Here is a 264,900-nt window from a genome sequence, read left to right as displayed (position 1 = left end):
CTTGTTCTCACAGGTACTTGTCACCAGTACTGGGAGAGCCACTAAAAAACTGTGATGTCTGCACTGAGTTTATCTGGGATTCCATTTTTATTTTTGATTCTGGCACAGGCTTTTCACATGGCCAGCATCCATTTGTGATATTTTTTTAAGGTACACATATAGACTGTGTGATCTAAGCATGACTTAATAGTTCAAATATGCCACCAGGGACTGATAAATATTTATATTGCAACCTTTTCCCGAAAACTCCAGAATAAAAAAAAAAAAGGAATTTAGCAACTCTGACTGCTGAACCTCTGTTCTTTATTTTCTTAATTCATTGTAGCTTATATCAAGATTCCTCCTTTTCTCTCTTCTACCATATACCTCTAAGGATTGTTTGTTTTCATTTACAACACCGTTTTAAAATGAAAAAAGCACTTTTAAACATTTATTAGCATGTTTAAGGGCAGCTCCACTCTGATTACATCTATCTTCTGAAGTTGCATGGGGTGTTTTCCTGATTGTAGGCCAGGTTTCATCATGGTCTACATTTAGTCTACTCCCTGTTTTGGAAGGCTTTACCGACTCTAACATATTCTGCTGAATTAAGACTTTTTGGAATAAAATCTTTTCATGAATCAAATCAACCTTCAACTGATATTTTCAGATTAGTTTAACCATTAGTTGAGCTACCAGTTTGAGATTCCCTAGAAACTCTAAAGTAATGCAAAAGAAAGCATTATTACACATTACTACACAAAAAGCATTTCATTTCACCCACATAGAGTTACCGTCTCTTAACTTCATACAGGACTCACCTATATTTATGCTGTCTCTACATTCACCAGTCTCCCATTACTAAGATCAACAAGCCTGCTGTATATTTTGTAGTCAGTGTGTTCAGCTCAGACAACAGAAGCTGACAAATGAAACTAAGTATTGTGCAACCATTCTCCGCAGTTGGATTAAACAGTATTTTTTTCACAATCTCATGAGCCATTATGAAGCTCTGATAAACCCTTAGGTACCCAATAGTTTTTGGCATCCTTCATCTGCAAATGAGCAAAACTGTAATATGACTAAGTGATTAGACTGTCCTTGTGGCATTACCATATGGCAGTCTGCCTGAGAAAAGATGTGCCTTTCCTTATGCAAGAAGTAAACTATATACAAGATGAAAATCTAGCTTTGTGTGTTCCCAGGATAAAAAATTGTCTCTGACCTTCTCAGATGTCCACGACAAAAGTCTTCTATTTGATTTGTGGCACATGAAATCATGATTCAGATTCAGTGCCATCATGACAAGACAATTTTTGCATTAAGTAGCTGCTATTCATTATTTCACCATTTAATTAATATCCTGCTACTACCAACGGTATTACACTGCAGCAGCCAAAGATGACAGAGTGCTTCCTTGTTTCTCAGTAGCACATTACTTACTTTGGCAACAGGATACTACATTTCTCTTGTTGTTCAGAGGGATATTTTTCTTCATTAACCAATTATTTAACCAATAAATCTGATATTCCAGGAAGGAGTTACAACTGAAAGGTTAACAGATTTTGTGCAATTTGTTTTGAAACACTGCATTGCTTGTACACACGTGGCTCTGGATTGCATTACTTGGTTTAACAGAAACTGCAACTCAATTCTACGTTAACAGACAATAAGTCAAGGATTAAAGCTACAAAATCAGACATATTCCAGTTTGCACTCTTATATCTACCTCTGCTCTTGCCAGATAGATTGACAGAATGAGCTGGCTGACCTAGTTAAAACTGCCCAATTAGCTGAACAAATGACATAGTATTGAAGAAAGTGAAGAAGAGCAATATATTGGGAGACAGCTGTCAGGGACTCTGTGGGGGTAGGGAGGACTATCCTACCTATGATGAGACCAGGCCCAAGTCCCTAATCTTGTTACTCCTTCTGCTTGCAGATACAGGTAAGTTAACAAGTTAGGCCAAAGCAGTAAGACTGGACTGTATTGTTTTCTTATGAAGGAGAGATTTGTACTGATCTTCAAAGGAGAAAGTCCAATACCCCTTTTGGATGCTATTATAACTGGTAAAGAAAACAACAAAAACAAGCAGTATGTTTCAAAGGCTTATTTGACAGATGGCAGTACCTTCTGTATTATTAGGAAAACAAACACATTTCATTTCCCATTAGTATCCTTAAGGACATAAAGGTAGCACCTAAAGGTAGCAGAAGACAACCTTGTAAAAATGGAGAAATGATAGTAACACATTTTGGATAAAGAGGATAGGCGAAATCCAACTCAACTACTGCAATCACTTCAGTGGTCTTCAAGATTTCCAAGTCACGAAAGGAAAGCTTGATCGACATGATCAACATGAATTCATTCAGTATGATTGGAGAGTCTAACACTCCTGAGGAAAAGGCCAGAAACTGAAAAGAAATATTTACCATTCATAAGTTTGTAGCAAAAGGAAACGATACAAAGAGAATTCATGTCTCATTGTCTCATCTCATTGTTGCACAGTCATGTCCAGTGGTCAAACAGTAGTGCAATATTTCCTTACTTGCCGGCACTAAGGATTAACAATTATGTGTGTCGTTGACTATTATTATAATGAAAGGCTATACCGTATTCTCACAGTGACAGTGTTGCAAAATGAGCAATTAAGAAGCAGAGTTTAGATTCATAGCTTTTGACCAGCAATAAAGTAGATCATATTTGGTGGGAAGGTAATTCTTCAGCTAGGGACACGCTGTCAATACTGTGGTCTTTCCAAACCTTTTATTTCCTGCACATGATACTATCTGGGTAAGGCAATTCCTCCTATTCCAATCCCTCTTGTATTTATCTAATCTATATCAACTTGTTTAATGCTGATGATTATTTTATGATTCTCATTTGTCCAGCCAAGTTCAGAGTGACAAACATACAACACTGCTGAACACTGCTGTACGTTTTTGTTTCAAGCTCACAATGTGTCTACGAGTAGAAAGGATTTTCCCTGATAAAGAGACTAAATGCAAGTGAACAGGGAAACAGATGTAAATCACAAGATAGAGTTTTGTCTAGATAATACAAAACTAGACAACAGGCTACACAATTGAAATGCAGGCCCATACGTTCTTGCTCTGTAAATCTTTATGTCAGATGCCCATTGGTGAGCAAATAAACACACACAGTTTATACTAGATAAAAAGACCTAATTAAGACTCCAAATTAAAAGTGCTTGAAGCTTCCCTCCAGCAGCAATGTGTCAGATTTTGCTTTGGGTATGTGCATACCAGGAGGGAAAGGATCTTGCAGTGTAAGGGAAACAGTGCCAGTAGCTGCTGCATCTTACACAGCTGAATCCCTATTCCATGCATTGCTTGAGCAGCTGAAGGAGAAGCACTTGTGACTACATGCCTTGTCCTTGAGATTGGTGGGAGGGAGGGTTTTTTACCAAGGCATCATGGAGTGCTTCTTAAAGCCTGCAAATAGAATTGAACTCCAGAACAAGGTTGTTATAATAATTACAGATGTTGAGTGAACTTCACTACCCTCAGGCTGTTTAATGTGAAGGTCCTCACATACACCTTAAGCATGTTGTGAAATGTGTATTTGCTTCATGGATAACCAATTCAATCTCTAGGTCTTAAATGTTATTAAAAAAATCAAGGTGGATTAGAGTGAAACTTTTTCCACCCTCCAAAATTTTAATATCATCAAATTTATTCCTATAACTTTCAGACAATTACAAAATCAGCAGAAGTAAGAAAATGTTGTTTTTGTAATAAACAGCTTTTAAGCACATAGAACCTGCATAGTATACAAATATTGCAATACTTACAAATTCAATACATCCTGCACAACTACTATATTAATTAAATCACTGAACTCCCTCTGCAGTCAAATTTGCCACATACTTGGGTATCTTTATATCAAATAGCCTGCAGGTCTACAAATAAACACTCATAGTCCAAACCAGATGTCAATGTCTAATCACAATACATAGTTTTAAAGGGTATGCTCTTGATGCTATCTGCATTCTGACAATATGACTGTGGTTTTCTGGACGCCATATTCCTGCTTTTCACTATCAGCATGCAAGAAAAAGACTCATTGACAGACACAGTATTAAAGTGGATTCAAAGGTTGCTGCTACTTTCTCAAATATCAGCAGGAGCTAAGAGTTGTTCCTTTCTTTATCCTTGCTGGTTATAAAAAAAAAACAACAACCACAAGTGGCACGTAAATCATGCACACAATTAAGAGGATGACCATTAATATATACAGTGGGAATAGAGGAAACCGCATCAGTCTTGGTCTGCTCCTGATGAACCAGCCCTGCAGAACTGCCTACTAATGGAAATTTATGAAATTTGAGTGCTTAAAGTAGTGAGAGCTCTAAAATAAATGTGTTTTTTTGTTTGTTTGTTTTTTTGTTTGTTTGTTTGTTTTTGAGGGGAGTTGCTTTAACATTAGTTAGTTTGGAACAGGACAATCACTGTTAATTATTTTACTGAAAATAGTGAGCAAACAGTCTTGCAAGCCCAAGAAATATACTAGCTTATGAGAAGAGTTCTCCCCCCATCTTTGACACAGGGAATCGAGTTACTTTTTCCTCCCTCAGGCAACATTCTAGACTTCAATCACATTTTTTTTCTTTCTTTTTTCTTTTAAATAAAGCTCAGAAACATAAAGATCTCTGAGCAAGCATCAAACACTGAAATGTTTAACAGCAATTCCAGAAATATCCATCTTATTTTCAACTTACATCCTAAAGTTTGCACGATAATGAAAAGTGCATTTGGAAATCAGGGGGATTATAGCCTCAAGTATCAATGTTGATATCAAAGACAACACTATATCTAAGATTCTGTCTTTACACCACAAATAACTGACAACAGACATGCACATGACATACTGAATGTAGGTTAAGTGCTGAGGGTGCTGAAGAGGAGTTATTCCATAAAGCAACAGGACCCAGTGGATCTGGGTATTCTATTTCCTCTTGTCAGGAATTTCTGTCTCTTATTTTTAACCATCTACAGAGATCATTTAAGACAAATAATTAAAACAACACAAACATTGCCCTTTTTTTTTTTTTTTCTTCAGTTATTTTAGAGTTCAAACAATTTAGCTACTTTTCTTTTAGAGCCCGTTTCTGTTATAATACTGAGATTCATGCATTCATGTTAAATGTGAAGATTTGGCTTCACATAAAGGCAACTTTCTACCTGTACCGGCATCTTTATTTTAATCCTTGGTATGTTCCTTCTGTCAAGTAGATATTAAGTTATCAACTTGGAAGTTCATCTCAAAGTACAGCAGTGAAACTGAATGTTCTGGAAACATCCCCCAAAGCTTCATAGTTCCAGAATAAAACAAGGTCCACAGCTAATGAGAAATAATAGTCACTAAAAACCCATTTAAAATGTTTTTTAGGTAAAGGAAATGACAGAGACAAAGTCAATTTAATTTTGTAACATGAAAACTTCTTAAAAAGTTGGCACCAGTAGAAAAAAAGAATATATTGATGAGACATGCAATACAAAATGCAATTTGTATAACGTTTTGTATAGCAGCTGCTCCTTTGTACATTAAACACAATCAAAGTATCAAGAGGAATGAATATTGTTTACACTAGTAAGACTAAAAGCAATTAATCAAAAGGCAATATGGTGGTATGCAATGGATTTTGGCTATTTGCCAACATGTGCAAGAATGGAATTCTTTCAATTAATAATTGCACGGGTTTTTTTCCCACTGGAGTGGAACTTTTCATCCTCTACTTACATACCAAATATTGGGTCAATGAGCATTTGATAGAAATCGTCTGTTTTTCCCTTTGGAAAACACACATGCACTTACACAGCTAGAGGACAGATTTCTCATCAGCCAAAAATGAGTGCATTTCTGCACTCTTGTTTATGAGGGTAATAATTCTTGGCATTGTATTTCTACTGAATAAATAGTGACAAGTGGTATCAGAGCATGCCACCATGATTTGACTGGCAGAAGGTCTAGACTGGCAAATCTAAAGAGTGCTGTGCAGACTGCCTTTTCAAAAAACTAATTTCTTGCTTATAAATTAGAATCATGGGTCATTAAGCTTTCTGTGCTAAACATGATGCTACCCAACTAGTCAACCAGGGCAACGAGCCATGAAGGACAAACTGCGTTATATATCTTGCTAATTTCAGTTTGGAAAACAAGACAAACCTTGTTGAGTAACAGTGATTTTGTTCGGCATTGATCTATACTCATGCAATCCAGTCATGATAATCAAGGTAATATTGCCTTGGAAGTTATTTGGAAAAGGAAAATCTCCACATTTTCAGGGCAGAGAACCGAATCTCTTTCAGTTTGACCTCATTTCATCAAGCTACCTATGTGCATTACTGAAGTACTGTGCACCTCTCTGAAGGACTGCAAGGCATTACAGGAAACTGCACAAGTGATGAGAAGAGGCTGTAGCCTTTTCTGAACCTATTTGCAACCTTGTGCCTCTCCCATTTCAGGATACATTCTAAACCTCATGCAGCCTACAACAGTCCTGAACTTGCTTTCTATGTAACCTCTTGCTGAGTCAAGTATTGCTTGCACCTTTTCAGTAGTTTTCTGGCATTTTCTTTTCCTTTTAACTGCCCCCCTCAATAACAAAACCGATCTCATTCCTATCTCCTCAGCCAAGGGACATGTCCATATTTCTCACAAGGACTCGAGTTCTTTGGCCCCATACTGCATTAAACATATCTTTACTTTCAAGCAGCAGTTAAAACATGCTTTGTATTTTTCTAAAATCCTGTATCCATCATCGTTTTATTTTAACCACAGATTTTCATTTTGTATGAAAATTTTGCTTCCCAGTTTTTGTGTCCTTTCTTTTTGGTGGTCAGCATTATTATTTTACTCCTTTCTGGCAGCAATAAATACAGCTACATTTAAACTATGATATTTTAAGTTTTTTTTTACAGTATTGATTCTTATTTTTTATTTTCTAAAAGGGCTGCTAAGAACACATTCAATAACAATATTCTGAGTTCTACTCAATTATTTTCCCCCCCTTTTTAATGATAACATCTTGATATAGAATCCAAATTACAGGCTTTTCTGGTTTCCTCATCCTTCATCAAGTCATGCTTAAAAAGACAACATATTCTTTGAGAGTTCACACACAAACTGTGACAGAGGGTGGCAGAAAAAATAGCTTGCTGCTGTAATTCACTTGAACAGCAGAATGAATGAAGTCTTCTTTCAGATAGTGTTGCTATGTACAAGGTGTCCCAAAGTGATTTACAAGGTACTAGGCTATAAAGAAGCCTGGCAAAGGAGATATTGTGAGCTGCAAGATTCATTGTGCACTCTTAAAGGCTCCAGAATGTTTTGAAAACCAGGCATGAGATGCTGGCTGCATAACTGAAAATCCTAATCTTGAGATGGAAAATGAGAAAAAATAGTGGAGAACATTAGAAAAGAACCACAGAGTTTGGTGTAAGAATCATTTAAATGTCAGCACAGGGATGAAAGAGGAACTTCTACTTTTAATGTTTACTTGATTATCTCATTACATTGACCAATATGCAATATTCAACTGAACTACCAAACCTTGAATTAATATTATCAAGATGATACCATTTGCTTTGAAGTAATTCCAAGGGTTGATCAGTTTTGGTCTATCATTGGAAGCCATGTGGAAACTGGTAACTCCATCCTCACCACAGAGAAATCATCTTACAGACTTTATGAAAGTCTGCAGCTACCCCACTAGTAGCTTATTCCTGCCAGAAAATACTCAGTACATATAAATATTATATTGCCAGTCAAAACAGAACTTCTGTAGAATTCAGAAGAGTAGAGAAAGTTACTTCTTTTTTCTCAGACCTTCCATAAGGAATAAACATTTTCACGTTGGTGAACACATATAAAATCTCTATTTTCAATTGTATTTTGATTATTTTTTTCTTCTAGGACCAGAAATATAAAATCAAGAGATTGCAGTCACACACTTCAAACACAACCACGTATTACAGTCCCAAAGTGAACACCTCTTTGTGTTCTTTTGTACAACCACTTCCAGATATCTGCCCTCATCACAAATCAGTTCTTGTCTCCCTGATGTGCACTGGTCCTTCTCTTCAGTAGCCAGAATCCCCACTGCCCTTCCCAAGTTCCTGTGGCAGGAACAACACAGTGGCTGAGAGCAACTTTTGGTTGGCTGCTGGGAGCTTCAGACTGAAAGGGTGACATCTGCCTCTGCAGCCAGATCTGCACCATGTACGGTGTCATAGAATCACAGAATAGCCAGAATAGCCTGGGTTGAGAAGGACCTCAAAGATCATCTAACTTCAGCCCCTTGCCATGGGCAGGGTCCCCAACCACTAGAGCAGAGCCAGATCCATATATATATTGTGAAAACAGACGATGAAAAAGCATTAATAAAATGGACAAGTTAATTTTGTCCATTTTTAGATAGAGTCCCAAATGCCTGCTAAGCAATAAAGAAAAAAATCTGCTAAAAAGAGAATCATGTAAAATAAGAATACAAAATAATTAATGATTTGTATCCACTTAAAAGTTATTTTTTATAAAAGGAGTATGATTTTTGTCTCACTTGCTATAAAGTGGATTTTCAGCATTTAAAAACCTTCCTTTACTTGTAATAAAGACATTCTGTATGACTGCTGATGGAAAACATTTCACAAAAGGGGAACTTTCTTTTCTGCTCAGACCCAAGCAGTTAAAACAGCAGTTCAAAACTACAAGGTTTTACAGCTGTAGCCAAATGTAGCTGTCAAACATGAAGGTTATTTTATGGAAAGTAATTAATAGTCTGAAGGGATGTACAGGTCTCTCACTATTCTGTCTCTGTCACAAGAAATCAGAAATGCAAAGAGCATCCCTGATGTCTTTTGTTGCAAAGTATTCTTTTGCAATCAACATTTTAGCATTTCAATAAGGTAAGAGCAGATATTTAACTGACAACCCGAAGAAGAGCAAGCAAGTCAATCTGACAAAACATCTCTGCAACATAAGGAGGAGCTTGATAGAAATACTGCATTGCAACAAAACTTTCATTAAAAATATTGGAACATAGATCTAGAAACGTGTCTTTCAAAACACCACAGTTTTGTTTCATTTACAGAAAGCAAATGCTACTTGCAGACAGCACTTTTTTCTTTCTTAAACCACAGCAGTCATCACTCCACAGACAATAAAATCCATAGCTAATATTTCCCTGTTGAATCCCCAGTGGAACTATTTATTAAAAAAAAAAAAAACTACTGCTCATGATTAAGTCCACAGAAACAAATAGAACAATGAAGTCGAGTGAAAACAGAAGTCTTCCATGAGAAGAAATGTCACTGTTAAGCTTCTAAGCAGCTTTTCCCATCCTTCAACTGCCAAACATTGCTGAAGAAAAGAATTAAAGGTTGTAAAGACTCAGACTTTGCTAGTGTTGTTTAGGCTTTCCTAGCTGGGATCTTAATACTGTGGTCTCAGGAATTATTTCAGGAATGGTTCTCTGATTAAACAGCTGAGAAGCATCTGCCTGTTCCTTAAATTCTCTGTGGCGATTTAAGCACTTGTCAGTGCTAGGACATAAAAAGAAAAACTGAAATAATTATCTCCCTTTTAGGATTGACGTTTACTTGGATAGATAGCGACAGTGAATTATCAAACAATTAGGATTATGGCAACTTCTCCCAGTTACTTTGTAACCCGTTTCTTGTTCAAAATATTCTGAATAGAGCATATAATTTCAAGTGTACTTTCTCACTTTCTGAAGGCAGCAGAGCATCATGGTCTCAAAGATCAATCGTGTCAGCCATGCCATCGTGGCTCTGTTGTTTGTTTACTTATTATTTTGTCTGCAAACATAACATCACTCAGCCCATGTTTTTAACTGACTAGATGCAAACCAACTCCAAAGCAGAAAGCTGTGTATCTGTAGTTAAAAGGACTGAGCCTGAGCTAATGAGCCCCTTCGAGATATGGGATAAAACGGCCTGGACTCTATGCCTGCTAAGAGGGAAGTGCTGCAGCCTGTGCCTCAGACAGAACTTTGGTGAGTAGATGGAGTGAAGTCTGCCAGCACAGGCACATGTGATCCCCCTGTAACATGTGTCACTGGTTTCACAGAGAACTCCCTGATCACAAAGATTTGATAACTTTGATTGCATATCCGAGTTGACCGAAAACAACTGTCAGCAGAATCTCAACAGGACACATCCCTGAGCTCTCTATCCCACTCCTCTGAGCCCAAAACTCAGCTCACCAACCCAGGGCTCGGTTCCAACCTGGGCACTGCTGGGGGGCAGCAGTCATCAGCCTTTCTGCTGCCTGCTCTACAAAGTAATGACCCAGAGCTGAGGGCAGCAACTTGTAAAACTGCTGCAGCAAGAATCACTAGCACTCAATCTATCAAGAGCAACTGCATGGTTATGGGCTGTAGTAAGATAAATAGGTTGGGTGTTTAATTTATGTATGAATTACTTGGTTGCTGTGGACAGCATTAAGAATTCAGCATTCAGCTGTTTCCAGGATCTGGATCTTCAGAAACCTATCCACTCACTGAGAAGCATCATAAGTAGCAAAAGCAAACACTGAGAACAGACTGGACTAAATTGCTTTTCCTGTCAGTCCTCAGCTACTGAAAACTTTGGTTACACCAGAAGTCGCTGATAACCCAAACAGCAAAGAAAATAAATGACATCTTACAAGAACTTAAGGTATTCATCATTTTAGTTATGTGGGTACAAAAACTACCAAATAACTCACTAACATCATAGCCTATCAGCTCAGGATGTAAAAGATTCTCTTCCAGAGAAGTCAATCCTCAGGATCAGATTGCACTACTAGAGACTTCTTCAATATGTTATTCGTATATACATCATCACTGAACCGATCATTTTGCATGCTATTGCTTTGGTCACTCTTAACAGCATGCTCACAATAAGCACTAACAAAAGATCAGGAATAGACTACTGCTATAACACTGAGTTTTCTCATAAATATAGTGACAACGTGAAGTTTATTCTTACAGATCCCTTGTCTCATGAGGTTATCATAACACAAAAAGAGGGAAAATATGCCTCTTCTCCCAAGTGTTTTTACTCTGACAGTGCTTTTGACTCCAATATCATCACTTTCCTTGTATTCTCACTCTTTGTGGCTACAATCAATTTATTTAATTTCCTGGCACTATCGCACCACTCATGGGAGTTACACAGCTGACACCTCACGTACATGTTCTCTGAGGGCTGGAAAAAACAGTGGTCGAGGTGCCAGCTGCTAGCCAACCACAATGCAGTAGAAGGAGAACGAAGAAAAAGAAGCCACTGCAAGGAAGACTTTTGTGTGTCTGTTGCTGTCCTGACACAGGAACAGGAAAAAGATACAGTACAAAAAAATCGAGTGAAGAGGAGCAGTTTTGAGGCATGCACAGTACCTGATCCTTTCAATGTAAGTAAGCTAAAATTTGATGTCATGTTAACTTCTTCCTTGCTTCCTTTTATTTTTCTACAAAACAAGTTTAACTCCACAATCTTAAAAACTGAACAGCTTAATTAATGCCTGTAAATGATTGAGAGCTTCTGACAAGACACCACACAGGTACAAAGAACAAATGAACAACCGTAAGTAAAATAATAAATGCTGTGATCCTGCAAAGCTACAATAAGAACACCTACAGCTTCTGTGCTTTAAGAACTTCTTAAGGTCAACTTGCCAGCTATGACTACTGTGGACATTCCCTGAAGATGTTTGAAATTAGTGTTATGTGACCTCAAATGCTTTGATAGAAGCTTACTGAATTTGACAAAAGGCTAATTAAGAGGGAAGAGGTACACATACCTCATAGGACATTTGGCCTTAATATTTGTATCATTTGCCAACAGCTATCTTTCAAATCAGAAAAAACACTCTGAATAAAAAGCAGAGAGGAGTTCAGCTGGAAAACACGCGCACGGATACACACAGGTGCCCACGCACCACTGGTCACACTGCTCAGAAAGAAGCAGAACTCTCCAAACCTCTGTCAGGCTAATTAAATTCCAGACAAGGTAGAAAATTAAGGTATTAGCTCTCTGCTCCCTGCATTGGCTGGTTTTATAAGCAATTCCTAGCAGAACTACCTGTGAAGCCTTTCAGCAAAGTAACATAACAAGTTGGTAAAAAGTAATAATGAAGAGTATCCACTCAACCATATTTTACTTTACAAACAGTACAAGACCAAAGGATGCTAATGAAGAACTGTTTCATTGCACAAAGAAAACAAGAGACAGAAGGACAGAGTAGAGACTACAGCTTGGGAACAAGGCAAAATCCTTGCCTGCTCCCCAAATATCTCTTCAGTAACTATTGGCAGTTCTCTATCCAATCCAGAATAATCTATTTACAAATTTCTTGCAGGACTCAAATCCACAAATTAATTTTAAAAAGGAGGCTGTGAAACTTTCAGTGTGAAAGTAAAATTAACACTACCCAGTCTATGCAAGTATCAGCTTCATGAATTTTTTCTTTTTAACTATTCTAGACTAAAATATGTATGCTTCATGCTCAGGCAAACCTCCAGCTGCATAGAAATGAAATATTACTGAAAAAAAGGTTGTTTACAGAAGCTGGCTGGAGCAGCTAATACATATTATAATATGCTAAGCTCTGATAGTCCCATATCAGTTGCAATTACTTAAAAATTCAGCATCTCTGAGATTGAGGCAAATTCAATTTTCTTTATTCATGAAGTAACAAAAACAATGGGCAAGGATATAAAGGAATACCTCTGGTAAAAGGTAACAACTGGTAACAGACTGCCGGCAGAAAAATATGCTGGTTGATGGTACCCCAGAGAACACATAAGAAAACATCCAGTTTTCTTTAATTGTTCCTTAGTTTTACTGTTTCATCCAGGCATATAAACTCTATTAAACCAATACAGTCTCCCCGGATATACATAAAGTTTAATTCAAAACAAGACAGTGGATACTGAGCTCTTCACTGACCTAAAGGGTTTCTCTGAGAAATGTGTGGATGAGCACAAATGGAGAGAGTGCATCTAACAACTGGGACCACTCAATCAAGATGTCCATGCAAATAATTAAAATGCTTAATGAAAGAGAACTGGGGGGAGAAAAACGGTGTTAATTGGTTTCTTCAGATTGATGCTGTACAGAGCTCAAAGCAGAAATTAATGTGGCATCTCCCAAGAACAAACAGCCCATGTCACTTTGCAGATTTATGGCATCTACTCTTTGCTTATGTATGAGGAGTACCAACAAAATCTCACCTACCATTGCTAGCTTCTGTAAGTGGCAAACAAAAACAGGTGGGTGGCAAATAACTAAATTTGTTTTACTTCCAATTTTGTAATTAGGGGAGAACTACTAAAAAGTATGCTCCCATAGTGACAGAAACCACTCAGAATTTGATAACCTCAAATAGGGCACTTGCTTGGAGCAACTCGCCTGCAACACTTTTGGAGAAAACTCTGCCAAAGTGCAGAATAACTCAAGGGTGTTTGCAGCCAGAGGTGTGGGAGGGCAGGGCAGGGAGCACTGCCTGCTGAATCTGAGCTGGCACATGCTGAGAAAATGAGAACAGGCAATTCCCAAAACAACATTATCTTAATATCAGCACATTACTGAAATAGGAAGGAAAAGTTGTTCAACAGAAAATGCGTGCTTATTCATGAGCAAATCAAATGTCACTCTTCAGAAGAACTCGGAGGTCTCTATTATAAAATTTAATAGCAGAAACATGCCAAAATTAGCTTTGATTCAGAACAATGATGGCTGTAGGTACCATGGGGTATAAGGTCTCAGTCTGTGAAATATAGGTGACTCAGAATCTTACAAAAGGATGTGGCTGTTAGCAGAATTAAATCATTTAGATAATGGTTCTTGAGGTCAGGAAGCCTCACAGTCCCTGACCTATGTTTCCCCTATCTGCACTAACCAGCAGCTCAGAAGCTAAAACCCACGCAATATTTGCAAGGAACATTATCCACAAAAAGTGGGGAGAGCAAGTAACCGTGTCAATGCACAAATTTGGGCCACAGAAAGGCAACAGTATTCAAACACATGTATGTGTTTTTCCCAGTCTTTATCCTCCTAATCTGCCTGAAATTACCTCGTAAGCAAAGCACCTGTGTGGATTTAGCCAATTAGTGATAAACAGCAGATAATCCTCATTTCTAGTTATATTAATAGAAAGATTGCAAATAGATAAAAATAAAGGAGAAAGAGTCTCTCACAATACTGCAAAAAAGTATTTAAAAATGCAACTTTCAGAAATCTTATCATATTGACAATATTATTGCAGACGCATTCAGGTTCTTATCTTTCTGAAGCAAACTGCCATTAGCCATCACAACTCCAGGACTCCCAACCCATACCCACAGACATGACAGACAGAGATTGATTTTTCAACTTGCCTAATTGGCCAGAGGATATAGGAAATTAACAGGATCTGGCTCTGCTTGAGCTAGCAGCTTTTCCCTTTTGCTAGAAACAGAAAGCGAGATTATGCATTACTTATTGTTATGCCAATTCTCTTGCTAGAAGAATTAGAGGCAGCTTTCCTTGCAGGGGTAATTATTTTCTTTGCAAAGATGCTTACAGCTTTTGTTTTGTTTCCTCGATACAGTCTGCTTTATTTATTTCTTTTTTTTTTTTAAATGCTTTTTTAAAAGATTGGAATTAAGGAGGTTTTTCCTCTGGAATGAAGAACACTGAAGAATGACTCAACGCATTCACAGAGGTAAATGCAAACACATCACTGCTCTTCTCAAAGTTGACACAATAGCCCTGCAATGAAATAGCTGAGGGCAAAGTAGAGAGAGTTCTGACGCACCAGCTCACTGACATACCACGCATTCTTTTGAACTCTTTTTTTAGCCTCTATAAGAAGTCCGTCTGCCATTTTTTTTTCCTTAAACTTAATAGCTCATCTTTCTATACTCAAATCAGTAGGCAACCACTGAAAAACACTGCTCTGAGCAGCACTGCAAAGCTGTGTTTCCTGCGGCTGCCCCCCAGTTTGACTTCTTAGTGTCTAACACTGGGATTGTGTTTAGCCTGCAGCCTTTATGTTGGTAACATCCCTTACTCTCCACCTTTGTTTTTTTCCCCACAAAACATGCCAAGTTTACTTAAAGCTGTTTCAGAAGATAGGAATGGGACAGCACAGCCAACCAACAGCAGTGCATAAGCTTTCCTCTTTAACTACTCCCCAGACTAGATAATCTTTAAAATATGAAGTAGGCATAAAGCTCTCAAAAGCTCCCAGTGCAGTATTCTCTTCTTATTCTGTTTAAAAAATAATAAAAATAATAATAATTTTTTATTTCTGCCTGTCTGAGAATTCTATCATTTTCATATTTTAAACTTCTATATTTCTTCCCTGAATCTCCCTGGAAAGATCTCTCCTGCAGTCTTCCATGAAATACTGTCAATATTGGTATTCTGCTGTTAATTCATCTCTGCTGCTTCACAGCCACACAGCAGACTACCCTAATGGAACTGCACCGTCTGCAACCCACAGCAGTGAAGATTATCCTTTCTGAATCTCCTCACACATTGGCAGTCTGTCGCTTAATGGATTACTCTTTGGAGAAGTCAAAGACTATACATGAAGTGCAAAACAAAACCTCAACAGAAATGTTATCTTCAAAAGTCACCAATGAAAGTTTCTATTTTTATGCTCCATTTCTTTCCTGTGTGGATTACTTGTTACTGAAAGTCTATATTCCGTCTGTTCTATAACCTGGGTGTTTTCAAAGACCTTAAAAATTAAAAGTCAAATCAGCAATGCTTATTAATACTGAGGTGTTTTTTTTTTTTGTATTACTCAATTCTGCAGTAATGTTTACAGTTTCAAGGGGAGTTTATAATTATGCAAATTGCTAAGCAGTCTGCATAATGTACAACATGTTTGGGTTCACTGACTAGAAGCCGAGATACATTTCTTTAATGCTGCCTGTATGCTGTGTAATTCAGTTTGCATTTCTTACGCTCCACTGCTCTGTACCTGTCTGCAGCAGTATCCCTTGTGTTTCAGAATTTATATGCAACCTCGGTACCTTTGCAGACATTTGGTTCTCAGAAATTGCCTAAATAATTTATGTCTGCCAACTTAACATTTTGCAAAGCAGAGCAACATTTTGATAGCCCTATCAGTGTTGAAACCTAGTGAAGAATTTTACCCTTTTAATTATAAGCTTAGTTGCTCTCATCACAGTTATAACTTAAACATTCCAAAAGCTGAACATATGACACTGATTTTTATTATTTTTTAAACCAAATTCTATGAAATGCATTCCACTGTTTTAAACACTGCTTACCTCTTTCATACCATAGATATGATTCCTGTAGTCACCAACACGCTGTATTCTGATTTTGTTTCCCAAGGTGTCCATCACTGTGACCTTGCCTGCACAGGGCAGTTCTGAATTGTTGTTCCATGATACTCCTGGTGCTCAGTCATAGCACCTGGTACCACAATGGTAGCAGGGTATTTCAAGCTGAGGTGGGTTGAAGAGCTCCAATAACCGCCAGGCCTGTTAAAATATTCCACCCTGTGTGAAAGGCTGATTCACTTAGTCACTTTCTTAAAATATCATCTAGGCAATCACCAGATTCCTGAAAGCCAAACTAAGGTGATTAAATACCTCTACAGACAATTGCAGGCAATTAACAAGCTCTATTGGGCTCCCAGCCATGACTGTCTCTCAGTCCTCCATCCTTATAGCGCTGGCAAAACACCCCCAAATTCACATGGTCAGTCCTGCTGCAGCACTGAACTCTTCATAGTTTCATAGTCTTCCCTACATCCCAGGGTAAACTCAAATAAAGAAGTTGGGGAGAAAATGACAGAAGCAGCATCAAATTAAGCATGGAAGCAAATATATGTTTTACTCCATTCAGCATTTATTGCTTGCTGCTGTGGCAAAATGGTGCTTGCTCTTTCTCAGGACTGACTGGTGCTGGTCAACTAAGTTGGGCTTCCTATTTTAACATCGGCAGCAGCCTCTCAGTTTTAGTAGGTGATTCATTAGAGCAATTACTAACTCCCACCCAGCCTCAGGGTGTGGACCATACCATGCAAACTGATAGGCTGAAAACCACAGGAGGCTTTCACTCAGCTCTGGTTATGCTTTTATATGGTCTCTGTGGGACAGCAGTGCTCAATTAACTTATATTACTCCCTATAAACCTAATAGAGATTTTATAGGTAGAAGAAATTTGTTTCTTTTTTTTCAAGCTCTTACGTCTCAGATTAGCTGAAAATGGCTTTTGTTCTACTGTTATAAGTCTGCAGTGTGTTAGACATAGTAAGCCTAGGTCTAGGCAGGCAGAGGCCACGCAATGCCAGCCTCACTTTCCTTATTCTCCTTAGCAGCTGGTAGACTAATTAACTTTCTGAGAGTATTCAGTCCACATCCACACTTTGAAATAAAAGAAGAAAATCTGAAAAGAAGATTTTTTTTCCCCCATCTTATACCTGCTTTCCACATTAGTTATTTTGTGTCTACAGTTCAACAGAAAATGGATTTTATAATTTTGTTATATCCACTTATTTTAGAAAAGGTATTTCCTTCAGCACTATCTAAGCTCCCTACAGTAATTACATGAGGAATATAAAGCACTACTCCTTCAGGGAATAAGCCAGCTCATGCAGTTAAGGAGAATTTTTCCTTAGAGATCGATAATTTCATAATTAGCCACTACTGGATATCTTGCAGATTCCAGCTGTCATGGGAGAAAAAATATTTGACCATCCTGAGTCTCTGGCCTCAAACAACATAACCATCACTGTGTTCTGATAGAAATGGAGTGGACAAAATCCCTGGTAAAATAACAATTTAAAAAACCCCACAAAAACCAACCAACCAAACCTCACTGAGAACAACAACAAATCCAGTCTGCCAATGTCTGCAATGTGCTCATTTTAGATGCATACATACATGTATATCTTTTCAGTTATAGTTAATTTTGCCTACTGAGTTTATGTTTAATGAACTGAACAAAATTTGTAGTGATTAGAACATGAATCCTTCATATTTACTTCTCATCTGGTTAATCTGCCAGATTAGATGACGCTTTTGCAGTACATTTTTAGTGTCTTATAAAGAACACGCATATGTGAGATTCAGTGACACAATAGCCCATGGTTATGACAGTTGTTTCCTTGCAAGACCTCAAAAAACAATCAGATCTATATTATGCCAAAACATACTATTATAAGATAAAAAAAATTATCTAATTGAGTGAACAAAAAATAACAAGGGAATGAGAAAATAATGTAGAACTACAGAGAGGAAATTATTTGTCCAGAGGTAAATGGAGAAACTTGAGAAATCAAGAGCAGAAGTTCAGATCTCAATGGCAGAACACCTTTCCTCTTTTTTCTGGAAGTTGTCCATCATCATCTAAACCCATTAATCATTTCCTAGCTATATTTCAGTATTACACTGAAGTAGTTGGTATAAAGCTTGTCAACATCATACCTTGGACTTCAGTCACTAAACCAGATAATTAACACTCATTGCTATTTGTACAATATATATCTTTCAGTTATCACTTCTCATTCAAATCAGTCATAATATTTAAAATGCCATTTGAATGATTAGCACCCAGTCAATCGCTAAGCAAACAGTATTTAACTAGTCATAACAGTGGGGATGGGCAGCAGGAAAGCTTGAAAGTACATTTTGGAAAAGAATAAACATTGTTATGTTCTGCATTCTAACCTAAGGAAAAGCAATCAAAGAATAGCTCTTAAGGCTGAGAAGATGAAATCTGGTGATGCGCTGATGTAGGTAGCAGGAAAAGTTCTGACCTGAAATGGAGTGAGAAGAACCATGATTGAAATGCATTTACTTTTTTCCAAGCTATTTCCCTGATGTCTTTATTTTCTTTGCTATATACATATTACCTTTCTGTCCCCATAAAAGCTTCACATGTGAGGGATCTGCTTCACCCCTTCACCCCTTCCTCTGCTTGTTGTCATTTCCCCAGTGAAATGCATCTGCTGTGACAGGGGAGCATAAGCTGAAGCCTCAGCTGCCTGACTTCATAGGCTTCTGTTTTGCCTCCTTAATCACAGCCTCTGCCTCCTTGAAGAGCCAGAACTAATAATCATCTATGGCCTTGGTCTGAAACACAACACCACAAACCCAAACTTGCAGAAACAAATACCTTCACGTACTGATTTTCAATGCAAATTTAATACATAGATTCCCTCTATGGAAATGAATCAAACTACCCATTTTCTTTTAGTTGAGGAAGAGTTTGAAGTTGAAGTGATCAAATATTTTAAAATGTAAATATCTCATCATTTGTGTGTATATATATATGTTTATTAATTACTAATGATTTGTGGCACTCCTGTATTTGAAAAGACTCCTAAGAAAAGAACACCTAAACCAGTCTGATCAAGCAAATCCAATGTTTTAGCCCTGTACTCCATAAAGGAAGAGCAGAAGCCACCGAAGGAAAACAAATACTTACCAGGGATCCACACAGATCCTGTATCAAAGACCTAATCCCAAGCTGATGCTGCCAAATGAAAGATTAGCATTAAATTCATGTGAGCAACATACCACAACCTCAGAATTTCCCAGCAGAAAAAACACAACACCCTGAATGACTGATTACTACCCCTAAGAATTTGCACTCTCACAATACAGCGACAGTTTTAGTGACACAAATCCACACTGTGATTGTTAAGCCAAGCATGTTTATATAGAGGCTCTAAGTTATTGCTGATGGGAGTCTAGAAATAAAAATGAATCAAGTTTGTGAGAGATCTACCTGGCGGTTCTGCTTTTTATGGAACAAAGAAAGAGAAATATTCAAAACAGATGGAAAGATTCGTACCACCATAGAACAAGCTGAGCTTGGGGAGTGTGGAGGGTTGTTCTTTTAGGCCACCCAACATGCATGTAATGCGCCAGTTCGAAACTTAAGTGAAAACAGGCAGTAGTTATTTAATTGCACCATAACTTTGAGTGCTGTAAGCGCAACTGTCTGAAAAACTTATTCAGAAGTTATTGTGAAGAACCTAATCACAAAAAACAGCTTACAAAGCCACATGCAAATGAGAGACAATAACTGCTGAAAATAGCACGCCTGAGGGTTCACTTAGAAGGTTGAGATCTCATGTATTTGCAGTCCTTTCTCTCACCTCCAGGAACAGGTAACTGCTAACATTTTGCTTTTCTACAATGTTATTCAGAGTTGATAACACATAGCGTCAACTTATTTTTACCCTGTTGTGAAAAACAGTTCCTAAAAGAGCAGTAGTAATTTTCACATGACTTCACAATAAAGAGCTTCAATAAATAACAAATATTTAACAGTCACATTTTTTAACAGATGGCCAGGTGCACAACAACTGCTCATTCTTCAAATGGCATTAGCATTTGCTTCCTAGAGGCCTATTATTTTTTAATGCTTGTAGCTACATCCAAATAGCTTTAGAGTGCTTTGGTTTTTCCCATATCAGAAATAATAATAAAAAAATCTCTTAATTCCATGGTTCTGTAGGAAGCTTTCTTGAGAGACATGGGGAAAATGACAAATAAAAGTAAAAAATATTATGAGATATTTAATAAGTAATTCTAAACTCTTTACGACAGATAATACAAAAGAACATTCAGCATATGGGTTTTTGGGTATTTTTTGGAGAAGCAGAATTTAAATAGAAATACTGCTGTGACCAACCTGTAACAGATGCTTATAAAACATTATTTACAAAATAAAATAGCCAGAGTATAGTCCTTTATTTCTTAATAAATCATCGGGTTCAAATTTTTCATCACAAAAACATAGAAATAGATCAAATGGAAGTATGACTACAAAAGTAGCAGGCTTTATTCCACTAAACCTAGGGAACACAGTATGTGCTTTCTCCCTGCTTACCTCTCTATATTAGGTTTTGATTGCTTGATGATATTCAAGATGATTTGCAATTCTAATATCGCTTTGCTTGGGATGAGAATCTGTAACTATTTCAAGAGGTGAAGGGCTAATTCACAAGTTATTTATTGTGTCTTTGAGCATACAAAATATGAAGGACTAATCTTCCTCCAGCTACATCACACACATTATCCAAAAGAGCTACTTAGACTATTGCTATGGGTTTACTGACACATTTCATGGCAGCACATGAACGAGAAAAATAAAATACCTCTCCACGCCATAATTCATGCGTATCTGCAGCAACTTACAGTCCAGAAAAATGCAAGCATGCTGTTCATATATAGAAGGAAGCTAATGATAAAATACTGCTTCTCTACGGGATGAATTTGCTTCCAAATCTGTTAGCTCCAAGACGATGCTTCCATGCTAAATAAACATAACTTCCCTGGGTCTGAAGATTTGCTAAATTTATTTGTGTATATATTATAGGAATGGGGTCATTATAACCAAGGAACAATTACATATCGCCTAGAAATTAAATAATGAAACAAGAAGAACCTACAAAAGGATACTAAGGAAGTTTCATTAGTTCTCACTGAACAGGAAATATAAATAACAGCAACAAAGACAGATAGGAAGGAAAAAATACCACAAAACAAAACCAAACTAGAATTGCTTTTGTCATGCGAGCAAAGCTTGCAATGTGATTTAGCAATTTGGAGTATTTGTTTTTAAGGCTTGTATCATTTCATTAGTCAGAAATATAAACTGGAAACATAAACCACATGAGTATTATATAAACAAGGCAGTAAACATAAAATATTCATTGCAGTGATCTATAAGTGTTCTGAATCTGAACAGAAGTAAAGCTTCTCTGAACTGAAGAAACACACAGGCATAAAGACACATCAAGCAGCCCTGCCCATTTATCTCATCATTTCCCAGCCATACAATTTAAGTTTTTGCACCAAATTTCAAAGACCGAGAATAAATTCAACAACAAACCGCCACCTGCCTGTGTCTTTTTTGAGGGGGATGCCAGAAGGATTTCTGGACATCTGTTGACCTTCTATGCTTGTGGCAAGATTAAGAAAGTCAGTTAAATAGTAAGAAATTCCCTAAAATTGGGCAAAATAAAGCTTGGCTTCAAGAAAATAATGAAGTTACACCAATTATCTATGAACACGTTACAGATCTTGGCTGTGAGGTGCTCTGCAGTTCTCTGAACTGCTGCAGTAGTTGGGATCTGAGCCTTGCTCCTGCCATTGCTCTGAACCCAGTGGCTGGGGGACCTGGAGGAAGTCTGCAGGCTGCCAGCTGGCACTGTCTGCATGGGCAGACATAAAGAACTCTTCAAAAGTGAAGGTGGTTAAGGTACCTGGTTTCACAGGGAAATGCTTTGTATTTGTGTTTGAAGAAAGCAGGCAAGAAAGATCGATAGTGGGAATGTGCGCAAGGGAGTAAATCATGAGGGTGCAATGGAGCAGTAGATAAAGACACACACTGACAGTCTGCTTGGGGCTATCAGGCTGCAGTTTTGAAAGCAGCCTTCAGCATGACAGTTCATTTTACTTAAGAAGTGGATAGACCTGAAATCAATGCATCTTTAAAAGAGGCACATCCACCATTCATTATATACTCTTAAGCTGTTTTACAAGCACTTAAGACTATGAACAACAGCACATATAAACACAGCCATGGACAACCATTTGTGCAGGATCTCTGGGATCACTATTAAGAAATGAACTTTCTCCAGGAAGACACAACTGTTCTTTGTATTCAGGAGAGAATTCATAATGCAGCTTGTGGGTAGCTGGAGCTGCCAGATGATTTTCCAGTCTTCCCTTGCAAATCTCTGGCTTGCCTATCAATGCAAATGCATCATCAAGGTAATGAAACCACTATTCTTCTCATAAAGAAAATCAAGCAAAAACAAAGCCCAAAACTAAACCAAATGAAACAAACCAACCAACCACTCCAAAACTCAAGAACAACAAAAGAAAAACCCCAAAGCAAGACAGTAACAATGTATTTTCTTAAACTGTTTTCCTTCCTCCCTGTTTCATTAAGATTGTTCTGTACTATCCATTCTTGTCCCAGAACTGCTGGGTTACTCTCCTCAGTTTTTATAGTTGAACCAGACTTTGTGCTAAAACCCTGATTTGAGTCAACACTTCAGACAGCTCCCAGCAGAGCAGAGAGAAGAGCTGATAAATAGTTCATCCTCTGGACTTCCTATCCCAGCAACTCTTTCCAACACTGATCACAATTCTACTGAAATTGCATAAAAGTTCAGATTTTTAGCATTATCAAGCCCTTAATGTCATTATGATGCTAATGCTATTATGAAGTGAGGCAAAAAAAGTTATTTCTCTCTTTAAAAAATATATAAAAATGTAATGGGAACAAACAGCATTTTCATCAACTGAGCATCCTCGTAGTTCTAAGTAATATTCCCAGTATTATAAGAAAGGCCATCTGGTGCCATTGAATTAAAAAAAGTGCATATAGTCCAATATTTGGACACTAGATGGCAATGTTAGATTTTATTTAGTCATGTGATACAGTGATTAAATGGGATGTTCTATAAGAGGAAAGCAATGTTTGGGTTAAATAGGAGGACAAGAATGTTTCATCTGGCTAAGAATAAACATCCGAATCTTAGTAAATAATCCATGTAAAATCATGGAAAAATTAGCAAAATACTTTTCCTGAGATAAAAAAATAGAGATAACCTAGATTCGATCATCAAGTAGATTAAGGAGAACAACACATGTTGATAACAGCAAAACATGCAGTAGAATCATATGGTTTTATTACTGTCTATTAAAAAACATGTTACTACATAGTTTCAGTGCCTCAAAGTACATCATGAACAAAAGATTCGTGAATATAACAGTCCTTTACTAAATTCTTCCTTTCTTCATGTGACAGGTGTTAAAAAATAAATAAAGAGGACACCAAGCTTCCCACAGTTGTTACAGATACCAGCTTAAATATTACTGGAGGTTTGGGCAGCCAGGTCTGCTTTAGTAAGAAATGGCAATATTCACATCTGACATCGAAAGCTGGAAGGAAGAACTTTGGGGTTTTTTTACAGGCACTCTGGTGAGAAATAATGATAGGAGAAAGGTGAAGAGGGGGCGACAATGGATTTTTTGAATATGTTTCAAATCCAGGCTTTTTTGAAACAGTTTTTAAAATACTGATCTATTTCACAGAGACCAGACTCAAGTCTTTCTCCCTACACAACAAAAAGTAAAACAGAGGTTATATCTTATTTCATCTGACTAACAGCAAAACTGTTTTCTCTTTGTTGTTCAAATAAGAGCAAAAATCAAGTAAAATTACTGAATGGGTCTGAAATCAGCCCCATTTCTGTTTCCCCAGCTGTTTCATCTGTTCCTGCTGCAAAGTACTCTGTTTGTCAAACCTATTTCCTGCTAAGCGATCAAAAAGCTCTTAACAATTTAGATACATATCTCTGTCCTACCAGTCCTAACACTGGCAATGAACACACAAATAAATTTCATAAAAAATATCCACTGGCCTACTTATGTTACATTACAAACAGTTGCTGTATAGGGAATGTTAAAAATTCTATTCTTCATCCTCTGACAGAAAAACACAAGCCTATCAGAGTTCACAAATATCCCTTGTTATTAAGCAGTGGTTTTACTTAGTATGCTTAGGGAGAATCCCATTCATTTAAAGAGCATCTAAATCAAAATCTCACACACACAAAAATATATTTATTCTTCCAGCTGCAGCCATCCTCCTCTTCAAAGGACCTGATAAAACCATACATGCTAGGGAGACTCAATGCAGAAACAAGCTTTATCTTTTGTCTAAACAAACAACATTAGTGATCATAACTATCCTGACATCATAGTGACCTTTCCTCAGAGAAAAAAAAATAAAAAATAAAAAATAGGCCAAAACTCCATTAATTTCAGAAAGAGGACAGGAAAAGCAACTGAAATTTTACTATGAATTTCCATTCATTTTGTTTTGGGGTCTGCTGCTCTCTAGCCTAAGAATAGCAAGCAAATCCAGTCTGCCTGGTAGGATGCAATGCTACTGCCTTTTCAAAGCCACAGGGGAAAAAAATGCACGGACGTTAATCTAATTATCTTGTGGAAACACTTCAGGCAGTGTGGTTAAAAAAAGGAAAACACATCAGGAGATACAATGCAATTGCAATACTGAAACCAATCACAGATCTTTTTCTACTTGTCTTGGCCAAATTCATCTGTCATGTCTCCTTCCAAAAGCTCTGTGATGGTTCAGATTTTGACTCATTTCCCTAAGTACAACCATAACAGAAACATAATAGAAAGAGAAGGAGAAAACAGAAAAGGCACTTTATATTTTAAATTATATTTTAGATACAACAAATGACAGACAAACAAGTGTTCAGAGCAATTCGGCCTCAGAAATGTGAATAAGTCACAGAATTTGTCTACTAAAATATGCCCTATAATTTGGCTGAAGGAGATGAATAAAACTGAGAAGAACTTTTCCACTCATGGTTATAAGGCACCAGTCTCTCTTTTTGTGCTATTTATTCCTGGCACGGCAGTGCCTGGAGGTCTCAGTAAAGTTGAAGCTTCTTAATACAAGACGACATAATTCTTGTCCTAATAGAGACAAAGTGATAAAGAAGGTGTAGAAACAACCATCTAATAAAGTTAAGACATTCTCCTAAATAATAAACAAGTAAAAGAGATCCCCATTTCTGGAGCCCTAGTCTACCACACTAATCTCAGAACCCAGTTTCAAAGCTTCTCACCATTGTTTCATTCTCCTTCGAAATGCTGCAGTCTGCCTTCCTCAAGCTCTTTGCTCTCCATTAAAACCCCCAATTTTAGTTAACTGGTGCTTTACAGTTGAACTAACTGGGCTGGTAACTACAACTAGAAATGTGGTTGGCAGTTCATCATTTACATTGTATCTGATGGAAGCTTCCTATGAATAACATACGCAATTGCTCTGTTAAGCTAGCATATGGCATTGAGGCACAGCTAACTTGACCTACATGAGCTTGAAAATAATTCGGGTATATTAACTTAAGCTTGAGTGGCAAGAATAAGCACTTAGTTTTACCAGAAGGATGGATGGTTCCCAATGATGCCTGCCACTGTCATTTTCTGATGCATTTGTTTCATATGAAGAAGGGGAGAAGGACTCAAGGAGTATTCTTAGAAGAGCTACTTTTAGACATTGCAAAGGGACCTCAGACGGACTACCCATGGACACTGCTTTGTCACAGTGCTGAACTACAGCAAAATACATGAAAAAAACCACAACTATAGCCTTCATGGAAAAAAAAAAGTTATTTTTCTACATGCAAAGACTGTATATGTCACAATATCAGAAGCATGCACATAGCCATTATGCACATGTAAATTTTCCTGATACACTCTACAAATCCCATAAGAATTACAATAACTCTCCCACTTTCAGGACTCCCCAAGACAGAAGTATAATCCATAAACCCCCAAAGCTTCTATTACTTTAGATCACTGCTCAAAAATGAAGACTGCAGCTCTCCTCAGAGCATGAATTTTTAATTACATATTTTGCTTTAAAAAAAATCTAATATGCATCAAATTTGAAAGATAAATAGACTGGCAATGCCTGTTTCAAAGCATTTGTACAGAATCTAAGAAAGCATATCAGGATGTAAAAGGAGGCTTGAATTTATATTGTTCATTCGTGAGAATAAAAGTGCATGCACATAAATCAACAGGAAGAGAAAAGGAAAATATCCCAAAGGTGACCTGCTGTTCTCTTGTAGTGATGACTCTGCTTTGGGACAAGGTTCTCTCTCTTCCAGCTCTGCATCCAAAAGCCAGTTCTTAAAACATATGCATGCATTTGAAGCATTAAGGCATGTGGCCAGAGATCTCAAAGGGCACTGAAATGACACAGCACTTTGTTGAGGTCCCTTAATTTCAAGAGCTAGCTATTCAACAGGCTCATGTAAGAAGAGCTCAAGTGTATGCTTCTGATTACTGAGGTAGTTCAGTTAAAGGGACTGCAGGGATAGAGTGCTTTTTATGGTAGGTAGAAGAGCAGACGAAGATATTGAAAAGCTAAGCATGTAGGATGCTTTGGTGGGTGAAAACAGCCTTTGTAGTAGCTTGTATGGCTGTCCAGGTTATGGTATAGAAAAAAGCACAGTAGCATTCTTTGTTCAGTTGAAACATCAGTCAATCCAAACAGGAGCTTTATTGGCACTGGGATTTCAGATCAAATATTCGTAAAATGTACTGAAGAAACTAAATTGCACCACTGTTCAGAATTTAAGATATCACTGCCTTATCAATGTTTTCTGAAACACTCTGTGCATGGACAAAAAACATCCTTCTGGAAACAGCAGAGGCACCATGAAAATAAACACAGCTAACAGCAGCTAGCAAATAAGCAGTATGTTAAACACAAATGAGAAACAGCATGCACCAGGAAGCAACATTCTAAGATACTCCTTAAAAATTAATCCAAAAATACAAAACAAATGGTTCATAAGTGCCACGGCTACTCCGTTAGATTAGACTTTCTTAGAAGCACGACACATATTTAATGACAGCAGCTTCAAACGTAGTGTGGTGTTAAATGGCAGCAGTGATGATACCAGAACCTCAGGCCAAGCTGAATTATGTACAGTATAAGGCTTAAGGGAGAATGGATGTTGAAGTCACTCTCTCTGAATGAACACTGATGTCCTTTAAACATAGGCATGCCTAAAACATACAACTGCTTTCAAATTTCACTCATAGGAGTTTCTGAAGTTTTGCTCTGCACAATACTAGGTTTTGGGCCAACAATAGATGGAGCAGATATAACATGTGGCTCAGAACTGCATGCTTTTATTTGCATTTTGAGATTAAAAATATTAACATGTTAAATACCAATTGATTATCCAAACCATTAATTCAGGATTTAAGAATATTAAAAATGCACATCATGCATAACCGCTAAGCAGCAACAAATCCAAACTAAATAAACTGGTATTTAATTGTATCTTGTTAACTTTAATACTCTTCTTAATCATAATTAAAAGCAGTTCTGAGATGCAATTTAAATCATTACCAAAACCACTTGCAAGTCCATTTCAAAAACAAAAATAAAATTATATGGAGTTACTATTGATTTTTTTCCTCCTCCAAGCTGACTATGGTTATTTGTACACAATGCTGTGTCTGCCCCAGTAACTGTGATTAACCCACATGAGCTGGAGCCAGAAAGCTGTCCAAGGTGACAGCCAAGGCAGAAAGGACAATAAAATATAACTGCACTACCAATAGCAACAAAATGCTTTGCTTCACTGCACTCATTTCTTTGGAGTCTCACTTGTCCATCAGCACCGCAGTGTGTGTGCTGTGTGAAAGTCCCATGCAAGATTCTAAGGGGACCACAGCAAAAAGAGGTTACGTTTGTGCATGAATGTCAAATGGTCTTATGGGTTATTGTGTAAGAACAAAATATTGCAAAATCAGGCCAGTAATTCACAGAAATCAGGGACAGGGACCTTGGATTTAATATATCCTTACATCTTGGTGAGGAAGGATTTCAAGGCCTAATTACATTCTGTTTGCTGGTTTCAGGACTCTCATATTTGCCCTGTTGTCTTTTCTTTAAACATGGGGAAGAGTTCTTCAGGCAAGAAAGTCATGCTCCAATACCTGAATGTTTTCTCTTTGCCCTGGGAATGGTACAAAAACCATGCACGTACCTATACGATGGGAAGAGGCTGACTTCAAACATAGGCACAGCAGAAGGCAGAATTGAGAACTGTTAGCAGAACCCATAAAGAGTGTCTGAAACTGTGGCAAAAGAGACTGGTGAGACCATGTTCATACTTCCTGTACTTTCAGGAAAACTGGTAAAAATAGGCCTGGTTACGTAACTCACCTTGAAATTATGATTCTTTTTTTTTTTTTTGTTATGTGGCCTACAACTGGATGGGCAATATTTCATAATGTGTTTGCATTATACCCATAGTCAGAAGAAACAAAGTTCTAGAGCATTAATGTGATGGATACTTTAACTCACTTGTAGACACAGTAAAATAAAAAAACACCCCCCAGCACAACTTATTTCTTCAAGATCTCTGTGGATATACATATATGATCACAATACCAAGAAACAAACTATTACTGCCTTCTGTGCAGCCATCACAGACTTAATCATCAGTAACACCACAGAGTCGTTAGCATTAGAAAATATCACAAAGACCATCAAGTTCAACTGCAAACCCATTCCTACCACTCCAACCAAACCATATCACTAATTGCAACATCTACCCTTTTCTTGAACACATCCAGGGACAGTGACTCTACCACCTCCCTTGGCAACCTATTCCAATAACTCATCACTGTTTCCACGAAGGAATTTTTCCTACTGTCCAACCAGAACCTCCCCCAGTACAACTTGAGGCCATTCTGTCTCATCCTTTTGCTGTTACCTGGGAGCAGAGTTAGAAATCCATCACAGCTTCCTTTCAGGTCATTGTAAAGAGCGATAAAGTCTCCCCTGAGCCCTCCTCTTGTTCAAACCGAATAATTCCAGTTCCCTCAGGTGTTCCCCATAAGACTTGTGTTCCAGACTCTTCACAGCTTTGTTTCCCTTCTGTGGATGTGCTCCCGGGCCTCAAAATCTTTCCTGTAGTGAGAGACTCAAGTACTTTGCTCAGTTTTGAAATGCGGGCTCACCAGTGCTGAGTACCATGTCCTTGTTTGCCCTACAGATGTACTTACCTTGCCAAAAAAACACAAATATCTGAAAAAATTTGCACTTGATATTTGATAGTTCAAAATTTCACTTTTCACCATGTAGCTGGATTTTTAGTGATTGATACAGGGATCGTGAGGAAATGCTTTTTACTACAGAATCACCCCAACTGTCTTACTACTTCAGAATTTTGAATTCTGTGGTTAGAATTATTTCACAATCCAGTTCACTGATACATAGTAATAATATCAGAAAAAGTATTAGGAATAATCCTTTGTGGCCCAAGTAATCAGGTATGTAAACAGAAAAAATAAATCTGGTACTACTTATCAGATTGGTGAGCTTGTGGGAAATAATATAAATAAGATGCATTTTCTGCTTGCTCATTGCATTTTCCTACACAGGCCCTGGAAGTTACAGTGTGGAGTTATATTCTTTTACAGTTTAAATTAACTTTTACTCTTTTGGACACTTTGCCTCTTTGCTCTATTGTGCTGTACATCTGTCTGTATTAAAGCTCATTTAATATATCAGGGCTCATACTTCAGTCTAGAATCCTTTCAAATCTCCCTTATTGTTTGTTCCACAGCCTCTGCTGCTCCAAATTTAGTTTCATCAGCAACTAACTAGTTCACGCTCCCTGTCAGTCATGTATATAGATTAGGCACCGTCTATGTTCAAGGACTACCCCTTTGGGAACCTTACTTAATACTTCTATCCAATTTAGAAGTGCTTTTCTGACAAGCAATTGCTTGTTTCCATTTTGTTGTGTTTTTTTTTAAGCTAGTCTTTATCCTCAGTATCCACTCTTATGTTCTCCCTTGGCTAGCTGCAGCTTTCAGCTTAAGCAGGAGTCTGTGAAGTGGAACTTCTGCAAATACTTTTCTCCAAATCCATAAATTAAGCCATATACAGTGCACTCTGAAGGATATTGCTGTGCCTTCAAAAGAAACAGCAAGAAAGCTAGGCTTAGCAAGACCTATACTGCTCCTGCAATGTTGCTTCTGAGGTCATACTGGCTAGCTCCTCTGAGGCTAACATAAAAGACGAATGTTTCATCATATTTTTCTTTTTAACAGGTTGAGACAGATCCTACTCTGGTTCACATCAAATTATCCTTGGAGAAACTTCACCTTTTTCAAAGGTTTACTATCTTTTGACCCTTTCCCACTGCACAGCTATCAAAACTCAACATCTGGTACTACAGATTCTTGTATTTAACACAGTTACCAAACTAATATGCTTCCTAACTGGTTCAGCAAGACTTATGTGAAAAGAAAAAACAGAACAACTCTGAGATTAATGCAGAATCTATGTATGAAGCAAGATCACAACATATCTGCAATTTGCTGTGAAGAAAAGAGTTCAAGTTGGGGATTTCGCCCTAAGGGCCAGCTACTATCCTCACTCTGTGCCTCCAGCTTCCACCACCATCACTTAAGCATGAAGAAGTTTTTAATAAGCCTGCATCCAGTCTACCTTCATGCCTATTTAAAGTCTCCGTGAGGACCCTCTTGTGATTCGTATCATAATATCTGCCATCTCTTGTTGAGTTGTACATCCTCTCTACAGTCTCAGAGAGCATCCTCATTCACTGCAAATACTGACTCTAAATGCATTTGTAGAGATGCTGAAAATTGTTCCCCAAACCACCAACACTTAACTCACTCCTCCCTCTGGACATCTTAATGGACTTGCAAGAAACTAACAATATATTTGCCAAAATTTTGAGTAGAAGTCATCTGGCATGGAAATAATTGAACAGCCAGAGCATGAGCATTTAGGAAAGTACTTTCAGCACACCTTTCTTACACTAGAAGATGATGTAAATTCCTTCCCATTGTGTCAGATCCCACAAGCATCCTTGAAAAGCCAACATGAATATGTATAAGAGATCAAAATGGGAGAAAGAAAGAATAGGAGCAAAACTGAACTGTAAGAACAGTTCTTCCTTGCCTCTTAATGCAGTCATATCTCATTGAAGAACATCTCACGTATAACTGAAAAAAGATAAAGTGGATACAAGAAGATATCGGGTCGTATATTCTGACCAAGGGAAATTTCATCAAAATAAAAGGGAAAAAAAAAAAAAAAAAAAAAGATGTGGATATGTTAAGGAGCTCTTAATTTATCTGATTAAGAATTCATTTTCCTTCTTAAAAAAGTTTACTTTTTGAATCCACCCAACCCTAAGCAATTAAAAGCCTTCACTTCAGGTTTCCCGGCAGTCAAACAGGAAAGAAAATACAAATAACTAGACTGCCAATGGAAGGCACAACTTAATTGTTACAAATGGACAGATGGGGAATAAGGCTACTAAAAAAGGTCTATCTGCATTCTGTTCTGAAGCTCACCTCTGTAAGGATAAAATGCCTTTGGAGAAGATGAAAGAACTAGGCACAGATGTCCACTCTGTGGCTGAAATCAACTAAGCACAGATGCCCAGCCTAGGGCTGGAACATCCCCTTTATTATAATATGTTTAAAAGTAAAGTTGAAACTACACCTTTCGTTACAATAAACAGTAATGAGTGAATATGCATTCCTATGGTAAACAAGGATGTTAGACAAGCAGGCTGCCACTAGACTTTCTGGGTAGACTGACCCAGATGAAGGGTTTTAGCTGGGGACCCCTGAACTGAGCAGGAAACAGCGACTCTCCAAGCATCATGAAAAAATTTATATATATATATATATATATATGTTCTGCAAAAAGTTTGAGGATGAACTTTTTCTGAAGCCATTGAGAATCCGTTTCCCAAATTCTTCAACGAAGTTTCGGTGTAAGTTCCATTTCACAACTTCCTGTACTGCTCTTAATTTCAATTTTCAGGCTTCGGTATTACTTTACTGAAGTAACATACATATCATTACCGACAACTCCACTTAGAGGCCCTAACTAATAGAAAACTCCTACTGTGCTATGTATCATAAAGTAGATCAGTTTTTAAAAGAAATCACAGTAGAAACAGGCAGCTGTTAACTATAATAGAAAGAGAGGTAAAATTGAAACATTTCCCCCATATCTCACAATATTTGAAGCACTGGCACAATTCAAATCTACTTTTCTAAAGACTGTTCTTGTTCTCTACCTCATAGAGCCATGTTTTTTCTTACTTTTACCATTCTCTTTTATACATTTCCAACAGCAATTGAGTTAATGCTTATTTCTTTCATAAGGTTCTGGATATGAAACTTAATATTCAGTTTAAAAACCTGAATAAAATGTGAAATATAATTTCTTCAACAATCCAATAATTTGCAGTAAAAGGAGACTTGCTGTCTTTGTTTAATGACTACAAGCAATCAGATATTCAGTGGACTATTCCAATAACTACAATTTCAGTTTTTCTCAGTTCAATTTTCCACATCTTCAATTCTGCTATTTCTTTGCCTGCTATAAGAAGAACTTTCAAAACACTTTGCTCTGCCTTCTAATTGCTTATAATCAGGTGTCAAATGGCTCATCCTTTGGTCTTCATTAGCACTCTTGGATGCTCATCTGAGAGACCAAGCCCACTGTCACTGGATGGGATGCAAGTGACCAGAACGTGCAGGAATAAACTAAGCACCAAGCTGGCTGGGCTTGTCACTGAATCTTTAGACTGGTCTTGATGGGGAAAAGGAATATGCTACTGTGCTAACTTTTTGATGGTGTTCCCCAGGGGTAGGTTCTGGAACAGATGTTCTTCAGCATCTTTATAAACAATCTTGGCCATGTGACTGAATGCACCATCAGCAAGTTTGCTGATAACACCAAGCTGAGCCGTGCAACTGACATAGTAAAAAGAGGGGATGCCATCCAGAGCAGCCTGGACAGGCTTGAGAAGTGAGTCCACAGAAACTTAGTGAGGTTCAACAAGGCCAAGTGCAAGGTGTTGCACTTGGGTTGGGAGCAATCCCAGATGTGTGTACAAACTTTGAGTAGAACTCCTTGAAAGCAGCACTGAGGAGAAAGAGTTGGGGGGTACTTGTGGACAAAAAGCTTGTCATGAGCCAGCAGTGTGGAGAGGTAATTTTCTCCCTCTTCACCCTTGTGAAGTCCTATCTTAAGTACTACATTCAGGCCTGAGGCCCACAGAACAAGAAGGATGTGGAGCCCTTGGAGTGGGTTCTCTTACAAAGATTGAAGGAACTGGGCTTGTTCAGCCTGGAGAAGAAAACGCTCTGGGAGACTTCATCACAGCTTTCCAGTACTTCAAGGAAGTTTAAATGTAAGAGAAGGGACAGTTTCTTACATTTACTGATACGACAGGACAAGAGTGAATGGCTTTAAACCAGAAGATGGGAGGTTTAAATTACATGTTAGGAAAATGTTGAAGTGCTAGAACAGGTTTCCCAGAGCAGCTCTGTATGTTCCAACCATGAAAATGTTCAAGGCCAGGTTGGATGGGATCCTGGACAGCCCGATCTAACAGCCAGCAACCCTGCCCAACTTATCCATTCTATTATCTTCTTAAGCCAGTCTCCTGTGACAGTGATCGTTTCTTTTTGGTTTCTAAGATCGATCATCACAAACCAAGATATGTTGCTTAGCATTTATCTGCTTCGACAATGCAGAAACCATACTGGACAAGATAAAGCACAAGAAGGAATAACTATTCAAATTTTGCAGCTAGCATAAGAAAAACTGCAATATCTTAAAAAGGATTTTTCACATACTAATATGAAAATTAGCAAGCTCAGGGCGCTCATATTTCACAGTAAGCTTTTTAAGCATACATTCAGTAGCAGCTGAATATGTTGGATGTGCTCTGTTATGTCCATCACAGTCTCCTTTTGCACATTTCTTAACACTGCTCTGAGCTGCACATTACTTTTGTAAACATGCTGACATGCCAAAGCACATTCCTGTGTTAAACATACCCCTGTACCTGCAACCATAACAAAAGAATACAATTTTTATATAAAATTACGATATTGGAGACTTCCTATTGACATGACAGATCTCACCAGTAAGGAGATTTTTCAAAAACAAATGAAAAAAGGAAATATCACCAGGATGACAGGGTAGAATTGCCTTTGCTTTTACACCAAGCATAGCCATATATAACATAGGATACTGATACACAATGCTTAGACATCTATAACAAAAAAAAAGTATTATCCATATGTTGTAAGGGTATGAAAATACAATAAAAACCTTTGCTTGAGATCCTTATACAGAACTTAGCTATTAGTAAAGCAGCTGTGCATACGTTTAGTACCTCTTTATGGAAATAAAGAATACAAAGCAAGATAAACATTGTAAGAAGCGACACGTGGAGAAGGAAGTCAGTTTCTGCACATAATAAAAGCCTGTCCTGTGTCTCTGCTGCTCCCTCCCCTCCTCAGAGCACACATTCCTCACTGAGTAATAATTTTTATTTCCCCTAGGGATGGTAAAAGTGTTTGAATTTTTCAGACTGCTCAGTAATTACATGAAATTTGCTTGGTAGTGGAAGACAAAACACTTCCTTCTTGATGTAAGGCAAGGCAATAATACAAAGAAGAAAAAAATCAATAAAGAGCTGGTCTTCTGAACTTATTTATACCAGATATTAGAATAAAATCTCCTAAAAAATCTGCTGATACATCATCTATAAATATAAGCTTAAGTATTGAGGATGAGATTAAGATACAGATTAATTTACTTCTGATCAAAGTGTAATGGCATGAAGAAGCAGCACCAAAGCACACATCACTTACCAGTCTCTTACTGCTATTTGTAACACAGTACTGGTATGGGCTGCACATTTTAGGAAGGAAGGCAGCACTGTCATCATTCGAGATTCCCATAAGAGTATGGCAAGCAAACAGCTCCAGGGAGTGTGTGGAGCTAGGGATTAAAATGTCTGCCTTTGCTGGGGACAAGCCATGCAGGTTATGTTAGAATACATGCAAAGTTTATTTCATACAGAGCATATAAATGTGTTGGGAGCTTTTCTTTATTTAAAAATATATATATATATCCTAAACAACAGTGAGTTCCCAGTACTCACTACAGAGTAGGTGTAAGGCTTTGTTTGGAAATAATGGACAGTAAATGACTTAGTAAGAAGACAGGATATTTACCTGATTTACCTGCTCTGCTAGTTGGTTAGAAATCTGTAAATGGAACTGCTTGTCATGTCTAGATATGCCATAATAGACTGACGCTGCTCTTAAGTATAGATAAGTCCAATTTCCTGAGTAAACAGAATAGAACTAGAGGAAATAAGCAAGAAAAATAAAATTAACATATTTACAGTTAGAATACACATAAAAGAACTACTAATGAGCATTTATGGATGAAGAGAACAAGAGAATGCTGGAGCAAATACTATCCATGATTCTCATATAGTACAGCTACAGTAAATGATAACTCAGAATAGTTGAGGCCTCTGACCATGCAGCCCTGCAATAGGTCTGTCACACCCTTGACCATAGAAAGGAGGGTAGTAAAAGATGACCATATACCTTAAAAGGAAATACTTGCAGTTACTTCCAGCTGCTTCCCTGACAGGTAGCAATCACCAGTCCTTTTAGGCCAAATCATTACTACTAAATTCAGTGACAGCTGGTAGAAGAGTAAGCTTGGAGCTAACTAGGGAGAGCAGTCTACAAATGAAGCAGTATGTTTGCATCTTGTTTATTACCAGCAATGGGCACGTGGACTGCCAGATGCCAGCAATAACGCACAGATGCTAAAAATGAAATCTCATCTCCATTTACTCCCTTGGGAATGTGAAGAAATCAGTTGTTCTCACAAAACATAGTGACAATCATTCTTTAACATAAAAAAACACTACAAAACCAACAAAAAACCAAACTAAGAACAAACAGGCTCCAAAGGATTTACTACAGTACAAGATAGAATCTGTTATATGTTGTCAAAAGAATTAATAAAAACAAAGAAAGAACTAGAGTTGCATACTAGACAGCAAGCCCCTTAAGACAAACACATCATGTCGCTGGGAAATGAAACTCTAATAATGTGAAATTTGTATTACCCTTGCAGAAAGCAGTTTGTTTAACACAGCTGTTGTTCCAGACATGGACTTTGGCTGGCTTTTGCTACATCGTTGTGCCTTATCAGAAAACCTCTATCACATCTAAAACTATGATGCCCTTTGTGTTGGGCAGCTCTGGCTCTGCAGTGTGAATACCTGCCTTTATCCTTCACTCACCTGTTGTCAAGCAAGCATTCTCCCCTGCAGAAAAGTGCTTTAAGATTTACTGTATTGCAGGAAAATAGTTACAAGGTTCCTATTTTCACTGCTATACTTCTTTTCATGTCTTCTCAGCTCTACACTCAGCCCCTTGCTTTCTACCTCTCTCATTTCTTCAGATTATGTATTGTAAGCATCAACTGCCAATAGGACAGGAAAGCTTGCTCTTCTCCCTAAGTTTTAAAACTCAGATAGTTTTCCTAGAGGCAGAACACATATCCAGTGTCTCAAGAGATACAAAATAAACAGCAAACTAAAAGATTTAGGAACCAACACTTGATGAAACTACATATTCTCTCATAATCCAGTGTCTCTATTTTCAAATACAGATGAAGTGTAATTCATTTACTACTGTACAGATATAATTCTTAACATTTACTATCTGCAGCAGCAAGATTAATATAACATGTTTGCCAACAGTGCACTACAGAGCGTCAAAAAGGAAGGAAATGGTACAACTATTCTCTCACAGTGTAGACACCTTCCATCTAAGAAATCAAAACAAAACTTCAACAGACTACATCATAACATCATTATACCTGTCAAATACAATGCAGAGAAAAAATGGATACTCCAGGTAATCTGCATGAACCCTAATTTATCATTTAATTGCAGTGTACCATTGCTGTTCTTGTAGGTGGATCTTTTCCTTCTCTTGTATTTCTTGACTTTAAGAACTTAAGAGAGTTGTCCATCATATTTTTTCCTGCATTCCTAACTCTTAATCCAATACTAACCCGCAGCTAATATTGCTGTGGCTGAAGCTGAGGTGCCACTATTATTACAGCATTCCTCCTCATCCATGCCTACAGGGAACCACTGGGAATCTAAAAGGGAGATTACTTCAAGATAATCAAAACAAGTAACATATATATGTTTGCTAAAATGGATGCAACAGTATTATCTTGAATCTTCAAACTGACTAAAACAACAACAGCAGGAAAAATGGAATTTGTCAAGAGGCATTTTCCACTATCAAGTCAGCTAGATTCAAATTAAGTTGTTCAAGTTTTCCACTACTGTTTAAAACATCTCTCGGAGCTTTATAGTCACAGATGCTAGAATGTATACAGACAACACACTCACCCACACCACTTTATTTGAATTAGGCTTATTAAAACGTGGGTTCTCCTTTGTGATATGGAATCCAGTTCAGTAGCTACATCTCAAGGACATTTGAGTATACAAGTAAAAGCTTTTCAAAGTGATATTTATGTGCACAGTGGCTATTAAACTATGACCAGGTACTATAAATCTCTTAGCTGAAAGAATAATACTTCTTATTGATTATAGTTTGATCGTGCAAGATAAGACAAGTAGGAATAATACATCACCTTAATGGATTATTTGTGTACATCCAGCAAATGAGACTAAATGCATGTTTCGCATGTTTCACATACTTGCTGATGAATCTGATTTGTACATAACTAAGGATGTTTTTGCATGTATAATCTGCTAATGAACTGTAACATAGTAATGGAAGAAGCATTTTCAGTCATTTCAAATCATCTGTCATCTGTCTCAAGCAAACACACAGGGGGGCAGCACTGGTAATTACTGGCACGTAAATCATCTCATCACTGGTCCAAAAAGTGAGTGCTATATTAACTTAATCAAATGTCCGCAAGTAACTACTAGAGAAGGAGTGGAAGTAGATATACCTGGAAAATTACCTGTACCTACCATGTTTAAAAAGAACAGCATGTCAAATAATTTTTAACCAATAAAAATCAATATTATTCCTAGAGTGAAGATTGAAAGTTCACATGCCCAGAATCATTGAAATTCAAGTCAAGTGTGATAGGACACTGGTAAAAGCCATTAGACAGTCATAAGGAAGAGGCTGCAATCCCCAGAATAACAATTAATTTAAATCAATAGAGAAAATACAAGGAAAGATTAGAAGTGGTTGAAATTTATCCAGTAAAACCAATTTATGTTTTCAGTGAAATGAATCCTGGTGCACAATCACTAAACCTTCAGTTAAAACTTCTCCACCTTTCAAATAAAACAATGTTAACACAAAACTTCAGCAAAAAATGCAGCCAATTACTATAGTTGGTAATAAAAAGCTGTACAGCTTTGGAAGGTGGGCAGTTCAAAGTCTGTGATAAAGGAATTAAAATTTGGCAGGAGTGTGAAAACAGACAAAATACGAGATCAAAGTTACATTCTGTGAAATACATGACAAGAGGACTGTACTGAAATATTTCAGTTTGACAGAAGAGTCAGCCATGATGTGTTGGAAAAATAACTTTTTTCCAGTGATCACTGAAGAGATGGACTCACACCTTACTCACACTGCAATTGCCAGATCTGTGTAGGCACAGGTGTGGTGGAGAGTTCCCACCTTGTTATCCAAGTGCTGCATATTCTAGTTACAGCTCACTGTACATCCATGCACTGAACTGCCATTCAGATACAAACAATGCACTGTAAAATGCAATGCAAGAATTCAAAGCAGTTTTCCCTCTGGATGTCTACCAACAAATTCTCATGTATCAAGGCTGACAGGTGAAACTTTGTAACATTCTAGATGATTATCTGGACTTCCCTCTCAACAAATCAAATAAATAATGAATCCCTACTCATGTTGCAGTCCTCCTTTCCCATTTATTTCCTCTTCATTTGACAACAGAAAAAATTTTGATGGTCTGCTTTTTTTTTTTTTTTTTCTTTTTTCTTTTTCTTTTTCTTTTTCTTTTTTTTTGTCTCACTGCAGAAAAGAGTAATATAAAAAAAGGAAAATATACAAGCATACCAGCAGGTGACAACTTGCCGTGACTATAAATTATTTGAGGAAAGAATAATTTCTTACAGGTGCCCTAAAAGCACTTGACATAGTGTTGGTATTTTGAAAACCGGCAAGCAATAATTGTGAGTAATGATAATGAAGTATTTTCCCCTATAATCTTTATTATTATTATTAATTTTTCAAGGGATGGCATTACTCACTGAATAGATTTTCTTGTCTCTCCACTTATGCCATTTGCCAAAACACCAAAACAGTGAATTAACAAACATCACACTGCCACCTCTGCTATAGGAGGTCAGTGTTGAAAGCACTCTTCTGCTGTGCTGCAGCCTTCTGGAGAGAGAGGTCCTGAGGAAACTGCACCTCTTCAATTTCTACACATCTGAATAACTCTAACACGTCTGCTATTGAGAAGAGAAACTGGAATTTCTAGTAAAAGACTGCTCACAGACCCCACCTCCTAATCCTGTATATTTAATTAAGAGGAGTACTCACGTATCAGCATTCTGTGACACGAAGGGGAAGGACTCCGTGTTCAGGACAGGCTCTTCAAATGACTCTGTGGCACTTGACAAGCCATCTGCTTCCAACAAACGCATTTGTGTAAACATGGATGTTAGAATAAGCTGGTCTACCATTTCACATTATTCTAAGTTAACTGAGAGGAAAAGGAAAGATGCCTGCAGGAAAGTAGCTCTTCCCACTCCACAGCACAAGAACCAGAGTAAGGCAGCAGGAGACTGGCATAGCAGAGATTACTTAGAGGCAAAAAGCCTTAGATGGTCCTAATAAGCAGCTCTTTTTAGCTTGCAAAACCTTTACCATACAAACACTTTCAGACAATCCTCACTGTTTGGTTGTTATGCTAAGAGTCCTGCTGCAGGCCTCCTCATATGTACAAATCTTCTGCATGTAACAGAGGTGATCATGCATCACCTATCTATGGCGAGAGGAAAAGATCCCATAGGGATACATTTACTTTGGTTATTCCATCCCTTTCCGTCACAGAGGTGCCTGCCAGCTGCACGCTGCTGCTTGTCCCTGAACAGGTGCCTATCTGCACCTTCCAGTGCCAACTGAAAGAAGAGCACACTTCAACTTCTAGGACTGAAAGGATTCTCCATATTCTAGGAGTATCTGTGCTCTAGTACCCAGCAACCCTGTGGTTGAAATCTTTCAGGATGTGAGAAAGAGCAGAGTAGTAATGTGAGGACTAGCAGCATGAATACGCACACACCTTTGCATTTTTGAGACCCCCCCCTTTGATGTCATCGAACTCAGTTAAACTATTTATCATCTGTTAACAAAATAGCTTTATAAAAGACAAGTAATAAGTTCACTAATCATGTGAGTGGATATAAAATATCAGGTGGAGATCTAAAACCAAACAACAACAAAGACAACCTTTATCAGCACATGCTGGAAAACTTTAAGACCAAAGTTTAGGGTAGAGATTGAACAAGACTGAAAATATTTTACATTTTTTGCACACTTTTATTATTTTCAGCTAAAATCTCAAGAGATTAGTAGCAATTATGGCATAAATGGGAGATGTGAGGTTTGAAGAAGTGACACACAAAACGTAGCTTGAAGTTGAAAAGCTAGAAAATATGCTGCCTGCTCACATGATGTTTTACAAATCAAATTTAAAGGAACAACTACAAAACAGTTTAGAAAACAGAAGGAATTTTCATATTATTTACCTATTAAAGCCCCTTACAAATGCTATCCATTTGGATTCCCATCTTTGCCAAACCAGAACCAGTTAGAATTATGGTAGATATCAAAAGGCACCAGAAGACAATATGAATAATGTCAAAGCATCAACTGTGTCAATTGCAGCAGGAGACCTGCATTGAAATCAGGCAAAGAAGCCAGAGAAGATGTGAGCGCGCCATCATAAATATGCTAGGAGCAGCAGTTAATTAGAAGATAAGGAAAATGTATTAGTACAGGAAAAATAATGAGCTCATAGAATTAAGTACTTTCGACAAATAAGGATGTTGGGGAGAATACCAAAGGTTAGAGGAGGAACAACTGCAATTTTCAGTCTCAACAATATCTAAGCTTAATATTTTAATAGAATTTATAAAGTTTCTTAATGTAAAATTAAAAACAAATTGCTTCTGAAAAGTTAAAGCTATTCTGCTATTCTTGACATGCACTTTGTTTCTTCCTGTTATATCCACAATAGTTTCTGTTGTTGAGTTTATTTGTGTCCACCAGTGTGCAATCAGGGCAGAGACAATGATTCAACCAGATATTCCAAGTTGAATATTTGCACTTCTATTAGTTTAACTCCTGCAACCTGCACAACTGTGGGATGTCGCATCAAACTTTCTGAATGCACATAGGGATAGATTTACTCTCCCATGACAGATGAAAAGTAAGTAAAAGAGTGCTTGAATGTCTTAAGCAAGTCCTAATTATGTTCCTCACATGTCACTTGTCTCTGTATTTTGCATCACTCTGTTATTCAATCTCTTGTCTAGAAGACCAATTTAATCTAAAAAAACAGGAGGTTCTGTGGGGATTGGGGAAGCCAGGACAGCCATTAGGATTAGTTTATTTAGTTCAGAAAGTCTTAAGTTTTTTGGTAGCTAGCATTACTCTTCATGAACATTGTTAGGTAGGAACAGTTTATTGGCAATATTAGCACATTGCAATGATCTGTTGGAAAGAAATACTGCAGGGCATATTAATGCAAATATTCTCACTATACTTTTCCCCAGTAGCAAAACAAGTCCATAAGTCAAAGAAATCACTCTCAAGGGCTTCTCAGAATTAGTCTCTCAGTATTTATAAGTGAAATAAGAAAGAAAGAACATAGAATATTTTGTGAAGAGCAAAAAATTGAAGGGGATACAGAAGATGACTGAAAATGAAGGGAAATCTTTGAAAAGTACACTGGTATTGGTCTATTGTTCTCTGGAAATTAAGTTAGTAAGTTAAATCTCCAGTGCAGCATTATCATATGATTTAGATCACATATCACTTCATACAGAAATGATAGTACATGTGATTGCACTCTGTTCTGAGTCGATTCATGCCCTTGCAATTCCCACTTACAGTTTAGTGAAGAATAGACCTTGTAACATGAAATGATAATAGTTACAGAGTAACAAATGAAAGATTAAGAATGTGACAGGAATTAAGAGTACTCCAGGATCAGGTTCCAATTGCTTTACAAAGACAGTAGTGCATTACTTACATAGGCTCATTTTGATGTGCTTTCCTCATGGAGGCTACCAGGAAGCCAGATACTTCTACCTTTGCTGCATGACAATTATGTGCCTACTACATCATGACAAGAAGAAAGGTTGATTTTTTCAAAACCCAAAGATTTTCTGATCATGCTTGCAAGGCCCAGCTTTTTTGTCTATATTTTTTTGGAAGGAGTGGGAGTCCTCTGAAAAATTACTTGTTAACTAATAATTACTTTCCTCAGCAAAAGTTATATACATATAATTATACTGGGCTGTCAACACCACTCAGTGTTGCCAAGAGCAAAAGGAGGTACATGCAGGGAGATACAAGCATTAAATATAAACAATCACTAAGAATATAAAATAAAATGAGAAACATTTATTTTAGGAAGCAAAGCAGAGCTGGACCATTTCAGCATATGATTCTGAAAGAAGGTTTAAGTGTGTCCAAAAACCTCTGGATGTCAATGAGATTTTGGAAGCAACATCCCCTCTGTATCCATGGAAATTCCTGATTTATAAAGCATTGGCTATAAGTTAGAATGTTTTTGGTGAATTGGATGCCTTTTGCTTTGATCTTTCAGGTCAATCCAAACCACAGAATTGAAGCCAAATATGTGGCTTGAAAACCTGCAACTAACAAAAAACAGAAGACAGTTTATAAATCCCTGTAAAGAGATTAGTAAAGGCCTGTGTATTTTGCTCTAATCACAGAGAGGAAATGGAAAGCCATGACATAAATTACACAGACCAACGGCTTAGGTTAGAAAAAGAAAAGTAACCCCTGGATGTTTTCTATGAAGGAATGCTGTTCGAAATTAAATGAAAAACTTTAATTGAAAACTCAGCAGCATATAACAATCAAGTTACTGCAAACCTGGTCATGGCCTGTGATTTTTGGCTACACAATCTTTATCTACCGGCATAAAGTGATTCTCAACAGTTTACTGTTCTCCCAACACAGAGAATCAAAACAGTACCTCATCACCATGTCCACATAATTACCTACCAACTTTTCCAGAGCACCGACTTGCCCTCCTGTGACAGCCAGCTGGCCTGAGCAGCATGCTCTGCCCAAAGCTCTCCCAACACTGAAAAGGTTGCTATTGAGACAGGTTGCTTGAGAAAATCTCACTAGTATTTCTGCTTTACCCCTCATACAAAGGGAAATCTAACCCTAGTTTCCTGTGCCCAGCATCTCTCTGCTGAGCTGTCAAAAGGGAATCATAGAACAAAAATCAACCAGTTTTTACCACTACACTTCTTGCCTTTAATTTTTTACTATATTACAGAACACTGACATGAATATTTAACAGTTAGCACTTAAAAAAACACTGTAGAATGAAACACTGTCCATCAGAATCCTTAATTGCAAAACATCTAAATAAGAGCTATTTTAATAGCTCTGATTAATTAATAACCATTTGCATGGTTTATTAACTAAAATAAATTATTATTATTTATTTACTACTAATTAAATAAAATTAATTAAACTAATTAATAAACCAATTGCAAATTAAGACCACCAATTTTTCTCCCTGTCAGTCATTATCATTTAATAATACAAACATAAACCTAAAAAACAACCGCAAAAAGCAACAGAACAAGAAAGCAGCCAACAAACAATGCCACACAAACCTTGGAAACTACTTGGGATAGTATGGTTAGGTTGTGGCTGGACTTGATAATCTTGAAGGTCTTTTCCAACCAGACTGGTTGTATAATTCCATATTTCAGGATAAGTTGGATTAAAAAAATACAGCAACTGCTCCACCAACACAGCACCTGCAATCAAATACTTGAAAATATATATATTACTATACTTGAAAAAATATGTATATTTTTTATTACTCATACATATTCAGTGAGGTTTTTCAGGGCATTGAGATGATGCACAGAATATCAGCATAAACCCACCATTTTCTTTGGATTTACTTCAGGACGTGAACCTACTGATATTTTACTCAGCTAGCTCAGATAAATGGCTCATGGGACTGTACCCATCCATTACATAGCTCAGTTTCTTGACTATTTCCTTCTCTAGAAAGCAGCAGTTTAAACCACCAGGAGACTGAAAGATTAAGTGCAGCTCTAGGTAAGGCTCAGTCTTCACACAGAGATCACAAATGACTGCACTTCAGAAACATCATCAGCCAGTTACCTCCAGATGTAGTTGCATGCCTGATTACGTCATTGTACAGCTTTGGGTTTAGCCAAAAGCTTTTGTTTTACTGTCTGTAACAAAGAAGCAAAGAACCCAGGTACTGACAGCTTCTGCACTACCTACAATTAAAAAATAAACAAATAAATAAACATAATACACATTTGTCCATGGCCTGATTGCTTTTTGAACTAATATTCAGTTTTATGGCTGTCCATTAAGCATCTTACATGACCGTAAGCAGCACAGAAATGGTCTGTCAGCAAATCATGAGCTGCACAGCTCAGGGGTAGCTGGAACAGAGAGAAAAGAAAATAGGACTTTTGTGAAAGTTTCCTTAAAAAATTCAGTTCAGACCAGGATGAACTCCTTAAAACTCTCTCGTAGAGAAAACAAATACTCTATGCAAGGAAGGCTGTGAAAAGCTCATTAGCTAAGCCAGGCACAGCATCAGCACTTGCAGGCATTTGCTGCTGTATCTCCAGCCGCTCTAATCACTGAGCCTTCACACATTTGCACACAGGAAGCCAATTTAAATTCCACTGAGAGTTGGGCCAGGAATCAGATATCAAACTTGACTATGAAGCTATCGCGCTTTGCAGGCAGCACTTACTTTTTCAACACTATAAACACAAGATTAATGAAGATAGCTACTGCAGGTGAGTCTGGGCCTTGACCCAACAGACTGGAAGTTGCTCGTATCTCTGCTTTTTCACTCAGACCATTAAGCAGGGCAGGGGACATCTTATGAGAGGCATTTTCTAATCTGAGCCTTTCAGGGTTCTTAGAGACTGCTGAACCTAATGCATTAGCTCCATCCTCAACACCAGGAAACCTTTAAATAGAAAGTTCACCGAACAGTGCAAAAATCAGTGAACGCTGCAGTTCCCTGGAACAGTTCATACTCCACAATTACGTAAGTGATCTGAATTAAGTGAGAAGTACAACCCTTGGGAACAATTTCCAACAGCGGTAATGAGAGCACATTGAGTTCTTTACGTCCAGGAGCTGTCACTGTTCTCAACAGTATTTAGAGCACATCTTGATGCTGACTCGCAGATGCCGGGCATATTATATCACCTTTCAGTGGTTCAGTTAAGTCAGCTAGAAAGTTCAGCATCTGGTTCCCATTTGGGGGTTTATTTATATAGAACACCTACTTATATTCTACACATGAACTGTAAAGACACCACGGACTGATAACTAAATGGAGCATTAGTGCTGATAGAGAACAAGGCATTCTGCTATATACATAGGACCCCCACCAAAGAAAAAAGATACAGCCAACCTGATAAGTTTGCTCAAGCACTTCAAGTTAAGTATTCTGGCTTTTGAATATCTTAAGAGGTTAAACTACCCAGGACTGCCATAGAGAAGATATATCCCTTATTCCTTAGAACAGTTGGAAGTTTTTAATGCTTTTAAAAGTTTTTGACTTGTTTGCTGAATATTTTTACTGGATAAGCATTTGAAGTGCTCTGGTATTGACATTCTCTTTAAAAGGCACAATGAGTGAGCTGACTGGTAAAACGAAGCTTGGCTATTAGCTCCAGTGCTTACTGAAAGAGCACAGAGTTTAACAAAAAAAAAAAAAAAAAAAAAAAAAGCTTATCAACAGACAACACCAAATGCTCAAGTGCAAACCATGCTGGGTAAGAAGAAACATTTCCTGCTTCTCATCACTGGGTGTGTAAAAACAGTTCGATTTGCTCTGGTCCATCAGAGTACTCACTGCCATCTAATAAGCTATCCAAGCAGTCAATACAGTATTATGCCTTAAAAATAATAGTAAAAAAAGGTAGAACATTAAATATCTCCCTTTGGCATTCTTGATTTTCCTATTCCCACAACCTCTCCTCCCCCAGAATTTCACATACAATATTCAATTTTGCTATAAACGATTAGATTTGCAGACTACTGCTGCTTTATGTCAAATGAAAATTTGGAATCCCATTCTTCTGATCATACTGCAAAAGCCTCTGTTCTTGTCTTTTTTTCCTGAAATTGTTTTAAACTGAATACTGCAAATCACAGCTCTCAGGTCAACCTATATTTCATTCTCTTATGTCACAGCTAAGCCCGAGAGAGTGAAAGCAGGGCAGTTAAGCTTCATGTATTTGTAACTGGAAGCGCGCTAGTTTTGACAGAGCACCTTGGAATAGACTTAAAGATTCCTTTCCCTCCCCCCTTCCCCCACCGCTGCGATGTGATTGATATTTCAGACATTTGCCACCAGAGGGAGGTGACAAAATTCCACAAATGCAGAAGGATGGGAAATGACTAAGACGGCTAAAGCCCTGCCTCAATGGCTAGAAACCAACTACATTTCACAGCACAACTATGTTCAATGTGCATGCCGTGTTTGATGAACATTTCAACTTAATTCACTATTTCTTCCTCCAGTAGAGCAAGAAGAAAAAGGACTAGATAATTTTCATATTATGTAATAACTAAATGCTTTTTAGCCACTAAAGTTAATTCATTACCTTTTTTATAAAAGCAGATTTTTGACTGAGATTTGGAGAGGTTTTAGAAGTAGAAGTATATATTTATATATAGAAGTATATATGCGAAATTGAGCTTTTATTTAAAACGCATTAAAAGATGTTAGTTAAGCCAGGAATGCTCTAAGGAAGCAGAATTGATAGAAGACCTTCTCAAAAGGGACAGTGACCAGAAGCACTGCCAGCGGCACTGATCCAACCCCAGGTTCCTCAGGTCACTCTGAATCAGGGATATGTTGCATACAGAAGACTCCTCACCCACTCAAATCTCACTGTTGAATCATCAGCAGACACACATGCAGTCTCAACAGGAGCAGCACTGGAACAATTGAGGATATAGTCATATGAAAAGCTGATCTACATCAAATTTACAGGTTTATTCCAGCTTGGCTTGTAACACCAAAAGGGAAATGTATTGCACTGCTAATTTAAAAAATTTAACTTGAAGAGAAAAAACCGGTTACTGGGATTCTTTTCACAGAGGTGGACTTGGAGCAAAGTCCTTTTGGACCACTGTGTGCAATTGGTTTACATTTATCACAGACTTCACATGCAACTATGCCATACTCAAGACCTTTCATATTTTTGCCCATACAAAGATTTGATTTTAAGGAACCTATTCCATAGATAAGCAACAAATTATCTTTCTGAAAAGGTCTGCTTATATTTCTCTATAATAATAGAGAGAGAAATCTGCTCTGACTTTAAGTTTGCCCTTCTATTCCAAGGCCTCTCCTTACCAAACCGTAGGATTTCTTCTGAATACAGTATTTTATCTTTTGTAGCCAGAGGTTATCTTTGTAAAATGCTGTCTTTTCACATTCTGCTGCTGCCTCTCCTCCAGATTACTAATGCTTCTGGTTTCTGAAGATATATTTGTCAATTGCTGGACTAGAGTTAGATCTGCTGGTGCAAATGCCTGGAGTGGAATCCTCTTGGCCCCAGTGGCTTCTCACAGCTCTAGCAGGAAATATGCTCTACCTCACTGTGGGGTACAGCAGAGCCCAAGGCTCCTTCTATGAGAGCAGTGCTGTGTTTTGGGCAGAACAGTCCTCTGCGACTGGTCCACAGAGCCACCCAAAACTCTGTCCTGCAGCAAAAACAGAAACAAAATTGAAGGAACAATTAAAGTCAAACTAAGATGGAGATACTGCTTTCCTAGCTTCACTTAAGCTTCTCTTATCATATTTTTAACACTCAAAGCTGATTGAAAAGATTAAGTATCATCTTAGAGAGAAATGGAAAGAGGCATATAAAAATAAAGTTATACCCTATGCAGGCTGGGTTGTACAGGTGAGCCTGCCATCGTAATCAGAAAAAACCTGCTTGGAGCTGTACCAAGCAAAGTTCCTAAAAACTGCTAGCTTCAAAAGAATTCAACGGACTTTTTAAGCTACTTCTTTCGAAGTAGATAATTGACTTGCAACATAGGGATGACATAGATATTTCTGGCATTCATTGCAACTCGAGGAACAATGTAAGACTCGGGTACTTGTTAGGCAAGGTGAAATGCTGGACAACAAGGTGCTTTGATTTAACCTTGCCTGTTTCTGTAGTATGCAACATTGGGCACAACAATAGGCAAGTTATCAGACTGAAGGGTTCATTGGCACACTCTGGTTTTCAGTTATCTTTTTAATAACTAAGTCCAGATTTCAACAGAATCATTTTTTAATTGGCACAATTAACTCCACAAGCCTTTTTTTCCCCCTAGTCTAGTAAAAACATAATGAAGAACATTGGTGCTACTGTTTCATGTGCAATGCCAGCAAAAAAATAGAGAAAGATGAAACTTACACCCCATGGAACAGCATAACCAAATCTGTCAGATAACTCATTCTTTTTTCAGCACATCTTTCACTTTTAAAATATTTCTTTCCATTCATGAGAAGCAAACCGATGTCTCTCTGCGTATGATATTAACCAAAAGCTCTCAGTCAATAAAGTTTTTATTTGAATATACAAAGTAAAAAAATCATACCATATGCTATAATAATATGTTATCTAGACCACTGAACCTATTTTGGATTCACCAGAACTAAGCCCTCATTTTAACTGTGGAATTCCATCTCATTGTGAGCTCGATTTTTTTTCTCTGAAGACTTGCATAAAAATTGCTAGTTGTAAGGAGCACTTCTAATGCTCTCAGCTATTCCAATGAGCACTACCAATACACACGTCGTGATGTTTCTGATAGACCTGTTGTGAAAGTTTGTGTTCTAGAAATATTTGGGAAAGACAAAAACAAATAAACAAACAAAAAACAGAAAAGCAAGTCAATCCAAACAAGTAGAAACAAACAAAGAAGCCCCAAGATCTCCCGAGGACAATCTCACACAAACTGAGTCATCTTTTCGACTATGCTTTAGTGCCCCCTAGGAAAACCACTTCTAGTTTTTCTTTCAGCAGAACACTATTTTTAAAGTATGCATATTACAAGATAGCTCATCATTTACCTAGTTCCCTTTCATTGGAAAAGCAGGAATTTGATTTCAATGGAAGCAGAATTTAATCTCAGCACTTTTATTTTCCTCCCTGGAATCACTTGCTTCAATAAAGAAAAAAGGAGAAAATTATATTAAAAAAAATATTGGAAAAACTCACTAAGTTGAATTCCTTTCCCATTACAAACCTGGAGTATCATAACAGGATGAAGAGCATTCAAACAAGTGTGGAATGGAAGGAAGGAGGACTGTGGTGCTCAGGCTAAACAAGTAAGGCTTGCTGACTCGCTTAGCTCACCAGGCTTCAGTAGGAACAGCAGCATGGCCCAAAGCAGCAGCTTCTCACTGACCCCATTCTTTCCACCTCCCATCTGACCCAGAACACCTCAGCCCCAGCTATCCAACAGAGACAATTAAGAGCAAAGGTTCCCCTCCTGCTCCAGGGCTACATTTCTAATTAAACATTGTTCACCATCAGGAGACAGAAGGTTTCCAAAAATATCCTCTATTATGCACAATGACCACTAAGAGAATAACACTTGCTAACTATCAGTGTGTTAATCATTACTTTACTAATGCATGTTTTCCTGCATAAAATAAAATTATGGGAACTGGAATTAGAGATGGAATATGATTAAACTTATAAGTAAATCCACGGTGATTCAGTTCAAGCAAAGAGGAAAACCTGTTAATAACTTGTAATTCTATGCTGGGGATTGGGAATAAGCTCTAAGTCTATAAATAACTATACAGCAACTGAGAAGAACAGCTTACTGGTTTTAATTCATAGCCAAAGACCTGTTATCACATCATCACAATCAAACTTCTGACCTTCTGACCTTGAAACCTATCTTATTAGGAATACCATGAATATTATTTTAGTGAACTGACACTGTAATTAGAAATGTTAAAGTATCTATAGCTGCCATAACTGAATGGCTTTTCAAACAATTCAAATACTTGCTTAAAAAAGTGAACGGAACTTCAGCTGTTTATTACATCAACTAATTATTCAGCACACCACATTCAGTTAATTACTAATTGTTCATTTACAAAAGCTAATTTGGAATTAATTATCAGAATTCTCAGTCAACTGTGTCTGTTGCATCAGGCATCACATGAAAAATTACACAGCGAAAGGAATGGGAATATCAGTGGATGGAGTACAGATGCAGTTTGGATTCCTCTCCCTTTACAGCAACAGGCACAGCCAGTGTAAGTCAAAAGCTCTGAAACAAAGACCATGTAGTCTGAAATAGTTCAGCTGTGTTTGTCAACCTCCTATGTGTTAGTCTGTGTGAAACAATTTTTCACTGAAAAATGCTATTATCATCTGTGGAACAAGATGACACAATTTAAACAAAAGATTTTGAGATAGATGATAAAGTAAATAGCTATTTTTCACAGAAAGGACGAGCTTTGAAGGGACTTTGAAGATCACCTACTTTCACCCCTCCTGTCATGGTTGCCAGACACTAGATCAGGTATTTATTGCTACAAAGTTACCAATAGATGAAGTAATTCCTGCCACTATAACTCCTTCAATATTTTTCTGTTATTTATTATTATTATGTTTGTAATATTTTAATATTATTATGTTTGTAAGTTCCCTGTTTGTTAATTTCTGTCTCACTTCAGGATGAAGAAGAGTGTTACCTTGTGAAGCTAATCCAGCTAGATCCGAAGCAACCTTTAGATGATAAGCATAGCTCAAATGCTCCTCCTCTATTCAAGGAGAGAAAACTGGAAAGAAAAAGTGTTTTGGCAAGGTGAGCTGCTGAAACAGCTTGAGGCAATGGCGGCTGTTCAACAGAACACAGTCGTATTCATTTCTGCTCCCTGCCAAGGATAAAGGAAAAAAATAAAGGAAGCTAACAGGACACAACAAATTAGTAGATGGAAACAAACAGACCATAATCCTCTAAAAATTCCCCAGCTTCCCTTGACAATGTTTTTTAAATTAAATACACAGAACACAAATGAGCAAGACCATAAGTAGCATCATCACACTGATAGACAGCAGTGTGTCGAGAGAGGAGATGAGGGTTTGGTTTAGTTATTCACAGTATTGAAACTGGAAGAAATCAGTATTAGGAATATTGAGTTGACTTGAGTAGGTTTATTTATAAGTGTTCAATTATTCAAGTCACTTTTTAATGCACACACAGATAACGTAACTTTTCCGAAAGGTATTTGCAAAAGAAAAAACCTCCTTCCCAAGCTGTAACAATGAAAGAACTTGAGAAGATTCAGTGCTATGATCTGTTGTACATATAGCCCGTATCTTAAAGCAATATAATAGTTTAGCTTCCAGCCAAAAGTCTTCAGATTTTTATTGTAAAGATTTAATATCAGTGGCACCAATGATGCAGGAAACTATTTCAAATAAATGTAATGAACTGGAGACCCTAAACAGATAATAGAAATTGAGGACCTTATTATAAGACAAGCTATCTGCTCAAAAGCCTAAGCCCACATAGTAAACAGCTTCACATACATTAGAAACATGTATAGCCTTGTAATAAAAATATTGCTATAAGGCAGCTTGTCATGTAACTTTAGGCTCTGCCTCCAAAATTTAGCTCAGTGCAGAATCTGAGAAGTGTGGACTATCAGATTTGCACTGCAATAGAACAACATGGGACGGAAACTCAACTGTCATATATATTGTTAGGCCATATTAGTAAATCACTGAGGGGTCCAAGTCAGTCAGTAATTTTGATATCAACCAGTCAAAATCTAAACTGGGGTGCTACTGTATAAAACACCTGGTATCAATAAGCCTGTACAACAAACTGTATGCAAACCTGAGACAGCCACCAGGAATCTGATGTTAGAAAAAAAAAACCCCGAGATTTAAAAAGAAAGCAACAACTGAATAGTAGGCATAAGAAAGCATAAATGCAAGGAAGAGAACTGCAATTTCAGATCAGTACTTCATTAAAGACATTTTGGCCTCACATCAGCTTAAGGTCAAATCTAGCCACCAGTGTAATTTGTAATCATAAAAACTCTGAAAAAAATGTTATCGCATTGTCCTGGTTAAAGCTTAGCTCTGAACCTTCCTGCAATTTGGAAAATCGCTAAGGGGACGTTATAGTTTCCTGCTCTATTTATCTTTTTGGATTTTAATGAGATTTGATGCACAGAAAAGTACACATATGCTGTTTTGCAGCACCAACAGCAATAACTACAAATACAACCTTTTTTCAATAAGCCAATTTAAATCATTGCATAAATATAGTCTAATTGTTGGATCTCATTTAACTTCCACTTCTATTGAAAGAACTGCCATGCCTCCCTGAAGGAGGCAATTTACACCAATTTACACTGAAGGCTGCTGAGGAAACTTCATTTCTCTTACAGACTTGCCAGCGCTGTCAGAGTAGAACACCATCTTTTCATTCTGCAAACGTAGAACACGAAGAATAATTTCTTCTGAGAAACAGCTCGCTAAGACATTCCAAGAATGTCTGGCCTGAAGTAATTTAATTTGTGCCCAAATAAGCAGAGGGCAAATGACATTCCATCCAATATTTTTCAAACGGGAGTTAAAGAAAGTAGAGCGCTACTGCACATTTATTTTAATGGAAAACAAACAAACAAAACAACACACCAACAAAGCCCATCACCAACAACAAAAACCCAAAACAACAAAAACCTAACCCATGCACACAAATCAATACAAACAACATTGCCCACAAAATATTCAGAATAAAAGTAAATTATCCAACAACTTTCAAGCTCCTTTCTCTTTTTAAAAATTGTACTCTTTGATACACATCACCAGTGGCAACAAAAGAGTCATATCTCCCCAAATCCAGAAACTATTTTCATTTTACCATTTCCACTAAAAAATGATAATAATATAGACAGAGCCAATGATATTAAAGTCTGGAGACAAAGAAGGTTCTATTATCTCATTCTGCTATGAGTTTCTTTGAACAAAGAACTCAAATAGATCTCACAAACTTATCCTAACATCCCCTGCAACTTTATATATATATTTTAGAGAAAGAGGAAATAAACTAAGAGTAACTACTTGTTTAGGACACAACCCATAGATTTCCATCTAGTTGAGCACAGTTTTAGAAGGATCCCAGCAGCCTAGTTGTTGGTTGTTTTTAATCTTCTCTTTTACTCATTACTCCTTTGAGGACCTCAGAAAACTCTGATGTTATCAAAGGATGAGTGAAAAGAGGCATAGGAGGGAATCAGAGGTAGTGACACACTGAACAACAACAAGAATGGAGGCAAGAGTTCCATCAGAGTAAATGTGCAATACTGTATATGCATATATGCGATGTTTATCTTCTGAACAGGGCTGCCAAATCAATGCGGAGTGAGGAGTGGTGATTAAAAAGCAATAATCATGGACTGTGTGCATGAGATCACATCATCAGTGCAAGTTCTCCTTGAAAGATGCTGCTGTCTAGTGAAGGTTAAAAATTTGAAAGGACAGGGTTGTTATTTTTGGAGTGGCTCTCGGCACGGAAGCACTCTTCTAAGCATGACATCATTTGGAACGATCTCTCTCAAATGGGGTGGCACGATTTTTGTCTTTTCCATCAAGTACCAGTTAAATCACATGAGAATAAAACCATCAGTCTGGGAATTTGAAAATGTGAGCAATGTAGATTTTTGCGATCCACTATAATTTAGATACAAAAAGAAAATAATTGTGCTTAGATGCCTTAAAAGTGCAATTAAAAATTCCTCAAAAGCAGACTTCACAAAGTGTCTTAACATAGTGTTTCTAAATTCTAGTATTACCTCAGTATGTTTTCCTACTAATTACTAACATTAATTAGTGCAAAAAACAAAACAAAGAACAATCTTTCCACTTCAAAACAAACTATATTTGAAATAAAGAGATTAGCAAATATCCTTTCTACAAGATCATATTCAAAAATTCACTGGAACTAGCTTGGCTGTCTTTCAATAATTACATTTTCCTCTTTTTCTCTTGTTTATTTTTTCCATATAGTTGCTTAAAATCAAACAAGTTTTATCAAACCAGGTCTTGAGTTAAGAATGCATCAGTGACTGGCTGAGATCACTGGTGCAGTTGGTCCCTTCCTAAGTCTTACAGGTCTTGGACATTGCAAGGGTCAAAGAGACATGAAAACTGTACTGAAGATCCTTCCCTGGGAGTACAAGAGGTACATCTTACGCACTTCAAAAAGCTTGTTGTCCCTTAGCCCCTTGGTGCTTATATTTTCCATTGACTTTGTTACTTTGTACCTGTGCTGTCTGTACATACAGAAAGACTAATAGCAGTTTGGCTGTGGCTTCATCTGGGATAGAAACAAATGGATCTCTCTAACACTACTGAGTTGCTGGCAACAAAGCCTTCACAGCGAGATCTGACTGTTTATATACCAAACATTGATATAAATGTAGGCACTAAAATATGTTAAGAAATCACTCATCCGTTAAATAACGCATCAGAAATACACTAACAACTAACCTTAAGATATATTGAGAGAGGCTTTTTATATTTTAAGAGCATGCAAGATGAATGTCTCAATTACATTAGAACAGCAACCATTAATCATTTTATCATATGCAGTGACTACTGATACAATGAGGGAATGGGAAAAAGGACCAGTCTTAAACCTAGTGTTACTTAAAGGTTATCCATTTCAAGACAGATAGCAAAGAGAAAATGCCATTTTCTTGAAATCATTTTGAAGTAAAATATTTCTGGCCAAATTTTGCCCAAGATGAAGTGTTCTTTTCACTGGCAGTGCAACAAAATTTAATTTGGCCAGCAGTTTCCAGCAAAGTAAATAAGAGTATTTCAACCTGACTTAGATAGGACACTGTAAAAGCCTACCTTCTTATATCCACGGTGGAGAACTTCATCTTCACATCAATTACACTGAGGTTATTGCTACAGCAGGTTTGTTTGCTTGTTTTGTTTTTGTTTCACTTCTTCTTTCAAAGCCTTCCAAAAATCAATTTCACCCATGGAAGAATTAAAGCACAAAACTCTAATGTGAGACAAACTTGAAGAATTTTATCCCTCTAAAACTGCTCACTCATAAGCTATCTGCATTCATGCAGCCTTAAGTGTGAAATCATTTCATAAAACCAGTTTAGGACTTTTAATGAATCAAACAGAACATCAACAGAATATGTATCTTATAGGCCCAACCTACAATGTTTTATACATCGTTGCATCCTTTCCACACCATTATATCCAAAATGAATAAGAAATAGATGATTCTTCTAAAAATTTACAGTAACTAAGGGAGTAATTTCTATAAAATTAAATAGAGTATCTGGCAGATAACTTATGGTCAGGGTGAAGAATAGACAAAACCTGCTATCATTCATCAATATAGAAGAAACCCATCACATTTTCTGCATTAGTGAAACACTCAGACCCATTCATGACTTGGCTGCTGTCACAAGGCCATAGCACTTTTAATGAAAAGTCCCCAGGGCAAAATTGTTGTCTACAGACGTAGCCTCTTCTTTTATTTTTTATCTTGCATGCTTGGTCGCATATTCTTAAAAAAGTTTCAGTTACTTGAGTTAAGCCAGGTAGACTGCTACAGGAAAGATCCATCTGCATTTCTGGACAGTCTTACACTACAAGCAGCACACAAGCCGGGGAAGTGAGTTACGAACATAACAGCCCTAATTTGCTATTAGGTAAGTTCCCAGTAGACTAAATTGCACCAATGTCCCTGACTTAGTGGCTATACCATTTCCAGAATGAGAGGTGCATCAACTATCCCTACACAACTATTTCTCTACACACACTGAACAGACCTAAGACTTTATATTATGTATTTCTATTGCTATGGGAGCTCCTAGGCTGGGAAGAATGCATTATTCACATGCTACAAGAATGCCTTTAAAGTCACAGAGGCCACTAAGCACAACAAAGTGTAAACAGTGAACATTATCTCACTAGCAAGGGAAAAAAAGTAACTTTTTGCTATAGGTGAAACAAAAAGTAGCTCTCATCATTTTTTGGTACTCTCAGCTCACTGTCTTTTCCTCTCTGTATATCTATTGTTTAACTGTACTATTTCTCTAAGATAATACCTGAAATCAGTAACTTAATATGACCTTTGCTAAATATTGGTATCTATGATACATGAATAAACGCTTTCATGACAAACTAAGCTGTGATTTTTTTTTTTTACCACTTGTTAATTTTAGTTTATTGAAGTTAGTTACAACAGCTAAGATGGCCAAGGTGAAATGTGCTCAGGGTATCTCATTGCTTACGGCAAGTAATTTTTGTTATCGGGAACAGTTCAGTGCACTTGAAACTCCTTAAAGGTCTGAAAGTTCATCTCCAGGGCATGCTTCTCCCAACCTTTCTTCAAGTTATGACTCATAAATCTGCATTTTAAAAATCACACTTCTAATCTATGAAGAGTAAATGAATTAGCTCTGCTTCTCACCAGTAAGATTATAATCTCTAATAGCTAAACTCCAGCAAGTGTACCAGATGTAACTAGCAAAATCAGAGAACTCCATTTCTCAGCCTTAAGCAGATTTTCAGGTAAGGGTTTTTGCTTCTTAATCCATTTATTCAAATCCAATTGAATGAAAAAAATGCAAAGCTAATACCAGTAAGCTGAAAGCTAGATATGTCCTGAAACCCACATAAATGTACTCTAGGTAACAAAAATGAAATTCGTGAATTCTATCCCTCCCTTCTCTACTCCCCCACCCAGAAAAAAAAAAAAAAAAGAAAAAAAAAGAAAAAAAAAGAAAAAAAAGAAAAGCCAAACCAAACTACCATTACATAGATAGTGTTTGGAGAGATCTAAAGAAAGACTCTACAACATAATCTCTACTCATTAGTCAGCTATATATTATTGAGTAAGATATGCAAAGATTCCCCTTGGAGACAACCACTAGCATCACTGAAATAAACTGGCAGACAGAAGGTACCCTCCTACCACGAAGAATGGAAGTACTAGGACCAAGAAACACGTACTCCAGTTTTAGGTCCACCACACAAGTGGAAAAGCAGGCACCTTATGTAGTAAGGTGAAGTGCTTATTCATTTACTTGTGGAGAAGTCTGCCATCTCTACTTCTGCAGTTACAATGTACTTCAGAGAGGTCACCATTTCCACATGACCTAAACTTGCCTGCAAAAGTCTTAATGATCCTGAAAGTTTACTTAGATATCATCAAAGAACCATATGAACTGTGAAAACCTCAAGCCAAGAAGCACGCTTTGACAAGTGCTGAGTAGTCTTGTTATTTTTCTCCATATACATAAGCAGCAGAGATTCTGTATTTCATTGGCACAGTCCCCCTAGTACATTGTGCCAAGCAGACTTACATCGCTGTATCATTAATAACTTTTCCGTAGCAAGCACTTATGCTTTTTAGCACACCTACTATGGGGACATATGGTCTACTGCATCAGCCTTATTAGGATCCAATTTTACCTACCAGGAAAACAGCTCTGATTTCTCCTGAATCCACAAATAAGAATTTTCCTGTCATATTGGTGCAGATTGTTCTATGGGCATCTCCTGGCCTTGTCCTGAAGTGCAGAACTCTTATTCCAGCTGTGTTATGAAAAAAATTAGTGCCCAGTTTACCTCATTTTAACTCAACACAGTCATGTTCTTCTATAAATGACTGAAAACTTCAGGCTTGGGCCTACTGTCATATTATATACTTACAAACTGCTTTATTTTCCCTCTTTCGTGTATTATCTCTCCCCAGTGTAGAGCTGCATTCCAAGGGAACAATAAGAGCATTACCCAGAAAATTAAGAGGTCATAGAAAAGAAAATTTCATATTATATGAGACAGCAATATTTCTTCCTGAACTTCCAAAACAATGAACAAAACCTAAAAACCCACTGAAACAAAGCTTTCTGCTACTCCTACAAACAATTGCAGGCTCCCAGGAATATATATATATATATATATATATATATATATATATATATAAGGCTATATATATATATTCCTGGGAGTGTGTATATATATATATATAACCTTTGTTTTTTTAAACAAAAAGATCTGCAGTATTAACTTATGGTGTTTGGGCTTCAAAATAAGCACAATGATTTTGCTTTTTAAGATCATTTATCTTGTGCCATGAGTCCAAATGCTCACAAGCTGAGGAAGGAAATGTTACGAATATCTTAATGCTTTTATTATACATAAATAAAATTGTGTACATTTATAAATACACACACACACAACTGAAACCTGTTTTACAGTCTGATGTTAAAGAACCACCTTTTCATGCTAAGTAAACAGACACTTTTTGCTGGGTCACATTCTGAGATGACAGTTTCCTTGGACAAGGGAGGTTGTCACTTACTTTGATCCATAAAAATCTTCTAGCTTAAGTAATACCTTAGAAATATTTCAAAAATAATTGAAGTTTTTTGATGAAAACAGCATTTCCCTCTTTTAAAGCAGTCTGTTTGTATGAGTTTCAACAAAACATTACTATTAATAACAAGGTGGAATATCTGTCCATATAAAAAGAGGCATCCTGCTGTGACACGCTATCTTGTTTGCCTTTCATCACTGAGAAAATTATCTATGCAGTCCCTGCTGGGGTAAAGATTTATGGTTTCTCAGGCTTTGGAAACAGTTAATTAAGCAGCTACACAGAGCTGCTCTAAAAGTAAGTCAGGACATTGTAAAAAATGTGAAGTAAACATCCATCATCAACTCTCTGGTTCCAACTGGAGCAACTAGAGCAGTCTGGAAAGATAAGTAGCCCTTCACTGGACACAGGATGAGATTTCAGACACATGCCCTGGCACGTTCATAGCTAAATATTACAACAGAGTTAAGATAGGAACAGAAGAAATTTCTTACCTCCTTGAAGCCTGTGCTTGGAATGTTCTGTTTGCAGAGGAAACCTTCACCCACAGTTAGCAGGGGCAGGTGAGCTAGATGCAGAGGTGCATGTCGCTCTCAACTTGTTGACTATTATTATCTGGGATGAAAGAGGAATTGGACTGGCTGCTCACAAGTAAGAGATCTTTCGCTCCCCTGAGAGGCTTGGAAGTAACTGTTGAGGCTTTGGTCACTATGAAAAGCTCCCCTTCTTTATAAAGAAGTACGTGTGGCATTTGGGGGGGGGGGGCTTGGGGGAAAGAAAGGAGAAGATGGGAAGTTTGATATTTTAAACAAGGCCACTCCTGGAATTCCCCATTACCTATCACAGAAACCCAAAGAACTCAGGATACTGTTTCATCTTCAGCGTTCCTGGCCCCAGGCAATGAGATGGAGAAGGAAGATGACAGACTGGGTCCCCCCCAGCAGAGGAACTGGCTGCGCTCTCCCAGTTGTCAGAACGGAATCAGTTGACACGTGGGCTGCAGCAGGAATGTTGCAATAAAAGGGGCTTTTTTTCTTTAATATGACTATGGAATTTTCAACCCAAAACTTGTAGGTGGAAACAAATACCCTGGTGACTATTGGCCTCCTCACATTAACATGTTAATGCTCAGTTCAGAGCCTTGAGCAACTGACATTGTTAACTGCAACACCTACTTACTGCTGTGATATCCAAGTAAGGTCCTCCTCCCTGACACTTTAAAGACCTACTGATATCACAGACATTTAATTCCCTCTGAAATTTGGCCCTGATATCCCTAAATAAATAAAGTAACAGGATAGTGTGTTCTGCTTGTATGTGGAGAAAAGGAGAACAGCAAAGGAGAATTGGGTCTGAAAGCTGGAAATTCTGGGAGCTGTAGGAAGAACAGCAGATTTTTAAGAACCAAGAGTTTATCCTAAACCTTCTGTCATATAAGAAGTTCCAGATTAGTTGGTTTCTATAAAAACTCTTCTGTTTTCACCATTACTTTTGTTGTACACAATTCACTTTGATTTTCAGAAGCCAGGAAAAAAAAAATCCCTTTACTCCTCTTTCTTCTCCCTCCCTCTCTCCCAGTTACTGCAGTAATGGGGCTCTGGTTTTATTTCAATGCTGGCATTGCATAAAAAGTCTGTAGTATGGGATCAGGTATTTGCCTCCTAGACAAAATGAAGATTCCTCATTTGATCCATATGAGTGAGTGCGTTTGGCTTATCTGTACCTACTTCATCACTCATTTTCCAGTTGTCATGAAGCTGCATTGAAGGGGTGTGGATTCTGACCTGCTGCAGTTACTGAAGGACACCCATGCAAGAAAGATGGTAACTTGTACTCCTGTAGGCTGTGGTTCTTCTCCTCTGGATATCCTGTTTGCTGCACCTAGCCCCTTTCTCCCCCTCCGCTACTGACACCTGGGAGACCCTATCCCCAAGCCCCTCCCCTCTTCCATTACCAGCACTCTCCTCTCCCATGCAAAATGGTTCTCTACTATCTTAAATGCCTTTCTTTTCACCAGAGACATTCAGAAGATGCAGCTTTACAAAGACTAAGAGCACAGAACCTGGTGCTTACTAGCAAAACTGAACTGCTAGAATGGTATTTTCTCCTTATGCTGCTGCTTTAAACTTTGTATATTGCTCTATGCCTGTGAATGACTGAGGGTTAGTAGGAAGCCTCTAGCACACCTGAAAGACTCAAAATGGTTTTAACTTTTCTCAGACCAGTAATTAGTGCACAAGTTGCTTTAGAATAGAAATAGGATTTTACATACACATTCTATATAAAATTCAACTCTCTGAAAGGGTGGATGACAACAGGACAAGGGGAAATGGTTTTAAGTTGAAGCAGAGAAGATTTAAGTTGGAAGATGGGGGGGGAAGTTATTTACTTAGTGGTAAGGTGCTGGAACAGGCTGCCCAGAGAGGTTGTGGATGCCCCGTCCCTGGAGGTGTTCAAGACCACGTTGGATGGAGCCCTGGGCAGCCTGGTCTAGTGTCAAAACCATGACATCTAGTATTAAATGGGGAGCTTGGCAGCCCTACCTGTACCAGGGGTGAGGGTTGGAGCTTCAGGATCCTTGAGGTCCCTTTCAACCTGGGCCATTGAGCAACTCTGTGAAAATTACAAATGCACACACACACAAGTTTATATATAAAATGACCAAACTATATTCTTTTACTATCTTTACCATTCTTTTACTAACCCAACTAGAACTATTTTAAGTTGGACATGAGCCACAGCAGTTTGCATGTGCACCAGGAGGGATGTTTTTCATTGGTATTAAAATTTCCATAAATGTAGGTGCATGGCCAAAGCTATAGAACAAATATACAGTCACACTCCCATTGCATTTCCTTCGTTATGCCAGAATCAAGTTGCTGACGTATTTCACAAGCTTGGCGAAACAAGGACAAATATTCACTGGGGCTATTTGTTTTGAAAATACGCCATACAAAAAAATGACTTTTTCGAAGCTGTGGCATTTGAAAAAGATTTCCAAATAATTATTCATGGCTTTTCTGATTTGCTGTGGCCTTAATTAATATGCTTGTCTTCCTAGCAGAGAATAGCACTTTTAGAATTTATTCCCTGCACCATAAGAGGTGATGTTTCCTTACAGCTCCCTAATAGCTTCTGCTTTACGACTTCAAATTTATCTACAAACATTAATTAATCAATTTTTACAGTAACTGCATAGAAAGAGCTGTGCCTGCTCCACAGAAGGAAATACAGTCATCAAGTATGGATAAACTACACCCCAAATCCACTGCAACTTTATGGTGTAAGGACGTACTGCATTAAAGGTAACAGAGCCCAATGGGAAAAGTTGCCTCTGACAACACCACAGACACAGCACATGCTCACAACATTTGTACAACATAAACTGAGCCTTGTAATACTTGAGGGAAGGAGGGTGTTACCATGGTTGTTACTCACATTAGGAACTTACTAGAACTAAGTATGGCATAAAGAAATCAGCTTCAATAATAACTTATCTGTATATTCAGTTTTAACCTGTGTATTCATGTGATTTGCCTTGAGTTATAAGATGCTTAAGGTTGAAAATCTCAGTGAAACAATAGCTAGTTATCTACAATCAGAAATGTCTGACATGACATTGCTGCAGGTCTTGAGCATATGTCTAAGTGTTTTGCTGGAGCAGGGCCCAAATATGAGCAAAATCTTGTTGACCCTCTGATCTGTCTTGGCTGAAAGGCACCAGTGTGTCTTCAGAACATTTACTTTGCATTTTGGCATGAGGTAAAGAGTGAAGCATACGATGCTAATTTTAGCTTTACTTCTGACTTTCCTGGGGTTTCGTAGGGTTGAGTCAGAACCGCAATGCTATTTCAGGATAGATATTTTGTAGCAGCATTCAACTATAGTCTGATTTTACATTGAAGGAAATATTTAGTGCAGAACTACTGTGCTTATGTGGTGACTGGTAATCCTATTTACAAAAAGTTAAATCGCATCAAACACATAAGCCATGAATTTGTTTTGGGCTGATAAGAAAAGGGCTTCTGGGGCACCAGTTCAGTTCCAGTGCAAGTGACAGAGAGGTACTCCTTACCCAACTAGTGCAAACCAACATCCATCCACACATTTTTGCTCTCAAAACAATTGTTTTTAAGAGCACAAGCTATGCCTTATGCAAATTAAAGTTTAGGAGCAAAACTACAAGTCAATTCTTGTTGCCAGACCTGCTTTTTATACGTGGAAAAGAACATTCTATCCTGGTTTCCTGCCCTCGATGTTTTTTGCTATTCCTTAACCTCTACAGATCAAGGAGAAATATCACATACATCCCAACGTTTTAACCACTGTATCTGAAATCAAAACCATGTTGCACTTGGACAGGTGCTGACCTGACTAGCTCTTTAATTAAAGCATTTCTCACAAGGTGTCCTAGGTGCAGGAGAAAAATAAGACAAAAGACATCTATTTTATGCAAGTTTTTCATTGAATTGCAAATATATATGTGATCTGATTTAACACTGAAGGAGAGGGACTGTAGCAACCAATCAGGCTCCACTCCTGCATGTTCTGAATATCCCAGAGTAGTATGTTAACCAAGAAGAGAGCATCAAAATTGTATTGATTCCATTGTTTAGAAATATTGTATGAAACGACGTAACACAGTATCACTTCAGAAAAACATCTAATGCCACAGGAAGCACAGAGGTTTATTACAACAAGCCTTTAAGCCAGAAAGTCTGTATTTCCTTCTGAAATATTGGCTATGGAAGAAGGTATAGCAAAATATCACCGCAGTTCATGCACTGGGCAGTTTTTCTCAGTAGTCAGAACCAGACATCACCATTTTATCATTAAAGAATATCTTTTAAAGAAGAAAGCAAAGTGTGGGGAGGAAAAAATAAAGATTTGTCCAATAACTCACTGCTATTCTTCTAAATTTTTAAGATATTAATGTCAATACTACAGCAACAGCATCATTTCCAAACTTCTACTACTCCAAGCCTCAGTTTGTCAGATGAGCACAGCTGCAGTCAGTATTAGCATAACAAAATACGTACCACAGAATTTGTTAATCTGAATTGCACCTTTTCTACTTCAAAGTTACACATGAACAAACTCATAGCATCTCAACTACTTAACTGCAGAATTTCTATAGTTACCACTTAATCTTGTGGAATATATTTTTTAAAAGTATCAACATTGTGATTAATCTTCATTTAACAGGGGGACATTGTAGTCTCAGCAAAAAAAGGATACAAAAGATTTTCTATAACTTCTGTGGGGCTGGAGAGTGAGAGAGAAATGTTCCCTATTTGACTACTGATGAAAGTAGATAAGAAAGGCATTATGAAAGAGTCAAGCTACATCACTTAAAAATCAAATTACTAGAAATGAAAAATATTTCATAGTATACATAATGCATTTGATTTTATGCAGTGAAATCATACATTTACACATAAAGATGTGACACAAGCATGCTAGAGGGAGCAGTTTACTGATTAACAGATGAAGATAAACTCCTGCAAGACCTATATGTACTCAACTAAGTCATCTAAGGTACCCTCAGGAAAGTGAATCTCTTAGGTCAGGACTGCCCTGTCCTCCCCCAGGTGGGTTACCTAACAAAGATTGCCTGCAATGCAGTACCTTTCTAGAATGAGTACAAAAAAAGACTTGGTGTAAATGCCCTTCATAGGACCCCGGCCAGTACAATATGCCATAGATTTTGGGCAGGACAATATTTTCTTCACTCCCTGCTGCCACAGCTAGACTGATGCTAATAGCTGAGCTGCCATGCTATGCCACTCTGAGATCAGCAATGTACATCTGTGTACTGCAAATGTTTTTACCTCAAATTGCTTTGTAACAAAAAAATCCCTTGAAAACATGTCTGTCTTTCCCTGTCTCTCCCTCCTCATTGCTCTCAAGTCCCAGACACCTGGATTAAGGATATTCAGATGTAACAACTCTATTTTAACACAGATTTTTTGTAATAAATTAAAATAATATATGACATTGCTATTAAATATTTCTGTATGGCACTTCTGGAACTGAATTTACCAGACCTGAAAGTTAAATTTTCTCATCAAAATGGGATATTAATGCAGTATTTCACCCCGAAAGGAGAAGTTGGAGTCCTTTTGAACTCCATCTGCAATTTTCTTCTCCTGCACCCAAATGCACACTGGAAATTGAACACCACCACCACTCATCACTCTTGTGAAGTAGTGACAAATAAGATCTGCAATGGAAATGGCTGAGAAAATTAGACAGACAGAATGTAATTACTTGCATTGGAATCTGGCCAAGATGTTCAAATTAGTAACAGGACAATGAGGAAAAAAAATCTTGTAACAAAAATCTGAAGCCAAATAACACCTGGAATGCTGCTCCTGACAGGCAGATACAATCTCAGAAGCTGGAGGATGGTAGCAGCAGCCAAAACGTTAAACTAGACTGTGATCATAACATCAGGTGGGTTGCAAGACATGCACAGGATATCTACCAGAATAATGTGGCAGGGCACATCAAAGCATCCCTCCAGAGCAAAGCAGAGGAAAGTCAACTTCTAGGCAAAAAGATCGGAACACACTGAGATGTGGCTAATGGACTCTGCTCCAAGAAACACAGGAAAAGAATTAAGCAAGAATCATCAAATATATGACAATTTGAGGGCAGTAACAATTTATACTTAAAAATAACCTCAAGGAATAGCACTGCTCAGAAGCTGAAGGCAGTATGAAACATCCCACCAGTAAGCTATGCAAAAAATTTCTGAGCATTTTCTGGATTTATAAATCAACAGGACAAGGAAAGTATTTTGTCATTTAGATAAGACAGCCTGGTTATACCCAAAAGAAATAGCATATTCCTTATGAGGTACATGAAGAATACAGAAAACCCTTCAAACTGGTTTCAAGCGATTACAGTCCATATGTTTTCCTAATGCCTGGTCATATACCATATCATTGCTGTTACAGAGCCAACTGAACTCTTTATATCCCTGACTGAGGGCCAAAAACTGCAGCCAGATTCCCTTTGCAAATGGATTACATTGGGCAAGAGCACCACAAGGTAGAGAACAAGGCAGACAGTCTCCACAAACAGGAAAGCAAGAGCTGCCTGCCAGCTACCTAATTGTGGAGTTGGTGTCTGCTGGGAAGCCAGCTGCCTTCCCAGCCTTCCAGATGGAAGTGAGAATGTAAAAGAAACTAGACAATGAAAGGTACTTGGAAATCAAATAAACAGAACATGTACTACAACTGTGATATACTTTGACTGGCCCTCTTTTAAGAAAAGCACTTCATGGATTTCCTATTTCTGCACATGTTAAAACAAAGTAAGTAAGAGTATTAAAGAAGGTGATGACACAGGAACTAGATAATCTCTTACATCTGGAGCAGCTGTATTCAGTTTCCAACTAGGCAAGCACATATAGCAGCTCCAAGTGAAGAGTTCAGAGGTTCCTTTTCAGTTATCACAGTTTAGAGCTGCACATGGGTTTGCCTAAGATCTGTAAAAAAATATCTGTAAAACAAACAAACAAACTACTTATATTTCATTTACTACTTTCACTCAAGGCAGTAATGAGACTTCCAGTTCTAATCAATCAGAAGAGAGAGAAGCATTTTAGAGCTCAGAAGCTCACATTCCAGTATGAACAAGGAAATTTCTTGCTCATACAACACTTAGATGATGCCTGAGATGAGTGCTTATCTGAATGAGCTTTCTTATGCAGAATAAATTCCTTCCTATCAGAAACTCAGCTGCTATGTGTCTTCAATGCTAGGGAAGCTACAGCTTTTATGTTTTGCAGTGATGCAAAAGATTAACTACAAGCCCACAGATGAATGAAAGTCCACAGAAAGTTGCCATGAACTTTGCCAAAATAAATAAATAAATAAAAATTCACACATTAAATCTCCTTAAGTATTTCTCTAAAAATACATGTTAGCAAAATTTAGGTTGGGTCCCTGGAATTATTCTATAGCCTGATCAAAATGGACAATCCTGGGGAAAAAAAAAAATTGTACTACCTTTCTATAGATGATTTGTAGGTACTTTCCACAGATAAAACAAACTTCAAACCAGGCTCACAGCTGACAAAAATGATTTAAATGTTGTTGTTCAGAGATAGTGTAAATTAATGGAACTCAGGTGACCTTGTTTTAAGGTGATAGCCTCCACTACAGATCTGCATTTAGAAATTAAACTCATCAAGTCACATTCCAAATACTTTTACATCCTCTCATGAATGCTATGACTGGAGAATTGCATGTTCTTTGGCCTTTCGAATGTAAAAATTAGTCAGGAAAAAACAGGATTTGCTCTGATATCAACAGATGAAAAGAAAAAGTCTAGCTACACTTTTAAAGGATGCCCATTTAACAGTATATGACTAAACAGGCAGTCTTGCAGCTAAATTAAATAACAGAATGACAGATCTCTTCCAAGACCATGGCTGTCATCAATGGGCAAATGCCAATCCCAAGCCTACACATATTCATAGACTTGAAAATTCCAATGAACAGCTACTGGTTCGAAAGCTTAAAACTCTCAGTTTATATTGCAGAGTAAATCTCAACATACATGCAGCTGTCCCCGGACCATATGAAAAGCTTAAGTTTGTTCTTCCTTCTTTTCCCCCTGTACTTACATTTCCCCTTCGCATTAGAGTAACTCTTTTATTTCTCCATCATCAAGCTCATATTTACCAGGAAATCAGTTTTGGCATCTAACACTTGCACAGCACTCTTGCTTTCTGTTTTTATCATATTTATGACCTTAGAAAATCTCCCGTAGCGTTTCCACCTGACGTTGTTGTAGCTAAATGCCAAATATCTCCAGGTATAACAGATGGCAGAGGAACTGTCTGTATTTTCAGTTCAGAGTCAATCTTTTCAACAGGTTATGACAGTTATGCCATTATCTTTCTTCTTTATGCTTTTCCCAACTTTTCTTTTAAACTACATTCCGCATTAAGTGTGGGCAGTTGGAATGGGGAAGATGTTTGGTGGTGAAAGGTTAATTACAGCTTTGAGTTGCGGGCAGATATGAAGTAGTTCATGTTACCAGGAAAGAGAAGATCTATTACTTTAAGCATCTTTGTAAAAGGATCTATAAAGATGGCTGTTCATCATAATTTCTGGCCTTAAAAGCCTTCTGTCATTTCAGAGCGTAGGAGAGAGTGGATGGGGCAGAAATCCAAGTTCTATTTAGTATCACTATTGCTTTTTAATGATCTCTTCAGCGTCTCAAATGATCATTTAATATCTTCTGTCATCATTTTTTTCAGAGTCCCACACAGTCCTCAGCGTTACTGTCTGTTTTCATGGCTCTTAGCTCTCTAGCATTGCAAGGTGTCAGCAAGCTTTTACTCTTGTCTAAACTGGCTAGGATAATAGTCACATCCATCATAACTTAGATTCAGTGACAATTCATTGTGCTTTTCCTAAACATCCTTATGCATTTCATTATTTGCATGTCCATCAAGTCTGCTTTCCCTCTACTCAGTTTGAATTTGCCCAGCTCTATTTCCTTATATTTGGAATACCATGCCTAGTCTATTCCAGCTCAGTTACATCAGTGTCCTAGAAACATTATCACATCTCATTTGTGCCCTTTCATTACAATCATCTCACTTGAAAACATCCATTATTAGTTCTAATGCATGGTATATTTTATTTTCTTTCTTCTCCTTTGGTGGTATTGAAGAAATATAAATTATTTCCATTTTTTTTTTTTTTTGTCAGAGTTTATACCATCTCCCTAATACCTTGTCATCTTTAACTCACTTTTACACTCTCAGTAAAATCTGGCTATTTAATCTCGATTATATTTTTACTTTTATATCTTCCTTAAATGCATCCTTTCATGCTTTCAAATGCCTCTTTTACAGCTAGTTTTAGCACCAACATTCATTTTATTATTATTTAATTTGGCTAGAAACACCTTGAATGTAGTTCTGGTAATACTTCTTATAAGTTCATTTGAAATAAGAATAAGTGTACATGCTCTTTTCTTCTGTTATTCCTTCTCACTTGAAGGACAGGTACTCTATAGAAAGCGGTAAGTTGTTTTCTTTCCAAAACAGAGTCCTAAGAATTACTAGTGTCTTAGTAGTTTTTTTAATAAATAAGCTTATGAGGAGTTTTGCAGATTCTGCTAAAGTAAAAACTGGCTTACAGAAAATGGTGATTTATTTTACCATTTATATTCCTCTAAAATAGCAAAGCTTGTACTACCAGTGGAAAAACAATTTCAAGTAAAAATATGCAAAATTATAAGGAGTAAATGAGTAATACTCATTTTCATGGCATTCAAAATGCATTAATCTATATAACACTGTAAATGTACACAGATACCTCCCTTGAACCATGTCAGTAAAAAAAAAAATCTAAAAAATGTGAAGATCAAACATTCCTTTGAGCTTTCCTGAAGGTGTATTGTTTGTGTGCCTGGAAGGCGACAGAACACCACACAGTCCCAGATTGCTGACACTGTCAGTTTGAGGGAAGCACACATTGTTCTGCATCTTTTTATAGTTAACTTTTTCTTTCCAAACAAACTTTCCAGATTTAGAGTTAAGAGAGGAGAAAATAATGTGGATGTGTTCACACGAAAGTAAATGGGTGGCTATTTATTTACATCAGCCTTGAGACAGGCTTACTTAAGATATGAAAAGTTTAACACCAAATAACATTTCCCCCTTCCTCCCCCCCCGCCTCTAAAACAATCAAGTCCAAATGCTAATCCATCCCCACCATGTCCATCAACCATATCCCTCAGTGACAAATCTCCACATTTTTTAGACACCTCCAAGGATGCTGACTTCACTGCCTCCATAATCAGCCTGTGCCAGTGCATTACCACTTTTTCTGAGAAAAACTGTTTTCCAGATATCCAAACCGAACCTCCCCTAGCACAGCGTAAGGCCATTACTTCTTATTCTATCGCTGTTACCTGGAAGAAGAGACCAACTGCCACCTCACTACAACCTCCTTTCAGGATGTTATATAGCGATACACCCCAATATGTTCAACCTCTCTTGTGTTCCAGACTATTCACAGCCTCACTGCCCTCACACAGTTGGCCTTATCCTAGTGATCCCTCTAGATCCTTCCTTACCAGTTATTTCCAGGAAACCTTATTCACAATGACTTTCACCCTTCTCTTCCACTACAGGCGGGCAGTGGAGTTGAAACTATAGCAGAGGACAGCAACTCAAGAACTGAGAAATTAGATGATAACCAGACTCAGAGCCACAAGTCCTTAACTGAAATATTTAATTTTCTGAGGCTTTGGATTAAAACACGGGGTATGAGTGAGAAAGGTTGTTTAAAAAAGAACCTTTAGGAAGAATTAAAGGGCAGGGCAGGAAAAGCAGCGAGGCCAGCAGTATAGAGATTTCCAGGACGCTTTGTGTGCCCTGAATGGGAAGCTTATCAAATAGAGCATAAAGCTGGTCTGACAAGATAACATAATCAGTGGCAACAGAAATAATAATAATTATAATAAACTGTTAACTGAAACTTACACAAGGTATTCCCTTTTTTGTTACATTCTGAATGTCACAGCAAACTTATTCGGTGACACGGGGCACATCTTTGATGAATGGCTGGAAGTTTAAATGGTTGGTCTCTGAGCATATTAAAAAACAAACAACCGTTCAATGAGTTGTTTACAAAAAGCTAAAACTACTCAAATGGTGAGATACTGACAGGCTATTCCTTCTAAGTTAGAGATACCAAAATAGTTCTCAGGAACTTATACGGAAATCTTTTATCTCCTGTCGTTATTAGCTTTCTATCTGTGATTCTCAGGCTTTTAGTACTTTTTATTTCTGTTTCTGCCTAGGAAACAGCAAAAGCAATTTATTTGTTCCACCTGCTCAGGGTAAATAATGTTCAGTATCTTTACTCCCTTGAAATAGGGCTTGTATAAAACCTATGTTGGTTTATTATTGTTCAGGGTTTTTAACCATGCCTAGCTTCGTATAATAATTTCAACCATCTTCTGCTAGTGCAAGATACAGAACAGGCAGGTTAGGTTTTGTACATTAGCACTGACCTGCAGAAATAGGTAAAGACCAACAGTGCCAGATAAATTTATCTTGCTGTAAATAATTCCAAAATCACTCGGGTCTCTTGGGGGGCTCTCCAAGAATTTTACAGAATGACAAAAATCACAGAATTAAAATAAAAAGATTTAGCCTGCACTCATCTGATTTTTGAAGTGATAAGATTAATTAAGTGGAGTGAAAGAGCAGAAAATAAAATCTTCAACAAGTCCAATACATAGCCTCTGTTGTAAGAGAGAATATCTATAACAGCCAAGGGTATTGTTACTTGCAGTTTTTGTTAACATATGACCTAAAAACTGAGGAGTGACTAAGAAGAGGCACACAAAGTAGAAGGTCCTTCTCCTTCAGTATGTTTTCTCCAGTCATAGCTGTAAATGAACGCCCAAGGAAAATTAAGGGCAGGGCAAGTATGACTGTTACTAATAGCTTCCAGCTATTTTCTGTGCTTTCTTTACCACCTCATCTCCACTTCATCGCCTTAAACACTGCATGGATGTCTCTCCCTTCAATACATCCAGTCCCTACATCAAGGTTAATTTAAACTTCAGTGGCTACAACATTCATATCAAAGAATTCAATAAATCAGTTACTCATTGTGAAAATGACCTTTGATTTTAAACTCAGTTCCTTTCTGATTCTTTCCAATCCGTTATAAAACTTACATCCCTAACATCTCCTAAAATTTTTGAACACCTTATTTCTTTCTTTTACAGTTTGAAGTACCGTACTTCACTCAGCTCTTCTTTCTTATCATTGCAAACAACTGGCTTACATACAGAAACTAGTTTTAAAATTATTTACACAGCAGGATAAAGGCAAGGCCATTTCATTCAAGATTCATACAGGTGGACTGTGCTGCCTCTGTTTTGAGGGGGAAATCACTGTAAATCAGAAACTTTCTTCATTTTGTTTTCAAGAGTTGCACATTGTTTAACTGAGTAAGGAAATGAATTCAACTACTAACATGCTTCTGTGTCACCAGAACTAGTTGATTTTCTGCAAAAACTTTTACACATCTGAAACCATCAGGTGTTGGTCCATACTTCACTTAACTTTTATAACTTAATTTTTTAATTCATTTTTTAAATCGTGAACATATCAAAGTTATGGTAATCTGTTACATTGTAGAGTTACTCTCCAAGCTACGTATCAAAGTGGCACAACAGATTATGACAGGGCCAGGTTATGTTGTTAAGAATTTTCTTTATCAAACACTGTAATTTGTGCCCTCCATATATGTTCTGTGTTCTGTTGTAGTTCCCATAGAATTAACTAGAACTCATGTAGAGCTTCTCTGTCTAAGGATGGACATGTTTATAAAAAGCACAGATGCAGAAGAGAAGGTAAACTACAGATTAGAATACACTCAGGATGTTCATTTTCATTTTTCTACTCTTGTAAAAATGCTCTCAAATTAGATGTGTATAATGTCATAAAGTAAGACTGCCATTCCCTTATGCTATTCTTTATAATAGCACAAGATGGATTCCAAAGAACTGAGCAATAATCTTAGCTTGAAATTCGAAAAATAATAAAAATAATTAATTTGGAAGAAAGAATGTGTCAGTAAGACCTTATTTACAGGAAAAACATTGACAAATTTTCCCAACTCTAGGAAAATAACGATGTCAGACTAGTGCTCACAGCAACTGAAATGCAAATTGTGCCTGCCTGCCAGCATCTTTGCCATGAAGATTTAGACAAGTCAGTAATTTAAATGCAGGAGCCTAGCCCCAGGGAAGCAGTGCCAGTAGAAGCAATTACTTTTCAAAAGTAAAATAAAATAAAATAAAATTCTTAGAGTCTGCATTAGTGAGGTATCTATGCCTGGAATATTTTATGAAGAATCTAGAATCCTAAACAGATTAGTACTCTTTGTTCAGCTAACCCAAAATGTGCTAGCCTGACAAACACAAGCCATTTATAGAAAAAAACCTAAAGCTCATCACTTCCTACAAGCATCTTAGATATGACGTAAATCAGCAGCAACAGTGATCTAAGTTCTCATGAACGCAAAAACAAATAATTATGTTAATATATCAGTTAAATGCTTCCAGTTCTGCCTTAATGGGCCCCAAAACCAGTTCATATCCCACTCACAAGGAACTTTCCCTTAGAATTTGTAAGCTCATTAGGCTAGTTTCTTGTTTAATACATTGCATTGTGGGAAGACAGTTTTTTACTCATTCTCCTTTAGGTTACCAAAATAACGATTATGTTTAAAGGCAACAAACTTATACTATTTAACAGCTTCTCACACAAGTTTGTCCAGATTAGCTTTCAGAACTGATATAAAAACAGTGCTGAAGAAAAAGCTCAGTTTTAAATACTTGTTCCTCACCTCTGGCTTATTTCAGATTTGAAGAAAAGGAGTAAAGGTGAGAGCAAGAAAAACACGCAACTGAGGAACTCGAGAACTGCATAGAGAAGAAAGTGTTACCACATTCACACTAGATTTTATCTGGTTTCCTTCCCTGTCTCTCACAGCAGATGACAGTAATTACTGCACAATATAGATTTCAGACACATTTCAAAACAATTGTGCGGAAGAGAAGGTAAGATCAGAAGCTAAAATCTAGCAAATAATTCAGTAGCTTCAGTAGAATTTTGCCAATTAATAGGATCAGGTTCATCTGAATGAATGAATTAGCAACAACTCAAAATCAACATGTTGTGATGACCAGGGAATATATTTAAATTATGAAGAAACCAAACAAGCTCTAGTTTATCTTCTGCACGTTTAGATCTCTGCAGACTATATAGAATCTGTTCATCTACACTGGATTCTGATTTGCATCAGGATAAACAAGCATAAATAAAAGGGATAGAACATCTCTCATCACAGGAGTTCTTAGCTCCCTTTAACTGTAAGATAACAATGCTATTTTAGAGTGGGACACACTGCATTTTCTTTTACATCACTTCAAGTACAAAAGCCTACCATAGCAGTCTCTGCTTCATGGCAATGGGGCTTAAATGTGGAAAAAAATAGGTAAAATATTGTAGCAACCATAAGCACAGCAGGCATGTACCAAATAAATGCCTATGGCAGGTTCAAAACCAAAGGAAGCCTCCTTCCATAGGGAGATTCATGAAAGTCTCTGGTGTGGACAATTGCAGACCGTAGCAACATTACGTATCTACCACAGCTTCCTTGCAAACTTTGGCTTTGAGGCTGAGCTGCCTATTACAAAGCTCAGATTTCAGACTGCACTCCCTCTACTCTCAGCTCAACAGCTGATTTGTTCTCTAAAAACATTCTTTTCCACAACTAGCTCCACAATGCAGCAAGCTCTATGGAAATAGTAGCTCTTGTGGAGCATACCTGCACTGCTGTTGTGTTTCATGTCATGCTTACATCAAAGAGATTGTTATAACACGCAGATCAGAGATCAGGCACTGTGCAACAACATGGTTAGCTCAGTCAAGCAAAACACTGAAGACCAGCACAGCCAAAGAAGGATAACTTGTTTGTCACATCAGTACAAAAATCACCAAATGCCATACTAAATGTTGCAGATGGTGAATCTATTAAAATTTATTGCTTGCTTTCCAGCCAATTTCTTCTGCCCTGGGTGTAAATTGACATGATAATCAAACACTATAAACAAAATTACAGTGTCCTGAAATACTTCATAATATATTAAAATCCCCAGTCAAATACCATATAACAGCTACTGCTTTACAATTTCATTATTTTTTGTTTTAAGTTGCTTGTTTTATTGCTAGAAATTGCATGACAGTTTAGGTAGAAAGCTTGAAAACAAAACAAACAAACAAAAGCAGCTCAAAATACCAACATTCTAGAATAAAGATACAAACTCAGTTTTTATCTTAGTTAAATTTGACTGAAGTCTCGCAAAAGTGGTCAGTGATTGTGCAATGCCTCTGACTGTCCAGCTGAATACACTGCTTGGAGTGCTGAGAAGTTCAGTAGGATAACAATCACGATGGCTACCAATTCCTCTGTAATCCTTTCTCCTCAAACAAGTTTTGTGTAGAGAAAGAATAAAAGTTCCATTCAAAATATGTAGATCACACTTCAGAAATTTCTCCTGACCTTTCCAAATTCCTATTATTCCTACACTATTTTAAGCATAGAACAATGACTGATAGATGTGGAACATATAAGTGAAGTTAAACATTTGTAGTAGCAAACATGGTTTGGACTGATTCATATAGTGAATTCTGCTTTCTACAGTGGAAAATAATTCAGAATTCAGCACACACTGTAATCTATAACTATCTGCTTTTGAAAACATTTTCTATAACACTGTGGAGGAATAATGTTTAACTGCTAAAGAAACCAAATTCTCCTTATTCTGGCCTATGTAGGCCATCAGAAACACTGAAGCAATTTTTGATGTTACTGACCATTTCCAATTTCTGTCTCACCTATATACCACCTGCGTATATTCTGATCCTAACCTACACACACAAGGAAGGAGTGGAAGGGTAGAAGAGATGAAGATAACTGAACAATGAAAAGCAGATAAAAAGTCTGCTGGCAATCAGTTAATACAAGTCAAATCTGTGAACCAAGGTAATCATTATGAAAAATTGGAGGCTTTCTACCCAAGCCAAAAGCCACTAACAAGACTCCTCAGAACTCCTAGTTTTCCCAGTTTTCTTACCATCTGTTTTCCCTGCTGTCTCCTACTTTCTTCAAGAAAAGAGAGCAAGGGAAAAGGACCATGATGTCCACTACATCCTGAGCTGCAGGAACTTTTCAGTATCTGAGGACCTGGAGAAGTCCAAGATAGACAAGACGGAAGTTTTATGTTCAAATATTGTTTAAATAATATCCTTACACTGCATAACTTATCTGAGCACCTGCTGACAAAGTTTGAAATTGGAATAAACTGTGAACAGAAACAATGCCCAAAAGAACATAAACTAACACAATAAAACAAAGTGGATTACAGAAAACAACCCACAGATCCAGAGGCCGGAACTAGTGATTTTAATGACAGTAGACTTTCCTCTCTGACAGCCATTTAAGATAATCAACATTTCTGAGCTTTATTAATGAAGCATTACAATTTATATTATAAACTCAAACAAGCTGCATTTCTCCTTTTTTCACTCCTAACAAACACAGAGAGTATAACGCACAATAGGAAAGATAAGGCGTTCAGCAACTTACAGTAAAATCCTGTTTGCTTATCAAAGAAAAGCAGTTCTGGAGAACTGGATTGCACATTTTGCCTTTATTTATTTTTTTAATTTATTTTAATTAAAGCTGCCATTCAAAATTTCAGCCGTAACACAGAGATATATCAAGTTGGCTTCTTTGTTTGTATGTTTTAAGCTGGAAACTAGCACAATTAAGTGGTTTCCACTTACTTCTGGCTCTAGGGACTGAGTTCTTTGGGCATGATTTTGTACAAATCTAGAAGGCTACACTGTCATCCTAGAAGAAAACAAATACAGTTAGGAAGGTTTCACCTTAGACAGCACAACTATAAAGATGTCCCAGCCCTAAAGTTCTTGATTTCGTATTTCTTTAATGAAGCACATTACCTGAAAGTCACTTAATTTCAGCAGAGAAATATAGTTTGCAAAGGAGGAGTCCAGTGGAGGACACCAAGCCTGATAGCAGACCTACAAACATTTCAGATGCTGATCTGAAATGAAGTCTTCCCTATAGAAGTCTGTCAACAGGGCATTCATTTGTTTTCTCAGGGCAAAACGAAAAAGAAACAAGTTATTTTCAGACAAAATAATGGGAAAAAAAGGCTAGTTGTGAATTTTCCTACAGAACCTCAGGAAAAAACTTGAGCAAAACACAACCACCAGTCTAGGTAAAAGTGGTCTCTTTCCACTCAGTTCCAGGACAACTTTCCATCCAACACTTTTGCATAGCCAACTATTCCAAGTTTCAGTCTTCCCTCTCTCCTGATAACATTTACAAAATGTTTGGTGTTGGGTAGAAAAGTTCATAGAACCACCAAGGTTGGAAAACAAGATCACCCAGTCCTATCACCAATATTTCCCCTCTAAGCCATGTCTCAGTACAATATGTAAACACCCCCAAGGACAATGACTCCACCAGCTCCTTGGTCAGCCTGTTTTGGCAACTAACCAGACATAGAGATAGAGCATTCATTAGATACAGATTGTATTACAGAGAACATGTATCTATCAGATACTGGCCACAGTGCTCTGCAAGCTCTGCAGACAGACCATTCCGTATGGAACAACATGAGATGGCTAACTAGATCTGACAGCTCACTGACATATTGATGGGGAAGACTCACTCTCCCTGACCCTTTTAGCCATATCTGCTCCCAGCCATGCAGTCCTGCCTCATCCTTGCTTGATCATGTCTTTCAGCTGAGCTGATTCAGCTCATTAACCCAGAAGAAAACTCTCTAATTTGTTTCACTGGCTTAGTAAGCCATTTCAGATCACAGCAAGGTTTAGCGAGTACCTGAACTGGTGAAACAGAATACTCTAGGTTTCGAAAATATGCCACAGTTAATATAATTTCAGTCAAACAAGTACCAGAGGAGGGGAAAATAAGAAGCATCACACAAAGCTCATTTTTCTTATTAAATTGTGACAGAGCTGTCAATAGAACAAGGAAGATAAAACAACTGCTTTTTAATTTGGTGTACACATATTCAATTTTGTAACTGAATAACTAAAACAATTTGCAACAACTGATAGCAAACAATCCATCTAATGGTAAAAAAGAAAAAAGAATCATTATAATCATTTTGTGGAGGGACCAAAGTAATAGCATTTTAGAAAAAAATATATACTTTCTCTACAGTACTTGTTAAGGAAATTATTGCAAGGGGAATCTGGCCAAAGCAGAAACTCTTCCTATATTGCACAAGTTTACATACTTATCTTGATAGAACCAGCTTCAAGTTAATATACAGTAACATCCAGGCAGCAGAATCCAATCACAGCCACACAAAGACATTACTACAGAGATAAAACACTGCAGGTTTACACTGTCCAAGGGTGGAAATGTCTGCTGAATTTAACTCTGCAGTTTTAGAAAGTATAAATCACAATTCTTGCAACTTCTACACTATTTGTTGGACAAACCCCTTGAAACAGCCTAATAGCCAATCTGACTTAAGCTACCTGCCTGAAGAACAGTACATCTAGAATACTGCGCAACCCTCAGCTCTCACAGAAGTTAGTCGCTGGATCCAGAGAGGAAGTTTTTCCACTATTCTCACAAAACTCAAAGTTAAAATGCAATCCTTCTCAGCTACGGAGAGGTGAGAAGAACCTGGACAGGAACGGAAGCAAACATATTATCAGATACATCTTGAAATTACGTTGAGCCTTACTTAGGTGGTTCTCTCTGCCTGACAGATTCAAATGAGGAAAAACTGAGTCCATCATTCATGCAACCCTTTGTGTTATGGATGAGTTTAGTCAGACATGATCCTAACAATGTATTTCAGAATGTTATTTAGGTTGCATATTCCACACTGAGATCCTAGAGATAACAGGGCCAGCAACAAATAGAACTTTGTAAATTGTTTCTGTCACCTAGACTAATTTATTTGGACAGGAAAGCCCTTTCAGTGCTAGTCCAAAACATCAAAGTTGCTAAAACATATCACTGAAGCCTTTGCTGTAAAGTCTGTGCTATGAAGCCATATCTCTGTACAGTTATCATTCAGCTTTGATATTTCTGTCATGGATCATTACCCAGGTGCTAAGGAGACAAATGACAGCATTTGTCACTTGATAGCTTACACTGTTTTTATACAAATAACTTATTTTATCAAGTACAAATAGTTCTACATTCTTGATTCACATTCTGCCTGTTTATGACAATTCTGTAATGACATTAAAGTAAGAAAAGTTTTAGTGGAGTACAAATTACTTTCTTCTGTTCAATTATCTCCCAAGTTTAAAACCTTAATGGCAATTTATTTGCTGACTTAGCAGTTTCCAGGTGCAGTTTACTTTCATGTAACATCATATTTTCCTTCATTATACTAAACTGTTGATTTCAGAATAGCATTATAGCCAGTCACTTTAATTAATAGCCTCTGCCAATTTTCAGTGGTAACACCAAAGTGCTTTCAGTCAGAGCACTGTATGACTCCTTGCAAGTCAATGCTCAAGTCTTTTCACTGCACAACTATAGCAAACAAGTGGAGTTAAACAGGTTCAAGAGCAAAAACTAAACTGGCTTATAATGATCCAAAGGAGCTGTGTGCACTTCCATGGGCACTATATGGTCACATTATCTCTCAATGAAATTGGAACAATCACTAGAAAACATGGAAATTTTGCCTAAGCTACTTGAAAAGCTGTAAAACTGGAGAGAGCTCATCTGAACTGTTTAGGTGTGATTTATTCATTTAGACACCTAAGATGATCACAGTGTTTAGCTGTACTTTTGCTTTATATAAATTACCTGTATTTTCCTAGGAGATAAACATCTTTCTTCTCTACGGTTGAATAAGGCAAAGTTTAAGGAACAACAAACCAAAGCCCAAATGTTTTATTATGATTAAAGTAGAGAGCAGCTAGCCAGATTAAACCAAAACATTTTTAAGCAATTAACGTAATTGATTACTCAGAATCAGGAGACAGTAAATAATTACTCAGCAGGTTCGAAAGGTGAACATAATTAGAATAATTAACTATGTCAGGCAATAAATTATTCTGCATAGTACTGGGCCAATGAAACAAAGAACATTTAAAAAACAGCTAGTTTTTCTTTAAAGTGTATTTGCAACTCTGTATCTTCCCCAAGTAAACTGAAACCAATTGAAACCAATATCAATTCACGCCCACACTTTATAGAAATTCAGTATTAGTCCCATGCTGGGTGGTTTTTTTTGTTTGTTTGTTTTTAATATCTCACTGCAATTTCTTTAGACAATCCCTGCCTATAGACTTATTCTGTGCCACTGTAATGTAAAATACCACATTGGCATGCAACAAAACATGTTACGCTTCAGCTCTCATCATGTTTGCACTGAACAATAATGTACTCATCTTTAAAGAACAGGCTTCCCTCCGATTCCTGATGGAACCTGCTGAAGTTACTTAAATGCCAAGCCACACGATGGGTATTGAATTTGACAATCTAATTTTCAGATCAACTGGTAAGTTTCTCTAACCTTCTTTGAATTGCAATGACCTTGAACATCAATCAGACAAACATGCTGCAAAGCTTGCCATAATCTCATCCCAATTTGGGCTTGCATAACTGGATGCCATCTCAAAAAGAAGGGTATGCTTTTCTCCTAAGCACTATTTGAAAAAATATATTCTTATTTATACACAAATTCATCTTTAAACAGTACTGTTATGAAAAGAAGCTAAAAAAGTTCTAGTGCAGTCAAACAAAAACATATTGGTTGTCATGGTGAATAGAGCCATATTGTAAGCCAAATACATTTCATTTTATTTAAACTCATGAAAGTCTTTTCTCATTTGGAACAAAAACAAGTTGAACATAAAAATGGACTCTGACACAAGTACTTATAAAGTACTGTAAATAGCTTCTAACTTAAGGTAAAATATTTATCAGAACACTAAAATAAACTCAGGTCGATGATAGCAATAAAAACTGTAGGGTTGCTAAATTAACTAAACGTAAATGCAGCATGTAAGACTCCTTTAAGGTAGACAACAGCTATCAAGCCTGTAGCTGTAATATCTTGCCATTCAAGTTGTCAGTAGACAGCATCAAGTGAATCATTTGTCTGACAGATTTTTTGAAGCAATACTATTAAAAGTGAATAGCATACTCCATTTCAATGACCGGAGCTACATATTAATTTACAGAGGATAATTTAGTTGACGACAAGCAAAACACACAATAAAACTGCCCACAGAGGACCTGAAGTAGTTTTATGCAAAGCTGGTACTGTGCCATGGTGATTCTTAACACATTTCTCTCTATTTTACCTCTTAGTTCAGGATGTCTAGTCATAGAAATATTTCTCTTAAAAGACAATGCTAAATGCTGAGCTAATTTTTGAAGTACTTCCCTGCTACAAGGCAGTTTATATTATGTACAGTTTCAGTTCAACTTCATCCCTCTGTGGTCAAGAATACCAACAGCAAATTTCTTCATTTTCCTCCAGCTGCCACTGCCAGTTAGGAGTGTTTCAGAATGGCCCAATATAGAATATTCAAGTAAATCTTTATATAAGTAGTATGTGCCATATAAAGTCATCAGTCCCAGCATGTGACATCCATAATGATGTTGCTGTTATTTTATACCACAGCAAGGACTTGACTGTGCACAACATTAAATCAGTGAGTTCACATTCGGATAGATTCTGTAACTGTGGAGGATGCTCTAGATTCTGATGAAAAGCAGTAGCATGGAAGTCACTGAGTGGTAGTCTGTGTTTTTAGTCAAGGTTTAGTGGCAAAGTAGGAAATAACTGGAAATAAATTACTTCAACCAAAAATCTCAAGAAGAAAATAAAAATCTGAACCAACATGTTTGGTTATCTGGCAAAGTTTATCTTTAGTACCATTGTAGGAATGCATTAATGTGAGAAAACAAAATCATCCAAATTCATTTTTTTTCTCAGTGTTACAGCTCACTTTCATAATGGTAACTGATAGCAAGGCTTTACTTTTTCCCCTGTTCTTACTCCCTTTGGATTTAAAAAGCACATGTAAAAGTATGGTGCAGCACTAGCTGGGAACAAAGAGGTAAAACAGACTGTTAGCAGCAAATACACAGGTATTCCTCCAGTGAAAGTTGCACTGCAATTTAGCAACAGGAGCTTCACTGGTTGAAGCCACTTTTTATAGCAAAGCCAGATACATAAAGCAGTCAAATGATTTAACAGCTTCTACTTAGAACTATGGTATTTTGCTACTAGTAGCACTCTGTTCTTTGTACAAGGAACCTTCAATCTGTGAGTTTCTTCAAGCAGAAATTTAAAAAAAAAAAGATAACAGGGTGAAGTCACCCTGAAAGCCAAAGACAAAAACTCTAACTGCACAGCACTAACGTATCAGGTAACTAAGAATTCTCCCCTGCAAGATCACTTGCTGTTTGTCTGAATCCTGAAAAATCCATGTTTCTTTACCAGAAACAAACCATTATTCTAACCATAATTACAGATTCTACCAATTTTCAACTCACTGAGTTACCAGCTAGCAATAACTGAATAGCATCTTCAAGCACTGACTCCATGCAATTGAAGTCAGAAATGGAAAGCAAAACAAACTAGTCAAAAAAATTTTGAAACATCTGGGGAAAAAGGGGGTGCAAAAGGAACAGGAGTCCACATTTAGTCAGTCACTCAGGCTCTAAAAAACTTATTCAGAATGCCTACTTTGCTCAAAGCAGTGAGGCAACTTCCAAACATAAGATATCACAGCTTTTGTAATTCTTTCAAGCATGAATCTGAATGAATCCTTTACTTTGCAGATAAATCACAGAACATGTAAGATAAAGCCTTCAAAATGCAATAAAAATTAAGACTGATATCTGTTCACCTTGAACTTGTTTGGGTGAACTGGTTTGATTTTTCCCACAAAGCATGCTCACTTTGATTTTATTCAATTCATTATGCATTTTCTAAAGCATACGTTGTTTAAGACTCAGGGCATTCATTTCACGTTCAAGGACAAAGAGAATGAACTTCTATTCTTAGGGAAACACAGCTGGGAGGAAGGTTGAAATACTCTAGTCTTCAAGAATACAGCATATGACCTAGGGCACAAATATCTTAAACAGAAATTGTATGTCTGTTTACCAAACAGAAACAGTTGAAGTTAGGAATCAGGCTGAAATTCAAAGATATAAATCTTCATTCAAAGGGAAAAGAGAAAAAACAAGTGATGCCTTCAAGCAAGTAAACGATTCCACTAAGAGCATATGCAGATGTTTAAAAACAGTTAAGTTTCAATGAAAATATATTTCTTCAAATTAGGTAGGATAGGCAGCACTCTTACAGAGCACAGTCACTGAGATCTGTATTCCAATAATTTTGTTAAGTAAGACCATAGTCACAACTGAAGAAATTCTTGTGATCTTACAGTAACATAACTTGGTTATCACTCAGTTAATAAAATCAGCTCCTTTTCACAAGATCTTACTTAGGTCCCTAGTTCTGTTGTGTTGGACATACCTTCCTGTTGGGTTGTTTATGTAGACAGCAAATTACCTGCCCTAGGACCACATAGCCCAACACAGAACATACTAGCCTTGTTCTTGTCTTACCAAACACTGAACCCAAGTGCAACTGAAAAAAGGGTGCACAACAGGCCTTCCTATGTGAAGCACAGCTGACCCAGTAGTTTAATGATGTTGATCAGCTGCTGCTACTGCCTACTGGAAAACAAAGGAGTTGAGAATAGAATGAGCCTCTTGACGTAGCTATAGAAGTTTCCTTGAAAGACTTGTCTTCAACACTTGGACTAAAGGGGATTTTTGATATCCTTTCATATTGTCACTTGAAGTATTCATCTTTCTTCTGGATCACTGCAATAGTTCAACAGAACATATACATCTCTATATATTTTCAATTATCCCCTAAAAATATAATTGTCCAAAAAGACTATCTCTGTAAGTCTGCAGAGTAACTCTCATTTAAGCATTGCAAAGGAATGGTACTTAAAAACTTTGTGAATAACAAACTGTACAAATAAGATAAAACTAAGGACAGAAAGAGACTTCCTTCAATATTAAGACAGTAAGGACCTCTCTAGTCTACAATCAAGATGTATAGGATCATACACAAGTAATAAAAAGCCAAGAAATAAAAACAACACAGGCCTATTTACTAGCACAAATCAAGAACATGCTAAAAGTAAGTATTTGTCCTTTGTACCAGTGCTATGAAACACAGTTCAATTATTAGAATAAACATAAAAGCAATACAGGTTACATTTTGCTACTTCTGATACAGATATATTGTTCTCACTATAAACGAGAAATTATTTTTTTTTCTATCCTTGAGTTACCTTTCCTCTCCAGCAGATCAAGTATCTTCTGGGAAGACAAATCTCAGCCTATATGTAGATCTCATTAATCAAGACTTTTGCTCAATAATATTCTTTTTTTTTTCTTAGTTACTTAGCAAATGCACTTTTTTTCTCATTTAAATACAACACAATCTTCATCATTTTCCTTCTTTTCTGCTCCTCCTGAGACTTCTTTTTTTTTTTTTTCCCCTCCTTTTAAAATGTTTGGAAGAGTCCCAGACCCTCCCACTACTTGCTCAAGAACAATTAATTGTTACCAGGAACCACCTGCTTGAGTTCCCCCCTCCCTCTGATTTCCTCATTCAGGTGTGTGAAATTCAATGCAATTAAGGCTGGAGTAGCCATGGTTATTCCAGTAGCAATTATTCGCTTCTGTAATAAAATAAGTGTGTCATAAACTAGGAAAGAAATGCTTTCAGTTTTCTGTATGAACCAAGCGATCAAGGAATGTCTTCAGCGTAAGTACTGCTCTTCACTAACATCCTGAGCACTCAGTTTAACAACTTGTTTGAATGAAACCTTTAGGTAGGATAGGCAATGAAAGGTTTAAGCCAAGAACACATTTATCCTTCATGATAAATGACATGAAAAACTTCTTTTCCCTTCGTCCTTATTATAAATAGTTGGAAAAATAAACAACTCAAAATAAAAACAAAACAACAACTCTTTCCATAAGCACTCATTGACAGACAGTGGAAGCAGCCCAGAGTCTGGACTCTGTCTTATTGGAAGCCATGTTGATGGTACAGTGTGAAACAGGGGTGTCACTGAGCTGCATTTTTTGAATATACCTAGTAGCTATGTAATCATTTCAAAATAGTATTTCTGGAGTTCTTTCATATCTAAATTTTTCCCCTTTAATGCAAATGAAAATAACTTCATTTCTCTAGAGAAACATTATTCTAGAATAAAAGATATATTCCAAATAAAGCCAAGGAAAACATGTAATTCCAGTTGGATGTGTATAAAAATTAGTCAGAATTCACTCTGCACTCTGTATACAGCATTCTGTTCAAAGATGTACAGCCTGAAAGCATGCCAAATATAATAATTCAGAGCCTGGAGACAAAACATAACATGTTTCAGATTAGTTTTTCTTGTTTGTAATGTTCTAAACTGTCAATGTAAAGACAATTTGATAGAGATCTCGAAATCTGGTCAATTATTTGTCTTCACATCATGAAAATCATTCCAGAAAGATACATTTTCCTACATTCTTCCAAAATCAGACAGTATGCAAAATCTGACCTGGTTTTGTTAAATGTTTATTCATACCTTATAATGCATGACTTGTGACAAGAAGTCTTGTACATGCTTTTTAAAATTGGTATTCTTTTAAATGTTGCAATCCTAATACTATTTCAAACTGATAATAAACTCAGTGAGTTAAATTCTTCAATCTATAAGAATGCATTTATGTCACAGAATTTCAAATGAGCATTGTAAATCAATAAAATAACAAATACGTTTATAATGAACTGAACTAATTTAAAATTGCCTTGAGAGTGAAAATAGAATAATTAATCTCTTACCAAACAAGAATAAAGAAAATTTCTACAAAACACAGTGCACAGAAAAGTTAAAGATTTTAGGAAACAACCATTGTGCAAACTAAGAGAAATTACCAAGTTACAGAACTCCCGTGAACTGTATTATTTGTCTGCAGCTTTTTTCATCATAAAAAAAAAAAAAAAAAAAAAAAAAAGAGGAGGAGACTATGAAGCCTCTCTTTCTCTGTGGTTGTTTTTCTGGGGTCTCGCTTAATAAATACATTATTCTTAAAAAAAAAAAAAAAGACGAGCAAAAGACGAGCATAAATTTTAGATGCTTTTTGCCTAATCAAGCAATGTGAAATCTGTTTTCCTCTTTGTAGACAAAAGACTTCCCTTGTCTGGCAACAATTAGGTTGAGATAAGTGACAATTTCTGTGCTTATTTTGAGCCAAATAAGTAATTAATTGAATTTTACCTGATCCATTCTGAGTTCAAGAGTGCATTCTGTCATTAATGTGGCCAGCTATTTATATACTAATATAAGCTTAAAATGTAATGTCTTCACTATGCTGTCCTTCAAGCTAGGCAGCTACTTTGTGTTTAGCTTAAATCAAACTATCTTCTTTTGGAAGTACTATAGCTCCTATTCCCCAAAGTACATGGCATGTATAATCAGAATCAAATTTTCAATAGAAGTAAGCATGCTGTGAGAGAGAGGTAGTGTTGTAAAACTGCTCCCACATGTAGTCCAGCTGGGAGATGCTGAATCTCAATTCATATTCCATGTTTGGTATCTAAATGGAAACTCATTTCTTTTAAAGAGTTGTTCCCAACTGGGAAATTAAGATGTTAAAAACAAAACCTAGGGCTGTCTTAAAAAATGGTCTAACCTTTTCTTTTAGAAGGGCTCTGACTTCTGTTTTTTGGTGTTTTTTTTTTCAATCTACTACAAGAGACACAGCCAAACCATATTTTCTGTTTTTCGTTAGTAGGAAGAGATTAGCAATCATTAGAATTATCTGCTTCCTTCAGTGTTTAACAAAGCTAAGAGTCCCCTGAATCTATGAGAAATCTGGAAACTGAAGTTTGATACATTGCAGCAATGTTTCCATCCAGTATAAACAAAAGACAGGAAGCAGAAGCTGTTATTAGTAAGAAAGTTAAAAAATAAAATTATAGACTCACAGAGGGAAAAAAAGTTACAGGTTATTGCCTACATATAATTATTGAGCTCTTTCTCAAGAAAGGTTGGTATGGTTGGCAACCTCAGCAGTTCCAGAGAGACTTACTGTCCTCAGCAGAGTGATTAAGAATGAAAGAAATAGAAGAACAGTTAACATGTTCATCTTTTCCTCACCTCAAAGTTCAGAAATGAGTACACGCTGAAAATTATCTAGAATTACAAGATTTTTGGATCAAATAGATTTTCTGGAGAGAGTGATCAGTCACCTGCTCTGACATGCTTTAAACAATATCATTTTAGGCAATGTTTCTTAAAAAATTTTGCTCCAAAATGGATTTTTTTCACTACATCTCAGGTTCTTGGCACCTTCATCTCCACCAGATTCTGTGTTTTTACTTTTTTTCTCTATTTCTCACTATCATCTACTCTAAATTCATTGTATGATTATTTCTAATTTAAAAATGAGCTGCTAGTTCATTTGAAGGAAAAGAAGGAAAATATTACTGTTGTTTGGATTTGCAAAGTCCACTTTGGTACACTGGAGGAAATGGTATAGCATTCTCTACTCTGCAAAGACGTTATCAATGACACAAGGCAGTTATGCTTACCTATGTAGAAATTCAAAAAAAGCTGGGCTTTGCCCTCCATTGCGATTAAAGTGGGATTCATCAAATTAACTATAAATAACAAACAAACAAATTTTGATCTGAAACAATGCAGCATGGAAGGATTTGATTATAAATTTACAGAGCTATCTGCAGTATGTTTTAGTAGTGGCAATGTTTGTCCCAGCTGTTAAGCTCTGAAAGGCTGCTTCCCAGACTAGTGCTGAATGTATTATTTGCATGTACAGTACATCTTAATCAATGTCAAATTCAAAACCAGCCTCCTGAATATATTTTGTACTTTATATTCTAGTGGGCTTTAAATCTTTGTTTAAAGGCTTCTGTCTGTTCTTTTTATTTTGGAATTTAATTTAGTCATGGAAGGTTAATTAGTTTTCAGATTTATAATTAGAGCAGTGAGTCAGCTCTTCCTCACTACTCTTCCTGTCTTGTGGTACAGCCAGTTTTATACTAGAGTATCAAAAGAAGAGAATGCAAGTCATAATTTTATGTAAATATAGCTTTGGAGGAAATGGAGATGGAAATCTTTTCAGTTCTTGTCTGTGCAAGAATTCTACTCTACAAGATTTCATTAATAGCACAATGAAGAGAAAGATCCACATTGAAACATTACATCTCATTTATGGGGAACGAGGAGGCTGTGTTTTTTGACCAAAAGATGAGAAAGACTGATTACACAAAAACCTAAATGTCCCATGAGAATACATCAACTTAATTGACATTTGATAACGCATTATGTCAGAACTTTCCTTCAACATCAGCATTTTTATGTAGCTGATAATGATGTTCAAGAACCTTATTTTTCAGGAAATCTTGAACGTGACAATTATTGTTGCAATTGAAATCCAAAATTCAATCATTTAGAGACATCTACCTAGCAACTCTAAAATTTTCAGCTCTGTTTATGTATGATAGCTTGGTTTATGTAAGAACAATTCATCTACGTGGCTTAGCATCATCAACAGAGAATGAATTCCTCTGGCTATCTGTGCAACATATCAAAAGACACACATTGCTCATCCAGAATAGGTTGGTAAGTAAAGCTATGCCTGTAACAAAGAAATTTCTCATCAGATGCAATGTTATGGAAGCAAAAGAAACTATATGTGCAAGGACTGTTCAATTGAATTCTGCATGGGGGAAAAAGTCTTTAGTGAGTCATTCATACAAAGGATTTGTTGGAAAGAGCAACAAACAAGGCACTGCCAGCTGGCTTTTAGACATAATATTTCATTAGATAATGCAGTAAAAAATGGCATACACATACAAAAATACATAACAACTTGGTATGAAAAATATGAGACTAAGCAAAAATAGACTTTTCTACGTTTACTAGCACAAATCCAGACAAGAGGAAAGTCCTTATGGCATTAACATGCAAGAAGAGGCACACTATCATGCATTATCTCTAAATAATTTAATAATTATATACACATTCTGAACAAACGCATAGATATTTATTTCAGAATTGTTACTATTGATCAAGTGGAAGAAAGTGGAAAGATCTATTCTAAATAATTTTCCTAATGAAATTGGATATAAGTACTAATTGTCCAAAATCACGGTGACAACTGAAGTCACTAGTGTTGCACAAAGGTTACTGTAACACTGTTGGATACACAATAAACATGCAGATAAAATTTCCATGTTATATTTCTGCATTCAGTGAAACAGTGATGAAAATGCTGTGCCTTGCAACAACTTACACAGCGTTTGCTGACAATATTCTACTTTAATATAATGGAGAACATCACAAAACTTGATCTAAGCATTCATGACATTATTGGCTGAGCCTGTGTTCACAGAAGTGTGCATTCCAGTGATCTCGTTAATGGTTAGGGTTGTATTCTTGTATCACAGCAGTGAGAAGAGAGAAAGAATAAAAACTTCTGTAGGAAAATTTCTGCATTCCTTTAAAATTTAACTTCCTCTAATTGCCTCAAGCTACTCCATGTTACCTCTTAACTAAGATTTTTGATCCATGGATTCTGTAGAACAGTCACTAGGAACAAATGCCCTGGGCCATTTTAAAGACCTATGAAATAAACTGAGACTTTGTGAGAAAATCTGCACATCTGTATCAGATTTTTTAGAAAGAGGAATGATTTTCCTTGGCGATCCAACCGCATCTTTTATATCACACTGACAATGGCTTTTTTCAATGACTTTTGTCTCATCTATTCCAAATGGTTTAAAGTTACTAGCAGTGCAGTATATGTGTGCTTTAGTGCCCAGAAGAATTTTTCAATTCCATATTACTTACAGAAAGAATTACTACTATAAGGAGAATAGAAGAACAGAAAGAACTGCTGAAATTGTAGGTCTGCTTAAGAAGTGCTCTACTAAGAGTGTCTGCTAAGGATAACAACTATGTATGTTCATTACAGTGGAAATGTAAATGGAAATACATTATCCTGATTAATCAGTCAGAAACAATTACAAACGTTGAAGACACTCCTGTACAGGAAAGTTATAGTCACACAGGGATAGTGTTTAGCACTCTAATGACAAGATCTAAATCTAAATGCAGTTTTAAATAGCATTCAAATGAAAGGCTCTAAAGTCACAAGGCAATCAACATGAGATACAAGATACTGATGTCAAAAGCAGTGCTAAGTGTTCTGCTCCAGAATAGCTCAAGTTTGACTTATGCTCTTGCTTCTTCTGTTTAGAAGAAGAAAAAAGCATGTTTGAAATAGAGAGCACCAGACAATATTCACATTAATAATCCAGGCTGCCCCTGGATCCTCCAACTGAAATGCACGTCAACGCTTTTCCATAGGCAGTTCAGGTAACCTATTTTACAAATCAACCATTCTCCCAACTCCAGTTTCCTTTAACATGTGTTACCACCAAAGTGAAGTACTTAACAGGGGCAATCTGGGTTCCCAGCAGTTCTCATGGCAAAGAGGCCCTTTCTTTTACATTTCTGCACTGTATTAGATACTCTAATATTTTCCCATTTTCCCCATCTAGAATACTAATTTGCCATTTAATATTTCTGTGCTAAAAATTAATATATATCCCACATAATAATGTTGTGCTAATCAGCAGTAGTCATTTTCAGTTCACTCTTCTAAATTTGGCTGCAGCAGAGGGGCAGTCTGAAAATATGGCATCTGACATGGATATCTACTCATATTCACTGATGGTTGCTAAATGTTGATGGAGAACAAACAGTGGATTAAGCACAGTGAGGCAGTGTTTATGGTGATGGGTCATTTCTATTGGTGCAGATAATATTTGCTGTGGCATGCAGGGTTTCATTCACTGCTGGTGAAAATGCATAGCTAATGGTGACTACATTCAGAAAGTTTTGTGGCTGTGAATTTGCTCTACCAAACGCTGTTATTGTGCTCTTTGTGTTCGTTGTAGTTTCCAAGAAAATAAAAAGGAGGAATTTTTGGTAAAGACCTGGTATTTTCAAGACCGTAATTGTAATGTTGAAAGACCTGAAAGTACCAAGCCTTTCTAGAGGCATTTTTACAGTATGTTTTTCAAAGCACTCAGAGGTAAGTGCAAAGATCTTTAGAGTCTCATTATCACTAAACAAAATTCAAGGAACAACAAATGAACTTATCAAACTGGCAGCTAGTTGCTGAGAAATGACCAATTCAAGGAGACAATTTATCTACTATTGTAAGGCTAACATCTCCCCTTCAGAAGCCGGAAGATAATACATCATCAAATAACATAGTATAATGTACATATAAGGTGGAATCAAATATTTTCATAAAGATGGTGACCTCTTTTGTCATTCAGAGATGTTTTTTCCCTGTGGTTTTTTGAAGTAGAATTTATTTAGATGATTTGATAGTAACGTGGTTTAAACATTAAATATCATTAAAGCATTTGCAGTACAAAAGCATTTGTGCTACTTAGAGTTTTAATAAATGATGTTATTTGCCATAAATACTCTACAAAAGGCAACAAAACCATTAACTTCAAATTTGTTTAGCTTAATATCACTCCTATTTACTGCACACCTCACTAACAGGCAAGAAATCCTCATGCTAGAAGCACTTGAATTTACAAAACAATTGTATATAGCCTTAATCATGTAATCAACCGTCTTATTATTTCACCTTTAGCATTTTTTTGATCTGACATCTAAATGAGTTTTAAGTAGTGTTTATAAATCTGTGATTTATTCATAGTTGTTTTTGTTTATTTTTTTTTAATGAAAGTAAATTGTACCTTGACCAATTCAATGACTGTTTGTATGTGCAAATTAGCAGGCATTATCAACATATACCCACACATGCACAGTAAAAAGTAGCTCAGCAAGAAAAAAAACCCTACAGAAAATACAAAATCTCTAATAGAATATTTTGAGCACTGAGCTTTTAGTCACATTACCTACCCAGCCTGTAAGTAAGATAAATTTGCCCTATGCTACTTCTATGAAATGATGAATGGACGGATCCTTTTCCAATCAGTTTGTGATACTGACAACATCAATAGTACTCCTGCTTTCATTCCCTGAGCAAACAAGAGCTGAAGTTTTTCTGAACTTCTGTTTATAACTGGAGTTAACAAAACTACACCAGTATATGTACTGCAATCTTCAGAGGTGACTGCATTCAAAAATTGCAGAAGTCAGATATACTGAGCGTCTCTTGTCTACCACAGCCTGAATATAGATTTGAAGCTTCAGTTTTAATATCAGGTTTAGGATTTGCATTTTGGTTATATCACAAAATAGTTTCTGAGACAGAGAGCTCCCCCTCTCCTTCATCCTTCTAGACCCACCAGCCATGAGTGTGTCTTCATTTAAAAGTACACCAGAGGTCATCCTTGACTATTTTCTACTGCAAAAATGGCATTCTACCATTGAAAGGCTCTAGGCTTCAGTTAAGATTTTGAGGTTTTGGTTACTTCAGCCCACAGGCTAAATTCACAACAACTAACTCCCTAAGATAACAGAACAGAATGTTCTGATCACGGCTGCAGTTTTCAGTGACCCAGACTGACATACCGAGCATTCGCTTTGAGCATAAACCTTTCAGGACATGCTACTAGAACTGAGCAGCATTTTCTCACACAGTCATGGGAAGAAGTTGTTCAGTGCCTACAAATGGCAAACATCTGGTTGTACTACTACACATTTGATTATCTTTTATGTTACAAAAATTATTGTCAATCGCTTCATTGTCATCCTAGTTCTTTGTTGCTTTGTGAAGCCCATGCAGACATTCTTTCATGTCTAAGCTAACTCAATAGATATTCTGTAACTGCTACTTTGAAATCTCCTCTGTTTCCTTCAGCAGAGGAAGCCTCTGCAGAATCTTTAAGATTTTTTTTTTTTGCTTGTTTTTTGTTTTTGTTTTGGGAAAGGCTTTTTATCTCCCCTTCATAGTTAGGTTTCCTTTGTACAATTTTGTATAATGATTTCCCTTTCAAAATACAAACATAAACTGTAATAGAAGAAAACAAATAGCATTTAAATCCAAATAAGTTTCCCACACTGATGATTTTTTCTTTTAATATCTCGAGTTTTGTTTAATATATCTTACTATGAGAAAAAGAAGCTTCTTTTGCAGTGTCTTTTTCATTTTTTTCCATCAGAATTATTAGCTCTTCTGGAACAAATTGGGAGGGAATTAACAGGGGCAGTGCAGTGAATTCTCGAGTTTATAAATATCAGGAATCAGAAATAACTACTCTAAAAGTATGCATTCAATTCCTGCACACATTTCAGGAAAAATAATATGAAATTTTGTTACCTTTGACTAACTGAAAGCATTTGCCTTGTTATAGGTGATCTTCCCTGTATCATTTACAGCCAGAGGAACTAACCTTTGCTGCTGAATGGTTGTGGCTTAGTTCCAGTTGCCCTTGGTAACATAAAAGGGAAGGTCTATTCCCCACATTCACACCAGGGCTTTCTCCACCTCTACATTTTGCAGCAGGGATCAAGATAGCTGAAAGTTTGGTCAAAATCTTATTTTGAACTTATAGGCAAACTGATTTGCTTTTCTCAAATCCTTCTCTGCATTTCCTCTTTTTGCAAATAATCGCTGAAGTTGCATATCCTAAGAGGATTCTGCCTATGACATTCAGGCATCCTGACATTTGAAAAAGGACCTGTACTAAAGATACACTAAAGCAACACAGCCCTCTCACTGGAACAGTACAATCTGGTCACTTGATTATTTATCCTTCACTAGAAACAGTGAAATAAAAATAGCCCTAATCCGAGGAGAGGAAAAATATTGATTGTTTATGAAGATATGATTATTTCCTCTTTAACTATTTCTTCCTGCCAAGCACATAATCTGCTCAGAATTCTACTAAGCATGGCTTTTTGCAGTCTGGGTTTCACATCACAAAGCAGGTTAGAGATAGAAACACGAGACACAGTCCAGCAGGACATGTTAGTTTTCAAGAACCCAAGCACTGTTACATCATGTATTTGAAAGAAATTTCAAGTATTTCAGCAGAAATATGATAACTGAATGGATTGGTGTCATAGATGCTCCAACCAATGACCCCTTAGAAAAAAAAAAGTACAGTTGACAAAATGCCTTTCCTTCCTAGAGCCCCCTACAGTCTTGTTTTCCAACAGATGTACACAGAGTACTATGAAGCAATACTTAAATCTCCTGAAAATCACATGATCTTGATTTGAAAATACTAATTCCACAAAGTATACACTCCAGTGATGTGGGGAAAGTGAATACAGCTCTATAAAATAATTCCTTGTTAAGATCAGAAAGAAAAAGTGGGGAAAAAAGTAGTTTTATTTAAGAAGCCTATTATGTCCACTTGATTTAAATTTAGAACTGAGAAAAAAAGATAGACAATAGTCCATTTCTGCATTGTATTCATTTTCTAAAACAATAAAAGAGTGAATTTAATGATATCTGAAGATAAAAGTTTTGGACGATTTAAAATATTGGCATTCAAAAATGCAAAAGAAATCTCCACTGTTTAGTACAAAGATCTACAGTAGCTTTTAAATTCTGTGCAAGTACATCCTTATCAGCTATGGTACGTAGATTTCAGAATCTAGTGCTGTCATTTTACAAAGGAATAAAGCATATTCTGTTCTCCACACTATGAATCATTAGTTTTCATTAAAAAAAAAAAAAAAAAAAAAAAAGAAAAAAAAAAGAAAAAAAAAGGCAGGGATGCAGTGTTGGAACCAGCAAAGAATTTGAGGCATAGAGAGGAAAGGGGGCCTTAAGGATGGGGAGGAGAATGCTTCAAACATCTGAAAGTATCTTTGATCTTTGCTGTGAATTGATCCTGAGATTTTGGATCTCATAAGATCATTAAAGTATCTTTTTATTCACTTCAATAGACCTGCATCAAACCTTTAAAGCCTTGTCAGATAATTAATTCCCTATACTGTAGCTAGTAAAGATAATGATATTTTTAACTTAACTACTTTTTTATAGCCAAAATACGAATGTATTGCTAGCTAAATTGTTGTATAAAACAGATAGACATATATTTACGGAAGGTGTTTTTCTATTTTATTTTAAGTGACCTTTGTTTCTCGAGCCAAATCTCTATAGTTGGTACTCAGTACTTTCTGCATGAAGTCATACCCTTCTGCCTTGAAAAGCTTTAAAGTCAAGTGGCAAAAACACGCACACAGCCGGCTTGATCTTGTACATGAAAATCATGTGAAATTTAGGTGAAACTGAGGCTGAATAAATGTACTTTTTTACTTTTTTTTTAATTTATTATTTTTTTTAATCGTAGGAATTATTAAGAAGTACTTATAAGCTATAACAGCATTCACTTAATTGTACATTACTAAACACAACTTATTTGTAAAGTAGTTAAGAGGCTTACCATAGTCTTTTAGTGAAAATTTCAACCTAAGCAGCTCATTTGAAGGAGTTACATTTTGTTATGATAAAACAAAATGGAAAAAAAAGAAGTATATTTCCTGCTCTCCAGTGTTTCTAATATTTCTGACTTGCATGCTGAGCTAACTTGATAGCTGTCTAGATAAAATCATATCCTGATTTTGTTACTTGGCTCTTATAATATCTTGGAGTTAAAGTATTTTAATACATTTTTATTTTTAAATTAACACCTACTCTGCTCTAATTCATTCTGCTTATTTCACCTAAATTAGTATCAGTTGTGTAAATCCATGCAAATTAGTACTGGAATATATTTTAGAGGTTGCAGGGAGGTAGGATGCTGCAACATCTGAGAAAGGAGAGAAACATGCTGGACCTGATATTCATGAGGAGATTAAACAGGAAAAACTGTTCAGTGTTACCAAATAGCCTAGAGACACTTTCATATTAACATATTCATAACTGTATTTTCTAAGCTAGTTACTTATGTATTAAATGAATAACTGAATCCTTTACAGGGGCATACAGAGTCCAGAGCACACCAGAGTCATGTTCTCCAGGTGCACAGATTAATAGTACCCAAGAAAAGTATTTTCTAGAATACCTTCTAGAATCACAGAATGACCTGGGTTGGAAGGGACCTCAAGGATCATGTAGTTCCAACCCCCCTGCCTGGCAGGGCCACCAAACATACACCTTTACTAAATCTGGTTGCCCAGGGCCCTGTCCAACCTGGCCTTGAACACCTCCAAGGACGGGGCATCCACAACCTCCCTGGGCAGCCTGTTCCAAGGCCTAACCACTCTCCTAGTGAAGAACTTCCCCCTAACATCCAACCAAAATCTTCCCTCTTTCAACTTAAACCCATTTCCCCTTGTCCTGCTATTGTCAGCCCTTTTGAAGAGTTTATTCCCCTCCTGGGTGTAGGTTCCCTTCAGGTATTGAAAGGCTGCAATGAGGTCACCCTGCAACCTTCTCTTCTCCAGGCTGAACAAACCCTGATCATCTTCGTGGGTCTCCTCTGGACCCTTTCCAAAATCTCTATGTCTTTAAAATCTTTAGAGTACCTTCAAATAATCTATTAGACAATATGCTCCTGTTTTTTTCTTTATCCATACGCTCACAGATGTCAGAGCACAAAGTGGATTTTCTCCTTGCAGCATACTGGGATGTACATACACCTCCCACAGAAACCTCAGTCAGAAACCATTCAGATGAGTACTAATTTCCATGGGAACAACTCTTAAATTTCTCATTCTGTTAAAACAAACAACATCTCTGTGCGAGTTTGCACTGAATGGGAACACACACCTCATGCTGCGATTAAATGCTAGTTTACACAAACACGGACAGGAGAAACAAAAATCTAACTAGGTCACTGAACCAATTATCTTACGTGCCATGATACCTGGGACAGAGACACTTGTGAAAATGGTAAATTAACTCCTGGAACAAGCTTGGCAATGTCAGTGTTGCAAATTATTTGATTTCATTTTACTAACATTGAGGGAATGATCTTAATGATGTAAAATTTTCAAAAGCTTGTTGGTTTCTAGGCAGTTTTAATAACTGCACTTTGCAGTACAGTCAAATTCCCATAGCATTCTAATCACGGCAGTGCAGGTCATGAAATGCTGGCTGGTTATATCCACTGTCTCCCTTGCATTTACAGAGTACTGCATCTGATATTTGCCTCAGGTACTTTAAAGACATTTGTGCAATACAATCCATTTTTGGTATAACTTAAGAGCAGCAGACAAAGATACACAAAATTGCTGTGTGCTTGAGGCAGCTCTCCATCATTTTGGTAGTCTGGTGCTTTTTCTCTATTTAATTTTATGAAAGAGCAGATTAGGCACTATCAAAATGGAAGTATTGAATAAGACTCCAGAAGTGTATGTTTGTAGTCTATAATTTCATATTTTCCTAGCAGATGAAATAAACATTAGGTTTATAAATTTTGCAGACTAGTACTTTTCCCATAATAAGATATGCTCAGAACTCATACTGTTCTTGTCAAATAAAAGGACACCATTTAAAAGAGCAAGATGGATTTGCTACAGATAGCAAGAATTTTAAGCTACATAGGTTGCTCCAAAAGTAGTGTCTCCAGTGGCAGGGGAAGGGAAGAAAACTCCCGAAGTATGATTAGTGCATGAGCTCTTCTATGATATTAATTTACATGTATGGCTTTAAATGGACACCACCATCCTTCCCTAGGCTTAATCCCAGGACTTTTGGGATAAAGTCTCAAGAGATACACAGACATAAGGGTCACTTTTGAGTTAATTGCAGAAATCTGGCTGGAATGATTCACAAGCATCTTACAATTCTGCATATTTCTGTAGCATTGCCATGACAACCTGATGTGATATAACAGATGCAGGGGATATAAAAGTCACAGAGATCTGACTAAAAAGACATTGACACTTTTTTTAAAGAGAAAAAAATACAGTGAAGACAAAATATAAATGCATAAAAAGGAAAACAAGAATTTTCCACATAGAAATGGTAGCCTCATTCCCATTTAATGCTATTGTTAAATTAAAAATATTATATCAGGTAAAGACCTAAAAAAAGTGAATCTTTTTTTTTTTTTTTTTTTTGTTGTTGTTGTTGTTGTTACCTATCTCCTGACAGAATTCCTAAGGAAGTACATTCTTTAGAAGTCATGATGAATATTGCAAGTGCTGCTCTCTCACTCCATGTACACTGGAGTATGAGGAATGAACAGATACTGATACAGATTCTACAGATACTGATCCAGAGGCTTCCACAAGAAAAAAAAAACCATCTTTACAGTGCAAGGTGAGAGAATTATCTTACCTCCTTGTTGCCACAGCATACAACAGAAGGACCAAAAATGGTACAAAAGACAAACAAATACGTTATTTTGAAAAAGACAATCTTGATCTGCTACCAGTGAATGGCTAACTAGCTTGGAATAGATAAATCCATAATAATGATCTTTTGATCATTTTTGATCATGAGAATACAACTATAAACATTTGACAGAGAGGCGTTTTAAAACTTAGATACATACACAAAAGAACAACCTTCAAACACACACCCCTCTACTCCATCCCCAAAAGCAACACTGCCTGACACACGTTATTTACTACTGAAGAGCTGGAAATTTCTGCAGAACCTGACAGCTTCTGTGAAAAAGGGCCAAGTATCGTAATTTTTACAACTTTGGAAAACATCAGATTTAATCCACTGAAAGCCTTGAACTGTTCATGAACAAAATGAACCTTACTTTCATGCGTGTTTACTTAAGCTATAATCCATGAATGATGTGGTATTACGAATTGTGGCTTGGCATTAAGGGGAAAAAAATAAAGTCCTGTAGTCTTTCACAGTAAGTCCTGAGCCATATGTGATGAAGAATGCACAGTCCAAGTTGAAAAAGCAATATTGCAAAGACACGTAGCCTTTGAGTTAGACATTAAAACCTTCCTTAAACTCTCTTCAATCAGCTGGTCATTGCCAGGAAACATGTAATCGCCATCAGCCATAAACCCACTGGCTATCTAGCAAGTACCATTCTATATTAATGAAATAACAAGCATGGACGTAGGCATTCTCTAACCTGAGACTGCATTGTCACACCACAGGTTTTAAATTCTGTTTTTGTTTTGTTTTGTTTTTCATTGTTTGCATTTTTTCCAATCAAAAAGAAAATTATTTTGGTAATTTATTTTGCAATAATTCTATTAAGAATATATTTATTTATGAATAACAAATCAAAACAGCAATTTAAACAAACAACTTCTCCTTTAGTTCCACAGAGGAAACCTCCTTTTGGCAGGGTTTACATTCCCTTAAGATTATGAGGACTGAAGCTTAAAATTATTCATTCATTGGAACTTCAGTTGAATAATTTTCTATTTCTCTTACTTGAACTCCTAATTAGATAAATTAAATAAAGAATTGTGACGAATTTATTCTATATTCTTGGCAGTTTTGCATTTGCATCTCAGACAGAAATTTACTAATTTTCCAGAGCACTGAGCCCTGTGGTTCTGAGACAGGACTGGAAAAGAAGCATTTAATGCTTGAATATTGATAATCTTCACCTATTTAAGGAAAGTATGATGTAGCACTTCTGAGAGTTTTCATTTCATTTCATTCTTTCTTGTAACCTTGTTTTATGGTCAGTGCACTGTCTTTATAAAGGGTAGTCACTGGATACTTACGGATTTCAGTGACTGCTCTTCACTATGCATAACATCTTGAAGAGAAATAAAAAAGTAAATAAAACAAATGTATGGTATCTCTTGAAAACTTTCTTTCTCTACCTAAGCTTACAGTCTCCTTGCTTTTTCCCATTTCTAACAATACCAGTAAAGAAAACTGCATAATAAATAAGTTAATATGATATTAGCATAATTTCTACTATCACAGAGTCTACAGGATGGCCTCTGGCCTCTCCTGGCAGAAGAGGACAGAGGCTGCCACATATTAGATAAGAGCCAGTTGCAGGCAGCTGGTGGAGCTTAGCTACCTACTGGTGTTAAGAAACCACAAATGATCAGTGGTTTAGAAATAAGTAGTACAGTGTCAAAATGTGTTCAAGTGGCAGGATTACACGATGCTGAAAGCACTCCTCTCTGCTAGAGAGTTATCTGGGAGATTGAGAAGCTCCCTCAGGAGACAATCCCTCTCCTTTCCCAGATGGCTTCATCCATTCTCTGTTATGCCTTCAGGCTGCACTGAATTAAATTCCAACATGTTATGCATGAGTTTGCTCAAGGAATTACTCTGCTGTTCATCAGTAATGGTTAATTGACCAAGAAATATCAGGTCCATGTCAAAAATGCTCAAATTAAAAATACTGTACAAGAAAAGTTTTATGTTATAAAATACTTCTTCTAAGACAGTTATAAATCATCGATTTATAAGGTTGGTTCTTTTTTATTGTGGAACAGTCCTAATTTCTTTAAAAAAAATAATGTGAAAGCTCTTCAGTATCATTACTAAGAGGACTCTGGATATACAGAATTCGAATTCTGAGAGAGTTTTGGTTTGTTTCTTTTCTTTTTTTCTTTTTTTTTTCTTTTTTTTTTTTTTTGGTAACAATCTATTTTTATTAGGAACAATATTATCATGTTATTACATAAATTGATGGGAGTCTTTTTCTTTGGCAGAAAGAGGATATGATGAATCCCACTATGTTTACGGAAGCTTTCAGGCTCACAGAGGAAGCCAGAAATGTCTTAATGATCTGCCTACTACTTTTGCACTCTTGGAGGATGGGTGTTTTATCATTTAACTGTTTTCTTTACTCACTTCAGAGCAGACATACACACACACTGCTGCATTTTTCTGTTTCTATCTTTCTGGATAGAATACAAACACTTTGCTCTTCCTGGCCTTCCACCATCCAAATCCAACCAGACTAATTGGAATCACCATTTTGGGAGGCCTTTGGGAGTGCTGTAAGGTGAGAGATGCTCCATACAGCAGCTTCACTGCAGGAGTGAAAGGCTTCCTGATGGTGCCTTCATATACCTTCTCCATTTTTGAATTCCAGGTAGGAGAAAAAACAACTAATCCAGAGTACTTCCTACTTGTCATGGCTTTGGATTATGGTACAAGATTTCAGTTCTGACAATTCAACAACAGTTTATTTGATTTACCAAAACATTATATGCTAAACATTTTCTTTCATTCCTAACACACTACAGCAGGAAACTTACAGACTCTCATAAATCTTATATATATTTAAAGAGGAAAAGGTAGGAAGCTTTCTATCTGCCAGTGTACACAGACAATTGCAGACAACTGTACATATCCAGTAGCAGACATTTGTATATTCTGAACTATCCATAGTCATGAAATTTTTCCATACATTACAAAGCTCCTGTAACTGCATTAACGAATTACTAGCATTTGTGTTCTTATCACTGTATCTCCACTAGGTTCATTGTCATTGTTCACTGTCTGGCTGTATTGTAGCTACAAAGCTTTGGCACTAGCTTTTCATTGTATCTCCTGCAGAACTGTGTCAATCCAAGCCTTGTCAGTATTACACAGATCAAAGCAAAGTAGCTTTAACAGGTAGATCAAAGCAAAACAGCAGAGCACGGTCTGGAAAAGTATTCCAGTGCTTTCACTAATGGTTGTGGAGATTTCCATGCAGACATAAGCAACTATATTTACATTAAGGCAATTCATTCCTTCCAGGGGTCTCAGTAGAACACTATTTTATGAGCTCTGGTTTTGTATTCAACCCAGAATGAATAGAATGAATACAAATAGAATGAAGCCTTTCCCCAGATTGCATGATATATTCTGTATCTGATGAACAAAGTATAAGACCTATCAGCTGGATATTTCACTAATACGCTCTTTTTGTTATAATCTCATAAAATGATTTTTATAATAAGTGAGTTTATTAGTTATTATTATACGGTTAAGAATATGTTAAAGAAGTAAAATGCATTCTCTACACAATCTGTGCTGAATAGTATCCCTCAATTCCTATTACTTTAATTTTTAACACGATTATAATGACAATACATAATCCTTCATTCTGAAGTCTCCAAATAGACAGATTTTTGAAGGAAACAGCCATCAAGATTTTACCTAGAAATTCTAGAGAGCTATCAGGAGATGAAATGTTTACTACTGTCACTGTCCTCACATAAGAATATACTGATTTTCATTTTTTCTACATTTCCAATCCCAGAAATCCCAAGAAGCTCATGCTTATTACTGTTTATTTTCTGCGCTCAACACCACGGATAAATGGGAACCCTTGTTGGAAAGATACCTATTCCCCCTGGCATAACATGCATTTAATGATGTTCACAATTATCTTTAAAGCAAAGATACTGGCTTATTATGAGCTGTCATTTAGCCTCTGGTGCCATGCATCTCACAAGAAATTGCCAAAATTGATACAAACCGCAATGAAAGCAAGCTGTGTAAATTAGATGTGTAGGGAGTTGCATAAAGATCACAGTGCATGTTAGGAATTAGGATAGGCACACTCAGTCTTCTGTATAGTAAATATCAGTATGCAGTCACACGGTAAAAGAGGAATATAAGGTTTTCACACAGATGTGTCCATGGCAACTGACAGATTATTATCACTTGCCTCCAAAGATGTTTCCAGTATGAAGGGTTCCATTAAGCCTCACAAATAAAAATTACCCTCAGGAACAAGACAATGTTAAACTTACATTCCCATATTTTCCATAGGAGCTTGACATTATCTTTATTTGTTCTATACAAATCTTCCAGTTCCTGTTTTCATTATAAGAAATTTAAAAAGAACACATATGTATATTTTCAGTTCTTACCTTTTTCGTAAGCTTGCTGACATCTAAAGTAGATTCCCTTGCTGATCAGTCTCTCTGTATTCCCCATGGGCTCTCTGCACATTCCTAGTGTTCTCTTGAGTAGCCACCCATCCAGTGGCTATTTCCTGCAAGAAAAAAAAGTGTTTGTAAAGATTACTCTCAAGGCCTATAGATTTATAATTCATAGCACATAAACAAACAAAAGGCTCCACCAATGTACCAATCAAATGAAGAAACCCCACAAGCCTTATCCTTACTGAAGAACTTGAGCTGAATACACAGGTGAATTCACTGACAAGCTCACTAAATTTCTCAAAGCTTTCCCTTCTGAAATAATAATAACAAAAGTAGTTAATAACCCATTTATCACTTCTTGATATAAATTTAAACTGGATTAAATCACGGTCAGTCAATCCAGAATTCTTTCCTCTGAACAGTTCTTCTCAGTAAGTTCTCCTTACCATTCAGTCTGAGAAGTCATACAGACTGTTCTTGATTCAATAACAAGAAAAACGTCCATCATCAAGCATAGCCATAAATTCATGGACCTTTCCAATACTAATAACTCCAAGCTATAAAGAGAAAAATGAAATTCTGTGTTCAGAGCTCTCCTTTATTTCTAATAATATTAAATCTATCCTCCCTCTCTGGCCCTGGGACTTTACAGTATCAGTAGCCCAAAATTCTGCTCAATGTCTATCTCAGAATCAGATTTTACAGCAAGATCCAGCTTTTAGATTCAGTCAACACCTCAGTGTATTTAACACAAACTGAAATGGTACAGTTAATCATTCATGAATAGAATACAAAAAACAGCATACCAATTGTTCTCCTCCCTTCCCCTCCTCTCCCCTCCCTCCCCCTCCTCTCTTGTTGTTTTTGGTCAGTCTAGCTCATTTATTATTAAATAGATAAAACATATTATGACATTCTGGACTGGTGTGTACCAGTTGTGATTTCTGAGTCACATACTAGAGGCAAAACATACAACAATAATTGGTAGTCTCCAAAGAAGGAACACGGAATCTCCCATTTACATCAATGATGCAATTCACTCTGTTTAAGCAAACACTCATAAAAGCAAAATTCTTTCATTTGAAATTCAGTTTGAGTAAATCACAACTCAATAGGCACAATGAAAAATAGGTAACAAATATAACAAACTTTCTGCATATGTCAAGATAGATACTTCTAAGGACAAATATATTTTTGTAACCAGATGTATCAGTACTATTATTTTACTTAATTGTAAGAACACAAATAAAGCTTTTTTTTGTTAATTAAAGTCTGGTTTAAATAATAATAATAATTGATAATTTTGAATAATACTTAGATACTGATTTAAATAATACTTGAGAGGTTTTGTGTGGGACAACAAAGAGGGAGAGGTGGAGGGAGACAGACAGAGACAGATTCTCAAGCTTGATCCTGTTGTGTGAAGGCAGGGAGCTCAGAAATACGTCTTGGGATTTTCCTGTGAATATTATACATGTGAAATGTTAGATTATCAAAATCTGACTGCCCTCAAATCAGTCATCACCTTCCCTTGAGACAACAGTTCATGACACAGCAACAATCACAGGTAAAGTACAGAGCAGAACTTCCATTTTTCCCTTCTGTCTCTCCAGAAATATGTAATTCAAAGCTAATTGAAGAATGTGAACACCATGCATGCCCCAGTGGGTAAGCATCTCCTTTGAGAGATCTTGTGCCATTATCCTTTAAGAGCTGGACCAATTGCCTTGAGTTAGTGAGGCTTTCTCCTACTTTTATTTTGCTGCATCACATCTCCTGCATTCTACAACTGATAATTTGAATCGGTTTTGTTGCTGCTGCATCCATCACTGGTAACTGTAACCTCAGCTTTTGCTGTGACCTCCTTTGCTTTATTATTCCATCTGGCCTGTATTTCCTGTTTCATTCATTCTAACATTTTCATTTACCCATCCTATCAGTTGCCTACTTAGAAGGTTACTTCAGATCACCACTTTACGTTTCTATTCCCAGAATCTCTTCTGGGAGTTTTTTTCCCTGAATTTTGATGCATTTGAAAAGTAAGAGAAAATTCAACATACATGTTATTTCCATGATATCCTGAATGCCACTTCTCACTGACATCAGATCCATTTGGAAAGGAGGTGATTTTCTTGTTGGAATGTTAATTGCATTTAAAATTACATTACGCACGCTTGCAAAATTCTTCTCAGAACAATCAGTGCCAAATTACATGAAGGAAACCTGATCTAGAATGAGGTATGGAAGTTGGTAGCCCTGCCTGTAACACAGGGTTGGAACTTGATGATCCCTGATGTCCCTTTTCAACCCAAGCCATTCTAAGATTCTGTGATTCTATGAAACAAAGTTTCAGAAGAATAAATGAGACTGTAAATAAATGAGTAAAAGTACCCAAGAGAAATTATACCCACTCTAAAGTTTCTTAAGAGTCTCATTGTGCAAATAAGGAAAATTTCAGTGAAAAATTTAAGGCATAATGTTTTTTGTTGTTTTTGATTTATTTGCCAAGATCTTACCTGTCAGTTTATGGCTATGAAATTTAAAAGAGGCAAGATCTCTTATGCAACACAGTGATCTTCCTGACAGATTTTGACTGAATGATCTACTGAGAAATGTGAAAAGCTGCAACATCTTTAACTCTGTAAGTATTCTATTTTTAAATACTGCTGTTTTGCTGATGTGTTTAATTAAACTGAGGAGTGCTTCAACTTTTACTGACTTGAATGTCCTCCAGGCTTTTAATTTTGTATAGCTAGAGGTCAGACACTACTCAAAGGCATACCATCACCTCATTGGATTCTAAATTCAGCTGTTTCTGTTAGCCCCTCTCAAGATACAATGCCAATCTCAGTGACAAATGCATGTATTTATTAAGTTCCTAGATGACACTTTTCTCTAAAAGCTGAAAAACAGAGCAAAAGACAGGACTCGAATAAAATGTACAAGATTATTGGAAGCAATCTACTACTAACTAATATAAGTTTTCTGCATTTCAACAGGCAGTTTCCTCAAAACAGCTACTTGATCACAACTAAAGAAAAATCAAGAATATCATGCTTCTGATGGAAAGGCAAATACTGAGTAAGAAGCAAAGTAATTACTTCCTCTATGCAATACTTGTAAGATCTCCACTGGCAGACTGTATCCAACTTAAGAAACAGAGGGATCAAGTGGAGAAAATCCTAGGGATAAAATAATAAAAAGTAACCTGCAAGCACAAGATATGAGAAAGCTTTGAAGGCACTGGGTTTGATTAATCTATGAAGGACAGCTTGCAGTATGAAACTTTATGTACACTGAAAATATCCAAAAAGAAGAAAGAGAAGCTAGTTTCTTTTACTTGTTTGTTTTTGCTTGTTTTGTTTTGCCAACAAAGAATATGCTGGGAAACAAAGGTCTGTAGCTAGACAGGAAAGAGAACTGATATTGCAAAGCACTGAAGCAGATTGCCCAGACAGGCAATGAAACAATCACCTCCAATGAACCTGTCTGAGTTTTTAAAGTAAAACTGAGGAAATGAAAGACAGTTCTCCTTGGTATTAAGTGAAACAAAAATATCACTAAAAGTGACACTGTTATAGTAAGTTCTGGCACTGGAAGATGATGCCAGTGTGTATGTAGGTGTTATTCCACACAGAAAATTAGGACACCAGCTTCACAAGTTGCCATTGTGAGTTCAGAGCTTTGCAGTCTCCACCTGGTAATTATAGAGAACATTTACTAAAAGAAATAAAGCAGTTATATACATTTATAGCCAGAGAACAAAAGACAGAGTATTTTTGTTGATATCTAACAGAATGGCCAAGTTGGAAGACAGTGTTTTCCAGTATATCTATATGGTTTTCCACTGGTCTTTTTGATTGACTATATCCTGTGTGATATTCTCCAGGACTCTTTGTTTCATGCAGAGCAGAAGTACACCAATGCAATTACTGCATTTTTTTCTATGTACATAGTATTAGCATAGAGCTAGAGAACATAAAAAGATGATAATAACAACAGAAAAATAATTTATAATCATATAATGTCACATTTAGCTTTTAATAACTCCAATAAATTTTACTTTTCTTTGCTGACTGTCTCATGAAAAAAACAATGTTAAAGTTGCTGCTGTCTGGTTTATAGCTAATGTGGAATGTAAATCTCAGTAGCCATCAAGTCAAAACAATTTCTTTAAGGAGAAACTATTTTACCTGGTTAGGATAAAATTTTTGATATGGGACTCTGTAAGTACATTCAATGTAACATCATTCTACAAGTCAAGGTGAATGCCCAATGGTAAAAAAAAGATGAAGTGGATGTTATTTTCAATCTGTAGGTGTATTTCTATAGAAAGACATAGTATTTTCAATTGTATATATCCAGTAGAAGAAAGAGCTAAGCCCTCCAGGAATAAGAAATTCCTGGCTCCATTAGTCAGCGTGAGCTTTTCAGCTTCTATGTATTTATTACTTTCATGTATGATCAAAATGATTTATTACCCAATCTCCATATTTTATTATTTTGCCTTACGCATCTTTCATTCAAGTGACTGACTATAATTCCCTGCAGTCATTCCAATAATACAAGAAGTCTGTTAATGTGATTTCCTCCATAGATCATTTAATATTCATCACACCTGTATAACATAAATGATTTAAGTTAGACGATTAAAAAAAGAATCCTATGGCTCTGCTCAGAACTGAAATTTGGAAGTATTTCTTCAACAGTGCCTTATTGTATCTTCATTATGTCAACTGACCCACTTCAGATCATCAAGTAGAAAACAAGCTTTGGATCAAATTCAAGAGTAAGAATTCAGTACCGTAGACATAAATCATAATGTTGGTTGCTCATAGTGTGTTATTTTCACGTAGGACTGATTTTATAACAGTAACAATATATGGGTGGGCAAAAAAATCTATTCAATCATGTTGAAACAGCAGAATGAAATCCTACTTCCATTGAATTGAATGAGGAAAGGATTTTGTCTTTGACTTCACATTTTCAATATTAACCTCTTAACAAGTATTTGAACTTGATGCAATTCTGGATCTGTTTTATGTACACAAAAGCCTTCCAAATAACTTGAAAAGATATGGCCGTGTTATGAATCCATTTAATAAGAAATAAAATATATACTACTAGGTGAGTATTGGACTGTTACCCATTTTGATAAGCTAAATTTAAGAATATACCCTTGATTATATGCATTATAAGCACATATAGAAAACTTCACTTAAAGAAAGTCTAAATATTAGTTTCTTACATGACGTCTCAAAACTTCTGTAACAATACAGTAAAAAAAAAAAAAAAAAAATGACATTACCTCTTTCAACTCTTATGTTTCAGATATTATATAAATGCCTATTCTTTGACCAAATCTGTCAGGTACAATAACACTGTTTTGTGTTTTACAGAGCCATAATAGAAACATAATTCTAAGAGTTAGAGAAGCTGCGTATATAAATTCAAGTCGTACATTTGCCAAACCTATTTCTAATCAGTAACATTTTGAGAACACTGTTTCCATCATGACTACTTAAAATGATACTTGGTAATTTTCTTCTTACCATAAAATGGGTTAATAAGGACAACTGAAAAGACAAGAGTATAGATTGAAACAGTAAATGTCAACATGATTTAGGCATCGTAAACCATCATAAGTGGTCTTTAAAATCCTGATACAAAAAAATGGAACAAAACACACTAAGTACGCATAAGAGCTAAGAAATGAACTTAAGCCTTATGAATCTCCTTGGAGTACTTTACTGCAAGATCAGTGTTAGTTATCAACATGGTGCTTTCTTTGAAAAGGATCTTAACCTTTCATATGCCTATTATTTGTTCCCAAAGATGGATATGGGCAAAGATTCAGATAATAGGACTTCTTTGAGTCAGAAATAGTTATATGCTATCTTGACTACCATTGCATTTTTACTAAATCAGCATGTTGGAGAACCCATGGCTGTATTCAAATGCCTTTAAATTTTTGGAGAATGCTGAAGTTTAAAAGCTGACATGAAATGGACAATTTCGTCAGATAGCTGGGAAGAATAGGGAAAATCCTAGTGTTTCTGCCTTTTAATCTACATCTGAAGTGGAAATTTTTCATTTCACATTAGCCAGAAAGCCACGTAGCACTGCATGTTCTTATCTTCCACAGAGTGTTTGAAATAATTGAAAGTCTGAATATTTTTGAATCATTTAGGAGAATAAAAAGAAGGCAAATCACCTCACTTTTTGTTCAATATTGTGTTCAGTATTTTTCTTAGACCCAAGAACAGAATTCTGCATAAAAAGTGATCTAGCTATTTTACTAGTACAGAAAATATTCCCCTCACTGAAGTGGCTACTTGCATTGGACATGCTGTGTGCCAGGTTTTTCATTTAGCAATGAATTAAGCCAGTTTTCATGTACACATCTGGCATACTCTATATATCATATATATCATATCTGTACATATTCTCAGGCATGAAGACTGCTTTGTAGTAAAGGTGGCTCACTTGAACAAATTTGCATTTCTAAACAAATTTTTGTTGCATTTCCAATTAGGGTCCATCATCACAACTTAGGCCCCAGTGCTCCATTGTCAACAGGTCTTTTATTCTTTCAAAGAGAAGATAACTTACTTCAGCTTTTAGAAAAGCGTGTTTGAATTACAATAAATTTACTTGAGTTTTTTTCAAAATAGATTCCAAAGTAAGTATTTCAATGTTTTAAAATACATATTTTTCTATTTTTTTAGTTGATTGTCAGAAAATGTTGAGGGGAACATTTGATTTTATCCGATTTTGAGAAAGTGATACTTTTGTCAAAGAAAAAAATTAATAGCTCTTAAATATTCTTCATAAAATTTATGGATTATAAACTTTATGGTCTGATTGAGACTGTGTAAGGCTCTATCCTTTATCAGAGCTTGTCACCTTTAGTTCCCTTAGCAAAACACTGGGCAACTTAATGCACTTTAACAGAATGAATCTAGGGAATTTGGGTAAAGAAAACATAGCCTGGCCTGAGACTGTATGGCTCCCAAGATCACTCTTTACTGCATTGCTCACTACAGAATTTATTCACTGACCCTGCAGAAGCAAAAGACTCTCAGTTAAAACAACTCCATCTAAAGGTTGATGTTTGAGAGCAGAACCACCCACTTAGCAGCTGAGGTTATAGAAATAGATGTCTGGATTTAGTTACCAAGGACATAAAAGTTCATCTGTAAGAAATCATTCATACCGCTGGGGCATAACTATGTTTAACTGTTTACCAAAAAGTAAGGGGAAAAAAAAAGTAATTCAACACAACAACAACAAAAACGTAAACATACTCCTGTTAACATAGATGAGAAAAAGGAATCGACACAATACACCCAATACAGAAAATTTGAAGAGCAAATCCACAATTTGTTAGGAACCTTAAAACACATAACTCTAGTAATTACTCAAGTGATTCTATTCATGTTCAAATATACTCTTAATATCCTCACAATCAACAATGTTGAGAAGAGAAACATGCCTTCTAATATTCAGCAGGATAATGAAGCTACAACAGCCGAATTTCCTGGCTTTCAAGACAGATGGAGACTGGATGCAAGGAGAGGTGTTGGCCACCTATTTGTTTTTTATTGAAATAATAGTATGCTTGAACCGTTACTGAACCCCATTATATAAAGGGCTGTATGAATAATGATCCATTTCCTGTACCAAATGACACAGCTAAGTGCTGTTGAACCTTCTCAACCTCCCTAAGCAACTGAAGTTATCATTTATGTAGTAAGATCTGTAAAGCAAACTGGAAGTAACTCTTATTTTGTAACTATTGGTAAATTACATGACACTTCTGCCAAAAAAAGCTTCACAAGCTGCCATACCAGCTGGAAATACTTCTGTTTAGTATAAGAAATGTAACTCTGACGAGCTTTTATAGACATGACTAATTCAGTTTAGCATCAATGTAAATTAATGTATTGGTACAGCCAATAGTAAAGTTATCAAATGAATGAAACAGTGCTGGAATTGTCAACATTTCTCCCCTAGCATGTATTTAAAAAGATAATTACAGCTACATGGGTCTCCAGTCAGTGGTAGAGACAGTCATATATTACATTCAAATGTGCCTGAGATTTTTTTGGGGGAACTGACTTGAGCAAAACAATCTGTCTTACCCGCAGAACAGTACTGTGTGCAGGCAAATGAAATTTAGTTTAGTTAACATGACAAAAGAGATAACACTGCAATTAGACAAAGAATGCACCCTATCAGGCAAAAGCCTGTCCAAACAGATGGGCTTTCCAATACACTTGAAGGTCAACAGAATCTGAATTTGCTTTTGCATTTGTCAGTAATCACAGTACTTCACAGTCTTTTTCTATTCCATCTACAGGATCTAAACTGTGCGTTTCTTGTCAGTATAAAAGGTAGAGCCCAAAAAGCAGTTGCCAAAAAAACTGAAAAAGAAATCTGTTGCTCTTTTCTGAAAGAAATTTTGGTGGCCCTAAGTGGGAGAAGGCTAATAGGGAGATACAGTTTTGCTGAAGCTGTTTAGATTTTGGCTGTAATCACACACACAAAAAAGAGACAAATTTAGAGAATGAGAGTATTTCCTCAAATACTCTTCCATAGGACTCAAATGGGACCTATGAAGTAAAGAAAATTTAAGAACTGAGGAAGTCTGGCTTAATCATCAAAGTTGTTTCTTATCTCATTCCTCTTGATTACTGTCTCCTCTCCTTTTTCCACATTAATTCCTTTAATCAGTTACTATGTTTCAAAATAAGAAGTTAAAATAGTTTTAAAAAAGCCCCTCAAACCACTAAAAAGCAACCCGTCTTTTTTTGGTAAATCAACATTAACTAAGACATAATAAAAGTCAGAAGAAACACTAATCAACCACAAGCAATCTCTCTAGGAAATCTCTTAGCTTGTCAATCTAACCCATCAATACAGTGTTGTCAGAAGAACATAAAACAAATTGCTTTCCATTTAATAGATATCTGAAAAGATGCTCCCCTCTACCTCTGTTTTTTTCTCTCAACATGCTGCTTCTCTTTTTGCCATAGGAAGTGTTTGGAAATACCAAACTTCACTTGGACACATGTAAGGATACACTCCCACAGCCACCACCTGCCTATCATGCCTGATGAAAATAATTCCATGGTATTTAAACATTTGTGACAATAAGGCTCTTCTAGCTTTCCCAAAGTGCACAATACGGTTCATTGTACAAAACATTTTCATTATTAGATCCTATTGCCTCATTTCTCAAAGTTATTTTTTTTTTGAGCAAGTGGATGAGTTTACGTCCGAGTCTTGAATTGAATCTTCCCTGTGGTGTTTCAGGGACACTTCTTGAGGGAAAATAAACTCATGGCCCATTTACAAGACAGCACATAAACTTGTGGTCCTCAGAGAAAACAAAATAACCAACATTTACTCTTCAGTTGTTGGCTATTTTTGTACTTTTTTTTGTTTGTTTACTTTTTAATCTTAACCAATGCATTCAAAAACTGTTTCAAGTAAGAAATGTTAATAACTGAGCTTCTTCAGCTTGTGAGAAATTACGTAACAGCTCTGGGAAATCCATATAGCAAAACAGTTTAAGAGTTGAAGGAGAGTTAAATTTGAATCATCAGAGATACCTTTAAATAAAATAAGTGAGAGAAAGGCTATAGAGCATTCCAAAGAGCTATTTTCCTTTGGTATGAATCATACTGGAAAACAATTCAAACAAGGCCTAACAAAGCAAGATGAATTGGGCCACCATCCTGATGAAGACTCCAGGTGGCTGATCTTGATGCACCTGTGTACTGCTAATTTCATCTATGCAGAAAATGAAGAGGATGAGTATATGCACGGTGCATGTCAGAGTTAGTCATAATAGTTCCGCTATATGTTGAGATTATGTTACCAGGAAGGATTTTTCATGCAATTACAGAATGGCTCAGTGCAAACAAATATTTCTGTTGTTTTCAGATTTGTTCGAACCTGGTATAGTTTAGAGATCAAGAGACAGGGACTGGTTCATACTGAGGAATGCTAGGATCTGCACTGAGAAGATCCAAAAGTAGGATGGCACGTGCAAAGCTATTACAAAAGAGTGGGTTGACAGTAGGAACAGAATTACTTATTTGGGACGTAGAAGACTTGAAATCCAGCACATCTGATTAACATTCTCAACACGTGTCTCGTCCCACTCAGTGGGTTTCGAGGGAAGTGAATCTTTATCTCCAGAGTCAAACCTCCCTTAATCAACAGTGGGTCGTTACCACGCTGGAGTCATACAAAACTCAGAGGAATAATACATATGGATTTTATTGAGGGCTTTCTTAACAACTAACAACAACTACTTGAAGGTAGAATAGCCTAATTAGCTAATTACGATTAATAAGCATTACAGGTAAGACAATTTTAGGCAATAGCTACTAGAAAAAGTAAAAGAATAAAAGAAGATAAAGAGAAAAGATAGAAAACAGGGAAAGAGAGACAGCAAAACAAAGTGGTTCACCACTCCTTGATCCAGCGATGTCTTGGTGTCAGGTGCGGATCTTCAGGCCTCATGAATTTGAGTCAGCCAATAAGAGGAAGCAGGGAGACGCCAACTTGTATCACGCCTTCAGAGGATATAATAGCATCAGCTCCCAGTCTGGAGTTATTTGCTCCCAGGCCAAGTCTTCAGCCAATAAACACTCCTGAGCACTCCCTTTCAAAGGCAAACAGCTCCAAAGAAATGCTTTCAAATGTAAAATTGTCCACAAAGTGATGTTGATAGCCTCATGTTGATTTGAGACAGTCCTTACCAGTCTCTGACAGCAAGTAAGAGTCTGAGTTAGAACATCCCTAAACACACACATAGAAATGTGGGGTATGTCCTACACATACTGAGAGAGAACTGCCAGAATATTTCTAACTAAAAATTGCACAACAGTGATTAAATTTAATCACAATACAGTGCCACACTTTCACCTCTGATAGAGGAAAGGAGAAAAGGAAGGGAGAAAGGAAAGGATGGTGTATGACTGTTAAAGAGAACTGAGTAATAGAATCAATATTGTCTTGTCATTTTAGATGACCAATTTTCTGCCTTCTGCAAGTTAGTGAGATGCACCTTTTTTATTCTCCACTGATACCAGCTGGGAGTATATTTCACTCCCTGATAAAAGGATAATTCATAATAGAACATACCATGATCCTGCATATCACCTGGGCCTCCCCACTTTTTATTTCATTTTTAACACTTATCATTCTGCTCCTTCTACTCATGGACTTCCCTTCAACTCCTTTGTAAAGAAATGCCCAGACCCTGAAACCTTTCTCAAAGAAGCACAGAACATATTTCCTTGCAGCAGTTCACTCCAGATTTTTAGCCTCATTAGTAAGGTAAATGCCCAGATACCAGTACTATCTGCAGCACATGCATTTTTATACATACCAAGTTTCATTCATATTTATACTTACATTTTTATATAGCACTCATATATATTCATAGAATCATTGCATCATAGAATGGCTTGGGTTGGAAGGGACTTCAGAGGTCATTTAGTTCCAATTCCCCTGGGTTGTTCGTCACCCCATCTAACCTGACCTTAAATGCCACAAGAAACAGGGCAGCCACAGCATCTCTGGGCAGCCTGTCACAGTGTCATCTCATCATTCTTTCATGGGAAAACTTTTTCCACATATCTAATTTAAATTTCCCTTCTTTTAGTTTAAAATCACTCCCCCTTGTCCTATCACTATCAAAATGTGAAAAAAGTTGATTTTCCTCCTGAGTATTAGTTCACCTTAAGTATCAGGAGGCTGCAGTGATGTCTCCCCAGAGCTTACTCTTCTTCAGGCCGAATATATTTTCCCAGTATATGTATATAATATATATTACATACATATCTGTATGATAATATATGAATTAAAGCAAAATGCATACACAATACAAATTAAATATATATATGCCCAATCCTTTGGATAGAGAAGACAGCATGAACCACTGGTCAAACATTTACAATTCTCATCTATACCTAAAAGGATCTTATTTGTTTTATTACCTTGTATATTCTTCTCTTTGTCAAATGTTGTCATGATTTATTCTCACTTAGAAGGAAGTAAAGCCCCTTTGGGATATTTTCTTCCGAATGCATTGCATATTCCAAAATGTCAATGGTTGAATCTATTATGGTGTAGTCTGCATTCTTTAATCAAGCCAGAAAGTTTTAATTAAACTGCTAAAGGCATCCCATTAACATTTATTTTCTTTTATAGGGGCTCTATCAAAAATTAAGAAAATAAAATGAAATAAAAAGGTATAGCATGCAATTCATTAGAAAGAAAGAGGAAGGCATTCCTTGCTTTCTTAAACACAGTCAAATCTGAACATTAACACTATGAAACAACAACATAATTTATTTTCATTCATGGCAATGAAGAGAAATCATATGCTTGATCCTGTTAATTATAACATGTTTGCACACCATGACTGTACTATCAGTAGTAAGACCTTTACATGAATTTATCTTCCCTATCCATTTCCACTTTTTCTATCTTTTGGCATTTAGTATGGAGAGTGGGTAGCCTCATGCAGTTGGGAACTGTGCATCTGAGCAAATACAGCTGTAAGAACAGCATGTGTCTTGCCCTATTTAAGCTCACCTTGAACAATGTCAAGGCAGGGATTTTAGATTGCGAAATGGAGCATCAAATATATGGCCTCCTCAGATCTCTGCTTTTGGAAAGAAAGGGACCGTTATAAAACGATCACATTTTGTTGTCCTTTTAAACAGATTAAAGAAAAAAAAAGCAGAAAGACTCAGCTGTCATCTACCAAGTCAGATTCTGTCCTCATTTTAGAAGTATGGCATAGTTCTTCATACTAATTTATTTTATTTAAATCTTCTAGCAATGTTACTTCAGTCATGATTTCAGAGGTAATAAAATATTCTTTATTATTTCATGAAATAAAACATATATGAAATTAATGAATGATCTTTTGCTTGTATGTGTTTTTGGGCCAGATTTTATGATTTGCTTTGTGTTCTCTGTAAGAATGAGCTCATTATCTTCAGGGTTCCTGTTTTTACTCCAAATGAAGTAATTCTTTCTCCACTTATTCTGTTTAATATTTACTTGGATACATTCTATTTCTCTTTTTGGTCTGAAGGTACTATTTATGTAGCATTGCTGCTACAAGCTTTTCCTCGTTCTTTCTATATCATAGATGGCAGTGCTGCAAGCCCAAGAAAAATAATCTATATGCAGTCAGAAGGCTATAAAGTTACAGTTGAAAGATATATGATAAGTAGGACTTACATCACACTCACAGGATAATAAACAATTTGCCTGAAGTTGCCCTTAATATCAGATTAGCTCTGTTTATAGGTGTGTTTGAATGTGAAAATTAATACTTTTTTTTTTTTTTAAATTAAAACAACCCCAAAACAGATAAGACAAATAAGTAGAGCTTCAAATATGGACTTGAATAAATAATAAACAAACAAACAATCTAAATTAAAAAATACAAAAATAATAGAAAATATAAAGGGGAAAAAATGAATGAAAAGGAATCTTTTCTTAAATGTTGTTTTTCTCTATGCTTTATCTTTCCCTCCAAATGGAACCAATTCTGAAGCTTAGGTTGACAACAGTGAGACACAAAGTACATGGGAGCAGAACGAGTGCTTATGTAACACCATATTTACAGCTGTTTCTATCTGGAACACAGGTGTCCCCTTTTGATGTTTTCTGGCTAGACAGCCAGCATAATAATTTTTTGGAGTTCATCCACAGCTATTTCATCCACAGCTATTTCATAAAGAGAATTGTACATCTTCAGTGTCACTAATTACAGTAATCATCTTCCTCCATAACAAGCCAAAAGCTCGTGCAAGAGCAACTAATTTTGCTTTTAGTCCTGACTCTGAGTTCTTACTATACTGTCCAACATTCCTTCCATTTGAAATTGTCTACATGTTTAAATTGACATAAAGCAGAGCAAGTAACAATCTTTTCTTCAAGATATAGCAAGGTTTCTTGCTGTAGTTATTCAACAATATCAAACTGAACTGTGAAGCAGAAGAAAGAACTACATTTTGAGCTGTTCTTCTGGTGGTCAGATATGCTATAATATCATGTTTACAAAGAATCCATCCTTTGCTTAAAAAGTCCTTCAAACAGATTGGCTTTGTTAACAAGAATGTTAAAAGAAGCCCTCAATATTTTTTTCAGTTTTAATTAATGAAAATAAAAGATATATATATTATTTGGCATAATGCCAGTTATGCCAGGAAAAGATTTTCATATTTATTTAAAAAAAAAAAAGAAAAAAAAGAAGAAGTTAAACCACTGGAGATATAAATAATGAGATGATGACATTTAATGCCTGAATTCAAAATATAGGAGCATGTCAAAAGCCAGATACTACTCAGAAAAATTAAAATAATAGTAATAATTAAAGAGATAACAATTATCTTTCACACAATTTAGTGAATTTTTCAGATAGAGACATTTATTCTATCTTGTAGACATTGTATCCAAAGTCAATTTAAACCATTTCTGTTCTATAATTTACCAATTTTAATTATTATGTGATTTTGAAATTACTCACACCGATGCAAACAAGAAATTTCCAAATAGTATTGGAATGTATTTTTGTCTGTCACTAATTAGTTAGATGCACAGCGTGGTGATTTTACTTAAACATGTAAATATCAATGCAAAAGTCCGAGCAAGTCACTCCCAATCCCTTTAGTAACTACAGAATAAACATCTTTGAATTACTGTAATTAGACCAGACAAATTGACTCTCTCTCTTTCCCCCTTACACTTTACAAATAAAAGAATTACATTTCAAAACTACACGTGGTTGTCTTCTGATTATGCCATTAAGCAGTGCTCTTTTCACAGTCCAAATCCAAAAAAGTTCAACTGAAGTGACATTTTGTTGCACCAGAGTACAAGGTCCCCATATCTTTTCTATATTCTTCACTTATAATACTAAAAGTCAAAATGTTAAACTTACCAGCTTGTAATGGAGCTTCAATTGTTCCTTTCCATCTCTTCATTGCCTTTATGTTCTTAATATTATGCAGGTGATAACATGCAGCATGTTTAAGAACTACTTGTGCATAAGGGAAGTACCGAGATGATTTCTTATATTGTATGGCAGCTTTGATATATTTTGCAAGCACCAAAACTCTGCTTTTAAAGATGCATTGCTGCTCACCATTAATACACACCTATATGTGCATTTGTAAAAAATGACTAATAGCAAGCAGAATCAATTCAAATAGTTTACCTACTTTACAGAGTGTATGTTTATGAGATGAATTTCAACACAATCATTTCAAAGTACATTTCAGAACAAATCACTGCCACTGTAGTTAGAAGAAGACTGGATATTTATAAGGTGATTCCTGTTATTAGAAAGGCAATTATGAGAACAATATTAATAGAGGCAAGTAGTTTCAGGAACATTCAGAAAACAAACTCTCATTAATTTTATGATATTACTGAACTAAGAAGGGAAAAGGAGAACAGATTACATTTGAACAGCTTAGGTTTTGCTTAAGGAATACCCCTTTTTCTGTCCCATAATCCTCTGCTGCTGTTTTGGAACCTTCAAGGTTACAGCGTGACAAGATTAGATGTTCATGTAACTACTGTACAAATGGGTTTCTGGCTCATCTAAAGTAATGTTGTGCAAGCAGGGATTAACACAGAATAATCAATATTGTCCTATTTTTAATTTCTCAAATATCTGATTTTTTATTTTATTTTTAATTTCTCAAATATCTGATTTTTATTTTTTTTTGTCATTAGCATACTTGCATTGTAGACAATTATATTGTTTTCATGTTTAGTATGATAGCTTCTGTCCTGTCAAATGCTATTATATGAAATGAAACAATATTCTCTAAAGTCTTGGAGTTGTCATTGGTTTATCTGCTGCAAAATTTGACAGACTGGCTAATCAGTTCCACACAGCAGTTTTTTCTTTAAACTTTTTTATGTCTAAAAAGTGTGATGTTCTCCCTTGCTCATTTGGAGAGGTGTGTTGCTGCACAACATTTATAAGATACAGTACTACCTTATTTTCTCTCTTCTTCAGCAATATATTTAATAAGTTGAACAAAATTTAAAAGATAGATGATGTAGAAAAATATATTTCAAATGTCATATGAATAAACGTGGAGGGTAATTAAAGCCAAACATACTAAGCAGTTTTGTCAGAACTAAAATGTTTCCCTCAGGTGATAAGGAAATTTCACAGAAGCAACACAGTTCTTCTGTGTTTGAATTTCTACAACTGGCAGTGATAACTTCACAGTGACATCCGAACATCTCAACCACGTTTGATAGCTGAAACTCATGACACCTTCCCTTCAAATCCAGGAAGGGACTGAACCTGATCATTCTGTAAGTAGAGTGGATCTGGTGCTCCAAAACACTGAATTCTAATTGCTTCACTATTTTGCCTGAGCTTACAAGATAAATATTTGTCAATAAATAAATAAATAAATGGTTTTTCAACAGCTTCTAGAAAAAGTTATTATTTTTTGTAATTGTCTCACATACTTGCATTTGCAAGTCACTGTTTTATCCTTTATTATCCATGGAAACTGGCATACTCAAATCCATATTTAAGCTACTGACATTTTTCAGAAAGTAAGAAAGAAACCTTTGATCTTTGGAATAGCAAAATCTTTGCTTTACTGACCGAAGAATTTATTTCTACTTCCTTCGGTATACCAAAATAGAACTATTTTCATATCTCTGTCTCTGTTGGTCAATTATCAGCTTTTCTGAATGCTTTCGATTAAAGTTGCATTTTGAAACTGAACTTAGCTCTCCAATCAGAGTAAACCATAACTTCTCTTTAACTTTCCACTTCATATTTAACTAGGGTTGACATAGACATTTGTCTCTTCAAATATTCGCTTTTTTTTCTCTAGGTTAAGTTAATGCAGACTTCTTCACGAGTATGCTGTTCACATACGACTCCATGAGCTTTTATATTTCTACCTTAACGATAAGGATGTTTTCTAGTGTTACATAAATCAATAGTTTAGAGATTTCGTTGCCAAGCAGTTGCTACAAGGAACTAAATACAAAAAGCATTTCAATGCATAACATACCAAAGCAGGAATTTTTATCTCTTCTATTCCCTCATACCACCGATTACAAAAACCTTTATGGTACAGATTTTTGAATACAAGTACACAGAATCTTTTCTTTCCCCTTCTCTTAAAATAAAAATCAGTTTTCCACACTTCATGAGATCTTTTGGCTACAATATATGCAGTAAGCTGGAGCAACTGAGACTGGAAGCCTTTTCTGAGTTGACTGAATAGTAAAATATTCTCTGAAACCAAAGAACTTAAGTGCGTAACATCTCAATTATGCATTTCCTCTCCAAAGTTTTGTCTGTCATGACAATGTTTGGCTTTCAGCTTTACTGCTGTTTGTTTCCCTGGACTGTCTGAGGTGAAAGGTGTATGCATTTTTTATTTTTGATCCTTTGTTCATCAGTGAAAGGGGGTGCAAAACCCTGGAAATTACTGCTGAAAACAAACAAACAAAAAAAGCCTTTTTTGTTGGCCACTTAATTCGTTGTGCTGAAAAGTGCGCATACTTTTGTTAAATGATTTTTGGGTAGGTGAGCAGTTTTGTAAGCAATTTTCTTCATTCCAGTCAAGCACATATTTCCTTACTCTAATCTCTGTATAAGAAAAAATATGTTTGATAATTTGTGGCTATTAGTATTTGTATTCCCTTCACAGTCAGAGCACCCACACTATCTGGCTCATTACTGAAAATTGCTTTCCGTATGAAAGGTGTTATTATAGTATCAAATATTCCTCTAGTCGGCTTTTCAAATTCTTGATTAAAACAGTATTTTGGGTGAACAGATTAACAAATCATTAACAAATCATCTATATGCTTTACTCTGAATATTTCTAAATAATTTGTTACAGGAAGGAAATTTAAGGCTGCCTGGAATACTATCATTACTTCTAATGAGAAGTTTATTGCATCATTGGATTCGGTATTACTAGATATTATATTTAGTCAACTACTTTCAGAGACAGAAGCTTCTAAACTTCTGTTTTGAAATAAAACACTATAACTGTGGCTGACATTGTACAAGTACTCTTTGTACGCAGATTCATTTTTTTTCCCCTGCAAATCAGATTAATTTTATTTGTTTTTAGATCGCCCTTAAAAGATACACCTGCAGACCTTGCAGTAGATATTGTATACACTTAGATTTTCAAGAGTATAGTCAAGAACAAGATGTCTTGCTCCGACATTTTGGAATCTAATCAGATTCACAGCCTTAACATAGGGGTATCCAGAGAGTCAGACACAAAGACTTGCCTAGAAGAAATTAAAACAAGAAGTTCAGGATATAGAAATCCAAGGCATGTTTAAGCATTAATTTGTTTGGTTTAACACTGTACACAGTACAAACCTGAAAACTGAAAACCACAAATGCCTTTGTATTCCAACTATAGAGCTGTGAAGTTAGGATTCTAGGACTTGAAAACCAGGGTGACAGCAGCATGTCTGTAGAGAAGACCTGAGACATTCCTGGAAGCAAACTGACATTTACCTCAGACCCTCAGACCTGGCTTGAACAATGGTGTCCCCTCACCTGTGCTGGCTGACAGGACATCCTAACCTGACCTCGTCCCAAAATCTCAGGCCCCAGAAGATGCTCCTTCATTGACAATACAGAAACTTTTGTTTAACAGATAAAACCAAATTGCCAATACACCCTCAGGCACCGAGATGATTGCTTTTTTCTGCTTTTCTTTGTGCAGCTGTAAATCCGTATCTCAGTTATGTTTAAGAATGGATCTTCTCTCTACCAGAAAGGCCCATGACTTGGGATACAGAGGCATAAACACATTAAATCTGCTTCAGAAGTGTTTAACAACTGAGACAGGAATGAGTAGGCTGAGACAAATACAGCCTCAGAAGTGATCTAAGAAATTAGGTCAGAATTAGTTCCTATCAGGATACGCCAATTCTTTAAGCAACTGAAATATGCATGTAAGCTGCTGTTTCAGCATACTTCTCTGACATTCTTATACACAGAAAGGTTTCTTTCTACTATTCATACAGTCAATTTCCAAATCAAGCCAAAGGTAGATTTTAAAAATCAAATGTGAATTTTAAGGACATTCCTTTCCTTCTTAAATAACAAGTCACAGGTTTCCAAAGTAAAAGCTACCAAACCCACAACCAAATGAGCAAAATGAGTTTATAACCAGGACACTGCTGCTGTAGGCTGGATTAATGGTGGAGAGATTGTGAAATTTTGTCTGCACAAGTATACGTCAGATACAGCAGGAGCTGATCTGGAGAGAAGAAATGAAAAATCAGACATGCATTTTAGCCACGTACCTTAACTTAATTGAATAATCTAAGAAAATAGTGCAGTTTGGAGGAATATATCTAATAAGTTATGATTTCCATATGAAAAAAGATTGTACCAAAACCTGAACATTTGTAATAACTTATAGCATCTCTTAATATTCTCAGATCAATCCTTAAATATCTAGGATGACATTTATATTTAATGGCTCATTAGAAACATTTTACAACCTCTGGGGAACTGTGCATGTTGTTTTGCCCGTATATCTATGGCAAAATGATTGATTTAGTTCACTATTAACTGAGTCGCCTACAGACAACTGCAGAAAATTAGGCACTTACTACATTTAACTGCTTAATAAAACACAAATATGATACAACAAATGAAAAAGATATGCTCACAGTGGGACACACAGAACTTGCTAATCTTGCAGGTAATCATGCAAATCAGCTACAATTACCTGCCACATATTTTCTGATAGAGCATAGGATTATTCTTGTGTGAGTGGTCAGTCCTGCTGCCGATGAAATCACTTTGCTATGCAACTTATGCAACTTACTCCTCAGGAATAAGCCTCTGTAACCTGAAAAGGACCTAACATTCTAACAGGCAGTTGAGTCATTTCCTGGGTTGGCCTTGCCACCCTTGCCATTCTTATTTGCTGTTGGGATGCCGTCTTATATTTTATATCAGACAGACAAATCTGTAATCCCATGGTACAGGCAGCTCAGTAATATGAAAATTAAGACATTTTCTCTCAATATCTTTATAAGAACATATTAAAAGAAATAAACCAAACAGCAAAAACAGAAAACCCATACGACTTCACCTAATATACATCAGGCTGGCATACTGTCTTTAATGTGAATACCTCTGTGTACAGGAGCTGGCTTGCTGTGACTCCAAATAAACCAGAAAGATCACAAATTACAGCTGTCAGTGCTCAGGTATGATGAAGTGGACTGGGTTAGTGACTGCATTGAACTCTTATTCCAGTAGAAACAACAACCTCATAATTTCTACAAGAAAATATAAGGTATTTGTTATTCTCTAAAAAACCAAAACCTTATAATCTCCTTAACAATTTTCCTTTCTGGCTTCAGTAAAAATTCTGGTTCTAAATTCCAAAATCTCTGATTTTTATTTTTTATTTTTTAATCAGATGCAGTCAAAGAATAAAAGTATCATACATTACGTCTGAATTATTATAGCTTCTTTATTCCATCATAACATCAAAAAGCAAGGGATTTAATGTGTAAAGATATCATCAGCAGTCTCCTTTCAGTACCTCATCATTTGAAAACAAAATTGATTTAATGGGATCAATGAAAGAGAGTTTCCAATTAGGGAGGAGGGAGTCATTGAAAAGTGGGCTGGTGAAATTTAGAGTCTTCTGTAATAACAGCATTCAGCAAACAATGTTACTGTTTAAATCCGAGATGAAATAAAAGAAACAGATGGATGTAGTAATTCAGGTCAATATGCATATAGAAGCTGTATGACATTTTGGCAAATATACAAAACTTTCAACTACTCTGGCCGTCTGTATCTCTGAGGAAATGATAGAAAATAATGTCCGTCCTTAGTAACGAATTATCCACAGCCACAAAAATTTCCATCAGTTCTAGATCATGGGTTTGATTCTGAATGTAGCTACAAACCTCTGAATCAGCTGATTGTAGTAAGGAGCCACAAGTTCCACCTTTTGGCTGTTGCTGCTTTCTGGTATGATGTTTCCATCATCAGAATTGCCATGCTGGGTAAAGAACACTCTATATCAGTATCCACCAAAATAATTGGGGTAGATGAAGAGACTAAAAGAAATAACACAGTTCTCCAGAAACATAAATATTTATCATTCCATGGCAGAAGCTTGAGATGTCTAGAGCCTTAAGGTGTCTCTGCCCCATATTTCCTTAAAATAAATACACAGTCTGTCTCAAGTTATGGTCTCTGGAGGAAGGTTTTGTTAGATCATGATAAACCAGAATAAAGCAATCCTTCAAAAAAAAATGAATCCCTTATGGTCAGCTGTGCGAGACAGACCTTGGGAAAGCCAATCTGCCCAGTTCCCCGTATCCTTATAAAGGAGCTCCTTTCCCCTATATTTTCAATGTTTATAGTGATAAATCCATCCCAACTGTTTGCTGGTCTCTCTCACTTTGGTAGCTTTGGTGTGTTCAGTCCCTCCTGCAATCAGAAACTCTCTTCTCAGCTCCTTTGCATGATTCTCTCACAGTTTGTTTTGTTGTTTTGTTTTTCTTAAGACCCCAGAAAATTTGTTGGCTTTGTAGGGTTGTTTTTTTTTTTGTCGCTGGGGTTTTGCTTCTTTCCAACTTTTTAACAACAAGTAGTAAGTCATCTGGAAGGAAATCAAACTGATTAAATTATGGACTAATTATATAAATAAAACTCCGTTTATTAAGTAAAGCAAAAAGGAAACCTAAATGACTTTGAAGCAAATCTGTCAGTCTTTCACTACAGGGTGCTGCTTGACTCTGTGATTTTTACGACCATATTTGATTCCTTAACTGTGCTTGTAATTATTTTTCCCAAGAGGCAGCACGTAGTTTCCCTGTTCTCAGAAAAACTAGCTAAATCACTGTTCTTGTAGCATGTCAAATGCAAAAAGTGCTAATCTTTGCTGTTCCATAAGTAATGTCACCTATTTTATTATGTTGTTGAACCTTCTCAACAACGTTCCATTACATTTTGTTGCTGTACTACAGATGACGGCAGACAAAATTGCACCTGATGTAGAAGTGTGTATGAAGCCAATGTATGGAACTGCAGAAAAAAATTGCATCCATGACATTCATTGATGCTTGCTAATAGTTTATGGAAACCAAACAATCGATGTGAGCACAGTGAAGCAGCAGGTGGTGCACTTTAGCAATGGTGACAGTGGGTCACCTCCACTGGTACAGATTTTTACAAGTGCAGCATGCAGGCTCTTATTCATCACTGGTAAAAAAAAAAAAGCATAGCTAATGGTGGTAACAATACTGAAAAACAGGGTTTTGATAATTTGCTCTAACAGTATTATTGTACGCTTCATAGCTATTGTATTTTCCACAGAAATAAATAGGAGGCATTACTTTTTGAGCAACCTTCATTTAAGAAGGGAAGTATTTGAAAAAGAAGAGTTTAAAATGAATTCTGCCTTTGTTCAGGACTTGTTCTCCAGCCAAACAACCATTTTTTTAATACCCTGTTAAAGGCTTCCTACTGCTGCTTATGCATGGACCACCTGTTCCCATAATGCATTCAGATCAGCAGGTTCTGGCACAGCAGAAAATAGTTCATAAAAATGCTAGTTCAACATCAAGAATTTGGGGTGAGCAGTCTAAATCGTGGGATCTGAGGGCTATTTCATTTGCATGAAAAGAAAAACAACAACAACCAAATATCCATAACTAGGAAGGAAAAGAGGGGAAAAAAAAAAAAAGATTAAATATGTATATGAAGTTGGTGGAAGTGAGGGGAAAGGGAGCTGAAAAAAAGTCTGAAGTGAAAATGAATACTGGGTGGGGATGAGGTGAGAGGAATATGGAACATAATTTAGGGAGTTAAGGAGTATGAATGGTGTTGAAAAAAGAGAGGTAAGAGGCAACTTGTTTTTTGATGGATAGGAATAGAAAAAAATGTGTGATAAATAATCCCGTACTAAGAAGCAAATGAGTGGTGTAAAAAAGAACAGACATCGAGAGGAAAGGAGCAAGTGAAGGGATTGATGGCTAGCAGGTTGAATAGGCAAGTTACTTAATTCCTGAGTGTCAGTTTTAAAAGTGCATTGAATTATAAATTTTAAATCCATACTTGCATCTAGCCTCTGATAAAATTTTATTATCTATAACTATATATTGGTATCTGGAAGAAAATACCCTAAAAGACAGTTAAAAATCTTTTATATTTAGCTCATAAGAAACTTTTCTAGCTGCAGAGTTGGAGATCCCCAGTCCTTCTTTAACTTCTTATATCACTAAATATTATACATTAGGCAGTAAGAAAGTATCATCACCCCAGTAGTTGAGGAAAAAGTGGATATCCTCTTTTTGGAAGTAAGTGCTTTTCATTCACTCCAGCCATAGCAGCAGGCTTGGACTGCTGTCACTTAGCCTTTTCACTAATTTCTTGGCACTGTGATATAAGGGCATTAGCCCACAAAAACACCATGCTGTGATTGAATTGAAGATTCCTTCTCAGTCTTCTCCAGGTTGAACAGTCTCAGGTCTCTCAACCTTTCCTCAGAAGGGAGATGCTCCAGGCCCCTCATCATCTCTATTATCCTTTGTTGGACTCTGTCTTTCTTGAACTGAGGAGTCTAGAAGTGAATGTAGTGCTCTAAATGTGGCCTCACCAGAGCAGAGTAGAGGGGGAGGATAGCATCCCTCATCCAAGCTCTTTTTAATGTGCTCCAGCTCTATTAAAATGATAACCATTCAGATTAGATTCAACTGCTTAAAGTGCAAGCATGCACAAAAGCTGTAGACATTTGATTTAGTTGGGCTCTGGGCAAAAATACAAACAAACTTTATTTAAATAAATTCAGTTCCTACATTATAGTGTATCTACTCTATTTTTAAAAGAAACAGATGACTTGATTTGGGGTCTCAACTTGCTTTTTTCTAATTATAACATTTACCTGCCCACTCTAGTCAAAGCAGGGATCTAAGTTCTCAGAAAAAGATGTGTACTTGCACAGCATGAATCTTAATAATTTATGGAGACAGACTTCCTTCATACATACCTTCCTTTGGTATTTGGCTCACATGCTCACCATACTGTCTTTTTTAAATTTCACCATTAAGATGAAGTGGATATAAGGAATCCCTTTTTAAAGACAAATTTTTGAAAGAAATTTTGATTTTCTTAGTACCTGAAACTCAAATGGAAAATGAATCATCTCTTCTCTTGTCTTGAAGGATTGAGCTCTTTATTAACAGTGCCTTTGTGTTGCCTTACCACTCAATAAACCTCAGCACATAGAAGCAGGTAGAAATTATTCACATTTTCTACTGAGAAAACATATAAAATTGCACTGCTTGTTAACCCATAGAACCTGTTTGTTTTTTTTTTTTCAATTCCCTTCTAAAAACAAGGATTAATTCCCTTCTAAAAACAAGGATTAAATTAGTTTTCAGAGAACAACATTTATTGTATTATTTTCATTTTGTAATCAAAACAGAGTAGCAATGACACTGCATTCTTTGATTGATGCCCAGCTGACTCCTACTCATTTTGTTTGCACCACTGCAGAGAAGTTAGGTCAATGTAACTTCATTACCTTTGGTTCTGATCCTTCTACTAATATCAAACAAGTGCAAATTTCCTACACTTCTTGACATCATTAAGCTTGCAAATATCTCTTCCGATTTCTGAAGCAAATCAAAGTGTAGGCATGGCTTTCTTGAATGGTAAATATCATCACTGAGTATGTAACAACTGAGAATGTTGCCTCTAGCATCTGCCCATGTGCTGCAGGACTATTTGGCACATCCATATCTTTTCTGCTACCAGGAAAATCGTGATTTGCTGAATTTAACCCTTTCTTCTGCAAGGACAGGAAGATTACCATATCTGTTTTGTTTAACAAGGACAAAATCACTTATGCAACCCACATCCTGACTCTTTGAAATCTTCAAACATGATATAGTAGCAGAGGAAGAAATTCTGTCAAATTTCATGTGGTTACTGTTGCTTGGGAAACCACTTCCTTAGTAACTACAATACATTCTTAGCACGTCTTAATACCAGTTTCTCTCTGGCTATGAGAGACTCAAACCTGAAGTATGTTGTGAAGACAGAAAAAGAAAAACAAACCAACCAACCAACCAACCAAAAAACCCAGTAACAAAATAAACCTGAATTAAAAAGTAGGGAATGAGTTAAAGATCTGTTGTTGCTGAAGTTTCAGACATGTCTAAGTGAAAAATAACATAATTGAAAATACAAATGGAAGTTGTTTTTAACATTGTATGGGGGAGAAGCCATTGATATATGACATTAAGCATTCCTTGAATTATAAGCATGCATGAAAGGTTGGAGACAGGTGTTGTGTGGCTCTGGAGTACTCACACTGTGCCTGGCACAAAGGTGGATGTCACTGTTATTTTCCATCCTATGTTCCACCGTTTCTTGGGACACTTCTTGCTGAATCCACACTATGTTGCTGAATTCAGATTCAGAAAACAACTGTCAAAAATAATTTGTCTCTTAAAAATGATTTCTAAGTAAAATCATTACAAAATGAAAAGACTGTAAACCACAGAATCCTTTTACAGACTGCTCCAGTGTCTGGATCAGTGAAGGAAGCATGACAGGAAGCTGAGAAATTCTCTGTCTCAGCAAACATGGAAACATAAATGAAGATATCAAACAAATAATTCAAATCAACGCTGTTATCACTGTAACGAAGCATTCTTTTTATGTGACTGTACATAGATGCACACACGCATGAACACCTCTGCTCCTGCCCTATTAAGAAGTCCTTTTGTTACTTTTTGCAGATAAAATAATTAACTGGCTGAAGTTCTTTTTGTTCTCCTAAGGACAACATCATCCGAAACCATTAATAGTGTAATTTTAACACCTTTAGTTCAAGCATGCCTTCCACCCACACTCCAGATGGTGGAGGATATATGTAAATCACAGCTATTCCAGGAATTCAGTAACTTACCAAGTCGATGGAACACTGGTACTAAACTGCAGCAATATACTCAGCTCTTTCCTCATTTTGTTCCCTGGATTAAACATAAGGACAGATTAAGAAAATATAGCAGTTCGTATGGTATCTTCTATGTGACGTAGTGGGGAAAGGGCTGGAGTATCACTTGTCTTATTCTGATAACTAAAAAAGAGACAATGGAGAAAGACAGTAAATCTGTGCAACAGTAACGAAAAGGATAATAATTCCTTCTGTGACAACTAGTTTCTAATGATGCCTGCATTTAGCATAATAAATAAATATGTCCAGAAGAGTTGAGCTGATAGTGCACTGCGTTACTCTTCCCAGGTACTTGAAATATTTTCTTCAGCATATGTTTATAGCACTTTGAGAATGAAAAATGACAGTGGGAAATGCCAAGTCTTTTGCATTGCTGAGATAGCACTTGAAATGCTTTGGCAGTATGCCTTTTTCTCCCTGTGGATGTATAATTACACAGTCCAAAACCACCAAGTAGCCATCAGTAGCAAAATTATTCAAGTACGGGTGCCACGAAAGCTCTTGAATGTGAAGCAGAGATAAATCTTCTAATGGATAATTACTATTACCAAAATATTCTTTGACAAAAAGCAGAGATGCATAAATGAAAAAGAGTCATAGAACAGGGACCAATTTGAGACTGTATCATGGAAGACTCTACACATATCTGATAGTTAACCTTCCCTTTCTCCAAACACGAGCTAAATGAGATAGATACTGCCAATTTCATTAGGTCTACGTTCTGATTTTGTCATAGCACAGTGGGTAACATCTTACTGCTAGAGTAGCCCATCTAGTCAGAGTGAATGACTTTATTAGAAACATTTGATAAAAAGAATAATTCAGAAAAAAATATAGAAACTGGGCTGAAAAGGTCACTCTTGACTTATCTCTTTTATGTTGATTGGATTCTCTCTCTCTACACTCTCCCTTTAAATAAATAGATACTGCTGTTTTTTATGTGTTGCTGTCCTGATTCAAGCAAATCTATCTAGCATTTTAAAAGGCAGTGTTGGTATGCTTAATTTCTTAGAGGATTCAACTATGTCTACAGCCTATAGGAGTGAATTGATATCATCATTATTTTTACCTTCCAGACATTTGCTTGCAGGAGCATCAGGTTTCTATGTGTTTGCAGACATGCAGTGTCCCTTGCACACTGAGATAAAGTAAGTTCAGTTCTTAATCTATAGCACGTTAAAAGATATACAGTAGTTCAGTCTTCATTCCATCTTAAATGAACTCCCCCTCCTTATGTTTTGCAGTGAGGGGCAGTGTAACCGCAACCATTCCCAACATACTCTCCTGCTGAAATGTTTGGTTACTGTCTGTAAAGCTTTCCAGAGCACTCGTGGTAAGCTGTACTGCTCTTCAATATTATAATACACTGATACTTTTTCAAAATCAAGAGGACTTTTTGATCAGTGCATGGTATTTAAGTATAGCCATCATCCATCAAGAAAGATTTTCTCTTTAGTCACTTGCTATGCTCCTTATAATACTGCTCAAGTAAAACTGGCCTCATTGCTACAAGGGCAGACTACAGACTTGATGTCAGCTGATTGTCCCCAAGGTCTCTCAGGGCCTTTTCTACCAAGCTGACACTTTCTGAAGTTAGAAATCTACCACTTGCAGCAAGGAATTGCATTAAAACGAATTTTCATATTCACATCCCCTTTTACAGTGACATTTATGAAGAATGGAAAAAGCCCTTTTCACCATTCTTCTGGATTATTTTAAGGACCTCCTTACATAATCACCAGACCTAGCAAACATATTTGTGTTTCCGAATATTATACTGATTCCAAAATTGTTTCCAAAAAGTGCCGAATTATTTTCCTACATAGAAATAGCCCAAATAAGCATGCAGAATAGCATAGTATTTCCAGAAGTATTCACAGATCGCTAATTACCATCTACATTAACCTTTTCCCATTCAAAGTCTAACCTATGAAAGCTCTTGTTCTTCATTAAAATCAGCTTAAGATTTTATAATCTTTTGTAATTTATGAACCTTCAGGTTATGCATGAACTTTCCTAGTGTCCAGATGATCAAAAGATGCTTTTTACTTCCCAGACACAGCCTGCAAGGAGAGGTTCAGATTTTAAGTCCTCCAACTTTATTTATTTCCTTCCCTTGCGCTAGACTCTAGTGCCACCTAAAATATTACTACTTATATGATGGAGCATTCAGACATAGTGAGGAATCCTTTCTTTTAGTTTCTTAAGCAAAACCTCAGACCTCTTCCATTCTGGAGAGAGGAGATTAATTTTTTTAGAGGGGTTCCAAAGGAGTAAAAAGGGATAGCATCTGGGACAACTTGATATTTGCTGCTGCGAAGACCATTGCTGAAAAATAATTCCAGCCCAGCATCCATTTGATGTAACATAGTGTCAAGACATCTGGAGATCTGGAGAACTTTCACCCATCTCTGTCTTTCTAAGAGGTGAAAGTGCTTATGAACCCAACAAATCCATTATCATGGCACACAAGTTCATCCCCAGTAACCAGTGGCTACCACAACACCTTCTCCAGACAAAAATCATGTAGAATTACTTATGACTGAGTTGTTTCCTGCCTGAAAGGATGTAATTTTTTACCATATAAAGAAGACCTGGTGAAAAAAAATCAAACAGAATAATCCTTTCAATTTAACTTGCTTCTCTTTTCTATCTACTCTCGTAAACATCTCCTCGGTGGAATAAATTATTGACTATTTAACCTTGTCAAGAAGCCATGTCAAGTAGTAACATAATAGTCCTGCCATGTAATTTTCTTGTGATACACTGAGGAGGCGTTATGTCAGAATTCCTATGAACAAAATTTTGTAGATAGATACAGAATATAGGATCCAAAGGATATTAAGGGCCATATTCCACTCTACAGAAGGTGAAACAGTAAATGCAGAGCCAAAAGTTATGCTTTGCATTTTCATTTTGTGAAAACAGGCCACAGTGCACTCTACTTCTAAATAAAATAATAAAGAAATGTAACTTCTAAAATGACATCGTAGGGCATGCTTTGAAACTGCGCAACTAAGCTGTCATTGTCTATATGTTAGCAGAACTTTCACTTCACAACCTGTTCTATTTGCTGTGCTGTTTGGTAACAGAAGTAACCATAAGCTCCTGGAGCCAATCTGCCACTGTTGTCTTTTTATACGGCCTCAGAGAATATACATGGGCTGGCAGTCAAAATTGCCCTTTACATGCTTTGTCTCTAGGGGAATTTGAAAAAATGTCCAAGTTTTATAAAATAATGATAAGCACACTGCACACCAAGCACAAAAGAACTGAATTTCCACGAATACTTTCTGAGAAAGATAAAACTGGACAAACAGAAAATAACAGATAACACTTAAAGTGGGTCATTCAGCAATGGAAAGCACATTTTTTGTGGATATAAATTTAGCAGCTCCTTGCAGTATTATGCATGATAGAAGTCTTGCGGTATTTCAAGTTCAGAATGGGTCCCTGGAGACATCATGTAATTTATAATGGACAAACCAAAATAAACTATAGCAGTCAAAAAGGGATCTGGTTCCAAGGAAATAAGGTGTATTGGATCATTTATCTTAAAGAAACATCTTGTTGAAGATCTAGCTTATCTGAGGTCACTTAGAAGCAATGGGGAATTTTGGCTGGTTGTTAAAAATGTTCCAGAATTGAAGCTCTCCTTTGTATTTCAGAGAATAAATAATTGAGAGGGAAACAAATACAAAAGATCACAGTACACTTTTTCAGTCAACTAATAACACCCTGTTCCTATGAGCGCAAGGTAAATGTTTCACTGTTCTTAATGCTGGCAGTGCTCTATTTTAATTGGTTCAGTAACAAAATGCAGCAACACTTGTGAGACCATAGGCACTGCCTATCTGAGCTTTGCTGCGAAGTAATTAGATGTCAGCTATTTAAAAAGATTGCCTTTATTTCTGACATACCTGTAACTTCATTGTTTCACACGTGGTGGGTATCTGTTTGCCCTGTTCATAGCTATGTGGAGTTGATACCTAACAGATCACATGGCAGTTTCATAGAACCAGAGAATTGCTCAGGTTGGAAAAGACCTTAAGGGATCATTGAGTCCAACCACAACCTAACCATAATATCCTAACAACCCTCTGTTAAATCGTGTCCCTGAGCACCACATCTAAATGGTTTTTAAACACATCCAGTGATGGTGACTTAGTCACCTCCTTGGGGAGCCCATTCCAGTGCTTAACAACCCTTTCTGTAACTAAGTGTTTCTTGGTATCCAACCTAAACCTCCCCTGGTGCAACCTGAGGCCATTTCCCCGCATCCTGTCACCAGTCACCAGTGGGAGGAGACCAACCCTGCTCTTGCTGTAAGCACCTTTCAGATACTGGAAGGCAGCAATAAGGTCTCCCCTCAGCCTCACTTTCCCCAGATTAAACAGTCCCAGCTTGAGGAGTGGTAAGCAGGATAAAAGGATAAAAGTGCTCTTTTCCAAAGCACAGATGCAAATAGCACAAGTATAATTAACATTTAATTTAACAACAGTTGTGAGGTAGGTCTTGTAGGACTGTCCTGTTGCAAGTTGTTAGTACACATTAGTGACCTAAGCACTGCAATGTGCTCAACGTTTTTCTACAGGCACTTTGTGGCCTTTGCTCTCTCACGTAATGCCAAACACCTGGGGACAGTAGAGGGGCATTTTTCTCTTCAAGGAGAGGAAAAAGAAAGGAATGTCATGTGGGATGCAAACCTCAGGCTAACTCCCATCTGCCAGCAGGCTTATTGTCTAGTTGACAAATGTGTTTAGAAATCCATAAATATCCTTCTAAATTCACAGTATGAAAAACCTATGGGAATCTTAATTTAATTCCTCAAATCAAATTGACCTGGGTGCAATAAACATACTGCAAAATAATTGATTGCATTTCATTGACATACATATTCATGGGTCCTACCTTTGCAGCAAGCAGAGGGGTTGAGGAGGCCAAGACTGCAGGGAGATCACCATGCAGGAACCTACTTCTCATAGGTCTCAGAGCTGTACTTTCAGCATATCTCATATATGAATGACATCTTGTTAATGAAAGAAAATCAAAACCTATCTATTACTTTAAAAATTAATGATGAAGATATGGTTACCATGTGTTTCAAAGCTAGAAAAGTACTGGCACAACTCTTACCCTCTTTCAGATTGGATCTCATAAACACAGGAACTTGCAAGAGGTATTCTGCATTTCTTCTGTGCTAAAGAAGAATGGTGCAGGGGTGTTATATAATATGGTTTTTGCTATTACTGCTTTACATTTCTTCCTTTTGGAAATTTTTGTTTAGAATTCATATAAAGGCTTTTTTCTTCTTTTGCTTATCCTTAATTAGTTTGAATGTCAAACTTGTTCAGAAATCGCATAGCTTTGGATAGTAATGAAGGCAAATAAATAATGCTTAACCTTTTCAAGAGAGATCTGAAGACCCTTCCAAAGCCAATTAAGGCTTGTATGATTCATAGGAATTAGCCAAGGTCAGCATGCTAGGTTTCCAAAGTTGTGTTAAAAAAAGATAATATTAAAGTAAGGAGGTGGGGTGAGAATAGTATGTCCTTCCTACATTCTTAAACCCTTCTAATTTGAAAGTGTCTGTTTTGAGTGGGAAAGAAGAAATTAGGCAATGCTGATTAGATTTTGCTGTTGCTTGGGAGGATTGCCCCTTGCTGTGGTTCACATTCTTTTTTCATTTTATATATTTTTCAGTGATTTTTTCTGCAGTATGTTTGGCACATAGTTCTACTTCAGATATATTTTGAGCCTCTTGTAATGTAAAATATAGAAAAACAGCAAAAACAGTTATGTGTCTGCAAGTACCACAGATAGATCTTTCTCCTCTGACATGGAGGTTTTGGCATCTATATTCTCCAAGTTCCTTCTCCTGACAAACATCCTTTTACCTGAAGGAACAATTTGTTCACGTGTCATGGAAGGGGAAATATCATTCACAGTATCAGAGCAACAACACCAACCCCTCTACCAATACCTTTGTCTTTGAGCTGTGGGTTTATGGCTGCACATCTTGCATTTTTTGCTACTGTTGAACAGCATACAAAAGGACTTTTTCCCCTCTAACCTGCATGACATTGTACTTCTGTGCCTGCCTGTGATCTCACATTATCCTTACAAGCATCAATGCTTTAAAATTTCAATAAAAACTTGAAGACTAAAGACAAAGTTATTCAATCACATTCTTCAGACAAGTTTTTTGGAAGCACATAATGAGGAGATTGTAAAGTTTAAAAAGCATCAGCCTTAAGACATATCAGCCAAGTTCAGGATTGCACGTGTGTGAAAGTGTACCTCAATATATATATTGTAACTATGTCAAGGACCATTTGAAAACTACATAGCACCAAAGCTGAAAATGTGTACAATTTACATGACTTAGTTTTAAAAGCATTTGTAGAGGAACCTGAGTCAAATCCAAGACCCAGAACTTCAGAATTTGGTTTCTGTAGCTTTAACCTTCCTAAGAAAGAGGGAAAATTTAAAAATGGTCACAGCTGGAAGCATTCTGTTAGCCATTAAGGTGCCAAAATGAATGCAGTAAATCAGCTCTGACAACACATCAGAAAGAAGGAAAAAATACTTTTCTTCCAAGAATTCAGAAGTTTTACCCTGACAGTAAAAATGAAACAAACCCACCAAACAACACCAAACAAAACCAAAAAACCCTTTGTCCTGGCAAGTCTGTCAAGGGTATTTCTTTTTACGTAAGCAATTTACATCACCAGAATACCTAACACTATTTTTGCATATGGCCATCCTTTTTGAATTTTTGATTGCCTGCACTCATATAAAATTATGATAACTTAGTCTAAATATCCATCAAGGATTACAAATTAATACTGTCATGCTGGTCATTAATTTTGATGACCAAAGAATTTGCAATAGTGAACGTACTTGCTATTAATGCTACATTTATTTTATATGTGACAGTTTCATTGTGTTAGAAGCCAGTTTTCATTGCTTAATTCTTTCACAGCTGGTGCATTTCTTCCTTTAAGTATAGTGATTTTCATTTTTTGAGTTGAAAACTGAGATTTGTTAGATAATTTCTGATAACACTTTGTTAGTCTTGGATTATCGGTAAATATTTAACAGTACAATTTACCAAAGTGAAGTCAGTACTAATATTTCATTAAAAGAGGTTATGATATAGAAAGCATGAAATAAGCATCAAGCTCAAAAAAAAAGAGAAAAAAATGGAATATATTATTCAAATGATCTGCAGCTTAAGACTTATTTTTTGTGCCAGTCAATTGGTTACAACGCTTACCAGGATGACAAAGTATTTAATGTATTTATAGATACAATAGGGAAAAAGGTTGCTCTATTTGAGTTTGGAAATGATATTCATGAAGGAATACAAATATTTTTAAAGACAATAATTGTGAAGCAATGTTAAAATCAAAATACATTTCTTTCAAGCATGTAATAATCTCTAAAAATAGTAGGCAACTGGACACCATGCACTTGAAGCAAAGCAACCATGCTACCATTTTAGTCTTTCCTCAGAATTCAGATCTACCATTCAAGAAGATTAAGAAGCAAAACTATTTTCAAGAGCAAAGAGGTGAAATAATGCTAGAGTTTTCCATAAATTTGGACCATTTTACTTCTCTAGTTCTTTGTTTCCTAATACAGAACCAGCATCCTGCCACAAGCAGCTTCTCACCTCAGTACCAGGTGCAGGACTCCCAGGTCTTTCCATCTTCTTCTCTGGCCCTTCTGTAGAGAAAGTGTGTTCTTTGTCCACAAAAAAGCATGACAGAATACATCAGCCATTAAAGCAATGCTGTTGCGAGACTGAGAACAGAGGGTACCCAGGTGAATAACTTCACAAGAAATTACTTACTATTGCCTGTGTTTCCAGACAAGGATGACGATTTGGCAGTATTAGCCTTTGGCAGACAGCCTTTTCTTCTCTTTTCTGGTTCTCCATCTGCCTCCCTTGGTTGGGCCAGATGAAAGAGAATCAAGTTGTGGCTGGACCTGCGGGTGTGTACACATAAGGCTACGAATAATACCCTACCATCTCCCCCACATAGTAATATTTAGGGTTTGGAAACACAAATATGAAATCCCTTTTATTAGAGCTTCCGGCCAAGCTGACGTATGAGAAAAACTAATAGGCACAAACTATTCCCTCAGCAGAACAAACAGGCACATTAATTTCGTATTCTATTTGATGATCAAGACCTGCCAGAAGAAGCAAAAAAACCCAGTAGCATCAATGGACACTATATCTTGCAAGCACAAGAGACTCAGGCACTGGTCCCCATTAACGCTAATAAAATTTTGTACAAACAAGCAGCAAACGTAGAACAGTTTTATGACTGCCTCTCATGGGCATGCTTGACAGTACTTTGTTCCTCCTTTTGTTTGTCAATCTTGAGATTGGGGTTGTTCTATTGCATAACACAACAAGAAAACATGCTACTTCCATTGTCTTGAAAGAATCAATAGTTTGGTCATCCTGACTCCTCCTGTTAGGCATTAAGTAGAAAGCGGAAGGAACAGAGCTTGTGCTTTCCTTATACTAATATCACATTGACAGGCATAGGACTTGTTAGATCATTTTCTCTATGAAGAAATACCAACCCACCAAAACCAGACACTGCCACAGTTCTGTAGCCAGGACACCAGCAAGTAATCAGCAATAGATTCAGAAGACTTGACTCAATCAAAGGAGTTACCAGACTTCTGAGGAAAGATTTTCAGTGTCTCTCTCCTCAGCATTTTCTTCTTGACTAGTGGTCAGCATTTGATTGTACATTGCTGATGTTCCTGAGATGACCAGCTTCCCAATTGCTGCTTCAGCAAATCTACACTGTGGTCCCTTTCACATATTAAACCTACACTTCTTATGCCTCAACAACCAGATTCCTCGAGTCCTTTTCCAACCCAAAATTTCATAGGCAGTTGCTTCAGATGGGAGCTGTGATCATTAAGTCATCTCCTGCTTTGAGAAAAGAGCCTGCCCAACATAACACAACTACATATACATCTTTTAGGTTTTCTTTATTTATATTTTTTTAGTTCAAGAATTACACACTAGCCAACATTATTATATATTTACATGCTGAAACTGGCTGCAATAATTCTAAATTCAAGAAAATATCTCTTATGTGCTACTCATTTACAATCATCATTTTACTACCTCGTGTATCCCAGAGGTTAGCAGTCCTTTTGAGAAAGACATGAAGATCTGATGCGATGATATCCACTAGTATTTTGCATTTTCTAGCCATTGGAAAATGTGCATTATGTGCATATAAGAAAGGCTACAAGGTCATTAGTAAGGCTGATGATTACTACATTATGAAGTAAATAGTACTAAGTAAAAAAGATAAATCAGAACTGTGCAAAGACAGTACTAACAGAACCATTTAAACACCCATGCAAATAAAAACATGATAGAAGTCAAATCATAGTCAGCTTGTTAGAATTAATCATGTTTCAGATGTTCTTTCTGTCTTCAACTGAAAGTAACAGGACAGACCATGAACAATACAGCCTGGTGAATATTTGTCAAACGACTGTTAACAGTGAAAACATACAAAACATTATCAAATTGGAATAGATGACCTTATGTCTGAAAAAACATTAAAAAAATACAACCCTTAGTATGAAAGTATAGGTGAGACTTCTCATCTTTAATTATCTTTTTTTTTTTTTTTGTCAAAGTACTTACAAAGAAAATAATTCTATACTTATGAAATGTCTGCGTTGCATATCCTTGTAGAGGTGACCTATTTCAATTCAATATTAATGAATATTTAAATTATAACCATTTTTACAAAGAACAGGGCAGTATTTTTGATCAACATTCCACTTGCTTCTTAAAAATTTAGACAAAGTTCCTAGTGCATTTTATTAAGCTTTACCTTTGGTGTTAAGCAATGACTTATAAGATTTCCCTTTTAAACAATTTCTGGAGTGAAGATTCTTTGGCTTTGGGGGACTATGCTATCTAATGACAGTCAAATATATATTTTTTATCTAAAGAAAAACTGTAAATCTACTATTAGATACCATAAGGGATACAGATTGCAGAAAGAAATGCAGTATGCAGACTTTCTGTAATAAGATCACCAGCAGCTGAATTCTCACCTACCCTGGCTTCCTTCACATCGCCACTCACTGGAGCAACATAAAGGTACCTTACTGTATGTGAAAATCAGGCCTTATATGTTTATGCCAAGTACTGAGAGCCGAACTACAGTCTTCCACTGCTTGAATGGTTTAACCATACAAAAGAACGGATTGTGCTAGCAGTAATACAGTTGAAATGGTTATTTTTTTGCACCTCAGTACTTTCTGTATTTTTTTTTTAAGATCTGGTATCCAAATCTGTTTATGCAAAAGGGTGTTTAAATTACTCTGCTAGAGCACTGCAATTATTGTACTTAGTAAAAAAAAGTCACTAAACAATTACTATATCTATTGACCGCTCATTTACAGCTTATTTAATTATTTACATAATTTTAGGACACATTAACCTAAACCATAGAATTAGCTTTTCGCCTTACCATAAAGTACAAATTAGAAGTTAAAAATGTTTAAGAAATCTGATAATATTTACACACGCTCAGCTTAAGTTATGATTGCTCACATTGTATGTTCTATGTACACATAGCAAAATGTTATGATCACTACTGATATATTATTGTACCCTGGCCATCCCACTCTAGAATATTTTCTAGAAATAGTTGATTAATAGTTAATTTTGCCTTTTTGCCTCGGTTCCCTTAGAACTGTTGTTTTTGAAAACTTACTAGTGGACAATGCTGTTATAAAAAGAGAGAGAAGAAATAGGCAAGCAATGTGAGGACTAGTCTAAGTTCAGATGCTAGGAGGTACAGTACTACCATCATGTCAAATGGTGCAATGTTCCATACGAATTATATGCATTGATCTGCTGATATAGAAATGCCCATTTACCCTGTATAGTAAGTTGTTGTTTTTTTTAATACGTTAATCTTTTATTTCTCAAAAATATAATCATACACTGGTTGATGGTAGAAACAAAAGTATTATTAGCTTATTCCTTTAACACACCAACATATGAATGTGTGTGTATACATCTACTCACCATGTGTATATATACACACATATGTCCATACAGACACATGTCCATATGCACATATAGTTGGATAATGTTTAACATTTGTTTACTTATGTTCAGTTTTATGTTAATGACAGAGTTGTAACACAGACTATTGATTATAACGAAAAATAATCAAGATTTAATTTTAATGAATATTTTGTCTGAAACACGAAGGATTTGCTCCCCAGGTGCAAGACCACCACTCATTTTCTCCACGCATTGTGCTTTTGTACCTTACAGATTTTATATCCTTTGTATTAGAATGTATAAACTCTGTGAAGAACTCTGTGACATACTGCTATCTGCTTTCCTCCCCAGGAATGAGAAATGTTCACAATGGCATTGCTTGAGTCTTTCTTCCCAGTCATTAAATTGAAATAGGATGGAAACACAACATTCCTAATGCAAACATGGAAATATGTTGCATGGATTTTCAGTTCTGAAAATGTGTATCATACTTACTAGCAGTCATATACAGTAGATATTTACAGATTGATCTCAAAGATTTCATTAAAACTGTGCCATGTTATAGTCATAATTTGCCAATGCATTTCAATAAGATGAAAAACACCTTAATTGCTGGCTATCATGTCTAGAACAATAAAATGTGTAACTATAATTATACTACAAGATTCATCTAAAATTAAATTTTATATTTTGCTAATTGAAACTAGCAACAATCAACAGAATTAGCGGGATCTCGAATATTTTCTGTCAGTTGTAAACTAAAAGCAAATTTATTTCAGTTTACCTGGAGGGTAGCACACACATTAGTACCTGGGCCTCATGTATGTTGGCATAATTTCTCACTTTCACTCAAGTATCTCAGAAAAAGAGTAAGCCCACAATGGGCTCTTGAGTTCTACTGTTCCCTCGACAGTGCCTCGCCAGTCTTTCTTACCCGCATCTTTTTGTATCACAGTGTTTAAGCCTTAAGTACAAAACAATAACCATTCAATTTCTGGAAGAAACCTTCCCTTTCACTTATTACATCTACCACATTAATAGGCAAAAGGACATTGTAAAAGCAAAAGATTTCCTTCTTCCCGGGTAATACATCTTTCCTAGTGACACCTGAGCAAAAACCAAATATTTTCTTTCACACTCTGAACGGAGACATCAGAGAGTATTATGGCTTATACTATAACTTCAGACAAACTAATGTGCAGTTCAAGGTTTCAGCCTCTGGTTTTCATAATTACTTCGTGCAGTAAATGCTGACAAACAACATATTCTTCGTAAAGTTTCATACTTGAGAAGTATCAACCACAAACAAGCTGTGAGCTCCCTGTGTTCACACTAAGCTTTGTGAAACAAACAAATATAAGAGCAAAACAAACCCAATCCTATAAAAAGAATGGATAGCAATTTGTGAAATAAAAGAAAAACTTTTACAGTAGAATACTATAAGACAGCTTTTATTTTTGATAATGGGTACCATTATTAAATAACAGGCTTTGAAGAGAAATTCTGTCTTTAGATGTGGCACTTCTGAAGTTTTCTATGAATTGGGAAAAATTGCAGCACGTTTCATACTTGAAATTCCACACTCATCTGTAAAGCTTATCCCATTGTGCATGAAACGCAGCCAGAAAGTAAGTACGCAAAACAAAAAGCAACAACTTGACTTGGAAAGTTTGTCATGGATGAAAGCTTGACTACACAGCATAGGCTGTATCTGGACACAAACATACATAACTCCCATTATAACAGCAGATGTCTATGTCCAGCAAATCCCTCTTCAGGCTCAAAACAGTTATCTTATTGCAAAATGAATTCATGTGTTAGGCTCAAAACAAAGTCTAAAACTCTCCTATGTTTCCCACATCTGTTTTCTTCCTATCTGTTAAAGGGGGCAGAAAAGCAGAGAAATTTGTTGGCAAATTACCCTTTCAAAGCAAGAACAAAATTTTCAAATAAAATACTTTATCAAAAATATTCTTATACACTATTTTAATGCACTGCCAAAGTTATATGGGGAAGAAGTATTTACATATGAAAATATTCCCTGTGATATATGGAAAGTACTGAAATTTGAGTTTGTTTCAGAAATTTGTACACACAAGAGGTAGCATAGATACAGTAGCATGTAGCTTTTGCTTCATTAAATATTTTCCATTAAACACAATTGGGAATTTAATTTTATAGTCGACATCAGAAATTTATACTTTTTGTGTAGTTCCTGAAAAGTTTTAGTTTTTCCTTACAGAAAACTTTTCCACAGTGGACTAAATGGCAAAATCTACTTTGCCTAAAAATTAAAGCTCTGTGGAATGGAAAAAAAAAAAACCAAAAAAAACCAAAAAAAAAAAACAAACCCAAAACAAAACATTAAATAAGTTTCCAACAGCAAAATTGAATTTTTTTTCCAATGGAAAACACCCTAGGAGAGACTTCCAAGAGGGTACTGAGGCACTGGAATGAGCTGCCCAGAGAAGCTGTGGATGCTCCATCCCTGGTGGTGTTTAGGACCAGGTCAGATGAGTTCCTGGGCAATCTCATTTCATGGGTCACAACTCTGCCCAAAGCAGGTAGTTAGAACTAGGTGGTCTTCAAGGTCTTTTCCAACCCAAACCATTCCATGATGCTATAGTGTAAGCCAACTATTAAAGTGATAGCTACCAATTTTCTCCCCTTAAAGCAGTCCACTAAGCAAAACAAAACAAAAATTGAAATGCTATTGTCTAATCCAGACTGAGAAAATACTCATCAGTATTGTTGTAATAAAATGTAAATGCTCAGTTCTTCGCTTTTAAAAGAGGTATGATACCTTCAGTCAATCCGGATGTTTGGCGTTAAGCATAATGATGGTGGAAAGCATAACACTAGAAGGATAACAAATTGTAAAAAAAAAAATAAAAAAATCACACAAATCGACATGACTATTTCAGACTAAGGTACATACTATGACTGACAACATTCTTTTGCACAGTATGTGTATAGATATATTTATATATATGTACTTTTACAAATATGTTGCCTTCACTTTCCCTGGTGCTTAACTTTTAATTGTTCTCTACCTTTCAGTAGAAAGGCAGAGCACCATTGGTTTCCTTCAGCGACCAATAGAACTACTAATTGGTCAATCACCTTTTGGCACAAAGGACAAACAATTTCCCTTTCCCCATGCAAAAAAAAAAAAACCAAAAAAACAAAAAAAAACCCAAAAACACCCAAAAACACACACAAAAAAACCAAACAAACAGCACATCTACCCAGCCAGAACATGATTATTTAACTTGTCTTATACCACTGCTACATTCCTCTACTGATCACAGCTACAGTCATAGGGACTGTGAGCATATGCTATCTCTTAAAAACCCAAAGAAAACTAGTGCTTTTTGCTTCAGCATCTGTGCAAACACCCAACCCAAGTATTATCAGTCAAAGGTTTAGCTCTTTCAGTAAATAACAGGAAAAACCTGAATGCGGTTGGGAAACCTCTGACCATCATCATCTTGGAAAGATGATAGGCACTATTTGTTTTCAAGTTTACACCTTTAAAAGGTAAAGCATGTGTTTCATAAGCATGATAATATCTTAGTACACTCTAATGTATGGACATGCATGTCCTGGATACGCATTTACACAGGGAATGAGTGGTACATACTGCTGTTGAAACTGATTTTTTTTTTTCTCAAATGCCTCTCTAATTTGTGTCACTACACTCACATGACCATCGGAAAAGAAAACAAAAGAAGCTGTGAGAGACAGTGAGACAGTGATGATTGTCAGAATCTAATTTGCCTTCACATTTGAAATACACTTATATTTTCATAAAGGGGATATGTCCATACTGCAAATTTACATATTTATGATTTAGCAGAAACAACCAAAATATTATAAAAACAGACCATAGAGTGGGCCAGCAACTAAGGTGTTTTAAAATAACTTTTTGTCCTGAATAGAATTTTTCTAAGTCCCACTTTTGGCTGTACAACTGTTTTGAAGAGAAATCCAGTTCTTGCTTCCTGTGTGGCTTTGTTTCTTAGTTCACATAGTAAAGCCAATAGACAATATTGAAGAAGGAAAAAACAACAGGGAAGAATATGCGCGACCATCTATCTATGGCATTTACATCAGTCAAGTCAGGGATGGTAATTTTCAGTTGAGATGCACGTCTCCGTAGCCTACTTTTCTTCTGTGCCACATGCCTCTCCAGGGCATTGCGACCAAAGCTGTGTCTGGGTAAGCCAGCTTTCCGGTATTGGATGCTTGAAGTGTCATAGGCCAGCATCGTGCTCCTAGGGTCCCCAAGCCCCATCACAGCCTCAGAGGCAGCCATCTCGTTTTTAATTTCAAGAGTGCTCAACAAAATGTTTTCATGTGGGTCCATCTGTAAGAAACAAGAAGGCAGATTTAACAAAGTAAGAAAGGAAGCCCAGTCAGTTGCAAACTGCAGCCATGCTGACAAGGGCTGGATCTAAAACTACTGATTCTTTGGATGCCAGCCTGTCTGAAAGGCTTTAAGCAAAGCTGTGACTAATTATTGTTGTTTATCTATAAACCCAAGGAACAATAAGGCTGAAAATATATAATAGAATAGCTGGTGTCTCCCTATATACCACGTTTAGTGAGTAGAAACAATACTTGAAATGGTGTTTATTGTCAGCTCCTGAATGTGGAATTCTGCTATTGGTTATGATATCTGGAGTTATTATTGTGCTTTTTGGGGATTTTGGAAGGAAATCAAATGGAAAAGGGTCTGCTTTTTACTTTGGTTTTTTCTATTTACTTCAAATGAAAGCTTCTGCTCTGACAAAAGCTTTATGTATTCACAAAGTCTCTCTGCATCAATATAAAGAACCCCTGAGAAATTCATGGGAGAATAGTCAGCCCCCATATTCCAAACAGGATTTCTGGTTGCTTGGGAAAGATGCTGACACAGTATAATCATACCTATGTGGAATCCCTATTCCCCAGTGCTACAGTGCTGCAGAAGTGCAGTATGCATGCTCTGGAGACCAAAGCACTGGAACAGCAGAAGTCTACAATCTCAAGCAAGAAAAATATAGACTTATAATGTTCAGACTGTAATCATATCAAATGTACATTGAACAGCTGTTTCAATGGGTAGTTTTGATTACTATGAAATTTTAAGGCAGTTCAGAGAGAAAAAATGATGCAGAATTTTAAATAAAACTAAGAAAGTTAAGAGGACTTCAAAGATGAACTAAATTCTATTTGTTCCTAAGGAGTCCGGAATTATATCTAAAGTACGATCGGAGAACTTCAGACTAATCTATTTAGTTATCCAGGAAATTCTCCTCAGCTTCTCTTCTATGTATGTATTTTGAATTGTGCTATTATAGAATCATAGGACCATATAGCATAACAGAATACTTTAAAAGCAATAATGGGCAATTAGCAGCTAGATAACTACACGGACTTGATTTACATCAGAGCAGATACAGTCCATGTCTAGTAAGAAATGGAACTGTCTCAGAGCTCATTTAAGAATGATTCATCTACATTGTTTATTGTGTATTCAATATATACAGTTATTACTAAAAGTGAACAAATAGTGACATTTGTGGATTTCTAACCAATAACATCGCATTAATCTCTTCTGTAACATTTCACATGGCACAATGAGTTGAAATCATTAACTTCTTTGGATCGATTGCACACCATTAAGGACTGGGAACACAGGTACTCACAAAAGTACATTGGACCTACTGAAACACTGCCATTTGAGTGATTACATCTGCTCAAGTGATGCATTAAGAACTGCAGTCACTGAGATGCCAGATTTCCCCACGCACACTTTTTCCTCAATCTGTGAGAGTTTGCACACCTCTAAATTTCTTCCTATTTTAGTTTTAGATTAAATGTGGCAATTCAACGTGAGACAGCCAACATTGCCTATTTTTTGCTTGCTTCCAATTAAAACCATATAAAATCTTTTGAAATCTCAAGCTTGCTAGGGAAATAAACTTTTTTGAGAAACAGTATAAAAATTGAAAAGTTGGGCTGAAACTCAAGATGAACTCCTTTAAGGACTTTGCAGCACAATAGTGAACATGGTGAGGAAATATTGCATTCTAGCCAGTAAGGCCATCAATTCAATTTTCATCTGCACTAAACAGGATTAAGGAAAAAAAAAAGTAAAAAAAAAAAAAAAAGTGTTATGTTACTGTAATACAAATAAATGGAAGCAAATGGAAAAGTTATCAAACAGATGTATAAAACTTCTCGAGAGAGCTGGAGATTGTTTATTTATTTTTGTAATGAGGGTAGTTATTTAGAAAATTCAGAAGAGATTTCTGGGGTAAATCAAAATTGGCTGTCATTTTTGTCCTAAGATCTCAGAAAAATAAGCTGTCCAGTATCCTGAACTTAAGAATGTTTAAAAGAAAGTAGTTAAAATATCTTATAAGAGGGGTGCAAAGCCATTCGGAAACTACACTGTCCACAGCTTCACATATTTTTAACAAGAGAAGAGAAATTTTAGTTCCCATAACACAAGGGAAAATTTGACATAACATCTATTGCAGTGGTTTTAAATCAAAGCCTAGAGCTTGGGTTATTTACATCTCAGTGTTGTGTACTTTAAGATAGAATGTTTGGAAAAACTTTGGCTTCAACATATTTGCTCGCATCGCAAACATTCAAGGGCTGAAACTATTGTAAAATTTTCATTCTTCTGGTCCATCATATCAGAAATTTGAGTGCTCTTTACAGACTCTTTGTACCACAAGAAAAGTTTAGTCTGATGGAGTTTGATATTGACATGTTTTAGTGTACTGGTTGTATCATTCCTTCAGTTGACTTTTTGGATTGATTCATTTGACATTGGATTTTACATTAAAATCAGTGAAGTAAGAAATGTACTGAATATATGTTTCTAACAGAGAAAATTGCTGCAGCTATCTAGCAATTTTGGCAGCAGTTAGTAATAGTAGCGATGTTGGGCAGAAAGAACATTCAGCAATATTCTAAGACTATCTTCTAGGGCAAAGTGTCTTCTGCACTTATCACATTAATAAAAGACTTGGAACAAAGCATTTCTCAGTATTTCAATTATTTTTTATATGAAATAATTCAAAATACAGCAAAAATTAGGGATGGGCGAACCATCAAATGTTAGAATATCCATGTAAACACCACAAACTTCAGGTGCTTCTCTAGCCCTAATCTGACCTTCCTGAACCTGGAGCAGTAGATTGATTGCTTACAAGAATGGCATTTTTCATGGTATTTTGAATTCCCAATCAGTAGAACTCCTAGTACCAATCCAGAAATACAAGTGAGTGTGAAAATAAAAGAAACGACAATACCATTAACAAGAAAAACTAACCTAAATTTTCAACCTCTGACAACAGGTTCCTTGTCAGATTAGAGAGATGGGAGTGTTGTTTGCACCAAGCAGGTTCGCCCAACTCTAAATAAAACATGCTTTTGTGACTAACAGAAGCTTGAGATAGAATGGTAATGGGTTACATTTACTGTACACAGCACCGCCCATTCTAAAGGATCCCAAAGCGCTTTACAAGCATTAGAAAGAAGAACCGCTTCAGTTCTCAGTGAAGTGAAATCACCTCTGAGGTAAAATGTTGGGACTGACAGTGCAGAATCGAACACTATATTTTAGTTGAGGAAATGGAGAATGCCATAGCCAATTGAAACTATGGGGTGGGTGAGTGGTGGTGGGGAATGTTAGGTCAACAGAACAGTTACAAAAATTGATATTCGGTCAGATGCTTGGTGTTGAGATGACCACTCTATAAAAAAAAAGTGCCATGGGATCTTTAATGACCATTAAGCGCTAAGGACCTGAATCTTAAGTCTCTGAGGATAAAAACATTAGAAAACGATGAAAGATACCTTTGTTGAATACATTTCTGGACAATGATATGTGCCAATTATTCTTCTGTCCTGTAAGTTAATAAAATCAAGACCAGTTTCCTTAGAGATAAGGCAGCTATTATCTTTCATTAAAAATTAAAAGCACTCTAGGGTATTAATAGGACAACTAATGAAAAGATACAGGGACCTCTAAGCCAACAATTATTATAAGTACATTTTGGCTTCAGAGGTGCTATTACTGCCTTGCCCTGCTACTCAAGGTAACATAACTTTGTGATGTAAATGTATTTTTTCCAACTGGTCACTGTGACCAAGGAAGATAAGATGATATGAAAATAATTGTTAAAATTATTCTGGGGGAAAAATAAGTGTAAAAAGTGATTTCAAAAGGAGGTGGAAGAAGGTTAGAAAGATCTCCTGATGCTGAAAGATTGTTCAACCATAGAACTGGATTCTTTATGGTGAACAGGAGAGTTCAAACTTAAAGGACAAATTCCCAAGGGCAAGGAAGAAAGGGAAGATGCAAAGATGAAGAAAAAGCAGGAGCAAGGGCTATGGAGATAAAAAGAAAAAAAGGTGAACGCAGAAGTGGAGAAGAAATGACCAAAGCTCAGCAATCATGCAAGAGGATGTGTTTTTGTTTAAAAAATAAAATTAAAAAAAAATAATATTCTTAAAGGTGGATGAAAAAATACATGATATAAATGATATTCACTTATAGGTTCAGGTCAACCAGTGGAAAAGCTGATCCCAGAACCTTGGAAGTGGCCATGCACTTTTTTATGGCCTCAAAGGGAATAAGGAGGAATATGTAGAAATGTTACCATTATATATTCTTCCTGCTATCTAGAAACTCCAAAATGATGGCTATCTCAAGGAATTCCTCTTATGCTAAAACATTACCAAGTACAAAATACAAGGAAATTGCAACTAACAATTATACATGCAGATAGACATACGTACATTAGGAATCGTCCAAATATGACCACATTTCTGAGACCATTAACATATAGTAAAAACCAGCATCTGGGTGATAAAATTGTGTTGATACACCAAACAGTTTACCAATAGGACATAAATGTGCATTGATAAACAGAAGATATCTAACATTTACTCATTTACTGTCTCATATTCTGTTCATCAGACTGCAGGGCTAAAATTTCCAACTTGAAAAACCTTGAGAAAAAAAACTATTGTAAATTCTAAAGAAATATCCTTTTGCTAGGTACAACCGACATTAATTATAAAAATTATAAGTTGAATTAGTGAAGGAAAACAAAAGTAGATAACCTATTGCAAAAGCTAAAACCGGAGATTAATGTTCAGTATTTATAGGTCCTGAGAACCAATATTCTTAAGAAATGAAAACCCAAATAAATACCCCTTCAACACTGAAAGCGTAAGAGACAAGAAAACATTACAGGTCTAGATATATAATTTGGAAGAGATAAAAATCTTAGTATTATACATAGGATAATTTCCCACCTCTTTGAAGCAGAGCTCTTCTTTGTAAACCACTAGCATTCCATTCCTGACTAGTCTGAACAGCTCTGACGACATTAAGTATATATTAGGTAAATAAAATACAAAATGCGCTTTATTTATAACAAGTAGCTCTCCCATCATCAGTAACAATCACCTTATTGATTAGGAACCACTATTCTCTGGCTAACTAAACAAGATAACGTGCAAAGTGTCGCAGAATCATAGATAGATAGATAGTCCTGAATGAGCTGCTGCCACATTCACTCTGGAAGAAAAAAAGAATCAAGATTTCCAAGTAGTACCTGCTTACAACTGTATAGAAAATTCACTGAAGTAATGCTGTCTGAACTAACAAAGCAGAAATGCCTAATAATTCAATATATCTGTATATGAAACAATGCCCTTAAGACCATAACACTACACTTCCATTGTCTATACAAGATGTAGAACTACTGCCAGGACTGCAGTTGCTGTTTATAAAACCACACTAGCATGCACTCACTCAATTCATGTTATGTACCTAAGATATGAGTCAAGTTGCAAAGTATGCAGTTAGAGGACTGTGAAATTAGATTGACTCCTAATTTCAGGTTTTTACTTTGGTTTTGGATCAAAAAAAGATAAATTCAGCAAATTCAACTGCTTTTCTCAAACTTTAATCCTAAAGAATTTAAGCAACAAATAAGGCCAACTAGAATTTAGGAAAAACAAAAACACAAAACCAAAAATCAAACACCTCTGTTAACGTGTAAAATCTGGACACAGAGTCTTAATAATTCTCTAATGACTTATAATTCAATTTCTAAGCATCTAGCATTACTCCCTAACATATGTAATTTCTTGATCATTATCATTAGTAACACATCAGTAAATTAGTTGTAAGTACTGTAGAACTCTGGAGAAATGGTTGAAAACATATGCTTCCTTTTGGCATCCATCCATTCAAGATTCTGTACTTGAAATATTCCAGAATAGATGCTCAAATAAAATGAAAGAATTATCTGTGACTTGGCACTAGAATCAAAATTGTGAAACTGAACTCATGCACACTACTGCATGGACTGACGCAATCTGAACCAAAATCCAGCAAGTCAAATAGGCAAAAGCAGGAGGAAGATAGGGAGAAATGGGAAAATGTTTCGAGTTCTGTCCTGAACTCAAAGCTCACACTAAGATCTTGTAAGATATTGCAAAATGTCTTTCCCCTAAAACAGTCATAATGAAATCTTGCTATTTGCAAGAAGAAACCAAACAGGTGATCACCTCAGTCAAGATCAACAAAGCAAAGGTAGCAGGGGAGGAAAAACGGCCACCTTCTTCACTACAGTAAAATTTTCACCACTTGCTACCCTTGCATGACAAAATTCAGTGATCTCAAAATTCATGAGCACAACAGAGTAACATCTCCTAGCACACAGCAATTAGTACACCCATCATAAAGAGTTAGTTTTTTTTTTTCTTTCTTTTCCCCTTTTTCTTAATAAAAGTGTCTGACATGTGGCCATTCAATTAAACTTAGTCAAACTGCTCAGAACTGAGCTGCTTTCAGAAATCACGTCTCAGATTACGTAGACAGACATTCATTCTAGTCTGCACCTATATAGCTTCCTTCTACTTTACTATGTCTCATCCCATCATACCATCTGCCCTTTTTATTAAGTTCTTATTTGCCCGTAATGTGAATTATTAATTATTATCATATTAATGGATAACAGATTATTTTCTTTTTTCAATCAAGAGTGCATTTAATGCAGGATTGCTGTTGGATGATAGATTTATAGATGTACTATAAAAGCAAAAGAACAAAAAAAGCTGCTTTATAAAAATGGAATTCACACACGCCATTCTTATGTTAATTAAACATGGCATTAAAGGGATTGGCTGCAGAAAGCAACCCTCATGCAGTCAACTTGACCTTTATTCAGACATCATGTTGAATATCACTACAGATCATGGAAATGTATCACCTTCTGACTGCTTCTGCCAAGTACTGCAGGCTAAAACTGGGACTGCCTCAAATTTCACTCCTATCATACCTGCCCAGTTTCAACCTCAATGTTGCTGGTTGTTTCTGTAGTTCATTCCCACTTTTATTACATGCCTTTCAATGAACAGGGTAAGATATGCAGTTTTATGTAATTTAAGTAAAAGGAAAACTCCTTGGAAGAGAAAGAAGAATACTTGCACTGAAAGCTGGACAGTGGCAGGATTAGCTCCAGTGATACACTGAAGCGAGGATGTGGAATTTTGAACTGATATTTTCTGGGCTTCATGTTGCCATGGCATTTTAACATCCTGCTCAGTTCAGTAACTGAGTCAGTGCACATAGGTATTTAAAAATACTTATATCCTTTAAAAACAAACAAACAAGCAAGCAAAACAACAACAACAACAAAAAAAACCACAAAAAAACAAAGCTTTTGCTGTATTATCTTCTTACTCATGTACGCCAGAAGCATCCCTACTTCTTTTAGTATAAGGTATAGTTCTATGTGAAAAAGCCTGATCCTTTCAGGTATCTTACATAGTCATAGCTATTCCTAACCTTGTGTGTTTACTTGATACCTTCAGTTACAAATGAATAAATATCACTGTAAACTGAGATCACTGGAGGGATTCCTGCACTAAATTAGAGGGGAAATAAAAGCATTGGACAGCATAAGCCAAGTCTAAGATAATGAGCATTGCTTTGAAGGTCTATTATCTCAGACTTACAACCATATTAGCACATCTTTACAACTTAGTCCAAAAACTGAGGAGAGTTTTCAGCGTACCAAAAGCTATCAAAAGTTGGCCACAGATACCTGTTGATTTACATTGGCTGATGTATGATTTCCTTGGTCTTAAACTATGATAATGCAGTGGAGTCCTTTGAGAATGAAAATCCTGATAACAATCCAGTTATTCCAGCTAAAATTGGTCAGATTTTGTTGATCAAAGAGATGCAGGGAAAACCTCAATTAGCAGCTGATGCAAATTGGAGGGGAAGAAAGCTGTCATGTTAAGTGCAGCTGAGGGGCAGCTAAGCTTTTACCTGCCCTGTTTTTGCTAGTTCTTTTAGCAATTGTGCTAATTTGGATATAAAAAACTGGGCCAGGAGAGCAATGAACGGCAAAAATACCTGTTTGTTTAAATACTCGAATCCCTAAGCCCCACATTAATTCTTACCATGCATTTCAGGTATATAGCCTGTACACATCTGTAGCATCTCTTCACTTCAAGCTAGGTTGAAAGCTTCAAAGTCTGAATTATTACTGCAATGTAAACACTGCTAAACCACATTCAATGATGTACATATATTATGCAGCAGAATTCTTCTGTGAAGTGGCAAATTGAATTTGAATAAATACAACAAATTTTATATAAGAAATGTTAATTTCTATTAACCACTTAACTTTACTAAACATAAGTAACCTAACTATAAAGAAAAATATAATTTAGAAATAATTTAAACACAGCATGAATTAGAAATGAGGTACAAATGAGAGGGATAGGACTTGAAATGAAAGGCGGGATGCAATAAATCATTACTTGATTATGCCTCTGTTAGGTTATCTATCTGGAATAAAACAATCCAAGTCCTATATCTGTTTCTAGTTAACATTCTGGTATCCTGGATCTTTTTGGACACCAGTGTCCAAAAAAAGATTTATAAGGTGCTCTATACAGAGATGGAACTGTAGCCTTTCTTTAAAAACAAGAGCCCTGATGAAGCAACTGATATCAATAGTTACAGCCAGTATGATTCCTCTGATGTCTGACATTCTTCCAGTGTCCGCTGCTTTGGAAGATGATGGTATACAGCTGCTATTCCATCATAATAAACCCTTGTCAAATGTACAGCTGGCAAGACTGTATGTGTGCTTCTTTACAGTGGAAGAGGACATAAATCAGCTTTGCATTCAGCCAAGTAGGTTTATTGTGTGTTTTTTTTTTTTTCCTTTTTTCTTAAAAAAAACAAACCAAAACCAAAAAAACACAATGATAGTTTTGGTTTCCATTAAATTACTAGATAACCATAATGGAGGCTTTCTGATCCACCCAGAATAATGGGTACAGAGATATCATTGAAATCGAAAAGCATTTTCACCTTACTTCCATTTCCACAGAAGTTGATTAATGTATATAGTATCCTGGATTAAACGGGCTGGATGAGCAACAGCAGACAACAAATCCAAAAGATATAACAGTAGCAGGTTAGGTAAGAATTTAGTAATGCAGAAAAATATACTTGAGAAATTCAGAGTTGATCAAACCAACAAACTATGCAACACAAAGAAGAGAAGATGCATCCAACATATCAGCATGATCACCAAAGCTACCCAAGCCACAATATCAAGCTGGAAACAGATAACCTAAAATTACTGGCAACAAAGGAGAAAAAAAACACACGCACACAAAATTAATGAAAAACACCTGCACTAAGATTCTAAGAAAGATGTCTAGTGTAACAAGAAAGCAGGTGTAAGATAATTTACCTCAAGCAACAGGTAGCTGTTTATAGAGAGAACAATTAGCCTTGACTAAAGCAAAAGATGATGAGCGTTAAAGAAGTGTTAAAGCTTGAGAAGTTTCAAGAGTGGAATGACCATATACAGAACCATTTTAACTTGAAGTCATAGCAAAGAAAATGGAACATGCCCAGTGTGATTTAATGAGTCTCTGATATCACATCTGCTGGTATTTGAGTCTGAGTTATCCTTGATTTTATCTCCTTTGAATTTCTCCATTAGTTTATTACTTGAGTTTCAGAATGCAAGAGTAAATCTAGATATATGCTTAATCATAGAATCATAGAACAGCTTGGGTTGGGAGGGACCTCAATATCACAAAAACAAAAAACCAAACAAAACTGCATAAAAACACACCTCAGCTAGGAGCACTGTGACACGCTGGCACCTATAAACTTTAAATTACCATGTACATTAGAGGAAAGGTCTAATTTATACGGATCTACTTTTAAAATTTCCTACTGGATTTTCTTAGTTAATAGATCTGATTGCTTAAAGGGAAACTGATCATTAAAAATTACATTTAAAAAATGAAATAATGATTACTTATAAAATTAAGTAATAATAAAAGGACTATTTAAAAGACGATTTAAAACAGTCTTCAAAAACATTGCAATGTTAAAATAAGAATGAATTATGTATGGTATCAGACCACCAAAATTAATCTAATCATTATGCATTAGTCTTAATTCATTAAAATATTTATCCCGATTTAAAGGAAAAATATTGAACAGATGACATATCATACGTGAAAATATAATCTTCTATCTTAAAAGACAATAAAATTATACGCATTATAAAAACTATCACTGTTTTACATTATCAGCCATTTTTTGTGCTTTCATCCTCTGTCCAGTGCAGAAATTCTAAGCAAACAAGAGAAATTCCATCACCAGAGCTGTATGAAACTTGTTTCCACTCACAAATAATCATTTTTTGATTTAGATTATTATTATTAATTCTGATTTTATTTATTCACCCATGGAGTATAATGTTGAACAAACAATGCAAAGTCTTGCCATTAAAAAAGTAAAAAAGAAGAAAGAGAATTTAATTAACTTTCTGATTTTGCATGTGTGTGAAAGTTTATACATTTCACACTGAGTGCATTTTAGCATTCAACCCAGATCCTCCACAGTGTGAAACTCCTCCAAAATTGCCACAGTGAAAAATGACAAGTGCTTTATGGTAAGTGCTTCATTTTCATTAAGCATAATGGACACGTTTTCTAGAAGTGTGCATTTTGGCGAATGTCTTTTCTGCCTCAATTCCCCCTCCCCAGGGGACCGTTTTTGGATTCAGAATTAAGTACACAGCAAGTTGATACTTTATTTCTGAGCAGTTTCTCATTTAGTCAACAACATTCTGGGCCATTTTATTGTGAAAATATGCAAACTTTCCAAGTTTTGAACACTTCTGTAGAAAATCTCTCTTATCCAGGTCACTTGAAAGATTTAGTAAAGTAGGTTAAATTTAAGTTTTATTTCTCATGTTCCATACAGCTCTTACTACATTATTATCTATAGCCATCATTTTGGATTTGTTCATTTGCAAACAGGTCAGACATATTTAACTGTACACTGAGAAAACATCTGACAGGAAAGCTTATCTGAGCACGTGCTTTATAAAACAAGCTTTCAGTTTTTCAGGCTAGAGGGCAGCATTTATTGCTGAAATGAGTAAGTATGTGACCCCACAAAAAGCTAAGACCATAATAACCCCACTTTGCTTTCTACCAGAAATCACATTTAAAAGCTTTGTCTGGCACACATGCAAGTCTACTTTAGTCGTGGGGCAATGCTCAAACATATATCTCTTTAAATTTACCTTATTGACATCCATTCGCAATTTCTCATTGTTGGCACTGGCAGCTTTTTCTGCTGCTTTCTTTTGACGCTGAGGTCCCCTGCCAAAGAAGATGTAGTTGACCAAAGCATATTCTAGCAATGCCAAGAAGACGAATACAAAGCAGCCCATAAGATACATGTCAATGGCTTTCACATATGGAATTTTGGGAAGAGTCTCTCGAAGATGAGTGTTAATTGTTGTCATTGTGAGGACAGTTGTGATTCCTGAAAAAAAAAAAAAAGAAAAAAAAAAAAGAAAAAATGTGAAGTCTGAAGACTGAACTTGAAATTTTCTAGCATTGTAGTTCAGAATAATCAACAGCTACCGCTGGAAAGAATTCTAGATTTGTTTTTGTTTGCTTTTTTTCCTAGTAGAAAAACAAACAGAAAACTTTGGTCTTCTTAAGTCTTAAATTTTTTTTTGTTAAGCAAAGAAAATTACTAGTAGCAAACAGTAGTTGGATTGTACGAGTAAGCTGAACCGAAACCTACTGGAACAGCCTCAGTTAAAAATTACCAGCCTAGAGTCATTGTATCTTGCTTTCCTCCAGCATTTCCAATGCTGTCTGTAGACTACAATTCTTATCATAATATACTACACAAAAAGGCCTGGCAAAACTCAGACAGCATTCCATAATGTTAAAATGACAAATTCTCAATTGTCCTTTATAGCAATTTACTTATCTGTATCAGAAGAAAATCAGAAAGAATTGATCCGATTTATACAACATTTGGCAATAGATATTCATTGCCTATACAACCCAAGTAAAATTTTATTTAATTTACACCGAAAAGAAAAAGCAATTTATATTCTACAATTCAGAGCTCTGAACTGCCATGAGCAAAAGCAAACTGAATGCATTCCCTAAACAGAAAAACAAGCAGTAAAACAATAACAGAGAACACAGGCAATTAGGCTAATTCTGGTTACAATGATTATACAGTTAGCTAATTCAGACATAAAATCACTTTAATTTCTATTTAAATTGGGATGACTTAAACACTGATTCAAACAATACAAAGCTTGCAAGCCAGATCTAACAGATTTATTTTTCAAACCATGCACTATCCCCTATGCCAGAAGCAAGAAAAAACATTCAACTAATGCACACTACAAGAGGTGTAAAAATGCCTACCTAAAGCAACTCTCGCAGCTGAAGCATCATAATTAATCCAGAAGGAAACCCAGGACAGAATAGTGATCAGAATAGAAGGCATGTAGGTCTGCAGAATGAAGTAACCAATGTTTCTCTTAAGTTTAAAGCTGAGAGACAGCCTTGGGTAGGCACCTAAAAGAGAATATTTGGTATGGCCATAATTTACTCATATAAAGCCTGAAAACATTTGTCTGTCATTTTGGTTTTATTGCTTCCTGCACCAAAGACTACACAGAGAGCTGAAAGACCCTGAATAGTCAGCTGTACAATCTCCAGAAAGAATTGAGATTAACTAATCTTTTACATGAAGGGTACAAGGAAGCTACTAGATTCATTTCTGCTGGTAATCATAGCATTCAAAAATCAACAGCCAAAACACATTTCACAGCACCAAAACATAAGTGTTTCTTCACTGACAAGCTGCAGTATGCTTCCTTCAGTGTAACCTTTATTCTAACCTTCTCTCCAGGCATCACAACACTTCCCCTTTGTCGCCAACAGCAGAAAAACTGTGGTATGCAAAGTGCTCACTGAAATGGGTTCCTGGAGATCATCATGTATTCAGGTCCCATTTTTGCTTGGCTTTTGAAGTATCCGGAATACACAGTGCTTTATATTCCCTCTGAAGATGATTTCTGTCTATATCTAAAAAATGATTTGGTGTGTGTTTGTTTGTCTTTTTTGTTTTCCTTCTTTTTTTTCTTCCTAATCTAATACAAATCAGCTTTCTTGAGTAGCTGGAGAACACCAAATAGAAATTAACTCAACTCATTTGAAGGATTTAATGTCATTTCAACTTGTTATACAGAATGTTTTCTGCCTTCAGAAAGTTGTATGTTTGCTAGCATAGTATCAACTACAGATCTTGTGGGAGGATGATATGAAAGGTTTTACAATAAAGACAAAATAATTTGCCTAACACATCCATGGAGGCATCTGGAAATAGTGAGAGAAGTTCCTAAAAACTGAGCTATTGGTTGGAATTTAAGGTGCTAATGTGTCTTGGTCAGTTTTCAAAGAAAACCAGAAAATTTGAGTCTTAACTTAAGAGTCTGCTGTATTCTTATCAAAATTTAAAGAGGAACACATTGTGAAGCTGTAATAAAATCTGCCTGTTTTAAAATTTAGTCTCTGCACTCCTGTTTCTAAAATTTTCAGATCCTGAAATGCACATTGAGAATTAGACCATTCTTAGTCTTCCCAGTTAATTCCCCTTTTAGCTTCCCATCCACAAACCTGTAGAGAAAACAACATTCTTGGTGATAAGCTTGTAGTCTACAATGGAGAACTGTGGCAGTTCAATCTTTGTGACTCCTGTGACTGCATTATCACCCCCACGCCAGTAAAATTCAATGTCGTCTGTTGTATAGCCATCTATAAAACAGGAACAAAGTGTTAAAATACACATCAAGTCTCATGTCCTGGAGCAGTCTGGAGAATTCATTCAGAAAATGTCAAATATATTCCTGAAACTAAAATATTAACAATAGTACAGATACATATGCACAGACAGGCACAGGTAATTCTAGGTTCCATTTGGTTGTGGTTGAACCCAGCAGGCAGCTAAGCACCACACAGCTGTTTGCTCACTCTCTTCAAAATAGCACTCATGGGTTGAAATAAAAGCTATTTACTAAGACAGAAGAGGAAAATAGAAGCAAAAATGTGATAATAACTCTGTGTGTGTGTGTGTATATATATATATATATATATATATATATATATATATGTATACCTGTAATGCAAATGCTCATCACCTGCTAAGTGGTGCCCAGCCAATCCCCAAACAGTGGCCAAGAGACAAACTCACTGTAAAGTAGGTTACTTGCTTTGTACACAAGTGTAGTTTACAACTTCAGTGGTTGTATTTCAACGGCTTTTTAAACTGGAAGAGGGCATTTTTAGATTAGATATTAGAAAGGAAGACATTACTGTGATGGTGGTGAACATTTAATGAATTTGGAAGTATTCATCAGGAAAACATTTTGAGGCAATTTAATTGTTAAGCTTTACAACTAATAAATCTTTTGTTTTCCTTTTTGACAAGATAAAAGTGATAGTGATAAAATGAATTACGTCAGGAAAAAAAAACAACAAAAACTTGTTGCGTTCATAAATAGACTCAGTGGTCCTTTATTCTGTTCATTTTGGAACATCTATTCATAGACCTTTTCTGCCCAACTGCTTACACACAGTTTGGTCCTAAATCATGTAATCATACCAGGGGTGATGCAGGAAAAAACTCCAGGACAGAATTTCCAGCATGTAGCCGAAATTCCCTGCTCCCTACCAATAAGGACAAGAGATGTGGTTACCGTGCTCTCTGTATTCACACAGCATTAGTACTAGGTAAATATTGACAATTCCCTCTTGAGGAGAGCTGAACTCTTTTGAAAATTCTCACAAAAATATTCAGGCTGATGATTCCAAACTATGTGTCTCTGCTTCCTGCTGAACTTCCTGCTGCTTAATTTTACACTGAGGAAAATGTTAAGCTGAGACTTTGATGCTGAATGACAAGACTGGCTAGTGAGCATCAGTAAGAATAGTTTTAGGAAGTCTCTTCAAGCTTTCATTAAAATACCTCTCTGTCCTTCCAAGAAGGATACATTACCTCTTTCATTTCATAACATGGGGAAGAAGAGAAAAGAATAATATAGTCATCTTCAAATGACTGCTATTGTGAACTGCTGAAGTACTCAAAGATAATTGGATATGAGTCTAGTATCTGCAAAACATCTGCCAGAAAAGAGAAAAGGCCTATTCATATCTCTAGCGGATGTTTTACAGGTATTAAGGTCCAATTATCTCTGGTTGTAATAAACCCCATCTGCAGGTATTTGGAACTCAAAACAGCTCTACTCACAAGTTAAAATTATTTAGAAACCAACCAATTTTATAAAGTAATAGTCGAGAAAAAAACGATCTATGCCCTTGACAAGAAAAGCAGAATAAACAAATTTAATATTCCTAAATTGTCAGATAACATCAGTAATGAAGGAATTAAAGCATACTAAAAACAAAGTTTTGCAAGTCATTTTTTGCAAAGGTGTGATTTTAGCAAAAAGCACTGCCTGTTTGATTTTGATTGCAGAAGAGTTGTTGTTTTACCATATATTAAATTGTAGATAGCACTGCTACCAGGACAGAGAAACTGATTGATTGCTTTTTCCTAAATCACTTATATATCATCAGCAGCACCATTTACTTCACATTCAGAAAGTTCAATTTCTCATTTCTGTCATGCATCACACATCAGCAGCCAACCAAATCAATACATTGCCCTGGAAATATGGCACCGATCCTGCGAGAAGCAAAGTGTTCTCAACTACCATTAACGTGGACAGGGTGTTTATCATTGCCTGTACTTCAGTGCTTTATCATCCATCATTCCTGGTAGGAGGAAAACAAACAACTAGAAGAACGCAGAATAAAATCCTTTTCATACAGAAAATACAACACACCTATTTTCTCAGTCACCTTATGAGAAATCCAAATTCAGGAATTTTTTAAATACAGACAAACCTTAAATGGGAGCAATGAAATTACTGAATATGAGATTATTTAGAAGAAGAAGAAGAAGAAGCCAACTTTTCTGAAAAAAAATCTCAGAATTGATCAGTTGGATTCATTGCCTCACGGTGCTTTTGTTTGTACATAGAACAGCAGGACTGTATTTTAGATTTGATATAGAGATCCACAACCATACCTACAAGCATCATGTACTCTATGTAGGGATTCAAGTGGTCCAGCTATCAGTATTAATGCTGCATATAGAGACTAGAGGTATTTGTTGATTCTAGGGGAAAAAATAGTAGTAAACATGAGAAACGGTTTTAACACATCGAGAATGCAGACAGAATTCTGAGGCCATGAATTCATCTCATTCTGTTCTGAACCATCAGCAAATTGTCTGAGCACATACAGAACAGCACTGGGAAACAACAATATTCTTTCAGCATAGGCCCAAGCTATGGAAAACCGTTTCAGCATTAATAATGAGACAAAAGGATCCTGTTGAGAACTGTCCTAATCCTAACTCTGCCTACCCTTCTCTCAGCAATTCTGGGCACTGTCAGCATTCAAAGACAGTGAAGGACAACTCGGGTCAGTCCTGTGAGATTTCTGCCCAGCAGGTCTAGAGGCTCAACAAAAGCTGGCACTGCACAATCCTTCTGATCACCTAAGGTATTTGCCTTTTGATCAACAACACAAAACATGTTAGAACTCAGCTTACAGCAGGACCTGAAAATAAACATTATTATAAAGCAACCATTTACAAGAACATCATATACGCTGTGGAAGATAATACAATTGCATTATAATTATAATTGTCTCTAAAACACACAAAAATCTATAGCCTAATTGGGAGAGGGAGGGAATCTCTGCTGTCAACCTTCCCTAGCCTCTCATAACATTACTTCTCAAAGTAAAATGAAACAGCTGATGGATGACATTATCTGTACCTGACTAAATGTTATGATTAAGAATAAAAAAAAATATTCTATGTTGACAGTCTTAGGACACAGTAACCTGTTTAAAAGCACTCTGAACTGCCTAATTGAGAAACTTGACATCTACAGACCCTGCAGCATGAGTTGAATGCTATATAGAAAGGTTAAATAGATGGTTCATCCTGTTTGTATAATGGATCAATGGAAGACGTTTAATATCAATGTACATGTATTTTATTTTTAAACCATGAATCACCAAATCCTTTCTAAAGCAATTTCTTCAGCAGCTTTTCCTTTGCACAGAGCAAACAGCTAAAATTTCATTGCAAAATTGTAACTCACATGCAAAATATATTCTGAAACCCTGAAACCCTTCAGAGCACTCATACTTGCTTCACTGCACTACTTCATTCTTCACTATCCACTGGTTCATTCAAAAACACAGTCAAAATGAATAAGAAGTATTTCTTTGAGCTTGTAGAGCTTTTCAGAGCTGAGGGGAATACAAGTCACTGCACATTGAAGTCAATAGGGTGATATGAAGAGAAGGTAAGGCAGATTTTATGTATAGCTGAACACATCTGGCATTGGAACAACTGGAAAAAGCACACAATTCTTTCTTCTTTCTCCTTTTTCTGACCTGCCTTCCCCCCATTCTGTCTTCCTGTATAGAAAATTAACATTCTTTTTACATTTCACTTCAAAGAGTTCTTCCCCGAGCCTCTGAGGATTTCGATACAAAGAGGATGCACCATTTTCCAACTGCACTGAAATACAATTGCTTTTTCAATTAAACTGGTAAAACTTTCAAAAAAAAAAAAAAGATTATCTTCAAGGTATACAAATGGTTTGTTACTAAATAAAGTGGACTGGGGAAAAGAAAGAAGCTCACAGGGAAACGTGACCAACAAAAGACTGCAAACTGCTATCAAAAGCAGGTCGTTTGTTGGACAAGCGATATTATACAATTGATTCTCATGGAGTTGTCTTTTTATGGCATTATCAGAACCAGGGATCATTTAATGTAAGCACTTCTGGCCTGATTCTTGCCCATAGTATGCCCTGCAACTATGCAAACTTCTGCAAAGTGCTTTTGAAAGTAAACTTCTACTGCAAAAATATTTTTTTATGGAAATAAATGTATCAGAAGAAAGAAATAGAACAATATCAGTGAGGCAACACTCAAAAAGCTTGTAGCACCTAGAAAGCAGCAATTTCTTGTAATCCTTCCAAAAGCTAATTTACTTCCACAGTATGAATGATCAGAGGCACTGGTTTCAACACCATGGAAATTCTTGAATCTAAGTGTTCTTCAAGCAAAAGTATTTGCAGCACAGTCATGCACAGTGATATGAAGTTAACCATTTCTAATAAGGCCAAACCAGGTGCCACATTGTCAGAACTACATTGTCAGAACTGTCTTGTTTCCCAGACTCCAACAACAACTGAACACACCACTGTCTGGAGGCTATATCTACAAAGCTATTATTTTATAATTTGGTTTTATCTCAATTAAATTTCTAAAGTTTAATGGGTCTCCATCACTATTCAAATTACGTCTAGTTCCTAATTTTTAAGAACCAATGTAACATAACTGCACACATGTATCATACTCAGAAATATCCTAGGCCAGATCTGAGTTCATCTAAGCAATTTATTTTATTTAGCAGAAGACCAAATTTTCACATCTTATGAAGATGTTGATGATATGTCAGATTTTGCATTGATTAACTCTGCACTGTTGCTGAAAGGGACGTTAGCATGGCATGGGTGACATTAAGAAAATGTTATTTGAACAAAACATGGTAGTAACTTCTGGTGATAGAAGAAAAATGAATTAGTCATATATTACAATTCTGCAGTTAAGTTTCAGACTAACTTGTTCCCTATTGAACATATTGCACCAAAAAATGAGTTCCCAAACACATAATTAACTGCATTAAATACCTTATATGTCCAAACAAACAAACAAAAACAAAGAAGAAAACACCACAGTTGTGTTTTACTTTTGGCTACATTAAGGGCTATTTTCGTAAGTCTATAATAAAAGGTTAACTTGCAGAACACTAAAAATCTCAATATTAAGAAGCCTAAAATAATGGTTTTCTTGGAGCTCCACTTGATTATCAGCTATGTGGAAGAAGTGAGAAACAGACGTCCACTTTTCATTACATTCGATTTTCAAAGACACAATAGGAAATTGCAACTTGTAACTATATGGATATGTATCCTTGCTGAGGAAAGCAACATTTGGGCAGAAGTAACAAATTGCTATTTAAATATGAACTGCAGCTGTTCTAAATTTGATGAAAATGAATACATCAATTCTTAAGCGATCCATTTCAGCTCTATTAAATCATGAGATGAACAGAACTCGTGAGAAAATACCCATTTTCAAAAGACAAGTACAATCAGATTTAAGCAGACAATAGGCTTTTTTTTTTTTTTTTTTTCTCCTTCAGAGTACTCTTCAGTGTGAAAGTGTCACATGGGGAAAATACCTACATTTTCACCTTCTATCTATGTCATCATTACAACCTGTATGCATCCTCTTTTTTTGTACTTACTATTACTTTTTTTATTTCATTTAACTCCATTGGCTTCAAATATATGCAGTAGAAACTCCTACCCCAATAAAGTTCTCTGGTTCCTATAAGCTTTATCAAGGATAACAACATCTACTCTTACTGCACAGAACTGTCCATACAGTATCCTGCAAATTAAGATTATTAGAATGTTAATTACAGACTCTGATCTTGTTAGAATTGTATCAATATTCCCTCAAAACTGCAACAGACCTGTAACATTGCTGCATGACCTTCATACAGCCAGGTGGTACAGGAAACCACATGGCTGTGTTCTCAAAATATTTCAGTGAGAGTTAGTTGCATGCCTCAAGGCTCAGAAAACTTTTCTGCAGGAAACACTGTTGTGACACCTATATCAGAAAAGACAGAAAAGGTTGGTTGGCAGTACCCCAGCTACTTTCCTAGGATACTGAAAGAGGTGAGAATAAATGCTTCTGACACCCCAAGCCTCCAGGTTTTAGAAACAGCACACAAAGAGAAGTTATTTGGCTGCTAACGAGACATTAATATTTGTGGATAGTCATGCACAAGGTAGCAGGAACTGTCTTTACAGAGATAGGACAAAGCCAAAGAAGGAGAAAAATCATCTTCACCTCTGCATTCAAGTGGTGCAGAAACTGTAAGGCTGCAAGGCCCCAGATTCTCTGTTAATGAGATGGCTACAGCAAAATCCACAGCAACAATGTCCCTTCACATTTTCTTCATCTTGGACACTAGAAGAGTTCACTTCGTCTAGTCTAAAGAAAAACCACGTGAAATCCTAGTCTACAAGTAATCTCCTGCTTCATCTTGTTTCTTGTGTCCTTCTCTGTGCTTTGCTGTGAGGTTCACAGCTACTACATCAAGAAGACTTCATCCCAAAATTTCAGATTTCAGAAGTTAAAAGAAAAAAAGTCTATAGCTTAGCACTCACTTTTCTTTTGAGTAGCAACTCCAGGCGTAGCTTCAGGCTATGCTTATTTTGTGAAGTAGATGCAACAGAAAATATAATGCCAAACCTTAAAGGAGTTTCTCTCTGCAAGTAGGTTTTAACACGCACTCTTGACTTTTATTCTGTTTTCCACTAGATCTAGTATTGCAACTGTGTCAATATGCAAATACATATTACATAAGGTTGCCTCTTGGGCTGGAAAAGCAGAATATCTGCATGCAAATGTTCATTAAAAAGAATCCAGTACAATATTTTAACATACATAAAAGGAAATCAGCCTCAAATACAAAAGTGAAAGGACTACATCTTTATGCTGTGAGGCCCATATGGACTGCACCTCTCTCGTGCCTTTGAAATAAATATCCTTCTTAAAAAAGCTGAAGTCATTTACTAAGAGCAAAAAACATGAATAATACAGTAACATATAATACACAGCACAGCAATGGAAAGTGCTGGTTTAGTACTTTCTAATTGCTACTTCTTAAAACTCACCACTGCACAACTTAATTCTTGAAGCACTTATGACTCAAATTCTGTCCCAAAATATCAAGCACTTTGACTATGTATTCACATGTGATTCTACAGCATTCCATACCTTTACTTTGAAAAGTGTTATCCTGTCTGAATACTGTGGCACTCAAAGTTCTTACGTGTAAGCAGTGTATTGCTCCTGCACATAAGGAAGAGGCTGCACATATGGTGAGCCCTGTAACTGCATGAAAATTGTCTTCTCTGTAGCATTCTGTGCCTGCGTGAGGCTGTCACAGCTCAGGAGCACATTAGCACTGCAGGTATCTAACAGACACCATGTCAATGTGCATATTAAGCCACTGTCATACCTGTGATACTCTAAGCTTTATACAATATTTGAATTACTGTTGCAATCCACTGTAAGTACATATATGCTGCAGTATTTATTAGGATAGATTTTATTACAAGTGTTGTATGAAATAACTATTTGTCCAAAGCTTAGACTGAAAGACCTCTTATGTAGCAAAGTATAAATGAGAATATGCAACATGTGTCTTTGAAAGGCACTGAGAGGAAGATACTGATCTCATTATGGTTTTATCATGTCATTTTGTCACTAGTTAGAAGCGGGAACACTGAAGAGCTGAGCCGCCCCAAGTGGCTCTAAACAGCCATGTTAACTTGAAACATCTCATGGAACTGTAATTAGGCAAATGTAATTAGGCTGCACAATGTTTTGTGGAAACAAAGTCTGTCATTACACTCAGCTAGTGTGTAAAATGCTGAAATGGCTATGAAACTCCACTGCTTTCACAGCACCAAGCATTCATAGAAAAAAACACAGACTAAAACTGCTTCTTGCTTTACAAAGCACTGCGTATTACTAAAACTAAAACAGTATGCTGAGTGCTCTGCCTGATTGCCCAAGTGGAAGAAATGTAGCCACCTTTCCTTAAGGAAACAAAAAACTAAGGTCTGTAAACTCATCAAAGCAGTCCTATGGAAGAACTGTCAGAAAAGTCGCATATAGAAATGACATATAGAAAAGTGAAAAAAAAACCCTCATATTGCATTCTGTTAACACAGGCTAGACTATTCATCTTGAGGGCACCATGGGTCCATTAACAACTATAACCTTTATACTAACAAGTGCCATAAACATAAATGTATGTGGAATATTAGGAAGCGGGTTTCCCCCTCTCTTTGTTCTTCATATACAACACAAAAGGCAAAGCACCCATATTTCTCTGGTCACAAGTACAGCAACTACCAGCAGCCCAGCAGCAGAAAGGCAAAGCTCAGAACAGCTTCCTGAGAGGATGTACCATCAGGCTCAATGCTACATGCTCACTTCTGCCCCTCCTCAAACACACACCAATTTCTCCTGCAGCCTTACTGTAGGTACAGTTAGAGATCACTAATAAAAACCTTTCAACATCAGAAACATCGCCAGAGAATGGAGCACTATCTGTGGAACATGGAATAGATGGGGGGAAAAGGCCTAATAATATTCAATGCTAAATGGAGGGCAATTTAACCACAAATTTCCTTGCAAAGTTTATTAATTCATTTACTTTTAATGAAATCATATACATAGGAAGCAGTGTAGCTACATTAGAATAAATAAAATGAAAATCTATGGTGCACTGATCAAACTGCGTTCCTATTCACTGAACCAAATTATTCATGACCCTAATCATTATAGCTATTTGATGCCTCATTAAATAAGGAAAATGGCACTACATTGTCATCATTTTCTGTTCGATCATCAGAACACTTGGAAAAAGGTCAATAGTTGAAGACTTGGAATTAGCATAATGCCAACATTTAAAAAGCCTACTGGCAAACCAGCAAATAATCCACTGGAAAAAGTTGAATATGGAGGAGGGGGGGGGGGGGAAGGAAACGAAAGGTTGTTGGTTATTTTTCCTGAAAGTATTCATGAAAAAACATGCAGAAATAGTTTTTAAATATCAGATTTTGAAATATATTTTAAGTCTGTAGCACCAGAGTAGGAATCCATGGTCTATTGCATAAAGTGGTATATGAACAAGCACCTAGGTGCAGACATTCTATATATAACCTGAATATCAATTATACCCAAATATGCCACAGATAAATAACAATGAATATCAGGAAAAAAGAAAAAAATCACCATGTAATCATATTTGTTGTACACGATGACAAAGCACTTTAGAACCAAACTCCAAACTACACATTCATGAAATGATGCCATCTTTGAAAAAGAACTTCCAATCATTTTGTTGAGAATAATCTTAAAAGTGTTATCTTACCATTTGCAGAGATAACAACATCTGTGTCCTGCAGTTACCATATGTCAATATTTCTGTCATTGATAATTCTGGATGTGCAGTAAGAAATTGCTTCTGAGTGATACGGGCAGACGCTCAGATGGTGGCGTTGGTTGTCAATAGTTATGAGAGTTTACATCTGTTGAGGATCTGCCAATAAACTTTTTTCAGCTTGAAAATAAGACCTGAAAGAATGCTCAACTAATATTGGATACCTCTCTTCAGTTGCTTTCATTATCATGACAATGCTAGACAACATTAGAACCAAACCATCTGAAAATCAGCTTAACCTTCCCTCAAATTAATTTCTATTTACACACATTATTTTGTATTTTAGTACTTGAAATGCTGGAAGACAAAAATCAGTATTTTGAAAAGCAAAAATAGCAAAAATCGCATAACCACAATGAGAAAAAAATAAATCTCTTTAAACAGATAGTGAATTAAAAACATATTGCAAAAAATGCACGGGGAGACTTTGGCTGCAAGCTAACTTACTTCAGCTCTGGTATGAAGTGTTTACGATTCATACCTAAATTCAGTCTTCAGTTCGAGTATGTACTTAGGATATGTGCAAGTTCACGCATAGTGTGTTATGAAGTGCTAACTTACAGTCTGAAGCACAGAGAATAACAATTTTGTACATTCCAAATTGTGCCTTCCTAATCAGAACACAAAATGCTTCAGCTTAGTTAATTTTATAGTCTGTGTATTACACAGTGTTTCTAAATCAGTTCTTAGAGTTGGGAAAGGTGTATGTTGGGGGGGGGGGGAGGGAGGATTGTTTGTGATTGTTTCTAAGAATGAAATGTTTTACTTTTACTTGCACAGTCCATTTTGATGATTTTCCAATACAGTTTTTAGCTAAATAATGTCACTTGAGAAGACTGGGGGAACCAAGAATGAGTTTTGTGTGATGAATTTCATGAACTGTAGCTACCAGCATTAATACATTTTAAATCACTTTACAAATGATAAGACATTTTGTTATCTTGCACTTGAGGATAAGGACTGTGTCACCTACCAATTAAATGCAGTCATTTAACTGCAAAAAGCAGCACCATGCAGCAATTTATGACATACAGTGAGGAATAAAAAATCCAATTAAAATTTCAGGGGGAATTTAGCAGGGCAGAATTTAATCAGCAAAGATATAATTTTGCCAGGATACTGTGGCTAACACCTGTTCCAAAGTGTAAAGCGACATGGAAAATGCAGTAACAAATGTGTGGGTCAACACTTGTTATGTTTGCTAGAGAGCTCTGCTGGTCTCATTTAGATCTTTCTTTTCCTTAGACTGAGAAACGTATTGCTTCCCCAGCATGGCTTTCAGATATCTGACTCATTCCAAAATCCTCACCCAACACAAGCAATAGTGTCTGAATACTGAATTACACCTATTTTCCCATCTCTACACACAGTCTATGTGGGCTGCTGACTAGCCAGAGGGATGAAGTGGCTGCTCCAGCACCACGTGGCAAAGGGACACGGAAGAGCTGCAGCCTCTACTGTGAGCCTAGTTCCCTTTGGGAGAAAACAAGTGGATACAGTTCTGATGCTCCATCTGCCAGGATGGTCCAGAATACCTTCTCAGCAAAGTATGCAGTTGCACTGCATTTTATAAGCTGATTCAGTTTGAAACTTCCCTAATTCCCATGCAGCATCTTTTGCATGACCAAACTAGCAACAACCACATTCATTTACTTACTAAAAGTACCTACTGAAGAACGGACTGATAATATTTATAATTGCTCCCAATATTTGAAGTTATAAAAATGAACCAAAATCACAAACTCATTCATTACCATTTTCTGTTATATTATTTCATTCATTTTACTAGCTTTGGAGAAAGTTAATCATTACTATGTACACAAAACTTCCAGGGAAACACATTTCATCTACAATTCCAGCAGTGATAGGTTACAAAATGTATCGTATTTTCAACACTTGTTAAGTTGTAGCAGTACCTAACTTTGTCAATTATATCCTTTTTTTACTATCTGAAACGAATGCATTTAATGTTTTTCACTAGATTCACTGACAACTTCATTAGTATTAATGGCAGGTCACTGGACTACCTCACCAATGAAAAGATGAAGTCACTAAGCTGCTCATTATATCCATCCACATTATACTTACGAGTTAAAATCCAAAGCTATTAATGATGAAAGGAAGAGATATTAGAAACACAGCATTAATGAACCCTCCTATTAGTAAATCCACATATATCTGCAGCATGCAACAAATAAAGCACCACGACTAAAGCTTTGAGCTTTGATAATTACACAAATAATGAGATAGAAAATTATTTTGAAAACCTCACTTTAAAAGGCCCTGCCAGTCTCTAAGTGGAAATGCAGAGTGTTTCAAAAATGTTCATTTTTGCCTCAAGGCTGTCCTTTCAACAAAAGAAATCTGGAGCACCATTACACTTTAATTGTCAATTAGCACTTTGAATTCAGTAATTTTTCATCATAAAATGAAATTGTTTGCTCTGCATTGCTTAAAATTACTTTAAGTAAAAGGAAAATAATGCCTTGTGATTTGAAGCACAGTGAATTAAATCCATATTTTATCAATTCCTCAAATCAAATACTACAACTTAGGGTTTTAATATCAAATAATAAAAAAAGGTATGCAAAATGTATTATGGCCTACCATTTCTTGAGAAAAGATGGGTGTGATGTCAAAGGGGAGAAGGAATGACTATAGACAAGCTGCTCCGTGGCACATCTTTGCCCTACGGTGTACAGTACAACACTAATTAATGATACTCTTCCTCTCCCTTCCCCCAGCTGAAGCATTAATGAAAATACAGAAGGGAGCCATTTTCCACACTGATACAAACACAGCTGATTGCAGCTACAGCCGGATGGGGCTGTGCCCTTCACAAAAAACATGGGGCAGCATTCTGAATGTTACAGCTGTTGTAGCTGAGCTACTAAGAATTCCTTTCTGGAACACATTCTTCCTATCAGTATTCCTGCAAACTGGTGTCAGTGCAATGGTTAAGAATTCAATGCTAATTCTTCTTCACAAGTTTTTGGGTTTTTTTTTCTTTTTTTCTTTCTTTTTTTTTTGGTGGCACAAATAAGAATGAATTAAAGAAAGCCATGAACAAGCAGGAAATAAAGGAAAAAATCATTTAGGGCAGTGCATCTAATTCAGCTGGAACACAAGCAGTCGCTGGTATAGAGTAAAAAAAATATATATGTATTTTGGAAGTCCACCTCAATAGAAATGACTGGATCCTCTCTGCCGTGTGTCCATTATATACATAGCAGCTAATAAATCCTATTTATTTTGTAAGCAGTTTCAAAAACAAAATTGTTTTTACAATGGCAAGAAAATCTTCAGGGCATGATGTGTGCTGTGCAAATGTTCACTGTTAGTGCACTGCAGGTTTCCTTCCTAACTTCCCACCCTGAGCATTTGGTACCCTAGCTCAGCTCTCTCTCAGCAAGTGACATTAATTATCATCTGTGAAGTGACTGCAAGCTGCTGATTAAAAACAATGTCTCAATTCCTGTGCCTGCACCTAGCAATACCACTTACAGCCTGCAACTACAGAATCAGGTATTTACACTCTTAGCTTTAAACTCCATCTCAGCACAGCTTTTAAATCTATCACATGAAGGAAACAACATATAAAACAAACAAACAAACAAACCCAACACTAAAACATGACATAATACACCTTCTGGGTTGCTTCTGAAAAACACGCTGGCTGCAATGGTATCTCAAATCTCTGTGGATTTGTCATCTGCGAAGCACAGTCCTTAATGTAACATCTGTGTCCTGGGACCTTTGCACTTCTGCACCTCACCAACAGCAACCCACAACAGCAGTCACAGTGAGAGCATATCTTCCACATCCCAGATGAGAGATTCTATCATGCATAGCACACCTGTTTGTTCTGGGAATTCATGCAACTAGGAAATACTGCAGGTGCCAAGAAGTGCAGTGGAGTACTGCATTAGGATGCAAGCTTGTCAGGACCTATTGAACCAGAAAGTGCCTGAAGGTAACACTTCCCTGGATCACATCATTAGCAGTGATGAGATGTGGTGTCACCAAAGCCAGAGTCAAAACAGCATTTGGTGGAGTGGTAACATGAACTCCCTATCTAAGAAGAAGTTCAAGATGCAGCAATCAGTGGGTAAAGTGATGTGTGCTGTCTTTTAAGGTAGGAAAAGGATGAACAGGCTTGCTCAACATACAATGCTGAGAAGAAACTAGAGACTTTGACAAGCTATTTTGTCACTTAATATCATTCATTCCTCCTTTTAATAATGAATTCCCTTAGTAAGAAAAGGTATATAGCAGAAATTGGGCTAAGCAGCTGTAAGAAATATGAAAAATGTGCAAGGAATATGCTTGCACACATTATTCTGGCTTTATTCATTACAGACGTTATCAAAACTATCAGTTTTAAGCAGTGAAAATTGGATAGATTCACAATGCAACTGTGCTGATCAGTACTCTATTCATTTTGGCTTCATTCTCATGGCTTTTAACGTCTGTGGCTTTTACACACCAATGAAACCATTTATATCTGGAGTCATGGTTAACTATCAGAGATCTCCAGAAGTATGCTTTGTACATTTTGTATTACTTTTATATTGCATTTAATAAAAAAGCAGGTAATAGCATAATCTCATCATTTAGATTTGTAACCCTGCCTTGAACTGAAAATATCACACCGTATATTATTACAGCTAAGTAAATTGCAAGTCGTGTGCCTTATTCCTTCAATCCTGTATTTTGTGAAAGATGAAATTGTTTTCTTTGTACTTCAGTAAATTAGCAGACCTTTTTCAATAATACTACCCCATCTGAATAATATCCTGTCTCATTGGATTGTCATGGCACAGATTACTGTACAAAAAAAATTTAAGAATCTCAGTTATCCTCTACTGCTTTTATCATGTGAGAAGTATTTACAAATGTGTCAGACCTAATCCTCAGAAAAGTGCACAACTGAACCCACTTCCACACATATGTTAGGATCCATCCCTTAAGTTTAAGAAAAAACATTTTTTAGAATAAGAAAAATTGATCAAATGCACTTAAATTCCACATCATAGCATGTTAACTAATCACAAATCCCTACACTTATTTCAGTGAGAGCTGGATTCACACAAAGAATACCTAAATGATACTCCACTGCTGAACAATATTCTGTAAAATTAATAGCTATTTTCAGAGGAAAATGGGTTTTTCTTGGTGTAAAAATCATGGCATTTTTTCTTCCCTCCCTAACAGCAGCGAGGAGCATCAAACCTCTGACTTCATCTCCTGACCCAACTCATGCACATCTTCAGTCCTGAACTGCCATGAAGTTTGAACCATCCTGTCAAGGATTGCAAAACATAAAGAAAAAAGGTAAGTGAAAACTCCGAGTCCTGTCCTATCCTGCGGACCAGATGAAAGCTCTGGCTGGTTGCAAAGAGGACAAAATTAGAGCATGAAAGCCACTACAATATTGTTGCTGAAGTTTCGCAGAAAACTCTGACCTGAGAGTTCTCATGGAAACATTTCAGATCCTCATGTCTTTGAATGCTTGCTACTATTAATAATATGTAAATCATCGCTCATGCTTATCTTGTTTTGTTCATTTTTTAAAATTCTGCATGTCTCTTTTCTGTGTCATTCCTTCTCACCTTAGAAACACCACAGTTTTAAAAGGAGATAGTAGTCTTCAACAGGGGATGGAATTATGTTGCACAAAAGCAACATTTTTTTTCCTCTCCTCACTGCACACACAGTCTTATCTGCCAATGTCTTCAATATTCAATGTGATTTTAGCCAACCTCAGCTTCCTCTACTGTCAAATGTAAAGTGCACCTCTTGAAACATTTCAAATGCAAAAAGAAGCTAGTCTGGGTGTTTCTGAAAATTACAAAGCATTTTTCTGTTCTCTAAAAGAGAGGAAAAAAAAGGAGAAGTACACAGAACAAAGAAATAGAGAACGGGGTCAGAATCAGAAATTCATGCATATGTTACATAAATGCAATCAGGTGAAGTGCATTTAATCCTGTGGATTTCAAGATACTTGCTCTATTTTTCAAATCTTACTGATACTGTAAATCTCTTGATTACCTGAAATAATTTACTTCCCTTGAAAATATACAGATAGTACTGAATTATTTTCTAACATTATATGTGTGTTTCAATAGGGTATGAAGTCATTTTTAAGTTACAAAAATATAACAAACTGTTAATTGTACTTAAGCAGGACAAACTGCATACAGTAAGTAATGTTCTGGGAGTGACAAAAAATATTGGAGTACTCTTATACATGACCTAACAGTATCAATTTCTGCTTAGAATCTGTAAGAAAATGAAGCAATAATTGGAAAATTAATGTGTAAGAGTGTGGTATTAACTTACTACATGGTTTACAGTAATGGAGCCAATCTCTATATGGTATGTTTACTCCTGGGAATCATTCAGTGCCTGAATCATAAAACATTATGCGGAAATAGAGAAAAAGCTTTAAGAAAACAGCTTTACTTAAAGAGGTAATTAGACATAAAGGGTGTAATGCTGATAGGCCATAATGCTGATATTGCTGATAACTTCAAAATACAATGAGATAATTCAGTAGTTACTTCACATTACCATCCTCAGTTTGAAACTATGCTGTATTTCACTTGTACCCACTCTGCTATCAGCTTCTTCCTAATATTCCATACTACTAACAACCAAACTATTTCGAATTAGACGGTTTCAATTTTTACAGTGGGTTTGTTAGCCAGAGAAGCATTTATATATTAGAATATATGAGTAATAAGCACAGATAAATGCCATGACATGTCACAGATAAATGTAGAATTAGAATTCAAACTTCTTTCCTACCTAATGCACACTCTCACTGAAACCAAAATCTCTGAAATGAGCTCTCTTTGAGAAGCACATTTTAACATCTTATAGTAGTATGGCACAATGTCACCTGGTTGGCTTTTAATTTTTTCCATTGACAGATACGAACCACAGAGGCGAGCACTATTTCTTAGAGTTGAGTGATGGTTCATGCACATATAGCCTAAAAATTAAAAAATGTCACGGAGAATACATGCACAACTTTAAGACACTCAAGCCTTCCTTCCCATGTTATGGCACTGTCTACCATCCTGGAAAACCCATCATCCTAAAGACATTTTTAAAATGAATAGATTTTTGTTAGAGGTGATTTCTTTTGCTGTTTGTTGTTGTTGCATTTTTTGTTTTTCTTCCTGGGCTACAAGATGGCTGAAGAAGCACAGTCCTTCAAATCATGATCACACCTAACATGAAATCATTCTTATTTGGAATAAAATACCATGATCACAGTTAAAATATATTGGTACAAAGACAGGTACTCATGCACAAACATTAAGACACTCAGCCAAGTGCTCAGATTATAGTGTTGCTTACATCTAAATCACATGCTCCATAAACAAATGAAACGGCAATCTGAGGAAATTTCTAGCTTCACCAGATGAAGAAACAAAACAAGGATATACCTTAAATGTGTAAAAGCACAAAAATTAAGGTATCAGGAATTCTGAGATATTATCAGAGCAGTTTGAGCTGGAGAGAGATTTAGCTCCTCTAAGTGCAGACACCTGCTCTTGAGATCTTCATCCCTAGGTGTGCTCAGCCCTAACTCATGAGACACATCACACCCCAAGGTTATGTTTTGTTTTCTAACAGTGCACTTAGAAGAATTCTACAGAATCACGAAGCAAAATGACAATCTCCTGAACAAAAGGATATAATTTCCTTTATGACTGGTCTCCTACTATAGGAAATAAACAGAAAAAACAATCTGACTTCAAAAAACCCTGTTTGTGAGACAGTATGTTTACTTTGCCTGTGAAACCACGGCATTTTTATATCTACTGTAAGCCACATACACCGATGTCTTCAAGACACATAAAGCATCACAGATGCTTGAGGTATACCTGCTGGCACACACTTCAGCTGTGGAACACGAAGAGAACTAACACTTTCAAATCTCTCTGCTCTCCAATGTTTATGAAGATTATAACGCAGAGTATCCCCAAGCCCAACAATTGAACCCTGTAGTCCGCTCTCATTACCTTAATTTGCTGTGCACTTGCATTATGATACAACCTCCAGGAAGGCAATTATATGTTGTTTTTCCTAAAGAACTTTGCCTATCACACGAAAGCCAACAATGACTTATAAAAATGGTTCTGTCAGATACAAAAAATACTCCAGCAACTATAAGCAATTTTAAACAAATATCTTGTTGCAACCTTGTTCCTTGATACTAAAGAATCTATAGAATTAACCATCAATTTTTTTCCCATCATCACTAGTTAGAGGAAGAAATGAAAAAAAATAGAGATAAGTAAGAGTATATGAATGTATAATATTCAGATGCACGCAACTTCTCCCCAGGTAACTAGGAAAATCACAGAAAGTGCTTACAATGTTATAACTTTTATCCCTATTTTAAAAAACTATTCTTCTACAGCAGTGTATCAGATGTGACTTGTTCCATCCATCTGTAATGTACTTAAAACAACTATTGAAAAAAGAGGCTGGAACATGTCTATGTAGGCAGCTGTAGAAGTAATGAGAATGAAGAGCACCCAACCATTTGCAGAACTGAGCCCTTCCAGCTCTTGTCCCTACCAGTATAAGGCTGATGACAGCTTTACCTCCCATGCACCAAAGCTTTCTGTGTGTTCTGGAGAGCATACTGCAGTGATATGGCTGTCACACCTCCCTGGGAGCAGCAAGACATGTCATGCCACCCCCCTGCTATGCCTCCCAGCTGGGCACCTGCGGCACCTGCAGGGAAATACCTCCTCACTGACACATGCAAATACTGAAGGCTGCAACCTCAGCTGCAATACTTAACACAGGATTACCTTCTGAAAAAAATTAAAATAAAATAAAATAAAAAATAAAATAAAATAAAACAACAGAAAAACCACAACATAAAACAAACATGAAAAGCCAATAAAAAGATTTCTGAGCTCCTGGCCCAATATTTGATTAATCAGTGTAAGTATGACAACTGACATAAAACATACCAGAAACAACTTAAACATGCTCACCTGTGAAATTTTAACAAAACCAGGAACATTTTTATGGGGCATTAGTGCTATATTACTGCTTGTTACCTTGCAAATAATCTTCTGAAAGATAACAGCTGAATTGAAAACAAAACAAAACAAACAAACAAACGAAAACTCACTACAACTCAAACACTTTTTCCTATAGTAACATTTCTACAAACCAAACAGCACAGTAGCCAAAAACACAGTTAATAAATTGCTGTAGATCAAAATTACTGAAGACTTCTATTCAGTTATAGACAGGTTTTTATAACTCCAGTTTCACTCAACAGTACTTTGCTTGTTTCCTCCTGTATGAGATTCTTTCCCCCACAACTTCCTCTGAACTAAGATTTGTCTTCCACTTTGGCAAACCAGTTTGTGCTGTTTTTCTGTTGAACTTCTTTGCTACATACACTGATGCTCAGAGCAGCGATTCATGACAGCAGAAGACAGCAGCACCACAGATCTCTGTGCAGCAGGCTGTCAGTCTTCAGCACGCTCCACACTGGATGCATAATTTCTTTTCTTAAGTGTTCATTAAGAAGAAAAAAAAGAATATTTTGGTTCCAGTGACAAAACTGTTCTCGAGTAGAACCTGTTCCTTGCATTGTTCTGAAAACACTTTAACTGTCATCATCCTAATAAATTAACAAGAAAAGACATCTCTGTTGCAATCATGTTATATAAACAACTCACCGATATAGATATATCATTAGATTATATTTTAAGCTCCCATATGTCACTAAAATTCATGCTGAAACAACCTTACAATGCAATCTTTATGACAGATTTCTGTGGATTAAGCAGTTTCCAGTTTTCTCTGGTGTTTTGTTAAAACTTTAATACTCTAAGCATTGCTGTTTGACATGCTTTCTTCCATTACTTTTGCCAAGCAAGAGCATATGTTATAAAACAGTAAATGCTGCTCTTTGATCTGGGACTTCTAGCTAGAAAAATACTTCACACTGACACTGTATAGTAGTTTCAAAGTACAAAGTGGAAGAATTATTTATTTTATTCATGTGACTTTTCTTCCACAAGTACTGTTAGTTTTATCAAAACTAACAAGGATCTGCTACAGTTAATAAAATGGAAGTCAATTCCTAACAATTAGGGTACAAGACAGAGAGCAATTAATTAGGCAGAGGAATAAAGTCACGACATTCGAGGATGGGAAACAGACAGCTTCTTCCCACTATCCGAGTGCAGACTATAGATCATATGTTGTACTACTGCACTTGCAGAGGATGCTTCTGGCACATCCATGTTTGACAAAATATTGTTGTTCTGCCATATTTAAGGTAAAACAATTTTCTTACCAAATGTTAGGTTAAGAGACTCAATTCTTGGATATAAATAGAGGATAAAAAGAAATCATGCAATGTGAAGAATCCAAACTTTCAGTTCTGTATACTCCTGAAAAATCCTGGAAAGACTTCCTGTAATACGGGATCTTTAAGAAACAGATTGCTATCCTCTGTCCTCATTACCTTGTTTTGTAAAGAGAAGTGGAACCACATCACCATTTCTTTTCCACACGACTCTCCTTCGGAACACTAGGACCTGCTACAACTGATACTGGATTAGAAGACCCCCAAAGAACTACACATTCTAAGTATTAGTAAGAAAACAGACAAAATTAACACTTAAAAAAAAAATAAAACCTAATCACTTTCAAAGCAAAATATTGGAATCAAAACAAGTTCAACAGAAATATATTAGAACCCAAGCAATAACACAGAACGTTGTCAACTTCTTGAACAAGTAAAGGCAGGAATACTGAGAAACTGAAGTTGCTCAAAACTTAGTGATGCCAGTGTTAGTTTCAGAGGACAACAAAAGCCTTCCATCAAATATATGTTTCATGGGCTATAACATCATAAGTTTTAATGAACTTTTCATTTTACTGTCATAAACAAAAGAAACAATGAACTAAACACAGAATGTAATGGAGCCAAATCATATCTTAAGTTTCCACTTAAGCTGTTTTCTGAGCACAGAAATCACACGCACGAGGTAATTCAGACATAATACTTATTTTCCAGGGCTGTTTTAAGAGGAAAACTCAACACAAATTTACAGAATCTAATCCTATAAACCTCAACATGTTCTAAAGCTGCAAATCCCAAAAGACTTTTGCATACTTCAGTGTTGCCCAACACAACAGTGAAGCACTTGTTGTTACTGATCTCTGGATCACAGGAAGAAATCTGTGTCATCAGGTGTAAAAAGTGCAGAAGACCCTCTATGGGAAAACAGATCAAAACTACCTTCACAGCTTACAAGAGTTCTCTGCTTATATAGGATCACTGCTGTCCTCCCAGGGTTACTTCACCATTTTGTTTGGGGTTTCTTTTCTGTTGCTGTTACGTTCACCTGTCACCCCAACAAAGGGCTGCCACCTACCTAGATCTTCCCCAGTTCTGAGGTGCCACTGTTATAGGTAAAATTTGGAATTTCATATCTGCAGGCCACCTCTCCAGCTAGCTGAGATCCCTTAAAACCTAATTTTGTCCTTCAAGCTGCTTAAAGGTTTAGGCATGTTTCATTATTTTTAGATCATTAATGAAAACACTGAAGATGGACTTGATTCAAAATTGTTTCCCTCCAGTAAACTCCATAATCACATTCTTTGTGCTATTTTCCAAATGTGGTTCCCTCTGATCTGTGTTTTCCCACATTGTTTATAAGAAAGTCATTTGAGTCAATGTCGGGAACCTTATTAATGTCAAAATATAGGACATCTACTGCCTCCAGCAAACTACTCTGCTGTTCAGAAGTGGTCTAGGCACCACCACATGGGATCCACTCATGAAAAAGAATGCTATGTTCAAAAATGAAAAGACAGTCACACAAATAGGAAATATTTGCACTGTAGGGAGCTGAAAAGGGGAAAAGGATACACCTGACCCATTCTGTAGATTTCAGTTTAAAAAATAGTAACTGAACAAATCATTCTGTTGCTCATTTAAAATCATCAGTATTTGCAGCTCTTACTGCAAGCACCAGGAGGTGATTTTTCTCTGGAGGCTGTACCTCTAACAGTGCCATCATTCTGGAAGCAGCCTCAAGGTCTCCTCACTTGGCAGCAAAGAGTGCAAGGTCTCACTGTGTTGCCAGCTTTTCAACTGCCCTGGTGCATGCTTTGTTAAACATGGGTTAGAAAAAGATGAACAATCTCATTTAACATAAGAATTTAGAAAACAAATAATCATAGGTTCAGCAGGAAACCATCAGCAGTCAAACTTCAAAGCTTTTTTTGTTGCTGAAGAGGCTTGTGATTACTCCAGTTTTCTCTCATAGCTGAGAAAGCTGGTCAAGTCACTTGCTCCTCTGCATGTAGTAGGTTAAGAATTAAATAATCAAGAACAGGTTTTCTTGGTAAGTTTAAGGTTCTAAGCCTAGAACTTCAGAGATTCTTTAATAAAAGATGGAGAAAATTAACACCAGCCATGTAAAAAGAAAGAGAATGAAAAGTGAATTTAAGAAGCAAACCTGGGATCAGAAGGAAAAAACAGTGACTAAACAATGGAAGGGAAACATGCAGGGCACTGAAGCAGAGAATCTGCAGCAAGATCCTAAAAAGCACTTTCTGAGCGTTAAGAATACAGTAATGAACCATAAATACATGAGAAAAAGGCAAATGAAAGAAAATCCCTGCTTGTTACAAAGGAAGTATGACAGTGTTTAACAATTTATATATAAATTATCTGTTTGTACTTGTTTCTGGCTATCTCAACCATACATCACCTTTAAACTGATCGGGCTAGTCTTATGAGATGCTTTACTTTTATTCATGTTGAAAAGAGGGTGTACTCTTGTAAGGCATCAATTCCAACACGTCTGCTTTTCTCTCTTAAAATAGCCTTGGAGTAACAGAACATTCTTCCCCCTCCCACTTTTTATTACCATAAGTTTTCAGATAAGTCTGTAGTGCATAAGGATAGGTGAAAATGGATGATTAATGAACCTATGTCCTAGAGATGAAATACTAAACCATTACCAAGATTTATGGAAGAACATTCATGCTTTCATAAACCAGTAGATGTACCCTTGCAAAACAGGTATCTCAGAAATTTCACATATACCCAAGATCTCTCTATACAAGCCTCATCAAGTGGAAATGCAACACTATGTAACTGAGCTGCAGACACCCAGTAAATAAGGTACAATCTCCTCATCCAAAAGAAAGTTACAAGGAAGAACTGCAATTATATTTTTGTTCAACAGAACGGGTACATTTATTCTGAAAACCAGACAAAATAGTTTCATAAATTATTATTTCTTTTTGCTTTTCTTCCCTAAACTGTTATGTTGTATTTTCAAATGTGATTATGTTGCCAGTGTAGATGTATTCCTTTGAGGATGATATGTAGCACCAAGAAGTGCTATCTCCAGAAGGAGGTTCAAAGTTCAACTTAGACTCTTATGTTAAATACCTGGAAGAGATCATACAAGTTCCTCTCTGAATGGACAGCACAAGAAAACATCATTTACACGCTATACCACACTGAAGACAACAGACTGCTTCTACGGGAAAACTTTAACACCCTGATTTAGATGTCAGTATTTTCCCATTTTCATACGAATGTTTGGAATAGAACTGTATTTGAGAAAGGCTGTATCTGTCACCACGCACAAACATTCAGCTCATGAAAGGCGCTTTCAGACCATTTGTTATAGTTGCAATAATGTCTTTAGATGGGAACATCTTTCACATAAACACAGTAAAAGCTCGATCTTAATTACTGTTATTTGGGTCAGATTTTTATGACTTTTGGACATTACTGGACTTCATCTCTATACCATTTATTTCTTCATCCATATTAATTGGAAAACTACACTAGGTATGAGCTATTTCTATCACAAGTAAAATCAGAACTTTAATGCTCCATGTACACTATAGAAAATAACACTGAATTACTGTTCTCCTTTTTGCAGAGTCACAGTGCAGTGGCCGAAAATAGTCCAGGTTAAAGAATGCAGAGCTCCACATCAGTTCATCTGCCCTTCTCCTTTGACACTGTAAGAAGGGATGCACACTATCTGCTAATTATCTTCCTCTGTGCAGCCGATTCTGATATTTTGCTCAGATATTTTTAATGTATACTTTGATATTTTTATCACGATTGGAAAAATAATTTAGATAAGGAAAGCTCTAACTTAAGAGGCTTGCCTACTCATCATCTCCATAATTATTTAAGGCTTACATTTATCCTTCCTTTGGAAACAGTGAGAATTACTCACCAGGGATGATAGCGCTTGAGCTGATAGCTGAGCTTACTTCCTCGAAGGTCAGACACCTTCTGAAATAGCCAATATTCATGAGAAAATTAGAAAATTTTGAGATATATTTCTCATAACTGCAAGATAGGCCTTTAAGAACAACACTTAAAAGAAGGTATTATCTCCTTTCTAACAGACTGAGCTCATCTTTGGCTGGTCAAGTGGCCTCATGTTAACTCATGACCATGTGGAACCAACAATGTCGTGTTTTCAGTCCCAGCTGGAGTCTCCCCAGTGAGCTTTACTCTACCTTCTGGCTAAAATACTTTCTACAATCATCCAAATCCCTGAAGGGAAAAAGGGATTTTAAAAAAGAAAAACAAAACACAAACAAGCAGCTGCTCTAGGTTGCCTAAATCCCTGTATTTAAAGAAAACATGCTGCATTCAAATGGACTGTATTTTCCCCATAGGAGCAAATCATTTCACAACAATCACATGCTTTCTTGTATATCCTGGTATCATGCTAGTATCCAAAACATCTCTCTTAATGCCGTTGTATTAATTCAAGATACTTTTCTATTCTTTGCTGGCTATACATTTCACAGGCAGTGTCTGAAACATTCCTTGACTTAGTATACCACCTTGACTTAGTATACCACCTTGCAAACCAGTAATTTCCAGACACCCTCCACAGACCCCAACTTTAGTTCACCTTCAGAGTTAAGTCTGTGACCCGAATCTGTTTTTGTTATGTGCCAGCTGTAAAAAAGGCAAGATTAATACTGTTCCCACATGTGCTTTTGTAACAAGCAATCAATTTTAAGATATTTTCTGAGACCATCATTAAGATGTCTGTTCATATATGGCTATTAAAACAATGAAAATCATCTTTAAGTGATAGTTACTTATGTATCTACAATTTCATGTTCAGTAAAAAAGGATGGACATGCCATTTACAACAGACATAATGACCTAATTTATCAAGCATACTCTTGCTATCCCTTAAGACCAAAAGCAAACTGGCATCAAGCCGCAGAACAGTGTAGCTCTGAATAATCTCAAGGCCAAATACAAGCTAGTACATATGCTAATGTGTGCAAAACTGGAGCATACTGCTCATTTACGCAAAGGTAGATCTTCAAAGAAGAAAGGAAACTAAAAGTCTGTACATGCATCACTCCATAGCACAAGTTGCTAATGATGTGCACAGCACAGACACCACATGCTTGTAAAATATTCAGCTTCTCTCTTCCAAAGAAAAAAAAGGAATTTTTGAGTTGGAATATAAGTAATTAGAAAAATAGCTGACAGGGATTCCAATTTTAGCAGATTTTAAAGTTTTCCATGCTTTACGATGCTTAGAATTCCTTCACACACATAGTGAAACACACAGACATTAGGTAAAATCTGTTTTATTTATTTATTTTTTTTAGGAAGTTAAAATATTGATCAAGTAATTTTATAACAAAAGTAAGTTTTCCATACCCCTGCAATCAATTCAAAAGTAGTACCAGCAGTATGGGAACTGTCATTGTAAAGCACAAATGCAAGGCTATAGTAACAAATTTTAGGGTACAATATGCATTTTAGACATACAGCAAGTTGTACATTTCTCTGTCCTCAGAGAAAACTGTAAAACCCTCTTTAATCCTTTCCATAACTGAAAAAAACCAAACAAAAAATAACCAATAAACAAAACAGAGATGAGCAGAAACTTATCTTGGCAAGCAAGAGAATAAACTTTGATAAGAACCTAGTTATGTCTTGCAGGAGAAAAGTTTCCTTCATTTACCTAAGAAGATTGTAGGTCTCTCTAGACTTGCAGAAGGTTGCTACTGAAACCTGAAAGGAAAAGAGTACTCATTACTATATGCACACAGGATCACTAACACCAAGTAAACCATAGCCAAGTGAGAAACTTACAGTATACAAGCATTATGCTTACAGCGTTATCCATTCCTTTGATGTTTGTCTGCAGCCATGCAAACTCTCTTAGTTGTATGGGAAGAATGAGAAGGCTCTTGGCTTTGATGTCACCTCTAGGACCATTCTGACTTATTTACTGATATTTCTGATGACATCATTCATTTTGGCTCTACATGGTAAAGAAGACAGAGAGGAATGATGGGTAAACAGAATAAATAAATAAATAAAAAGAATCTACTGTTGTGTTCTTCGACCCTTTGCAGAATTTCCCCAAAGCAGTCATAGAAAACCTCTCAGATAACAGGTTACAGAGGTTCAGATGCTACTACTACTACTACCAAATAGAAACTAAATTCACAAGCAAAACGTAACTTACCAGCATTTCATTCTCAGGTTGTCTCCGTAACGTTTTGATAAACATCAGTATTCCAGAAGTGAGCTGTTCAAATAATTCCAGGCTGTAGTGAGGAAGAAATTTCCTGTGTTCTTGGAGAGCAGCAGTTGTGTACAGATGAGCTCCTGCACAGTAAAACGTGTATCCACTGTGCTTCAGTGAAGCTAGTTCTTGTAGCAGCCCACAAGTCTTTGCCTTGAAAAAAGCTGTGCCCGCTATTGAACAGGCATTCAGTTTCTAATATGTGCCGACCGTCAATTAACCATCTCAGAGAAAAGAGTAAGATCCATGATTTTATTAGGAAATAATTTTATCGGGTTATTCAGAAACCATCAAATCCTTGGATAATCATCTTTCACAAATCAATAAGATATGACGGATGCAGCAAGGTATTTAATTCCATTCATGATAACTGCAGATTACTACTCAAAGATATTTCCAATATTGTGTAATCTTACCTAGAGCACAGTACCCGCACACTTATTGTCGAAGTGGAAAGGTATATTTTTATGTCTTAAAACTGACTCCCATCAATTCCTTGTTTCTTTCTTTTTGTTTTTCCTTCTATGTTGCCCGATTACCATAGAATATTTTTGCCCAGACTCACATAACATCTCAAATTCTTGTTACATCAACCACAAGATGAGCCAGTCATATGATATTGAATACAGGTAGCCTATTGTTCTGCTGCTGAAGAGTATAAATGACATACCACAAATTTTAAAGCTATAAATTTATTTGCAATACATTTCTGCAGAACAGACTATCCATACCTGTGCTCCACGCACAGTAAAGATGACTTATACAATGTACAGCCACAAAACACAAAAAAATGCCTTTTAAATGTACATACAAATAGAAACTTTTTATCCAGTAGATGTTCTCCCGATATGTCTCATTGTTTCAGAGTTAAAGAATTCTTATTTTGAGACCATCTAAATCATAACAAGATTCAGAACATTCCCACAATAATGAAAGGGAGAAAGGAAGACTCGGGGAACTACAGGGCAGTGAGCCTCACCTTTGTGCCTAGGAAGTTCATGGAGTGGATGCTGATGTAGTGATGGCATTGATGGACAAAGGAAGAGGAACTGATGTCATGTACCTGCACTTGCGCAAGGCCTTTAACATGGTCCTGGACCACAGCATCATCTCTACATTGGAAAGATACAAATTTGATGGGGTAAACTCTTCAGTGGATAAATAATTGGTTGGATGGCTGTAGCCAGGGAACTGTCAACATCTCTGTGCAGACGGAGACCAGCTATGAATGCTGTCTCTCAGTGGTCCGTCCTAAAACCAGTACTCATTAACACCTTTATCAATGCATGATCAGAGGGATTAAGTATACCCTCACAAGGTTGCTGTTGACAGTAAGATGAGTGGTGGAGTTGACCCAGTAGAAGGGAGAGATACCATCCAGAGAGATCTGGACATTCCCAGAAAGTGGCAACTGAGAGTCTAATGAGGTTTAACATAATCAAGTGCATTATATTACACATGGGTTGAGACAATCCCAGATATTAGTACAGACTGGGAGAAAAAGCTCCTTGAGAACAGCCCTGCAGAGAAAGACTTGCAAGACGTGAACCAGCAGTGTGCACTCAAAGCCCAGAAAGCCAACAGTCTCCTGGTCTGCATCAACAGAGGGATGGCAGCAGGGCAAGAGAAGGGACCGACTCCCTTTCTCTGCCCTCGTGAGGCACCACCTGGAGTACTGCATCCAGGACTGGGCCCCCCCCCACAAACAAGAAGGATGTGGAACTGTTCAGGCAGGTCCAGAGCAGGGTAATGAAGGTGACAAAATGGCATCAGCACCTACCCCATAGATTGAGGGCAGTAGCTTTGTTTAGATTGGAAAATAGAAAGCTCTGGGGAGACCTCAGTGGGGCCTTCCCATACTTAAAGGGGCTTACTAGCAGGACCAATTTTTTACACAGACTGATAGTGATAGAACAAGGAGGACTGACTTTAAACTAAAAGAGCGGAGATTTAGGTTAGATGTTGGGAAATAATTTTTACTCAGAGGATGGTTAGATGCTGGAACAGGCTGCTCAAAGAGGTTGTGGGATGCCCCATCACTGGATGCAGGTTGGATGGGATCCTGGGCAGCCTTATCTAGTGGTTGGCACTTTTCTACAGTTGCAGTTAAACATTTTCACTTTTAAAAAGGTCAGATATTGGAACAGGTTGCCTAGTGAGATTTTCCATTCTCCATCTTTAAGATTTTCAAGAGTAGACTGAGCAGAATCCTGAGCAACATGGTCTGATCTCAAACTTGACCCTGTTTTGAGTGAGAGGTTGGACTAGAGACCCCCTTGAGTCCCTTCCATCTTGAATTATTCCAGAAATATATCTTGAAATATAAGCATTTATTAATAACCTACTTAATGACTTCCCTTTTCCCCTTTTAAAAACGACACTGAAAACAACAGACCTAAATTATGAGCCTAAACAAGCAAACCAAAAGAATCCCAACAAATAACCCATCCTTTGATAAATGAGACATAAACAATTGAAACTACATTTTTTATGATTCTCTCAACTACTAAGATACTCACTCCTAGATATATATATATTTTACAAAAGATATTTTTGATAAAACTTCCAGTAATAAGAAGTCTTCACATTTGATTTTGACACATATCATGACTAAGTATGAAGTACTTCTAATGCAGCTTATTTCTTATACTTACTTCTTTCATACAAATTGCCAGTTAATAAAAAATATCTATCTGAAATATGTGACAGTATAACAGAGATCCTACTACTCACTTCAGAGAAAAAGGGAACATTTACCTTGAAAAATTCATACCTTCTGGAAATGGGGCTGTAAAGTGTCACATCCATCATCTCTGCACTCTTCTAGATTATTTACTGTACACAGGATTATCAGAGAAGATGCTAGAATGACATTCTACACATGGTTTCATAAACATTTAGTTTTCCCAGACCCTTTAGCAAATGAAATTGGGTTTTCTGAAAATAGGTCCTTTTTGTTTCCAGAATCCCTTGATAAAACACCCTTCTAAAAAATATACCACTGCTCAGACTAGTTAGGAAAGACAAAATGCTTTAAAAGTTTTAGAACCATTTGCGTTTTGCCTCTTAATTTTTATGATTCTATATATTTTCTACATTTATCTGTGGAATGATGTAAAAATGAGCTTCAAGCTATGAATTTCTTTGTGGAAAACTACATTGCCTATATTGTCCTTGCTGATAAGTATAGGTCGGATATTGCTTTTCAAATTTAACTCCAGATTACTTCAAAACATTAAGAAGCTGGTACAGAATTTCTGTATCACTCTTTGCTCATTTGGTAACTGTACACCCCCTCATTTTTGTTATGAGAACTTCCAAGATGTAGACTGCTGTAAGGATGTTCTAAGAAGAAAATAAGACATAGCATTTCCTTATAATGTAACCATAATGTAATAGGAAAAATACCCCTGTGATGTTACTTGAATCCCTGTCTGAAAAGCCTGACCAAAGTCCCCAGTGGTTGTTACTCACACCCAGTTATCGAAACACTGCAAAGAACAGCTCACTCGCATAGAACCTGCTCCGGTCATAGGCACTGATGGTTAGCCTGAACTTCCTTCCCCTCTTCATACTAGTCAGAAAGATCATGTACTACTTTTGTTGGTGCTTTTTTTAGCCCCTACTGAATCACTTCAGCTCCACAGTGAAGACACAGATCACCTTAACACTGCCAGTATGCATTACACCATTAAAATTAAACCTCTTTTTCTCTCTTCTTGATATCTTGAAATGAAATTACTATGGACAAATACAGGCTGTACTAACTTGTCCCAAGGAATCCACATTACAATCCAAATTAAGATATCAAGACATCTCAATGTGTAGATGATAACCAAGAAGGAAAAATGGTTAACTTTGATAATGAGGTCAACTTCCACTCATAGAGGCATGTAATCCTGTACAATGCCTGCTATGTGAAAAAAATACTTACCTGATGGGACAAAGGGGACACACTAAGTTTGATAAATGAAAAGAACAATAAATAAACCACTGTTCAGATTCTGATATTCAGTGGCCCAAGCATCATGCATTCAGCTTTCTACTTACCATGTAAATACTGGAAATGACACGTTCCCTTGGTAGCCTCCCCTGCTGAACATCTTGTTCCCTCAGGAACACCAGATCCTCTTGCTCAGCATCAGGCACATCCACCTCTAACCCAAGAGTCGTTGCCTGGTTGGCTCCTGGAGTTTTACCCTTTGTCCCATGTGACCTGATTATAGCTTTGATTGATGGCCAGAGCAGCCATCTGTAATGTACTCCAACAAGCAGCATCTTTAATTTCTTTTCAGTGCCTTGAACGTGCTTATAAGGTCACCTTCAGCACACAAAAATGAGTTCTGTATTTTTTTGTCATGAGCTTTCAGAGAGCCTGATTAGGAAGTGTCTGACACTGTGCTACACAGCCACTGTGAGCAATGATATTCATTCACTGTGGTTCTTCCTGTCTTTTTCTAGATTGTTATGCAATGCAAGTTTATAATGGATCTGATTCAGCATGCTTCTGTGGCATTTCTGCCACCATTCTGAAAAAAAATATTCAATCTGAGAGGTAGTTCTGATCAAAACATCCCTGGCTGTTAAATAAATGTTTCCAAAACAATCGTTCTTCATTCATCACCAAAGCAGTCCTCTTCCCCACCTCCTGTATGTGTTGTTCTAATGCCGCCATCTTTCCTGATTTCAAGCACCCTGTTTGATTTGGTTTCAGACAGTAGGCCTTGAATATATTCTTGTTTATTTGAAAGCAAAAAAGAAAGATCAAATATCACTGTCACACAGCAGGCATATTCTGAATTATACTCAAGTATAACATAAACATAGCTGTGACAAAAAAAAAAAGTGAACTTTAATGTCTCTGTATGTCACTACGTTATTAAAACTGACAGAAGTCCAAACTTACCAGATAATTCTAGAATAATTACATTTGAAAACATTCAAATCACAATCACTTCTCTCTGTAATGTTAGATATGGTGCAATATGATATTTTATTTACGTTTATGAATACAAGCCAGTATTCTGCAAACTTCCTAGTATAGCTCCCTCTAGTTTTTTGACCTATTTGTAAGAAACTCCTTTCAATATTTACAGCTTCAGAAAAGCAGGAGATAGCAGAGAAAATTTTTCAAGAGCATCATTCAGAAACTCAACTAACGTTCAAACAACAGTGGCTGAGATAGGAAGCAAAAAGGAGAGTATTTTACTGAGCAAAGTCAATATACAAACAATAAAGAACAAGATCTCTGCTCTGCTGTCTCCAAGCAAGGAATCTAAGAAATGAATGCAGAGGAAAGTTTATTTACTTCTGGTATTATAACCTTGCAACTTACCGTATAGGGAAATAAGAAAATAAAGGGAGTGTAGACAGATTACACCACCATAAAAAGACTGTAGAAGTTTAGAAGTGTATTAGCAAAACCAAACATTCTATGCATTTCTGCCCCCTTTACATGTGAGCAAAGCAAAAAATTATCACAGGAAAACAAACTACCTTTATATTTAAAAAAACAAATAAATAGGATTCCAGCTCTCAAAACTGATACTCTCTGAACCAACAAAGAATATCTTCTCGTGATTTCGGCATCTAGTCTCAATACTACAGCAGGTGAAGTTGTGCCATAATTTCTAACTTCAAAATTATTCTAGATCTATGGAAATGTGGATTAACAAAAATTGATACTGTCCCCATATTTCAGTAACTACAATCACACACAGAAAAAAAGTAATGCAGGCACCTAAAAAGAAGCTAGACAACTGGTATCAATAATAGGAGTAGTGATAAAGGGAGAAGGGGAAGAATGGAAGGGCATTAGAGACATTAATAAGCATGGAAATGGTATGAAAATCTATTATGGCTAAACTCCAAATGGTTTTGAGCCAGATCCTTACTGCACTTCCAATCAAAGTACAGCTAACCTATACTTTATCAAAATGTTTGATATGGGTTTATCTGCAAGCAGACAATTAGTAAAGACTGATAAATAGCGTCTAAAAAAAATGTACTGCTAAAAATATAGCTAATTTTCAGTACAGAGAATGATTGCAAGGTAAAATTTTCTGTGTTATCATTAATATATCTTAGTATTTCTGTGTGAAGAAAGTCTGAATGAAAACAAGACCTGCAAGCACTGCTCAGACAAAAAATAAGTAGTACTAGATAATGTTGAGGTCTGTAGCTAAATTAAGAATGCTGATTTATGTGAAGAGTGTTATAAAATACTCAGCCGTGTGTCCTTGGGATATGTAAAAATATTTCTCCCAAGGGCTAGATCCCACTGCTGCAAGATGGGTGAGGAAGGGAACACTTACTGCAGTGTTCCAGGAAATTCTAGCATCTACAGAAGTTATGCAGTTATGAAAAAAGGCAAAAGTGGCTCTTGGACCACATGGATGGCAAAGGGCAGGGTAAATGCTGTCATACAACAGAGACTTAATTTAGAGTATGGTTTGTGGTACTTGTTATTCCTAATAAAGAAGAATAAACTACAGCATCTGCAGAAACTAATATTTGCTAATTCTGCATTTTATTTAACATGAAAGCACAGAATACTCTTATATAAGAAAGCTAAAGCAGACTGACATTTGCACGTCTTATGATATGAAGCTTATGCAGTGACCACTTTCTTTACATATATTGTAACAGAGCAAAGCTGCAGAAGACATAAACTTTAAAATAAAATAACAATTAAAAAAAACCCAAAAAAACAGCTGACACAAACAGCGGATATAATTTTATGCCTTCCTGACATGGAATTTAGAGTCTTTCTAACCATCAGAAGAAAGCCGTGGTGAAAGAAGTGTCCAACAGAACCAGCAGGCCAACAAAATAAGCTACTTTCAGCACGGAGATTATGGAGATTAATCAGTGATTATGACTTGAGTATCTGCATAAAATGACTCAAAGTTACTTTCAGTCTTATTTACTCTACCTACCAACTACCGTTTTCTCCTAAGCAATTTATAAAGATTATACAGATTTTTACCTGGACAGAGTGACATATATAAAGAGTAATAATTTTCTAAAGCAGCATGAAATTCTTTCAAAGTGCAGTTCAAGCACTATTTCTATCCACATTCTTTAATGACCTTTATTACTGCAATGAAAGGCAGGCCAGCTAAACACAGTATCCTGATTTAAATCCACTTTACTGCTGTAATGCTACAACTGAGTTAAGAGATAGAGCCACAGAGGAGCTTTCCCATAAGCATCCTAATGGCTATGGGAAATTAAACATCCTCCCTTCCAATGATATAATGAATACTGTACATATCATACCAAGTGCAACAATTTCAAGCATCTCTGTGAACCTAAATACAGTTGTATGAGCACAAATTCTCTCACATGCTATCAGCGTAAAAGGCTGATGTTTAAAGGCTGCAAGTATCGAAGCCCAAATCAAATGCCATTAATATAAATGATATAATCAACTGCAAAAAAATCCTAAGTCTTTATCCCTTCTCAAAAGAGCAACGTCCATCACATTTGATGTTTGTGTGTTTCAGTCTAAAGAAGGGATGAACTTTAATGATAAAGACTCATTTTGCTTACTACATGAATGTAAATTAAACAGCCATGTCACAACTGCAGTTCAGGAAGAGCTTCTGATACACTTTTAAATTACATTATATGAATGAGAACTAGACCCAAGCTTAAATTATATTCTTAAATGCTTTCTAGATCAGTAAAAAGAAGCTCAACCATACCAAGCTCTTACCAGACTGCTACCCAAGCTACAATCACTTTTTTCACACATACACACAGAAGACCCATACAATCTTTTAAAATACATATGGTATTTTTTAAATACAATTTTGTGGACTGTATCTTAATGCCATTACTCTTCATTTGCATGCCCCATACAACTTAATAATAGACTCCATCTGTTACAAATGGCTCCTCTGAAAAAGGACACATATCTTATTTAGTATCAAGTATTGCATGTTTACAACACTGTCTTACATAAATGAAAATGAACTGTATTGATTTGATGTACTTAGAGTATGTTAAAGATTCAGTGAAATGAGATTTGAAATTCTATTTCACAAGTTCTATCTACATGGATATCCTGATAGAGACACCAACTACTAAATCAGGATATATAAGAAGTTGCATTGCATGCACTGAAAGCTTAAGGGTAGAGAGAAGTTAGAAAAACAAACAAATCATAACACACCTACTGAAAAGACAAACCTAACCTTTTGCCATCATTTATAAATGGAAGCAAGCTGCTACATAGTTCAGCTGCAAGGGAGGATAAAGAACTGATAATAATCCTCATGCTCCTCACATGAACTCCAACAAGGCATTTGAATGAGACTTCTAAAGCTGAAAATTGTCCATCAAAGCAGAATAACTTTTGCTAATCCTTGTGCCACAAATTACTAATCCATCTGGAAAGCTATTTTTTTTTATTTTTTTTTTTCATGTGTTTACAAGGATCTAAATGTCATCAGACAGAGAGACAACTAGGTTAGTAGCATATAAAATAAATAAATAAATGTATAAATAAACCCAAATAAAAATGTCTGAAGCAGTTGACCACAGAATAAGTAGGATTTGCAGAAGTACTTACAGCTCTCAATCTCCAGCGTGCAGTTCTGTTCATCCAGCGGGTATCTCCGCAGGTCCATCATACAAGCAGCTGTTGTTGTAATTCTAGGAAGAAAAAAGAAGAGCTTGTTAATGCGCCTCATTCCAATCTTTCTTTGACTGCACACAGCTGAAAGAACAAAATGTATTTCTATGGACACTTGCCTATTTTTACTAAAATACCATGTATGCTGGCTACTTTTAACTAATACGGTTCCAAAAAGGTTATGCCACACTCTGTTGGGCAAGCAGACAGAGTATTCTTCATTCACATTATCACAGTGCTGCAAATATCTATGAATCTGGATAGTATTAGTTCTTCCATTTTATACTGAAGAAGCCAAAACAAATGAAATCTTAAAGAAAGGCAATGACAGAAATCTGAGGATGAACAAAGAAAGATGCATAATTCATATCCTGGGTTAACACTCAAATCCCTTCATATGAGACTTAATTATTCTTTCCTATTTTACACAGTGCTTTGCGAATTAACCAATACTTTATTTTCACATTAACAAGCAAACATTGTCAGGAATGTTTTCATCAAAGGTTTAGACCACATCTGTGCATAAGCACCAAAACTTACCATGGGACAATCATCTCCCTTAGATGGGGATACAAACATCTGTACCATCAGTATACTTTGCATAGATGGATCTAACACAGGAATAATTCTAAGCATAATAACATGAATAAAATGACAGTGCTCGGATGCATTTTACTAACTGTATATCTGTATACGTTCCTAGTGTGTACACAAAAAAATCATTTATTTTATTCTCTCCTGAGAATGTGTAATACCTGTAGCAATTAAAAAAGGGCTACCATTTGGCATCTGCCAATACTCAGAAGAATTATATTCTGCACATACTCCAAGTGGAGCCAAGTGGATATCTGGAGCACAAACAGATGTTTCTAGCCTTTCTTCTTTCCCCCTCCATCTGCTAAGATCTCTTCTACACAAATACTAAAGTCTGGAAATGTATACAGCCTTCTCAGAGAAACAAACAAACAAAAAAATTATGTTAGATATTTAGATTGTTCAGTAACTGTTCATAAACCTCTTTTACACTTTTCAATTTGACCAAAAGAGACCTTTCATTTGATGGACCTCCATCTTCCTCCTTAAATAACTAATGTTCTCTAGAAGCAAGAAGTTACAACTGCTTCAGACAGACTCAAAATTCACTCCATACTGACTTCAATAATCCTTTCCACAAGGCACCAAACAGTGTTAAAACAATAAATGCTTCTTGTTAGTATCCTTACTGCTGAACCTGACAACATTTTGCTGTCCTGTAATTTCTGCAAAGAACAAGTATCCTTTGCCTGTCTCTTCCTGAATAGAAGTCTTCCAGCATTTAACGAAATTGAACTACTGCAGAATACATCTGAGTGTTTAAGTTCTAAGCATAGAAATGGTTCCTGATAAATACCTACCCGGTTGACTACTAAGTTCCCTAAGACCCCTCTGTAATTAACACATACTTTCCACTTGAATCTACAACACTAGGCCTTCAAAACCAAGGCAACAACACATTTAGTGCTGACCCCAGCAAAGCATTCTTTTATACAGATAGAGGAACCAAGCACCGTCAATTCTAACCTACATTCTACAGGACTTAGGGGTGCAGCAAATATCACAAAAGGGAGCAAAGGCTGCAGCACAGCTAAAAGTTCTGTAAAAGCATGGCAGAGTTTCAGTCAAATCAAAATAGTAGTTTACAATAATGTCTTTAATTGAACTCACTTGCACATTCTTATCCATAATGCAAATCCACTGGAAAAAAATAAGTAAAAATAAGTCCTCTCCTTTCATCACACCTCCTTATATTTTTTACCCTGACTTTTTTTTTGCCATCAGAAAATAGAAATAGTTACCTTTCATCTTCAAAATTATTTAAGCAACAAAACTGCCTTCTGATAATTATTAATGGCCTGCAATTCATGGTGAATAGCTATACAATATACAATATTACTAATGAAAGGGCACAGGAGAATTACCACCCTTTGAAAGATCTTAAGTTTATGACTCACAATCTATACCTTTTTCAGAGGAAAATACAGCGGTTCATTGCAAGTAGAAATGCTTGAAGCAGGAATACCACCTCCCACTCAGACCAAAACGGTTTTAATGTTCATGAAAGGATTACAAATATTTTTTACACAGCCTGGACTAGTGAAAAAAATAAAGATTTTATTTTCTGTAGAACGTAACCTTGAGAATAAACAATGGAGAAAGGAAAAGCTTTATAAAAACAACACTGTGACTCAATGCACTGCAGTCATTAGGAATGATAACAGAGTAACAGTGCTCTCATGGAAACACTGTGTGAAATGAAACACGGTACAGAACTGCCTTATACACTAATTTTTTTACCTGCTGTCAGAGAAAAACATTGTGATAGTTCATTTTTTTGATCCTTAATGATGTAAACTAGCCTCCAGGACAAAGAAATCTGCACCCCAAATATCTTGTAGGGAAAGTGAAGTTGCTGTCAGTCACAGCAATCACAATCAATCACAATAATTCAGACGACTATTACTCCAAAGAAAACTGAAAATTCGCCCTTCTCTCAAACCTTTTGGAGGTTCCATGCATCATTCAAGACCCAGTAAAACAGGCCCTGCTCCTTTCTTTTGGCCTCCAACTTTGTTTGAAAGACTCCTAAAACACTTAGAATTTCAGAGATGAAAAAAATTATACTGTCCGGGTAGTGTTAATAGTTCTTTTTTCAGTGCTACATAGCAACATTTTTTTTCCCAAAATCTAATCGATTTTGTCCTTTCTGTAAGTTCAAGTGTGATTTGAAAATCAGAATAGCAACTTAAATAGTTTTGACATCAGCGCAAAATAAAGAACATCACTGAGAGACAGGACTGCCGTGCTACTGATATGTGGAGATGGACAGAACCCGAATTCTTGTTGGAGCTGCAATGGCTCTGCAAAACCATGGGGAATAAGAAGCAGCAGAAACGTACCACTGCCCTGGAAGGAAGCAGCTCTGTTCTATTACAGACAGAGCAGAAATGATGAGTAGGAGGGTGACAATTTCAGATAGCTCCTCTGAGCAGAGCTGTAGTATGAGAATCGCGTAATACACTCTGTGCTCCAGCACCGACAGATTGTGACCCTACAGAGAAAAAGACAAAGCTGAAGCCCAGGAAAATACAATGATTAATTATTTCTTCAAATGTATGCACACACATTTTGTCAAAGACATTGTGAGATTCTGCTTCTGATCTTAAGGCAGAATCTGATTCTCCATTAACAGCTTCAGGACCCACACAAGGGGAGCTTGCAAGGAAACCATGCTCCTTAACAGACTGTGGCTCTTTATCACGGACTTCATCAGAGAGTTCTGTGCACACTGACTGGGAATTGCTATCTGTTTCTCTCAGAATCAGTTACTGAAGCCATGTACTGCAGCAACACCCACTGATCACCTCAGCTTCTCGGAAGCAGCCCTGCTGTGTGACAGTTGGAAGCCCTGGCAGCAGCAGCAAGCACACCCCGTTTCAACTACGTGGCAAACTGGGAAAAAATATAATGCAATAAATCATTCTCCTGAACAGCAAAATTGGATTTAAACATGTTTCAAGGTTGTTAGAAACACTAACAGACCTTATTTTAAATTACAACACATTTATTGCTAGTTGCAGAGTTTACAGAATTTTTCTTTTGCTTATTCACATAAAATATAACATGATCATAGGTGGTTGGCTTCCACAACAGATAAACAATCAATATTTCTATATGTCCATTGATAAAACTAAACATTCTGCTACCGACTGCTATGATCTTTCAATTTCAAGTTATTCAGTTTTTCAAAGTGCTTTAATGTAAAAAATAAAAAATAAAAAATAAATAAATGTAGAAACAGTTTTATTGGTGCCAATAACTTAATTTGAAAAGAAATTATATACTCAGTTTACACATAATCTGTAATAAACAGACTTCTAATATGTTTTATCAAAACATCATATTTCAAATGTAAGCTCCAACTTTTCTTGCCTTTATTTCTCATTTTGGAACTACCTACCTAAGGGCATTGAGATATTCTCTTTGTTTATTTCCTGCCCAACACTTACATATGTAAACAGTCATTGAAAGAGCACTTGTTGAAGCTAGAAGGCAACCCTAAATATATGATGCTAAAACTTTTTCTAAAGGTAATAGAAGACAGGGAAAAATGATTGGAACTGACAATACACAGGGAGTTGGAGAACATACAGAACCTTTGACATCTACATTTTGTTTTTCAGATTGTTGATTAAAAAAGCATACAAGATTTTTCCAGAGCAAACTTAATATATATGCCTGTGATCCTTCTTTCTCAGTCTTATTTTCTCTGATGAAGGATGGGCTGTTGTTCTATCTGAATGTCAGCTCAAAAGACTCACGGAAAGCTGGAGAACCTGGCTGTTGTAAAAGCACTGTGATTCTGAAGGATCAGACTTTTACTGTATCTGTGTGTAGTGATGCCTAGTTTTCTTCCATTTCTTTTCCCACACAGCTTTCTAAATGTTTTTTAAATTAGATATCATTGCCTGCTATCCTATCACTAAATCCAAAACTCAGATACAACATTGAGTTCAAATCCTTGCAAAAGGAATACAACAGAAAAATCTTCTGGTACAATAACCTCAACCTTCCCCTGAAATACTACAAGCTCTTCTAGAAGATAACACCAACGGAACAGAATGAAACAGATACACCAGAAGAACTATGAGGTGCACTTCAGAATTTCAATATTTTATCACTGGGAAACACATCTTTGTCTCTCAGCATTCACTTCATTTCTCCATCTAAAATAAATAATGAATAAATAAAAGGAAGATCCCTAAAAAAAACATAGGACTTACAGAACATTGAGGCAACATGAGTGCGGTGACTGAGTCAGTCTGCAAAAGAAACAGCCTTGGAAAAAAGAGACGGTCCATCTCATCTATTTTACCAGATTATAATGTTTCTGCTATATGCCTAACACTAGAAAACTAAAAGTTCTACTTCCAAACATTTTGCAAACTATGTTTGTTATCCCAGTAGGAACAACAACATGTCCACTTCACCGAGACAACAGCAGCACTGCAATTAAACTGTGTTAATTGCAGCTATTTTTTTCTTTTCTTAAAAATTTCCACTGCTTCTACACAAATAATTCTGCACACAACAAATAAATCCCATGCACAAAACATCTATGAACAGGTTGTGTCATTTTCAAAAGGAAAAAAACTATCATTCTTCAAGTTCTGGGAGAAAAATGTTTTAATGTGTTTCAGAATGTGTGGAATACCTTTACCACAAACTTTCCTAACTCTTGCTTTTCATTTTTCTTCAATAAATCCAACTTCACATAAAGGTATGGAAAGTATAGAATGCATTACAATCTCTTTAAAAATAGTTAACTTACTGGTTTGGAATTATGAATTGGAAGTGAGCTAGAGCTTTCTCATGAACTACAAGGATTTGGGGTCTCATTCTCACTGCCTAACTGGTAGTCTGTTCTAACCAGTATGCTTTATGCATACCCAACATTATCATTTTTTCTTCCTGGTTGATAAAGATACAATGCTTAATTAAATAATTGAAAAGCTAAAAGAAAGTCATCAAAGGTCCTTTCATCAAAGTCTTGTTTCCCTCAGGAATTGTGTCTAAATTTTGAATCACTCATTATTAACAAGTGTGTAACTTCTCCTTTCCAGCCCAGAAATGTTGACAGAAGCCAGTCTCCAAGTGGTGCTGGGCACAGCTGCTCATGGAACCTTCCTGCAAGGCAGATGGGGCTGATGCTGACACAATCTACACCTTCTTCCTCAGTTAGTGATGATCTCACAAAGAAATTGGTTTTATTTATTCTCCATATTCTTAATATATAATTAATTCAGCAAAACTCTTTCACAAAATATCATCAACAGTATTACTACCTACTTGCCTATTCAGAAAAACATTTAAGTGGATGATCTGACAACTAGGCGTTTTCAGAACTGTGGAGAAGAAAATTTTTACCCAACTTAAAAATTAATGTGAAAGTCAAAACAACCTTCAGTAAAAAAGGCAAAAGCTGAATTACAGTTTCAGCTTATTTAGTAATTCTTATAGAAGAAGCAAGATAAGAGCCCAAAGTGCCTTATTCCTCTGGCTTTTGTGAGTCAGAATAAGAAGACTCACTTTCCACAGGGAAATGTCAATAGTAATATTAAATTTATGTGGATTCTCCATAAGCAGAATTACCATCAGATCCAAAAAGGGAAAAATAAGTCAGTTAAAAAAAAAATAAAATCTATAATGCAGACTTGAAATTATCGTTTTTCTTTCAAGAACATTTAAAGCCAAGCAGTGACCTGTAAAATTATAACCCTCAGAAAATTTGAAGACAAAAGTAAAACGAAGTCTCCCTGAGCCAAAGTGGGACTGGTACTTCAAAAGCAATCAAACCAGAAGACAGTTAACTGTCAGAATTAAAGCAAACTCTGAAAAGTGCTAGAGAATAACAGACACAGTTTAATCCTTGTTAAATCAATTATGATTAGAAAATTTCAACCACACAGACTGGAATAAGAGAAGAGTTGCACTGCTTCCCTACATGACTGTAGGATTTCAGTTAGACCAATTCTTTCTACATTTTTTCCTCAACAAATAACTTAATAGGTATCAATATTATTCTAGGTTTAAAAACAAAACAACAACAAAAAAAAACCCATCACTCCCAAACATATCATTTTTCTTCTCATCTTAACCCTGATCTAACAGATCTACAGCATTGTTATGAGTGAAGTCTTAAATGACTTTGTCTTCATTTCCTCTTCTCTCTATAATCAACCCAATGTTCAGGGCAGCTCTAACAACTGCATGCCCACAGTTCTCTCATAGAGCCCTTTTCCCTCTATTAGGACAGCATCTTTCCTTCTCTATCTGAGAAAAATTACTCACTGTTAAAAAGCTTCTAAGCAATCTGAAATAGAATTCCTTCTTTGCAGTGAATATTGAAAGCACAAGCAGCAGCTATGCACATCACAAAGACTTTCAACTAAATTCTCAGCTGTCTTTGCTTTCCTTCTAAATCTTAACCCAATGCAGCCAGCAAAACTTCCCAGTTTTGTACTACCAGGAAACAAGCTGATTAAAGCTACTGTATTCATTCAATAGATCAAACCAAACGTCCTTGTAATTGACTATTATCATAAGATCAACATCTCCTGCTTAGCAAATAAACATTTCAGCCTTGCTCTGGTATTTAGGGAACAATAAGAGGCACTCGTCCAGAAACATAATTCCATCTTACTGACAGCCTTTCAAATATCACTATAATATTAACTGTCAATAAAGAGAAAGAAAGAATGCAAGCAAGTAACAGGGATGATCTGAAAGTCTCAAAATACGCTGTATACTGCCCTCAGATTTCAGGCCCATAACGCTAGGAGACATTAACAACACTGTTATCTAGATATAGCACAGTGATATAAAGATATCATTTCACTTTCAATTTTACTGAGTGACTAAGATTTGTAATCAGCAGACGCTAAGATTGCACCACTACCACAATAAGACATTTGGCACTAAACTACTTTATTGTATTTATTTATTTTTGAAAGCTGTGATGTCAGCACATCATGAACACCTTATAGATCCATATCACTGGCAACATTCCACAGCCAGTTTTCAAAACCATCAACGCATGCATTGAAAGTGTATGTAAAGCAGTACTGATGGCCTACTTTGAGGCATTAGAGTGGTGTAACTGCCGTAATACATAGTAAGCTGGACTGTCTCATAGAATTAAATGGGGCGCTGTGAAATCACAAGCTTGGGGGGAGGATCTCATGGCTCTTTCTGAAGCATTGTCATGTCCATAGACTAGTTATTACTGAACAGATTGAGTTTATCATTCTGAGTTTCCATGTGAAAAAGCTATTCCCTATTAAAGGCAGAAATTTAATGTATTAGAATCACTCTTTAAAAACAAAACCAAAAACAAACAAACAAAAAAAGAAAACAACAACAAAAAAAAAAAATGGGAAAACAAAACCAAACCATACCCCTATAATAAAATGTGGTTTTAATACCACTGTTAATTATGCACCATATAGCAATTACATCACATTCATCAACTTGTAGAAATAGAGATCGGAAAGATCTATAGATCAAAGCACCCTAAAACACTTTTTAGGCATCAGCTGCTGAAACCTCACAAAACTGCAAAGGGGTGGGCTAAAGGCATTCCTAAGGCACAATGAATTCTTGGAGTGACACAACTCCATTAATATTTAACAGTCACATTCTTCAGACCAATGCAGTTATTCACAGGACACTTCCTGCAACATTTCTCTTGCTCTTAACTTCCCACAGGAACCATTCATCACCTAACCTGCTTGCCACTGTCTGAAGAAAGAGGCTGATACTGCACTGCTAAGTGCATGGGAGGCATTATTATCAAATAAAGAAGGACAAGAAGCTATCCTGTTAATTGGGTTGGAAGCACTTGGTTTTAATTCAGTGTTGTTTAATCTTAGAAGAAATGTTTTGGTTGTATTAATAAAGACAGGTCATTTATTATGGAGAGCATAAATCTGTTTAATATTCCTAAAACATGGATTATTTAACAATTGGTGATTTAGTGGTCATATTTATCCTTCCAATTTACTTCAGCAGACATTAATATATATGTGATATGATACTCTGCTTGGCATATATGCCTAGTTGAAACATTTACTCGTTTATGGATATGAGAGTACTGCAAATAAAGTTGGTTTTCTTCTCGTTTTTGAAAAGAGAATTAGCACGTGAATAAAGCAGAAATTCATTCTGAAACACCGAGTAAATGAGTTGCTATGTCTGGTGAAAAAGTGATATACAAATAAAAGTCATTGGTATGTAACTACAAAAAGTATTATGCTTTTTCCATTCTAATAAAGTATTTTGATATTGCATAAAAACAAAAGGAAAACAGTTCACTTAAAATGATAAACAAAATTCTGAAGTTTAGCAAAGGTTTATTCCAGTTAATACAAACAGTTAGCAAAAAAGCAGCCACTTTCAATTACAGAGATGTTGTGTAAAATATTCTATACGGATGGACAAGCTATCCCCCAGAAATATGAAGTTACAGAATTTCACTCTTCTCCTGTGCATCAGTGGAGATCCCCCACCAGAATTAACAGCCAGATCTGGCACATTTAAGCAGTCTTTAACACATCTCCTGTTTGCATGGCAGCCATGTACCACATCTAAACAATTATTTCCACCTGAACACTATTTAATTGAGGACATCTAAAATTTAAGGGATAATTTCCAGCCTAATTCACAGCATAGAGTCATCAAATGACACACCCCTATTAGCACAAATCAATCTTAGTAAAGAGACCTATAAAGGAAAAAGAGAAAAACATACACACTACTCTTTTGGGGGACCTGCTGTGACAGGACAAAGAGAAATGGCTGCAGACAGAAAGAGCGGAGAATTAGAATGGATGTAAGAAGAGTTTTTCACAATAAGAATGGTGAGGCTCTGTCACAGGTTGCCCAGAGAGGTGGTGGTGCCCCATACCTGCAGACACCCAAGGTCAGACTGGAAGTGCTCTGAGCACTGATGGAGCTGTTGGTGTCCCCATTCACTGCAGGGAGTTCAACCAGCTGGCCTTTAAGGGTCATTTCTGACTCAACCATTTTTATGATTCTATGAAAATGCCACAATGTTAAGAGCAACCCTTATTCAACTGAACGCTTTAAGATAGGTCCGACTTACACAAACCATGAGCAGTTTATTCTGCACATTTTTATACACTACCCATCTTCCTCCTCAGGTTACTCTGCAGATAGACGACTGTAGAGAAAGCTCAATCATTTAACCAGGATTCCTTTCTCTCATTTTCTATTTTAATGCTAGTCAGATTCATAGGTTTCTAAAGCTACTTACTGGCATTTATGATCAACAAAGCTAATTAGATTTGGAAGATATTTGACTCAGGCTGGGATATTTCTGTTCATAAGAGTTCAAGTGATTCTAATCAGTTTTATTCAGATTTCTATTTTCCATATACTTCTGCATACAGTATTGCTTACCATTTTGTATATTCAGATCTGGATTTCAACACTTCATGCATTACCAATTTATTTTTTCAACTTCCCCTGTAAAATGAATTTTATTTTCTATGCTGTGCACTTTTATAATTTAGTTTAGAGAACACGTTCCTTACTACTCTTCATGTACCATACTTGTAGCTTGACTATTCATAAGACCTTTTCTTCAAAGGAAACTTACAACTAGTTCACAACTTAGGTACATGAGCAGTCCATTTAAAAATATCAGTCATACTTGAGCACACTGAATACACATTTTATGAGGAAAAAGAGACTCATCTGAAGTAAGCTGGACCTGTTCTGAAGCCATTCTATATATGCAATGACCTTTTTAAAATGGACACTTGTGCTGTAGGGAGTGCTCTATTTTTATTATTTATTTTTAAATTATTATTATTTTTTAATACTGTCTCTAAAATAACTTCTGATGTTCACTTAAAGTCTTTTGCTCATATATGAGAGGACACCACTTGCTGAAACTCAGTAAATCAAATTGACAGCAATGACCATTATCTCAAGAAGACATTTACTTGATTAAATGCACAGGTGCTTTTAGGAGAATGGAAGCACTGGCATAAGCCTGCAAGGTGAAAGCATCATTTGCAAAGCACGTTCAGCAGACTCAGAGGCACAGCAGTGAGTCCAAGCCTCTCATGTCCACTTTCACAAATTCCTTCTCATTTCTAAGCTCAGACATTGAAGTAATGGCCGCCCAGACACAGCTCTTTGGAACAACGCAGGTATGTTTTCACCAACTCAGTCTGTTTGACAGGCTTTAAAGCAGGAAAATTTCCAGCAACAAGATAAATACATTCCAGGATTCACATTTACAAAGCAGTAATATCAAAACTCAAAGAGTTAAAGTACGCTCTCCAGTGTCAGATCTGGTGTTTATCAGAGGACTCTCCACCGCATGTGGTTTTCAGATGTTATGTTTCAATTCATTATAAATGCCAGCATGTCAACACTGGTGTTTGATACCATATGATGGTAATAGGACATGACAGTTTGCATCAACTACTGGGATAGAACATTTTAATTTTCTTAGTGTACAAGGATAATAATAGTTCACATCAATCCCAGCATGAGGCATAATACTTAATGGAAAGATGTCTGGAGAGAATTTTTTTTTTAAATAATTGCCCAACAGAAAGCCATAGCATGGATGTGGGCTTCAAGTCAGCACTGCTTGCAAGATGGGGACAGTAGGAGACAACTGCTACACAACGAACCAACAAGCATGTTCCTCCACTGAGAAAAGTGGTAAGACACATGAAAACGGTCCTTGCCACGTCTTGAGCAGGTAAGATAGATCTGTATAGGCCAGCCCCAGAATTCTTCTTAAAGTTATTCATTTCACATGCTCCCATCTAATTAAACACTGCATAGGGAGAAATATCCAGAAGCTTTTCGTTTGTTCCACCACAAGACTTCAGAATTTCACTAGAAATTTGCTTTCAGATATTTCACACAAGGACTAGAATTCATCACTAATGTAACACATTACTTATGATCATTTAATTTAAACTACAGCTACTGATTCAGCATAATATCTTTTATAGGTGGTAAGTCTCACTTCAGAACACAGATCAGAGATTTAGCAAATAATAACAACGTTTTAATAAGCTTACTAAGTTTACTGTTAAGGTTAAATGCCTTTTCCCAGTGTTTTTCCAAGCTGAAAAATAAAAAGTCTATTCATAGGCATCTTGAAGAAGATTCAGAACACTAAAACAGATGAAACCGGTGAAGAACAAACCCAACAAACACAGGAAAGACTACCTTTCAGAGGAAAAAGTAACAACTTGATGTATAATGTGATCATGACAGATATATAACATCAATGAAGAAATTAAGTATTAAAAAGTGAACTTCAACAGTTGTGCCTTAATTGTTATCTATCCTGCTATTTCTAACAAACCATAAGAATTAATAAACATAAGAGTAAGAACGAAAACCAGAACAACATGTAAGTTGCTATTTTCTATCATCTGTCAAATACAAGTCATGCTTGATGTCTAGTAGTTCAAAGAAGTATTTAAAGCGAACCTGAAATACCTGTAAACCTTAGGTTGTTTAGCTAGAGATGTCTGTGAATCTTTGGAATATATTAAGAATGACACATTTACCCAAATAAAACAGGCACTGCAAGGTTCACATGAAGGGATAAAGATGAAAATCCAGTGATCATGTCTATTAATTCCTTGAAGGTTTCAAGCAAAGCTTGGCACAGGTGTGCTTAAAACAAGAAGGCATATATCCAAATTCTGCCTCTTAGCAACAGAATATTATCTTAGTACTTGATTTAAAAGACAGGTGATGAATCACAAATCTTCATAAATAAGGAGATGGCAATACACCCTCTTTGCATGGTGTAAATGTCGTGAGAGAAAGAGATGGAAAGCAGACACATAGCTAAGCCACTACCATCTGCACAATTAATATATGTTCTAAGCAGCAAGAGTGTAGGAGGAAAATGCATCATCACTTATGACTACGCAGTCATTAGCCAAGATCCTAATCTTCATAAGGAAAACGAATTAAAAACTCACCATTTACTGTGGCTGTCACAGTGGCTCCATAAAGAAAAGAAACAGTGGCCCCACCGGATTTGGGTGAAAACCATGCATTTTGAAGTGGTTGTTAGTAAGCAGAAGCATGACATCAAGATAAATTGGTAATTTAATGCTGCTCATCTAAGGCAATAACTGCTCCCTCCCCCTACTTCAAGGGCTTTTTATTAGGAGGAAGAAAAGAAAACAGAGCACATGGCATATTTCAGAGGAAAACAATGACTAAGGAATAAGCAAGGTCTGTAACTTGATGAAAAATTGACCATGAAAATACAACTGGCTTTCCTAAAGGTTTAGATTGTATAGACTTTACAATAGAAAAATCACTGAATGGAAAGTCTGGCTAAGCATGCATACATGGGGCAAATAGCAAAACACGTTAAGGAAAGTCAGAAGGGGAGATAATAATGCACTTCTTTAAGAAAAGAAAGGCGAAGAGAGCTTTGCTACTGCTAATAATATGATCAACTAGAAACGGGGCAGAGCCACTCATGTTGTCACTCTACTGTCAGCCACAGATGTATATTTACCCACCCTATTTATTTTCATTAGAATACAGTATTAAAAATTATATAAAAGAAAAGCCCAGACATTACACAAGGACAGAAGGGAGGCCCCTCCCCACTCGCCTTCAGCCTCTTTGCTAACACAGACATTTCTGCCTACACTGAGAGATACTTGTTTATCTAAGTGGGAAGTCTGCCAGGTTTGTGGCTACGAGATGGCTTCAAGACAGACCTCTTTTTCGGTAAATAAAGTCTACGACGCAGAGCTGACACCTTAATCTCTTAACTGATATCATATTTTTGAGATGGAGTACAAAAAGATTATTTCTTAAACTAAATCTAAGCTATCAGCTTATTTTAAACAACATGTCAACACTGTATTTTCCATGGCGACTGAGATGCAACAAAAAACTGTAAGGAATAAAGCCTTTCACTTATTCCTTCCTGTCAAGACTAACGAATATAAATGTACTCTCATTTCCAGAACTTTTCTCTCAATTGAAATTGAATTAAAAATCTGGAATTATCAGGATGTCTCTTTCTTCACTTTATTTCTGCAGATAATTGTGTTTTTCAGCGATGCGTGGAACATTCTGTGATTTAAGCTTGGTATATTTCCACCCTATTTTGCAGACTTGAGAAATTCAGCAATACGGAAAAAATATTTTGAGATATTTGCTCAGGCCCAACCAAGATTTCTAGGTTTATCATCTCAGTTATTAGTAATTTCCCTAGAATCAGACAAAGCGCAATATGCAACAGTTCCATTACATTATGAAACAAAAATAAAAGCCATTCCTGCTATTTCATTACGCTGGCAAACCTCACAACAATAAAACAAAGGAAAAAAATCAAATCAATGTGAGAAAAACTGTATTATCAATGCTTTTCTTTGAATCATAAGGCTAAGTCATATTCACCCTCCCCTTTCTGAAGCTACATAATTCAGGCAACCCATCTATCAGTCATGTCACTTCCTAACTGCCTTTTATTGATCTAATATCTACTAATTCCTCTGAATTAATTTCTCAGATTCTGTAATCGTTATAATGAATAATAAAAGTAACAATATTTACTTTCATTCTTGACACTGAACAAACATTACTCTCCACACCATTTTTCTTCTGTTCAGTAGGACTGTATTTTCTTGTAGAGGCTGCATTCTCATCAATAATGCTTTTCACCATTAGTTCTACTTTCAGATAAATATTTCCACACCAAAACTTCTTATGTTGAAGGTCTACTGAAGTTATATGAAAATAACTAATGACATCTGTCTTACAGCTATTCCATTACTTCTTTAAAAATCCAACAGTAAAAAATGTATGGCAGACAGAGAAGGGATGACAGGGGATGACATTTCTGCAGCAATGTTAACAGTATGAAAGCATATTAAAACACAAAACACAAAGGCAAATGGCTGTCATTCTTGTACTGAGAACACTTGCTACTAATTTTTACTATTGAAGAGTCCTAAGAAAGCCTGAGAAAGAAGCCTGCAAACCAGAACATTTTGGTCCTAGCCACATTACATCAGTTTCAGGTAATGTAAATGAAACACCTCAAAAGCAGCTATTCAACCCTGCTCACTTTTTTTCCTGTTTGGATGCTGAAGAGAAAGCACTGTATTTTTCAGTATCTTTGGAACACATTTTCAACAAATGCTTTAAATAGGCAACACGAAGTCATGCAACACCTTTTATAGTACAACTGATTTAGTCTAGCAATGGTTGTTATCCTGCAGAAGGCTTTGAGAAGTAGTTGACTCTCTGCACTAATCTGAAAGCCTTTTAAAAAGGTCATATGCCTTGAAATACCTTTAATTTTTAAAGACAAAATTTGGAACAAATATTTTGAAGTGTCAGATTTTTAAAAGGAGTCTCAACAGAGACAGCCTTGTTGGCATATTCTATAGTGTGTAATTTAATGATCATTCAATTAAGATATTAGCTGGGAGGATGACACACTATGGCAAACCATCCCCATGAAGTGCTAAATCTAGGTTTACAGTTGACACATGAGAAGAATTTAGGGACATGAACATTTGCTCTTTTCTGTTTCAGATTCAGAACTGAAAGTGTTTGCAGACTGTAAGTCACAGGTATCTATAGGATATAGTTGATGGCCCCTTGAAGCATCATCCACTACAACGACAGCAATTTCAGAGGGGCCAGGCTTCAGGTCAGATCACTGCAGTAACTGTTAAGGTCCTTTCAGTTCTGACACTGAGCATGCCTGTGTGTAAGTTCTTTCTTAGTGATTTGATCTTGTAGCCTCCTTCCAGCCCTGAGACATTTTCCCCATCTGTTCACACAGATGGCACAATCAAGTGAATTTAAAACAATGGTTTTCCAAACTTTTCTGTTTGCTCTCTCCTTAAATAACATGGATCTAGGCTAATAGAAGCAGCGACTGTTCCAGGGATGCCTACTCAGAAGGAAATATGTACACACTAAATGGCTATAGCAAATGCCTGCATCGCAGCCTAAAGAGCTAGCATAACCAAGGATAAGCATGGCTTAAAAACACTCTTCTGCAGTGTTTACACATGTTCCTCAAGTCAGGAGAACTTATCTGGAAATACCACAAGAAAAGAATTTCTTGCAACATCCTTTTTCTCTGTGTCTAAGCAGGACCGCATACTGTTCCAGTAAAGGCTTCCCTCAAGTACTTTGCACATTGAAGGCCAAATGAAATTTACATTTGTGGGGGAATCTAAATATATGTATATAATAGTCCAAAGAGATACAGAAACCACCTGGACTTTCCAATTAAAAAATAACAGCCAGATTTTAGCAGTTTAGGAAATTATTCCTCAGAAACCGTATTCACCATTTTGTAAAGCTTTCTGACAAAACAAGATGAAACAGCAGGTGAACAAATGAGCTCTTCTCTTCAAAGGAAAACATTTTGGAAAAAATAATAAAAAAACCCACAACCTGGAGACATAACTTAAATGAACAAGAACCTCCAGTACTTGCAGCTGCTTCAAACACTTTCCAGAAAAAAATATCCATTCGCTTCAGAAGAAATTTCCAACATCTTATTGTGATGTTCATCAAAATGTAAAACAAAAATCGTCTATAGAATCACAAGAACAACTCTGCGTAACAAATAGAAACAGGGGAAACAAGCTCTAATTCTAAACAAGAGACTCATTTTTCTTCCACACAAAAGGCCTTAAAGCTTCACTCTAAATGCCTTATGACCCAGTCCCAACTTACGACATCCATCTCAGAATTCACCAGATTTTAGATTTTAAGAAACATTCTAATGGAAATTTATATCTATCTGCATACAGTCTACATATACATTACATACACACATATTTAAAACTATGTACAGCAACTTTAAATTCACATTTAGCATCCATATCATTAGCTGAGGCTCTATCAAAGCATTCTGTAATAAGATATTCATTAAAGCTTTCCTAAATAAAAATTTCCATGGTCAGAATCAAGTATCAGCGAAAACAACTCAATAGAATACATTACAGAAGAAAAATCAGATAGATTTATGTTGCTGTAATTCTCAATTATGTTAATATTTAAATTTCATTTTAAGATTAAGTGTTTGATGACCCTTATTTGTTTTTGGAATGCATCTATGCAGTATCCTCGGAGCAACTTAAACTATTACACGGTTCTTTAGCTGATGGAGATTTTCTTGCTAATAGATTAAATGCCACAGTTTGTCTGTTAGGCAATAAAACTCTGAATTTTTTTCACTTGATTGCAGTGTAATAATCTTGGATAATAGGGCTTTTAATGGAACAGATTCCTGTGACTTAAAGCCTTTTCCCTATTAAGCCTAATTGAATTAATTATTCACATACTAATGATTTAACAGCTATTCATATAAAATAAAAGCAAAAGTCCCCCTTGAATACTTATCCTATACTTAAGATCTAATAAAGGAACTGAAGTAAAAGATATCTTTGTTTTCTTTCAGCTAGGGGAGGTATTTAAAAACCAACTACCCACCCTCCTGCTGTGGATGGAGGTGTTCTGAAGAAGCTCCAAGCTTTGAGTCCTAAATAGAAAAAAGATCCTTATGACAGTCAGCGGTCTCCCTTTTTATTCCAAAAATTGCATCTTTGCCAAAACCGGCTCATTTTGTCAATGCGTTGCTACGTAGGAAAAGTGCAACAGTGATTCTAAGGACAGCGGAGCAGATTTGTATCTATAAAACAGTTACCATCCCAAAGTGCATATCAAGGCTGGCATTTTATAATTCTTCATAATAATGCTTGGCACTTACACAGTGTTTTATGAGATCAAAGCGCTTCACAAACTAATTAATTAATCTACACAACACCCTTGTGAGAAGGTAGGTTTTACTATTCCAGTTTAATAAATGGAACAACTGAGGCAGAGGAATTGTACAGTTTGTTTTGTGTCACAAAGGAAGCCCTGGTCTTCAGTCTGGTGATTAGAAGTAACAGCAGCACTAGTACTATGGTGAATTCTCTGGGATCGTCAACTGAACTATTTGCATAAGTAAGGAAAATAGAATCTGGCCCATACCTTATTTAGTTAAAATTACAGACAATTCACTTAAGTAATTTACAGGGAATCAAGAAGCCCAAGTTCCTTTCCTCATATAGGATCAAATCCACTGCAGAAGTGACAGAAATAAATACATATGACTGAGCACTTCTCTCCTTTACATCTGAGAAAACATAATCAAGATAAAAGCACCTTTTCCTTGACCTGAGTCACAGGCAGAGTAGAAAAATCTCAGAAATGAGATAAATGTAGTAAAGAAAGCTTTTAGACTTCGTGTCCCCCCAAATTCATATTGTCTCTTTTCCTCAACATGAAAATATCAAACCTTCTAGACTGAAGATCTGCATGGTGTGTATGTTTTTTAACCCAGTCAACACTTTCTGCTTTGTTACATACTACATCATATTAAATCAGTCATCTTTTGCAGGAATGGGTATAAATCTCCCAAGGGAATTTTCTTTTTTCCAATGAATGCTACAAAAGAGAGATTCTCTCAATTTTCAAACCTTCACAAGTTCTTTTGTTTATTCCTCCAGTCATTAAGAAATTATTTAATGAGTTTATAGCCAAACGTTCACAAAACTAGAGTGAAAGACATTTCTGGTCAGAACTTATATCAGCAAAAATCAGAAAGCTGATTTTAATGAGAGTAACATTCAAACCAATTGAGCATTTAATCAACATTGTTTATAAAATATAGTATTTAGTTAAACATCCAATTCAGACACGTACATTTTCTATTTTTCCCTTCAATCCTCACTTTATAATTATTATTTCAATTCCTTTGAGGGAGCAGTTCTAAAAACAGCTTTTAATCTAGAATGTGTATTTGCAGAAGTATTTATAGTCTTATCTGTTCTTAAAACAAGTCTTTTAGAACTGTACTAAAAATAGAAGTTTATCTCCAATTTATATATATATATATATATATATAAAAATCTTTATCCATTCTTGAAATACTTAGGTTGAAATTATTTCTGGAATGCCAGCGGTTTTACAGAACATAGCCATACAAAGAGCAGCAATAGATAAGGGGGAAAAAAAGAAGAAAAAAATAAATAAATAAGCATTAATTTGAAACCACGATTAGAAGACTAAAAATAAGGATTCAGAAATGGTTCACACTGACCTTAGTCCATACAAGACAGTCCCATCTGGATGCAAGCGGATCATTCTGTTCTTCACAGTGACACCATGAACAAATGACTTCTTGTCATTCAGGAAATAGGTATCAGGAACCCATAGCTGATCAGCCACTCTATTGTCCAGAGTAAGGTTTAGAGGTATTACGTTATATGACAGCCTCTTATCTCTCCACGCTTGCTGAAAGTACATCGTCAAGGTATAGTCCTGTAGTTATAAAAACAACAAGGAAAAGATTGTTTACATTAAAATAGACAGCATACATATATAAGTATGCAAATTCAGCTGTGATTTTTCTTGTTTCAGTCCACAATTTCCACTTGTAAACTGTTTATTGTTAACATGCTGAAGAGTCAACATATACTGACAGAAATGAGAAAATAGAAAAGATTGATTTTTTTGTGTGACTGATGTTGTGTTTCAATTTTTAAAAAAAAGAGAAATAGAGAAAAAAAATACTTTCCAATGGTTAACAACCTGCAGTTTCTACAGCACTTTACAAGCCTATAAAACCTAGGAAGTGAACATTCACAGTTCTAAATTTTACCTCGTGGCCTCCACTGTATTCAGTGAGGTAAGATCTCTGGATAAGCCCTTGCATCTCTAAAATTGCAGCTACCCATTCAAATGCTTTTCTAAATTAAAATCTCTTCAGTCTGTTAACTTTCCCCTGGGCACTGAAATCAATGGGAAGTCCCCAGTGTTTCTGTGCTAGAGTCTTATGCTTAATTTTACAGATGAAGTGACTCTGGTTACTTCAATGGGACAATTCAGAGAGCACAATTAAGCATCCAGCTAAATATTTGCAGCATTAGGAAACTGCTGCCTTCCTTTGTATCATACAGGCCCCTAATAATCAGCACATGGGAGATATTTTCATTTTTAGTGTATTGTGATGATATATCATAAACTAATTTCTACTATTGGGTAACAGAAAATCATGTAAAATATGAATATTTTATTGAAAAAATGCAATACTGGTTCTCAATTTTGACCTTAAATGTCATTGTCCCATTAGAATATTTTAAAGGACGTGACAAGAACATCTCTAAATGCAGAGGTGGGTCTCAACCCATCCCTAAGCACTCAGATATGCCTCTCCCTCCTCTGCTTTTAAAGCACACAGCCCTAAACTACCACCTCAGCAAAGTGCCAGCAGTGGACTGAAGGAAAGCCTCTGTCAATGGCAAATTGAAAAGGAAATCAAAATCAGATTTCTTAATTTATAATATCAATGGCTGAATAACCAGAAACCTGTTTCTCCTCTCTGCACTGATAAAGCACTTTAGACCTAAATCAGTGTGGATATTCCCTTAAAATACACACAGCGTACCCTTAAAAATTTGTACTAGGTAAGGCCTTTGAAAATTGTACATCAATAGCTCTTTATTCCAGTAGAATTCTCTTAGCAGTGACACAGTATCCAGGAGCTAGTTAACCCTGCCTCTTCTGCAGAACGCTGTGTTCCGAGATGAATCAGTATATACTTCTGCTGTTGAGATATGTACTCCCATTGCAGAAACACTCTTTTCTAGGCATCTTTCCTCTCAGTAGAAAACAAGTACACCAGCTTCAAAACATCTCTTCGGTTTTCATGGAAGCAAGCAGAAACACGCGTTCCTGTTGGGAACAGTTTTGTTTTTTCCTCCTTTCCAATACAAAACCACAGTTTGATCTGCTCCCTGTTTTAATACTGAATGTATTTACCTGTTAAATATTAGAACTTAATCAGTTTTAATGATCTGAAGACCACTCTTTCTTTTTTTCTTGTTATTTTATTTTTGTTTTGTTTTTTTTTCCTTCCACCCCCCTTCAGAAATAGGATTAGAGTCCACTTGCAAGAGCATTCTACCTACACTGGAAGAATCTTACCGTTGTGCTCTACTGCACTGCAGTATTTGCTTCATAACTAGATACAAGATGTTCAGTCATATATTGACAGTAGGAAAATGTATTAGACTTCATTATACTAACATATCACAATATAAAATAGATGGACTGTAACAATCACTTCCCCATCATCCTTGGTATATCACATTTTATTCTTTAAGTATAATCTACATGTGTTAATATGTCATATATATGAAATATCCTTCCTTTTTACACCTCAACAAAAGAGTGAAGGAAGAGAAAAACTAAACATGTGCATAAAAATGAATTACATAAATCTGCAAATGTGGAGCACTGGTATAGATGAAAGAAATGCCAAGACATCATGCTGGAGTTCAGGGACCGCATCCCAGAAACAGATCTGGTGTAGCAACTAAAAATTATTAGGCATCAAATGGCCCCAAGTTTTCAGACAAGACTGCAGTGTTTGATGGTCAAATTAAGATAAATTTTTTAATGAAACTCTTCAATTAAAAAATAATAATAAAAAAAATCAAGTTATATATTTCAATGCCTGATTAGCTACAAAAACACAGCAACTGAAGCTCAGACAAGCTTTAATTCATTCCTTAGTAACGAGACAGATGTCTGTTATCAAAATTCCAACAAACACAAAGAGTTTTTTAGGCATCAAATATTCTTGCACTTCCCCACATCACATTGACATTAAGACCATCCTCACCCTGCAGAAATACTACTAAGAATAAAAGTCAGCTAATTTCACATTAAATATGGGAATTCTCCTCTATTAAGATGAATAACAACCAACACAAATCAAAAAGTATCTTGTCTCTCTTTTGAACGAATGCAACTATTATAAGCAGCCAAGTCGTCAATGACCTCCAATGATCATGGGGAAGTTAATACACAGGAAAGCAATACATCTGAAAACTGGCCCTCTTATATTTTCTAGTAGTACGTATCTTTTGTAATATTAAATCCATCCCTGGGTCAGTAATTTTCAATTGCATATTTCCGGTCCTCTTTTTATGCTGGCAGAAGGATCAAGGCAGTAAAGGAAATAAACTTCATAAATATTCACAGTAACTGTGGGAGTCTAATGCAAAAGATGGAGGCAAATATACATTTTTTTTCCCCATGTATTTCAAAGGATACCCCAATTTGAGAATAATGACATTTAGCTCATTTTCTTCTACGTTTCCAATAATGGGACTGATTCACAAGAGTAGCTTGAAAATATATACCTGCACTTGTATTAACAGGGATATAAAGCAGCTACTGAAACACTTTGGAAGTAATAAAATGAGGACACTTAGGAGGAGAAAAATAAGTAAGTCTAAGGAACATTTTGTGTATTATAAATACAAAATTCAGCAGCAGGGAGTTGAATAAGCTATTTATTTCAACTCATTAGTATTGAATGGAGAACTCATTTGCAATTTGGCTTAAGTCCCTTCTCATCACTTCCCTGGTTATTTCTAACTTGCATTTAAAAAAAATAAAAATGCTTTACTGCATTTCCCAGTACAGCATTCTTAAAACCAACTAATTTTCTTAGAAAATACTTGAAGCTAAAGATTTTGCCTGAACGATGTATTTCTGTACTACATGCATTTAAATAGCTGTCTTCTTACAACAGATTTAAGTACTACTTAAGTAAATTTTGAAGAGTATACATCTGTGCTGGAAAAAAAATAAAAAAGTATCTTAATATATTAAAAGCTACTCAGTCAATAAGAAAGTATAAGTGTAAAATCTACCACCTCCTCAACCTCAAAAGAAGTTACCAAGAAAGGGCGCAGTTTCTACACTGGGAAGCATGTGTCAGTGCTTGAGCAGTCCAGAAAACAATCCAAAGCAAAGCACACCAAGCAATAGAAGCATCAGTGGATTAACTGCAAAAGCAATGGCTTTCCCTGAGAGCGGACAGTTGAAAAAACCATTAAGTTCTCAGTTTCTTTACATCTAACCATAGCAGCAAGTTCCATTTGTAACTACCTGTCCCACACAGGTCAAGAACATCAACTTGTAAAGTCTGCTCTATTGGCGCTGAAGATACCACTAAGGAACTCACTACTGTCACTTCGACTGAAAGAAGAATGAACTGTTGAAAAAATGGGCTTTTAGGAATGGACAATGGAAAAGAAATATCACAATAAAATGCCATACATCTTAAAAAACAAAACAAACAAAAAAATACCCACAAACATTTACTCATTTCTTAAGTATTTTCTTGAAAAATAACAATAAATAACCCACTGACATCAAGAACCCTACACAGAACCCAGGTTGAACTCTCTCAGCCCATCAAATCTCACTTCCTAAGGTGGCTCACTAAATTCTTTGAGTTATTTCTATCTCCTAAAAGTTTGCAGGCAATTTTTCTTGATGGGAACTGTATGATCTGAAATCTATGATATTTCCAAAACAGGAAAATATCCCAATATTGAAGCTCACCATTTATTCTGCTGCAGCCATCTCATTATCATTTATCAGCAATTCTCATTCTTCTGCTGAACAAATGAACAGAGATGGGTTGTTTACCTTCTGCAATGCAATTCTTAGAAAAACACAGCACTATTGAATCAAGCTAGAAATTAGTGTTTGGAAGGCAAACTACCTGAGTCCTAAATACAAAGCTTATTTCTACTGATTCTATGAAACTAGGAGTAACACACTGCTCATCATTCTAGTGTCAAGATCACAAATGTTTGTTTCCTTAGCTGCTACTGAGGTTTCCTTGCAGCGATTTATCCACTGCACTGTGATACAGCACCACTGTATTTCACAAACTTTAAGGAAATAAAGCCGTTATGGCTCATGTGTTTCCCGTCAGCTCAATTAGTTCAGCCAGACTCTGAGATACTTGGTTTTCATTTCTAACAAGTCATCCAGACTGAACAATAATACTGCAAGTTTTACTGATCCAGCAATCTGCATGTCATTCCAGTCAAAGTACAGATGCCATATGTCTTTTAGTTCTCTGACTTGCAGTCTTCTAATAACAAGACAAAGATTTAAAAAGTGAACTTGGAATGAAAGCAGTAAGATACTTGCTCTGGAGTCACTTATCTTTTATCTTTAGATTTTTCTCTTTTGAAAGGATCCAGTCCTGTCTTCACAGGATTCTCAACTGAGCCATGCAAAAGTAAATTGAATTAATCTAAATTATAATCACCTTAAAGAATAGTTATTCATACAGTATTTTTCTGTCTCAGACATAAAATTGTTATTTAGACAGGTCTCTGAAGTAGAATAAGTTATTTTGAACCACAAGAAGCATCCAAAAATTAAGTTTATATTTGTATTTTAAATGTCATGTACTTCCCAGAGAGAACAATTCTGAGTTCACATGCTATTCAGCAGTACTATACATCTTCAGAAAGGTAAATACCTACAACAGTAATCACTTTTATTGCTCTCTTTACCAAGATTCCCTTACTGTAGCTCATTATTAGCAGTACATCAAATAAGAAATATTTTAACTGCTTAAATAGAGTGGAAATAAACAGGTGATTAAGCAGAACCAGAGACACAATTGAAAACTTTGATGAGAGTAACTTGTGGCCTGGTTTATTTGGAAGAAGTGACTGCTATCAGAAACGTTTATGACTTACTGGCAGTTTTGAATAATAATAATAATAGTTTCTATTGGATAGAAATGTAGTAATTGTGAGATCGACTCTAGGTAAAACACAGGAACTCTGTGCTCAGGTGAAGACCTGAAATGACATAACATTTCAGCAAGTGCACTTTTTCCTAATGCTTTATATGATGGCTGCTATGAAAAGTGCCTCCTATTTTACTACGTGGGCAGAATGGCAGCAGAGTTGAAATCTTCCCACCATTATCCCATTACATTTTGTTGCTGCACAACAGATGGCAGCAGAGGGGCAGTCTGACACAACGGCATCTGACATGGAGGTGTGTATGAAGCAAGGGGGTGTCACTGAACTCCTCCACATGCAAAACAGGGATGGCCATGCCCAGCTGTCACACAACAAAATTAAGAGAGACTTTAACAATCAAATCAGTGGATTGCAACCAGAGAACGGTGTATGAAGCTGAACACTGTCTTCAAAGCATTGGAAACAATGGTAGCAATGTTGGAATATCGCAAAGTTTGTGCCAGATGGGTCCCATGAATGCTCACACAGGAACAGAAAGAACACCATATGCAAATTTGTCAGGACCTACTGAACCAATAGGAGGCTGAAGGTGACAGTTTCCTGGACCACATCATTAGCAGGGATGAAATATGGTGTCACCACTACAAGCCAGCATCAAAACAGCAGTCCATTGAGTTGTATATACACACATGCAGACATATTTAAAATATAGCCTTGCTGATTTATAAGCTTTAAAAGAAAGATCACGCCATAATGGCAAGTAGACTCCAATGACAGAAGATATAACATGTCTGCTATTATGTAGTCTAGCTAGTCTGCCTTTTTACATCTAAAAGGATGTACAGCTCCTAAATTCCAAACTACAGACTTTAAACCCACAGAAATTAAGACTTAATGAGAATTAAACAGTTTGAGATGCACTCGGTGTTTTACTACTAGAACAGGTTGCTTTTTGACCAACTGTGGAGGATATAAATAAACAGGGCAGATAGGGCAATTGTCTGCCTGTTGCAAAATCTGTTGAACATACATCAACAGTTACAGTCCATCCCTTTAACATACAGCCTCCTGACATTTTAAGGAGCCTTGCATCACCTCACTTAACCTGACACACCAGGATATTTATTCTTTATGAACCCAGAATCTATCTACTATTATTTCCATGTAAGGAAATCACATACATGGAGTTTTCAGGTTGGGAGTGTCTACAAAGTTCAGACGAGGGGCTGTTATATTTTTCCTTTTCATTCCAGAATTACAAATAAAAGAATGTATCTTCAAGAATTAGTGCTTAAAAGTAAACCCTCTACTACTAATCCTGCTAGTTTTCCATGTTGCTTTTCTTGATCTTGAGATTCCTGGTGTAAATAAAAAGTAAGAAAGTATGGTTAGGTAAAATCCCAAATATCCACCATACTCTTAGTACACGCACCCACTCAAGAAGCACAAATGGAAATGATTCCAGGCAACTGTAATGTGCCAGCTATTTTTAAAGCTGCTGTGCACTCACATACGAAGCACCAGCAGCAATTCGTTTCTCTTAAGTATTTTCACAGATTCTGTTACTCTTCTCTCTGGCCTGCTGATTCCAAGTTCTCTAAAATGGCTCATTAATCTGTTAGTGACAAACTGATGTCTCTAAAGAAGCAATGTACTCTGGAGAGTACAAATCTCCCACAGATACATTCCTATAAGCATTTATATATCATGGTCTAATACACTTGAGGCTACACACTGCACTTTAGACTAATGTGTTTCCTTACTGTTTACACATAAATCTTGCGGGAATAGACCAAGCACCGTTATTTAGCTGCCTTACGTGAGCAATGCTCTTGAAATCTCTAATGTTATGTACAGATTTCATAAGGTTGAACAGTGAAGAGTGTGAGGATAAATAAAAAAAAGAACAAAAACACAGACAGTGCCATGTCATGTAGGCCTTTATGGTATTTTAAATGCTTTCCCCATAACCCAGGATGCGACAGGTTGCTACTCTCAAAAATGTCAGGCATCACGGAGTGCTGGCAGCACTGAAGTAAAAAAGGACAATTCTAAATAACCACACATCATTTCTTTCATAGTGATGACAAGCCTGTGGAAATTGGTAGAAAGTCCAATTTGCATGACAGCCAAACGCTTCAGCAAAGAGAATACACTTAGTAGAAATGCTTCCAAGAGAATCAGTGATGTATTCAGATGAAAAAGAGATGATTATTATGTTCTAAGGAGACATAATTTTTTTTTAATCTGCAAAAATATTGCATTTTTAACAGTTGGTGCACCTGCATTAATTATACTTTAAACTGTTTATGGTTCAGCAAAGCCAGAGCCTGTTGGAATATCCCACAGGGAAGGATTTCCATTTTGATTGCCTCTATTACAAGGGTCCATTTTTCCTTGACAGATAAAGAAGACTTCTTAAATGCAATACCCATAAAAACAACAAAAAAAAAATAATCACATACACAAGCGATTTTTTGCCAAACTATTTTTTTCTCATCTCTCCCCCACCCCCCCCACTTTTTTAAAGCATAACTTTTACGGCTTCCCATCTGTACTGTTAGTTAACAGTACACAATTATTAAATCTAATACAACTATGATGGTGGCTAAAATACCTGATTCAGTTGAAGTGCATTCCTTGTATGCATGCAGACCCCAATACGCTAGTTGCTGTGTGAACTGAAACACAAGACAGGCCCCTTCCCAAGAAACATGTGAGTTAAACATGTGAGAAATCAAGATACAAAAGATAAGTGTGCAGAGACAGATAAAAGGAAAATTAATTTAAGTTCAATGTGTGGTCCTCATCACTACAGTACTTTACAATCTCAGAACATTTTTGTTCTCTCATTTCTTCCATAAGAATGTAAGAATTGTTCTCTGCCTTTTAGAGGGTACATTGTTATCTCATACATTTTTAGCTACATAAAGCCTTATGGTACAATTTAGTCATCAACATTCTTTCTACACTCACGAGCTAAAAGGACTCTCAGAGAATTCATGCCCTTCAGTGCCATGGTAGCGTAATAAGGGCACTAACTCTTTTCATTGCTACTACAGAAAGCCTGGTCAAACTGCTTAGACTAAATACCCAAATTTTTAGTGTTCCAGATGCAAGAAAAAACAAGTTCCTAAACAATGAATGCGTGCTCATCTAGGTCATATTGGCCTCATCCAAAGTGACATGCTCGAAACAAATCAAAGAGGTAGACAAGAAAGAAATAGAGAAATTCCTTGAAGATGACTTCAAGCCCTGAGACTAGCGCTCTAACTACTGAACCAGGCTGCATTCTTAGTCTGTTACTCTCACTCTTAGCCATGATTAGCTGAAATGCTCAACATTTTTTATGCCTGACCATGTGGTTTCACTCCACTACTGCTCCTCTAAGGTCCAACTACCACTTTGCTTCACATTGTCCATTGCACCTGAGGCCCTGATTAGGCAGATATGAACTAACTACAATACTGGCTGTTCCCAAGGCCTTACTCACTCAGGTACTGACTGTGATAATGACTACAATAGAGACCTCAAGTGTTGGGAACTCAGCAATCGTGCCCAATGATTGAGGGCCAATTGATCACGTGCCAGAAATATCCCATTAATTTGGGAGACTTCCTCCATAAACAAAGAGAAATCCATAGCCCAGTGAGCTTTTCTATTCAACAGCAGGAAGACAATACCTTCCCTTAAGTAATCATGCTTTTAAAGATTACAACAGCTGCAGAGAACCATTATGCCTTGATGTAAAGAGATTCCTGGCTGCTACAGATCTTTGTTAAGAGGCTTGTTGTTTTGCCAAGATATCTTAGATTAATAGTGCACGTATAAATATTAGGACTTAATGCTTACCACCTCTGAGACTAGGAGTGGATTCAGCCACACCTCGGTTCTTACCTCAAGGAGTTAGAAAGCAAAGGGGTCCACATTCAGAATCTCTTTACTTAACAGGAGAGTCTACTTAACCTTTAGACATAAACCACTGACCAATCTAAGTTCAGATCCAGTCTCACGTAAACTCCTCTAAGGAGCTTAAAAAGCAAAGAGGTCTGCTCTGAGCCTTAGGACTTAGCAGGTGGACACATGTGGATAAGTGTGTTTAACTCTACATTCTGTACAGTCAATATTCACACGTACCTTCCTATTTTGATTCTTGTTAGGTTTCTGCTTTATTCACAATTAAGCTGTATTAAATCACTGTTTCCCATAAGTAAATACATTGCTGTTTCTCTCTTACGAGTGACTTTTATGATTCTATTCATGACAAATATACTCCCGTAATTTTTAATGTTTATAAGCTTAATACAGGAAAAAAAAAAAGAAAAAGTTAATCAACAAATCTGTTTTCTGTCTCCTATTGAAAATTCATCATGTAATAGATGCATTTAATCTGTTTACCATGAATTCTCTAAAAGGCGATTCTCAAACAATTTATCAACATACTAATCAAAACATCTTATACTTATCTTCAGAGGCTTTATGGATCAAACTTGTAACAAAATATTGCTTAAAACTCCCACAGATTAGATATTATTTACAAGTTTAATTTTTCACGTTAGGATTTCCTTCTTTTAGATAGAAAAAAAAAACAAACAAGCAACAACAACAGACGAAAGCAGATGTGAATGCTTTGGAAATGCCTCCCTTTCACTCCCATTACATAGCTATTTAGCGCTCAATACATAACTTTTTCAAGGTGGTAAGAGAGCATGCTCTGAACGCTAGAATGGAGTTATGTGATTCATGCATACCCTGCAAAAAGAGCTAAGAAAAAAATAATATGGAAAGAACACCAGAAGGACAACAGGAAAGATTAGAAAGAATGCAGCAGGGATGCTTTTCATCATTTGTACTTCAATGACCAAAATAAAGTAACTTCGACAGCTAGAAACATCAAGAGCAAGACAGTAGTTTGCATTTTCTCAAAACATGAAAGGTAAATGGTTAACTGGAAATGACACAGAATGTATTTCTCTCTTCACATTAAAATCACTGAAGCATTAAAATTATCTATTGTTCCATAGAGAAAAAAAAAATCCATATCCGAATCAACTTATTTAACCAGTGTTGGTGTGCCTGCCTACCCTGTCTCATTTAAAACCGTGGTAAAATAAAATAAGCACAAACCAACTGGCACTAAAACCCATATGCATGTTCACTTTTACTCTCTGACAAATAATCTGCCATTGCACCACACAAATTACAGATCCATAACATATTCTGTTCCAGTTATAAAGTACCCATAATTATACAGTTCTATTATACATACTAAGAAAATCCATTTTAAACAATTAAACACAGAAGCAATAAATAAAATATAATACAATGATAAATAAAATGCAAGAAGCCCTGTTATCATTCCTCTGAGACTGCCTTGAAAATAATGTCCCTCTCTGGGTCTCTCCTGGCAAATTGGTCAGTCTTGATGAATTTTTAACACTAGGATTCTGCTTTGTTTTCCACCTCCACAACAAAGATTTGTTTTAATGTTTTAATCGCAACAGCTTCAAGAAGTCGTTAGTTTGAGTGTTTTATTTACTCTCTCGAATGATTAGACTTGAAGCCACTGCAGTAAAAGCAAAGCTTCAGCAGGTGTTGAACAAGCAAAATCTCAAACAGCTCATACATTCCAAGTTGCTACCTCATATGTGCTTAATACAGTGTTTCTGCTTGAGAACCCTATGTTACAGTTGGCAAGCAGAACACATCAATTTGAAATCCACTAGTTTGTAGATGGTTAATTCATGCATAAAATGCATGCATTCACGTATCAGTTCACTGCCTTGATTTACAACAAATCTATTTATTTTTAAATAACATCATTGTTTCCTGCTCAAAAGCCACCAAAATGCTTTGCAACATATTGCTGTATTGCTACATGCAAGTCAGCTGAAGCTAAAGAGTGGGATTGTTTGTTTAGGAAATTCTATTTTGAGACACATTCTTGCTCAGTCATATCAAAATGATGCAGAAGTTCCCCAAGATTTTCCTTTTACTAATACTGGTGTTATGCCTTATCTAAAAAGAGAAAAAATGAAATCTTAAAAACTGCACTTGTCAAACAGGATGTTATTTTTCTTACCCCTTGGAAATTTGTGCCTGTAGAGTCAACACCCTATTCTTGAATTCTGGTCACCACCTTTTCCATGGAAATTCCAGAAGAGGTACTTCTATATGGAAGCGCTACAGAAAGCATTTTTGCTATCGACACCACTTTGAAAGGCGTGTCTTGAGATCCATTACAGTATTACAAACAAGTGGGTTATTTTTTGGTTTTCTTATTTGTTTTGCTTTACTCCCAGCCAGTCCATAACCAAGCACTGTATGTATGTTCTTTATGGTAGAACTAGTACAGGAAAAAGGAATTAAACAGGAGAAGAAAAAAACTGACTACAGGAGTAGAAACTCATATGCACTGTCTTGTTATTGAAGAGATATTGGCAGCACAACTATTTGAGAAAAACATAATGCTAAATTTAAGGTTCAAATTTAATTGGTAGTTAGACTGACAGATTAGATTATATAGTGTTTGTTTTTTATATACAGAAGCTCCATTTTTATAGCATTTTCATGTGAGAGCCACTACATCTAAGATCAGTAAAAAATATCTACAGCATTTAAGGAAAAGAAAGAAGGCTGGAAGAAAGAAGTCTTGAAGAAAGAAGGCAAGAATAGCTTCTTACAAATGTCTAAAACAGTTCAAGTAAGGATAGACAACAGATAGATTTATCAACAAACTGACTGAAACCCATTAGCACAGACTAAAACAGAAACATTTGACCTAAAATGTAAAAAATATATTATGAGAGTATACCAAATGTTTTGGAATTGTAAACCTGCTGTGGATTCTGAAAATCCTGCCAATAAGCCTTGCTGTACAGACATCTATACTGACTCATGCCATTACTATCCCAACGCTTCAGTCAATTCTAATATGTTAAATAAAAGTCTTTCAAAAAATAAACAAAACAGTTGCCATTAATTTCAAATAGCATTTCAGAACCAGTATTTATTTGCTTTTCCTGGAAATGTCACTATTGATTTTACTTCAAGTCTGATATGTCATCACTTACCACTTATATGCCAAATCAGCTTGAAATTTTGACTGATAACTCTACTACAAATACTTTATTGCTTGGTGATATTTCTTTGCCTGCACCAAAGCTCTGATCATATTTGCTAAAGCATGCATAGAGCATATTGTTATGGCACTGGTATCTCTAATAAAAACATTGTGACTGCTGGACTAGAATCTGATTGATATTTTAATTCACAGTCTTATCTAACAGAACTGCTGCAAGGCTGTATGGTTTTATTCAGCAAGAGATGGAGAGGAAGAATAGAGAAGGTATATAAGAATGTTGGGCTTACTGAACACTGGGATGAGTACACCATAAATTAATTGCTTTATTTCTCACATTAGACAACTTGTTATTAATGCCACCAAATATAACAATTAAGCACTCCTCTTAAATTATCTCCACATCTGTACAGTGTTCAAAAAGTCAAGCTAGACCTCAGCTGGCCTATGGCATAATACGATTATCTGTAGCAGTTTATAATTAACGAATAAGAGTTATACTACATGCAACCTCAAACACACTTATTTAGGAACACACTGAATTGCGAATCTTAGTATCTGCTTGTTTGAGCTGTATGATGAGGAAAACAAAACACTGAAGGTGCTCTCAGGAACTGTAAAAATTAAAGACTCTTTAAATGAAATAAGAGAAAATTTACCTAAAATTATATCTGATTTTCCACAAAGGGAAGGTAAATATGTACTTAATGCCTCATGAAAGCAGCTCTCCTGAGCAAAGCGTTTAGAACCTAAAACAAAGCATATCCTTCAGCCCACACTTTGAGCATTTTCCTAAAGCAATACTAAGAAGGTTAAAAACAAAAACCAAACCAAACAAACACACAGAGCTAAACACGTACAGGGTAAGAAATAATGTAGTAGTACTATTTTGCATTTACAATGAACTTCAGAATTTGAGGTACAAAACATCACATAGTCCAATACTGACCTCTGAATTTTATGGACTGCTTATGCAGACAGTTGCAATTCTGATCTTCCCTGAATTGATAACGGGCCACTTTTAAGAGGAGCCTTGAGATTCTAATTAATTTTAAAATTATATTTAGAACTCTTTCTCCAGATCTGAATGCATGGAAAGTTCCTAAATATCTGATACCATCTCTAGTTACTTTATATCACTTGCATTTTGCTTATGTTCTTGTCATTTTGTGTAAGAAAGTTAACTACTAAGCAGTTTAACAAACAGTAAATATCTTTTTTATTCCCTAATACAAATTTATTCTAACTTCCTCCATGAGTATGATTCACAATGAGTTTAATTTGCAGACAACGCTGTCATAAACGTCTTGAAATTAGTTTTTTTTAATCAGAACATACTTATTTCTGTATTCAGCTGTATGAAGATGCTTATATGCAAATAATTCTTTGTGTGACTCCTTCAGATACACAGAACTCCATACCATAGAGCTTACTTCTATGATTCCACTACACTGAGATTTGCTAATTTTTACCATTGTCTTTTATGAAGTTAAGTATAACAGAAGTACTGAATTACTAAATACATTCTTGAACACTGATACTTCAGTACTGCAACTTATTGCACTGGAAACCAGCAACACAAATCTGTGCAATCAATACGTTAGATTTAATCTGTTACTCAGAACAAAAATTTGATATATTATGCAATCTTTGAGGATGCTCTATTTTTTCTAGTAGATTGACTATCAACATTCACTTGGAAACAAGAAAAGGACTCTGTCGTTTCATCATTCTGTTTGCACAACAACAGAAATCCGGCAGCCCATCATATTACAACATGACCAGTGCTTGTAAGTGAGAGCACCCTAAATCAACAACTACTCAGGATTCTGCTATTCACTTCTAAGATAATTCTTAATTATTTCAGGTATCAAACTGAATTTTATGAGAAAAATGTTTCTGCTATCATCACTGCCAGATCTAATTGTATTTTGTTTTGAATTTCTGTGTTTAAGAACAGTATAAGGTTCCCAGGAACTTTCTCGTGAATAAGTAAATCTCAGCATATTCAATGGTCCACATTTAAACTCTCCACTTTCACCTCAGCTCAATTTAATCAGCCACTCTGCTTAGAGCAAAACAAGAGACTGAAAGAGTAAATTCCACCAGGAAAGGATTCAGATTTTAATCATTGGAAAATTTACGCAGTACTCATATATACTACCTATTTATATCACTAAAACTTGCATTTCAAAACAAACTGGATGTGGAAATTTAGTACTCCTGGCTGACAGCCATGCACAGAGAACCAGCAGCTAACACTAAAGAAAACAAATTTTTATTCATTTACCTTCTGTGTGAAATGAACTGTGCAGTGAATTATTTAGAAGAGGGAAATTGTAATTGTATGTGTAATAACGCTGAAAATTAAGGAGAAGCAGATGGAAGACTAGAAGTTCTCTTTTGTAAGTGATAAGAGGATGATTCATAAGTATTTGACATTAGTTAAAATTACTTATGGAACGAATGTTTATGGAAAAATGTTCTTCTTAAGACAATATGCCATCACACAGGCAGCAGAGAATCATCTCAGTTGAGACCTCTAATCAAAAAGAGGCCAGGAAATAAATGTTGGGAAAGAATAGGTGCAAGTGGGATGTAACTGCATGAAATGCGTGAAGTTATATCACTTACAAGCAACCTTAGAAAAGTCTTCCTTTCCCCCTACTTTAAGTCTCCACAAGAATTGTTGAAAGACAGTGATTTAATCTAGACTTCATTACTGCACATATATACTAAGTATATAGAAATATTTTCATGTGTAGCTAAATACTTAAAGTGTACAGAAAATAAATGAGATAATAAAACCTCATTAAAAATGTAGCAGCTACCTTACAGACGATCCCTCAGTACTTCTGTTCATAGTAAACAGGCACCTTCATAATTCAGCCATGGTTTTCACTTCAATATTAACACGCTTTATTTCTGTGCAGTGCAGAAATCAGCCTTGCTGCAGTAGGAAAGGATGGTGCAGAATATGACTTCAACAGTTTGTTGCCATCATTCAGCAGAAGAGAATAGGTGCCTTTCCATCCTAGTGTCAAGAGTACTCGTGCTTTAACCCAGATCTTTTGACAAAACAGACAACTCAACTTCAAAGCATCATTTTACTTGTTCTACAGTTGCAGTCATACATATGAGAAAGTGCATGTATGCTGTGGAGCTAATAATTCAGTTAGTCAATATATCTTAATTTTCCTGTGAAGCTTTTGGCTTAAAACACAGAGCTAAGTGTGAATGTCTATTCATAGCTCACTTTCTTCTATTCCATATTCTGAATCACTCCGTTATATATTACTACACATAGGTAGTTATTAAACATACTAATCACATCACATAGAGAAGGATTGACTGAGAATTACAGTAAATTAATTGGGCTTCCTCTTCTACATAAGCTAAACAGATTATTAATAATAGAATAGGACACATTTGTTCTTCAGTATTGTTTGGAGATAGGAAACAAATGGCAAAATGATGTCTGTCAACATTTTGATTCAAAATAACCAGGCACTTCAACTATACTTTGGATTAAAAACTCTAAAGCAGAATCCCCAAAAAAATATATATATTTATAATATTTCCTTAAGTTTTATTATTGAAATTGAGTCCCATGACAGAAAGCTAATGTATTAACCAGTACAAGTGAGTACAGTGGTCTTATTTTGGTCACATAACTTTCTCAATTTACTCTCAAGGGGAAGAAATAGCTGTTCACTGCTTCTACAACCTTAGATCCAAAAAGTCTTTCTACACGTGAAAAAGAAACCACTGACTACACAAGGTTTAAATGCAAAATGCTTGTCCTTAAAAGCATCCTAACATTATAAATCTGTGGTTCAGCAAAGCAAGATTTTATATCTACTTCACAAGGCAGAGAATAGCATTATTAAGCACTGAAGATATTTAACTGCACTATGCATGTTGTATCAATGATGTCAAAATTGTCTTGCGAACAAGCAACCATAATGAATGGCTTTTAATATGTCGAGAAATCAAACCCCAGTAACATCAAGGATATTAAGCAGTTTCTCCCCACATACCAATGCTGGGATGCCTTAACACATTCATTTTTATTAGCTGCAAGCATTTTGAATTTCATTTGTTCGTCCTATGATCTATTACTGCATGTAACAGCATGATGGTATCACATAACACATGTCAAAATCCAGAACCCTGCATAGTGACTTCTGTCACATTCAGCAAGCTGCCTTCCAAGAAAGTAAAGGTTAGTCTGTGTGTTTTTCTAATTAAAGTTCTACAACATCTATTTTCCCAAGCGCACTAAAAATAATAATAATTAAAAAAACCTTAATTTTGTTCAAATTATATGAAAGCTTTGTTTCCTGACAAAAAGAACCCCACACTTCTTGCTCATCATCCTACCTCCATGGAAGGAAGATACAAAAGACCAACAAAAATGATCTGCGTAAACATAAATACAAGATTAACATTCTTGGTTTTGTGTGTATGAAGGAAACACTCCTGCTAGAAAATGTCTTTCTGTAATATTGTGTTAACTTAGAGATAATGTCAGTGAAATAGTGCATTGTTAAAAGATAATGGCCTCCTGCTGCTGTTAAATGCCAAGGCACAGCTAAGCCATTTATTTGCAAAGTAGGAGACATTAATCCTATGATAATATTCTACTACAAATAGCACTGCTAGTATACAGAGAAGGGTACGTTGATTCAGTCACATGATTCCATATCTATAACAGACCAGCAGTTGCTCAAATATGCTGTTCTGAACTTGCAGTATTTGAACTGATCTCGTCTGAATACCACCGCATTTACCACCTTTCATCCAAGGTTGTAATCTCAAATAACATTACATAAATATTTCTAAGGTCATTTTGTAGACAGAGAAACAAAGATTACTCACAGCTTAGTAGCAAGATCAGAAGCAGAAACAGAGAAATCTTTACCTTAAAGGAGAGAGCAGCTTTTCTTATGCACTTGGTTTCACAGCCCTTCGCTAGCACCACACAAAAGCCTGCAAATGTGTTATACCTTCAGCATGAAGGGTTGGTTCCCTTTTAGCCTTCAGTATGCTGTGCAAGCATCGAGCGCATATGGACATAATATTTTGAAGAATTCCAGGTATCTGCAGAGACTGCTTTTTCCCTCTGACTCTGATCACACACCAGTCTTGCACGGTGAGGGCCTCAGATCAGAAATTACTCAAATTCATTCAAACTCAAAGAAGCACAACCCAGTCAGCATCTTAGTAGCATCTCTCAATTGCTGTACTAAGATTAACAAGCAACCTCTGAAAAAGCCCTGCAATCCTTCATCCTCTGAGAGAAAGTCTGAACAAGACTTCACACAAGCACAAAAGGGACACGGCTTTGGACAGGTGTTCAATTTTCTTTAGACACATGGAGATACTGTAATGGCCTGTGGGGCAAAGCCTAGTGTAAAACAAAACTATGATGTCAGGTCTTGTTGTTGAGTGTCTTGATGAATTTCTATAGCACTGAGGAAGACAGTACAGCAGTAGTAGACCGAACTACCAGCCAGAATGCTGGATCAGCAACTATCAACACAAAATTTATTAAGGAGGAAGGAAGTTGCATTAACCGTTGGATAGTACTGTTGAAGAAATGAAAATGCTTACACATCCCAAGACAATGCCAGAACTGTTCTTATTAAAATGAGATCCCATCAGGGAATCCAAAGCCATATGGTCTAAGATCCTTAGCACCAACAGTGGGAATTCTGACTCCAGCAGCATGAGTAAATGCTAGCAAATAAGGCTTGCTCTACGCTGGTTCATGGCACACAGGTGTAGAGGCAAAACTGTCTCCACTGGAACACACAAAGATTGTGGCATGCTGCTGATGTACCTGGGACAAAGAAGCTTTTAAGAGTTTCCAGTACCAGAGAGATAAGCTGAAGAATCTAAATCTTCTAACGCATCAGTCTGTAGCCTAGTATTTCACACCTTAATAAGCATTTCTAGGTTTAAGCAAATATTGCCCACTGGCTGGCTTCCTTCCTTCACAGCAGGCAGGTGGTATCCTAATGCAAAAGCAGACAGAAAAGATAAGCACAACTGTACAATACAAATTCATCAGTATTATTTTCTGGAAAGATTAATTCGTTAAATAAAGCAAGGATTCCTAGGTGGTCCAGACAAAAATAGTAGAAAAAAAATTAAACTTATCTGTAATTCGGATAATGAACATGATAGAACAACAAAAGCACAGGAGATCCATTCCACTTTGTAACTAGTTGAACTCTGGGAGTTTCAAACACACTGACATCCAACACAACGTAAGTATGCAACCCATGGCAAGAAAAACATGGCTATTCTATTAATTACCATGCTCATCTCAGCAAAGAGTAGAGAAATTCTGCAGTAAAAACTAATGAAAACTTTGATTTTTGTAAGCTTTCACTCTTTTATTTTGCTTCATTAGTGTAACGTGCAGCCAGCTGCCTCTAATTATCTGTCATAGATGTCATGTTTAAAACTAGATGCTACCATGTAACTCGCATTGCTCCTTTTAGAAACTTCAAGATTTGTTGTATCTTTCACTGTATATCTGAACTATCAGTCATTTCACAGAAGTAAAAGCACTGGATCTATCATAAAAACAAAACAACAACAAAACAAAAACAAAACCACATAAAAAGCAGTGATTCAGAGGTAACATGTTATTAAATGCTTGTCCAGGTCAGACAAGGAAAACATATAGAGCCAATATGGCATAAAAGCTTAAAAAAGCTGTTGTAGCACACATCTATAACCTTGTTCTTTCCCTTTTCTTTTTTCCTTTTAATAATTTTTCTTTCAGTTTAAAATTGGGAAGGCCAACTAGACACAGGACATTTTTATACCCTCTCTCTTACTCTGTTTTACTTTCTCATTTGGTGGCCTAGTGGCTCTAAACTTCAGATGATCTTATGTAATTGGAAACAAACCACTGAAGACAGATAAGTTGTATTTTCCTGCCTTTGTAGAGTGGAAAGTAAGTGTATTGCTAAAAGACCTGGACATGCCAGTTTACTACAGCTCCAATATATAGATCCTTAAATGCATCTCAGCAGACAGTAAGAAACTGTTAAATGCTCTAGAGGTAGGCTCAAATGGCATGCTCCACACATTTGTGTTTCTGTATGTCTGAATAAAGGATTGTTATTTGCTTCCTCATATTCCCTTTGGCATAAGGTAATGCAGTAGCAAAAGTAAACAGCACCAGACAGACTTAAAAATTGATCCCGCAGTTCATTCTGCATTTTCCTAAGGGGCCTTTCATTAGCAGTACCCAAAGGGTGAAGCATAATTTACCTTATGTAAGGTAGAGTTAATTAGCCCACATTAGAGCCCCAGTGACCAATCCATAAAACATCTGGTAACATCTTTTTTAATTGCCAAAGTGTTGTCTATCTGCCCTTCATTTTCCAGAATGATACGTGCAATTATTATTAGTAATTTTTGCCTGCCTCATAATAAAACTCTGACCTGATTATTTTCAGATGAATACAGCATTAACAATTTCATAACCTAATAGATGCTCAGGAGGTACAAACCACTCTTTTCAGTTCTGTGAAATATAAATTATCTTAATGTAACAGCATACAAGGAAAGGTAAAAATTTCCACTTTTATATAACATTCTCCACAGTACATGAACAAGAAATTTCAGCAAGAAGTTCCCAACTTATTTTCAGCCTAGCTAGCATAACTGCAAACATACTGTAAAATTAACCAAAGTACTCAGCATATACCTACTGAAAATAACTATCAACACAGAGCAGAAGTTATACTTGAGTTCCAAACTTGTCTATCCTCATCATTCCTGTATGGCTAATGGGTCTTGCTTTGGCTTGAGATGACATTTGTCTTCCTGTATCTATTTCTGCACTGTGAACAAGGTGTCCCACAAGAAATCTCATGGCATCTATTGCCAAAACTAATCTTGTACAAAAGAAATCACATATGTGTATGTATAAAAATCTGAGTGGGATGAAACTGATTGTCAAACTGTATTTATTTCTACCACAGAGCTTTCTCAGGGATGCTAGTATAAGTCCTGAGTTTTTCACCCTGTTGACTGTATGAGAAAAGAAGCGTAGCACAGAAAGGAGATGAGCAAAAGCAAAAGGCATCTTTCTTACTACTAAGGTGAAAAGTTGGTTTTTACTTTTATCTGGGGCCTTGGAATTGTAACTATTGCTATTCAATGATTCTTAATGCATCCAACATCATAGAAGCAGCATATTGATTCCCCTTAAATTTGTAACACAAGCATTCCACCAGACAGGCAGTGACTCAGTCTGCCTGAGAGAAGAATCATACAGTGAGAAGAATATAAATAGCTGCACAAAAATGCATTGCTTTCTCAGTTAGTACAGACAGACCAGAAGTAACTGCTATGTTATCCAGTTTTGGACTGGGAAAAGAAATATCAGTACCTCACATCCAAAAAAACTATTATGAAATCTGAATCTAGACATCAGCAAAACTTCAAAACTGTAGATAAACTGGTATGAATCATCGACCATATATTTCACTTTACCATAGACTTCTTTTGAAAGTGACAATCAAAAAAATCACAAACCTGACAATTAGTTGCATTCTTCCTCTGTCTCAGAAACTGTGAAGAGTATTGTGCTGAACCTCTACAGCAGTTCTTGTACCTTTTTCAGAAGACTCCTCAAATATCTTTATTTTTTTGTTCAGCCAGTGTAAGTTTATGAAAGACAGGTCAGATCCCTCCTGACTAACCTGATCATCTCTAATAAACTGACGTGCTCAGTGGACAAGAAAAACGCTGTGGATGTTATTCACTCAGATTTCAGTTAAGCTTTGTCAGTGTTTCCCATAGCATCCTCCTGGCAAAGTTGGCTGCTTGTGGCTTGGAAAGAGGTACTGTTTACTGGGTAAAAACTGACTGGATGGCCAACATGAATGGAGATAAATGTGGCTGGCAGTTGGTCTTAAGTGCTGGTCTCCAGGGCTCAGTATTGAGCCAGCTTTGTTTAATATTATTATGAATGATCTTGATGACGAGATGGAATGTAAGTCTGTACATGAAACCAAGTTGGGCAGGAACATGAAGCTGCTTCAGGGTAGAAAGGCCCTGCAATGGGATCCGGACAGGCCAGAGCAACGGACTGTGCCCAACTGTATGGCATTCAACAAGGTTAAATGCCAGGTGCTGCACTTGGGTCATAACAACCCCATGCAGCAGTACAGGCTTGAAGAAGAGTGGCTGGAAAGCTGCCTGGAAGAAGGGAAGCCAAACTTGCCAGCAGTGTGCCCAGGTGGCCAGGAAAGCCAATAGCATCCTGGTCTGCATCACAGCATGGCCCATGAGACAAGGCAAACAACTGCCCCTGTGTATGAGGCACTGGTGAGGCCGTATCTTGAGTACTGTGTTCAGATTCTCAGTCTGACAGCAATAATTGCACAAACGTTTCTGCCTATGTTAATCACTCCAAAGCTCTAATAATAGATTAAAGCCCCGACAGGTTTGGCACTAGTCAAACGTAGCTAAAGAATCATCTCTGCCTCAAAAAACTTGGCTGAAAATTACTCAGTCCAACATGTGTCCAACTGTGCCTATAAAGCAAAGCTGACAGACCTGTATCTTCACAAAGACTTCCATCTCAAACACCACAAACACTGCTCTTTTCACAGCTGGCTTTCTCCACAGCACAAAACTACCCATTGTGGTTGCCACATATACCATCCATTTAAAAAGCTGTCTGCCGCTGAATAGATGCCTACTTAGACACATTTCCTGTTTAGACTGACACCCTCACAACTGTTTTACACTTTTTGGCATTGACCAGATAAATTTCTACTCTGGTACATCTGATTTAAAATGTAAACTCACAGGACAGAAGTGTGCACAGATGTCAAAAAGAATGCTCCAGAAACATCTCTTTCCCTTAGCAGGAAGTAAAGACGCTTCACATTTTAAAATCAATATTTCGTCCTCTGTCTCAACATACAGTTTATGCAACAAGGTTCAGAACATGGCAAGCTTATAAAGAAGTAAATGAAGACCTCAGGGACTGCAGTTCTGATCCCTACACATCAAAGGTTCTTGAAACTCATCTGCTTACAAGAAGAAATTTGAGATTGCACATGCCTGTGAAATCACAGCTATAATTTCCTATCAGAAAATATTTAGGGATCTATCTATGCATAAACGTGAGGAGCCTTGATATAGGGAAGATGCAAGAAAGCAAATGAAAGCAAATGAAAGCTACCCTCAGCAGGTAGCAGGCTCATACAGAATGTCAGTGTAGCAAAAGTAGGAGAGTTAAAGCAAAAGCTTCAGAAAGCAACACATGATGAATTAGAAACCTGTTTTAGGGTACACTCAAATGAGACATTCTTCATAGCCTGCTAGAAGACAGGAGGGGAAAGACTTATTTTCTCTTACATGCCCTCCAGCCTCCCCTCGCCCTCACTTTACAAACAGCTATGTAAATACTTTAAAGGAAAAGAAGTGGAATTTCCCAAATAGGCAGAACCTCCACATTTAGCAATTTAGGAAGAATTAATAAATAAATAGAAGAAATCTTCAATCCTCAGATTTCCAAATAAAATGAAGCACAAGTGCAGAATAGTGCCACTGCTGATATGGTCAATAAGAACTATTCTACAGTTATTAATACACAGAACAAATAGATCACAAACTGAAAACTGAGATTTGTCTCCTGACTCTCAACATGAATCAACAGTACATTGCTCACAGCAAGAAAGCACTGTTACTAATTTTAATCTATTATGTTCAACTTCATTCACTTCTTTAGTTCTCGGTTCATTTGACTTACTGTCACAAGAAGGAAGAGCAAAATTAAGAAACAAAGCACTTTCCTGACTTCTAAACACCAGCTAAGTAACACTAGTGATAGACATCAAATATAATGGCTGCTGCTCTTAATTAATTAATATTCCTTAGGTCTTGGAATCACCTGTTTTCATTCTATTTTTTTTCCCTTTTATAATTTCAGGTGAGAAACTATTAAAGTTACCTGTGAAATATACAAAATCTTCTACCCTAGAGACTACTGAAGGAATGGAATTAAGTCAACACTAAGGCTGAGAAATGAATTATGGCGTACAGCTGTGCCCCAGAATAACAGTCTGCCATTCCTGTATGAGCCATATTATTAACAAGACAATAATATATTAACAAGAAAATAAATCAGAAAAGCTTTGAATTCAAGAGGCAAGTACTGGAACTTTCTTAAATATGTCTTTTTCCTATAATTGAGGTCCTTGGAAATTCCAGTCATTTTTAATTGCATCGCAGATGTTAGTTAGAGCTGTCTCCCCCAAAACTGAGCTTTTCAGATGAAGCATTAATGGTACTAGTGCTTCTGTAAGTGATCTGCGATCACAGCCTTGGGTTCAGTCCTGAGAGGTGAGAAGCAACTTCTGGAAAGCTCAATTCCAGTCATCTCCAGCACATGCCATGAGAACACCACAAAGCTTTTGGTCCCTGAAAACAGGGGGCTTAGAGAGCAGACTGACAAAAAACAGTCAGTTCCAAGTAAGCATAACATAGTTCAGATTTGGAATTTCAAATGTGAGAACTGTCTCAGAGATAACACAACTTATTTTATAGCAAGGCTTCCACAATACAAAAGTCAAATAACATCTTCATTGAGTTCTGACCTTCTGTGGACTAATAATAGAAATTTTCTGCTGTCTGTCATCACATCACTTGTCAGCTGTGCATTGCCTTAAGCAACGAGCAGACCAGTAGCTTCTTACTAATTTTAGCATTTACTCATCTTACTTCTTATTTATTTATATATATATATATATATATGTTTACCGTGACAGTTCTTCAGGATGTTTCTTTGTAATGACTCATGAATGCTTAAAGAACAAGCTATTCTACTGTTAGGTGGAACATGGTTCCACTTCTGACATGTCCTGCAGAACTTTCTACATATTAAAATGTGTTCTCATGTGGATGTACTGTGGCTATCCTGTTGTGTTTACATTTCTGTTAATGGAGAAAATCAGTTTGCAAGAAAATAATCGAAGAAATGCATTCATTTTCAGTGAAAACGCTATGGATTATTAATACAGAAAGGCATCTGTCCTTATTTGGATACTTTAGTGAAAATTTAAAGAAAAACTCTTCTGTAGAGAAATACCATTCAAGCATCAAAGGTACATTATCCTTTATTGGAAGCATTCCTCAAGAAATGTCTCACATGACTAAGTTTGTTGCTACCATACTTTATGACGCACACTAATAACAACATCAATAAAACCACTTGATCTATAGAATAATAGCACGTGGAAAGCTGCTGAAGCTGAAAATTGTGTTCTTGCATTAACTTGAAGAATAAATCATTGAACAAGAACAAAGTAAGAATTTGAGATAATCCTGCAGAAGTGAGGCTCAACCACTATCCTTAGCTTGTACTATCCTGTACCGTCTTTAAGAAACAACTTAACCGTCAGTCGTTGACCTACATACTTGCACTCCAGATGTTCACAGTCTTCTCTGTTGGATTTCCTTTCTTACAAGCAATATCACTGAGTAAAATTCTCAAAGCACCAGTTAAGCAGAGGAATACAGAAACATTATTCAGTCTCTTATCATACATTTCTATTTAACTGTGTTAGTTCAGTAACGAAAGTTTTGGGAAGTGGTAAGAAAATTAAGAAAAATATTAGAAGCCATTAAGCAAATGGCTTAACAGTATCCAGAGAAAGTTAACAAATGGTTAAATATTAGTAGTACTTCATACATCATCCCTTCTTCTCTAGACACTGGGAATACAGTAGCCTCTGACCTGAGTGCTGCTGTCACTGCTTTTTGAGGCAACAAAACAAGCATTATGTTATTGATTCCCTTTGTGACACAAACAGCCTGGAGCCAGACATTTAAACTCAACTAGACCACTCATTTAATTTGCCTAACTACACGGGATTTACAGCAAGAATATGTCTCAAGCAACACATGCATACAGACAATTAAAAGAGTTAGTCTGAAAATTGTTATAGCACTTCGACTCCTGAATGAAAATACAAGTTTATACAAAACGAAAGGCCATATGTATCCAGTCTGCACAGCCTTCAGAGAAACATGCCAAATGCCAAAACGGGAAAATAATGGTAGTCTAGAGCCATAAATCTCTATTGTAATACTATTTATCATAAGGAACAAATAGGTTCATTAGGGTTTCCTATCATTATAAATGCTGCAGCTTATTACCTACAGAAAAAAATAAGTAAATAATGTATTGGGTTAAAATAAATACCAAGCCAATAACAACAAATGCTCAACCATAAAACACCTTAAGGAACCTGTTGGTGTTGCTGCGCTTTGCCTCAAAATAAGGCAAGGAAGATAGATAAACCAAAAAAATTGAACAAAGAGCCATACGGAAATATAAAGGAATGCAGAGTAACAGTTGCAACAGCTGGAGGACTGAGCAAAGATAACACTGAGGATTTGGAGTTTGTTGGTGCCTGGCAGTGTCAGAACAGCAGAGCCCTTTCTACTAGGAGAGAAAAATTATGGATAAAATACCTCAAGGAATGCTACTTTTAAATGTTTGACCTTCTGTGAAAACCTTTGCAGACCTGAATGATGAGGGAGGTTTGATTATGGTTTATGACCATAAGGAAATGCACAAAATTAACACACCACGGAAATAAAAGATGCAAACACACAAAAAGAAGAAGAAAAAAAAAAGAGAAAGAAAAAGGTCAGAAAACAAGCAACATTTTTGAGACAAATGAAACACAGGTTATTTAATTTTAGTTATTTTCATAAGTACAATAATTATGGAAAATAGATTCTACTGTTGTACTGGGACCATTGGCTTACCTGAGTCCCATCTGTTCATTTTAAACCTCCTGCCTTTCTGCTACTCTGGTTCACATCATCCTCGTGCAAAATAAGGCTTAAAAGGCAGCATTGCCCTCATCCTATTAAATAATGCTTTGGGCTGAGAGCAGAGGAAATGAAAATCTCAGAGGCAAATGAACAATGAGCACACTTTCAAAACTAAGTCCTAAACTTCCTGAAAGCAACTCTATGGTTGGGTGCCTATAAACAGGAGATGAGTGAAACCATTAGTTCTACAAAACTCTGCTACTTGCATTAAGAACTCTGCTTAAAAGGGTACCTCATTATGAAGCATTATTTTCATCTTTGCCAAGTTGTGTTCACTTCCAAAATAAGCAACTAATGTGATAATTTATTCTATCTAGACATATTAATGCAGAGAGCTTCAGAAACCAGACTGCAGTTGAGTTACATTTAGAAAACATGAGAGGAAACAGCCCAACAAGAAAGAATATTTGTTATTGTTATTTTTATAACCAAAGTGGGACCAAGAGCCCTTCCTGCTATAAGATATATTTACAGTTTTCATTATGTGATATGATATTAAGATGATGATAAGCAATGCTTGCCATCATTTACAGTAAAGGTGCTACAATTAACAGCTGAAGTGCTTACAACTAAGGACATAACTGTCCTTTCTTGTAAGTAGATAGAAAGGAAAACTGAACAGAAACAAAAACCTTCCTCCCACTCCTATATTAGCCAGGTGTCAGCTAGCAATTACTATCTCAGATTTGAAAAAAATCAGGGTAGAAGTTGTCAAACAGCAAATGACAACAATTCTGTTTCACCTTAACTGAGAGCTCCTAGTTTTAACACCACAATCTAGCTCATCCAGAATGCCCTTTGATTCCTTCCACATGAAAATCTCAATCCAAATACTGATTTGCTACCATCATTGCATTCCACATCTGTTCATTTCAAGTCTCAGTTTCTTTAATCTCAAAAGCACAATTATGTAAAGAAAGTAAAAGAAAAGTCTAATTAATACCCATAAAACTAACTTCAGACATTTTACCTTAGAATGTCACAGACATATCTATGTTCTAAGAATACTGGAGAAAGAAAAGCATTTTTTCAAGACTTGTGGTTGCTACGCTGTTTTTATTTTGTTTGGCTTTAAATACAGACACATGATCTAAGCAGGATAAAACCTGGCTCTTCTAGTAGCATAAGTTTCTGCACCGGGTATTTTGCGAGTTTACACTATGGTACTCTATATTCTGAACCATTTTCCTCACCCGTGGGCTTCAGAAGTAAGGTTTGTTGGAAAACACTATGTTCAGTGACAGAGACACATTTCTTTTGCTCTTTGCTCTTGCATGCTTTTACATGCTTTGCTAAATGAATCTTTAGGGGCATCCTTTGGGTAGACAGGGAGCTAGTGCTGGTTATCACGGCAACAAACTAAAAAATAGAAATAGTCTTATAAAGAACCATCTTGCCCTTATCACAAGGTCATTATGAGGGCTTGCAGCTGCTACTTCAAAAGCAGCAGTAACAGTAGTACTACATAGCCCACAGATTGGAAGCTACTGTGGAAAAAAACTCATAAAACTACCAAGCCAAACTTATAAGCTGAAATAGATCTTAATTCAACTTAAAAAAAAACAAAAAAAAAAAAACAAACAAAAAACAAACTTTTGTCTAAAAAGTCATAGAAAATTTGGGTACAAATATCTCAAGACCACCAGAAGTGAAAACCCAACCATGCTTCTCAACAGCCATAAAAAAAAGGCAAGTTTTTTTCTTGTCCAGACCATAGTAAATAATATCAAATTCAGAACTGATTTTGGTTTGTAAATGTACAGGGGAGACATAAGAAAGTACTTGTTCTACTGATAGTATCCAGTACAGTTAGTATGAATGCTTATTCACCCAAGGCCATTCATATACTGCAAGATATTTTCAAATATGACTAGAGCAGTTCTTTTTTTCCTACTTTAAGACATTTGTTATGCTGTACCATCAACAAGATCAAGTTCCCATCCTAAAGCCGACATCATTCTCCCTTCCCCCGGAAGCAAATGACTTAAGCTTCTTGATCTTTCAAGGAATTATTTATTTTACCTTGCAGTTCCAGTAAACCATTCACCGTAAGTTTAATAATCATGAATGTTTGGGTCAAAATGAACACTTGTCTGTAATGGTGCCAGGTACAGATTCCTGCTTTTATTAGGAACTCCCTATACCAGACTATCAGAAAAGCATTAAATAATGGGAGTTGGATAACACTTCCCATGCCACATCATGCCATAACTGTACTTCCAGAGAAAGGTTGTGTTCCATCTTCCTACATGGCCATCAGTTTATCTGCTCACTGATCAACTACACAGTCATTTCAAGTACCAGTTACACATCCAGCATCACAAATTGCTATACTGTTAAATATTTATTTTACATGCAATACTTTCCAGCAAGGTAAGCTTTCTAAAAATTATACTAATCATTTATGAAAAAAATAGCCTGTAAAATCTCATGACTATAATCAAAGTACTTCTTAAATCCTTAACTCAGGAACCATGCATTTTAAATACATCAATTACTTCATTTCATATTTGCTACTCATATGAGTCAGTTTTGATCTGCCAGGATAACATACAAAAGACATTCTTTCCCCTCTTAAGAATTTTTATTTCTGCACGATAAACAAAGTGATCCTTTTGTTAGTATTTAAAAATGACATTAAGATGACACAGCAAAGTAGTGGGGGTGAGAACGAGTGGGAAGCTGATCAGAAGCACAACGTGCTCCTTGGATGTTCGCAGAACAGCTGAGGCCTCAAGGGAAACTGGGAAAAAAAACTGTGCACAGAAACAATTTCGCCTATATATTATTTCATTTTTGTCTCTTAAGGAGATTTTTTTTTCAGTCACTAAGAATAATTGCTGGGAAACATTTTATTTCCTGATGGTTGTCTAATCTGCCATATATAACTCACAATGTAATCCTGTTTATGACAATATCATTTGTTACAATGGAAATTCCTCACATCCTAGCTGCATGCAATTATCCAGGCTGAAGCCAGGATGATCAAAAGGACTCTGTTCAGCAAAACACTTACAAGCTTAACTCCCAGCACATGCTTATGTCTTAAAGGATATGCATCTTCAGCAAAATAACGACAAAACACACAAAATATCTTTTCTAGCTCGGTAAGCACTGCGTTGCTATTATTGCTGCAGTAAAGATACCACAGTGCAGTACCATGATATAACCACAGCTGTGCCACCTAGATGGAGGCTGACAGTCAGACATTCGCATTTTTTGCTTGCAAATGTGCTTACATTTGCTGAGCCATTAATGTTCAATCATTTCACTATTAGAAGCCAGATTAAACATAACAGACCCTGCAACTAAAAGAATGGAAGTGCTACATGTGCATACAAGAAGGAAAAATACACAGTAGACATGCCATACACAATAGAAACCAATGAAGTTTTGCACGCATCAAGCATAAGGAACAAGATAAAACACTAGTGAAACAGGACAGCTATGATTCATACTTCAGCTGACAGTATGAACGAGTCCATGAAGTAATTTCAACATCAACAAACACACTGTTTGCATGCCTGCATTGCCCCTAACTGTTGTGTTCAAACACCAACTAAAGAACGTGACAGGAAAACTCATGAAAATCATACAAGTCACCAGAGGTGACTTCATCCCAGGGGACCCTTCCCTACATTCAATCTGCAATCAGCAAGAACAAAGAGCTTCCATGCAAGCTGCCTGCAGCAACCTGAATCCAACATAAAATAGAGATTAATATAATAATAATAATAAGCAGTGAGTTGTATCTACCAGTTTACAGTAAAAGCAGAGAGTAGTGTCTGAAATTTGTCACTTCATGGCAAAAATACCCCACAACCTTTTAAAACTGGACAAGAAAAAATAACAACATTTTTAAAGGCCAAGACTCTCAAGAAAATGTCATGTCACTGCATGCAAAACGAGGCCACAATGGAAGAGTGGCATATACCAATGGAAAGAAAAATCTCAGTTATACCTCTTCAATCAAATTTCACTAATCCACATAATGACATTAATGTTTAAAATTCAAAACCTACTACATGCTTCATGGATTTATCTAACTGACAATTCAAGAGCAGATTGATGTTTCTGTTAAAGGTACTTTAACATAAGATGGAGGCTGTGAGTCAGAAGTGGTACGTTTAAAATGGAACCGTATATTTTCCTCTTAAAAGATCCACGAGACCCACATCAACTACAAATGAATTTAAAATAGAGAAACACTGATTTACAAAACCAAGCCCCCACCTGTAACCTACCTTCACTTCTCTCATTTCAACTTCTGATTATATCTTACATTTAAAAAGCAGAAGAAAATTCAAGATATTACAGACATCTTTAGTAAAGAAGACAGACATGTACCACCAGCTCTCTCCCCAGCCTACAGAATACACATATGCATTATTTTTACTTTCTTTCTTCAATATTTTGAGTTTGAAAGATGCACTTAAATACATCTAACTGAATATTCCCCTGAGACACAAGCAGATGAGGTAGAAAGAGACTCCCTTTAAGACACCTCTCTGTGTGAGCCACAACTTAAGGACTAACTACCTAGAAAAGCAGCTCTTCTGTCCTCAGTAGCCCATGAGACCCTACATCATTATAGAAACCAATTCTCCAGTTCCACAGCCATAAACTTGCCTCACAGACTGCCTCTCCTTAAAATGATAGTTAAAAAATACACACCCACCGACCAGAATAATAATCTCAGTGCACTCGGTGCCTGTCACACAGTATTTCTTCGATAACTGCTTACACTGATGCTGGTACATTGACACGCCTGCTAAAGGAATAACAAATGGTCCTAGGAAGTCCAGCCACAAATGCTAATCAACATTAAAAACAACAACAACAAAACATTTTAAGGGAGGAAGCTTCCCTCCCCCAGAAAAACATATGTGATATAAATACTAACTTGAAAAACAAAGCCATCTTGTAACTTCAGATCTTGGTGAATTAGGTTCATGGGACATTAGCTAAAACCACTTAGGTTGAAAGCCATCTTATTATTTTGAAAAATAAGGAGCAATGAAGTGCTGCTTCCAAATAATCACAGCGTACGTGTTTCAGAAACTTTCTTGGAAAGCAACATTCAATCCGTAGGTTATTGGCAAAACCAGTAGGCACTTAATAATGCTAACACTGCATTCATAGTATGTGCTCAATAAGCACTGGATCTGCTGGATGGTAATACATATTTTCCCAAAATAAATGTGCTAGAGGCTTCACATACTGAAATAAGGCTATACTTGTAAGGTATAGTTTACATAACAGTAACACGTGCAAAATGCTCAGTATCATACTTCCATGGTCTTCCACAGCATTCTGAACATGGGGGCTGACAAAGGCTCTGAAGTGAAACAGCATTTTTCTAATTTCTGTTATTTTAGAGTACACCCTGAGAGAAAAGAGAAGAACCACCCTTAGGAGTAAAAATACAACCTCTCCCATTTCAGACCCCAACACAGGCTTTCTATTGTCTTGATTAACTCCACTCTGTTTCAAGCAGACATTTAATCACATAGAAACAAGGCTAAGCAGTATTACTTGTTAATGCCACACATAAAACAGACTTCAATCCTCGTAGGTTTAAGAATGCAGGAAATTTTAAGCAAAATAACATAAATGATCAATTTGAGCACTTTTGGATTTGTATACCTAAAAGCTTTGACTAATATTTGACCTGAATCCTGCTGTGGTTTCAACATGTAACTTCTCACATTGCATCCTGCAATTCTCAACATGGATTTCAAAGAGGCAGAAGTAGATCCTGGCTCCGCAGCAGCCAAACAATACACTGACATGCTTCTTTAGATAGCAAGTGCTCCACAAGTGCAGAGCCCTCAAAAGATTTTCCCAAGTCAATAGCAATTCTACCCCTGCATCACAGCCAGGCATGAACATACAGGAAATTGCAGATGGGGAAGGCACAGCAGGGTAAAAACACACAAGGGAGAGGGGAGGGGAAAAAAAGTTGTGGTATCTTCCTAGGCAGAAACTAAGTGGAAATATTAACCTCTCCAGCTAAATATTTTGGCAGCCAATGTCTGCAATGATAAAAAGGGTGCGTATGTTCTAGTCAATACTTTATTTCACTGTAATAACACAATATCCAGTTTAAGAATATATATAAGCTATCTAAAACTACAATAGAAACATGAATAAGAGCTTTACCAGTCACCAGTACTATATGTTCCATTTGAACACGTTCTAGTACCCCGGCCACATCCACATAAAATGTCTCAAAAAATACAGCATACATTTCACTGCATTTCCAGTCATTTAAGTATCCATAAATCTTCAGTGAAAACAGGGCAGAAAGAGCCTCAATGGAAAAAATCAGCATCAGATTCACACATTAAGGCTTCCAAACAAGACTCATGTGGAACCTGAGCTCGCACAAGCATTTTGCAAAGCCTACCCATAGTAGGTCTGGGTACTTCTAACTGCAGTTTTGAATGCAGCCAGTTAACTGGATTTATGGATTTCTCTAAGTGGTCACTTGAATATCGTTTTCATTGATCTACCATTATGTAACACATTTCTATGCATCACACTAACAAGAACGATTATAGTTAAGGGTCTCTTGGCATTTCTATTAGAAATCTGTTTTCAGGGACTTCCATATCAACTATAATAATATACTTTTGGCTGAAACTTGATATGAACCTATACTTAAAACAGCGAAAATTCCTACCTTTGAAAAGGCTTCTATCAGAATTGAGAAAAAAAAAGGGCAATTTTTCCATCTACTTTGGTATGTGGTTAAGTGTTTTACCCTGAACAACCTTAAACAGACATATGCTACCAGATATGAATAACACATTTGTAATTGTTTTAGGGATGGGTTTCCTAAATGCATCTCACATTGCCAAGTGTCAATGAAAAAGAGCAGCAGGGCAGAATAATGGATTGAGCATTCATATAAATTTAAAGATTTCAGACTGAGTAAAAGGTCTCCCCAGACATTTCCAGGCTTGCACAATTAGTGAAGTAATGTTGCTTTATGAAGCTTTTCATATGTACATGTGACGTGTGTATCTATTTAAGCATACTTGCCTCCTCCCTGTACGTTATCTGAAAGAATGTGTCATGGCATAATAAGGAATGGTAAGAGTTACATTCCTAAATTTAGAGACACGGCCTAATGGATCTTCAAACTAATTTCATTTTACTTAAATTTTATGACTCCTTCAGTGCACATCTTGTCAAACACGGATTAACACTGTTACTCCGATGCCCTGAAGGGACCTACCAGAGGTCAGCAGTCCTTGAAAGAAGAGAGGAATTCAGCAATGCTCTACAACTCCCCTGAAACTGCAGAGTCTATTAACTCAAAATACACATTATAAAGCAAATATAAATATAGACTTGCAAAATGGACCATAATGCCTTCTGGACTATTGGGTAATAAACTGTTATGCAAATGGCAACACATGTTTACATTTTCTGATCATAACAACTTCAACTTATTTAGCGACTTTTGTTAAAGGGATGCAATAAAATGGACACATAGAATTAAAAAAAGACCTATACAGAAAATAAACATGAGCACCAATTTTACTTCATTAAGAAGAATGGATCTCCATTAAAACTATTAAAAAATTATTTAGAATTCACATAAAATAAATTTGCAATAGAAATTAAGAACAGATTTTCCAAATGACTGCATCTGTAAGAGTGAATTGTTTTTCCAGACTCCTCAGTACCTGCTCAGATTAATTAATTATCAAATGTTTTTAGTATGTAGCACTCACTAAGGAAAAAGCCTTCAGCTGCTTAAAAGCAACAGGAACTTCTGGCTATTTCACTTAGGTACCCATTAGAACAATCTGGATGACAAACACTTCTAAAAATCAAAACCATAGGACTTCAGGTCTCAGACATCCGACAGATCATGTGATATATCTTCCTAAGTATATATGAAAACCCACTCATTTTTCTCATCTTAAATAGGTTTAGCATTACCTTCACCTAATTCTATACTTTTCAGTCCCATCTTTCTCCAAAGATCGTAACTAAAAACAGACCACAATCAGCACACATAAGCAGACATGGGGATCTTTGCACTATAGCAATCCAAAACAACATCTCAAGAAAATTATCTGTGATGATTCATCTTAGTATGTTCAGTTGAGCAGGCATCTTGCTCCCATTTATGTACATTCAGACAGGCTTACAGTGTCTCAACCTCATGAAATACCAGATAAAGCTGGTATGCTCAAGTCATGTCTAACACAATAACCAGTCAAAGCTACTGTCATTCAAAACACATTTCCAGTGATGGAGGAAAAGGCAAAGGATGTGTGCCAATAGCCTTTCACTGGTTCATTGAATGACCTCTGCTCTTGTCCTCCTGCAGTCTGAATGCTGCTACCAACAATCATCAGAAGCTACTAATCTCTCCAGAACAGAGAAGAGTTCACTGCACCCAGGCTATCACGCAGCAAAGAATTCCAAACAACAGAAAGGAAGAAAGCATTCAAGAACAGCAATCAGGACAGTCAACTTTGAAGTAAAACCCGGTTTTTTTCCAATCCATTTTCACTGAGTTGCTTAGTTAATGGGAATGCCTATTCATTAAATTAGAAAAGAAAGAAGAAACAGTCCCCAGAGAGCAAGGGCTGGAACAAGGACTTTGCACTTCAAGCAGCTGGTTTTCAATACGCATACATTAGGGGAATTTAATATACTACCCCTGTCCAATCCTGAGCTTTTTACAGATTTTTGGTACTACTTGTTCAACACAGAAAGCTGAGTTTGTCTCAACCACGATGAAACCAGGATTATTCCACTGATTTTCTCTTATATAAATCACCAGACTGCTATATCTTCAAGAACAGCCCTCACCTGAAATACAAAATGCATCTCTTAGAAGGGTTGTTGTCTCCCCTTTCTCTCCCCCAGTGTTAGATTCATATTATTCTAGGCTTAATAAACTAATCTCTTTAGCATTTACAGAATAAAAATCAATAGGATTTCATCTCAATGAAGATATGAAAAAGCTGTCCAAAGCAGACAGAAATAGCAATTCCCTTGTTCTACAAGTCTGGGCTCACAGGAAGACCACTGACTCAAAATGCTTTTTCTGAACTATAATAGCCTACATTAGGTATGACTTAGGAATTGCACATTGTTGCTCATATTAAATATTCACAGGTTGCTATATCTTCTTCTCATATTTAGAACACAAGTTCTAGTTCTGATTGACAAATGCATATATAATTGCTCTCAAACTCATCCAAAAGGACACATGCAGAAGATGTGATTGTAAGTCTGAGAGAATCTTTGCACTGATTACCTAATTTGAAAATACTTAACTAGACAATTTACATGCAAAGACAAAGCCTATGAAGTGAGAGTATGTACTCCACAACCTGGCCATCAGACAAGACTAACCATATACATGCCCATTATATCATTATTCCTACACAGCCTGCTTTATGCTAGCCATTACAAATCCACTGTAGATAGCGCTGCTGTCAAAAAATCTGAGTAGGGAGGGAACTCACATAGAAGCATAACAAAATAAATTATCATAAAGCACAAATTCTGCTTCTGTCTCATTTATCTTTGTGTAAACCCACAGTATGCCTGTAAGTTTAATGTAATTATGCATGTTCATTTATTTTTAAATTACAGATCACATCCATCAGTAGTAGCCTATTTTTCCACTGTTGAGAACTCAAGGCTTCAGATGAAGCTCTTAACTCCCAAATACAGATTGTTTTACTTTATTTTTTTAAGAGTTTTTTTTAAGAACAAACAAACCAACCACATGGAAGAATACCCTCCTTCAAAATGCAGGGGCCAAATCCTGCTTAATGAATTCACACAAGCACTTGCAGAGACCTACAGAACTAACCACTAAGAGCCTATGAGGGATTTGACTTACTTTTAGGAAAAAAAATAAAGGAGTTATTACTATATAAGACTGTACTTTAACATGGTTGAGTACTAAAGGCTGTAATATAAACCTTGGAGAGGGCTGCACAGAGTATGAGGAGTAAGAAGGGAGGGAGGAATAATAAGGATTTAGTCATGGTGTACTGACAGACTTTTAGAGTCACTAAGAAGCATGAACACTGCTATGGGAATAGCTTAAACTTGTAACAAATTTATAGAGCACAAAATAAAATCTTTCATTCTACTACACAGCTCGTCCATAAAGATTTTATGTGATTTTCAATAGAGAAGTTATGAAAAAGCAGCCCTGTACTAGGAGCTTACAAAGTACACTGCATGTTCATTCCCACACGTTAGCACAAAGATACTGACCATAAAATGTATTACAGGCAAATCTATCTTATTATATGGCAGATGTCAAATTACTTAGATATTTATAGGTCGAGGCTTACTGAAAACAAGGCAGCAAAAATTATTATTTCAATTGTACAAATCATCTCCCAAGCAATCTCATTAAATTTCTGACAACCATACCACAGCCTTCAGGAAACACTGAGAGCAATCACTTTGAGAAATCACTAGCACCAATGAACCAAGATATCCTACCAACTGAAGACTAGCACACAAAGTGCAAACCAATTAACAAGCTACTTCTATTGGCCATAAAAAGAAATAGAAGAATTACGTCATGTTTCTTGGAAAAGAAAAGCAAAAAAGTAGAAAATTAAAATGGAGATGCTTTACTAACAGATCTGCCCTGGTTTCCCTAGGTCCTGTAGCTGCTTATTCTTAGGCCAAACTGCTCCATACAGAATAAGCTCCAATTGCTCAGCAAAGAGCAATCATTGATCTCTGCACAGATCAACCTACCAGCACTAGAACAGCTGATCAACACTGCTATTCAAAACGCACTTGTAAAACCCACCACACTATTACTGGGACCTGCAGGGTAACTGGGCACCCACTGCATTCAAATGTGAGAATAAAAGGATATACCTTCAGTAAAGAAAAAAGGAAAAATGGAGTTCTTATTACTGCAAAAGGATAATGCCTACAGGACCAACAGCTGGAAGCAGGCAGTTCACTTTTCACCTCTGTGGAATTAAAGTCAACCCTGTGCCCACTGCAACTCCACAGTGTAATCACCTTACAAATAAGTAAATAAATAAATGAAACCAGGAACATATACTGCTGTAATTGTGCAAGGTGCTCCCAGTAGCTCCTTTTCCCAAAGCAAATTAGATGAGGCCACAAAACTAAACAGATGATGACTACAAAGATGACTAGAAACGTAATATCTATGTAATCACTTTTTTGCCCTTCTCATGTAAAAATGTCATAAGTCTGAATCTAAAGCTACCATGAGCTCTGACAGTGCTGAAGAGAAGTTTCCACCTGGGAAACATTAAAGGGGAAAAAAAAAGAAAAGCAAATATCCCAAAATTCCCTGTTTGCCAGGCATTTGAAGACCTCAAATGTTCCACATGAACTACAGTTACACAAAGGTTAGTACCATCCTAAAAGGAATTCCCCAAGCATAAAATAAAACGAGGAGCCAACTTCTATGGCTGAAATCTGTAAGTAGAAACCTAGAATATATCAAGTAAATACTCTGAAATTAAAATTAAAATGACAAAAATTAAAGCAGCAGGCTAAATGTGCCTTTCAGTCAAAAAATAAAAATAAAAATATAATAATATAAAAGAGATAGGTGTCCTGGGAGGCACTTCAGTATAAGCCAATTGTGTACAATAACTTGGCAAGAGCCAAACTCAAGCTATCTGCCAAGAAATACTATTTTATGTGAAGAAGCACATACCTACGACAGAAGAGATGTAATAAAACCATCTCTAGCAGCAGGAAGCATTTAGGATTAGTGAAGCAACAACCTTCCAGCATTTCCAATATTTATTTTTCAGTGCATCTCCAGTCCCATTCTCTCCCTCATCTCTGTATGGATCACATACAGCAATGTGTGCAACCACAACAGATCAACAAAAGAGGATACTGCTGACAGGAAGCATTTTTCTCACCTCTTCCCATACCAGTGTAAATGAAGCACTTCTCCCTATTTGGATATTTTCCTCTTTCTCTTTTTTTCTTTACCTGACTTAATCCATGTTCTACCCCAAGCTTTCTGGTTTGGAACAGCTCCACAGTACTTCCCTACCACTTAACCCCCTCTTCTTTCTGGACCATAAGCCATCTCTTCCTTCTTACACATCTAAGCTAAACACCATTAATTGAGAGGTTGCAACACAAATCCTGTTGTTCTCATGATCTATAAACCTGTCTTTTGAGCTTTGTTAATGAAAATATCTCAAGGAGCCACAGAAGACTTCAAAAAAGAAAAAAAGTCAGGAGCACGTCTCTTATCAAAAGCAACATAAAGCTAGATTTGTATCAGCAAAATACTGCTGCACTCATACTTCTTTGGACTGACATTATTCAGATCTCTGAGTATTGCACTTCTTTTTTGCAACTTTGATAAATTCTGAATACAGAAGTCAGAATATGATACAAGATGCATAAACATGTTTTTAAGAGCACTGAAGTTACAAGGTCTCTTCACGTAAAGCTTGGCATACACAAGTAAGCAAATCTCACCCCAATAGATGCTAACAGCCCCTTTGTTTCTGCAGCTCCCACTCAACATAGGAATTTCACAATTAATCTAAGTGGATCCTGTTAAGACAAACCAGTCTACAAACTCCACAAACACATAGTAAAGCAACGTGCCAAAAACTGAGCAATAAGGAAGCAAATATTTAAATATAAACTGTTCCAATCCTTCTCAACAGAACCCCAATATGAATAGTTAGCTATATTTAATTAAACATACAAACCATTGCTTAATATTATAGTTACTGGGTAAAAATTATAACCATGGAACATCTCTCCTTCTTTTCAAGACATCCTGTACTTGAATCCCATAATAGCCACAGACCAAAGGGAAAACAAAACAAATTGACCTACTTAATAGGAAATAAGCCAAGACATTGAAAACCACCACATAACCAACATTATCCATAGAACTACTCATGTCTTGAGTGGATCAAGTGCATTCTGTGCAATACTCAGGCACTTCTGAATTAAATCATTCCTGGAATACTTCATGAACTTGTACCAATTCTTTTTCCCTGGTTGCAGTGCTGTCAAGGGTTCTGCTCAATAATTAACCACGGAGATGCAGATGGGGAAATGCAGCACCTCAGCTCGCACTGGTTATTAAAAAAAAAAAAAAAAAAGAGAGAGAGAGAAAGGGATAAAAATACTTTTTTTTTTTAAATTTTTTTAAAAATACGAGTTTCTATCAAGAAATAGGAAGCCAAGTAGTGAAGTCAAGTACAACAAACATATGGAAAATCTCCAGGTTATACTGCATATTGCGTTAGACTCGCTGCTAATCTTACATGAAATCAAACTGAAATCATTTCAGTTTAAGTAGCATTCACATTTCTCCACGTTTGCTTCCCATAACTAAGGTAAGCATTAAGAAAATCTGCAGTGTAACTAGGGGAAACCATACACTCAACTGCAAGGCCTGCTCCAAAGATGTGAGTGGAATTAGCCATGGTCATTACTGCACTGCATAGAATCGCTACTCATTGAGTATTATTTCCTCCCAGAATACAAGGATTGAGTACAAACAGCCATGATGCCTATTAACAACCAAATAGGCCTTAAGTTCTTGTTTTTCTCATGTTAATTCAGCACATTGCCTTGGGCTGGCAAAAATTGTGTTCAGAAGTACCAGCACTTAACCTCTATATTAAGAGAATAGTGGTAGTTGAGGTTTCTGTCTACAAAAGGTTAAACAAGAAAGCAGGTTACATTACACAATGAGATGGTTATGGGATGTACTCATCACCTCTATAAGAATACAAAGTCAACAACCACCCCAAACATACATATAGTTTCTGTAAGTAGATGTAAATTCTCCCGTCTAACAAAGAAGAAACTTTATTATTAACTCTGCAGCTAAAGATAATGCTTCTGCCTGCCACCGTAGGGCAAGGAATTAGTAGGGAGCATGAACTGTATTAAGAATGGAAGGGTGATCATTTTGCCAGGACTACAGAGTAAGCAAAAGCACACCCCATAACTCAGAAAACAGGTCTATAAATCCAGGAAATTCTTCTGTCTTCCATCATTTCAGATTTAACTTCTAAAAAAAATAAAATAAAATACATGTGGTACTCAGTGATATTCCCTCTGGTGCCTTCCAAAGAAATCAAAAGCCAAAACTCTAGTGACTTGTCAAGAAACAAGTCAAGGCCTTGTACACCGAGTATTATGTTCTGTGCTGGAATGCCCCTCTTCTCGTTTACTCCAGGCTGATCAATATACATTAATACTTGTTGAGGTGTACACTTCATTGGGAAATGAACTGTTACATGCTACATTCAAGCAGATGAAGAAAATAATCTTGGCTTGGAATCTCTTCTGAAGTTGAAAAATGAAAAAAAAACCAAACAAAAAACAAAAAATAACCAAACCAAAACAACACAAAATCTGGAAAATGAATGTCAGGTTTTTAAAAATAAGTACTATTTTAGAGTAATTTTAGCCCAGAGCTTAAATGCTTCAGGCACATTTCTGTGACAAAATTAACCATGCATAACCTCCCCCAGCAGTTTTACAGGTAGTCTGAAAAAGTGCCTCACAAAGGTCAAGAATTTCATTATAGAGACATAATAAACTGACTTCAGAATACTAAAAATAATATGCAGCTTTATAGTGCCAAATCACAGCATTCTGATATGGTACCACCTATAACCGGAGACCACATTTCTGGGAGTCTTTGAAACGTTCTTTGTTTTTCTAAGCAAAAAGAAAACTGCACCATCTTCCACCTGGGAAGAGCTGTGATATGTAACACCGACCTGCAGACAACAGCTCAACCAGGAAAACCCTCGTCATTCCCACGCTGCCTAGAAAACAACACCCCGTGTCTCCTATCTAGACTAGCTTTAATGATAAGCGTTTTAAAATACAATGTTATTACCTTCTTTTGCTCTTAGGACTCCAGAAAGGAGAACACTGGACTGCAATAGGTCCTAAACCACAAGCTGAGCACAGATGAAGCTGAGCAGCCCTTACTGCACAGGTGATGCTGCTCAAGGAGAGATTATTCAGCATTTTCCTGCTAACTTGAAAGAACTGCTCCAAGCTCTCTGCCACCAGGTCCTGGTACAGCACAGCTCCCAGGACAGCCACCAGTAACCTCACAGCCAAGTCAGGCCAAAGGTTACGTGTTATTAAGAAAAAAAACCTCCTGAGAACAGACGTTTATCAATTCATTCACTGCAACACTTGGAAGAAACCAAGCGTACCCCTGGGACAGCACGAAGGTATTTCAGGGGCAGAACGATCATGCCAACACAACAAATAACTTCCCAAATATTACTTCCAAATGGCAGTCACAGAACATAGAAGGATGTTTCTCTGCAACACTTTTTCAAGAGTAATGGAGGGATTGTTTCAAACAGACTTCTACAACTGCCTGAAAACATCTCACAGCACATTCATTTTGTGTCAGGTGCTGCTATCTGCTTCAATGTCTCCATCTTGTCATCCTCACAAGGGTACAGGGCCAGACTGTACCCTACACAAAGTTGCAAGCTGACATATAAACCTGGAAATATGACCTCATTATTTACAAATAATGACAGTAAATAACGGGAAAGCTCTGCCTCAACCATGGACAGTCTCTTTCGCAACACATATCTGAGCCTTCGCTTGCTCAGTCACCCAGGTAACAGAAGCACTTCACACAAACTACCCAGTTATAACCCTACAGCAGCTTCAGCATTCGAGCACAGTCAGTCCCAGCTACTCAGATAAAGAGACAAACGTCTGGAGAAACAAATAGGTCAACTTTGACTCAGTCATGCTCATGAACACAGTGCCAAGGCAGAAAACATGAAAATACATGGTGGGCCTTCAGTTACGTACAAAACAACCTGCTTGTTTTTTTTCCCCCCTCATCTTTTTTTTTTCTATTTTTTATTTTATTATTATTTTAAATTAATTACAAACGACCTGCTAAGACAAAACAAACAACAAATTATTTTTTTTAATATTTAAAAGAAAGCTGGGAGGTGAAAGGGCAACTAAGAAAGGCATAAAGCAGGCTTGTTATTAAAATCTCACCCTTTCATTCCACGGTCTCGCGCAGAATTTGCCCTGAGCAGCCCGGGCTGATTCGGGGGCTGCCCCTCCGAAGGGGACCCCTACCGCTCGGTGACCAGGCGGTAGCGGGATGCAGTGCGGCCACGCGGCCGGCAGGGGATGCCATTGATTGCGGGAAGCGCTGGGGAGCTGCTGCAGGCGGTGCGGCCGGTGCTTCTGGGCTGGGGTTCCCATCTCCCCGAGCCCTGCCACGTGAAGAACTGGACGGGATGGGGCGCGGTAACCCTATGGACACCCATCAACTCCGCCCCGGGTAAGGAGGCCTCGCTGGTTTCTCAGCCGGCAACGAGCACCGCTCCGCCTCGATAGAGGTGGGGGAAGCGACGGTCCCCCCCCTCCCCCAGCACAAAGCACTCAGCCCCAAACCATAAATACTCACCATATTGACTTCTGAGACCATATCTATACTGGCAATGTCTATGTTCATGCCAACAGCCACTGGGGGACCTGCAAACCAACAAAGATGGTCCGCAATGTGATCGCTAAAGAACTTAACTCATTCTTATCAGAGTTACAAAGACTGAGACGCAACAAAATAAATCAATAACTAAAAATTAATAAACAAATACATAAAAAACCGGGAAGGTGACAAACAGCGTCCCCCAGCCCTGCCCTTCCCCCCCCCCCCCCAACGTGCAAGCTGCCATCGATCCGCGAGCAACGCGTTAACGCCGGATTCACCCTTTGCGCCCCGCCAGCTGGAGCGCCGCTTTATATAACGCGCACACGTGTCGGCTGCCGGGCTCCGGCGCCGGCTGCTCCTCGGGGAGCCCGTAGCACACAGCTCATTGCGGGCAGGGGGCTGCGGGGACACCCAGTCCCTCCCTGCCCCCCCCCCCCGGCTCAGCCCCGCAGGTACAGGGCGGGGGACCCCAGTGAGCGCGTCCGACATCGATCGATAAACACACGAAGTAGTTGGGAGTGGGAGCGCGCAGGGGGTTAAATGACATTTTTGTATCGGTTAACAGAGCATCTCGTACTCAAAAATAGTAACTGTGATCACGGGCGCATTAGGCACAGAGGAGCAAACGTTGGGTAAACTTCGGAGATTTGCATCTCCATAGATACATTTAAACGAGGGGTTAATTACAGGTTAATAAATTATCAGCACGCACACAATGAGGGACCGCTTCCAGATACGCGAGAGATTTAAACGATCGCATTAAGAGAGCCCCGTGCTAATAAAATACAGTAACAATTAGCTTAACTTTATATCGTCTTGAGAAAATGGCAACGCGCACACCCAGAGCAACAGCACCCACTACACAAAACCACGCACGGAGAAGGTCCAACAGCCCGGATATGTAACATCTCTGATTGAAAAGCTGTCGAATTACCTCCGAAATCTGGCCTCAAGCGAATGTCATAGCCCTTCAGCAGTCTATCCACGGTCTCTTTTACCAGTGACATATTACTAGGGTCATTGACACTGAGGAAGAAAAATAACAATAATAATAACGCGTTATTTCTTATCTCTCGGACCCAAGCTGTACATTCCCCTTAACAGTAACACGCAGAGCGATTCAAAGTAAAGCAATGCCTTCGCCACTTACCTCTGTGCACACACCACTGCTATTATTAAAGGGAATGACCAAATCCCAAAGTAACCCTTTTTCCGGACTCTCAGCATCCCTTTAGCTTTTGATATGATTTAGGGTTTCAGTGAAGAGAAGAAGAGATCCAACTTATTCTGGCCAGTGCAGTAATTCTAATGTGAAGCGCATGCGCACGGCGTACCACAACATCAAAAGGAGCAGTGGTTGCTGCTGGAGATGGAGCAAATTTCCTTGGAAAAAAAAAAAAAAAAAAAATTAAAGGGGAAGAAGGAAATGCATTATTTAAAAAGAAAAAAAATAAATCACCCACAGGAGGATCGAGTATATTTTTGTTGTCCTTTTTTTTTTTTTTTTTTTTTGTTAGTATAGAATATAAATCACAGCAAGCGGAGAACTTTAAGGAGTTGTGCAGGGCACGGCGGCTTTGTAACCCAGTTTAAATGCGAGGGGGGTTGAGGGGGGAGGGGGGAACTGAAGGGATTCGGATTGACACGGAGAGGGGGAGAGGTTGGCAGCGATGTGTGTGTGTGGCGCCGGGGGCAGGTGGGCAGCTGAACTTTTTGGTCCCTGGAAGGAACCGCCCGAAGCGATGCGAGGTGCGGACAAAGGAGCCGGAGCTCGCAACGAGGGCGGGCGGTGGGGGAGGAAAGGAGATGAGATGGGCGCTTACAGTATTTCTCACAAAAAAAAAAAAAATTAAAAAAAAAAAAAAAAAAGAAAATGATGAGGAATAGTTTATTGAAAGAGAGGATTAGGCTGCTTCCTGCCTTCCAGCGCTGCCAGGCTGCTCCCAGGGCACAGGGCTGGAGCAGGAGGTGGCCGGCTGCCGCCGTCGGCTCCCACGGGTCATCCACCGCCGCCCCCCACCCCCGGCGCGTCCTCCACGCTCAGCCCGGGGAGGGGAGCTCCGCAGGTAGAGCTCGAGCTGCCGAGGGGATGGGAAAGGGAAACCACCAGCCCGAAGGTAACGGTGCTTGTTGTGACCACAGCCACCCGGAGCAGCCCCCTTACCTCGTCGGGTAAAGCACGCGAGCTCCTCAAACGCAGCGTATGATCCAATTAATGCCTCAGAAGGAACCAGAGACGGGTAAAGAGCTGATTAAGGGATGCTTTGAGTGATATTTAAATCCTGAGCAGGAAGAGAAAAAAAGAAAAAAGAAAAAAAAAAAAAAAAAAAGGTAGAAAGGAGAGAGAGAAGCGGGGAGAAAAAGCCTACCTCCCCCCCAGACCAACCCGACAAAAAAATATCAGCTGGCTTAAATGATTCCTCGCAAATCTGCCTTGTGCTCGTCGCTCCTTTTACATCTCCTCCTCCTCCCGCACATCCCCGTGCTGCTCACCGCGCGGATCTGGGCGTGCTCGCGATGCCGGCCGGCCCGGGCTGCTCGAAGCTGGGAACACTCGGGGCGTCAATTAACAAAAGCAATATTTAACGAGCTGCGGGAGGGCCGGAGGAGGAAGAAAACGAGGTGTGGGGGGGAGGGACGCGGTGAGGTGAGAGGGTGTTGCACAGAGCGAGACGGGCTGCGTAACCCGTTTGCTCCTCAGCACGGCTCAGCTCGGCTCGGTCCCGCACGCACACGGCGCACCGGAGCCCCCGCACCGTTGCCACGCGTGAGCTCAGCGGGAGGCGCTGCCACGTGGCTCGGGAGCAGTAGGGAGGGATGCTGGGCCCGGGGGTGCCCGGAAAGGAAGATGAGAAGGAGGATGATGAGGAGGAGGTGGTGGTGGTCCTGAAAGGGAAGGGGTGGGCTGGATGCGGAGGCGGTGGGACAAAGTCTCACCTGGGGGAGCCGCAGGTGCCGCCCCTGGGAGCCGGAGGGGCCGCTAAGAAAATGAACAGCAGCTGCGTGAAGCAGGAGGCAGCCCCGAAAAGCAGGCAGCCATTTCACGCTGCCAGGCAGCTCCCGCGGCCGGCTCGGAGCAGCCCCGTATCAGCACCTGCCGCTGGAGCAGGGATGGGCAGCACCGAGCACAGCACAACCCGTCTCGTCCCGTCCGGTCCCGTCGCTCCACACACGCCGAACGCACGGACACGGCTCCGGGAGCACGGACTGATCGCTCCCCTTCTGCCCCCACCCGCTGTCGCGTCCTTAAAGCATCACTTCGTGCACTGGAGAGCAAGGAAGTACCCGGGCTTCCTTTGGGGGGGTGGGGTGATGCCGGGGGTTATCCCCCTTTGCTTTCTTCTCTCATTCGTAAACAATTTAATTAAAATTACACTAGGAGAAAATACGCTTTTCCGGATAAAACAGGCAAGTTTTTTTCTGTTTGTTTGGTTGGTGTTATTTTTTAGATGCTAAGCATCATAGTTCTCTTTCGCGTATTTCTATACAGCCCAACCCCAGTCAACATCAATACTAGAGCAGCACCAGCCCCGGCCCTCCCCCGTCCCCCAACACCCCCCCCCTCCGGCAGCGGAGCCTCCCGGCCGGATACCAACACAGCTCCCCCTTCTCACCCTGCTGCTCTGCTTCGCTCTCAAACCTCTTGAAATATGGCCTGAAAGGAAGATGGTGGACACTGTGCAGTGAATCATGCTACCTTAGGTGCATAATATGCGCTTCTTTTTTTTTTTTTTTCTTTCTTTTTTTTTTTTTTTTTTTCTCCTGCAATCATATGACAGAGCAGGAGGGAAAGCACTTCGATCCCACACTGTGAAACTCACCTGCAAGTGCAAACTTGGAACCACATCCATCACTCCCAATTCCGTGCTCTCTCTGCTGTTTGCTGTCATGACACCCTAGAAACGTTCCTCATATCGTGTCTGAATGTGAAACAGATCAGAACCTGAGGCCAAAGGCTGCTAATATTTAGTGCTAGACTGATGGGAATTTTTTATTTAGATATTAGCATGATATTAGCATAGTATTAGAGCTGGAAGAGTATTCTCTTTCCATTGGACTGCTCATTAGTACACCCAGAGAATTCAAGCCATGTCAGTATATCCAGCAGTTGTTCCCTGCTGTGGTGCATGCGCTAACAATGAGGGCACGTTGGTTCTGTGCCCAGGACACACTGTGCAGCAAAGCCTACTTCAGGCCGGCTCTTCCAGTAAAAGAATGAAACATCTCTCAAATAAAATCAGTACATATAGATGTAATGGTGCATTCCGTGTAGAAGATTAACACATACCCCCACACTTTCAAAATAAATGTATTAATCCTCTCCGGATGATCTGTAAATTTAGGATTTTTGTTAGATGTGTCTCCTCCACCATTTAAGTGGGTCTACAACAGTAACACTTCCTTACCACTTCTCCTGGCTCTATGTGCCCTGTGTGATAGGGGTATCATTATATGTTGACACAGCATAAAGTCATATAATACTCTTACAAACAGTTTTATGCGTTGCTCTACTTTTTTGATAGCACCACTTTTTGTCTGGACACAAGTTCTGGTCCATTTCTGTCATTCAAAACTTCTCAGGGCCTTAAAATCTCCAGATATCAAAGAAATCGTTCCCCTTTCTCTCTTGTGTCTGCATGTTTGTTTGAAAAGGAAATTAAAGAACCTCTGCAAACAGCAGCATTGGCAAGATGGAGAACCACTCATGTCATACTCTTGAGGATTGTTATCTAAGTTTTTGGATGTCTTATGATGGGGAAACAACCTGGTTCCTAATTGGAAGACGATTACTTACAGCTTAAAAATATCTCTGATTATAAATTACTATAATCTGTCATAGAAACCAGCAATGATGGTCACCTTTTACATGCCAGTTACAAATCATTTTTATTCTTAGCTTTCAACTTTAAGGAGTACAAAAGAATACACAAATAAAATTGAAGCGCCCTGAAGTGATGTCCCACTATCCTTGTTGGCCTGTGCGTGACACTGCAAGAACTGGGCTATAAATAATGTCATACTTCACTTGTCTTGTCAGCCCTTGCCTTTGGCATTATATTCCTGTCACCATGAGCAACAGTCCAGGCCACGTATGGAGAACTGCTTTAAAGCAATTATTAAATAGTTTGCAGTAAGTATATAGATTAAGTAAAATATGCTTTCATATGGGATGAGACAGGTTGTTATGTATTACTGCCACTGAAGTCACAATGCACAGAAGAGATACTGATTTATGCCATCTCAAGAACTCCACCTCCACCACTGGGGCTGTGAATAACAAGGGCAAACCCCCCCGACTGAGAACTCCTTTCACAGCACATCAGTGCTCTGCCTACTGTTCTTTGGAAGTGGTATTTTCTGAGCTCTTGAATACTGGATAAGATGCAATAATATCAGAAACACTCTGCTAATTGTTGCTTCCGCAGATCAATTTTTAGTCTATAATTTTCGGAATAACATTTGTGATAATTTGATATGTTTTCTGTTTCCAGCTTCTATAAAGACCTGAGTCCAAAGAACTCCATCTTGGTTTCACTCTTATTTCAGGCCTTCAAAGGTAATATGCCACAGTCCATGCACCACGCCATGTCCTTAGCAAGCAGCCTATCAGCACTACACACTGCCATGACAATACATACACAGGCAAAATGACTTGTGATATCAAATTACAGTTAAAACATGGAGTTAAAACATTGTATGAGCAAGTGTTTTGATTGGATGCAATTGTCAGCAACTCAGTGGGGACTGGAGTGAAATAGAAAATGTCTGGCACTTGGAGTTATGACGGAATGAAATCCTGTTATCATATCATGAAAGCACCACTGAAAGCTCAATTTCCTTCAGAGTGGTGGAATACATTAGTTTAACAGTTACGTAGACAACAAGTTTTTAATTCCTTAATTTAAGCTACACTGGCACTTCTCTCACTCCCAAATATCTACAGAACAGAAGTCCTTTGACAAGAAGGTTGGGCACAAGGAGAGACTGCATGAAGTAAGGACAGTAAAACATTTAAAAGGCAGCACAAAATGAATACCAAGATTATGTCACTGTGTCTAAATCTCCTCCACGCTGTTTGTGTAAGATTCAGCCCTGAAAGCAGATTGCAGAAACCTGTTATTAAATTAATGGAGTGGCATTTGTCTGCATCAATTGATTGCAGGATTTGGTCTTCATTTCTAAGCTCTCTCGGACCGAGTTGACATCTACATGTTTTTTGCTGTTGTTGGGTAATATGTTCCAGAATACTGTTAAAAATGCTATCAGAGGGTTCTAGAACTTTTGGGTTGGAAGCATTTTTTTTTTAATCAAATGAAAACACTTTCCTTATAAAAGTGATTTAACCTTCTAAAATCATCTTGGGCCTGTTAAAAGTGTTTTTAAGACTAAATAGGGATCTAGATAGTTTTAGTTGGATTTTTCTTACCTGGGAGGACCTCATTAGCTCACAAAATTCCTCCCTATTATGGCCTCCACCTGGACCAGTTAAAGGGGTGACACACCAGGAAAGAAAAGCAGGAACTGAGACTGAAAAAGTAGATGAAGGGAAAGAGAAGGAAGAATATAGTGTGGGCAAGACTCCAACACAAAGAGATATGAAGAAAGGAGGATCATTTATTTAACAGGGATTCCAGGAAAGAAGAAGAAAAAAATACTGCTCATTTAAACTAACATATAAAACATGAAACAGTCCTTCTATCTCTGAAATCAAACAGTTCCTACATGAATTCTTTATTCTCTGGACAAAAGAAGATTACTGAAAAACGATCATTGAGACTCCTGAGCTCTGCGATACCAACTATCAAACACGCTTTGATCCAGATTAAATAATTTGAGATTTAACAATGTATTTATTTTTCTTGTAAATAAGGATGCTTTTAATCTGACATTTGTAGTTGTAAGGGATTTCACATGAAAAAATATCTTAATGAAAGTAAACAAAGCCCAAAGAAATTGTGACTTGCACTTGACAGCCAAAGTACAATTAACTGCTAAGTTTTAAAAATGACAAATATTTTACACATTGGATTAAAAAGATAATAGTATTATTCAGTAAACTTTCCAACTAAAGTTCCTTAATTCACCTGGCAAAATACAATTTTTGCATTAACAAAACAGAGAAACAATGATGGAGTTCAAAGAAAAGTACTAGGAGGAATGGGAGCTATTAATATTCTAGCTGCTCTTTAAGTAGTTGTTTTTTTAGTAACTAGGAGAATACAGGTTTGAATCTGACTGTGCAGTGCTTTACAGTGTCCTTTTACTGGTGTACTAGAAGGAGAGAGCAATCTGCCTTCTGAAAACATATACAGATCTATTACTTCCAGCAAATGGAGAACACAGAGTGTTCCTTACCATCTCTAAGCCACTCTAACTGATATTTGAAAAGTCAGGCAGTCAGGTGAAGCCCCACATGACTGGAAAAAGGCAACACTGAACCCACTTTTAAGAAAGGTAGAAAGGATGACCCAAGGAACTATTGCTTTGTCAGCCTTGCCTCTGTCTGGCGAATATCACATGGCACATCCTCCTTGAAATTATGCTAAAGTATAAGGAAAAGATGGACGTGATATAGGATAACCAGCACAGCCAAGGGCAAGTCCTGTCCAGCCAACCTAGCAGCCTTCTGTGATAACATAACTTATTCAATTAACAAGGAGGAGACACTGATATCATTTATCTGGACTTTGACACAACATTCTTCTCTCCAAACTGGAAAGATATGGATTTGATGGATGGACTGTTAAGTGGACAAAGAAGTGGTTACAAGACTGTACCCAAGAGAGTGATGGTCAATGGCTCAATGCCTGGATTGAAATCAGTGATGAGTGCTGTTCCTCAGGGGCCAGTACTGTGGCTGACTGTCTGTAACATCTTCATCAATGGCACTGATATATCAGTCCTAGAAGAAATGCTGATAATCTTGGGAAAACAGTTCCAAATGCCAGGACAACACAAGCAAACGGAAAAGCAATCCCAAATCAAACTTCTGAAGAATCATCTCTCTCATTAAGCTACATACCAAGTTTAGTAATACATCCAAGAATCTCCCTAAAATACCTCAGTGTTTCTGTACATAGCTATCATTCATTCTCTTCTCCCACCTGATTTTATGCTTATGCTTGGCAATTTACAAACAACCATAAGCCAAAGAAGGTCTCATTAATGCAAATAAGTAACCTTCTATCATATTATTATGTCAAATCCAAAGATGATGTAGATTAAGCACGTTGTGGACAAGTGCACGGGCCAAATTCTGCTGAGAATAATAGCAAAACCCACATTCAGCTCAGGAATAGCAACCTGAAGGCCCATGTTGTAAGGCACTGGGCAGCAGAAAATTGTAAGGGTGCCCAAGAGTCATGATTATCCAATAACTTATGAATATGGTCCATACCACATTTTCAGGGAAATTAAAATAAACGCATTATAATTTTATCTAACAAAGTACTACACAGAAATGAAGACATCCCCAGGTTCTTATAAGTTTTTGAGGCTTGATATTCCAAAATGGAGGATGCATTTCACCATAGAAAGGTCTGATGTAATTACACTTAAGTCCTCAGGCCATGGTAGAGGAAGAATAATCAAGATTTTAAACAACTGTTTGTAGATTACCATTCCCTATTTGATTTTGGTGAACTATCATCTATGAACATATCATATTTCCCCCCCATATGGCAGCATAAGGCCATTTCAACAACTAGTGTTACTGTTTTACTGTTGCAGATATGGACAGGTCAGTAGAATCTTAAGCAGTAAAACTGTCTTCAGAGCTACTTTGAAGGACTGTGAATTAACCAGTCAGACCAACAGTCAGTCACCGTCACTGGAAATAGAACAGCTCTGTGTTGTAATACTAATCACAGCCATTATCTTCTTATTTATTCCCACAGGTGAAAAAGCAGCTGAATAATGCTGATATTTGATGTTACACAGCACGCTCAAAGAAGTGCTCTACATTTTAAAAATGTTTGGGTCTTGAAGTGTTAATTTTGGACATCAAATTACCAATGTAAATCAGGAATGTCTCCACAAAGTTCACTATGCTACAAAATAAAAAGTAGAATTCAGAATAATACCTCCCCTCTCTATAGTAAAATAAGCAATTATCTTTGTGTCTTTAGCTTAATTTTGGTCACAGCCAACTGCTTTATCTAACTTCCACAACAAAGCTTGATAATCTTTCCTCTGTACAAGTAAAAAACTTGTACATCCATCACATCTCAGAGTTCAAATCCAGAAACAACTGGATATATTTTTTTAAACATATTTTCATTTTTCCAGCTACACTCCATAAATATTGATAATTTTATATCACCATAAAGCATTGAGTCATATCAAGGAATGAAGGGCTAAACACTAACTACAGGAAACAAAGGGAAGGTCCCCATTAAATACAAACAAGAAAACCCCAACAAACTGTTCTGAGTTTGATCAGCTTCTGCTTCACAACATTAGTTCCCTATTGTGACTTTTTACACTAAATAGAAGATACATTTAACACAGCCAAAACCTATTGTTGAGGTTACAGATAAGAGTTCTCTTCTCAGGGCAAATATGATGGGTGTTGCTGTCACACACCCTCCTAATTTTTATTTTCTGAATCTATCAATTTTCAGGCAATGTTGTTTGAGTCCATAGCCCCACAGGGGAACATGCCATATGCACAGAAGATCTGTCCATTACTGACACATATAATTCTGTGTGAATGACTTCCTTTTTTTTTCCCCCTCCTCTTAGGGTTATTAAAAATAAAGTGTTGTTATACCATCTACACAACAGATTTTTATTTTGATTTATACTGCCTTTACAATAAAAGTGATTCTTTCACCATTCTGTTTTTGACAGTGTTTTGAGGAAAAAAAAAATTACTTTCCATTCCCTTCTCCTATTTTATCGCCTTCAAATAATGTCATAAATTTATTGACAGCGATGAACTTATCTCTTGCAAGGAATGCAAACACTCCAGTATCACTATGTTTTGAATGTGCTCATTAGTAATCCTGCCTTTCTTTTCAGAAAAGTATTTCCAAGTTCACATTCCTATGGCCTATAGAAGAGGAAAATGTTGAATAGAATGACAAATCCTTTTAAAAATGCATTAGTACAATAACTAACAGTTTCCAATGAGAAAGCATAAGGTAAGCTTCAAAACATTTGAGAAAAAGGTTCACGTTTTTGAAACATGACAAGATAAATATTTTCAGTCAATGCCAAAAGACACAAATATATAAACTTGCCTATGCAGAAAATTAGAGCTGTATAAACTGAGCTGAATACATAGTAAATTTCCATTGTATAAGTTGACTGACTCTTGAAAATAAAAATGTAAAGTACAAATTAAATTATTTCATTACCTTTGGCTCTTACTCGCTTTAAGCTAAAAATGATGCCTCTGTTGATGACTATAGGCATCTACTGTTTTGAAGGTCACACCAATGTTGTATTGCCTTTCTGC

The 264,900-nt window shown here is 36.7% G+C and overlaps 1 protein-coding gene and 2 long non-coding RNA genes across 6 annotated transcripts; all 3 read right to left on the bottom strand.

The window, feature by feature from the left end:
* Positions 1–16,295: 16,295 nt before the first annotated feature.
* LOC116654071 lies at positions 16,296–19,508 on the bottom strand. Its single transcript, XR_004308945.1, has 3 exons — positions 19,459–19,508; positions 18,699–18,787; positions 16,296–16,505 (listed from the first exon to the last, which is right to left on the bottom strand). It is a non-coding gene; the product is annotated as an uncharacterized LOC116654071 (long non-coding RNA).
* A 103,709-nt stretch (positions 19,509–123,217) lies between these two features.
* LOC107320302 lies at positions 123,218–129,280 on the bottom strand. Its single transcript, XR_001558217.2, has 3 exons — positions 128,694–129,280; positions 128,093–128,186; positions 123,218–124,376 (listed from the first exon to the last, which is right to left on the bottom strand). It is a non-coding gene; the product is annotated as an uncharacterized LOC107320302 (long non-coding RNA).
* An 8,466-nt stretch (positions 129,281–137,746) lies between these two features.
* On the bottom strand, positions 137,747–258,131 carry GABRB2 (gamma-aminobutyric acid type A receptor subunit beta2). Of its 4 annotated transcripts, none has more exons than XM_015876301.2 (12): positions 258,053–258,131; positions 256,603–256,720; positions 255,589–255,821; positions 255,373–255,464; positions 254,415–254,482; positions 211,482–211,702; positions 192,668–192,750; positions 157,900–158,037; positions 156,643–156,795; positions 155,487–155,731; positions 147,682–147,732; positions 137,747–144,190 (listed from the first exon to the last, which is right to left on the bottom strand). In XM_015876301.2, the coding sequence occupies exons 3-12, from the start codon at positions 255,663–255,665 to the stop codon at positions 143,843–143,845; spliced, it is 1,476 nt and encodes a 491-aa protein (XP_015731787.1). In that variant the 5' UTR covers positions 255,666–255,821; positions 256,603–256,720; positions 258,053–258,131; the 3' UTR covers positions 137,747–143,842. The 4 variants fall into 4 exon arrangements, with proteins under 4 accessions (XP_015731787.1, XP_015731786.1, XP_015731785.1 ...); XM_015876300.2 differs by lacking the exon at positions 258,053–258,131 and adding an exon at positions 257,376–257,677; XM_015876299.2 differs by lacking the exon at positions 258,053–258,131 and adding an exon at positions 256,932–257,248.
* Positions 258,132–264,900: the final 6,769 nt, after the last annotated feature.

The sequence above is a fragment of the Coturnix japonica genome, chromosome 13 (genome assembly GCF_001577835.2).
Source record: "Coturnix japonica isolate 7356 chromosome 13, Coturnix japonica 2.1, whole genome shotgun sequence".
Classification (NCBI taxonomy): Eukaryota; Metazoa; Chordata; class Aves; order Galliformes; family Phasianidae; genus Coturnix; species Coturnix japonica.
The sequence above is the reverse complement of the archived record's forward strand: the minus strand, read 5'-3'. Positions and strand labels throughout refer to the sequence as shown.

Excerpts from the sequence above, each read along its gene's own strand:
- GABRB2 (XM_015876301.2), bottom strand. The coding sequence starts at position 255,665 with ATGCTGAGAGTCCGGAAAAAGGGTTACTTTGGGATTTGGTCATTCCCT. Across the intron at positions 211,703-254,414 it reads TGGTCTCAGAAGTCAATATG|GACTATACCTTGACGATGTA; the intron begins GTGAGTATTTAT and ends TTATAACTACAG. Across the intron at positions 147,733-155,486 it reads TGCGAATGGATGTCAATAAG|GACAGAAGAATAATTGGCAC; the intron begins GTAAATTTAAAG and ends ATTAACTTACAG.